This window comes from Lepidochelys olivacea, assembly GCF_965140295.1.
Source record: "Lepidochelys olivacea isolate rLepOli2 genome assembly, chromosome: 5".
Taxonomy (NCBI): Eukaryota; Metazoa; Chordata; order Testudines; family Cheloniidae; genus Lepidochelys; species Lepidochelys olivacea.
In genome coordinates, this window is record NC_140415.1 from 45,101,565 (window position 1) to 45,333,650 (window position 232,086).

At 41.7% G+C, this 232,086-nt stretch overlaps 1 protein-coding gene across 1 annotated transcript; it reads left to right on the plus strand.

Annotated features, from left to right (window-relative positions):
* The first annotated feature begins 71,464 nt into the window (after positions 1-71,464).
* On the plus strand, positions 71,465-226,468 carry HOMER1 (homer scaffold protein 1). The gene is made up of 9 exons (XM_084629669.1): positions 71,465-72,610; positions 109,652-109,808; positions 129,579-129,710; positions 145,995-146,087; positions 152,726-152,868; positions 190,833-190,989; positions 210,366-210,476; positions 216,371-216,451; positions 225,619-226,468. Exons 1-9 carry the CDS (start codon positions 72,606-72,608, stop codon positions 225,805-225,807), a joined length of 1,068 nt encoding a protein of 355 aa, XP_084485795.1. The 5' UTR covers positions 71,465-72,605; the 3' UTR covers positions 225,808-226,468.
* The last annotated feature ends 5,618 nt before the right edge of the window (positions 226,469-232,086 follow it).

Sequence of the window (232,086 nt, forward strand, 5' to 3'; positions counted from 1 at the left end):
GGCTGGACGCTGTAGGGCAGAGGCCTGGGCGGTGGAATTGGCAAAGAGGGCTCGGGAACAGCTCCTTGCCGCTAACCCTGTCCTGTAGGAATATGTTCATCTGTTGGCAGCTTGTCCTTGGACTGTCGCTGCGCTAAAAACGAGGCTGCTTTCCTCATTTCCTCAAGTCTAAACACTTTCTCCCCTTTCCTAACGTCCCTTCTCCTCGGAAGGGCTTCATCTGAGGCTGCTAGGCGCGTGTACAGACTTTTGAGGATGGGATGAGAAGAGCTGGTCGTTTAGGGCCCAGTACCTAGAATTGGAAAGTATAAACACAGCACTAGAGAGAGCTTGTTTTTTGAACTCGGGGATGGATTGGCACTGAAAAACTTTGCAGACTAAGGCTTGGTCTACACTACAGAGTTAGATTGGCCTAAGGCAGCTTATGTCAACCTAAACTTTGTAACGGTCTGTGCTGCTAAATTGCTCCCGCTGATGTAGATCGCACGCCCCCGGGGGGATAAAAATCAATGATTTTTTTTTTAAATAAAAAAAAAATCTGATTTTTTTTTATTTAAATTGGATTTTTTTAATAACATACTTTTTGAGGAAAAACATTTCTAAAGATAGTTTTAATTAAGATACGTTATAGCTCAAAGATATCTCATCATGGAATAGGGATTATAAATTCTAATTCTATAGTATGAATATCGTGAAAAAATAGATGACAGTGCTTGTCCCTTTTGGTTTTTTTATGCATGTAATTTAACTCTGTCATTGCATATTTCTCTTTTTAAGATCTCAATCAGTTCCTTCCAAATTTCAACAGCATCAGCAATAAAACAAAACCTGCATTTTGTTCAAGGCTACAGAAATAGGCTTCAGGGTACTCAGCATGGGTTAAACATTTCTCTTAAGCCCAATGTTGAGAACTTTGGCTGTGACAGTGCCATTTATTTTTTCACGATTTTGTTCACAAACTGTCATCAGATTAGGCCAGTTCTTAATATAGTGCCCAAAACAGTCCACTACTGAGTTCCATTGCATGTCTTGTGGGAGAGTTAGCTTGGTTCCTCCCACTTTTTTCAGAGCAGCTGCTGTAAAGTGGTTGTTACGGAAGTATTTTGCAATTTCAACAACATTAGCCTTTATTTCTGAAACACTGAAGTCTTTGACCAGGAGGTGCATCAAATGAGCACTGCAACCGTATGTTGTTAGCCTGGGACTCTCTTCTAAATTTCTTCCCATCTTGGATATATTTGCAGTATTGTCTGTGACCAAGCTGCGTACTAGACATTTGAATTTTTTTTCACAGTTTGTTATAGGTTTTTACTGCTACTTGTAAGTATTCGGCTGTGTGTGCATTTCCTGATGTATCAATTGTTTCTGCAAGGAAGACATTCCCTTCTTCTGTTGTCGCATAAGCACACACAACAGGATCATTGTGGATATCGCTCCACCCATCAAGACTCAGGTTAACAATTTCACCCGCTAGACCTTTTGCACACTGCTCAATTTCTCTTTCATACACTTTATCCAGCAATTTGCCTGCGACATCTGCTCTGTTGGGTGGACTGTATCCTGGTCTTAATGACTGAACCATGTTAATGAAGTGTGGGTTCTTAATCATACGGAAAGGAGAGTTTTTGCATAAACAAACCGGGCAATTTTTTCATCAATTACCTCTTTTTGTAACCTGCTGGTTCTTATCACAAACTTTTTATGGTTGTTTCTGGATGATGGAGATTTTTTTCTTTTTGCTGCAGGTGATATACTGTGGCTATGTGACATACATGATGTGACTGAAACACTATCGTTGGCAGATAACCCTAAAACTATAGAAAATGATGGTGATCTTGAAGGTGGATACTCTTCAGAATCCTGTATGTTGAGAATGGATTCTCCTAAACAAAATAAGTCAATGCAGTTATTTAATTATTATTACCATTTCGCTCATTTAATATTACTCATTGCGTTCACTGATATTCGGTACTACTTTAAAGGTGAAATTGTAAAAGAAAGATCTGCCTATTTCAGCTCTTTTTTATTACAACTTCATCTAAAATGATAGTACCATAGAGTAACAACTATATTTTTTGCTCAAACATGAGAATTCAAGAAGGAAGAAAGGCAGTTCTTAAGAAAGAATTATGAAATAATAAAGTTTACCAACCTGAAGATCCTGCATGTTCAGACATGTTCTTTTCGTCATCTTCAACGCAGTTTCTTCCTGAGAAGGAACACTTCTCATGATGTTGTTTTATTCGGGCAACCAGGTCTTGCATTTCTTTGTTGCACTGTTTGCATCTTGCACACTTGCCTGCCCGACCCACAAGTAGAGGAACTCCATTCAAATATTCCCAAACTCTGTCTCTTTTACGGCCTGCTGCCATTATAGATTTTCAGGGCAGGCAAGCTTCCCCCTTGCCGCGCCTCTTCCCCCAGCATGCTGGGTTCCTGCCCCTCCTTCTCTCCCTCCCTGCGGCCGATCAGCTGGCGGCCCTTACTACGGAGCGGGAGATGGAAAAGCGAAGCCACAGCGCACTCGCGCTCTGTGCTCCGGGGACCTTGGGGAAGGGGGTGGAATCAGCATATTCCCTCCAGCCCCCTGCCATGAGCTGCTCAGGCCAGGGGTCTGGGAGCACCCCCACGACCCCAGCCCACACCCCCAACCCTCTGCCCTGACCCTTGCAACCCCCTCACACACTCCTAGCCCTCCGCCCTCACCCCTGCACCCCCGTCACACACACCCAGCCCTGTGCCCTGACCCCTGAACCCCCCACACACCCTAGCCCCATACCCTGACCCATACACCCCCCAAAACCCCAGCCCTGACTCCGGCACCCCCTACAAATACCCAGCCCCCCCAACCCTGACTCCTCCACCCTACTCACACGCCCCCAGCCCCCTGCCCTGACTCCTGTACCCCCCACATCCCCACCTCCCACCCTGAGCACCAAACGGGAGCTCCTGCACACACACACCCCCACATTCCCACTTGCACCCCTCGCACCAAATGGGAGCTGCCCAGGTAAGCGCTCCACACCCAAACCTCCTGCCCCAGCCCTGATTCTATGATGAGCCCCCTCCCTCAGTCTAGCTCCTGGCCAGACCCTGCACCCCACTCCCCAGCCTGCTGCTTCACTCCCAGCCCCGTACTCAGCGCACTCCCACCCTCATCTCAGTGCAAAGGGAGGAAGAGAATGGCTAGAACCAGGGAGAAGGTAGGTACCTACTCTATGTGGACAGGGCCGGGACCCCAGACCGGCAGCGGGGCCGGTAGCTGGGACTCTGGCTGGCAGGAGCTGGCGGACAGCCCCCAGACCGGCAGCGGGCTGAGCCGCTCAGCCCACTGCTGGACTGGGGTCCCAGCCGCTGGCCCCGCACAGCCCACTGTCGATCCGGAGTTCTGGCTGCTGGGCCCTTGCCAGCCGGGGTCCCGGCCGCAGGCCCCGCTCAGCCTGCTGCTGGCCTAGGTGAACGGAATCCCAGGACAGCAGCGGGCTAAGCGGGCCAGTGGTGTAAGATCAGCATTTTAATTTAATTTTAAATGAAGTTTCTTAAACATTTTGAAAACCTTGTTTACATACAACAATAGTTTAGTTATATAATATATAGACTTATAGCGAGAGACGTAAAAAATGTTAAAATGTATTATTGGCACGCGAAACCTTAAATTAAAGTGAATAAATGAAGACTTGGCACACCACTTCTGAAAGGTTGCCGACCCCTGACCTAAATAATCTATACAGAAGCCCCTGGAACCTCATAAGGTTGGGTCCCTAATCCATGAACTATTGAAACTCATTTACAAAAACTTTTCTTAAACATTACATGAATATATTGTCCCACATTATAGAATTAGAATTTATAATCCCTATTCCATGATGAGATATCTTTGAGCTACAATGCATCTTAATTAAAACTATCTTTAGATATTTATTTATTTATTTATTTTATTATTGAGGTTTTTTCGTCAAAAAGCATTTTATAAAAAAAAATCCATTAAAAAAAATCATTGATTTTTATCCACCCTGACCTCACCTGCCTTGTCTCTCTAATATCCTAGGACCAACATGGCTAAAACCACAACTCCTGTCTTCTTCATTCAAATTAATTCACCTTGTTTTAAACCTGCTGCCTATTAATTTCATTTGGTGACCCCTAGTTCTTATGTTATGAGAAGGAGTAAATAACGCTTCCTTATCTATTTTCTCCACACCACTCATGATTTTAAAGACCTCAATCATATCCCCCCTTAGTCATCTCTTTTCCTATCTGAAAAGTCCCAGTCTTATTAATCTCTTCTCATAAGGAAGCTGTTCCACACCCATAATCATTTTTTTGCCCTTTTCCATACCTTTTCCAATTCCAATATATCTTTTTTTGAGATGGGACAACCACATTTGCACTCATGGATTTATATATAGTGATGCTTGCCCCTGGTTTTTGACTCCCAACTCTGATTCCAGCTCTGACCCATGGCTTGATTGGAATAAGATGATAGGAGGGGAAAAGAGACTGGGATGCACCACAGGACACCTGCATCATTCAGTGCACAGGGTGGACCGTGCCCTGGGGATAAATCAGAGTTGAGTAGTGAACAAGGCTGTTCACCAACAGAAGTTGGTCCAATAAAAGATATTACCTCATTCACCTTGTCAGTCTCATGGTTAAGGCAGTTGAATGCTGCTTCGGAGAAATGGATTGTATTCCACCCTTCTAACGCAGAGTTCCTGGGTGATGCGGGGCTAGTTATTTAAACCAGACTTTTCACAGGTTGCCACTAAATTTGTTCCTCATTTTCTGGATGCCCATCTTGAGACCCTGAGGTCTGATTTGCAGAAGTGCTCAACATTCACAGCTGCAACTGAAGTCAAAGAGAGCTGTGTTTTGTACATTTAACATGCTATACAATGCTAAGTATTCTGAAAAATCAGGTCCTAGGAATGTCAAATTGGGCACCCTAAATTAAAGGATACTTTTGATCTTAATCTCTCTCTGCTTCAGTTCTCCATCTGTAAAATAGGAATAATACCAACCCCTCACCTCACAGAGGTTTTGAGAATATACCTTAATGTCTGTGAGCTACTCAGACAATATAGAGCAAAGTCCCATAGAAAAGCCTCTGAGGAAAATAATTCTGTCTTCAAAGCAGGGTTTGAAGAGTGTAAAATCAAAATGCTGAATAGCTGTTCATTCAGTGCGCACCATGTACACTGGTCCTGTGGAAAAAGTAGTATAATCATATCATTGAAGATTGTATCATAATGGATATGCACAAGGTTGCTCAAATAACCTTAATTCTGGTGTTTCCTAACTTTTCTGTGCTAGACTTCATAATCTTAATGTTCTTCTAATGCAGCTTATAGTGTGTAATATATAGATTTAAGCTCGCTTGAAGTTCAGTAGAGACTGAAATAATGAAGTTATTTATGAACATCAGGCTACTGTTCAAGGCTACTGTTATTTATGAACATCAGGCTACTGTTTCCTCATGTGCAATAAAGAAGTTGTCTTCTGAACAGGAAACTGTGGTGTAAGAAGTTTACTAAAATATTGTCCTTACCCAGCAGATGAAGAGATATTGGGGTAATTCTGTACACTGAGAACAAAATGAGATCAGGCTCCTTGTTAGCAATTAATGTATACTTTCATGGCGTTGTTGATTAAGCCTTGGATAACTTTGGATTTTATAAGAAGGAGGAAAACCCTGCAGGTGAGATTAATAGCTGTCAGCTCCAGCAATGTGAAATTAAACTTCATCTCTGGGGAAGCCCACAGCCTTGACTAGTGTGAGGTTTTGGAGGAGCCCCCATGCCTTCTACTAAAGCACCTGCAGCCTGTGATTGTTACTGGAGACAGCAAGGTGAGATGGGGACTCCTTGACTGGTATGTTCCTCCTTTATCTACTACCGTAAATTTTCTTGAATGACCTAACATGACCCTGCTGTCAAGATAGGGATAATACATTACCAGTAAACAGCCCTGTAGACTCTTCTGAAATAGTCTGGGGAATGGTGTCATGTGGTGTGTGAAGCCTAACAGCTAGAGGAGAAGCTGCATATTTCTTGGAGGCTGGGATTTTGCAGAGGATGTGGTGTAGAGCTGGTTCACTGGCAAGCAAATTTTCACAGCTGTGGAATCTACCAAGGCTGCATGCAAATTTGTTTATTTACATGAAGGCGCAAGGAGTGGAATAGTGTGCCTATTTTTTTCTAAATTGAAGACACCCCTTATGTTGTACGTATTTAGTAACTATTAATCTAGATCCAGGATACCCTAATGTCAAATGAAAGCAACCATGACAACCGGGCATTTTGTGAAAACTCAATATTGTAGAAAGACCAATCGGAATCTTTTCCTACACAAAACTGGAGATTTTAGATGTGACTTATGAATCAAAATGTGGAGCTGTCTTTCAAGATTGTCCTGTCAAACTTGCTGCTTGTAGCCTAATGTGACAAAATTACCTGAGAGACAGAGGCAAACAGTTCGTGTGAATAATTAGATTTTTATTGGAAGGAAAGGTGCTTCTGGGAAGATTGGCTCACTTGATGTTGGAAAGGGCTTTGCCTCTGTAGCTGGAAGGGAACTTCCTCTTGACAAGAATGGATGTCAGTCTCCCCACTGTAGTGGTTAAAATTCCTGAAATGGAAGGTCCTCTATGCTGGTCAGAAACTTGCATGGCAGACCAGGGTTCCTCAGCCAGGAGGATCAAGGCATAGCAACTTATGGCCACTATCCTGCTAGCAGTATTGAAGTTATTGTATGCTTACTGCAGACTGTGGTTGGTCTCATTGCCAAGGGCTTTTGGGCTCTCCCCTGAAGAACGAAGCCATGAATTATGTTGTTTTACCTTCCACTCACTGAAAGTCCTTAACTTCAGGGATCAAATTCTAACACCTATAACAGATTTTTGTATACATTTTATACTCTAACTTTTCTGAAGGCGGGTAAATAAGGTTAGAGGATGATAATTTTGTTCAGAGTTACAAACAACCTCCATTCCTGAGGTGTTTGTAACTCTGAGGTTGTACTGTGCTTATAAAGTACTACACAGCAGTGTAGTAATGAATCCTCGTTGCTCTGTGGAGGAGAGCTGCATTGTTAATTTTTTCAAGACTTTTTCAGGAGAGGAAGGTATTTGTTCTGATTTTTTACATCTGCCAGCTGTGTTTTCAAAAACCTGGAAGCTGAGAAACCAGGTTAGAAGCAAATAATTACAATGCAGAATTTAAGAAGTCTGAATCACAGTTATGTGGTCAGGGGGTGGGATTAAGTTCTTGCAGCCCGATAATGGTCTTTGAAGTTGTATTGAATCTTGGCCAAACAAATACAACTTTACTTGTAACATTCCTTTTTTTTGCACACCTTGTTCTAACAAACAAAACCCCATGCGTATTCAGCCAAATCTTTCACTGAAGAAGTCAGCAGAAGATTTTACCTTAAGGAGGACTGCAATGCTTTTTTTTCTTAGCAGTTTAAGTAGTTTTTAAAAATAGATGTCTTGGGGTCTTTACAACATCTGTTAAGTACAAGGGACATATTTTTCAAGTGTGACTGTCACAATAATATATTTGCAAGGTTTATCTTAAAGAGACACTAACAATTTGAAGTCACATTTTCATCTAAATCTTTCATACTTACTTTTAGGAGCAACCCCTCAGATTACCATAACTGAAACATAAGGAAGAATATTTTTTTGATTGTTTACTTTTTGCCTTTGGCATCATTCTATAAATAGTCAGTTTAATTGTTTTCTTTGATGCTGAATGCCTTCCTCAGGACATGCAGGTATTTACTAGTAAGAGCACTAAAACTGACATTAAACAGGTAGCCAGCAAATTTTTGCACAGAGAGAGAGAGAGAGGTAGTAGTGGTAGTCATCCAAAACATATTTGGTGTTGCTCCCAGACTTACTCAAAAGACTCTTCTGAAAGTCAAAAGGGAACAGAAAAATCCTCTTAAAAATCAATTAAAAAATTAAGTTTCAGGACATGCTACTTTAAAGAATTCTCTATCAAGAAAAATGTTTTTTAGTCAATTTAAAAAAAATCAAATTGATTGTTTCTTTAAGAAGCGTTTTAAGGCTCTGTTGCATTCAGCATATGTATTTCACTATGTGCTTATTCCAGGCTGTGGCAAACTATGCTTTTTTTATATAAAAAAAAAAAGCATAATCAACTCTGCCATTTCAGATTAGATTCTTTAAAAAAAAAAGAGGCAAGTGAATGTTTAAAGCATCCGTTGCTGCAATCTGCAGCTGGCATGTAGTTTAATTTCAACAAATATGAGAGTTTGAGGATTGTGGCCAAGAGGAAAGTGTCAAACAGACGATGGAGAAAGCAATAGTGTGTACCAAAGGAAGGGGCTTCAAAGAAAATTTCCTGGTGGCAGGGAGAAGAGACAAAGCAACTGGAGTCATTCTTGGACAGGCAAGGATAGTTAATAGAGCAGGATTAATTTTATTTTTAGGGCTGTCAATTAATCTCAGTTAACTCAAGTGATTAACACAAAACAAATTAACTCATTTTAAAAAATGAATCACAGTTTTAATCGCACTGTTAAACAATAACAGAATACCAATTGAAATTATGAATATTTTTGGATGTTTTTCTGCATTTTCAAATCTATTGATTTCAGTTGCAACACACAATACAAACTGTACAGTGTTCATTATTATATTTAATTAGAAATATTTGCACTTGTAAAAAAGATAAACAAAAGAAATAGCATTTTTCAGTTCACCTCATACAACCCTATAGTGCAATCTCTTTAATGAAAGTGCAATTTACAAATGTAGATTTTTTTTGACATAACTGCACTCAAAAACAAAACAATATAAAACTTTAGAGCCTACAAGACCAATCTCTGTCTGCTTCTTATTTACAATGTCACCTGAAAGTGAAAAATGGCATTTGCATGGCATTGTTGTAGCCAGCAATGCAAGGTATTTACATGCCAGATATGCTAAACTTTGTATGCCCCTTCGTGCTTCGGCCACCATTCCAGAGAACATTCTTCCATGCTTCCATCATCAGCATAGAAGCATGTCCTCTGGATTTGTGGTCAAAGCATGAAAGGGGCATACAAATGTTTAGCATATCTGGCATGTAAATACCTTGCATTGCTGGCTACAACAATGCCATGCAAATGCCATTTTTCACTTTCAGGTGACATTGTAAATACCTCTGGCATGTAAATACCTTGCACCGCCAGCTACAACAGTGCCATGTGAATGTTTCTCACTTTCAGGTGACATTGTAAATAAAAAGCAGACAGCATTATCCCCCGTAAATGTAAACAAACTTGTTTGTCTTAGTGATTTGCTGCACAAGAAGTAGGACTGAGTGGACTTGTAGGCTCTAAAGTTGTACACTGTTTTATTTATGCATGCAGTTATCTAAAAAAATTCTACATTTGTAAGTTGCACTTTCATGATAACGAGATTGCACTACAGTTCTTGTATGAGATGAATTGAAAAATACTATTTCTTTTGTTTATCATTTTTACAGTGCAAATATTTGTAGTCAAAAATAATATAAAGTGAGCACTGTATACTTTGTATTCTGTGTTGTAATTGAAATCAATATATTTGAAAATGTAGAAACATCCAAAAATATTTAAATAAGTGGTATTCTATTATTGTTTAATACTGTGATTAAAACTGTGATTAATTGTGATTTTTTTTTTTTTTTAGTTTCACCATTAATTTTTTTAATTCTTTGGTATCTCTGGGTTGTTGGTTTTTTGTTTTTTTGCCCATAACTGCAGATTCAAGTCCACCAGAATGTGTATCAATTTTGGCAAACTGTTTTGGATGAAAAGGAAAAAGAAAACATTTCTGAAATGTCAAAGTGAACCAATTCAACATTATAAAAACAATGTTCCTGCTAGATTCACAAGGGGATTTTGGAACTCTTCATAAAAGCAGTTATGGTTGCCCCCTTATACTCAATAGCCCACTGGTTAGGGTATGCACCTGGGATCTGGGAAACTCAGACTTGAGCCCACATCTCTCTTCCCTCCCACATGAACACCCTAACTACGAGGCTGTTGGCTATTCTAAAGTGGGGCTTTCTCAGTCTCTCCTACTGAAGCTTTTCCATTTTATATGAAATACTTGAATAGTCATTGGGTTAGAGAAAGTGCATGAGACTGACTCTATAGCATGGTGGTTTGGACACTCACTTAGAAGGTGAGGGCACCTGGGCTCCATTCCCTGCTCCTGTGCAGGGATTCAAACCTGGGTCTCCTGCATTCCACTGGACTCTTCCGTATAAGACCTTCCCCTTCTTGGTTTTTGTGAATCTAGCCCTTCATTTACTTTTCTTTTATTAACAATGCCGTAAATGTTTTGTTTTGGGTTAATCAAAACATTTTGTGCAATCACAAATTATTTTTCCCACTTTCAATTCGCTGAAAATTCTGAAAATTTTTGGTTTAACCTAAACAGAAATTTTTTCAGACCTGCTAGCAAACCGAAAAAATCAGTTATTTGCACTGCTCTAATACAGAACTACTTGCCAGTAGCTGATTTACTCTTATGAATCCACTTACCAGGAACTAAGAGGCAAGAGGACCATCTGTCATGGCCATTATAAAGAAACCAGCCCAATCACTTCTACCTCAAGACAGAAGCTTCTGGAGAAAACTATGCCACAAAATAACAAACAGCATTCATCTACTCATCTATCTAAGGTATTTATACAGCCCCAGTCACTCCAATGCCTCACAGTCCTTAATGCATTTATCGTCATAGCCTCCATGTGAGGCAAGGAGGTACTATTATCTCATTTTACAAATGGGGAACTGAAGCAGAGAAACTAAATGACTTGTCCTAGGTCGCATAGGAAGTCTGTGGCAGAGCAGGCACTTCTAGGTTTCTAAAGACCGAAGATGCTACCCTAACCATTGGATCATCCTTCCTCTCAATAATTATTCCCTTTTGACAGTGGGAAAACAGAGGCACCACAAGGTGATATGATTTGCCTAAGGTCTCATACAGTGGCAGAGCTGGGAATAGGGCCCAGGTTTTCCAGTGCATAATTCTCAACATTTTTGCTGGGTCCCCCTTTGAAAATATTTCAGGCTGTCATGACCCCCAAAAAAGTGCTTGGTATGATATGATACTATGTAGTACAGCATGGTACCATACAATGGTATAGAATTGTAGAACTGGAAGGGACCTCGATTACCATACCATGTCACCTCTCTTTCTGCGCTGCTGTTGGCGGTGGCACTGCCTTCAGAGCTGGGCGGTCAGCCAGCAGCCACCCCTCTCTGGCTGCCCAGCTCTGAAGGCAGCTCAGAAGTAAGGGTAGCAATAGCAAATCCCAGACATTTGTCTGCCCAGACGGAGATTGGAGGACCAAAAAAAGAAGTCATGTTCAGGAAAATCCGGACATATGGTAACCCTAATCTCATGATGGACTTCTCATGTGGACTTCATGCCCCCACCCCCGAAAAAGCCTCTGAAGAAAGGAAAGAGTCCAGTTTATAAGCTTATTGGGCTAGACCAAGTTTTTAGTTTACACGTTTTATTTGGCAATGTCTTAACCCTCAAACTTGCAATACCCCTGATCAAATGACCTGCCAGGGATACCAGAGAGACAAATCTACAAGGCTATACATATCAATACAACCTTTAAATCAACAGCTTTAAAATATATTTATGGTTAGAAGAAAACTGGAAAAAGTCACATTATTAAACAGATCAGTGCCTGTGAAAATTCAGAATAAGATTTTAACTACTCAAGTAAGCAGATAAGATTTAATTACTGCTCACTCCTGTTAGCACTGTACAACAGATACAGCGTTGTGAAGGCAAACTGGATTTTGTTCATGGATGCACATTACTAACAGAATACCTAACGACAGTCTCTATTACTGAGGATGATGCATTAACCAGAAAAAACACAGTTTATATTTCAGTATCCAGGTGGGGCTTGTAGTGCAGGCAGTATGTTCACACAGAAATAGTAATGTGAGTGCCAATAAGCATAGAACTGTCACTTCCATTTGTGTAATATTTTTCAGGACTATACTTGCATCGTTATTCCTTCCAAGCATATAAACAAAGACTTCAGACCAAATTTAGAGCCAATATACCCCTGAAGTCTTATTTATTCTCAATTGGGCTTGTCAAGGTTCCTCCCCCACTCTGAACTCTAGGGTACAGATGTGGGGACCTGCATGAAAAACCTCCTAAGCTTATTTTTACCAGCTTAGGTCAAAACTTCCCCAAGGTACAAAATATTCCACCCGTTGTCCTTGGACTGGCCGCTACCACCACCAAACTAATACTGGTTACTGGGGAAGAGCTGTTTGGACGCGTCCTTCCCCCCAAAATACTTCCCAAAACCTTGCACCCCACTTCCTGGACAAGGTTTGGTAAAAAGCCTCACCAATTTGCCTAGGTGACTACAGACCCAGACCCTTGGATCTTAAGAACAATGAACAATCCTCCCAACACTTGCACCCCCCCTTTCCTGGGAAATGTTGGATAAAAAGCCTCACCAATTTGCATAGGTGACCACAGACCCAAACCCTTGGATCTGAGAACAATGAAAAAGCATTCAGTGTTTTACAAGAAGACTTTTAATAAAAAATAGAAGTAAATAGAAATAAAGAAATCCCCCCTGTAAAATCAGGATGGTAGATATCTTACAGGGTAATTAGATTCAAAAACATAGAGAACCCTCTAGGCAAAACCTTAAGTTACAAAAAAGATACACAGACAGAAATAGTTATTCTATTCAGCACAATTCTTTTCTCAGCCATTTAAAGAAATCATAATCTAACACATACCTAGCTAGATTACTTACTAAAAGTTCTAAGACTCCATTCCTGTTCTGTCCCTGGCCAAGACGACTACAGACAGACACAGACCCTTTGTTTCTCTCCCTCCTCCCAGCTTTTGAAAGTATCTTGTCTCCCCATTGGTCATTTTGGTCAGGTGCCAGCGAGGTTACCTTTAGCTTCTTAACCCTTTACAGGTGAGAGGAGCTTTCCCCTGGCCAGGAGGGATTTCAAAGGGGTTTACCCTTCCCTTTATATTTATGACAGGGCTACAGGGATAGAAACCAAGACAGAATTTTTCCCTTGGCCATTTTAGCCTCAGAGTGCTGTTTCCTCTACTTGAACTGAATTTGATTAAAAGTACTACTGTTAGGGAAAAAGGAATCAAAGGGGGTATTAAAGGACCCCTGCTAATGATGGAAGTTCGGATTATCCCTGATTTAGGGTCTGTCACTTATGGTCTCAGTGAAACAGAAGAAGGACAAGATTAAAAGTGAACGAAAAGACAGTTTATTAGGTACAGGCAAGTAAAGAACACTCGGTGGTTTGGAATCAAGGGTGTGAAGCCCTCTAGCCCTTACAGATGTTAAGGACTAACAGTCAAGAAATCTATACTTTACAGACGAGACATCAGTCACGGAGGGAGGGTCATGTCCGACTGATTGCCACAGCTCCGGTGCGATGGACTACCCAGACTTCCTACAGTGCCTCCTACTGTGCCGGTGATGTGCACAGGAGGAACACGGATCAAATCAGCTGCTGAACCAGAATCCCTCAATCTCAGGTAAGTCGGGGTGAGTTGATGTGTTGCCTCTTGGAGACTGCTCACGACGACTGATGACTGACACAGACACAGACTGCCACCATGATGGCCAGTATCCTATAGCCTGTGAAAGGAGCTTATATACTCTCTTGTCTTCCAGGCAGAATTGCTGGATCTTTTCCCACCTTACAGGAAAAGGGTGCTAAAAGCCCAACAAGAAGGGAGACCAATGTGGCTCCCAAACAACAACTTTACAGAATTCAAAATGGCAATTGTGAACAAATGCTTAAAACAATACCGTAACACAATATACAGTTAGAATACATAACATAATAGTTTTCCCGTACAGTTTCCCCTCCTTGACAGATTGAAGGACTCTGTCTTCAATGCCGTCACAACAAATTTAGACTAAATTTAAAAGAGGGAACTGATACATAATTATGACTATATTTAATCTTTCTTTTTAGCCAAAATGTGAGGGCAATTAAGTAAATAATAATCATTAATTGGATGACCAACACAATGATTACCGGATGCAACAGAATGTTCCAGAATTGATTAAATCTACTGAGCCATTGAATAAACCTTCCCACCAATGAAAAGAGTCAAATTGTATTCTTTTTAATATCCTCTTGATTTGATTAAAACATAATGTATGTTAACAGTTTGAACAGAGATTTGGAACCTTATAAAATTAACATCACAACCCATGATGGAGAAAACTGAACATAGGCACAAATTAATATAAGGGTTATGAGAGATCTTATAATAGGAATTTATTAAGAACTCCCTGCACCAGCAAGAATATGCATGTAGGATCGACCAATATTAACACTGAGCTGTTAGAGCTGGATGGCTGCAGTTTATAGTTACATTTGCCCTCGTTGGGATTTAGACAGATCTGAGAGATCTCCAAAACTCCAGAGTCACATATATAACCCAGTCCTTTCTCCTTTAAACAGATTGTAAATTAACACCCTGATAGGCTCCATTCCTATTGTGCACGCTTCGTTCAGCTCTATTGGGAGCAGGACTGAACTACTGAGGTTTAAACCTAAGGGCACCAAAAGACGTATCCATTCCTCTTGGGCATCTAATAGGGTGAGGACATATGCTATAATAGTGTCATTACGGGTAAATATGAGAAATTGACTAGTCTTCACTGTGCCTGGTGACATTGTTCACAGGCATTAGTGGCATTCACCCAGAGAGCATTTCGTAATTCGATAGGGATTAAACCACTCAGTCTGCTTCTAATAATATCTTTAGCCACACTTTGGACCCACTCCTGAGCCGGATACACATCAATGCCATGGAGCTATTTGATTACAGGATGTGAATGGCTCCTACCAGATTAAGGTGGTCTGCCTCCTGCAACTTCATCCAGCCTGGTAGAATGCTGGCAACCTTGTACTCTATGACACTTAACTGGTTTAATGATGTTGTGAAGGGATTTGTTAATGAGGCTAACCTAGTTCCCCAATCTTATTGGCTAAAACTTGCTGATCTATCATATTGAGGACACTTAGCCCCATTCCTACCCGTCCTAATATGGTTGTTACTGTGTCCCTTTTTTGAACCTGTAAAGGGGATGCTTTGGGTACTGCACCCTTGAGCCATGTGTGCCACCCAGATATTAAAGGAATGACATAGAGTATACATTCTACATGCGCTTGAGATAATGAAATCTGGACAGGCATAATTATTTTTTTTAGAGCATAAATTGGGTTAACCATTAACAACCGCTTAACACCTCTTTTTACAACTGGACCAATGTTACTGACATTCGGTTCAGGGATGACCACAACATTGAAGTCCAAACAAACTTGTTACATGTCAATTTCCCTTTTCATTGGGATGCACTTGTATATTTACACTTCCAAATTTGATATGAAACAACGCATTTCCTTTAGCACAAACCATATTAGTGCCAGGATGGTTAACATAACATAACTGAGTACAGTTAAAACATGTTAATTGAATGTGATATCTGAATGATGGAGTATTCAGATACGCACTTACATTATTTACTGTGTACTGGAGACCCATTGAAATTAAAATTTCCATCTGGCCTGGTGGAGGGAATGTTGGACTGAATATAGGCGCATTTACGCGGCTCCTGCATTGCTCATTTTTTTTGAACACTCCTCCAAGAAATCATTATTGTACCGCCACGCAAATTCATATAGTAACTTATGAACCCATGAAAGCTGTTTTCCATCTTCAGTGATAGCTTCATGATTCCCTTCATCATTTTCCGTGAAAGCCGTCGGAGACTTATTATTGGTCTCTTGTTTCCAGACTACGTAGCAATATCGTTGTGACTAAAGACATACATGGATATTATTCCATGAAGTTTCAAACTAGGCAATTCAGAGTCATGGCCATAGATATAAACCCAATTACTTTCATTTTGATGGAAGGTTTTGTTTACCTTGCAATACACATGTTCATTTTCTTTAACAACTATAAAACATTTTATACCTATAAATATATATGAGAACAACAGTATATACATGAATTTCATTTTTAGATGTAGAAGTTAGCCCTGAAAGAGAGAGAATCAGAAGACGACATGCAGTTATTTCCCCTTCCATGCTTTTAACTGGGTTGAGTAGAACCATTTTAAAATTCTTTTTCTCCCTGTCTTTAACTCCACCTGATACATTATAGGGCTAGCTTTGTTAACAATGACCACTGGGTCCACCCATTTGGGACCCAATGAATGGTTTTTGTTTGAGAAAAATGTAGAGAGGACTTTGTCCCCTATTTGCCACTCTATAAATTTTAATTTCCCCCCAGTCTCTTATCCATCTGCCTTATACTACATTTTAGTTGCAGGGCCACTTGCTTCTGGGCATTGCTGATGGCATTCAGTCAGATGTTCATGTATTTGACCATTTGCACTTGTGGCTGGTAGTGGTTGGGACACACCCCTTCTAGCCACCATTGTTCTAGTGTTTTCATTTGACGCCCGGTTGTGATCTCATGCGGAGTGTATCCATGAACCCCCATGGATGATCGTATGGCCATCAAACACAAATAGTAGGTTTCTGTCTCAATTTTTTCCAGAAGTTTTGATGATTTTCCTCGGAGCTGTCTTGAGAGTTCTGTTGGTCCTTTCCACAGCCCTGAGCTCAGTGGATGGCCTGTAATGTGGAGTCTCTGGCAGATATTGAAGGTTTGGCAAAGGGTTTTAACTATTTCCCCCACGAAATGAGGCCCTTGGTCTAATACAATGACAGATGGAATCCCAAATCTCGAAAAGGTCTATTCAAACAGCATCCGCACAGTGGTGGTTGCAGTATTATTGCATGTTGGATATGCTTCCACTCATTTCGAAAATGGATCTATTATGACCAAGCAGTATCAGTTACCCTGTCCTGAACATGGTAAGGGACTGATATAGTCTATTTGCAGTCTGTGCCATCAGTTGGTTGGTGCTGCAGGGTCCCTTAACAATTTTGTGGTCAGGGTTGTTGGCAGCATATGCCAGACAGTTCCATATGTAGTTTTCTACTTCTTTTGCTGGGTTTGGCCACCATCCCACTGTTAGTATTCTTTTATTGTTTTTTTCCCACTCCAAAACGACCTTGATGGTGGGCCAAAGCAATCAGCTCTCTCCCGAGACAGGTGGGAATTACTCAGATGGGTATTTACCCTGCAAGGCGGGGATTGGAGACCCAACCTTCATTAATCTTCTCAGATAGGACATACCTGATAAGTGTGTGAACAGTCCTCAATACAACAGGAAACATCCCTGTAAGGTAGTCTCAATGCTTCAGTGCCCAGGTGAGCACTAACACCTCCCTCTTCTCAATTTCCGTCAGAACCTTGGACCCAAAGGCCACAGGTTTCAGGCCTGTCCCACTTTGTTGTAACAATACCGCACTTCATCCATGGTCTGTGGTAGCCAGTTGGAGATGGTATAGCTTGTCTGGTTGGGGGTAGGCAAGGGCTAGAGCTTGAAGGAGTATCTGTTTGAGTTTACAGAAGGCAGTTTTCTCCTCCTTACCCCATATCCATTCCTGTCCTTTTCTTAACAGCAGGTAGAGGGGCTGTGCTAGCTCAGAGTATCCTCCACAAAGTCCCTCGAGAAGCCAGTCAGGCCCAGGAACAACCAAAGTGCTGAAATATCTTGCGGTGCAGGCATCTTGCTGATTAGTTCCACTCTGGCTGCATCAGGTCGTCTCCCTTGAATACTGAGCCCCAGACCCAGATAAGTAAGCCTTTGTTGTAGCATTTGGGCTTTGCTGGGACTGATGATGAAGCCAGTTCTTTCAGTGGCCTGTAGCACCTCTTTTAGAACCTCCAAGTTCTCCTCCCTGGACACAGTAGCTATTAAGATGTCACCAATATAGCAAATGATTTTGTCTCTGCTATTAAGATTCTCCACATCCTGGATACGTACTTGTGACACAGGGAAGTCTATATATAAATTTGCGATATATAAATGCAAATTTGTGCCAAGCACTCGGGTGCAGTGGGATAGAAAAGAAAACATTTGTAAGATCCAACACCATGAATCACTGTGCCCTCACAGCAATAGTTGACATTATTTCTTGAAATTTTGCCATGACAGATGTTAGTCTAGGGGTAACCCGATTTAATTTGCGGTAATCTACGGTCAACCTCCACGTGGTTTTATCAGATTTTAATGCGGGCCAGATTAGCGAGTTGCCGACACTATCCATTTCAATCAGCACCTTCTGATTTTTGAGGGAGTCAGTGGTATTACATATTCCTTCTTCAGTCTCCTTGGAGAATTTATATTGTTTTTGAGGCCTGGAGTTAGGTCCCTCAACCATGACTTCGGCCTGGATTCTTCCACACTGCAATTTATCTTTTGCAAAGACTCATGGATGCTGGCTGGTAACTTGCTTCACTGCTTCTTCCCATTCAGGAATGATGATTGCCTGTGGGGCTTTAACTGCTGCCACGTGATGTGAAGATGGCACAACGATTCCTCCCAACTCAATGTCTGTTTTACTGAGCTTATTATTTGGTAAACCTACTATTACATTTAGTCTTTTGGGCACATCTATGCCCAGAATACCATATCCATCCAGACATTGAATGCCAAATGCAGCCTTAGTCATTAAGTGCCTATAATGGAAGAAATAGGTCTTAAGAAAGGAACAGTGCTTTCCTTCCCATTGTAACCTTGTAATACCGTAATTTCTTGCACTGGCAGCTCTCTAACTTTAGATACAGCTCGAGTGCAGATGTTAGTTGTGGTGGCACCTGTATCCAGGAGCATAACTTGTGTCATTTTACCAAACTCTCCTCTCAGTGTGACCGTAGTCACAGATCTCCCCCATACATTGCTGTATATAGGTGCCACAAAAGAGGGAGACGGGAGAGCTTGGCATCCTCATTGTTGATGACTTGGTGCTGATGGAATGTCACTGCATCCTCCTTCATATTGTGCTAGCTTTCTGAACAGCTCCTCCATAGTAAGGTGATGAACCTGGTCCTTGGTCTCATATTTTAGAAGCTTTCTCCAGAAAGTAGATGTAAAACCTCTCAGATCAGCAGCAATGTCTTTGTTGTATTCCCTGTTGTCTTTGCTGTATTCCTTGTTATACTTAGCTGGGTCTTAGCTGGAGGAGTTCTGGCAGTCTGTTGCTGCTTGATTTTTATAGTGTGAGCTGCCCTTTTTCTCCTTTGATTTTTGTTGATTGGCTTCTCTTGATCACACTTCACTGCTGCTACTTTTTTCTTATTCCAATGACTTGGGAAGTCTTCTCGCTGGAGTTCAAATGCCTCCATCATTTTATTCTCCAGTTCTCAGGGAGTGGTGGTCCCAAAGAAATCCTTTTAGCAAGCAGCAATCCCTGAATCAGAGTTTCCTTAAAATCAGGTGTATCACAAGTGGCCAACCCATTAACCACAGGACACATGCTGGACAGCCAGTATAGCAACCGTTTTTGTGCCAGAAACCTCTCTGGCCTTTCCTCAGTCTCTGTCTTTCTGAATAGTATTTACCCGTAACATTTTCATGTGGATAATAGACCTTAAACACAGCATCGTACACTTCTGCAATGTCTGTTATGGTGGCTATCTGAACATTTCCAGGCAGGGCTTCAAACTCTTTCCCACTCATACATTCCCTTAACAGAGAGATTGTATCCTCTTTACTTAAAGCAAGCATGCTGCTAGTCAGAGCCGTCCCTAGCAATTCTGGGGCCCTATACAGCCCCCCCTCCCCGTGGCGGGGGGACAGGCCTCTGCTGGGGGGAAAGCAAGGGGGCTGGCCTCAGGCCTCCGCGGGAGGTGCTATTCATATATCCAGCCCGGCTGCAGAGCTCGGGGGGGAGGGGGGGGCTGGGCCTACACTCACCGGCAGTGGGAGTGCAGCAATCTGGCCTCAGCCGTGCCACCGGTGAGTGCTAGGGGGGCTGGGGCAGGGAAGGGGGAGGCCTGGGGAAGAGGTGGGGCAGCGGCTGGAGCAGTATGCAGCTGCGTGCTTTGTGTATGGGTAAGGATGACCCTGCTGCTAGTCCTAGTGAGCCAGTCCAGACCTGACTCTCTATTGAGAGAACCCAAGTTCTTCCCCATCGCACGTACCTGCTCTGGCCCAAATGGTTGTGTCTCATACCTGGTTTCAGGTGGTTTGTGTGGTCCATAGTGTACCACAGTAGTGGTCTCTGGAGCCACTGGAAGATATGATGTCCCCTCCTCCCTTCCAGTAAAACATGTTAATTCCTTGGGGGCTGAAGGCTGTGTTTCCCCCCCCCCACACACACACACACATTCATGCTATCATCAGAAGTTTCCCCATCTGAATATGTGCCTTGGGACTCGGCCCCTGAGAGGGTCCATATGAATAGCACTGATCTTTCCCTGTGTTTTCCTAAACTTCTCTTTAACATGTTAACTTTAAAAATTACATGCTGAATGATTATTAGACCCTTCTTTGAAATTTTTTGTTTCCTTCATCATCTCCCTTACAACTGCCTGGGAGTCTAATTTTTTTGCTAATATAAAATTTTCCCTTATCCTTTTTGGTGAGGCAGATTTCACCCGTTGCTCCAATTGGTTTATTTGCATGGTCTGATTTAAGACCTGTGCTGACAAAATGTTTGAGTGCACTGTCAGTCTTTACATTTCAATACTTTTAGATGACATTTGTTCTTCAATATTTGTGACAGCACCTTGCTGGGACTTAATGTGCTTGTCCAATTCTTTAGCTGCCATTGCAAAGCCATATATCAAAGCCCTTTTCCCATAGCGTTTTACTAGGTTTTGATGTGACAAATCCCTCCCCATTAACACTGAGTTTCTTTAAAGCACTTTCTCCTGCAAACCATTCCTCATCCCATGGATTTTTACCCTTCACGAATAAGTGGAGACTGTACTAGAGTGAAATTTTATTTTTCTGCTCTTTCCAGCCATTGGCTCCATACTTATCGTTCATTATTGCTGTTGATGTATTACTCGGTTCTGATAGGGCTTAACAAGATGGCATAGCCTGTCTGACACTGAGCTGCTGAAAGCTCAGAGGGTTAAGTGGGGGGTTAAGGTGTTCACTGAACCACTTGGATCAAGACAGAAGCACAGCTTACTGTACCACCCAAGGTAGATCTGAAGGAATGGTGGTGGAGGTGATATGCTCACTTAGAGCCTACTAAGGCCAGAGCAAAAATCCAGTTCACCAGACCTCTGGGTCCAAACTAGTTCAACTGTATTCTCCACAGGCTTCTTCCAGTCTGGAACAATATCCATACATCCCCTGGGTCCTAGTGACTGGGACAGGTACCACAATGCCTGTGTTGCAAAATGCAGTACGGAGTACAACAGAGGCAGAAAAATAAGTGCTGCTTGCTGCACCCACTGGACTTAGTTAGGCATACTGGGGGCTCACCTAGGGCCTACTAAGGCTGCAGTCAAGACTGAGCTCACTGGACCTCAGTGTCGGAACATGGATCAGAGCCACCAAACCGTGGGGTCAGAGCCAGTAAATTGCACTCTCCACGGCCTTTCAGTTTGGGCGGGAAACACTGGCCAAAGCTGCCAAAAAGGGACAGGTTGCTCTCCAGGGCCACTGGGCCAGAGCAGGGGAGCACAGCTCACTGGGACACCTTGGCCAGAGCTGGTGCCATTCGCATTCCGCTGTTGAGGGAACAACTTCCCTTCCCACAAGGTCAGTGGACTTTTTGACAAACCTTGAACCAAGTAGATTATAATCAACGAAGAGAAAATAAAAGTAAACACTGTGACCTTCAGGGGTCCTACTGCAGTTGCCATAAATGTTAGGGGAAAAAGGGAATCAAAGGAGGTATTAAAGGACCCCTGCTAAGGATGAAAGTTCAGATTATCCCTGATTTAGGGTCTGTCACCTATGGTCTCAGTGAAACAGAAGAAGGACACGATTAAAGGTGAACGAAAAGACAGTTTATTAGGTACAGGCACGTAAAGAACACTCAGTGGTTTGGAATCAAGGGTGTGAAGCACAGGCCCTCAAGCCCTTACAGATGTTAAGGACTCACAGTCAAGAAATCTATACTTTACAGACGAGACATCAGTCATGGAGGGAGGGTCATGTCCGACCGATTGCCACAGCTCGGGTGCGATGGACTACCCAGACCTCCTACAGTGCCTCCTACTGTGCCGGTGATGTGCACAGGAGGAACACGGATCAAATCAGCTGCTGAACCAGAATCCCTCAATCTCAGGTAAGTAGGGGTAAGTTGATGTGTTGCCTCTCGGAGACTGCTCATGACTACCGATGACTGACACGGACACAGGCTGCCACCATGATGGATAGCACCCTATAGCCTGTGAGAGGAGCTTATATAGTCATTTGTTTCCAGGCAGAATTGCTGGATCACATGACCAATCTTTTCCCACCTTACAGGAAAAGGGCACCAAAAGCCCAACAAGAAGGGAGACCAACATGGCTCCCAAACAACAACTTTACAGAATTCAAAATGGCGATTGTGAACAAATGTTTAAAATGATACCGTAACACAATATACAGTTAGAATACACAACATAAGTTTTCCCGTACACCACTTCCTCAGGATGCAAATCAGGCATAGTCAAAACAAGTGAAATAAGAAGTGCTTAATCACTTTTGTTTTCACCAAAAAAGTTAATACCTATTGTACGTCTAACATAATTAATGCCAGTGAAAATGAGGTAGGATCAGATGCTAAAATAGGGAAAGAACAAGTTAATAATTCTTAGACAAGTTAGATGTCGTTAAGTAACCAGGGCCTGATGAAATACATTCTAGAATACTCAAGAAGCTGACTAAGGAGATTCTGAACCATTAGTGGTTATCTTCAAAAAGTCCTGGAAGATGAGAGATTCCAGAGGACTGGAAAAGGGCAAATATAGTGCCAATCTATAAAAAAGTGAATAATGACAATCTGGGGAATTACAGACCAGTCAGTTCAATTTCAGTATTAAGAAAGATAATGGAGGAAATAATCAAATTTGCAAACACCTAGAAGATAGTAAGGTGATAAGTAACAGCATGGATTTGTCAAGAACAAATCATGTCAAACCAACATAATAGTTTCCTGTGATGGGTAACAAGCCTTGCGGATAGGGGGGAAAGCAGTAGATTCGGTATATCTTCATTTAGTAAGGTTTTTGATACTGTCACACACAGTTGCTGGAACTGGGGATGCTCCTGCACCCCCTGGCCTGATGTGGTTTCCATCATATAGAGCAGGATAGTCAATTATTTTTTGTCAGTGTCCAGATTTCCAGACCCCCCACTCAGCTCCCCTCACCCCTCGATTGCTGCCCCCCCGCAAGCTCCTCAATTGCCCACCAGCTCCCCACCTGGAGAGTAAGGTGACCTTATTTTCTTACACTGAAAACAGGCCAGCCCCATGTGTCCTTAGCTATCTGGTGTTGCTGCTCACCACCTCCACCCCCCAAGTGGTCCTCCCTGCCCCCAGTTGAGCCAAATAGCAGCAATGGGGGTAGGGGGAAGAGAAATGGGTATGGGCTGGAATCTAGTCAGCAAAACAGGGTGTGAGTGTGTGTGAGTATTTTTGAGCTCGGAGCCAGGAGGTGAAGCTATTGGACTAAGAGTGAACAGGATGAAATTCAATAAGGACAAATGCAAAATACTCCACGTAGCAAGGAACAATCAGTTGTACACATACAAAATAGGGAATGACTGCCTAGGAAGGAGTACTGCAGAAAGGGATCTGGGGGTCATAGTGGATCACAAGCTAAATGAATGAACAGCGTAACACTGTTGAAAAAAAAAAAAAGCAAAGATAATTCTGAGATGTATTAGTAGGAGTGCTGTAAGCAGGACACAAGTAGTAATTCTTCTGCTGATAAGGCCTCAGCTGGAGTATTGTGTCCAGTTCGGTGCACCACATTTCAGAAAATATGTGAACAAATTGGAGAAAGTCCAGAGAAGAGCAACAAAAATTATTAAAGGTCTAGAAAACATGACTTAGAATCATAGAATCATAGAATATCAGGGTTGGAAGGGACCCCAGAAGGTCATCTAGTCCAACCCCCTGCTCGAAGCAGGACCAATTCCCAGCTAAATCATCCCAGCCAGGGCTTTGTCAAGCCTGACCTTAAAAACCTCTAAGGAAGGAGATTCTACCATGAATCTTATGAGGAAAGCTTGAAAAAATTTGGTTTGTTTAGTCTGGAGAAGAAAAGGCTAAGGGGGCACATACCACCAGTTTTCAAGTACATAAAAGTTTGTTACAAAGTGGAGGGAGAAAAATTGTTCTCCTTAACTTCTGAGGGTAGGACAAGAAGCAATGGGCTTAAATTGTAGCAAGAGCAGATTAGGTTGGACATTAGGAAAAACTTCCTGTCAGGGTAGTTAAACACTGGAATAAATTGCATAAGGAGGTTGTGGAATCTCCATCATTATCCCTACCCCGGTGGGTATGTGCCAGTGAGGTCCTCTCAGTCCATGGTGGATACACATAAACAGAGGGGCATTCCACGATACAGCAGTTTTCATATCAACAACTTGATAATAACCAGAATTCATAAGTCATACATGGGTTCACACCAAATCACACCCCTCATCTCAAGTCTCTCCATTCATTCCATAACTTAGAGCCTTGCTGCTGTCTCTTATATCTTACCATGGCATTCCATTCATCCTACTAATAATGCTAGCCTCCATCACCTGTTTGTCTGCTTCTCCCGCAAATGCTTTCATACTTTCTTCTAGTCTGCTCTTTATGGTATGGTGGATACACTTACCAGTTTCATCTGACCTGTTTTCAGTGATGTGAAGAGGCAGGAGTGGAGCCCACCCTACTACATGTGGGGTCTCATCCCAGATCATGGTTCCTGTCTGTGGTAGCTGACAACCAGATGGGGGGAGCAAGCGCAAGGATTTGCCGTTTGGGCAGTGGAACAGACTCTACAATGGGTAGTGGAGGAACAAAAGAGATGTAGAAGACCATGCATTTTTTCTCCAAGAATCCTATCAGATGAAAAGGCAGTTCCTCCTTGTGTGGCAGGCCGATCAGCAGAAGACCCTGCAAAAGTTCATAAAGGAGCAGGCAGATGTGTAGCAGGGTGAGCACCCACTCCAGCCCTGAAGGGGTTAGAAAAGCCCTGCTGGTGCAGGGGAAGGGAGTAAAACCCCGGCTGATTGGGGGAACTGGCAGCAGCTGGGGGCATGCCCCAATCAGGGCCCAGCTGGCTCTATAAAGGCTTTGAGCCAGAAGTTCCAGAAGAGACTCTCTCTAGTTTGAAGGGGGAGGGACCTGGCTGTAAGGGCTGAGAAAGTATCTAGATTGGAAGCAAGGGAGCTTAGGCCTAGGAAAGCCTGAGATTGCAGGCTGGGAAGGCCTATTAGGTATGGGGTTTGCAGGGGTAGCCATGGGTAGGCAGAGGCAGCAGGTCCAAACCCCCTTGCCTGTAATGAGTGGCTTATACTGCAGTCTGCCCCAGGGAGCGGGGGCTAGTTGGTGACTGGCAGTAGCCTAAGACTGAGGCGAGTTGGGGATAGTGGGTGGGGGCTCCCCTGGGAGGGGGAGACCCAGAACTGGAGGCGGCACCCAAGACAGGGGCGCTGGGGTCTGGGAGGGACACGGGGGCCAGGGGCAGCAAGACACTGGCCTGAAGAGGGCACTCCAGAGGCTAGAATGCTAATTCCTCAAGACAACCAGCAGGAGGCGCTGCTGGGTGAGTCTGCGCTCCATGACAAGCAGCAACTGATAAAGGGTCTGTGAATCTTATGGCTGGGAACAGCAGTAAGACACAGGGATGGGTCCAGCAGATGACCCTGATGAGTTTTTACTAACTTTCAAGAGGGTAGCGATGGGAGCCGGATGAGATAAGAAATCATGGACCTTCCAGGTGATGCCCTGCTTGTCAGGGGAAGCACAGGCAGCCTATATGGCCTTGAGTGAAGAGCAGACCTGGGACTATGGTGGGGTAAAAGTGGCCATCCTGGACAAGGTAGGCCTTAGGGGCACCATTTCAGATTTTGGAGGTGTGGGGGCAACTTTTACTTTGATTCCAGGAGCAGATGACATTAAACTGGGAGGAGTTATAGATAAGCTGGAGGGTAGGGATAGGATACAGAGGGCCCTAGACAAATTGGAGGATTGGGCCAAAAGAAATCTGATGCATTTCAACAAGGACAAGTGCAGAGTCCTGCACTTAGGACGGAAGAATCCCATGCGCTGCTACAGACTAGGGACCGAGTGACTAGGCAGTAGTTCTGCAGAAAAGGACCTTGGATATGAGTCAACAGTGTGTCCTTGTTGCCAAGAAGGCTAACAGCATTTTGGGCTGTATCAGTAGGAGCATTGCCAGCAGATCAAGGGACATGATCGTTCCCCTCTATTTGATATTGGTGAGGCTACATCTGGAGTACTGTGTCCAGTTTTGAGCCCCACACTACAAGGAAGATGTGGAAAAATTGGAAAGAGTCCAGCAGAGGGCAACAAAAATAATTAGGGGGCTGCAGCACATGATTTATGAGGAGAGGCTGAGGGAACTGGGATTATTTAGTCTGCAGAAGAGAAGAATGAGGGGGGATTTGATAGCTGCTTTCAACTACCTGAAAGGGGGTTCCAAAGAGGATGGATCTAGACTGTTCTCAGTGGTAACAGATGACAGAACAGGGAGTAAAGGTCTCAAGTTGCAGTGGAGGAGGTTTAGATTGGATATTAGGAAAAACTTTCACTAGGAGGGTGGTGAAGCCCTGGAATGGGTTACCTAGTGAATCTCCTTCCTTAAAGGTTTAAAGTCTGGCTTGACAAAGCCCTGGCTGGTATGATTTAGTTGGGGATTGGTCCTGCTTTGAGTAGGCAGTTGGACAAGATGACCTCCTGAGGTCCCTTCCAACCCTGATGTTCTATGATTCTATTTAGGCAACAGAAAATTCTAGTTTTTTTTTTAACAGACAATAACTTAGAAATTAGTTGACTATATATAGATATTGTGGCAAATTGCCAGCACTACTATGATGGGTCTCTCACTTTCTCTTCTTGGGTGGGGATTCAGGGCACCATTTCTTGCCCCGGAACTTGGGTATTAACTGCTCCACTAGTGTCCTAGAGGAGGGGAGTGGAGAGGGAGGGACCCAGGCCCACCCTCTACTCCAGGTCCCAGCCCAGGGGCCCTAGGGATAGTGGTAAACCACTAGAACTAGCGGTTCCTTCCCCTGGGCTACTTCCCTCTCATGCCCTTCAGCTTGTGGGGCTTCCTGCCCTCCCTCTGCACAAACCAGGTGTCCCTTTCCCTAGGGTCTTGGTCTTCTTAGCCCGCTGCAGCACTCCTCCAAACTCTCCTCTGCTTCCCTCCAAACTGCTCTCTGCTTCAACTCCTCCTCTTGTCTGATTGAAGCAGGGCGGGGTTTATCATGTGACTGGCTTCAGGTGCTTTAATTGGCTCTGGCCATGCTGTATCACAATATATAAATAAATCTCCAATACTCAGCTCTAATACTAACATGTTCTGACATCTTGTGTCATGTCACTTAAGGGACACTGGTTAGCTTTAAAAAATTAAAGTATATTCTTACTCTTGAATACAACTGAAATAATTGTAGAAAAATCTAGATTACTTTCTATCATTTAGGCTACTTACTTTTTGCAGTTCACCAAGCTTGGGAAAGATCATTTAATTTTTGGAAATATCCTACTTAGGGAAAGGCCCCATGAGTTTATACTGCACCTGACTGGGGCTCTAGGGGTGTTATACCATACTACAAATAATAGACTAGAAACTGACTTTAAACAGGGTGAAACTAACACTTTCAAGTTACTTTCACAGTATTGCCAACCCCAACTATTCAAAAATCATGAGTCAGGTTCACCAAAAATCATGAGATTATCTAAAAATAATAGATTTGGTGTTCTTTTTATTTGCCTTCTGCTTTTTGAGCTTTTAGGGTGCACTGGGGTCACATTTTGAAGCTTTTGTCACAGCCATGAGGGCTAGAAACTTACTGTTTCTTTAAGAATGAAGGCTGAAATCATCACATATCCACTTGACTCCAGGAGCTGGGGCTTTAAAGAAAGCAATTATCATGAGACCCATGACAAAATCATGAGAGTTGACAACACTTCTTTCACTTCTGTTTAAAGACCAATTACTTTCAGGAAGGCTCTTAAGAAAAACACTCAGTGATTGAGTTGCAGTTCTCCCAGGAGAATATTTTAAAACCAAATACCAAGAACATTCCAAATTTTAAAGTTGAGAAAAAATTGAGTCTTCTAAGGTATATCAGGGCACTGCAAGCAAGAAAGGAAAATAAACAGGCCAGGAGCTCTGTGCAGCTCTTCCTCTTGAAAAAAAAGTTGCAGGGTCAAATCTTCCAGTTCTTAATCAGGTAAAACTTCTGTTGCCATCAGCGCCTCCACTCATGGATATTACCATGTGTTCACTAATTATACACTTCAAGATATTTAACCATCTTATCCAGGGCTATGCATTTTATACGCTGTGGCTCAGGGACTACATTTTCTGTCATATTCTAAACAGTGCTGAGCGCACAGATGGTGTCCGTGAATAAGAACAGTCAAATGGTCCATCTAGCCCCGTGTCCTGTCTTCTGAAATTGGCCAATGCCGAGTGCTTCAGAGGGAATGAACAGAACAGGCAATCCTTGAGTGATCTATCCCCATCACCCATTCCTAGCTTCTTGCAAACAGAGGCTAGGAACACAATAATTCAATATCATGAATAATACAAATCATGACAATAATTGTTGATTTTATGGACTCTGTGGATGCAATTTCTGTTCTTTGTTCTGGAACTAGCCTGAATACAGCTGAAACACATCTGATACTCATATGACACTTTCTCATTCCTTCCTTTTCTCAAACTCAGAACAAAAAATGACAAAACAAAATAGTTCAGTTAAAATATAAAATTTCACAGCAGCCATTGCTGTACAGCCCATCATGGGGCAGAACATGCCACTCCTTGTGGGTTAAGTGATCTCCTCTCATCTGATTCTTATTCTCCCTCTTTCTTCATCCTTCCTGACCTCTGTGCTGCTTTTCATGGTGTCAACCATGACATCTTTCCCAATCGCCTGGGACCGTTTGCTGGAGTCTCTGAGAACTGGCCTTCTTGGTTTTGCTCCCATCTATCAGAGTCCTCTGTTTTTGCAGCATGCAGCAGAGAGAGAGGCTGGCCCAGTGGATAAGGGAGCAAGCCCTCAGAGACCTGGGTTCTACTCCCCTGCATAGACTGCCTGTATGAATCTCAGGCAAGTGCCTTAGGGACAGGGTTGCCAAATTTCCAATTGCAGAAAATCAAACGCCCTGCCCTTCCCCTGCTCACTCCACCCCCCCCCCCACCCACCCCAATTGCTTGTTCTCCCCACCCTCGGTCATTTTCACCGGTCTGGGCAGGAGGTTGGGGTGTGGGAGGAGTTCAGGAGGGCTCCAGGATGGGGCCAGAAATGAGGGATTCAGACTGTGGGAGGGGGCTCTGGGCTGGGGCAGGGGGATAGGGTGTGGAGGGGGTATGGGCTCTGCGATGGGGCCAGAAATAAGGGGTCCAGGGTGCTGGGGGGCTCTGGGTTGAGGCGGGGAATTGTGATGTGGCGGGGAATGAGGGCTACAGCTGGGGGTGTGGCGTTTGGAGTGCAGGAGGGGCTCAAGGCTGGGACAGGGTGGGATGAGGAGGGGGTGTGGGCTCTGGGAGGGAGTTCGGATACAGGATGGGACTCAGAGCTGGTACAGGGGTGGAGTGCAGGAGGGGGTGAGGGGTGCGGGCTCTGGGAGGGAGTTAGGGTGCAGGAGGGGGATCCAACCTGGGATAGGGGGTTGGGATGCAGGCTCTGGGCAGCGCTTACCCCAGGCGGCTCCCGGAAGTGGCCAACATTTCCCTCCAGCTCCTAGGCAGAGGCGCAGCCAGGCGGCTCTGAATGCTGCCTCCATTTGCAGGTGCCACCCCAGCAGCTCTCATTGGCTGCTGTTCCTGGCCAATGGGAGCTGCGGAGCTGGAGCTTGGGATGGGGGCAGCACACAGAGCCCCCATGGCCATGCTTCTGTGTAGGAGCTGTAGGGAAAAGCCATCCGCTTCCGGGAGCCTCGCGGAGCCAGGGCAGGCAGGGAGCTTGCCTTAGCCCCGCTGTGCCACCAGCCGGACTTTTAATGGCCATTTTTTGACCATTCCCATTGAAAACTGGACACCTGGCAACCCTACTTAAGGACAGAGTTTCAAAGGTTTTTAGGCACCCAAAGATGCATCTAGGCATCTAGTGGGGTTTACAAAGAACCTAACCTTCTAGGCGCTTTTGAAAATCCCACTACGTGCCTAAATATCTTTGAAAATTTGGTCTTTAGTTTGTGTGTGCCTCCATGACCATCTATACAATGGGGATAACAGCATCGCTCTACCTCACAGTAAGGAGAAATAGGTGAGGTGTTCAGATCCTATGGTGATGGGGCCACATAAGGACCACAGGTAGAGTGCGAACTTCTCTGTACCCCTGCTATATCTCCCTCTGGTTTTTGCCTCTTCTTTTCACCTATCCCCCTCACATCTCCTTCTTTTCTGAATGTAACCTTGGCTCAGAGGGTTTGGCTGTGCTCCTTTCAATTCCCCTGAGTTCTGTCTTCACTTCCAGATCCTTAATTTAATTACCAGCCCTTTCTTATCTTAATCACCCTGTCTCTGTTAGTAAACAAAATGCTGACTCCCTGCCCCAGGGACATAAGCTGAGACTAGCTCCTCTCCTCTGATAAACTCACATTCCACACTCAAGCTGCACAGCAGGTAAGAGCTCTGCCTGGGGCTGGGACTACATGCACTGGGAGCAGAGCTCATGTACAAAACTCAGAGGGAGAGGGGGGAACCATAAATGACACCCCTGGTAGGCCTCTCAGTTTTAAAACACAGAGAGAAATTTCTGGCAGCTAGATGGAGTGAAGGGTAGTTGACAGGCAAGGATGGCAAATGTGGGTAGCCCAATGTGCACCAAAGCATGGGATGGACTAAGGTCTACAATGGAGCGGAGGCATGCAGCCCACGGCATTCATGTAAAAATTAACAGGCTGGGCAACTTACTGACTATGGCCAGACACCTGAAGTGTGGGGAAAATCATAGATAGGATCATATTGGAACAATTTTTCCTGAGCCTCCCTGAAAGCACATGCATTTGGGTTCGGAGGCACCAGCCAGCCAACAACCGTAGAGGAAGTGGTAAAGAAAAGTTTGTGGAGACAGATTTAAGAAAGAAGTCCAGCTATTTCAGGGACTGGACTTGGAGAGGTGAGGTGGGTGAGTTCTTGCCATACTAAGGACAACCAAAAAGAAAAAGGAGGAGACCAAAGAAACTCCTTCAGGGAGCTAGGGTGTGGTTTGCTACCAATATGGGAAACTGGGGCATATGAAGGGGGACTGCCCAGTTATGAAATGTGGGTTCACAGAACGTTGTGGATGGACTGTGACTAGCAGAGATGAGTGGAAAAGAAGAATGCCTACCATCCCCGTAGGAGAGGAGGAGGCGGCGGCATAAGAGGGGAGTAGTGGACACTGCTTCAGGATGTTCACTGGTCCAAAGGGATTTGGTGTAGCCCCATTGGATGTTGCCAGGCAGGAGCTTAAAACTAGAATGCATCCACGGCGAGAGAAGACTATGCCCAATGGGAGACACCCCTAGAGATAAAGGGACAAATGGGAGCCCCTTCCCTTCTAAGAGAAAAAGGGGGGTCTGGAGTCCCCTGCAGCGGAAAGAAGAGCTAACAAAAAATAGGGCAAAAGGGCTTTATATAGAAAAATCTGAAAACCCTAGACCTGAGGACACAAAACAGGTGGAAAATACAATCTCCTTAGGGAAAAGGAAGGAGAAAAAAGAGAGCCCATAACAAGATGTAGGGGAAGACAGTCAGTCAGACAGTCCCAGGGAACCTCATCAGCAAGAGTCAACAGTATGCCCTTGTTGCCAAGTAGGCCAATGGCATTTTGGGATGTATAAGTAGGGGCATTGCCAGCAGATCGAGGGACGTGATTGTTCCCCTCTATTCGACATTGGTGAGGCCTCATCTGGAGTACTGTGTCCAGTTTTGGGCCCCACGCTACAAGAAGGATGTGGAAAAAATGGAGAGAGTCCAGCGAAGGGCAACAAAAATGATTAGGGGACTGGAACACATGACTTATGAGGAGAGGCTGAGGGAACTGGGGATGTTTAGTCTGCGGAAGAGAAGAATGAGGGGGGATTTGATTGCTGCTTTCCCCTACCTGAAAGGAGTTCCAAAGAGGATGGTTCTAGACTGTTCTCAGTGGTAGCAGATTACAGAACAAGGAGTAATGGTCTCAAGTTGCAGTGGGGGAGATTTAGTTTGGATATTAGGAAAAACTTTCACTATGAGGGTGGTGAAACACTGGAATGCGTTACCTAGGGAAGTGGTGGAATCTCCTTCCCTAGAAGTTTTTAAGGTCAGGCTTGACCAAGCCCTGGCTGGGATGATTTAGTCGGGGATCGGTCCTGCTTTGAGCAGCGGGTTGGACTAGATGACCTCCTGAGGTCCCTTCCAACCCTGATATTCTATGATTCTATGAAGAGTGTAGGAGGAGGAATCTCAGGAACAGTGGGGCTGGGAGAGCCAGAGTTCCTACTAGAGGAGAAAAAGGAGGGACAGTAAGAGGCTGTACCCCAAACCAAAGGGGGAGAGGGCAAAGAGTAGGGAAGTGGGCTGCCTTGGTGTGAGGACTTATAGGCAGAAACTAAGTTATGTAGGCAACCCCACCCAAGAAATGTGATTTCTGTAGGTGGAGAATGGAAAACCACCCTGGGAGCAAGCCTGAGCAGAAAGAGTCCAACACTGCCTCTAAAGAAGGAAGGGCATGAAGCAGCGGGGGAAGAAACCTGGCCAGTAAGCAAGCAGGGAGATGTATGGGGTTAAGAGTTAACAGATGAGCCTGTATCTGATCATTCCAGCACCCATAAGATCCCCCAGAGAAAGCTAATTAAGATAATTAAAGGTAATTAGCTGATCAATTGGTGGGCTGGGTGAGCTAAGACTGATAAAGAGGCACAGGAGGGAAGAGTTAACTGAGCTCAGTTTTACAGAAGTCTCAGTGACTTCTCTCAGACTGTGAGAAGAGAGTCTAATGTATAGGGGGATATTGTAAATAGTGCTGTTGTATGGGACTATAAGTGTTGGTGGAGGGAACTCAAAGCAATGGCACAGTAGATACGTTACTAGTAGAGTCTGAGGTGGTTTCTGTAGTGCAAAGAGGCAAGAGTGGAGCTCACCCTACAACAGTTAGCCTAACTAAAAGAAGGTTGAGGGGAGATATGATTGCTCTCTATAAATATATCAGAGGGATAAATACCAGAGAGGGGGAGGAATTATTTAAGCTCAGTACCAATGTGGACACAAGAACAAATGGTTATAAACTGGCCACCAGGAAATTTAGACTAGAAATTAGATGAAGGTTTCTAACCATCAGAGGAGTGAAGTTTTGGAACAGCCTTCCAAGGGAAGCAGTGGGGGCAAAAGATCTATCTGGCTTTAAGATTAAACTTGATAAGTTTATGGAGGAGATGGTATGATGGGATAACATGGTTTTGGTAATTAAATATTCATGGTAAATAGGCTCAATGGCCTGTGATGGAATATTAGATGGGGTGGGGGATCTGAGTTACCCAGGGAAGAATTGTCTGTAGTATCTGGCTGGTGAATCTTGCCCATATGCTCAGGGTTTAGCTGATCACCATATTTGGGGTTGGGAAGGAATTTTCCTCCAGGGCAGATTGGAAGAGGCCCTGGAGGTTTTTCGCCTTCCTCTGTAGCATAGCGCACGGGTCGCTTGCTGGAGGATTCTCTGCTCCTTGAAGTCTTTAAACCACGATTTGAGGACTTCGATAGCACAGACATAGGTGAGAGGTTTTTTGCAGGAGTGGGTGGGTGAGATTCTGTGGCCTGTGTTGTGCAGGAGGTCAGACTAGATGATCATAATTGTCCCTTCTGACCTAAATATCTATGAATCAATAATAAAAAAAAAAAAAACTTGTTCTGATGTAAGCAGTGTCAGGATGAGCTCCACGGGTAGTGATCAATGGCTCCATATCTAGTTGGCAGCCGGTATCAAGTGGAGTACCCCAAGGGTCGGTCCTGGGGCCGGTTTTGTTCAATATCTTCATAAATGATCTGGAGGATGGTGTGGATTGCACTCTCAGCAAATTTGCGGATGATACTAAACTGGGAGGAGTGGTAGATACGCTGGAGGGGAGGGATAGGATACAGAAAGACCTAGACAAATTGGACGATTGGGCCAAAAGAAATCTGCTGAGGTTCAATAAGGATAAGTGCAGGGTCCTGCAATTAGGACGGAAGAACCCAATGCACAGCTACAGACTAGGGACCGAATGGCTAGGCAGCAGTTCTGCGGAAAAGGACCTAGGGGTGACAGTGGACGAGAAGCTGGATATGAGTCAGCAGTGTGCCCTTGTTGCCAAGAAGGCCAATGGCATTTTGGGATGTATAAGTAGGGGCATAGCGAGCAGATCGAGGGACGTGATCGTTCCCCTCTATTCGACATTGGTGAGGCCTCATCTGGAGTACTGTGTCCAGTTTTGGGCCCCACGCTTCAAGAAGGATGTGGATAAATTGGAGAGAGTCCAGCGAAGGGCAACAAAAATGATTAGGGGACTGGAACACATGAGTTATGAGGAGAGGCTGAGGGAGCTGGGATTGTTTAGCCTGCAGAAGAGAAGAATGAGGGGGGATTTGATAGCTGCTTTCAACTACCTGAAAGGGGGTTCCAAAGAGGATGGCTCTAGACTGTTCTCAATGGTAGCAGATGACAGAACGAGGAGTAATGGTCTCAAGTTGCAGTGGGGAAGGTTTAGATTGGATATTAGGAAAAACTTTTTCACTAAGAGGGTGGTGAAACACTGGAATGCGTTACCTAGGGAGGTGGTAGAATCTCCTTCCTTAGAGGTTTTTAAGGTCAGGCTTGACAAAGCCCTGGCTGGGATGATTTAACTGGGAATTGGTCCTGCTTTGAGCAGGGGGTTGGACTAGATGACCTTCTGGGGTCCCTTCCAACCCTGATATTCTATGATTCTATGATCTGGTGGTGAGGTGTGGCAAGTTGTGGAAAAGAACTTCAGGGGCCGATCTCATTTGCATAGGCACACCCACCCCGCCTAGAATGAGGCCATAGCTGCCCAAATGGTCACTTTGGCTGCTGTGGGATCCCCAGTGTCTCTGTTATTGGAGCAGGAAGAATAAATTGTTGTTACGCTGATTATGGGAACTGTGCTTGGAACTGTACTTGGCCTTTTGTTATGATGGAGGGACTCACCATCAACTAAGTAGCACTTGCTAGGCAAGAGTCATGGGTTTTAAAACTCTGTGAAGGGAGAGAGGCTGGGGACAAGTATTAATACTTGGTGGCATGGGCCCCTTGGTGAGGGCCTTACATGCTAATTGCACTTCCTCCTCTCTCCACTGTGGAATATCAGAGCTAATTTTGATTCCATTAGGAGTCTAGTTACAGGCTGCTGAGCTCACTTTGGGCTAATAGTGCACCAGCACTGAGGCTCCCCTACTACAAGCTGAATTCACCAAAGAGCTGAACTGACTAAGAGCTGAAATCATTGAGCATTGTGTTAAGTAGTGGGGGAGCCTGAAGATATATTGTGGAGCAGTTTGCAGGACGGCTGGAGTGCCTGGTGGACAGGCTGGTAGAGCAGTTCGTAGGATGGCGGGAGCTGCTGGTGGGACGCGGAGCAGTTTGTGGACCGGCTGGTGGCGCAGTTCGTGGGACGGCGGGAGCTGCTTGTGGGCTGCGGAGCGGAGCTGAGCGAAGGAGTTCGTGGGGTGGCTGGCGGAACGGAGTGGAGGCCTATGGAGCTGTGGGGCAGTCAGCTTCAGATCATGTAAGGTGCCTCTTACCCCCGTCCCATCTCCACCCAGGTTGGGAGGTAAAGCTCCACAGATAAACTTTTGAACTCTGGGGCTGCCCTGACCAGGGACAGAGACTTTTGGGTCATTGGACTTTTGGGACTTTGGGTGATTTGGGGTTGCTGGACTCAAGAACCAAAGGGAAAGGGGCATGCCCCAATTTGCTTGGGGTGGGTTTTTTTGCTCATGGGTTGTGTTATGAATCCTGTTGGTGGTGTTTCCCCAACATAATGCCACATTGTTTCTCTCTGTTATTAAAAGGCTTTTTGCTACACTCAGACTATGTGCTTGCGAGAGGGGAAGTATCGCCTCTTGGAGGCGCCTCGCGGGGGTGGTATATATTTGTCCCAGGTCACTGGGTGGGGGCTCGAGCCGGTTTGCATTGTGTTATTGGAATGGATCCCCTAGATATTGAACCCGGCCCTTGTTGCTGCGAACTCTGACGGGCAGAAGGGTTACACTCATTATTGTTTTCTTCACTTCTCTGTCCATGTTGCTGTCTGCTCTGATTGCATCTCAATTTAATCTAGATTTTAAATTCTTTTGGTCAGGGATGGTTTCTTACTATATAATCCTGAATGGGGCCTGTGGGTGTTACAGTAATAATAATGATGTAGATGTCTTCAGTTAGGAAACACAGCGCAGATCCTTTATCTAACACAGGGTGCAAAGTCTTAGTGATATTTTTCAGTCATGCCACACAAAAGAAGTAGGTTGTTGGTCAAAACAAATCCCCCTCACCTACCAAAAGGGGGGACGGGATTCTTACTCCAGGTATTTCTGTAGCATTGTAGTAGTTTGTATTTTATTATGGCCCTCTTCCAAGTTCTCCATGTTCCTTTTTCCAAAGAGTATATTACTCTGAAATAAAGAAGGGTCTAACAGATTGTGATGCCATGGACAGACCCCACGCTGGACCAACACAGAAAGGAGTTACTGATCTGTGCTAGAGGCAGCAGCTGAAGCCACAAAAACTGACAGCAATATTTAGCCTGGAGGGAATAAAAAGGAGAAAATATGTTTCAGAGGTAAGTTGTTCTGACAATGAGTTTCTTGGATTTAAGGCAGAGGAGACTTAGGGGTGGGCTAAACAGACTTAACTAAAAAAAACCCCTAAAAGTATCAATGTCTAGGGAAAAGGCTTAAATTGAAACCCAGGAAGGGGGTGAGTTTTGACACCACAGGGAGTGTATAGACTGTTTATTGGAACAAGTGGAAAAGTCACCTGCACAACAAAAGCCCTCTCAGGTGTGATGTTAAGGGAAGCCTGTCCCAGATGTCTGAAAAGGGAGTACACTAGTATTTGCTATACTAATTCTATTTCCCCTGTGGAGAGAGAAACCAGTATGATATTTCAGATGCTGAAAGAAGGAAAGTCACATTTGTTTCTTCTGGACACTTTATCAGCCCAAATCTTGCCTTTCAAGCAGCCCACTTACTACTGTTATGCCTATTTAAAGATAATAATCACAGGTCCCTTTGGAAGTATTTTTCTAGTACAATGTTTCTGATCAGGCCCCTTCTTAAAAAAAAAAAAAAAAATTGCTAGGACTTTCAAAACTGGGTGCCCAAAGCTTCATTCCTAATACTTACTTAGGCAACTAAAAAAATTGCCTAAATTCAACTGTGAGCTGATGGATTTTCCATGCTCTCGAAAATTAGGCTACTTATTCAGGTATCTAAATACAGATGTAGGAGGCTAATTTGGCTGTTTCTTACCCTGTAATCAGAACTGTATGTGCCATACACTGCCAGCTCTGGCAACAATGAACTTCATTGCGAACATCACTTTTTTGCATCATATGATTTACTAGAGCTTGCAAATGTCTTAGGAAAAATTGCTGTATAAATGTCAGTAAAAACAATTTGCTATTTACCACCTGTAAGTGTATTGATGAGTAAGGTACTAGAAGGACTTTCTGACCTGTCTTTAACAACTATAGAGTAACTGTGTGATGGGGTGTACTCCTCCAAGTGGTCTGCCTGGCCTAATTCAAATCAGATGCAAACAGGAGTGGTCTGCCCACCTTCCCAGGACTTCAATAGGTGCAAACAGGGAAGATATAGAATGAGTGGGTGGTGCTAATCATGAGAAGCTCATTTGTGAGGAAATAGGCAGGGCTTCTATAAAGCCAGAAGGCAGGCAACAGTCTGGGAGGAGACAGGGAGGAAGTCTGCAGTCCCTCTCCCCCTTAGGAAAGGGGGAGATAAAAACCTAGGAAGAAGAGTTTATGTAGTAGTCCTAAGAGAGGGGTCTGACTAGGGTGGCTGGAGAATGAAAAGCTTGGAGAAGCACAGGAGGAAGTAAGGTAGATGTAACTGCAGACCTTAACTGTTCACTGTAGGACCTTGGACTATAAACCAATGTAGAGGTCAGGCCTGGGTTCCCCGTCAGTCCACTGTAGTATAGTATTGCTAGGGGCTGTTAATGGGAAGATTGCCTGAGTCACTGTGGGAGTGAGAGCAGTGGGCAGGAGGAGTGCCTGATGCTGCTTGGGCAGAGACATTTAGAAAGACTCCCTGGGAAGGGGAAATCGGAGTATAATCTGGCCAGAGGGCTGAGTCACAAGGTAGCCATACTGCGACTCTGTCAGCAGCGGGACAGCTGAAAGTGTCTGAGCAGAAAGGGTGCCCTGAACTGGGTGTAGCTAATCGCTAGAAGGAGGAAGCACTCAAAGGTGAGTAGAGCACTCCATGACACACCTATGTAATTCTGGCCTTTTTTGGAGATTATAACAATAGGAATCTCTATAGATGCAACATTATTTATATAAGTCCCTGTTTTCAGTTCACTCGCATCATGTGAATTTTGACAGTGGAAAATGCATTTTCTTAAACTCTCCTCTTGAGCTGAAATTCTTTCTGTTAAGTTTGTGCCTGAAGGTAAATTGTTTTGGTAAGTTTGATCAAAAATGGCTCAACTGTCATCATGTGTCAACACTGTCTCTAGTGCCCTCCATTGCTGGTGTAGGTCGTCTTCAAGTAGAGTGAGGAGTTTATACAACATCCCAAATATACTGTGTTCCTTGAACTGCATGAAACATTCAACTGACTGTATTGCACAATCTAGCACCTGGGTGAAGAATTCAACTTTGAATTATTGTTTGGGGTCTCTTATGGGATTATCCCGTGCCTCATAATCAAAATGTCGTCATCTTCGATGACTCTTGTATTCTTGAATGGGTGGGAAAATAGCTTCAGTGTGAAGTTTCTCTGCCAACTTCTGTGCACTGTTCAAAACGTTTTGAAGTCCCTCATCTGACCAGTAAGACTGTAGGTATGACTTTGCTTTGTCCAGTTGTTTCATTGATCCAGATATATCAAGGTCAACACCTTGGAGTCTCTTGCTTACAGCATTTATTTCAAACAGTACGTCATGCCACAACATTAAGCCACACAGAAATTTGAAGTTATGTATGTTTCCGATGATTCCATTTTCCTCTGCCACTGTTCTCCCTCAAACAGTTCCTGTCCTAGCATTATCCTCCATAATGGCAACTATGGCATCATCTATCTTCCCAATTTGGTGTTTGTTAGGCTTTATTGCCTCCACTCAACTTTCCCATCATGTGGCACTAAGTGATTTCAGTGTCAGAGAGGATGTTCCCCGATGTTGCTTCAAAATTTGCCATCGATGAGTTGATGCAGAGAAAAATACATAGACGCTTTTGAATTTAAAAATAATTCAGCAGCCTCACTAGAAGCTGATGCTGCATCACTGACCAGCAAGTTCAATGAATGAGAACTGCATGGGACAAAAAAAGCTCAAGGGTTTAACTCGGATCCGTGTCTGCACTCCTCTGTTCTTTCCTCTCATGTTGGCACCATTATTGTAGCCCTGACTTCTTATGTCAGCTATTGCAACTCCTGTATCTTCCAGCTTTTTAAGAAGCATATTTGTCATACCAGCTCCTGTAGTATCACCAATGTCAATAAATTCTAGAAAATGCTCTCTGACAGTGACCATTGCAGGGACATTTTTCACTAGGTTCTGTTGTTGTTACAAAACATACCATTAATGTCATTGTTCCGTATGGCTGATGTCCGGTGTGCAGTCAAGAATAAAAGTAATATCTTGCTGACTTCAGATCTGCCACAATCTCCTGTTTGACTTTTGTTGCCAGTAACTGTGTGATCTCATTTTGAATTGTTTTTCCAAGGTAGTGGTGTATGTACATTTCTTGGGTGGTGACCCTTCTTAGATGCTCCTGGAGTATAGCATCAAACTCAGCCATCAGTTCCACAATTTTAAGGAAGTTTCCATTGTTTGGCACATACAACTTATCTGAAGTGCCGCACAGTGCTAGGTTTTGGATAGCAAGCATTCTCACAATGGCAATGAGCCTTTTCAGAACATTTTGCTAGTAAAGAGACTCTGATGCAATCTTCTCTTGATGCTGATCATCTATGGTGGCCTTTAACCTTAGTCTCATCTCAAGCTCTTTCCCTCTATGGAATGCTCTTTGGTGATTTGCTGCCTTCTCATGGCATGCCAGATTTTTCTAGTCCTTTGTTCTTGTAGAACCCAATGTGGCTGGAACATTAGACGAGTTTGCGACAAAAACAGTGTGCAGCATTCTGGGTTTTTGAGTGCATAAGCCATGGCCTCTCCACTTCGTCACCATTGGGGATTTCACGTCAGTAATGTGTTGGATGGAAACTTCTATTTTCATTGTCTTTGGGGGACATAAAGTTTTTCACTTGCTGTGGCCCATGCAGTACAAGGAAGTTCCCTCAGGCTACCGCTCAAGTGGGTCCACTTGATCCTGGATCATCCTGACTTAAGGAACTAAACTCAGCAGCAGCTCTTTCTTGCACCTCCACCACGCTCTTCTCTGATCTACACTTTTTTTCTTCAGGAATGCACATGGTTACATCCATTTGAGATGAAAATATGGATGCTGCAGTAGCTGCCAGGTCACCTGCACTCTGACTAACTGGAAGATCAAGCATCTCCTCACCACTCACATCCTCACTGAGGCTGGAAGGCTCACTATGAACGTTTGTGTCTACGTATCTCAGGAGAGCTCCTTCCTGCTTTAGATAGAAAAGCTTCCTTTGCTTTCTTTTTCTGAATGATGCCCCAGAGCGGCGTTTTCTTCTTTCACTGATGACCGCTGTTCTGTGCCAGCTATAGTGGCTCTCAGCATTCAGTTGAAGGGGACAATAAGCAGGCTGGTAGCAGGGCCTGAGTGAGGGAAGATATCAGCGTCTTAAGGGCCTTCACTTGACTGCCTGTTCTTCTCAAGTGGGGACAGGGAAGCAGCAGGAAACAAGAAGCTCCCTGAGAAGCTGGTGTTAATCAGTCCAGGCTCCTGGGGGTGCTAGAGAGGTACACAAGCTGCAGGGAGAGGAGCCTCTTCTGCTGCTTTCTGTTATTCCCTCTCACCTTTTCTCCTGCCCTCCTTTCTCCAGCATAGCACTCCACTATCTCTGTGCATCTAGAGCAGAGAGAATACCTATGCACCAGCAGCAGACACAATTTTCTACACTCTGGGTTCTAGTGGCGCCCCCCACCCCCCACAGTCTGGCACCTGAGGCAGCCACCTCAGTTCGCCTCATGGTAAGGCCAGCCCTGTGTGTCCCCCTGTGCCTAAGATAAGAGATTTTAGGTAGCAGTGTCAATTCAGCCTGCACATGTGCTTTCCCAGTCTCGTGTCTTGCTTTGAGGTTATCTAGCACTGTGCAGGCAAACGGTCCCTAGTTCCTTCTCTATCACAGAGCCCTTATTAACAGCTCAGAAGTATGGGAGGAGGGTGGGTTGTGGAGCATGCATAGGGACACATCTCAAAGCACCACAGTTACTGCACAAGGTATGTAACCCCTTCTTCTTTAAGTAGTGTCCCTATGCATGCGCCACTGGGCTTGAGTCCAGTCTAGTACTGATAATACCATAAATCAAAATGTATCACCTCTGACTCACCGTCAGATGCTTGCGTAATGTTCCACAAAAATATGAGCAGATGTCCAAGTTGCTGCTCTGCATATTTCTGTGACGGGAATGTTTTTTGATGAAGGCTACAGAAGTGGAAAGAGATCTTGTCGAATGAGTTCAAACTCCAGATGGAGGTTGAAGATTGCAGATACAATAGCAATAGGGAATACGGTTTGATATCCATCTAGAGTCTTTGTTTCGAGGCTGAGGATCCTTTAGACCTCTCTACAATCAAAAAGAATAGTTTAGGAGATTCTTCTGAATTTTTGTTCTATCCAAATAGAATGCCAAAGCTCTCCTGCCATCAAGTGTATGTAATCTTGCTTCTCTTGTCACAGGGTGACTTTGGGAAGAAATTGGGAGGTGAATAAGTTGGTTTATGTAGAAGGCAGTGGCAGAGGATACTTTTGGGAAGAACTTTGGCTGTAGTTGTGTGTGACCTTATCCCTTAAAAAAAAAAATGCTAAGGGTGAGTGTGCCATTAGAGTCCCTATTTGCCTGATTCACCAAGCCGAGGTGATAGCTACTAGGAATGTTTTCATAGACAGATGCGAAAGCAAACATGTGGCCATGGGCTCAGAAGGCGGCTTTGTAAGGCGCTTGAGGACCAGATTAAGGTCCCATGTTGGTCTAGGATGTCTGATTTGTGAGAAGTTACCCATACCCTTGAGGAATCTCTTCGTTGTTGTAGAATGAGTGAATACAGAGTGGCCATCTGTCTTATGATGAAAGGCAGTTATGGCTGCAAGATGTACCTTTTCAGAATTTAGAGATGATCCTGACTCTTAGATCTAGGGTGTAGTCTAGTGTTAGTGGAAGGAGAGAGCATGTGGCGGGTAATGTTTCGAGTCACACCAGATTTGGAATCTTTTCCATTACTGCATATACGTGCAACCAGTTGTTGTTTTTCTACCTATGTAATAACACCTTGTGACACTGACATACTAGTATTGCCTGACCCTATCAACCTTCAGAAAATGTTTGAATTAATTGCCAATTGATCTGACTGTAATAAGGTTCTTCCCGTAGAGTCAGGCTGTGCAGAATTCACACTATGGAGTTCAGTATCTTCTGGGGAGTCTTGGAGTGGATGACAAGGATACTTTGCGTCCAGCATGAGTAAAACCTTTGGTATTTTTATTAAAACAATAGATAAAGCTAGAAAAGATCCATGCCACATAACATGATTGAGATAATACAGTATTGGGGGTAATCTGTGGTATCATTCTATGCATAAACTCTTAGAATTGCATACTCTCACCCTTGGTTGAGGACCAGGTGGTAAGAGACACAGCACTAGTCTTATCTTTGGCATGCCAGCATCCAATGGTCCACGTACCCCCAACAAGTTGAGGGGTCAAGTAGAACAGAAGAAGACAGTAATGGAAGAGGCCCAGGAAACCACAGCCTTGGACCACATGGTGACTGCCCTATTATAAGAGCATCATCCACTCATTCTCAGTCCTCCATGCTCATGTTTAGCCTTTTCACCAACATAATACTGAGCTGTACTTACACGTATCAATAGATTATTCTATAGGTTAACTGCTATTTCCGCTCTTGATTACACTGTCACCCCTTGCTTAAGCAGATTTGCAGTTATTACTTCCATGCTCCTTGTGGTAGCACTAACTGGAACATTCAAACATTGCTCTTTGATTGTTTGGGAGATGCTCAATAAAGGCACGGAGTGTTGCATAATTGATGTGATTATATTTTGCCATAAGGGCCTGATAATTTGCAATCCTAAACAGCAGGATTGCTGATGAGTATGATTTCCTGCTGAATAAGTCCAGTCTCTTCCAATCATTGTTGTACAGTGTTGATTTAGTGTGGAGTTGTCTATCACATTTATTTACAGCATCTACCACAAGGGAATTTGGTGATGGGTGGGGTGGGGGGGGGGGAAGTCCAGGTATTTAGAGGCAACGTAATTTTTGTCTGCCTTTTACGTTATCCTGGCCAGCATTTGCCAAATGATTTCTGCTAGATCTAGTAGGGCCTCATTAATCTGGAGTGCAATACAAACAGAAAAGGACATATGGAGGATGTCCAGCAGCTTGTGCTATGACTCCTTTACTACTTTGAAAGGAATCTGAAGTGAGTTCACCACTTTCTTGATGAGGTCTTGAAATTGTTGACGTCGTCTGCCATAGATGGTGGAGGAGGCATCACAGCTTCGTCTGGAAAGGATGATGAAATGTTTGTTGCTGGAGTAATTTCTTTATCCAGTTTTTCCTCCTGCTTCTCAAAGGTCTTCTCCTGAGGACCATGGGGCCTAGAAAGGGAAGCTGAGGGAGATTATTGTCCTCTATCCATATGTGAGACACTCAAGGTCCTACAGAACTGGTGTCCGTAGGCGGCCCCTGGGTTCCAAGACGGCCACTGGGGAGGTGCAAAGGGTAACGGTGGTGGTACCCAAGGGTGTCAATACCAAGTGGATGGGCCTTGCCTGTCTTGTCAATATCATGGCTCTGCAAGTGTTTCTAGGTGACTGGTCCCCTGATGTTTCCCTCAGGAGCTTTGCATGAAGACCAAAGAGATAATCATCCTCCTCTTCTTGGCTCAAGAGAGGTGGAGCAGATAAGGAGGCTGATGGTGAGTGTCTCTGTACTATGGGGAATTCAGGAGATCAAGATGTGATTAGTACCTCCAACGCTGGTACTGAGTAGCAGGGATTCCAGCATTTCTGAGACCAAGAAGTCCTTGGAAAAACTGAATTCCTGTGGTACCATGGTGGTAATCGGTATCAACAGAGTCTGTCTAGAGTGGCCCATCAGTGTCAAGGGAGTCGGCGGTACCTGTGGTCTGATGATTGGCCAGAAGTTGGCACTCTGGTGGAAGCGCTCAGAACAGAGTCTTACCTTATCTCCAGCGATGCCATTTTAGAAGAGGTAGTCTGGTCTCTACCACTTCTCTTGTCTGATGGTACTGGTGCCTCTGAACCTGTGCTCCTTCAGTCTTTAGGCTTATTGCGGTACCAGTACTTGAGGAGCCCAAAGCCTCATGGGTACCATGTCGCAGCTCAGTTGATAGCGAGGTTGATGATTTTGCTGGGGACTCTTTTCCTGGTCAATTCGTCAGTCTGGGGGTTTGTAGCCCCCCCCCTTTTTTTAAAGGTTTTTGCCTCTTTGAATCCACTGGAGTTGGATGTCCTGTGGATATTGATGGTTGTGTCAGAGATTGTTGCACCATCTGGGGTCGGAGGCTGGTCTAAGTGAACTTTCCATCATAAGGAGTCTGAGCTTCAGTTCATGGCTCTTGTCTTCAATGTCAGATGGAAAGTACACTTTTTTTTGGTATATTGGATTCTCTTAAGTGGCAAATGCAGTGTGAATGGCCATTGCTGACTGGAATTGCTTCTCTGCAGGAGAGACAGTGCTTAAATCTGGGGAAGACAGGCATGCCCTTTCTTGGGTTCATTTTCCCACAAGGGGAGAACCATTATCTCCCTGTCTTTATTGATTTAGTTTTCAAAAGTCACCAAAAAAAACAAAGGGAATAGTGTTAATCTAGATAACGTAAACTCTACTAGCTACTCTATAAACTTTATTTTAAGTTAAGAAATGAGCCATCTCTCAGACTCTGCTAATGCTCTGTCTCAGGCCAAGGATGGCTGAGAAGCAAATGAAGACAGTTCACCCATGCAGCGTTAGGTAGTCTAGACATAAGGCATGAGACAGGGAGAATGCATGTGCAGGCAAAATGGATGCTGCTACCTAAAATTTCCAGTCTGAAGCACAGGGATGCAAATATATCTACAAAGGAGCACCCAAAGGGGTTCTACTTACAGAAGAAAAATCTAGTTTTCTACAGGAGCCTTTGGCTGAACTCCTTTGCACCTGAAAAATGTGCAGCTTCTTTCCTTATCGCCCTTGCCCCTTACAGTGCCTGCAGGACCTGAGCCAGAAGCTCCTGCAGAGCCCTTGTGTCCACCCGCACTCTTCACTGTAGCTAAGTTAGCCATAGGCATAAAGTATAGAATACTACAATTTTTGAGAAATGGTTTGCTTTGCAATCACCTTTTATTATATATGCTCAGTTAGTTGCCTGGGTAACCTTAACTGTAGCATATCCTGACTGAGTATCTCGCTGTGAAACCTTAGCTTTCTTAATATGGTTTTTGTGTTGTAGCTGTGGTACATTATTTATGTCACGGGTCTGCAAGTATCCTGAAGTAGAAAAGCTTGTACCAGCACACTAGTTTATATTTAAATATAGCTATGCTTATATTACATATCAGAGCCAAATTTTGGCCTAATAAATCCAAGTATGTTCGAATCTGAAATGTAGCTCTATTGAAGTAAATGAAGCAATAACAGGGATTAATTTAGGCCAAAATCCACAGTGAAGACTCTAGCTTTTTTAAAATGATACCCATGTACTGTTTTTTGAAGTTTGTTCAGAAATCAGCATGTTCTGGGATGCAAGCCAAAACATAGACTTAGCTCTAACAGAATTTCTGTGTCCATGAAAAAGCTGCTTTCCTTGTGGAAAGCAATAAATTTAAATCAGATGTACATTAAGAAACAATACATTAATATTCCAAAAAAACAAATAATTTAAAAAAAATCAGTTAAATGACAGTTTAAATACTGACCCATTATTTACAAAACCCGGATGCATAAGAGCCAGGAAATGAATAGTAGAGAGCTTGATGAATGTGTGTTTTTATAATAATAAACACATTCTTACCATGTGTATAGTAAGACTACATATTTTATTACAACACAACCTTAGCTGTAACCTAGCAATCAGTTCTGCTTTTAGCAGCTATAAGATGGCTCTAATGTGACAGTGTGTATCCCACCATGGGTACATACGTGCCTGGTGTGTGAGCTCAGAAGCTTTTTGAATACCAGCATACAGTGGGGCTACCCATGTACTTCATTGTGCTCTGGTATGAGGGCATAAATGGCAGACCAGCCCCAATCCTCCCTCAATTCTGTTATCGCCCATAGCAGCAAGACTGAGCCTGGATTGTGTCTGAACCACATTAGCTTTCTGAGTTTCACAACCTAACTTTTTGTGAAGATATAGCTTCATTTTTTAAATTAAATTCTTGTTCTTGTCCAAATTTTCAATTGGACATTCAAAACTAAATGGCAGACCTAAACACTCTCTCTGGGTTTGTCATACCCTTCCTACAATGGCCTGATGTCACAGCAAATGCCTCTTACCCCTGCCTTGGTGAAGGGCACATCCCAGACTAACACTCCATTTATCATTCCTTCTCATCCTGCACCTGGAAATCAAGAGACGTAGGCTCAAACTGTACCTGTTAGTCTCTTCCCCAGGGTTGGACATCTCCTTCCTGGATTGCTCTATCATCTGGCAGCTGGGCCCATCTCTGCCTCCAGCAGCAAGAAGAAAGTCAAGTGAACACCTAAATATTGGCACAGGGAGCTCTGTGGAGTCTTCAGTATTGGGAACTCTGGCCCAATCAGCATCATCACTGACCTCAGGCTAGAGAAACCCTACACTGTCCACTTTGAGTATAGAGCGTCACAGCTACCCTGAGTGTAAATGCAGCTCAGTATGGGCTTTCCTGTCCCTCTCAAAAAGAGTACTCGAAGTCTAGGAACAAGCCCTCAATACCTTACCTGACTTCAAGAGACAGGCAGGCCACTGCAGGGGGGGGAGGGGGGAAGAAGGTGTAGGAGATCATGCTAGTGCTGATGCTGAAAACTGTCTCAGCACCAACTAAGCAAACCATTCAGGTGCTGAGGTGTGCGTATTCAAAGATCTACCCTCACCCTTCCTCCCAGCACCACTACTGATGCCTGCTCCTGCAGCACCACCAGAATTACACTGTGCAGTGTGCCATTTCCTGAGGAATATGCCTCTCCTCTAGGAAATTCCTTCTTCCCTATTTAGAACAAGGAGCACTCTCCAGCAAGAGGGGGAGTGGTACCTTAAAGTGTACTGTAGAAGTTCCCAGTATTGGGTCTCAGCACAGTACTGGCAGTGGTTGGGCCACCCACAATCTAGCCAATAACAAAACAACATGCTGCCATAGCTGTACTAGCCCTACTGAGGTGGTCCTTCTCACAGGTCCTGGAGTGGAGCCCTGTCTCAGAGCCCCTTCCTCCACATGAGAGGACAAAGCAAGCCCAATAGAAGCTCCAGCTTCCCTCTCTGTCTAAAGAATCAGCCTCTTTCCCTGACAAGGTGGTTGCCTTTTCCCCAATACTGGCCACGGATGACTTTTGACCCTTCAGAAACTGCTCTCTAGCACATCAGACACCTTGCAAATTGAGATGACAGTACTCAAAGAGTGCATTAATTGTTCAATATCTTCAGGTCCTCAGTGACCACAAATATTTCCCTATCAATTAATGAACACATATTGGGTCCTGCGAAAGGCCTTTGCCACACCCCAGCCTTGCTTCCTCCAATCTTGATAGCAGCCTTCATTTGCTTGAAGTCTAGTCCAAAGGAATTGAACAGTTCTTTTTGTATCCCACGCTAGGATCACTTGTTTTTTGGTGGTCCAAGAAAAGACTAGATCTACTACAGGGATGCCAAAATATAAGGATCCTGTAGTGTGGTGGCTTGGTGGTCTGGGTCTCTGACTCTGGTCTCTCTATCAGCCCAATGTGGCCTGGATCACCTGGATGGGATCTCAGCTGGGTTGGCTTCCTTGCTGATAACCCCTCATCCTTTCTATCCCAAGGAGGAAGGGAATCTGAGTGGGTAGAGAGACTCAAGTCCTGGTCCAGGACCCTTAAAGTGTAATAGTGTGGGATGGCTAGGACCCTGTTTACCATCCCTTGGACAACTTCTTACCACACCCAGTGCCTCTGTTTGGGGCATGGCTGCTGCTGGGTTAAAGGCCTCTGCTTCAAACCCCTCCAGCCTAAGCGCTGATGCAGGTGGCCTGCTGGTGCCCCTGTACACTGGTCTCCCTCTCTCTTGGGTAATGTCAAAAAGGAAATAAAGCCAAGAACTAAAGGCTAAACTGTGACCCAAGAAATCCTCTGTGCCAACTGTCAAGAATATCCTGATTCTAGTATGTACATTCTGGTGCACCAAAGGATGTCATGTGAGGTCTTAAAGGAAAGCTAGGGTCATGCTGGTAATTAATACTATGAAATGTGTATATACACTCTCTCTCTCTCTCTCGGACTGCCAGTCGTAGGCATTAACTGAAAACAAAATGAATGCGTTAATTGTATTCCTTTGGAAGAAGAGAGAAGCATCAGTGGGGCTGAAGCTCAGCGCTTCACAGGTGGCAGTATGGGGCTTAAGGTAAGGGGTCAGGTTTTTTTTTGCGGGGGGGGAAGACAACTTTTTAAAAGTCCGAATGGAGTCACCAGTGCAAAAAGTTTGAGAGAAACTGCCATAGAGAGCTGGGGTCTGGGAATCTTAGCCTCCCTGCACCAGCTTCAACTCCCCTGCTTCATGACAAGCCCCTGAGGTAAATCCTTCCCTCCCTTGCAAAAAAGGGCTCACTCAGCTGAAGGGAGTTATGTAAAAATAGTAATAATTCTACATTTGTAAGTTCAACTTTCATGATAAAAAGATTGCACTACAGTAGTTGTATTAGGTGAATTGAAATACTATTTCTTTGCTTAGTTTATATTTGATTACAAATACTTGCACTGTAAAAATAATAAATCTATTTAACAGTGCCATTAAAAGTGTGATTAATCACAATTTTTTAATTGCTTGACAGCCCTAATATATACTAAAAATGTTTTAAAGTTTGTATGAAGGCAGAGTTGACAAACAAGTTTTCTACAAGGGATGTTAATTTCAATCCCAATAGAGAGATGGGTGAATAAAGTATTGTCTGTCTCATTCACAATGGGTCCTCCATTATCCATCCAAACTGATGTAGATGAAGGATTGTAAGAATTTTAGGGTATGCTGCAGCTATGTCACAGACCACCTGTCTTGAACCCTAATTCTCAGGGCTCTTAGGAGTTATTAATTTCCAACCTGCCAACAGTTGCCACAATAGAAGCTGAACCCCGACAGAAGACTCCAGTCCTGGAATCTGACTGGCAGAATGCTGGGAGTCCACTGAGCTGTCCTTGCAGAGCTTGTTCAGCTCTGCCTGCCAGAGTACTGGGGGGGCTCTCTCCTTCTCATGCTGTCCCTCCTCCCCCACCACATTTCTAGGTCTCTCAGCCCCTCTCTCCAACAGCTGGGCCTGAGCATGAAGTGGAGGGGGTGGGACAGAGCCACTTCTCCTGCCAGGTGAGGGTGGCCACTCCTGGTCCCTGCCTCTATGCAGCGCAGCAGCTGCCTGCAAGAGCCCAGTTGGGGTGGTGATGGCAGCCTGCCCTCCCAGCAGCTGGGCCTGGGTGGGCCCAGGGCAGAGGGGGGGGCGCCTCTGGATCTGCCTCCCCCCTGGCATGTTTCTGACTTGCTCAGCCCCACTCCCTGGCAGCTGGGCCTGGGCGGGGAGCAGAGGGGGTGGGCCATCGCTGCCTCCTCAGCCAGGCTCTTGCAGGCAAAATAAAGCACCCTGCAGCAACTGTAACGTTAGTCCTGAAGGCTCTAAAAAGACAGAGGCTCTATCTCCTGCATTAAAGGAAAATCTGCTAGAAGTCAGCTAAACAAATTAACTTTGTTTTTCCTAAGCTGCAGCCAGCTACTAAAGAGTAACATGCTCACAATGTGCCTACCTGTTCCCACTTTGGGTGCTGCAACAACACCCATTCCAAATTAAGAGAGCAAAACTGGGACCCCATCTATCCCTGCCAAAAATTGTGTATAATTTTACTTTTTTCCAACTATCTTTTCTTTTTTCCAAATACGGGACACATTGGTTTTTAATAACATGTAGCTCATATCATTTGATTTTTCTTCAGACTTTGCCTTCATTTTGTTTGTGTTTTTTTTGTTTTTTTTTAGGGACAAACAGTTTTCTAAGCCTTCATTATAGAAGGGATAAAATAGGGCTCTGTAATGGAAGCTGACTGCAGCCTTATTTAGGAAGAGGCTACCACATCTCCATAATTCACTGAGCAATATATTAATACATTTTCTTTGAATAATTTATAATGTTGCTGTGCAAACTAGTTACAGTATTAGGAGTCCTAGAAATGTCAGATTTCAAAAAGTGTTCTATTGATAAACATATACAATGCAAAATACTTCATTAATGCAATACTGACGCTGTCTTTAAACCCGCTAAAGGTAGGAAATCCAGAGTTAAGGTTCCCATGACAACCTTTATATATGCAGTACTATGGTTTTAATTACCTGCTTTATCTATAACTCTATAAGCACCCTATTTTCATTTTATGGATTTTAAGAACACTGAGCACTATTTATAGTACATCTTAATTACACTTGCACCACTCAGCAAATCTCATATCTGAGTTAACTGTAGTAAACTGATGTATAGAAATATCTTTCATAGTAACATTCTGTTGTCTGCAGATAAGTTAATTGTAGCTTACTTGCCTGCCCCAGTGTAATGTATTGGCTAGTCCTGTTTCTCAGAGTTACAGTAGCAGAACACAGATAATGCATTATAATATAGAGAGCTCCTGGAAGTCAAGGCAATCTAAAGGATGAGGTAAACTTAAACTAGTACCTAAGGGCAAGTTGAACCAGAATAAGGGTCACTTTATTCAGCTCAGCATGAAATTATAGTTTTTATATCCTACACATTTACGTTGTTCCCCAACACTAGCATGTCCTTTACGAGGGCAGAGCTATTGCTTACTTTCCTCCTGCTTCCTTCACGGACAGCTTGACTGACAGTGTGAAATCCTTGCAAAGCTCTTATTAGGCTGCTAGGATCACTACATACCCCTACCCAATTCAGAGTTACTTTTTGTGAGTTACTGAGCCCTAGAAAGGGGCAAGTTTAGCTGCAGTTTTGGTCTATTAACTTGATCATTGACACTGCTAATCCTTTAAGGAGTGCACAAACTTGAAAGTTGGGGTTACTAGAGTCTAGTACAGGGGTGGCCAAATTTTTGGCCTGATGGCCACATCAGGGTTCTGAAACTGTATAGTGGGCCAGATAGGGAAGGCTGTGCCTCTCCCTGCCCTCTCCCACTTCCTGCTCCCCTCAGAACCCCTGACCAACCTGCCCTGCTCCTTGTTCCCTAACCACCCCCGCCCCCCAGCAAACCATCCCCTATCCAACCCCCCCGCTCCCTATCCACACCCCCACCCTCTGACAAGCCCCCCGGGACTCCCACACCTATCCAACCACCCCCCATCCCCTGAACATATTTCCCCCCCCCCCATGAACCTCCACCCCATCCAACCACTCCCTGTCCCCTGACTGCCCCTCAGGACCCGCTGCCCCTTATCCAATCCCTCCGCTCCCTTCCCCCTTACCATGCCGCTCAAAGCACCAAGACTGGCAGCCGCGCCACCCAGCTGGAGCTAGCCACAGCACTGCACAGTCTAGAGCACCAGGGCATGCCAGCGGCTCTTGCAGCTGTGCTGCCTTGCAGGAGCTTGCAGCCCTGCCACCCAGAGCACTGGTAGCATGGCAAGGTGAGGCTGTGGGGGAGGGGGGACATCAGGGGAGGGGCCAGAGGCTAGCCTCCCTGGCCTGGAGCTCAAGAGCCGGGCAGGAGGGTCCCGCGGACTGGATGTGGCCTGCAGGCCATAGTTTGTCCACCTCTGGTCTAGTACTTAGACTTTTTGACCACTTCTGGATGAGATCCTGAAGTATATAGGAGACTGCAGGGCAGATTATTTAGCAAAAGAGGACCTATCTCAGTGCAAGCAGGAAGTGATGCACCCTTTGGTGAATTTTGTAGGGGATATTTATAGGTACCTCTAGGAAGTTCATAGTTTCTGGCAGTGAGAATCTATTTTAGGGCAGGGAACCTGCATGCCTTAAATTCTGTAAGTACTCAGTAAAAGTTTGGAAGACTGTCACCAAAAGCATATAAGTAAAAAAGAAAAGAATATGTTTGTAAAAAAGCAGATTTGAACATCATCTAGTGATTTTCAGTTCTCAAACTACTAGTAGTACCTCTGGCAAATTTGTAGGGATAATATTAGATGTACAAAAATTAAAAGATAGGAATGAAGGCCTGGAAAAAAACAACCTGTTTTTACGTTTGCAGTTGTCATTGGCATTAACCTGTTTAGAAATCCATAAATAAGTTTTTTAATTTATTGACAAACTAGCAAATATATTAAAGTAATCATCAGTTATTTAACACTGAATAAATAATTTGAACCTCGACTAAAGTCACCAATTACAAAGGGATAAAAATCCAGTGAACATCCTCAATGAACAACAGTTTGAAGGAAAAGAGCAAAGGGAAAAGTTATAAATCTTGAAATCCATATACGTTGGTCAGTAATAAAGCCTTGTACTTAACTCTATTACATACCACTTGCTGCAATATATCAATACACATAAATATCCTACATTGTCATAAATGAGAAATTGTCATTACTATGTTAGCATACAATTTAATGCAAGATTGGAACATGACTACTCCTCAAAGTAAAAGGGAAGAGGAGATCAAATTCAAATAGTTGCTTGACTTTAGCTACATTATCTAGCTAGGAAGAGACTCTCTATCCCATCCACTGGCTCTTTTAGCAAAGATTCAAGGCGTCAAAATCTCTGCTGACATAAGTAGATATGTTCTATTGACTTCTGTAGTGTTTCAATCATTTATGCAATCAGGGAATTTGGCCCAATATCTTATAAGGTACTGTCATCTGAAATTTGACTCTAGGAATTTCAGCCTTCCAACCAATTTATAAAAAAGGGCAACAAGTTCTGCTGCTTAAACAGCTTAAATCTCTCAAGTCTTACTTTCCACTATAAAAGTGTTAAACTAACCCCTCATAGGAATTTGATAATTTCTTGTAGCTCAAGAATGGACAAAGAAACAGGATTGAAAGTGATAATTAGCCTATCTGCAAGTTGAAGACTCCCCAGTGGCCAGTCCTCTTCAAGCTGCTGGGGTTGTAGAGACAACAATGTAGAATCTTTCTAACAAGACAAAATACAGTCAGTTTCAATGGTGAAAAATCCAGGTACCAGGCAATAAGGTACAATTCCTAACTTTGGCCCTGATCTTCCAAGGGACTCTGTGTGGATGAAATCCTGAGCTCATTCAGAGGCCTTCTGAACTTAAAGAGGCTCCATATAACTGTGATTCACCCCCATCCTGCAACCTGGGGCCCTTGATAGTATGCTGGTATCCTTAGGTATGAGAATAAAGAACATGGAGTCTTAATAACATGCAAATTGCAACTAAAATCTCTCAAGGTTTAAAAAAAAAATCTGCATTTTAAAAAGAGGCTACTGGGTTGACTGAGAATAAAGTATGTTGAAGAATTAACTCCGAGTCAAAAATTGTAGAATTCTGGTATTCCTGAGCAAATCAACATTTACTAGTATTGGTGGAAGAAGGAAAAAAGATACCTCTTCTATTAGGTTTCAGAGGAGCAGCCGTGTTAGTCTGTATCCGCAAAAAGAACAGGAGGACTTACGGCACCTTAGAGACTAAACAATTTGTTAATCTCTAAGGTGCCACAAGTACTCCTTTTCCATTAGGGTTAGAACTCTTAAGATTACTGAATATATAGTTAATTAGAAAACAAAAACTATGTTTAGTGACAGTTAAGGTGGTGGCAGGACAAACCCTCATCTGTGCAAAACCTTAAAAGCACAGAAACAAGAAATTAAGGGCAAAGATTCCTGCATTCATTTCCACATTCATATTGCCCCCAACAATAATTCACTCCATAATTACTCCCATTCGCCTTTTACTTTCATCAGTTGTAGACACCCAAAAGGAACAGGTACCCCAACTTCATCAAACTAGCATCCTGCTGCAAAACCTTAAGTGATCTCATGCTTTTATATCAAGTGATCAGCATAGCTGATTGTTGCATATTCAGTGCATGTAGGATATTGTTTTGTTTTAACACTTTTGATATCCTGATCTTTTATGGAGCTTTGCTTTACCTCAGTAGATAGTTATTCAGAGACAAGGAAAAGGGGAGCAGCACTTGGCTGGGAATCACAGAAAAACTGTACTGTTGAAGCTGCTCCTGACTATGCCAGACCTCCTTTAGGATCTCAGAGTTTGTGATGTACCTCAATAACTTTTTGGTCTAACATTTTCTCCCCATTTAAAAGTTAACGGAAGTAAGTACACAAAGAGCAGTTCTCCATGATGAACTGGTGATGGCATAGCCTTTCAGCAGGAGCAAACTTCCATGAACAAAGGAGTCTATATCATCACTCCCCAAAACATAGCCTCTCATTGGCTTCTGGAAATGGATACAGCCAGGACTGGCTGCAGCAGCAAAAATGTGGCTATGCTAGCAGTTCTGCCTTTTGCACTCTCCTTTTGGGACCCAGTCCCTTCCTGTGTTAAGCATACGTTCTCAGCCTTCAAAAATGCCTATGCTGGATAACTCCAAGTATGACAGCCAATTGTGACATCACCCAGGGTACAATCTGGACTGATGGACAACTGTGTCCTCTCAATTTTCCAACCTGGGGTGCTCTTTACCCTGCTTTGTTGTGAGAGCAACCACTCCTAGCCTGCTCTCACACACTTCCAGCTATACGGTATGAGTGCCCACCACTCATGAATTATATTGCAGGCAAACACCAGCAAACTCCCAGTCCCAGGCTTCCCCCCAGCAATGTGCATTTTGTACTGCCCAGCACCCTCCTGGACAATACAAGCCCATATAAAGTCCACCATATATTTGTAGAAAATTATATCCGTAAGCCCTCTTATCCCAAATGGAGTTTCCCAAACACTTCAGTACAAACACACTCATTTAGATAAAACAACACAACTAATGTATTAACTACACAAAGATAGATTTTAATTGACTACAAGTAATGAGGCCTATGTCAGAATTGGTTACAAAGAAATAAAAGGTAAAGTGGGTGCTCTGGGGCTGGAGCACTCATGGGGAAAAAATGGTGGGTGCTGAGCTCCCCACCACCTCACTCCCAGCTCCTCCTGCCCCCGGCAGGGCCTCATGAATCAGCGCCTCTCCCTCCCCCCCATGCCTCTTGCCCACTGTGATCAGCTGTTTTGCGGCATTCAGGAGGCTCAGGGGAGACAGGGGAGGAGCGAGGATGCGGCACGCTTGGGGGAGGGAGCAGAACTGGGAGGGAAGAGGTGGGGCAGGGCCTTGGGGGATGGGTTGGAGTGCAGGCAGGGCATGGGGCAGAGCCGGGGGTTGAGCACCCACCAGCACTTTGAAAAGTTGGTGCATGTGGTATCACAGACTTATAGCCCTTGTGGCTTGGACACAGCACATATGTATGCACTGCATCTGGGAGTGAGCCTCTCAGCCCAGGTCACAGACTCACACTAACATACTAAAAATAGCTTTGGAGATGTTGCAGCAAGGCTCTGAGGCCTGGGTGGGTGTGTGTCAGAGCCTGAGCACCAGCTTGTGTTGCAATGTCAAAGCACTGTCTATACAGCTATTTTTAGCATGCTAGCGCAAGCCGCACAAGCACAAATCTGTGGACGTAGGCTAGGAGGCATGCTCCAACATGCAGTGCAGACATACCCAGAAAGGACATATAACACACACACACCATATTATTTCTTTGAACTGACCAGGAGAGGGCTGGACATTTCAGGGCACATGGTTTTGAGAAAATTTGGGCATGCATTGGAGTCACTGCAAGTAGTAACTAAGGCTCGTGGAAGCCAGAGTGGGGCCACAAGGCTGTAGACAGGCCACTGGGGTTAGAGCTGGTGAACCAGGGCTGTCTAGCACACAGATAGGATGCAACTTGTATGCAGGTAGGCTGGTTGTGGGTGGCATAGGTTGGGAGCTATAACAGCAAAGCATTGTGAGGCACTCAGGGTTAGAGGGTAGACAGTGACACAATCCCTGACTGCTTTGGATTGTACCCAGAACATGACTTCATAAAAGCTAAACAGATTAATATTTTTCATTACCTTCCAAAACTTGCACACTGTTGTCCAAAAGTACTCCCTTTCAGGCCTGTTTGTCCACTCTGGATAGACCCAAAAGAATCAAGCATGATAACCAAAGGCTTAATGTCTTTTTACTAAGGTTTGCTCTAGTGGACCTCTCTCTTCTGTGCTACATCTCTTCAGGCCGTAAAGAATATCCGCATGACTCCTAGCAAAAGGAAGAATGAATGCAGACCCATCAACCACTGATCTGCAAAATACCCTTGAAACTATCACCAACATCTTCTGAAAGTGATACGTGAGAAAAAGAAAGCGTTTTCACGAGCATTGCAATAATAAAGTTCAAACATAAATGGCCACTAGCTTGCGCTGCCGCCCTTACCAGGTTTCCCACAAGTTCAGGGACTGTAATATTTCCTAGCCCTTCTATTGGGATCTGGGGAAGGTGAATCTGCCCCTATATATTTACAAGTTTGTTTGTTTTAACGGGCAGAGTTTCCTGTGAACCCTGACCTAGTGCTTGACTGTTAGCAGCCACTTTTCCATTGCTTGAAAAATCTGTAGCTATATACTCTTTATTCTGACTCTCTTTTCTGCTGTTTTCTTTCCTATGAAGAACCACCAGGGAGCCCCACTGTTTCCTGCCAGGAAACAAGAGCCCTCTCATATTTTTCTCCACTCAAAACCTTTCTCCTCCTCAAGGCAAATTGCCTCAGGGGGATAGCCTGATATTTTCCCAATTAATCCCTTGTCTCAAGGGCAAGGTCTCAGGAACCCCATATAGTAACAGTACTAAGAACTGACAGTATAAATCCATCTGCCAAAGACCTACTGTCACTCCCAACTGCCACAGAACCTTCTGATTTTAATATTCCATCCCTTCACCCTTTAAAGGAGCATTACACAATGTTCTACAGATGTGCACATTAATACGGAATATCCCTGTTTATGCTACTACATTAAGAGCATACCATCAAAAAGAGATCTCTATTCACTTTGATTTTATTCTGCTAATAATGATTACCTTTCCTTTGGTGATTTTTTTCCAGGCTGTACTGCAGGGACCATTACAGGACTTCATTCAGTTGCCTGGGGATGGCTGGAATGACCATCCTGAGACTGCATCCCACATGCAGAAATTGAAAGAAGATTATTTAATAACTTCAAACCTCATGGCTATCATAGAGCTAACAGAAGAACTAGGAAGCCTGTGATATCCCTTCCCTCGCTGGCCCAGCAATCCCTGTTTGTCCGCTGGCCCCACCACACCCATTCTCACAGGCACATCTTCTTTCCCACCTAACAGCAACTGGTCCAGTTCATCATGTAAAAGTTCTGTCTTCTTTTGCCTGCTTATTAGCCTGTCCTATTATCTGAAAGTTCCATTGTCTCCCTAGTCAACCAGTCTCCCTAATAAAGCTCATATTTTCCACCTGAGATCTCTGCCTCCTCACAATTCTTGAAAGCAAAGATGTCATCCCCCATGCTTGTGTAACTCACATACTTATACTGCAGAATTATTATTATTATTTTATTATATTAATTTATAAGTCCAAAGAAATGGAGAGAAGCAGTGGGGAGGAGACATGGGTTTTAGTTGAATCATCTGTGTCTGTGCATACATGCAGAGATCAGGTCATGGCAACTTAGAAAGGCCCAGAAACATCTCGAGGAGGAAGGTATGTGATAGTTACTAGACATGCTCAATAGCTCTTTTTAAAGCTGTACAGAAATTTTCCATTAAAGGCAAGCAGTCTGTCAGGTCCACACATTCACCCTCGGAGAACTGAGTCAGAGGTCAGGTGGGAAAGGGAAAGGGAGTTGGAGAGAGCCCTAGAGAATCAATGGCTGATCAATGCATAGCTAAGGGATCTGTCTGCTATGAAGGCTGCGTCCCAATACCTGTACCATTTTGGGTATAGATTCTCTGTTTTGCTAGAAGTTGGAGACAGTCAACTATTAGTTCAGGCATTGAAATTTGCTGCTGGCTGCTAGGCTCTTAGAACTGCTGTTTTGCTGAGGATATTCTGAAGTATTTGGGTGGGACCTTAGAGGCTTCTGTTCTCCTTAGGCTCTGAAGAATCTAGGTGACACACACACACATTTTGAGGCCATGCTATAGGGACTGAGAAATCCTCTCTGTGAGAATGTCTCTCTATGAGTGTACCAAAATATAAAATTATATATGGTCTTTTGAAACCTTGCCCAGAAGTATACGCAACTGCAACAAGTGGGGAAGTCTGTACAAAGAACACTAATAAGTTTACTGCCAAATAGTCTTGTTTAAGAGGTTATTCAGAAGTATTCCAAATACTGTTTGGAAATATTTGTGTATGTGTTAAATGTTTGTTCACTAAGAAATTGCATAGTATGCTCTCTTTGAAGCTGATTGACAGCTGTTATTAACACCTATGTTCAGGGGTTTGCACACTATAGCTCTGAGTTTTAACTCCATTTTATATGTCCTGAAGTCTTGAAAACACCAAACCCTGGCTTGTGCTTCAGCACAGAGGCTGTGACAGAGTGTGAGTAACCTCAGGCTGACTCTCCACACTTTGCAAGCTTCCCCATGTGGGCCAAATTGAAGAGATAATTGGTTAACGATTGGATGAGTAAACAACTAACAAGGTGATTCAGCTTGTCAGCTGGGGACAGTTAAAAGAGGGATAGGAAGAAGAAATCTGGAAAGAGGGGCTGGAGAAGTCCAGGATCTTATTGTAATCTTTTCTCTTTCTCCTTGTGTGTTGGGAGAAGGTAAGAGCCTTATGTTGTAGGGAACAAGTATCTGTATAGCATATTGTCAATAAAGCATGTGGTGTTGAACTTCTGCAGGAGTTTATGAGGACAGTTTGCGGTAAGGAATCCATGGTGAGGGAATACTGCCTTGTGATAGAGGCAAACTGAGATGCAAGAAAAAGGGGAGTATGATAGTTATACATAATATTATCTCAGCAGTTACACCTGCTTATTGTCTTATCCCACCATCCTCCCTTGTTTACAGTATGCTGTGGTAGTCACATGAGGCAGTGCTTAGTGAGTGAGCCAGATATTGGTATTTAGGAAGCAGAGAAAGGGGAGAGGCCTGCACCTATGTAAGGGGGCTATTTGCCCCTTACTGAAATTTGGTGATATTTATTTATTGGTTGTCCCTCTTCCACTATTAGAAAAAATGGAAAGGGCCAAAGAGAAGTCAGGATCCTGAAACTGGTGCTTCCCAGGGCCAAGGGGAGAGGGCAATGTTACCAACTTGTGATTTTGTCATGAGTCTCATGATGGTTATTTTTCTTAAAGTCCCAGCTCCTTGAGTCAAGTGGATATGTGATGATTTCAGCCTTCATTCTTAAAGGAAAAAGTAAGTTTCTAGTCCTTATGGCTGTGAAGAAGGCTTCAAAATCTGACCCCAGTACACCCCAAAGGTTAAAAAAGCAGAAAGCAAATAAAAAGAACATCAAATCTATTATTACTACAGAATCTCATGATTTGTGGTGAGCCTGACTCATAATTTTTGAATATTAGGGGTTGGCAATACTGAGAGGACAAGGCTCTAAGTCAGCCAGATTGACAGGGAAGGTAGGCCAAGAAGGGAGTCAAAAGCCCAGGGGCCCATTCTCCCTGTGAGATGGGGCTGCCTGAGCCAGAGTGGGCAGAGCTAAGGAGAGAGCAGCAGCCAGAGCTGGGTGGGAGAGAGAACTGCAGCCCAGGAACAGAGAAGGCAGAGCTGAGCTGAAGGCAGAGCAGTAGCTAGAATCAGAGGAGCTAAAGAAACAGCCGAGAAGGTAGTCAGGCTGGAGGCAAAGCAGCAGCAGTAACACTGAGCCAGAGGATCTGCCACACTGACAGTAAGCTAGAACTGAGCTACAGTGGGGAGCTGCGGGGATAGTGGACACCTGCCGCGCCATGAGTACACCGAAGCTGAGAACGGTGAGCCATTGAGGAGAGTGAGGTGGGCAGTGAGGGCCCAGAAGAGGGAGTTGTTGCCATGCAAGAGGACCTTGGAGGTTGGACTGGGGGAGGGGAGGGTGAACCCGATGAGAGGGCTGATGCTGGGGAGGAGGGTCCTGTCACCTAGAGCCTGAGGGCATGTAGCTGCCATCAGAGCAGGTGTCTGACCCACGGTATCACTGCAGTGCATCCAGGTCCTGGGAGGGAGGCCTGGGACATGTGAGGTCTGTGAACTTTTCTTAAATTGCAGAGACGACTGTTTATGGTGTTCTCCATGGCCATAGGGAAGGGTCCCTTGTTCTTTTGATCTTTTCCTTTTTTCCCATATTTTTCTTACAGTTTCTGTTTAATAAATTGTATTTGGTTTAAACTTAATGTAGTGATCAGTGGGTCAGGGAAGTGGCTGGTGTGGGGAGAGTACCCCACAGTGGTGATGCCCTGGTCTAAGTGACCATGACAAGATTGGGGATTAAGCCTCCCAGTAATCCTGGACCCAGCCTTATTGGGGTTACGAGGACTACTGCATTGGAGAATGGAAGAGGAGTCCTCAAAGGCAGGCAGGCATCTGAGTTTGGAGTGAGAACTCAAGTTCTTTCACTATCCAATTCCACCAGAGTGGTACAGAACCTAGGAAAGTTCCCACAATAGCGAGACCATTCCCCTAATTACACCTACACTGTAAACTGGCCAGTTTAATGAAATTTCAAAGAGAAAAGCAGATGTATGCTGGCAAACAGAAGGGAGAAGTGTCTGTATTCCTAACCAGTTCACCACACATCCTACTACTCTTTTATATGGACCAGCTGGGATAGTTGCATCTCTTCTTCTTTCCTTAACTGGCCCCATTCTCTGCAGCTGATGCCTTTCTCTAAATCAACTCTCTCCAGTTACAGTTTGTAACAATATTCTCTCATAAGATGACTATTATTTGCAAGGTGTTGTTACCTTGTCTTCCCTCTGTTTTCAAGTTTAAACTATTTTTTTTTTCGTTTCTTTGTCTGCTAGAGATGTTTGAACCCACTTCCCTTTCTTTCCTTTTGTATTCCAGGGGAAAAGAAACCCCCTCCTGGACTTCTTACACCAGTAGCTAAGGAGCCAGCTCTCCCTAGGCATACATCCTGTCCTGGATTGCCATTTCTCAACTGTGCCAGAACATCTTGGTCTGACTCCCTCAGTGCTCCCTGGATGTGTCAACTTGTGTTGCCATTCTACAAGCAAATCAGCAGCACGTATGAGAGCGCCATATGAACCTCTTACATGGCATACCCCAATTGCATTGCCATTATAGTTTAAGTGCAGTTATTCACTTGCACAGCAAAACAGGGATCTGGTCCTCTAGTTTTGTCTTCCCTTATACACTAAGACATAAAAGTGTAAGGAATATGTTGTCCTTATCAACGATGCCATCAATTATTGGAGGAGAGACCTGAGAGGCTTGCATTTATCAGGGCAGATAAAGAGCCTTTCAGGTTACCTTCACAATGTATTTATTTGTAATTTTTAAGTTCACAGATATATTTTTCTTATGTGGCTTTTAATTATTTTTTAACATTTCAGTGCAAGTATTTTCAAGTACTTTTTAATTTGCTCATTATTGAGCAAAACCTAGTAAGATCTCTGTACTCTCTCCTTCACTTCCAACCTATTAAGGTCTCAATCCTGCAGGAATGTAGATAAGGATTGTGAAAGTGCACTTCTGAGCTGTGGATGGGACTGCTCAGCATGATGCTTTGTTATTCGGGACACAATAAGGTTAAGTAAACAGAGGGGAGTGGGCGCTGCTGGCTGTTGAGCTAGCAAGAACACTGTGCCCAGTATTTATTAAATAATAAATCCTGTTCACTCAGTGTCAATTTCCCCATACTGGGTCACTTCTTGTGGCAAAACTAACCTTTTTACTCTGTTGTTCCTGCCCTTCCACAAATGTAGATGTTACTTTTATAAGCTATGACCTTATTGTCCTTGCAGGGAACTGATTGCTGTGGAAGACACTGGGTATATGTTCCTTTATTTTATGGAAAATGTTTTATTAGATCCTTTGTTTATATAAAGGGAGTTCCAAAACTTTAGTGAGAGGTGCCTTACAAATGTATACAATACAATAATGAAAATATGCATTTTATCTCTTCCTTGTATAGAATGTAATCAGTTATCAAGTATTTGAATTACTTTTGGATTAAAAATGCGAATATGGAAAATAATAGTATCCTAGCATACAATTAAATAACCATCTTGTGAGATGCAGGTGGGGAAGAATATGGGGTGTTTGTTTGTTTTGTTCTATGCATGTTTTGAAAAAATCTTGACAACTATCATCATAGGTCATTTTCTTGAACCACCACCCTTGGATTGGCTAGTTGTTCAATTATTATCCTTCTGTTTAGGACAGCAAAGAGTCAATGATTTAGAAAAATTAGAAGAGGGAATGAGAACTTTATTTGCCTGCTTTTGGAGATGAGGTAATAAAATGGTATACTATTCTCGCACAAAATAACTAAGTCCCCCCACAACTCTACGAACACTTATGCACATGCTTAACTTTACAGCCATGAGTAGTCTACTATTCACGTTAGTAAAGTTAAATATGTGTGTAACTGTTTGCAGGATCAGGGCCTAACCAGCAGTTGGAGAGGATATAAGTGACCATGCAATCCGTCTACCTCTCATTATTACTGGTTGAGGGCAAAAAAGAATTAGTTGAGGTAAAACTTGTATTATACTATCTGGTTTGGAGGAAACACCATCACTTTCCTCTAGAGATTTGATCATAGATTTAAAAGATGATGATGATGATGATTGATGATGATTTAATCCTAAAAATAAGGCCTCTGACCAATAGGGATGACTGCAGATGATTTTAAATAAAAGAAAGAGAATCTATCCTAAAATGAGCCAACATGGCCCTTCCCCAAACCACATACCAGTGCTAAAGCCTATGTGAACGTAGGTGCAATGGGAGAACTGTTGGACAGCAAGAAGAAGGGGAGGAAAGGCCTTGGGAAGAAAGGAGATTGTAAATCTTATATGGATTAAGATGGGAAATAAGGGTGAATAGTCTCCAATTGTTTTTTAGCTGAAATCAGTAAATGGCAATGACATCACTTCTTTGTTAAAGAGAATAAAAAGTAAACTCTGAAAGGGCTCACTGCTAATACCTGCCTGACCATGTTGGAGCCAACCAATATGGATCTAAGCACCTGTGGGTTTAGCCCATTTGTAAGTATCTTGATCGAATGTTTATAAAAGTTTTGTTACTGTTTAGCTGTAGTAAATTGCTTATTTTTTTAGGTTCTTTAGGAATGTTTAGAACAATTGTATAAATACCATTTGGCCTTTTAATCATCAATTCCTTTATTAAATCCAATTGGTGTTTGGTAGTTTCCCATATTAATAATTTCAAATATTATTAATTCCAATTCCACAACATCTCTCGGAAGCCTGTTCTAGTGCTTGACTATGCTTATAAAGTGTTTCCTAATAGTTAACCTAAATCTCCCTTGCTGCAGATTAAGCCCCTTACTTCTTGTCCTACGTTCACTGGACATGGAGAACAGTTGATCACCATCCTCTTTATAACTGCCTTTAACATATTAGTAGACTACTATCAAGACCCCCCACCCCCTCAGGCTTCTTTTCTCAAAACTAAATGTGTCCAGTTTTTTTTTAACTTTTCCTCACAGCTCAGGTCTTCTAAACCTTTTATCATTTTTTTGCTCTCCTCTGGACTCTCTCCAGTTTGTCCACATCGTTCCTGAAGTGTGTGTTCCAGAATTGGACATAGTACTCCAGCTGAGGCCTAACCAGTGCGAAGTAGAGTGGCACAATTACCTACTGTCTTACTTACAATAGTCCGGTTAATACACCTCAGAATAGTAGCCGGTTTGCTAACTGCATCACATTGACTCATTCAATTTGTGATCCACTATAGCCCCCAGATCCTTCTCAGTAGTACTACCACCTAGCCAGTTATTCCCAACTTTGTTGATATTTTTTTCCTTCCTAAATGAAGTTCTTTGCACTTGTCTCTATTGAATTTAATCTTTTTGAATTCAGGCCAATTATCTAATTTGGCACGGTTGTTTTGAATTCTAATCCTGTCCTCCAAAGTGCTTGCAATCCGTCCCACCTAGCTGTCATCTGAAAATTTTATAAGCATACTCTTCACTCTATTATCTAAGTCATTAATGAAAATATTGAATAGTACTGGACCCAAGACTGACCCCTGTGTGACTTCACTAGATGCACCCTCATAGTTTGACAGTGAACTGTTGGTAAATTAGTCTTTGAGGACAATCTTTCAATAGTTGTGCACCCACTTTATAGTAATTTTATCTAGACCACATTTCCCTAGTTCACTTATGAGAATGTCATGTGGGAATAGCAGGACCAGCTCTAGGCACCAGCAAAGCAAGCATATGCTTGGGGCGGCACATTTCCAGGGGCAGCATTCCGGCCATTCTTTTTATTCCCCCCCCCCCCCCCCAGCCCTTCTCAGTCAGCCAATAAGCCTCTGCGTGGGACGGGGCAGCGGGTTCAGCATGGGGGTCCCAGCCTGGGGAAAGTCCCTATCCTAGCCCCCTGCTGCTGGGGGAGCAGCGTGATGTGGCTCCTCCCCTCCGCCCGCCCCAGCCACACGTGTCACACGTGGCGCAGGAGCTGGAGCCGAGGGGAGCGGACCCCGGGGTCAGAGCAGGACCCAGGGCCAGTAAGGGACCCACTGCCCCGGGCGGCCCGGTGCTGGGCGGGCACCCCTGGTCCACCCCACTGCCCACGGCTGACCCGCCCTGCAGCCACTCTGTCGGTTACTGTCCCCTCTGCAGTTGTGGGGCCAGGTCTGAGATCGGGCTGTGGGGCCACAGGCAGGATGTACAGCCCTGAGCACCTCACTCCAAACACTGCTATAGTATTATGCATTCTTTTAACATTACCAGTATCAGTGTCTTCTGGTGAGTGCGGTTTCCCGAAACTGAAATTACTAAAAAGTTATTTGAGGTCCACCATGTCTCAAAATCGTTTGTCAGGACTTCCATTAATTTCAATTGAAAGTACCATTGCAAAAAATTTAGATTTCACTGAATTATTAAAAGACTATGCAAGTATAAAAACCAGAAAAATTCAGTTCAGATAAATTCTTTTAATTTATGAGAAACTGGGCGCACCAGAAGACACTAACGTTTTTCATTACAGTGTATAGTGAACCCAAATTGTTTGTAATTGTGATTTTTGTTAAAATTAAATGAGTACACCAGTAGGAAATTGTTTTATTTCACTAACTACAAACTCTGTTTTCATTTCTTTATTTTAAACAGTCCAAAAAAAAATTGCAAAGTGCAAACTTGTGAAAGTGGGGGCACCCAAAAATTTTTTTTGCTTTGGGTGGCAAAAAACCTAGAGCTGGCCCTGGGAAATAGGCAAAACATTTATCCAAACTGAAGCTGGACAATCTGTTTTTGGTAATGTTTGTCCCTGTCCTGTCCTGGACTTGGTTTTGTTTGATATCAGAGCATGCTACTTTGCTCCCACTGGTGTGACCTCACATACATGGTGCACGCAAGGTCATGCCGCATGGAGGACACCATTTTGAAAAGTGTGCCATCTTGTTCCCACTGGTGTCTTGCATGTGAGGTCACACAGGTGGGGCAGGCCCATGCTGTTCCAGAAGTACCAAGACCTCTGGTATTCTGTGGATCCATCAGTGGCCCCTGTATGAAGGACTGTGTCAAAAGTCTTACTAAAATCAAGATATATCATGTGTACTGCTTCTCCCCTATCCACTAGGCTAGTAACCCTGTCAAAGAAGGAAATTAGGCTGGTTTGGTATGATTTGTTCTTGACATCCTTGTTGGCCATTCCTTTATAACGCTATTATTCTCTAGGTGATCACAAATTGATTGTTTAATAATTAGTTCCAGTATCTTTCCAGATGTTGAAGTTAAGCTGATTGGTCTATAATTCCCTGGGTCGTCTTTGTTCCTGTATTTAAAGATAAATACTATGTTTACCTTTCTCTCCTCTGGGACCTCACCATTCCTCTATGTGTTCTCAAAAATAATCAGTAATGGTTATGGGATTGCTTCAGTTACTTCCTTAAGTACCCTAGGATGAATTTCATCAGGCTCTGCCAACTTGAATACATATAGCTCAGTGGTTCTCAACCTTTACAGATTACCTTTCACTGATCTGATTTGTCTTGTGTACCCAAAGTTTCACCTCATTTAAAAAGTACTTGCTTACAAAATCAGACATAAAAATACAAAAGTGTCACAGCACCCTATTACTGAAGAACTACTTAAGTTCTCATTTTTACCATATAATTATAAAATAAATCGATTGCAGTATAAATATTGTACTTAATTTCAGTGTGATACCTGAGCCTGTTTTTCACATGTGAGCCTTTATCTGAAGCCTGAGTCCCACCACCCAGTTCTGAAGCATATAACTTAACTCCACAGGGCCCCCTGTGAGCCACCCTGTAATGCTGGCCCTGCACTTGTGACCCACCCTAAACGTATCCTGTGACCCCCCCCCCCCCATGGGGGTCGCAACGCCCAGGTTGAGAAACACTGATCTAGATGAATTGAGTACCCCATGGAAGACCTCTATGTACCCCCAGGTGTACACATACCCCTGGCTGAGAACCACTGATCTAACTCATCTAAATATTCTTTAACCTGTTGTTTTTCCCTATTTTGGCTTGTGTTCCTTCCTACTTATTAATATTGTGTTGAGAATCTGGTCACATGAGGTGTTCCTTTTCTGGTCCTGAATTTTCTTAACCGAATAATGCAGACACGATGACATACTTCACAATATCTGAAGTGGCTAAAGCAGGCCAGGTGCTGCCCCAAGGAGCAGGAGGCCTGAGGGGTTGTCACGTGCTGCCTGTGCCACTCTCACATATAGCCTCTCTACCCCTCCATCTCCATTTATGGAGGGGTGGACGGGCCCAACTTGAGTCGTGGTGCAACCCTATTTCCTAGGGGCCAGGACTCAATGCCCAGAACTGAGAGCCAAGCCCAGCCAGCTCTATGGGACAGGAGCTGCTTCACCCAGAACAGAAGGGTTTGGGGGTTAAAACAGGACAGTCCTGCAAAACCTGGGACTGTTGGGAGGTGTGCTTCAAACTTCCTACATTAAATTAACTGAAACCTTGTGTACAGATTACTTCTGAAGATTTATGTTTCAAATTAAAGGCCACTTCCCCCTGTTTTTCATAACTAAACATTTCTTCAATTGGACCTGAAGGGGAGAGCTCATTCAGATCCTGGCTTGCACAAAAACAAGTTAAAATAACATTACTAAGGTTGCAAAAATCAAGCACTCAAGAACTAGAATTAAGGTTACCTGTGCAATCCTAATTCAGATGCCTTGTGCATATGCATTATGATACAGTTCTTAATTATATAATATTTTTCCCACAGGACCCCTGCCTTATTCAATGCACAGCATAGACAGTGTTCATTTAATGAGCAGTTATTCAATATTTTGTTTTCTCCTCATTGTTCAATGTTGTGCCCCATGGTTTACTTACTGCACACTATTCAAACCTTGTTCAGAATACACCAACTGATTTCCTCATGGGCTTTTCTCTGGCTCTTACCACTACAGTATCTGAGTGCTTCACAAACATCAATTTGTATCATAACAGTCTTCTGATATGTCAGTATTGTCCCCATTTTACAGGTGGGGAAATGAGGCAGAGGGAGATTAAGGTCAAAAGTACCCACTAATGTTGGGTGCCCAGATGGCTCAGTCTCTCTGCTCTGAATCTGCTCACAGCTCTGGTTCTCAAGACAATATGCAGTTGTTTCCCTCAGGATTTGGTTGGTGGGTTTTATTATTTATTTTGTCCAGACTTGGGAACTTCTGTTTTTGGTCCTGTGTGCTGGGAAAACAATGTTGTATTTCATGATGGCCAAAAATGTGAACAAGTTGAATGGTAGAGACAGACTGAGCCATCTCTGGAATCTTTAAACATCTCACTTTGGACATCAGTAAATTCTATAGCATTTTCACCAGTTTCAGAACTCCTGGTTGAGAGAACAGAACTGGTGGATGCATGGCATTTCTCATAAGAACTTGGAGCTTTTGTTAATTTCTTTACCCTTGAATTATGTTGCCACAAGCAAAATGTGTCACATTATGGGTTAATAATACAAACATGTTTTTATCCCCTCAACAACAAGGATTATATTTGTAATAATTGGCCTATTTTTTAGTCCTGGTCTGTTTAATCCTAAACTATTACTGTGTGGAAGAAAGGAGTGATATACAGCTTTATTCCTCCCAGAACACCCATTGCCAGTGGGGTCCATTACAAATAGTTTTATTTCTAAAGTCACATAAAAAGCAAATCTACATTTCTAAAGTCACATAAAAAGCACAAAAACAAATGAGATATGAAAAAGACAGCCACAGTTTGAGAGTATTATATGCTAACTTCAATTATGCATACTTTGAACATTGCTAATAGCAAATTACACCACTGATTCTAAAGTTTTCATAGATGAATGCCTACCCTGTACTCTTAATTGCGAGGGAGGGAGTGGGAAATGTGAAACTAAGGAAACTGCTGTTTCCTCCCTTGTGATGAAATCCACCTGACACCTCCATGCTGCTGATCTGAATGATTCACACTTTTTTTTTTTTGTACTTATTTTCCTTTGGAGAAGATTTCCCTTGCTGTGTAATGTGTCAGCCTCCTCTTGCTTTGTAAGAAGTCCTCTTTACCTGTGTCCAGTTACTGCTGTAGGTCAAAATGCTAGGTAAGGCATTCTAACTCATCATATCTACTCACACTTATCAATTAAGATCACTTTTTGAAAATGTCAGTCATTCAATACCAAGTCGTTCAATAAAATCATGCTGCAGCTTTAGAGTTCCCTGCTGAAATATGCTCAGTTGGATGTACTGTAGTTGTTGTCATGCAGCTATCCTATATGAGGAAGAGCTTGTCTGATAAAGGAAAAGCTCTGAACATAATTTTATTTTATTCTTGTTTTATTTGTTTTTGTTTTGTCATTTTTCTGAGTGAGGCAGTGTCCTATGTACCCCGACGGTATAACTCGGGGCTAATCAGACTTTTACGTACAGGTAGACAATTTGAGTGTCTCATGGATACCTCCCCTCTCATTCATGATTGCATAGTGTCCCTGTGCTAACTAGATTGCTTATGAGGAAAATATTTAAAGAATTCTTGGTTGCCTAATTTGATGGAAAGCACACCACAGACCACAGAGTGAGACTCTTTGATATAACTGCCTCACTGTACTAACTTTGCCAAGGATCAGCTGCCCTTGATTTCTATTTATGCATTAGTATTTAGAAATTTAGGTACAAAAATCTGCTGAATCTACAAAGATTCAGGTGCCAGATAAAGGATTTTACATTAAACTAGCACCAGGCTCTAACAGAGTCTGGCAATTTCCGGTCTAGTAGCAGCAGCAACATGTGTTATCTATTTTGACAATACAGTTGGAGGAGTGGGCCAAAAATAGTAGGATCTGGAAAACTCTAGGTGCTGGTGTGTCTTTGCAGTGTTACTTAGCAGGAGTGCATGAGATTTAAATTTTTTTGCAGTAAAACTGGAGAAGGTGCTGCACTTCTGTATTTACCTGGTAGAATGTGGAGACTTTGGATTTGTAAAAGTAGCTGGATCTAAGGATTGGATATATATCTTTATGGTGCTAGTGTGCCAGTTTACAACAGGATCAGGATTTTTTTTGGTGCACTAGGAGCTGTTAAATTTTGATATAATGAACACCAAAAAACCCAAATTGGAATTAAAAATTGGCAGAAAGCAGGCACTGGATTGGGCTGCAATGCATCAGGTTCTGGATTTTTAGAGTGATGTAGTAGAGGCATACTTTGTTTTATATTTAGATTATATATTTTGGGGCTTTGGGCCAAAAATTGCAAAGATCCAGCTATAACTGTTCTCTATCCAGGCTATGCAATTCAGGAGGTATAGAGGGAAACCAAAAATTGGCTAGGTCTCAGGGGCTCCAAGTTTTTGTAGTGTTTATTCTCTGAGATGCATCTGGTATGCATTTTTATTTTCTGGTAGAATAGGAGGCAGCTGGACTTGTTAACTATTTTGATGGTACAGTTTGGGACTTGACAGCCAAGAATGAGCACACTCCAGATTTCTTCCCATTTGCTGAACACAAGGTGTTCTGTGGAGAATCTGTGAGGTGGGCAGAGGAGGTGGGAGATGAATGCGCTGGGACAAGGCACAGCTAGTACTCTGGGGAAGATCACGCATGGAAGTGGGCGGCAGCCGAGGTTTCCCTCTGCTTTTCCGTTCCATTCCCTAATATAGAAACGCTTCCGGCGGCGTGGAACACTTTGACATCATCCCCCGCACCCCGATGACGTCAGCGCCGGGAGCAGTGTGTGACGTTGGTGCGTAGGGGAACGCGCTGACGTGTCCTATTTAAAGGTCCCCAAGCGGAGGATGGAGACAGAGCAAGCGGGTGCAGCTGTGGGAAGCGCCGGGGCTGCAGAGCACAGGGAGGGAGCGTGCGGCGCAGCTTGCTGGGGACCGTAGGGTGCCCGGCCACGGGGAGGAGGCGGGGCAAGTGCCCAGCCGGGACCGCTAAGTCGCCGCGGTCTCGCTGACCGAACAAGCGCCTGGTCCGGCACCCGAGGGGTGAGGGAGAAAGAGACGAGGGGGCCGGGGCAAGCAGCGCCTGTTCCCCGGCGCCGACGAGCTGCTGTTCCCGGGAGCAAGGGAGGCGGAGAAGGAGCGGAGCGGGGGCGGGTGTGAGGGAGGGGGGAGGTGCGCGGGGAGCCGGCGTCTCGGGGGCGCTGGAGCAGCCGGGTGCAGCCCGACATTGAGCTCCCAGCTGCGCTACGCCAGTCGCCGCGCGACACTGGGATCCCGCCGCCTTGTGCGGGGCCAGGGAGCGGGGGGGCCGCGCGGCTCAGTCCCTCGGTCCGTACCGTTCCCCTGCGGCATAGGGGAGCGGGGGGCGCTGCCGCTCCCATCCCCCGCTGCCGCTCTCGGTGATTGATCCGCCTCTCCGAGCCCGGAGGAAGATGCTCGCCCGGTCGGTCGCTGCAGCATGAGGCGTGACTGAAAGGACCTGTCCCTGCTGGAAGAGGGAGCGGCGCCCCGCGTCTCGGCGGCCGGGTAGCGGGGCCTCTGTCTGCGGGGGATGTGCCACCGGTGCTCCCGCATAGCTGCTGCTGCTGCCGCTCTCGGGGAGCCTCATGCCAGCGCCGGTGAAACGGCTCCCTCCGCCTCCGCCTGCTGCTCGGGAAAATGAATCGATACCCCCCATCCTGCTGCTGCTGCCGCCGGCGGGGGTGTTAGAGGGAGAAGCGGCGGGGAGCGCTGCGCATAACGCCGGCCCCATCCCGCGCTGCACCTGACATACCCCGAGCTCGCGCTGCCCTGGGGCTTTGCTTACCCGGGGGATAAACGCTGCTGCAGGGTCCCTCGCCCCCGTGAGAGGCGAGCGTCTCCCCTTCTCCCCGCGCAAGGAGAGGCTGGCTGGCTGTGGGGAGGGGATTCGCTGTTTGCTACTACCTCCGAGGCCATCTCCTCTGGCAGTGGGCTGGAGTGACTCTAGGGCTGGAGAAGACCGTGCTCCGAGAGGATATGGGAGAAACCCCCCTCGGGCTTCTTCCTTAGGACGCCTCGGCTCCTTCTCCTTCCAGAGGGGATTGTGATTTCTTTGGCTACAACTCCACATGCCTACGGACTCCCGTTGTGGGAGGCGCTGACCCGCTAGGGCAGCGCTTAAGCCCTGCTAATAGGAGCGCGAGGCCACTTGGATTTCTCTGAAAAGCCTGGGATATAATCAAGCCGGGAAACGTGGTGACCCAGACTCGTGTCACCATCGCTAAGGGAACGTCGGACCAGAGGGGTAGAGAAGCAGGTGGTGGAGAGGCGAGGAAAATCCTCTGGGAATCGTCTATAGAGCACCTTCAGTTCAAGCTTCCGTTGGGCATCATGGGGTAAGGATTTCATACTAAGAAATGGACTTGTCAAAAGGGAGCTCCATAGAAGGAACTGGGTTTCCAGGTGGTTCACAAGTTATAAGCAAAATACATAGGTCCGACATGAAATGCAGAGCAAATGAGCTTTTAATTTCTATTGTCAATAAGTTTTTCTGGTACAGGAAGTCTGGTATGTAGAAATTTGTCATTTTAACTTTAGTAGAATGAATGCTTTCATGGCCATGTGATCTAGTCTTTGGTCTCTCAGCACTATGGACTTGGATAGGGCACCAGGAGTTGTATTAAAGGACACTGTTATTTCTATAACAGGTTTTTGCTAAGGAGTATGGAACTAGGGAGTATTTCAGCAACAAGACATGAAACAATAGCTAGAAAAACAGCAAATTGGTGTTTCTGCCCTTTCCAGACTGGGATAACATCTATTTCATGTTTACATTTTTAATTTCTACTCTGAAAAGTGAATGAAAATGGCATCTCACTACTGAACTGATCATTTCTTTGTGTGACTCTAGTCATATGTACTTGCATTGTGACAAACCATTTTACTCCTATTGGCTCTGCAGGGCCAGATCAGCTAAGAAAGCAATTTGTATTCTATTATTTGGCATCCTCAGAATTATTTAATTACATTTAGTAACCTGGGCAAATCCACCAAAGACAGCAGAGTTGTGCAGGTTTCATTGATCATAACTTGGTTTGCAGAACTCTTTCTGGTGCTGACACACAAGAAGAAAAGAACCCAGCTTGACTTTCAGATCCGAGAATGGGAGAAACATGAAAACTTTCAGTGACATTTTTAGTCACTTTCAGAGTTGAACCATAGTTTAAAGTATAGCTTGTTACATTAACTTAACAGTAGGTACCAGGGAAGGAAAGATTTATTCTAGCTCCTCTTCCAGGTTCCCTACAGAACAGAAATTAGATCTAATGTGTAGTCTTCCCAACTTTTATAGAATGTTCTCTGTATTGGAAAACTACTGTACACTAGTTATTCAGTGTTAATCAGAGCTTGTAAAGTAGAGAGATGGGGTAAATTTTAAGTCATTTAGACTCTGAAGTGACTTAGCCATTTTGGAAATCTTTTCCCATGGCCAACTGGAATTTTTATAAAATGTCTTGAAATCATCCCAAGCAGCACACTTGGTTGGACAGCCCCTACCAAGTATAATGGAAAAAACATATGATCTCTCTCTCTCTCTCTCTCTCTCTCTCTTTTTTTTTTTAAATGACTTTCTCCTTTTTTCTTTGCACGGAACATCAGTTGAGGAAATTTGACTAATTCACTATACACAGGAAACAGTAGTGTGGATTATAAAGAAAATGCTATAAAATGCACCGAGTAAACCCCCAAAATTCTTTTTTTTCCTGATATTTTAATTATACCAACTTTATACAATAGTAAGGCCAATATTTCAGACAGAAATGTGACTCAAGACAAGCTATGGTCCTTCGGTGCCTAATTCATATAAGGATTTGTTCTCATGAAATTGGTACACCAGGTGGGAAGTGAAAAGTGCATTTCTCTTCAAGGACAGTTTAAATGGGCATTTTAAATCTCCAATTTTTTCAGCAGCTTCTTGTGGGGGCTTTACGTAGTTTTGACTACATTCTGGAGTAGACCTTATATAAGGCATGGGATGAATAGACTGATAATCTTTTAGATCCCAGTGGTGTACCTCTCTTGTTCTTAGGCTAGCTATTATCTTCTTACTTTCTCTCTTCTTTTCCACTCACCCAGCAGACAACAACCCAACTCACTTTTCATTTGCAGCAAGCTACATACATAGAAGATGTATTCAAGCAAGCAGTAATGTAGGTACTCCTTGTGATACAAATGGCTAAATGATTGTGGGGTCTTCATAGAATATAAATGTTGTACAGACCTTAAAACTGAACTAATTCAGATGTAGGAATTATTGCTTTTGGAAGACTTTCAAAATACTACTAAAGTCTGCTCTTAATAGTTTTTCGAAGAACTTGGTTAGTTGATCTTATGCCACATAAGAATGGAAAATCTATTTTGTCCTTCACAGAGCGGTGAAAAATATGAACATACTTAATACTACCTGGGTATACAAGTTCTGCCCAATATCTAAGTTTTCACTATTCTGTAGTAAGAAGTAATGAGTTCCTCACCCCTTCACAACTTTATCATTTCTGAAAATAAAAGCTAGCCAGCATAAACTGAATATTTCACCATTGCAGAGAAATTAAAGTGTGTTGGTTATTTGTGATTAATTAGCCAGTGCAAATTACCTCTTCTTGCAGATATATAAAACGAGGGGCTTTTGGGGTATAGAGAGAGAGGAGAGAGACTACAAAAATGGCTTCCCAGAGAATAGGTCCCTTAACTGAGTAATTTCAGCAGAAAATCACTAGCAGATCTTCATCTGAAGAATGACTCTTCAGCAAAAGTGCATGCTGGATAATGTAGAGAAATTTATTAACTCAGAAGATGTACTATTCTCTCTGCAGATTTCTTTGTAAAGGAATGGGCACAATCGGATCAGGAATGATGATATTAACCATTGCTAAGACTATTGCTGTATAGCCTTGTCTACACTTATCTGTTCCTGACAGGTTTCACAATGAGTGCATGAGAACCATGTTTAGCGCAGATTCAGCTGAATCCACTGTAAAGAATGGGTAATTTTGCTCATGGTGAAAGCCACATAGCATGAAGTATCCGTCCCCTTCATGGGACTGAAGTCCTTTTTTGTGTTAGAGGGTACCCTGTGGCATTTGTGTAGACACTTTTTCGAATGTAAGATATAGCAACTGTAACACTGCAGTTTCTAAAGTTATCTTGATCATGGCTTTTTCATCAAGCTTCTATTCAAAATAAATTAAAGTGGCATGCAAAGTGAATGACTGTAAACTCTTGAAGTTTAATCCTTTACAGTCAAGTTACAAGAGTGCATGGCTACTCTGATAGAAGCAGTGAGACATTTAGGCAGGAGGGGTGCATCTATTTTAAAAACATATCTAATACTTAAGAGGTGCTGTTTTTCTACACATCTCTCACTCAGCCTATGAACATACAAATTGGTGCCAGAGCACACCAATGGTGTAACAATTTCAGTGCTTAGTACCAGATGCTTCAGAGGGAAGCACAAGAAACCCCATATAGACAATTATGGAGTAACCTGTCCACAAGAGAAGTTTGCTGTTTTAGTCATCTCTAATGTAACTGGATGTTCTTACTGACATTATAAGTGTTATCCTTCTAAACTCTTGAACTCATTGCTACAAGATACTGAGGCTAATAGATTAACTATGCACTGTGTAAAGTATTCCTTTTTTTCAGTCTTAAATTGGTTGCATTTCACTGTCATTGAATGTCCCTTTGCTTTTGTAATATAAGAGAACTACTTTTGTCCGTAACATTCATTATTTTGTACCTTTTCATCATGCCCACTCTTATTCATCTCCTCACTGAACAGTTCCAATCTTCTTGGTCTCTCCTTGTATACAAATTTCTCTATCTCCAGTCATACTCTGTTTCCTGAGTGTCTACAGGTAATTTCAATCCAAGTCCTATTAGAAGAAATAGTTTGCACTACTCATGAGTATTACCTTTTATTGTTTAACACAGAATTTCACCTGCAATTTTGCTGTCTGTTCACCTTCTTTATTTTAACTTAGTGAAGACAACTTTGTCATCTAGAAGTTCTGCCAATTTGTTGTTCACCTCTCTTTTTTAAAGATATTTGAAAAATATATTTAAATATCAGTTCTACTATGAAAAACTTGGGCACAGCTGTTAACCTTGCAAAGTGAAAAATGATCACAGCTACACTTGTGGTTTACTACACTACCTTTTGCCCTATAATCTTCTTCTTTCGTTAGGGTTACCAATTTTGGCTGGACGTATTCCTGGACTGAAGGAATCTTTAATTCCGAGAGACTCCAGGACAATCCTGGAGGTTTGGCAACGTTTTCTTTCATATGGCTTGAGTAGGTAGCAATGACAACAAATTTATACTTGAGTGAGATAGCCAGCACGTTGCCGCAGCGGTGAGCTAGTGAACGTCCTTCAGGCCCCCAGCAAATTATTAATTCCCTTAATAGCCTTTTTGCAGGACTTTGTCAAATATTTCTTGAAAATACAAAGAAATTGTCAACCGGTTTGCCTTTTTTTACCTTTGCTGAATGATCAAAAAATTACAGTAATTCCTATCTTTGCTTTCTTTTTTTCTCTAATAATAGTTATGACATTTGTCAGCCTCTAGTCCTCAGGTGTAAAGGTTTTTGCATGCACCTACACTTGTAAAAAATTCCTGGGATGTTGCACAGTCAGGATAGCAAGCCTTTCTCATCAGCTGGGAAATGTTGTAGAAAGTAGTATGTATGTAGTTATTCCACAGATACTATTCATTTAACTTACACAGAAGTTCCGCATGAGTATTTGAAATAGTGCATGCCTGGGCTCTTTTTAAGACACCTGGCAGAATGCATATTTCTCGTTGATTGAGTACCCTAATTTTGACTCTTCCTACACTTGTTCTCTGAGTCTCAGGCATCTAGCTAACACTCTAATTTTTAGCAAATACACACACACACACACACTCTTTAAATCTTCTTAAAAAGTGGATTTTTCTTCAATTGTGTGGGACTATGTCTCAGAGAGAGTTTACCAAGGGCTTAGCTACAGGGAGAGGGAAGGAGGGAGAACCTGAAGCAGTTAGTGTGGAGTAGCTGTTGTGCAATAATTCCCCATGTGGACACTCTTGCTGCTCACTAAGAATGTCGTAGTGCATAGTAGCTTAATGCACTTTGGGAAAAACTCTTAGAGGCAAGTTGTTACACTTAGGCTATGTCTATACTACACAGCTTTTAGCGACACGGCTGTGTCGCTACAGCTGTGCCGCTAAAAGTTGTGCAGTGTAGCCGCTGTTTGTCAGCTCTCCTGCTGACAAAAAAACTTCCACCAACAAGCAGTGTTTGCGTTGTCGGAAGGAGAATGCTCCTGCCAGCAACGTGCTGTTCACAGTGGTGCTTGTTGCAGCAAAACTTTTTTGTTTTTCGGGGTGGGGAGTGGGTTTAACACCTCTGAAAGACAAAAGTTTTGTCATTCCATTGCCAGTGTGACGTAGCCTCAATCAATCCCTCTGACCCCTCCCAACCCCTGCCCCCAAACAAACCCTAGACTTAAAGGGAAACTTACAATTGGTGTTGTAAAAGCTACATTGAATTGTGATGAACCATTTTGTTTGGGCTTACAGCATAGACATACATGCTATACAACTTAAATATTCATCTGAGGGATTTATAAAACAGAGAGGAGAAATGTTGTCACTTTCACCTTTTTTCTTTTTTTTAAAAAAAAGCATTTCAGAGATCTAAATAGCAGACTATTTCTTCTTGCAGACTACATTAACTGAGTATTGAACAATATTTGACAATACCAGAAGCCTTCATACACCACAAACTGGACCTTATACTAAACAGCCAGCTAGGATGTGATGTCCCCTGTTGAATACCACATCAAATTTAAAGATTCTTATCCTGATGTTTTTTCAAACCACCCAGGAACCAGCTTTTTCTCAACAGTAGTGGTCTCCTACAGAAGTTGGAAATATTGCTTATAAGTATGAGGGAAGAGCTTTTTGGTAATGCATTCGTGATCTTGAAACTCCCTTCCACAAAAGCCACAGACGGTGGCACTTTCAGGACAAAAAGAGATTTTTCACTGCTACTGCTTTTCCACTTAAACACTTTAACGCTTAAAAAATTACACCCGTTCCTCTGGCAGGGGTGGAGAGTAGTAACAAATAAGAAGAACTTTTGTTACAGATGTACCCAGGTCGCTCAACAAAGTGTATGTACTAGATGAGTGAGGTATAAACGTCTAGAAAGAATCCAGTTTGTGTTTGTTCTTAATATTACATAGATCATAGACTACTACCTGAGGAAGTAACATTGGCAGGAACTCCACACACTTAAAGCATGTGTTTTTTATGGCCTTGAAACAGGCATCAGAAGATTAAAACTGCTCTTGCAGCCTTTCAGCACATAGGCATGGAGTAGATTGGGCTGAAAACACCTTTCTATCCCAATTCTGCTCCCTAATCAAACTTGAGCATGTTTATAGATTTGTCAGACATGTTAGACCACCCCCCCCCTAAAACTTTTGTACTCATCAACTGTTTGTTAGTTTAGAGACAAATATAGTGAAATTGGTATGACCTGCCCCCACAGTATGTATGTGGTTTCATATTGGTATAACTCTATCCACTAAGGGTTGCACCAATTAATTACCTTTTTTTGGTAAACCAGTATAGCTAGATCAGGACGAAAACTGTACCTAAGGGTGAAATCCTAGCTCTGCTAAAGTCAGTAGCAAAACTCCCTGTCACTTCAGTGTGCCCAGGATCTCACCCTTAATGTCTCAAGACAAACATGGCGGATACCAGAGGATTATTTTGCGAGTGGTTTTATTCTTGGGATGTCTTTCAAATACATAATAAATGGATGTGGCTAAAGCTACAGACACTGCTGCATTGCATATCTCTTGGTTAATGTGTCATTTCAAAATAGATTAGCGGGCTGCTGAGTGTGTCTTTTTATGGCTTGCAAATGATAATGGAATTACCACAGGTTCTTATGAATAGCTTTAATATACAATCCACTTAAAGGATGAAAACATAACAGCATGACTGCTTAGTGTAATGTTGGTCACTTGTATTAGAAGCAGAGTGCATCACTACTGGCTAAATGTTCTTTTTAATAAATAAAAACTCAAGAGTCATAGGGTATGTCTACACTGCAATTAAAAACCTACGGCTGGCCAGTGCCAGCTTACTCAGGCTTGCAAGGCTGTTAAATTGCTGTGGAGATGTTCTGGCTCCGGCTGTAGCCCAAGCTCTGGGACCCTCCCACCTTGCAGGGTCCTAGATCCTGGGCTCCAGCCTGACCTGGAACATCTACATAGCAGTTAAGTGGCCCAGCAGCCCAAGTTGGGTGTCCCTAGCCTCTATTGGCCAGATGCCGGGAATGGGTGACAGGGGATGGATCACTTGATGATTATCTGTTCTGTTCATTCCCTCTGAAGTACCTGGCATTAGCCACTGTCAGAAGACAGGATACTGGGTTAGATGGACCTTTAGTCTGACCCAGTATGGCTTTTCTTATGCCATCTGTGGGTGTCTGCAGTCTATGCACGTGCACAGGGGCCAGGACAAGAAGTAATATACAGGCAAGCACAGCAAGTTACACACTTAAAAATAAAAATTCCTTCTTATAATAATTGGTCCATCAAAATTTATCTGTTTCACTCTTATTTGTCACCTCTGTTCAGCACTGCAACTTAATGTTGAACTGTATGGCTAATTTTTTTTTTTTAAGTCAGAAATGTTGCTTATCTACCTCCACGGTACACTAATGCATAGGGAGAAAAAAGTATTTGTTCTAGTGTTTGTAAAACTGGATTACAGATATCTGTATAAAATAACTGTCCAGATCACCTTGATGAAATATTAATCTTGTAGCTATAACTTCCAGTATATCTCAAATTGTGTATATGTAAAGAAGTTTTGAAATATGTAAGTAGATAGGACAGTTTCTGTTGATCAGCTATTATTATTATTTTAATCTAAAGGACATGTTTTGTTTACAGACTTCATGTTTCATATAATGAAAGATGTGATTGAATTAGCAGCAACTAGTGGAGAATTAGGATGAGACTTGAAGTGAACTGCAAAAGCAGGTGTTTGTGCTTCACTATATATTTCTTCCTCTCTTTCAAAAAAATTTTTTTTTCCTTTCTCTCTCCTTCCCTCAAAGATCAGGAATATGTGGTTCAGATGATGTTGAAGGAATGAGTAAACTGGCAAAACCAACAAACTGGAGTTGTTGTTCTTCAGCTTGCAGCTTGGGTTTCAGGCTCCTAGCTCTAGTTTCCAGTCTGTTATGTGTGGGGGTTCATTGTGTTGGTGGTAGGGTGAAGGTATATATATATTTTTTCTTTAACTCTGTGATATGATACTGACGCAATCTTTACCTCCACGAAGGGCACAAACAGAAGGGTGTGATGACAGAGCTGCCAAGCACCAAAAAAACTATACAAATTGGGAAGCTTTGAATTAAGGCTATAATGGTAGGTAGGAATTTATCTCTGTGTGGACAGATTTTTAATTTGAAAGCATGGTCCTGTAAAAGTCTTTAATTTTGAGGGGTTTCAAATAATGTGCCACCATTAGTAGGATCTTTACTTCTAGGTAAATATGCCTTTAAGGGGGTAGAATTAAGGCTGCTATTGGAACCTTTAATCTGAATTTCCTGACTTTTTAACAAGATTTAACATCTCTCAAATGTTGATTTCTTACAAATGTCTGTAATACAGTCTCTTTTAGGATTCAATGAAAAAGGATGACTAAGTGCAATGATCATGAAAGAACCATGTAAGGCACTATTAGAAAGCAGCCTAACGCATCTAACTTTGCACAGTTTTGGGGTCAGACAAAATTAACAGTGGGAGTGGTAATAGTGCAGGTTACTAGTTTCTGGGAAGGAGGAGCATGGAATACATTGCAGTTCCAAGGAATTAAACAGCAGGGTTAGAATTCAAATACACGCTGCTGGCATGACACCGAAGTGTACTGTGATTGATATCTTTGTTCTGCTGGCAAATATAATGCTGGTGACAGCAGTCATTACTACTACAAAAACAATAACACCAATCCAGAAAGACACTGTTCAAGCATCCAGCTGCTCTCATTCCAAGTGCAACTGACTGATGCTTTCACTTGAAAAAACAGGGTAAACCTATATTTCTAATATCTTATACTGGTTGTCACCAACAAGTATGAAGTCACCTAGTTTGCACCTTTGGGCTTGGCTGGCTTGAAAGGATGGCTGGTAGCTAAGCAGCTCTGAGAGAAATTGTGATTCAAATTCACAGTTCCTCTCCGGCTTCTTTTCTACCCTTCAACCCCCTTCACCTCCCAAATACACACACTTTAATTTACTACCTCATAGAGTAAGTCCCCATCATGGTGCCTGGCCAGCTCTGGGTGCAGGAGCCAAGGCTGTGTCCTCACAGACATTGGCCCTGTTCTCCCCATCTTCTCTGGGCATGAGTCATAGGATTTAATCTAGGAGAGTTTTCTGTGACCATCTGGAGGGCTGGGTTGGTCTCTGTATTGGGACAAGTACCCTTTCATGATTCTCTAAAAATATCTTGTTGACAACATAAACCTAAGTATAAGTAGGTCCTCTTATGTTCCTTGGTTATGGAAACGACCCATTCCCACAAGTTAAGTTCTTGAATTTGTTTTTGGTTTTAAAAAATGCTTCTCATCCATATGGTTGCAAAGACACTGTGGATGTGACTAGTGTAAGTTAGGGTGAAAAGTCTCAAATCTACGTTAGCCTAAATATAGCTCGGAGAAGTGTAAACTCAGTGAGTTCTTAAGTCTGAAAGGTAAATATTTGATTTATTTTTAGCAATGAAGTATTCAGCTGAAATGTCTCTCCCACCATTCCTAGCTGCCAACCATGTGGCCCATACCTCTCAGGTGCCAAAAGGCTTTGCTCTCCCTCACCCAGCTGTGAAAATCTCCAGTGTTACCCAAGTCTTGAGATGCAGCCAGGAATTATCAAAACAAAAATTATTAGCATATTGAAAACTGAAAATAGTAAGACAATGTAAAATGAATTTGTGTCTCTTACTAGAAACTTGCTGAGTAAAAGAATAGCCATTGGTTTGTGTATACACAAATGTAATCAGTGAAGGAAACTAAGAAGAAATGGATGGTAGTTGAAGGTGGCTTTTTCACCAGCATTCTAGTTACATAAGTAATTTGGGGCCTTAGCAGTTATTTAGCCTACTTACTTTCAAACAAGGCATTGTACCATCTATACTTTCATATGAGTTATGGACTTCTAATTTCCAATACCCACTGATGCATACTCTGAATTGTTTACAAAACTAACCTACGTTGGTTCAACTTTTTTTTGTTTTCCATTCTTCTCTTTTGAATATTTCTTTTCTCAAATATGTAACTGGACTACTGACAGTATCCTTATCACTGTACAAAACGTGCCTGATGATCCTGTCCCTGCCCCAAAGAATTTGCAACCTACAAAATCCGGATACAAAATGCATTGAATGACTGGGAGAATGGGTCTTAGAGTAGTAAATGTTACATACGGGTGTATATCAGTACTGTCTGTTTTTAAGTGGATTAACACTTGATGCTTCATGGAAATATTGAATTTACGAAAGGGATTTGAATGAAGAAGGTGATTGCCGTGTTCAGCAGGGCCAGAAAGGACTTTACATGTGATAGCAACATGTATCAAGTACTGTCCAGAGGTGAATGGGAAATGCAAAGGAAGAGGTGAGGAAGGAGATCTGGGTGGAGAAAAAATGGGAGTAGAAAGAAATAAGCATGGGTAGCACATGTAGAATCTTGAAGGACAGTAGGAGAAATCAGAACTTGATGAAGGTGAGACAGCTCATGGATGTTTTCAGTGGAGAGAGTAACTGGGCAGGGGTTAGGAGAATCTATTTTAGGCATGGTATCTTGGAGGGACTGGAGGAGATTGAGCAAGGAGACCAGAGAGGAGGAAGATACAAACAAAAGCCCAAGTATGAGTTTTCCTGTGGCATAGTTGTTTGTTTTGGCATGGAGAGGGGAATGAAGAGTAGCTAAGTAGCCAGTTGGACGTAGGAAGCCAAACCTTCCACCCAATGTGTTGGTTTTGTTGCAGGAATTTGAAAAAAAAAACATGAACATAGCTCTGAGAGGGATCTTTTGAAACATTATCCACAATGTTAAGACCCCCATTTGCAGCCATTTAGCTTTGTAAGCACTCATCCAGTTCAAAACACTCAAGTTATTTAACTTGTTAAATTAAAAGGTGAGGGTTAAGCTATTACAAACATTTTAACCAATACATCAATGGATTTCTTAAGGGTTTAGTGTAGAGCTTGAGCATTTGATTCAGCTGCAAGGAGGCACCTTTTTGTCTAAGCTTATGGAAGGAAAACAAGCAAATGAAGTAGCACTTCCAAAATTTGAGGAATGGGTAGCAGGGGGTCTGTCAGACAAGGTAGATGCAGATACTAAGGAGAACATGATTGAGCTCTTATTCTTTCTTTTGTGGCTTAGAAGATATGTCTTATAGGTCAATTTGTACTCCACTTCTGCTGCTTGTGGCCATAATAGGTTAATTTTCACTGGCTAGTGGGGGAAGTTGTTAAATCTAGATAGGCAGGCTGGTGTGATAGCAATTTGAAATAAAATATGTACTAACTAGCTGATTTGTTTGTCTTTAAAAGAAGAGTGAAGCTGGTGGATGGAAGTGATGAGTATGTTGCATAGCATAGGTTGATCTGGTCAAAGGCTTGAAAAAGTGTGGTGGGAAAGCACCAAATACTGTCCAGAAAATTTATTTAGAAGAGCAGTCAGGGGTCTGGATAACACCTATGCTCCAAATCACTAGTAGTGATCATCACTTATTCTGAAGTGAAGTTATTCTGACAGCATGTCTCCACTTGTTGTCCCCTACAACTCCTATCACTTCTGGCTGCAATTTACTTCTAATGGTGAACGTTTACTTCTAGAGAGACAAGATGGGTGAGGTAATGTTTTTTATTGGCTGTCTTTCACCAAAAGAAGTTTTCAAGATACACAGAGCTCTTCTTCAGGTTTACCTTTGTCTTGGGGCATTCAACATATTCTAAACTTAACAACATTTGCAAACTTCTGCTTGTACATCACCTTTAAACTTATTTGCAAAATACATTATTTTCTTTATGCCATTTATTTTGTTGCTAGTAAATGTTGTTCTGTTCAAAAAGACATCTATTTTTGAAAATGAAATGTCATCATGCTTTTGAACTTTGTGAATGTTAGGGAATTCACAGTAACAAATCATACATACAGCATATGTGCTAGTTGGTTTTCTAGACTATCGGAGGACTAACTCTGAAGAGTTTTTTTTTTTTTTAAATAAAGTAATTTTCTTTAAAGTCAAAGTAGGGCAGTTATGCATTAATTGTACGCATTTGCAAAAGACACGTAAATATCTAGGGTGATTAATATTAGAGAGGATTTCAGAAGACCCGAACAGAAATAGGTGACTGGGCAGTATGGTGGCAGATGAAATTCAGAGTTGATAAATTGCTATTTGAAAGGATTAACTCTACTGGTGTCAAAATTAGCTGAAAAAAGACATGGGTATAGTTGTTGACTTATCAATAAAAATTTCTCATCAGCATGAAGTGGTAGTCAAAAAAGTAAATCAAATGTGAAGATGCATAATGATTGATAGAAAATAAGTGTTATAATGCCAAGTCAATGGTATGCCCTCGCTTGGGGATATTTTGTTCACTTCTGGGCATGGTGTCTGAAAAAGGAGACAGAAATAATATGGGTTCTGGGACAGACAAAGTATATCCTCAAATATAACTCCATTGCTTGCAAGTTTTAAAACTAGGCTGGAATAAATATTTAAAAGTGTACTCTGCAGAACTCTCCTGGATTGAAATTGAGATGGACTGGATGGTCTAACTAGGCTCTTTCCTCTTGATGGCTCTCCCATTAAGACCTCAAACCACCTTCCATTTGCTTCTATTGTCAGTAGTCTTGGTGTCCTCTTAGACCTCAAACTCTATCTCCGGCATCTCCTAGACCTGAAAATATGCCTGTTGGTACTTCCTCAACAATTCCCATGTATACCACTACCTTGACTCAGCCTGTGATGAAACTTTCTTTCATATAATCTTCTCCTTTGATTGTTACCATTCTTTTCTGTGGCCTCCCTAAATCCTAGCTCTACACAATGCTACTGCTGTCACGCGCTGGAAGACACATGACTACATCGCTATTTTCCAGCAACTCTCCTGGCTCTTTTCTTTTTTAGGATTCAGTTCTAAATGTTATGAATCTCATCTGACTATTCTCCTTCTCACTTGTCTATTTCCTGGTTCCCCCTCCCCTCCTCCAGACTTCCCACTGGCTACTGTCTGTGCTACAACCTACACTGCTGCAGCTGCTGCCATGAGGTAGAATCCCTCATTCTCTCCCAGTCATTGATGCACTCACTTCAAATATTACCTGAAAGCTTCTCTTCTCACTTATTATACAACTTAATTTCTCTATTTTATCTGCCAATATCTTTAAAAATGGTTTGAATCTGTGTAGGAGCTAGGAATAGAACTTGAGAATTCCTGTTTCATAACCTCTGCACTCATCACTAGGCTACATCTCTCTGTCTCCTGTGGAATTGAGAGCAGATGCCTGATCAGCATTTACCCAGATTTTTTTTACAGAGGGAGGGTGGGTGATGACAGACCCAGAGGAAGCACTCCTGGTGCTACAGATACACACATTTAATGTTAGTTTCATCACCTGTTAAGGATTCACATTGGAAGATAAGGGATGATGAATGCAGGCAGCCTGGAGATTGGTTAGCTGCTTTTGGAGACCAGGTGGTGATTATATGCTACTATAAAACTTTATTCTAGTGCAAAGAGGCTGGCTGCATTCCATTAAATTATTTTCACACTCCCATCCAGCTTCTTAAGGTTAGTATTACTGCTTGGCTGTTGCTTCAAATAATTTAAACTATTTTTTATTTTTCAGTTCTGAGGATATATCAGTGACTAACTCTTATAGCAGATCTTTACAGTTCTCAGAGAATCTTGGGCATCACAAGGTTGATACACCATTGTTAGGGCCCAACCAAATTCGCAGCCATGAAAAACGTGTCACAGACCATGAAATCTGGTCTTTTGTGTGCTTTTACCATATACTATACATATTTCGTGGGGGAGACCAGTGTTTCTCAAACGGGGGGTCCTGACCTAAGAGGGGATTGCAGGGAAAGTGGTGTTGCAAGGTTATTTTATGGGGATCGCGGTATTGCCACCATTCTCTGCTGCCTTCAGAGCTGGGTGGTCAGAGAGCAGCTGCTGTTGGCTAGGTACCCAGCTCTGAAGGCAGTGCCCAGCCAGCAGCAACACAGAAGTAAGGATGGCAATACCATACCATGCCACCTTTACTTCTGCACTGCTGCCTTCAGAGCTTGGTGGCTGGAGAGTGGCATCTGCTGACTGAGGGCCCAGCTCTGAAGGCAGCAGGACAAAAATAAGCATGGTAATACCAGACCATGCCATCCTTTACTTCTGCGCTGCTGCTGGCGGTGGTTCTGGCTTTTTTCAGAGCTGGGCTCCTGGCCTGCAGCCACCACTCTCCAGCTGCCCAGTTCTGAAGGCAGCGTCGCCACCAGAAGCAGTGCAGAAGGGTAGCAGTACTGCAAGCCCCCCTACAATAATCTTGCAATTGCCCCTCCCCAAACGCGCACACCCCACCTTTTTGGGTCAGGATCCTTACAATTACAATACCATGAAATTTCAGATTTAAATACCTGAAATCATGAAATTTACGATTTTAAAAAAATCCTATTGCCATGAAATTGACCAAAATGAACCATGAATTTTGTAGGGCCCTAACCATTGTCTTTGAATTTGTCAGGTGAGATGGACATAGTGCCAGGAGCATATACTTAATAAATACTAGGTAACCCTTGTAGCTGACACTTGTGTGGTCTTGCTGATCTATTCATATCAATTGGAACCTTAATAAATTCTATTGAAATAGTATGTTTTTCATACATTCAGGTTTTGGATACTTTGGAGTATATAAATTTGATGTTCATATGATCAAGCAATCTACAGTACTTGAATTAATACTTCTATATGCACCACATGTTTCTGGATAACATGATGTTCTCTTGTTCCAAAATTGGGTAAAATCCTAGGTAGTGGCCAGAGTTCTGTATTACATCTGTTCTCTAATTATACCATATGTAAGTTAAATAACTTCTATCTAGGTTGAACCATCTAACAGTGTGTTATCCTGATAATGTGGAGTGTTGGAACTGCAGTTCCATGATGACATGTTCATAACCTGCAAAAATAGAAGTATAACATTTGATTCAAATCTGAATCTTCTGTGTCATTCACTTCAGCCAAGTCCATTATATCGTTGAGAATCTGGTCACAGAATAGTTCCATAGGTGTACACTGAATCTGCCCCACCAACAGCAGATATTACTCTCTGTGAATGAATAGTGTATCCAGAGCAACAGCTGTAATGGACAAATACTGCTTCAATGTTTTTATATAGATCAAGGGCCGTAGCGTCTCATAATGTAACAGTCTTTATCGTGCAGTATGTTGTCAGACATAAGGAAAAGGATTAACTTTCCAGATCAGTGATGGCAGATAGCCCTGAAGTACTATATGTAGTGCTTATTAAAAATGAGTGTAATTGATTCGATACTTATTACTGTAAGATGAATTAATTTACCTTTTTTAAAAACGCTCATCCAATTCCCCATGTAGCATGAAATAGTTATTGGCTGATCTTATGATCTGGATCAGCAATTCCTTTGAAAATTTAGCATGCTTCTAAAGCAGCCTGGAAGAAAATATGAACTGTTTGGAAATTGATGATGGAGACAATGGGTATTTATCCATTTTAGCCCCTCTTACTATTTGTCACTCTAACCACCAACACTGTACTCAGTGCTGATGAAGATACTTCCCCATCCCAATGAGCTTACAGTCTAAATAGGTAGACCTAGAATACATCATGAGAACATCATCATAAAGGACAGTTATCTTTAAACTTTTAACTTTGCAATTGATAAAAGCATTTTTATTAATGTAGGTTAGTGCTTCTATGCTAAATGAGTGTTAGGGATGGAATTGAAAGAAGACTGGTGGGTGCTTAATAGACTGGGATAAGAAGGGAGTTTGATACATAGCACTGAAAGAATGCACACAAATAAGAGTGAGTAGAGGTGAAGAGGAAAGATAAGGCAGAATTTATTCATTGGGTGAAGAGAAGAGTGGTAATAAATTAAGGTGGAGATGAGGCAGGGGCTGAGCCTTGAAGGCAAGGACAAGGAGTTTAAAGTTGATGTGGAAAATATGTCGAAGGAGAATGACCATAGACTTAGTGCCAATTTATGAAAACTTACTTTTGCTACTGAAATATAGCAGATAAATTCCAGGTGACTCATTCTGACCACACCAGAGTGACAATAAGAAGCTTACTTTGTGTTTTTATAGATGTTTGCAGCTGCTTTTGACTCATTGTATTGATCAGCACTGTGGATACTGCTGCACCAGTATGGTGTGCCTGAGGGCTTAGTGTGCTTAGTAGAGGAACTGTACTGCGGAACACTTAGCTGTGTGAGGGTCAACAGTTGTATTAGACTGGTTTTCAATAGACTCAGGAATACAGCAGGGATGCTTTCTCTCACCTATGCTATTTAATGTTATAATAGACTACCTGATGACAAAGCTGACTGAGGCCAAAGTAGTAAGAGGTGTGAAATCTAAAGATTCATTTTTAGAGGATCTTGGGTGTGCAGCTGATATTGCCTTACTGGGAGAGACTATTGACCAATTACAGATAGTGGTGGAACAGCTGTGAAAACCTATAGAATCTATGGGACTTAAGATCAGTGGTGGTAAAACAAAAAGGAGGCCTTGTGGCACCTTAGAGACGAACCAATTTATTCGAGCATGAGCTTTCGTGAGCTACAGCTCACTTCATCGGACGCATACTGTGGAAAAGTGTAGAAGATCTTTTTATATACACACAAAGCATGAAAAAATACCTCCCCCCACCCCACTCTCCTGCTGGTAATAGCTTATCTAAAGTGATCACTCTCCTTACAATGTGTATGATAATCAAGGTGGGCCATTTCCAGCAAAAATCCAGGGTTTAACAAGAACGTCTGGGGGGGGGGGTAGGAAAAAACAAGGGGAAATAGGTTACCTTGCATAATGACTTAGCCACTCCCAGTCTCTATTCAAGCCTAAGTTAATTGTATCCAATTTGCAAATGAATTCCAATTCAACAGTTTCTCGCTGGAGTCGGGATTTGAAGTTTTTTTGTTGTAATATCGCAACTTTCATGTCTGTAATCGCGTGACCAGAGAGATTGAAGTGTTCTCCGACTGGTTTATGAATGTTATAATTCTTGACATCTGATTTGTGTCCATTTATTCTTTTACGTAGAGACTGTCCAGTTTGACCAATGTACATGGCAGAGGGGCATTGCTGCCAACCTTCCACACAAACTTCCTCGTGGCTGGACTTTACTAAAACTAGACAAGCCATTTACAACACGCACTTTGCTTCCCTACAAAAGAAAAAGGACACTAAACTTTCTAAACTGCTACATGCCACAAGGGGCCACAGCAATGGTTCTCTCAACCCACCCAGCAATATTGTTAACCTATCCAACTATACTCTCAGCCCAGCAGAAGCAGCTGTCCTATCTCGGGGCCTCTCCTTCTGTACCTCCACCCCCACGAACATGATACAGTTCTGTGGTGACCTAGAATCCTATTTTCGACGTCTCCGACTCAAGGAATATTTCCAACATACCTCTGAACGACATACTAATCCACAGAGACCTCCCTACCAACACTACAAAAAGAAGGATTCTAGGTGGACTCCTCCTGAAGGTCGAAACAGCAGACTGGACTTCTACATAGAGTGCTTCCGCCGACGTGCACGGGCTGAAATTGTGGAAAAGCAGCATCACTTGCCCCATAACCTCAGCCGTGCGGAACACAATGCCATCCACAGCCTCAGAAACAACTCTGACATCATAATCAAAAAGGCTGACAAAGGAGGTGCTGTTGTCATCACGAATAGGTCGGAATATGAACAAGAGGCTGCTCGGCAGCTCTCCAACACCACTTTCTACAAGCCATTACCCTCTGATCCCACTGAGAGTTACCAAAAGAAACTACAGCATTTGCTCAAGAAACTCCCTGAAAAAGCACAAGATCAAATCCGCACAGACACACCCCTGGAACCCTGACCTGGGATATTCTATCTACTACCCAAGATCCATAAACCTGGAAACCCTGGGTGCCCCATCATCTCAGGCATTGGCACTCTGACAGCAGGATTGTCTGGCTATGTAGACTCCCTCCTCAGGCCCTACGCTACCAGCACTCCCAGCTACCTTCGAGACACCACTGACTTCCTGAGGAAACTACAATCCATCGGTGATCTTCCTGATAACGCCATCCTGGCCACTATGGATGTAGAAGCCCTCTACACCAACATTCCACACAAAGATGGACTACAAGCCGTCAAGAACACTATCCTCGATAATGTCACGGCTAACCTGGTGGCTGAACTTTGTGACTTTGTCCTTAACCATAACTATTTTACATTTGTGGAGAATGTATACTTCAGATCAGCGGCACTGCTATGGGTACCCGCATGGCCCCACAGTATGCCAACATTTTTAGGGCTGACTTAGGGGATGAGAGCTGAGGAAGTGTTGTTCTAATGCCCCTACTCTACTTGCGCTATATTGATGACATCTTCATCATCTGGACCCATGGAAAAGAAGCCCTTGAGGAATTCCACCATGATTTCAACAATTTCCATCCCACCATCAACCTCAGCCTGGTCCCGTCCACACAAGAGATCCACTTCCTGGAGGCTACAGTGCTAATAAACAATGGTCACATAAACACCACCCTATACCGGAAACCTACTGACCGCTATTCCTACCTACATGCCTCCAGCTTTCACCCTGACCACACCACACGATCCATCGTCTACAGCCAAGCTCTACGATACAACCACATTTGCTCCAACCCCTCCGACAGAGACGAAACACCTACAAGATCTCTATCCAGCATTCTTACAACTACAATACCCACCTGCGGAAGTGAAGAAACAGATTGATAGAGCCAGAAGAGTTCCCAGAAGTCACCTACTACAGGACAGGCCTAACCAAGAAAATAACAGAACGCCACTAGCCGTCACCTTCAGCCCCCAACTAAAACCCCTCCAACGCATTATTAAGGATCTACAACCTATCCTGAAGGATGAGCCAACACTCTCACAAATCTTGGGAGACAGGCCAGTCCTTGCTTACAGACAGCCCCCCAACCTGAAGCAAATACTCACCAGCAACCACATACCACACAACAGAACCACTGACACAGGAACCTAGATGTGCAACAAAGCCCGTTGCCAACTGTGCCCACATATCTATTCAGGGGACACCATCACAGGGCCTAATAACATCAGCCACACTAGCAGAGGCTCATTCACCTGCACATCCACCAATGTGATATATGCCATCATGTGCCAGCAATGCCCCTCTGCCATGTACATTGGTCAAACTGGACAGTCTCTACGTAAAAGAATAAATGGACACAAATCAGATGTCAAGAATTATAACATTCATAAACCAGTTGGAGAACACTTCAATCTCTCTGGTCACGCGATTACAGACATGAAAGTTGCGATATTACAACAAAAAAACTTCAAATCCAGACTCCAGCGAGAAACTGTTGAATTGGAATTCATTTGCAAATTGGATACAATTAACTTAGGTTACCTTGCATAATGACTTAGCCACTCCCAGTCTCTATTCAAGCCTATTTCCCCTTGTTTTTTCCTACCCCCCGCCTCCTCAGACGTTCTTGTTAAACCCTGGATTTTTGCTGGAAATGGCCCACCTTGATTATCATACACATTGTAAGGAGAGTGATCACTTTAGATAAGCTATTACCAGCAGGAGAGTGGGGTGGGGGGAGGTATTTTTTCATGCTTTGTGCATATAAAAAGATCTTCTACACTTTCCACAGTATGCATCCGATGAAGTGAGCTGTAGCTCACGAAAGCTTATGCTCAAATAAATTGGTTAGTCTCTAAGGTGCCACAAGTACTCCTTTTCTTTTTGTGAATAAAGACTAACACGGCTGTTACTCTGAAACTAGTGGTAAAACGAAAGCTTTTGTGCCTCCTATAAAATGGAAATGAATGACCTGCAGATGCTGTCTGTAGATGGCAGTGCCATTGAATGGGTGAACAGTTTTTATCTGGGTAGTCAGCTGACAGCAGGATGTTCTGTATCCAAAGTCACATGTCGGATTAGTCTTGTCTGTAGGATTAAGTTCAACGTGTAGAAGAAGGTATACATTTACCGAAGGGTTATAGAGGTGAGGTTGAAGGAAGTAGAGCACAAGGCCAACCACAAATTGAGGTTGGAAGATGTAATTTTGGGGGGATTTAAAAAACCAAAATCCTCCCATGCTTATTCTTTCCAAAAAAAAGAGATGACTTTCAAGGGACTGTTCAAGATGGAAGTCTATTGTACGTGTCACCACAGCTACATCATAGCCAGGTGAATCTTCTGTTGCTACTGTGTTATGACCAGAGACTCGGATTGCTTCATTCCTTTGTGGAAGAATTCATTGTAGAATCCATCCCTTGCTCCAGAATCTCAACTTTCCTCAAAACAAAATAACCTTTGTGCATGCGAAGAAAACCCTGAACAGGGTGTAAATTGATTCAGTGTTACTTCCTGAGTCTTAGCCTGAAAAATGACTCTTAGATGTGATCTTCTCCAAAGTTAATGATTTTTGAAACATCAACCTTTACTACTTCACTGCTGATTAAGCGAATATTTCTGCTAAAATGTGCCTGTTCCATGATCTTAACTGCCTTCTCCTTGTCCTCAGGTACCAAACACTTGAATTGTCCTCTACCCCATTGCCAAAACCTCAAGCTTGTATCTTGTTAACTTCTATGATGTAGTTAGGAGTTGTCAGTATAAACATCCACAGCATATCAAAAACTGCAAATATGGAGACAACGTAGAATTGAGTAATATCAAACAAGAGAAGGGCTACTGTACTATATTCATTTTTGTATTTAGTTTATTAAAATCCTTCCTTTTACTGTAGAATTTCCAGTCTGATAGTACAGGAGCTGCAGGATCTAGGTGAAGCTTTCAATAGAGTACAGAGGGCTTTAATCAGCTCTTTCTCTGTGCTCTTACTGTATGCAGGGACTCTTTTCTGATGTCTGAAGGAAATAATTATGGTGGGGAGGTTGTTTTATCAGATCAAACTTCTGGTCACAAAATAAGTTGGTTCCAGACAATATTTCCTGTAGTTTTTGCATCAGTATAAAGTGTCTCTGATATGGTGGTTAAATCTTCTGATTTTTAAAATTAAAGATACTGGGGGGAGGGGGGGGGAAATGTCCACTTAGGTGTATGGAAAAATAAATGTCTACACTGCTAACTGTAGCTTTTGTCTAGTAAATCACAGGTACTCTACCTTACCAGCACAACCCATCTGTTAAACTGGAGAATAGGAGAGATTTAGGCATTAGGGCATGCATAAAGTGCTGCTTTCTGCCTGTTTTTGGCAATTGCAGGTTGTGTAACCTGATTGCTGTCTTGGGGTGAGTAAGAGGTAGGCTGCTGAGCAGCAGTAAAAACAGTAAGATCATGTTCTCCGCGGACATGAAAACAGTAGACTCCATGAGATCATTTGGACATGCTTTCCCACTAGACAGGAGGAAGGGTGGATTGACTTAAATCAAGGTGATTTAAATCACCAAGTAGAAAGCCTAGATTTTAATCAACTCTTCCATTTGCATTTATTTTCTAAAGAAAGATATATTCTCATTAGCTGATATAACCATTAAAACATGTTGATTTACAACTAAATAGAGCCTTTACACTAGTTTTGGTATAACTTTTCACTGCTTAGGAGGGTACGCTATACCAATAAACGTTTATTTAAGCAATTGCATAGCTTAATATTTTCAGATTTTGTTAATACTTTTTTAATATGTTAGAAGATGGTGAATGATATATTGCTTATTTACTAGATAATTAACTTTTTGCTCATGATTTGTGTCAAGCTGCAATAAGATAGAAACTGGAATTAAACACACAACAGCGTATAGAATTTGGTTTTATTAAACAAAACCTTACATGTTTTGGATGCATAAACTTTTCTCAAAACATGTTTCACATTTACAATTAAAAGATTTATAAAAGGAACAAAAGGATTAACTGTAGTCAATGAATTAAACTGATTATTTCAGTTCAGTCTAGGAAAATTTTCAGATATGCTAAGGTGAAAGTGACTGGAGCTTAAGTTTCTACTTGTATAAGTCTCTTGAAAATGAGACAATTTGCTAAGTTACTTTAGGCTATCCTTCAGACTTTTAAAACTAGTAAATATCACCCCCCTCCTAGATTTTATGCATAGACTGGAAGAGAAACAAGTTTTCCTTTTTTAAAAAACAAACAAAAAACCTCCCAATTGATTTCTCAACTTTGACTTAGTCCAAATGAAGAAAATCTCTTCAGTAGGCACAGAAAGTGTACTACTGCTTTCAAAAGCTGGTTTAGCACTTCAACAACTCTGGTTTCAGGTCTTGGGTAGTGACTTCCTCCAGTTCAGTGGTATGACTTTCTTTAAAACATCATCCGCAAACATGTACTGCTTGAATGGTTCACCTTGAGTCCTGAAACTTATAGTTGGCATGCTTTCGTGATTATTGGATGCCTGTGTTACAGCAGTAGCATTCTCAGCATTTAGGCATCTACGCTGGAATTTTAGGTTGAGAGTAGTGGCAAGAAAAATGAGGTTGAGTAAGTGCTTGATCCATATGCTTCTTTACTGCCTGCAATTTAACTTTGTTGTTGGGTATTTCTTCAGTGTCTCTTGAAGTTCCTTCCAAATTTCACCAGCATCAGCAGCACAGCAGTTTGTCCAAGGCTATGGAAATAGATTTCAGTATATTCAGCATATCTTTAATCCAATATTGACTGCTTTGGCTGTGATAGTTCCATCTATTTTGTTACAATTTTCTTCACAAATTGTCATCAGAATGCTTCTTAATAAATAGCTCAGAACAGCCAACCACTGAATTTTTCATTGTACATCTTGGGGGAGAATTAGTTTGAAATCCTCCTGCTCTCTTCGGTGTAGCTGAAACAAAGTGGTTGATACAGAAGTATTATGCAGTTCTAACACTTTCCTTTATTCCTTGAATTGTGCCTAAACCTTTGGCTAAAATGTGCATCAAATGAGCACTGTGCCCATATGTTAAAAGTTTCAGGTTCCCTTCATTATCTTGTTCTAAGATTTCTTCTCAACTTTGCGACATTTGTAGCATTGTTTGGGACAATGCTACATATGTGAGTTAATTTTTGTTCACAGTTGTTACAACGTTTACTGCTGCTACTTTTAAGTATTCTGCATTATGAGCATTTCCTGATGTATCGATTGTTTCTGTAAGCCCCCCTCCCTCCCACCCTCGTTGTTGTCACTCAAGCACGTATTACTGGGTCAGTATCTACATTGCACCACACATCAAGACTCAGATTAACAAATTTCCCATCCGTGTTTTTTGCACCCTGTTCAACTTCCTTCTCATATGCTGTATCTGGCAACCTTCCAGCAATGTCTGTTCTATCAGGTGGAATATAGCCTGTTTGTAATGACTGAACCATATCAATGAAATGTTTGTTCTGAGCAAGGTGAAGGGAGAATTGATTGCATAAATATGCTAAGCAATCTTTTCAGCTATTCAGTCTTGTTGGAGTTTGCTGGTCCTAATTACGAACTCATTCATGGTTTTACTGGATGATGAAGAAAGTGGGGGAGGGTGCAGGTAGTTTACTGTCTGATATATATTTATTTAGTTGCAGAACTTCTGGTCACAGCAGCAGATGACTAAAGTTCTAGACCTTGCAGATGATGAATGTACATCTGAACATCCCTGAAACAAAAATGGTAAAAAGGTCTCTCACTCACTGAGTATTACAATTTCTCTTTAAATCAGTGCTCTGAGTAACTGACAGATCCTTCCTAGTGCAGCTGTTTGTACCACTGTTTAAATGATATGATTATTCTAAACCCAGTTTTATAGGGAAAATAATAAATTATAAGGATTATCTAAATCTATTTAAACCTTATCTCTAGCAACATACCAAACAACTTGGGAAAAAACCTCATGTGTTAAAATTCAAAAATGCCTACTAAAACTTCACTTTTAAACAGGAAACCTTCATGTAGAATGTTTTGATTGTATTGAGCTATTAAAAAATCATTTAATAAATCCAGTAGTAACAGATAAATACTCCCTCAAGAAACTAACATACCAATTATATTTTGGATGCAAACATTTTGAAGTTTATAAGCATCTGTGGAAAACACAAATTTGATGATGATCTAAATTACCATTTACTAGCATTGTTAGAAAGGATAGGCAGCCCAGAAGAATGGTTCAAAAATAACGTGACTATCCAGTTGATCCAGATTGTTCAGACATGTCTGCATTATCATCTTCAAAGTTGTTGCCTTCTGAAAAGCATTTTTCTTAATGCTGTTTCATTCTGACATCCAGGCCTTGTATCTCTGTTGCACTGTTTACATTTGGCACATGTTCCTCTTGTAGCCAGGGATACAGGAATTTCATGAAAGTATTCCCAAATATGGTGTTTTTTTATGACCTGCAGCCATGGCAATATTATTTCCTCCAAATCTCAGGTGTTGAAATCAGCACTAGAGGCTACACTCTGTCCCTTCTTTCCACAGTGACCTGCTTTGACACCAGTGTTGCGCTTTTCTGGTTACACAACTCCTCCTCTCCCAGAAAAACAAAAGAACTAACAATCCAAGCCTTTTGTTCATGTAACCCACATGCCTTTTACGCTGCAGTATTTTATTTGTTTATGGACAGAGGGAGACAGTTGAGAAATTATTGGATTTGTGTGTGTGTGTGCACACGTGCGTACACATGCAAGGAGACAGAGCAAGGCCATTTTACCTGAAGTGCCCAGAACCATGAAGAAGCAAGTTCTGGCAGTTAATTACTGGGCAGATCATTGTTTTTCCCTGAGCTGAAGAATAAGTTTCCATCGTGAATGGAGTCAAATATTTATAGTTTTTTTGAGAACTGAGCCAATCAGAGCTCAGGTAGGGAGAAGTTATAAAATAGGAGTCTGAAATCACCCAGGTGAGCTCTCTGGATGAACCTGAGGGGATCACATGAGAGTTAGAGGTTGGGATCCAAGGCTTGTCATAACTTTGCCAGTCTCTTGCACCCAGTAGCACAGACCTGGGATCCCCCACAGGATCAAGCCCTTAATACAGCACTTGACATCTTGTGCCATATTTATAAAGCTTGACCTGAAAAGTTAGATGTTTTTCCCCAGATTCTTTATTTATATAGAAAAGCAGCCTTTAATTCAGTCTTTGATAGAGACTTATGGGTACAGCATATTTTATTTTTTGTTTAAATGTTTTGAGAGATTATAAGTAGTTTAGGCCTTAACATATTTTGTATTAAATTCAGATTTCATTTTAAACAGGTTTATTTTTTAAAAGAAAAACTTCTTATAATAAAATAAAAAAAACTTCTTTAAATTTAAAAATGTTCTTTCTTTTTTGTTTTAAAAAAAAAAACCCTATATTTTTATCCATCTTGATAGGAGGGAGCTTTGAGTGTTGGCTGGAAATGAGGTCTTCCAACCATACGGGTGCTGTGAGATTGTGAGGAAATATTGTTTATCTCTGTAGCTCCTGGGGCATCTCTACTTGGCTCATTCTGGAACCCTAGCTGTGTACTTAATTTCTCTTCGTCCTAACAAAGGGGAAACTAATGTTACTCCTTGTAGTTCTATGCAGATATCATTTTGAATATTTGCTGGCTTGCCATGGGAGTGCTCTGTAGGAAGAGGGATATGCTATGTATGCTCCAATTCATCTCATCTGCAAACTTCTCCATTGTACCTGAACCCAAGTGCTGCAACAATTAATATAATTTATTTTAGGAAATATTTATTGGATTTTTAAATTTTTTTCAGTGTCATAAATTCATAGGATATATTAACTGATTTGTTGAATTTTTTTTATTCTGTTTTGTTTAGGGATTAATTTTTTGGTTAGCAGATAAGAAAGCTAGCTATCATTTTTTAAATCTTGGGGGGTTGGCTGGTCACACAGTATTAAAAAAACAAAACAAAAAAACAACAAACAACCTCTTTCCCTTTTTAAATTTTTTAGGGCTTTTGGTGAGAACAAAGGGTATGAGGCTTTGTTTGGGATGGAGTTTTGCTGCTGTTTGGTGACTGGAATATTTGCTTTTTACTTGATTAGACTGCTGGATGATACTTTTACTGATTGTAAATTTAATTGCTATAGTATCACTCTAAGATCATAGCCATTTTTATATTTTAATCAAAAGAATAAATTAAAATAAGAGGTAATTCAGAAGTAATAAAATGCAAATAAATGGAAGATCTCCAGATCAATAAGCACTTTACAAATCTTTAAAAAATCAGCAGTTAAGATGTTCTTTATACATTTATTAATGGTAATTCATGAAGGTATTCCAAAATGGAACTGTATGAAGCCAAATGCTTGTCCTTGTTCATATCCTTCTCCTGGTTGTTCACATCTTACTCCCAGAGGTCTCATTTGGTACATGGCACAAGGAAGATGAATGTTTGATGGTTGGCTGGAAAGACAGAGTAAGGGGAAAGTGTTCAGTGAGATGGAACTTCAAAGCAGCAGTCAGTGAAACTGCCATATTCGGCAATTAATGTTGGTCTTGCTTTTCTTTTAATAGCACTCTGGGAGAAGTGATTACACCGAGCTGAAATGGCACAGGATATTTTGGGTTAACAGAGGGAGTGAAAATTTTTTAGTTTGTTGGACCATTCAAAAAGAATTAGAATTTCTGTTTTTATTATGGGGGAGCGGCAGCCACTCTGATATTTAGATTGTCGTACACCTTCCATTGTGTATGTGGTTAAACCCCTTTCCCCTCCCTTATTGTACCTAAGTAAGAGATGCTGCCTAAATAGACAGATAAGGTTTTACAAAATGCAGAAAGACAAACCGCATTATATACATGTTCCACAAGAATGTGGAAGCATTGGTAAATGTTTTTGTCTCCATGATGACGATGATGATGTTGCAATTCTCTGTTTTCAGGAGCGGGTACTCAAATTGTATTTAGAATGCATCTTACTAAAAAAAAAAATAGCAGCTTGCATTTTAACAGCTAAATATCTCTCTGAACACTGAGCCTCTCCGTGGGGCCAGGAATTTGGGGGCAGATGGCCCCAATAACCTTACTGCACTACTTAGAGCTCAACAGCAGCATCTGCAAGTGGCACCTCCGCAGCCTCATGAGCAACAGTGAACAACAGCTCCATAGTCAGAGCTGTTGTGTGGAGTTAGGAGACTGGCTGGCTGAGACTCACTAGTGGGAGGACAAGTCTTTCAGGAGGAAATGGTTATGTTACCAGAATTTTGATAGAGAATGAAATTCTTGATAAGATACAATTCATAAATTCAACACACTTCTTATAGGTGCTCTTATAATTTTTACTGCTCAAGATTGTAGAAGATTATGATTATTACTAATCAGAGCCAGATTTAAGAAGGACTCCATCCCACTCTTCCACTGCAGAAGCCTGTGCATAATTTTGGAAATCAGATGATTTTCTGTCCTTGCACAGGCTTTCAGAACAGAGAAGCCAATCTGGGGTGTTATGAAATCTGACAGACACAGAGTGATGATCATCCTTGGTCTAGTTTTGTTAAAGTTACACTGGGGTGAATTTGGTCCATTGCTTATTTGTGTGGGGATGTGAAAGAAAAATTGTCCTTCCATTCGTAGCATTAAAAGTATCTGAATAAAAGTAGCACAGTGTTTATAGATAGATTGAGGGGGAAATGTGGAAACTTAGTCATTTAAGCAGGCTAATACACTATAGAGAAATAGGTCTAAAAATGTTGTCACAAACAGTAGAATGTACATTGATCCACCGAAATATCTCATCAAGACTCGCTTATTCCACAGATGTTAACCTATGTCAGTCAATGCCCTCTCCACTCGCATTGTGTATGTGAAGAGGGGATGAGAATGAATATAAACTAATCACCTCTAGCTTCCAGGAGCTCCTTGTATTCTGTTTCTGTTTTTATACTGTAAGCTCTTCAGGGCAGGGTCTATTTTTATTTATTTTGCACAGTTCCAAATAGAATAAGAGCATTTAAATAAGTTTCAGCATGTTAGTCTGTATCAGCAAAAACAACAAGGAATACTTGTGGCACCTTAGAGACTAACAAGTTTATTTGGGCATAAGCTTTCATGGGATAAAACCCACTTCATCAGATGCCTATTGTTTTTTTTCCCCTCCATGCATCTGATGAAGTGGATTTTAGCCCACAAAAGCATATGCCCGAATAAATTTGTTAGTCTCTAAGGTGCCACAAGTACTCCTCGTTGTTTTAGCATTTAAATAATTATCTAATGAATGCTAAGCCCACCAGACTATTTCTTGAGAGGCTTTGATATTATAAATCCTTATTTGGTGCTACTTAAATGAACCCAGGGTAGTCACTGCTTCTTCTTCCTTGCCCATGTATCATGCATTTAGCATGTTTTGGGTAGTATCTATGCTAAGTACATAAACACCACCCATAATTTTATTAAAATAGATATGTGAAATCAAAGCCACAGAGGCCAATAAAAAGTAGAGTATTAGACTATTCTATCTAGGAATTTATATGGTTCTCATTGCAGTTTGAGCACCTCACAGTCATTAATGGACTTTATCCTCACAATACCTCTGTGAAATATGGATGTATTATCCCTGATTTTACTGAGGAACTGAGACACCAGATAAATCAAGCACGTGTCGCGGCTCACGCAACAAGTGTGGCAGAAGCAGGAATTGAACACAGTTCTCTTGAGCCCCACCCTAGTGCCCTCTTCACTAGATGGGCTTTCCTTTGCCTGACATATTGGGTTTATAAGACAATCTCCTCTCTCCCACCACCATGGTCTGCTACCTTCATAATCTACCCTAAAATTGCTAGAAGAGACTCCTTATACTGGCTCATGCCTGTCTTTTATAAGGTTTGGAACCTGGACATAAGTTTGTTTAGTGTTTTGTAAATTTGCCAAAACGTAACCTGCCAATGTTACATTTGTGAGAACTTTTGCATTGGCAGTGAATTTTAAATTGGAATATACACTGTTGAAAAGGTACTTCCTTCTATTTATTCTAAATTTTAGCAGCTATTGACTTCATTCAGTGACCTCTGTCCTCTTGTACGATAGAACAGGGTAGAAGAAGTAAAACTTGTACTATGTTCTTCAAAATACTGAATCCCTTTAATGAAACTCTGTTTTTCCCAGGCTGAGCAATCATAACTCTTGCAATTTTTTTTGTCTTATGTAAGTAAAGATTAGAATGCTAATGCTGTCTGCTGTTTTAGCAACACCTGCTTGCAGTTTCTTTTCTAGTTATTCCTTTCCTCTTTTTGAAATTATACCTTATGGGCTTCCAGAGCATTCAGCTGACGTCATAGTACACAAGCCAATTTTTTCTCCCAAATGCACTATTTTATAGGATTAAATACTTGTAAAGATTCTGTCAGTAACTAGTGGAAATGCCAAAACATTATCAAAAGGATCTACTTTAAGAAAGTTTTCTTATTTTATTTTCTGCATAACTATTTGGTTTCCTGATGTATCACCCATGCAATACACATACACAATTTGTGCCTTTAGTGTATAAAAATGTAAGTGGCCACCTACAACAGATTTCAGTGGCATCACACCTGCTTACAGCAGTGTTAAACTTGGCCCTGTGTGTACATATTAATGTAACTGTATATTACCTCTGTTTCGAGTGGTATACATGTGAATCTTAAGTTAAATATATTTAGCCTCTTGGTAAAATGCTATGATTTTTTAAAAATTTATTTTTATGAGCATGGTGGAGAAGCGGGGATGACTCTTTATGGATAGGATTTTTAAAAATGCTCAGTGAAATGAGTCAATTTTAAAGACAATGATTAGGCAATGCTGAGCACTTTTTAAAATCCCAGACTCTCTGAGTGGGTGTGGTGTTATCAAATATAGAAACCTAAAATGCCTTTTGCCAGCTGTACACTTTTTATCTTCACAAACTGACCCCTTCTAATATTTATGTATGTACACGCTATTCTTCTGCTGAAGAGCTGAAGCTACTAGGTGGTAAGATTTCTAAGTCATCATATGTATAAAAAACAATAAAAAAGAAATGCATACCTTTTGAGATGTTATAGATTGTCCTACCCCATAAAAGTTTAGTTGTTTCGCTTGTATTTTAAACATGTAGAGACTTATATACTTAATTGCAGGCAGGTCCACAGATCCAGTAGCGAGTTTTTAGCCAGGTGAGACAGGTTTGTTTGCCTTGGGAAGGGCTGCATAGCTGGGAGCCTTGAGTCTGTGTTCAGCCTGGGGTTTGAGTGGTTAGTCCATCTGTTTAGTAAAGGTGTGGAGCTGAACAGTAAGACTTGGGGTTTGTCTTCACTAGACTGGAATGTGTAAATTCCAATTTGAGGAGACATACCTACCCTAGCTCTGATTGCGTAAAAACAGAAGTACAGCTGCAGCAACATGAGCAGCAGGAGGGGCTTCCTCTCCTTCGTATGTACTTGGGGCAGTACTTCCCATTGCTCGAGCTGCCGCAACTAGACTGCTGTTTTTAGCACTCTAACTCAATCAGCGCTAGCGTGGGTAAATCTCTTCAAGCTGGAATTTACATCCTCCATTGTCTGGGTATACCGAAAGAAGGTCAGGAGACACTTGATGTGGATTTTAGTCAGGCCACAACTTTATTATATAGATATCTGGGACTACCGGGCAGATAAAGTGTACAATGCAGGCAAATCCATGCTTATTAAAATCATTACCCATGGCTTCCACCAGCCTCCCTTCATTTTCCGTCCAGGTCCCCCCAGCCAAACTATGGCTTGGACCTTACCACCCCCCATAGGAGGGTTAAGGTGGGCTATAATAATTGGAGGCGGGGGGGGGGGAAGGTTGGTTCCATGCCATACCCATCATAGGTGTCCCCAAGCCCCTCCCTCATTCTGTTCCTTTATCTAGCACATCCTTTTAAGTCCTTTATCTGGCCATTTATCTGGTCACTGGATGCCTTCCCTATGGAGTACCTTCACTGGACATCTGCCGCACGCTTACAAAATAAGTTGCAACATATAGCCTACCACCTTTTCTTCTTACCAAGAAAGGTCCTCCCTGACACCCGCTGTGGGGATCGTGAAAAAACCTCACTGCACTGAAGCCAATCTGGTGGTGTGGGAAAAATTCCTTCCCAGACCCCCTTAAAAAGGAGCGACTAGCATAATGCTCACAGCAGGCTCAACCTGATATTCACCACCTCTAGGGGAGGGAGGATGGGTGCTGCCTTGCCTGCTGCATGGAAAAAGGGGCTTCCAATGCCCAGGGCTTGCACCTTTATAGCCTTCAAACCTCACATTCCTGTGGGGTGAGTCAGCGTTGCAAAGCTGACCACTGTTCACCGTTTGCAGCAGTTTCTGACCTTGTTCCCACCCCCAGCCATAAAGCACAGCTGCCTTCCCTCAGCAAACCTAGACAATATTCTGCCCACTTTAGGTGAGGTGTGGTTAACTCTACTATACAAACTGGTTGCCAAGTAAACGGGAGCTGTAACAGGAGAGGTTTGGAGAGGGAGTGTGGTTCCTTCTGTTTAGGGATGGCTCCACACTAAGTAGTTGATATGGAGAACAAGGAAACAACTGTTGTGACCTGCCTTGGATGTGTTATTTCCATTCTGCTAGAAGACAGACAAGACCTTTGGTACATGAACTGCAAGTTGACGGCCATACTAGTATACAAAATGTATTGTCTGGAAGTGCAAGTTTCAACACTGCAGCATCTGAGAAAACAAGACTTCTTGGACAACTAGATTCAGAAATTGTTTCCACAACTGTCTATATAAGGGAAAGGACTGGCTATAAAGGAACTGGAGAGCGTGACAACTTTTGACCAAGAGTGGAAGTAGAACCAAAAGGGTTTTGACCTGATTAGAAGTAATGAATCACTGTCAGTTACTCAATGAGTAAATTACTAAGGGGTCTGTCTCTGGAGGAACAGAACTGGGGTGAAAGTAAGTCTAAGGACTTACCGGTACGGGACTGGGCTGGGGCCGGCTCTGGCCCCCGGAAGGGGCTGGGCCTCAGGCAGAAGGGGTGGGGCTGAGGGGGTCAGAGCCAGCCCCGGCCCACCCTGCACCGGTAAGTGCGTCCTTCCCCCTCCCCAGGGTAACAGCGGCAGTCAGGGGCTCTGGCAGCGGTTTAAAGGGCCCTGGGCCCTTTAAATCGTCCCCAGAGCCCCGCCACCGCTTCCCCAGGGCTCCGGCAGCAGGGCTCCAGGGATGGGGCTCCCACCGCCACTACCACCCTGGGCCCTTTAAATCATCCCTGGAGCCTGCTAGAGCCCGGGGAAGCGGCAGCTGGGCTCTGGGGACGATTTAAAGGGCCCAGGGCTTGGCCACTGATACTGCCCCAGGCCCTTTAAATCTCCGCCCGAGCCCTGCTGCCGCTACCCCAGGGCCCTGGCAGCGGGGCTCTGGCAGCAAATTTAAAGGGCCGGGGACTCCAGCCACTGCTGGGAGCCGCAGGCCCTTTAAATTGTGCCTGGGGAAGCCGATCCACCCCCGGTACGGCGCACCGGCTCTTGCCGGTACACCATACTGGGGCGTACCAGCTTACTTTCACCTCTGAACAGAGAGCTACCGAGGTCATACCTGGTAAATAACCTTGTGGTATGAAGTGAGCAGCTAACAGGAGGTTCTTCATCCATCCGAAGAAGGCAAGCAATATTATTGGTGACTCCATATTAAGAAAAGTGAACAGAGAATTCAAGGAAGGGACACAAGGACAATAAGACAGCAAAAATACAAGATCCTAACTGCAAGATTAGATGGGATTATGCAGTTGTCTGGCAAGTTGACATTGGTCATATACATTGAAACCAATGGCATGGCATCACATGGAACAACATTGATTATGGAAGACTTCAGGGATCTTGGAAGGAAGCTGAAGAAGAAGAAAGTTCAAGTAATCTTGAAGATCGTTCCAGTTCTGTGAGTGAGAGAAGGTAGAAAATACTGCATGTGGGTTGCGTGAATGGTGTGAAGCCAAATGTTTTTATTATGTGGAACATTAGGCCACAATCCACCAGGAGAGAGGGCTGTATGAATGGGATGGTCTAAATGTCATAGGTGAGTCTTCTCTGGAGCCTGGCTGAAGCAGCATGGAGAGCCTTTAAATTAGCAATTCAAAGGGAGGGTGTTAAGGAGACAAGTTCAGTAAAAAATCACTCAGCATGTCATAAAGAACATGAAGAGAAGAGTTTTCAGTTGCTTGTTACCCAGACTCATAGCATTTGTTTATAAGCAAGTGGAATGGGAAATTCTCATTAAGAAACTTGATATAGTTGGCATTATTAAAACTATAAACCACTGGTTACAACTCCAACAATACTCTTCTTCTCTCTGGGGGAAAAAAAAGTCTGCAAGAGAAGAGCAAGCCAGTACTTCTCCACTCTGGGCTATTTAGTGTCCTGCACTCTCTGGAAAGATTGGTAAGAAAGTAAGAGCTCAGTGTCTCATTGAAATAGCACTTGCTCTTTCACCCTGCATCTCTATCAATCTGAATAGTTCAGCATCCATAAGGAGACTTCAAAAACTTTGTCATGACAGTTTCCCTACCTCCAGTCCTGTATCTCTCCTGTGCTTCTGACATTGATTCATCTGGCAATTTTAAACTCAACATTACCAAAGACAAGCTTTTGATTGTCTGTCTTCATTGTAGATAAGATGATGGAAACACGCCTCCCCCCCCCCTCACCCACCCACGGTCACTCATGTCATAATCTGTGTCCTTTTTTTTACTCTGCCTCCCAATGGACGCATCCTGGCACTGTCCGAGGCCTGCCACTTCTACCGCCATAATGCCAAGATTTAATCCTCTCTGCTCAGAGTGCCAAGACACTCTAGTAGACTTGACATGAGATGATGACAGTCAACAAATCTCCTGCTGTCTGGCTTTAATGCCAGCCATGTTGCCCCTTCCAGTCCATTCAAAATGTTGTTCATGGGAGCATCTTCCTGGCGCATACCTCTGACTAAGGTGATAAAGGGTCATTAAAAATATTTTAAAATGATGACAGATAGAAGGACAATATTGTTGTTATTGCAGCTTCTGGTATTTTTGGATCCCCTTAAATTCCTAGTTCTACCTACGGTTTTATCCATAGGGTCTGATCCTGCAAGTGGTTTAACATTGACTTCAGTATGAATTTAGGGCTCCCTCACAGGTTTGGTCCGTTCACTGTAGTAAATCCACCTCCTCATGAGGTGGTAGCTAGGTAGACAGAAGAATACGTCTGTTGCCCCACAAGTGTCTGCTCTGGAGCTTAGCAGATTAGCCTAGGTGTGTCTGCCACATGCAGATGAATTTAAACTTATTTTAAACTCGGATACTGTGTCACTTCTTTAAAATTCCACTCGCCATTGCTCATTGTCAAGATATTTCTGGAAAAGAGTTCATGTTCTTAGTAATTAGTAACTGGCTCTTGCTTTACTCCTGGTTTGTGCATTTTAATGAGTACTGAAAGCATCTTCATAATAGTGGAGGAGTAGTAAAAGAGGCAGTTGCAAACGGAAAGTAGGAAAACGATAGCTAGGGGAGGATGGGACTAACTGTTCTTATAGACCTTTTTCTTCCTTTCTCCCTCAAAGAAATCCATGCAGACAGGCATGTAGCTTTTTAACTTTTTGTTTCAAAATTTTCGAGGTCTCAGAACTCACTAAATTGAAACCCATGCCGATCTATATATAACAGTGGTGGTTACTCACTTCTGCTGTCATATGTAACAATGCAATAACTTCGGGGGAAAAAGTTATTTAGCTGTGAACTTGTAGAAAATATTTCATCTATATTGCACATATGTTGTTTTTCAGCTATATGACTACAAAAATGCTCTCTAAGAGGTTCTGATTAATGATAGTACATCAGTTTGATATACTATATACATAAATACCAGAACTAACTTTGTTCAGGTTTCATATAGTTTGTATGTGTGGGCCTGCTTTTAGGTAGAAGATAGGATGTTTTTCAGTCTTTCTGAAATGTTAACCATCGATGGATCCAGTAAACAATCAGTGAATTCTGTGAGCATACATACAATATAACTGATGTGCAGAAAAGCCCCGAAATCCGCTGCTTAATACACTGAATACTGGTGCCAAAACTGCATGTGTGTGTTTAGGTAGCTAAAGCATATATTCTTCATCACCCGTGGCCTACGCTGTTACTGGAAGAAAGCTCTCAGAAGAGAGGTTTAACCAGCTGAAGCCATGACTCTTGTATACAGTTTTTAGAGGCAAGTACTAACACAGTTAGCTGCTGGTTGTATCTGAATGTCTTAGTAAATATAAATGTAAGTAGCTCCTATGTTATGTACTTTATGCTTTAATGCTACTATCGATGAATACAAAAGACTTTATTTTACTGGAACTTTTGAAAGTCTTTAATGTTGAATGACTAATTGAGATTCTATACCATTTCCCCTTAGAAATAACTTGTGGTAGGTAGGTAGGTAGACAGAAGAATATGTTTTCAATAGTTTTCATTTGTTTTTGGAAGCAAAGATTTATACTAATGTAATTGATTTATTGACAAATGCCCCTTGCACATTCTATTTAGAATAACTTTTGGTCTAGCTAAAAATTAAGCGTGCCAGCAGAAAACAGGGGCATGGTTCGGGTTTTTGATCTTTCTGAGAAGGCTAGTTTTTCATTTTAGACGCTGCAAGAGATTCTAATCAGCAGGATATCTGGGCAAAATTGTTTGTCACAACTAGTTTAACCAAATAGGGCTGTGCTCTTTACTACTCTGTTTAGCTACTATTTCTTTCTTGCATGGATTAATGTACTGTATAAATTGGGTGGTTTTTTGTTTTTTTTTTTAAAGCTTCCTCTCTTTTCTCTTCTGGTGAACAGACAGCTTTACAACAAAAAAGATAGGAAGAGCAGTCTTTCTTTAATTTACAGAAAGCATTAAAAACAGTCAGTGCAAGGAAACTTGATAGGCACTGTTCTGTACTTAACAGTAAATACCTACAGTTTACATACTTGGGTACTGACTCATGATATATTGGAAAAAAATCCTCCATTTTGATAGAACTGAATAGGAACATAGCTCCTGTGTGGTATCTGGCCTCCTGTTCTTATAGTAGTTATCAGTATATCTAAAAGTTGGATTTATGATGCAAAATTATTTTTCCGAATCCCAAAATGGATCTTTTCAAAATAGCTGTTTATAAAGATTTGTAAAATTTTTGTTTTTTATGGCTTTTAAATTTCTGAACACTGGAGAGAACTGTATTTGTGCCATTGCAAAATTCTATTGCATTAAATTCAGGCGTAGATGCAGCAAATTTTGTGTCAGGTGTTGAATGAGGGCCATAAATTTAAACATGATATGCTAGACAAGTGGAGTAAGTGAAATGATTCAGAAGGAAGGGATGATATGAGGACTGATGATGAGGAAAATGAATTTTAGCTTCTGAGTTCAGCCGCTGTGTTTTGGTCAGGGAAAACAGTCTTTCAACCCCATGAATCCTGGGGAAGGCATGACCTAATACTGTGGATGCAGTGGTGTCTGTGTGGAGGACTGGCATCCTGTACTGATCTGTCTCATGTTCTTCCCAGACTTCACTTGGAACTGTGCTGCCACTGGCTAATTACATGGTTCTGTTAGAACATTCAAGTAATAAACTCCAAAGGATGAGGGTTTCACAAACATGTTCCTATCACTAATGAATGTCATCTGTAGCTAATTAAATCGAGCAGGCCAGTTCAGTTTCAGATGATAGACCATTACTGAATAATCAGAGTATTAAAAAGTTTAAGGGAAAAAAAGGATTTGAAGTCAATGCACTCTACAATGTTCAGTATACTGAGATGTAATTACACTTGTATTAATGACTGCCAGTGTTTAAAGGGGTAGACAGATGGAGGGTGGGAGCTGAGGTGGTGGTGGATCAGTGATGAATCTATATTTAGATATCTACTGTATATCCTTTTTTATCTGACTCTACAGCTGGCCACTGATTTTGTTTTAAAAATCTTGCCCTTCTCTGTGTTAATGCACTTAAAACTGCTGTATCCCACTTCACATAACAATTTTTGTGGAGGAAAAATACACATGCAAAGTAAAATATGTACATCCCGATAGTCAGAATTGCCAGATCACTAATGTAAAAACCATGCTGTGTCCAAACCAGATTCATCACTTTTACTTTCTGTCCTGCAGGGAACAACCCATCTTCAGCACCCGAGCTCATGTCTTCCAGATTGACCCAAACACTAAGAAGAACTGGGTTCCCACCAGCAAGCATGCTGTTACTGTGTCCTACTTCTATGACAGCACAAGAAATGTCTATAGGATAATCAGCTTGGATGGCTCAAAGGTAAGTTCTGTTTATTTTAAGATTGTTTACTTTGACTTGCTTGATCAACTTTTTAACTCTGTTTCAGTCTGGCATATCTCACACACCTTCTTAGAAATGTGTCCTACCTACGTCACAATCTTTCCCAAAAGGAAATTTATTTTTGGAGTTTTAAAATGGGAACACTTTTATTTACAGTGTTTAATTGTTCATGAGAAAATGCTGCTGTCAATACATTAATATATAAACCTATTACCAAAGTTCAGGAATTGCCTTTTCGTCACTGAGCAATCTCAAAAAGTGCATTTACTGTAAAAGATACTGGAAGTTACGTGTAGGTAATGATCATATCTGTTTTCAGCTTTGTTTTCTATGGAGTATTAATGTAACTAGTTCCTTGGCATTATGAAAGACATCTGTTCAGTTATCATAATCTCTCAGTAAATCCTTGTTTGGCATATAATCCTCCATTTTCTGCATAGGAAAAATGGTGACTTTTCTCCTATAATGCTTTCAGAAGTAACCTCTTTTATCAAAATTCAATACATATTTTGATTAGGCATTGTAAATTGTCTAGTACCTGGATTTAGAGGACTAAGAGTCAGGAATCTTGTTCTATTGTGTGATGTGAACAATATCCATCTGTAAAATACATATTAGAATACTGACATGGAGCTGTGAGATTTTAAATGTTTGTAAAGTGCTTTGAAATCTGTGGGCTAAGGGTACTGTGTAAGTGCAAAGTATAATTCAAAAATTAAAAGCTGGAATTTTTCCCAAAAGTCTTAATTTACAAAAAGGTTGCAACTTCTGCTGGCTTCACTGAATTGAAAAATAGGGGTATAGCCAAAAAAAACCCCAAGAATTTAGTGGCACAGATGACTTGTATCTTAACCAAAGTTTTAAGGTCTATTCCAATGCTAATTGCATGATGCAGTAGAGTTTGTTTTAATTCCTTAATGAATGTTCTGTATTACTTGGGGTTTACTGTGTTTTGTAAAACTTTGCCGGGTTTGTCAGTGTGGTCCAATGGATAGAGAACCGTAGTAGGAGTCAAAAACTCTATTTGGATGAGCTTTCATGCCCACATGAGTTCCCACTGAAGTCAACAGGGTGTTGCATAGTCACAGAGATCAGAGGGCAACCCTAGTAAAATAAATTTGCATACAGATTAATTTTGAATAAGTCTAAATAAGTTCTGACCAAAATTGACGTGGTTTCATATCAGACATGTAAGGTGAACAAAAGCCTATACACAAGAGAATTCTGAAAAGTACAGTAGATGCAAGTATAGCTTACAAATGTTTTTATATTTACACTGACAAAATAATAAATTAAGTATGAATAGTAATATGACCATATTTGCTTCAAAGCTCCATTTACGTGGTATTAAGATCAGTTTGCTTAAATACCCAAATCAACATAATGCTCACATCTCTATTGACAGCTTTTTCTGCTTTGGATTTTATTTGGCTCTGATTTGCATAATTAAAAAAGCCACCACCTTGGGAGGTAGAGGGAGACACTAAAGTAGTGCAAAATTCTTATGAATTGAGTAGTGTGATTTGCACAGAGTGCAGTTTCTAGAGTATTTTCTTATTTTAATAAAACCTAAAATGTGAACCTCTGCATTTCTTAAATAACATTCTTGATCTTTTAAAATAAAAAATGAAAAGCTTATTTTTGTAGACACCTGTAAGGTTTTTAAATGGATGTTTTGTTTGACACCACTTTAGGCAAGTTTAGAAGGGAGTAGCAAAAGAATTCTAGCAGACTTCTCTAGTATTTATTTTAATTGCAGCTACAGTACTCTACTTAGCCATTGTTCACACAGAAGGGAGAATGATGCATGGCTTTATTCCTGACTCTTCTACAGACTTATTGTGTGATCTTAAGTCATTTGGTATCTCTCTCCATTTCGCTAGCTGTAAAATAGGGATAATGCTTCTCTACCTCACAAAACTGTTAAGCTATAATTCGCTAATGTTTGTAAAGTATTTGAAGATCTCAGATGGAATGTGCTATGTAAAAGCAAAGGTAGTAATTTAAATCTGTTTATACCTAGATTTGTTTCATCTGTTTGCAGCCCTAATCCTTATTCATATGTCCACCATTTTTTTCCTTTATGTATAGAGGCTTCATTGTGTAAAAGCATCAACAGTCTCAAAATAATTGTTGAATTGTATTGTCCAACTGCTAGCATTCGAAGAGTGTAATATCTACATTTATCTGGGTCATTTCTTTTGTGTATTTACATATGGGGGCAGCTCACACTAATAATTATCATTTCCTCTTCAAGCATTCCATCAATAATATGGTACTCATTGAGATCGAGGTAGAAAATACATGGGCTGCTGTTGCTATTTATTTTTTACTTTACTTTATCTTGTTGCCCAGAACCTCAATCAGGATCAAGGTCCCATTGAGCTTGGTACTGCTGCAAAAACTGAAATTCACACATTTTACCTGTGTAAATAAGTCACTAGTGGAAGATTGAATCTTAAATTCAGGATATTTTCCAGATATATCTCTACAAATTAAGCTATATTTTACCTTGTCCATCCCCCCCATTAAGTGTAAGTGTGTGTGTGTGGGGGGGGTGTATAATATATTGCGAAGCACACAGTTCAGATGTCACAAAACATTAAGTTCAAATCATATCCAGCTTATATCTCTGCTACTTGGGATAGAGCTGGGTGTCAATAACCAGGGCCAATCAGAGTAGGGGGGAAGGCGCCAAGAGGGCCATATGGCCTGGGCCTCAAATTTAGACACTGGTTAATTTTTTGGCATTTGATAAGGTTTTTGCTTGTTTTTATGTGCATCCCTATCAGACAAAAATGTGACCACTTAGAGCTGCAAATTTAAGCAAATAAGAGTTGTGATTTGGTAAAAGACACAATTTTTTTAACTGTTATAGATTTTGTCATATTGAAGAGTTAAAACTGTTCATAAATATTAATAAAAATATATCAGTTCTGATGGCACAAGATTAGACCGTGATGAATGTGTCCTCTCAGATCAGCTGATTCTATAAACAAACCACTACTAGTGGCTGGTGCTGGATCCAGTGCTTGTTGAAAGGTAGTGAATTGTTACATTTTAATGTCTTTAAAGTTTTACATCTAGTTTACTAAGGAATTATTTGTGTATGAGAATTTTTCATTATTATCTTCATATGGTGGCTAAAAGAGGTGGTTGGTTGGTTGAACCCTAGCTTGGTAGCTTGGCTATCATCGTAGGCTATAGACCCAGATTCAAGGTGAAAATTTGTGAGGACAATCTTGTACAATGAGTTTCGTGAGGAGACACATTTGAAATTTTTGGACATTATCCCTCTGTCTGTATCTTTCTGCGTTTACTATCTGTCTATCTATCTATCTGTAGTCATCCCTTTTGTCTTCAGCTCAGCTTGTTATATTATACTGTTGCCGGCACCCAGTGCCGAGAGGCTGAACAACAGCTTGAGTGGTTCGTTACCCGGTGTGCTACACCCAATAATCACAACGGCGTGGAGAAGCAGAAAAGTTTATTTGCAGCTGCAAAAAGGTACAGGGAGAATAAAATCTCAAATCCTGCACCACAGAGCAGGAAGTTACACAGGCTTTTATACATCCTTTTTCCCAGCATACTTATCCAATAGCAAGCTGCCCCAAGTATCCATATAGCCAGCCAATCCAGTTCCCAGCTAGTTCCCTGATTCTCTGTATCATTTGTTAAACTTTACATAAAGCTGCTTTATTCAGCATTGTTCTTTCATATCTCCCCTGTTTGGCCTTGCTTAGTTTCAGGCAGTCTGACTCTGCAACATACTGTTGCAGATTCTCAGCATAACTGCTGTGTGTGCCTCCAGGCGGGGAGGGGCCAAGGACACTTGGGCCTAGTACGCAGAGCTGCTGCGAGTGCCTCCAGGCAGGAGGGGGGGCCAAGGACACCAGGGCCTAGTGCGAGGGGGCTTCATCGACACTCGTGGTCTTCCATCCCCTCGAGTTACCTAGTGGCCATGCCCCAGTGTTCCCAACAATACCTTGCATGCTTGAGTTTTGATTCAGTGATAAGGAAAATAACCTGTTTCATTTTGTGTTCTTAATTAGTATTCCTTCGTTGTAAGTCTTTTCAGCATGTGTACCATTCAGCATTTGTGTACATGTTTACAGTAGAAGACTTCAAGTGTAGATAAGATACTTATTTACAGTAGAATATTTCAAGTGTTCATAGGCTACATATTGACCAGATAGATTACTATGAAGAGGAGATTTGAAAGTGTTGCAAATAAGAGAGGGTGAAAACAACTGAGTGAAACAGCTAAGAGCTCAAAGCCAATAACTTCATTTTTCAAACCACTGGAAAACACACCTTACCCAACAAACAATGCTACAGATAATGAAAACTCCGCAGCTGCAACAGGTGATATTACACTGCCAATACCTGATCATGAGAACAGTAGTCAAGAAGGTGATGTGCCAACAATAACAAATGCAGCAAAAGATCCTGTGTACGATCCAGTAGCTCAACAGCAACAGGAAGATGTAGATCTTACGCAGCAAGAGCAATTCATGAGGACTATAGGTATGACTGTGACAGACATTGGAATTATTGACAAGAGCAATGCTGCCAGATGCAATCTTTTCTTCAAATTAGTTGTTTTGAAATTCCAAGTAGCATTCCATGAGATGCTGATAATCATGCTTTCCGTACTCATCTGGTGACAAAAACTCTTCCAAATGGTGAGACCTGCACAAAAGACGGTTTTTCCGTACTCCAGCATAATCAATCTCTGTACTGTGCACCCTGCTTCCTTTGAACAAAAGTGCTGCAAATGCTTCAGTTCTCTCTGATCAGTCAGGATGGAGCATCAACAGAGGTTGGAGGAGGTTGAAAGACGGAGAGTTCAACGTGTCACAAAGAAAACTATGTTGCATAGAAATCAGCCAGTAGGGCAGCATCAGCTGAAAGTTCAGCTGAGAATTTACTCTTGACTGAACTCTCTACAGAAACTAATAACTGGAAAAAACTTCTTGAGCGCATCCTGAACGTCATCCTTTTTCTTTGAGTGGGGATTGGCTTTCTTTGGTTCCAGTCAACGTATTGGCGATTGTGCAAATGGAAACTTTTTCGGCATTGTTGAGCTCCTCAGCAAATATGACCCACTTTTATCAGAGCCTGTAAACATGTTCAAGAATCGCAAGAGAGTCAAAAGCGCATGCAAGTCCATTATCTTTCCATGCACATAAAAAACGAGTTTGAGCTATGTGGGTCATTCATACAAACAACTATTCTCAATGAGATTTGAAATGCCAAGTATTTTTCAATTGTTGTTGATGCCACTCCAGATTGTTCTCACAAGGAACAGACTGCTATGGTTATTTGATATGTTAAGATTGTAGACTGCTCAAAATTTTCAATTGAAGAAAGGTTTATTTTGTTTGATAATTTCACCTGAAAAACTGGAAAAGAAATTGCTGCTCAAGTACTAGCAATTCTAGAAGGTTTAAAGTTAGATTTTCAAGTCTGCATTGGTCAAGTCCAAATTAGGAGCACAGAATATTGGCATTTCATCTGAGTTCTCCACCAGTCGCAACTTACCTACTGAGTCTGATGCCAAGCAGCATTATAGGGTCAGTGTCTTCCTTGTCGTCATTGACTGACTCTATTCAATTAGGTCTTACATGTCGATTTGAGTCTCTGCAACCAATTTGTACCCTTTTTGAGTTTCTTTGGCAATCCAACAGATGGGTAATGAAAATCTAATTTCTGCAGCTGAACAATTTCAGCAACAGTACAACAAAGAAATCTCAAAAGATCTCAGTGACAAGTTCATCTTCCTCAAACAAATATATTCCATGAACTTTAAATTGGATTGCAAGCCAAAGGCATTGCTTCAAGTAATACTCAAACTTGGACTCTCTGGTGCGTTTCCTAATATCATAATTGAATTACGTATTTTTGTAAGTTTGCCTGCATCACTGACTTCAGGTGAATGCACCTTCAATGTATTGAAGCAGGTAAAGAACTATCACTGTTCAACTATGGGACAGGAGCATTTGAATGGGCTCGCCATGCTTAATATCAACTGTGACATTGCACAAAAGGTAGATTTTTTTTTCCCCCCTCAATAATTAATGCATTTGCATAGAAAAAGGCTAGAAAAGCATTTGTTAAATAAATAAAAAAATCAAATTATGTCTTTCTCTTTTTGGTGCCTTATTTTGTTTTCATGTGTCATTTTTTATTTTTATTATGGCTAAGGGCCTCAAAAGTTGGAAGTGGCCCGGATCCCTCTGGACCTCTGAGGGCCTGTCAATAACATTGTTGTCATCTGAGGTTGTAGTGCTTTTCTCTGTTGGTCAGACAAATGTTAAATTAGAGGAGGGAAAAAGTCTATAAAGCTTAGTTCTTGGAGATGCTTGAGGTAATACCCTACATTAAAACTTCTTTCTTTAAGGAAACATACCAAAAACTTCCTTTTGTACCTTCATTTTTTGCTGCATCTCTGAAAGCTCTCCATGTACCTTGGCTACTTGAAGGACACAGGAAAAATTTGTTACAAGTCTAATTATTGAATCATTCCTATACAAATCTTAGAATCTCTAAGGGTGTTTTTATAGAAAATTTATTTAGTTTACTTCTGCAGCATTCCCTTATTTCCCTTCCCCGTTTGCCTTTCAGTTCTTTGTTTCTTCAGGATGTGTGAAAAAGCCGAAGGGAGGAAGTATCTTGGGTTATCCTAGGCACCTGCATAGAAGAGTAAGGAGGAATAAGGTGTTCCTTTACTCTCCTATAAACTATTCACATTGTGGGGACATGGAGAAAAGCCTCTGTGAGGCTGCTATTCTTCCTCTGGATGCTGGAAGTGGGCAGAGCATTGAGTGGTTCTGTGTGCAGACCAAAAGGCATGGCTATCGATTGGAATAAATCTCAGGGAATATAGAAAGTAGTGTGTGCTTTTGTTGCATGCAAAACACACGGGCAATCCCTACTAAGACCATTTGTGGTCCTTTGAGTGGCCTGTACAATGCCTTATATTGGATCATCCATATGAGGTATGGAATAAAAATGAATTTTTGTACTGATTGTCTGTCTGAGGATATTCAATCCCAATTTTCACTTGAGCCTCTTCTTAGTTTGTCACTACCATTCATTCCAGTTATCTATTTGGATTTTGTTACATAAGAATCGGGTTTTTAGTGTACTAAGAATATAAGAATGGCTGTACTGGGTCAGACAAATGATCCATTTAGCCCGGTATTCTGTCTTCTGACAGTGACTGGTGCCAGATGGTTCAGAGGGAGTGAACAAATCAGGGCAATTTATCGAATGATCCACCCCCTGTTGTCCAGTCCCAGCTTCTAGTAGTTAGAGGTTTAGGGACACCCAGAGCATGGGGTTGCGTCCCTGACCATCTTGGTTAATAGCCATTCAAGAACATATCCTCTGTGAAATTTTCTAATTCTTTTTTTAACTTAGTAATATTTTTGGCCTTCACAACATCCTCTGGCAACAAGTTCCACATGTTGATTGTGCATGGTATGAAGTACTTTCCTTAAGTTTGTTTTAAAACTGCTGCCTATTAATTTCATTGTGACCTCTAGTTCTTGTGTTATGTGAAAGTGTAAATTATACTTTCACCACACCATTCATTATTTTACAGATCTCGGTTATATCTCTCCTAAACTGAACAAGCCACCTTTTTAATCTCTCCTTGTATGGAAGCTGTTACAAATCACTAGTCATTTTTCTTGCCATCCTGTGTACTTTTTCCAATTCTAATATATCTTTTTTGAGATGGGGTAACCAGAACAGCATGTAGTATTCCAGATGTGGGCGTACAATGGATTTATATAGTGGCCTTATGATAATTTCTGTCTCGTCTATTCCTTTCGTAATGGTTCCTGTCATTGTTAGCTTTTTCTAATTCTTGCACATTGAGCAGATGTTTTCAGAAAACTAGCCACGATGGCTCCAAGATCTTTCTTGAGTGGTAGCAGGTAATTTAGACCTCATCATTTGTATGTATAGTTGGGAATATGTCTTCCAATATGCATTGGTTTGCATTATTTTATGTTCTGTTAAGGTGTTTCTAGTCTAGTTCCTTCTAGTTTTTCTCCACCTCACCAAGTAATAATCTTGGAGTATGTCACTCAAAAATAAATTGTGTATCTTCCTTCCAAAATTTGCTCAAGAGGTAAATGTTTCATACTTACTGCTACTTTACCCTGTCTGACAGAGGCGTACCATTTTCAAAACTTTAAACCCCTGCTATTTCACTACCAGCATAATCTCTAAAGATGTTAAGATCTTTCACCCTAGTTAAAAAATTTTGTTGTTGGGCTGCTACAGTAATAAGGGCCATGAGCAAATAAGTTTCCTTGAAAGAAGACAGGAACAAGGAAAGACCAGAATAGGAAGAGATGGTGAATGCTGGGAAAGTATGAACCTTCTGTCTAGCAGTCCACATTCTCATATTTAAAAAAGGAATTTAGTTAGAGAGGTAAGAAAGTAAAGGGTATTTTTTTAAAAATAAGGCCTTCCTATTAAGTAATATGTGAGGTTAGATACAATTTAGGCTACTATTGAGTAAACATTCACTTCCTTATATTGAGGTGGGTAGCAATAGCTGGCTTCTGTAGCAGTCTTTATTTCTAATCCTGAAGAAGTTAACCTTCATGTTCAGGAACTGATCAGGCTGCAGGTCATACTCTTTCTTAAGAAGCAGCTCTACATCCAGAGCCAATTATATTTTTTAATTCAGCCTTCTCTAATTTCCAAGCTGTAACTTCCACACACCATGGTATCTGGACTGTATATTAATAAGATGCTTTTATAAAATGCACAAAATAAGGCCTAAGACACACCCCATCATCCAAAGCACACCCTTCAGTTGAAGAGAGGAAAGAGTAGATGGTTTATGTAGCATTGTTACTTTAAACCAGTGGACATGACTTCCCAATTTAATCAGGTTTTGCTTACTCTGAATCATGTGGAGGATGATAAACTTCAGTGCAAAATGATGATCAGTTCTTCATTTAGTCTCTGGCAAAAGTCTAAAAACAGGTGTCCTATAGTGCTTTAAATATGCAAAGTGCTATGTAAGTGCTAGATATCTTTTTTTTTTTAGTTGATTATATGAAATAATTCTTAATGAATACAGGTAAACTCCAAATTAGTTCAGATTTGTTGCACCCGAAATTGATGTTGCCATTATGGTAGTCTTAGCAAAAACTACTGTTCTGAGAAGGAATTGTTTCTGGGGACTACACAATTTATTTTCTATTACAATGGTGCACTGAAGACCCCATATTTTTTGAAGTTCAGGAGTGCAAATGACCATGCCACATCTTAAGCTGGGTGGGGATAGTAAGGGGCATTGTCCAAGTTGCTGGGGGAAGGGGGAAAGCGCTTTACAGTTGGGAGGTGAGAGAGGGCTCAGAAGCTGCTACAAAAGAGAGAGTGGAAGGGCTGGGGAGGTGAAAAGTGGCAAGCCTGGTGGGAAAAGCCCCTTTTCCCCAGACCAGGTGGAGCAGCACCTACCCTCCCTCCCTCCCCTTGAGGTGGCAAAATACCAGGTTTGGTCAGGACCTGGTGTGGGCATTGCACTAGCCGCTCCTTTCTAGGGGTGCTGGGAAGGAATTTTTCCCTCACCACCAGATTGGCTTAGGTGGAGTGTGGTTTTTTCACCTTCCCCGCAGCAGGTTCGGGAAGGGCTTTGTCATGGTGAGTAGAGATGGGAGTTAAGTTATGATGTCGCAACTCATTGTGTAAGTGTGGGGTGGATGTTCAGTGCAGATATTCCATAGGGAAGGGATACAGTGATCAGATAAATGGCTTGACCAAGGACTTAGAAGATGTTGGTTAAAGAGTGGAACCGGAGGGGGGTGAGTGCTTAGGGCTTCTATGACTGGCATGGCAGAAACCAACCCCCCCCTTCTTTATAGCCCACCTAAACCCTCATTTGGGGGGAGGGGGTCTGTAGGGTCCCAGCAGTGGGTTGGCTGGAGGACCTGGATGGAAAAAGGTGGGGGCTGGTAGAAGCCCGCAGGTAGATATTGTACAATCATGGAGTTACCAGTACTGCACACACATTTTTTCTCCAGGGTAGTCCCAGACATCTGATAATCAAGTTGTGGACTGATTAAAACCATATCAAGTATCTCCTGTCCTTCTTTTGGTATAGAAGGACAATGTAGGTTGTATGTTTTAGAGGTCCTAGAAAAGAATTTAGCCTCCCTTCCCTTCAGAGGAGCACGTTAATTGATCTAACTTCAGAGAGGCAAGATTATAGAGACAGAGGTAAGAAACCAGGGTGAACTCCTGGCCCCGCTTTAGTCAATGGCAAAACTCCCATCAACTTCAGTGGGGCCATTAGTTCACACCCCCCCCAAGGCATGTTGTGTGGGTTTTTTCTGTTTTGAAATCACTAAGTATGTCTTTAGGCCAACAAGAACGTCTCAGCAGAAAGATACTAGTTTTGGGAGATGTTATTTTTCTTCCCACTCCTGTAAAAAGGAAAGATTCACATAGTTATGCTGGAAGACTGTGGCCACCATAGAGCTCTGAGTTGGGGACCTTGACAAAAAGTTTCTTTGTATGCAGTGTAGTTGTAGCCATGTCAGTCCCAGGACGTTAGAGACACAATGTGGGTGAGGTAGCATCTGTTATTGGATCAACTTCTGTTGGAAAGAGAGACAAGCTTTCGAGCCACACAGAGCTGGTCTTCAGGTCTGCAAATTTATTTAGTGTCACAGCTAAATACAAAATACAGATAGTTTAGCATAAGTAGTTAACTCGTATTTCAAGGAACCATTTGAGGTGAAATGTCCTGTTAACAGGCCATCATGAATGGTCCCTTAAAATATGTGTTAACTATTTATGCTAAACAATCTGTTCCATCTTGTAATTATCTGTGACACACAGTCTGGTCTAAACTACAGACCTCTATCAGTATAACTGTGTTGCTCAGGGGGTTGACAAATCAACACCCCTGTGGGACATAGTTATACCGACGTAACTCCTGTGTAGACTGCACTATGTTGGCAGGAGAGCTTCCTCCACCAACATAGCTATTGCCTTTTGGGAAGCAATTTAACTACACTGATGGGAGAGCATTTAAGTGTACATCTTTCCCTAAGTTTCACAGACCAGAAGAATCATAGAATCATAGAATATCAGGGTTGGAAGGGACCTCAGGAGGTCATCTAGTCCAACCCCCTGCTCAAAGCAGGACCAATCCCCAACTAAATCATCCCAGCCAGGGCTTTGTCAAGCCTGACCTTAAAAACTTCTAAGGAAGGAGAATCTACCACCTCCCTAGGTAACGCATTCCAGTGTTTCACCACCCTCCTAGTGAAAAATATCCAACCTAAACCTCCCCCACTGCAACTTGAGACCATTACTCCTTGTCCTGTCCTCTTCTACCACTGAGAATAGTCTAGAACCATCCTCTCTGGAACCACCTCTCAGGTAGTTGAAAGCAGCTATCAAATCCCCCCTCATTCTTCTCTTCCGCAGACTAAACAATCCCAGTTCCCTCAGCCTCTCCTCATAAGTCATGTGTTCCAGACCCCTAATCAGTTTTGTTGCCCTTCGCTGGACTCTCTCCAATTTATCCACATCCTTCTTGTAGTGTGGGGCCCAAAACTGGACACAGTACTCCAGATGAGGCCTCACCAATGCCGAATAGAGGGGGATGATCACGTCCCTCGATCTGCTCACTATGCCCCTACTTATACATCCCAAATGCCATTGGCCTTCTTGGCAACCAGGGCACACTGCTGACTCATATCCAGCTTCTCGTCCACTGTCACCCCTAGGTCCTTTTCCGCAGAACTGCTGCCTAGCCATTCGGTCCCTAGTCTGTAGCTGTGCATTGGGTTCTTCCGTCCTAAGTGCAGGACCCTGCACTTATCCTTATTGAACCTCATCAGATTTCTTTTGGCCCAATCGTCCAATTTGTCTAGGTCTCTCTGTATCCTATCCCTACCTGCCACCGTATCTACCACTCCCCCTACTTTAGTATCATCCGCAAATTTGCTGAGAGTGCAATCCACACCATCCTCCAGATCATTTATGAAGATATTGAACAAAACCGGCCCCAGGACCAACCCTTGGGGCACTCCACTTGATAGCGGCTGCCATCTAGATATGGAGCCATTGATCACTACCCGTTGAGCCCGACAATCTAGCCAACTTTCTACCCAGCTTATAGTGCATTCATCCAGCCCGTACTTCTTTAACTTGCTGACAAGAATACTGTGGGAGACTGTGTCAAAAGCTTTGCTGAAGTCAAGAAACAGTACATCCACTGCTTTCCCTTCATCCACAGAACCAGTAATCTCATCATAGAAGGTGATTAGATTAGTCAGGCATGACCTTCCCTTGGTGAATCCATGCTGACTGTTCCTGATCACTTTCCTCTCATGTAAGTGCTTCAGGATTGATTCTTTGAGGACCTGCTCCATGATTTTTCCGGGGACTGAGGTGAGGCTGACTGGCCTGTAGTTCCCAGGATCCTCCTCCTTCCCTTTTTCAAAGAGCTCTGTGTAACCTCAAAAGCTTGTAACCTCAAAAGCTCGCCAATAGAAGTTGATCTAACAACATATGTTACCTCCCCCACCTTGTGCCTCTCTTGTTCAAGATGTTTAGGATGGTGTACAGTTTCCCCCCCCCTTTACTAAAGACCATTAAAAAAAAAAATACATCCCAGTTTCTTTCCTTCCAGAGATTCTGCTTTTCCAGATATTCCACAATATATTATAATTGTACTTGAACTGTTCCATGAAGCCTATTTTTGGATATTTTGGCAGCTTTTTTACAAAAAGAAGCCATTTTCATCTATTCCAAACTGGCACTCTTCTGTGTACCAAAGGCAGAGAATGCTTTGAAAGTTACCTGGGATACTCAAGCATTCTCCAGAATGTCTGATACTTCTTGCAGGATTGATTAGCATATTTAAGCAGTTTCACTGCTGAGCCAATAGTCTGTTGGAGTTCAAAGTGGGTGATACTGACCATGGAAATTGTGCTAGCTGGTGAAATTTACTTTAACAAAGGGTTAAAGTGAATCCGGTAAGTAATTGAACATGTAATAAAAAGCAAAATTGGACAAGGCTGCCATGATGATCATGATTCTTGCAGATCCAGTGTTTGTTTAGATTGTCTGTTCCCCTGTAGTTTCTCCAAGAATTCCAAAGCATACTGTCCAGTACATGTAGGGTCTTTATGCTATTCTGTCAGTAGGGAGTTTCTTTCCCAAACTGATCCATTAGGCTACCATCTTCTCCTCTTTCACATCTCATCAAGGCCCATTTCTTCCATGATGCCTACCAGAAAGGAAGGTTAGGTGGGTTTACACTTTAATATATTAAATAAAACTTGAACATGTTTGATTGTATCCCTCTTCCTATCTTCTGAATGATGCTTGTCATCTTAGATTATAAACTCTTCAGGACAGGGACTATATCGTCCTTGTACAGTGCCTAGTAGCATCCAGGGATCACAGAATGTGTTTGTGCTGGGCACTGTACAAAGAAAATATGGTCCCTGCCCTGAACAGCTTGTAGATGTAAGCAGAGTCAGGATGAGCTCCACAGTGACATCTGATGGTGAGTTGTGGCAAGTTGTGGAAAAGAACTTCAGGGGCTGATCTCATTTGCATAGGCACACCCACCCCACCTAGCATGAGCCCATAGCTGCCCCTTAACCCCCCCATCTCCACCCAGGTTTTAGGAGGTAAAACTCTGCAGATAAACTTTGGAACTCTGGCGCTGCACTGACCAGGGACAGAGACTTTTGGGTTGTTGGACTTGTGGGACTTTGGGTGACTTTTGGGTTACTGAACTCAAGAACCAAAGGGAAAGGACACGACCCAATTTGCTTGGGGTGGGTTTTTTTGCTCATGGGTTGTGTTATGAATCCTATTGGTGGTGTTTCCCCAACATAATGCCACATTGTTTCTCTCTGTGAATAAAAGGCTTCTGCTACACTCAGACTCTGTGCTTGCGAGAGGGGAAGTATTGCCTCTTAGAGGCGCCCAGCGGGGGTGGTATATATTTGTCCCAGGTCAGTGGGTGTGGGCTTGAGCTGGTTTTGCATTGTGTTATTGGAATGGAACCCCTGGATACTGAACCCGGCCCTTTTTGCTGCCAACTCTGATGGGCAGAAGGGTTACATATAGTAATATACCTCTTTGTCCATAAATAAACTCATGTTAATATCGTTTTAACAGAAAATGTTGTCTGGTACCCTTCCCCATATTTTTAGGGAATAAGACCAGGCCTGAAAGTCTAACTCTGAACTCCCCATGTGACGTGAGAAGACGATATAGAGCAGTTGTTGCTAAGTCTTTCAGTTTTCATTTACCTTACAGTAAATTCATATCTTCCTCCAGACTTTAGCTTAATGCCTCTTTCTTTGGCCTCCTGCCTGTTGCAAGGGAAGGGACTCTTCATTATTTCTTACCCTCAACACACTGCTGCTGAGTGGGACTGTAGGATTGTTTCTTTTGCTTTCTCCGTCATGTCCATCCAACCACCTGGCAGCTTCTGAGAGGATCCTACTCCTTGCTGGCAATACCTTGCTCTGCCCCATCAGGAAAAGTTGCCTCCACCCTTCTAATTCACTTGCTCCTCACTCCTTCACAAGTACTGGGCAATGTGGGGAGAATTCCAGTTATTTGTGCTTGCTCTGCCTGATGTTCGGGCTTGCTAAAGCTAATGTAGAACAAGAAGACTGCTGCTCCGGTTTGAAGACACCATGAGCAGAGCCGGCTTCAGGCACCAGCGTTCCAAGCAGGTGCTTGGGGCGGTGGTCAGAAAGGGGAGGCAGAGTTTCCATGGCGGCGGCAATTCGGTGGCAGCTTCTCTCCTTCCTGCCGTCTGCAGCGGCAATTCAGCGGTGACAGGTTTTTTTCACTGCTTGGGGTGGCAAAAACGGTAGATCTGGCCCTGCACATGAGTGTGACTCATAAGCCAGCCACGAGTATATCACTGCTGGAGAGAATCTTTATATTTAACAACTGTTGTGAAAGAAACTGCTTAAGTATTATAATGTGATCTGTTAAATGGTAAATATAGATTAAAATAAGACTTTTAAAGTGGGTCTTCACTGCTATGCTTTTCGAAGAAACTGAAAATTAATATTGCCATCACTTCTAGCACAAGATAAAATATTTGACTGCAGCTGTTGTCTGTGTAGTCAGTGAAAAGAACAGCTCAGATATGTGCCCTGTTTCCTCAAACCCAGATAAACTCAATCGAAAGGAAAACATGAAAGCTGTTTTATTATTCCAACCCAATTTAGAGGAGATAAAAAATGCAGTTTTCTTTAAAATGAAATTGATCGTCCAGTTGATATTCTATTCAGAATTGAGAAAAATGTTACTGTAAGAAGTACAAGAACATTTTAAAAAGTAGATTCACCTTCAGCAGTTTATACACGCGCGCGCACACACGTTGTTTTGTGTCTGAAAATGGGGCATCGTTCAGTTGGAGCTGTAGTAGATTGGGGTTTAATCAGTATTGGCTCTCCAGGAAGTCTGAACAGTAAAAGCGTCTCACTGAAGGTCTGTGTGTGTGTGCTACTACAAACTGGTGGTTGGTGCGTCATTCAGAAACCCACTAATAATAAGAGTGGCTGAGTTCCATTCTGTGTCAAGAAGCTGAGTGTGGCAGCTGTGCTACTAGACTGCAGAGTAACGTTCAGCCGGACCAAACCTCAGGGATAATACAGATGTGTGAAGGACCGAAGGGACTGTTCCCCAGGAGGTTCCAGTTAGCTTTTGTATGAAGGAGGTGTGGGAAGAGATCTTCGTTTTCAGGTTATTCTGTGTGAGGCCAGAATGTCCAGCTATGGCAGAGTTGTACTCCCAAGTATGTGACAACTGCTTGGAGTGGCAGTTGCCATTCTTGTATGTGGATCAAGATAAGACCATTGTTTAGAGGGAAAGTAATTGCTGCTGTCTTGGTTTCACTAAGAATTTATCTCCATTGCTGGAAGTAAGTGGTCAAAATGTCCATGCCTTGGCTGAGATTCCCTTCAGTCTTCTGGAAATAGTTTCCAGCATCAGCAATAGCGATGTTATCAGCATACACATACTACTTGTCCTGCGTATCAGGAAGGTTGTATGTTTATATGTAACCCTTCTGCCTGTTGGAATTGGCAGCAACGAAGGCTGGGTTCAATATCTTGGGGTTCCTCTTCAACAATACAACACAGAACCGGCTCAAGCCCCCACCCAGTAACCTGGGATAGTTATAAAAACAACAAGGAGTCCGGTGGCACCTTAAAGACTAACAGATTTATTTGAGCATAAGCTTTCGTGGGTAAAAACCCCACTTCAGATGCATGGAGTGAAAATTACAGATACAGGCATAAATATATATTGGCACATGAAGAGAAGGGAGTTATCTTACAAGTGGAGAACCAATGTTGAAGGCCAATTTAGTCAGGGTGGATGTTGTCCACTCCCAATAATTGATCAGGAGATATCGATACCAAGAGTCGAAACCCAGAGCTCATCTGCAGAGTTCACCTTCCACCCTGGGGCGGGTGATAAGAAGGCACCTTACTTGCACGCTGCCCAGCACTTCCTCACCACTCCACTCGCCGGCCACCTTGCCGGCCGATCGCCTATCCGCCAGGATGTCTTCAGGCCCCACCACTTAACATAGCTCTCAGTGACCCCAGCTGTTAGTGGGGGAACCTTGCTGCTGATGCACACTGGGTAGCCTCTTGCATCAGACACACTATCCCAAAGCAGGTCTAACACTTAGACCTAGGTATCGGTGATTTCCGCTCCACAGTGTGTAACAAGATACTCAATTGAGTCTAAATTAGCTCTTTTATTACACAGTGGAGAGAGGAAGGGTCAAATAGTGTCTAAAGCCCTGTGATGGGGGTGGACTAGACTCTGAAGCCCCCTGTTGGAGGTCTTGTGGCCCTACCACACCCCACCCCAGAAAAGGCAGTAGAGAGGTCCTCCAAGCTGTCTAGAGTGGCTGTGTGGGAAGCAGCAAATCAGGGCCCAGCAGGTCAATATAAGAAGAGCTGCAGGGCCAGAGCGACGTCAGTTCCTTGTTAAAGCTGGAGGAGAGTGGATAGTGCTCCAGGCTGGCTGCTGGGACTCCATGAGGACAAGGCCCTGAGGTAAGGCTGAAGAATGTGCAGGAGCCATGGGGAAGTGGCCTGCCCCAATAACAAGGAGACTGTGGATCCAACACTAGCCAAAAGTGATCATTTGGGCAAGCAGTCTCATCCTTTTGCAATATACCAGATCACACAAGGTATTGGATATTCTCAAATCTCCCAGTACAGGAGATTGGAATATTTTCTCCCTACTCTCCGCCCCATTTCAAATGACTCACACTGAGCACAGTGCTAAACTCTTAATGTGCGTCCAGATACTTATAGTTAAGTGCACTTAATACAAGTTTGTTTTGCCTTGTGGCATTGTCTCCTCATTTGGCAATAGTTACAAAATGTTTTTGTTTAAATGAGAACTCATAAAGTAATAGATTCTCTACCACTTGCCCCTCTTTCCTCACCAACTCTCCCTCTCCCCCCACACACTCTGCAAACACATGCCCCGATGCACAGGTTTTATCACAAGCTGAAGGAGAGATTTTATTTTTTTTTTTTTTTTTTGTGAGGGACATTTGTTAAAATATTTGTAGCACATCACTAATCTGTTCTTAGGATGGGGATGAGAAGAAATTGAAATTGCCAGTAACTTCTTTTGTTGTAGTCTTCCCTTTTTGCTCATCCTACCAGTTCATCCCTTTTTTCTGTGGTGCCTCTGTTTGTAGGAAGGTTCCTGAGAAACTATCTTGAGCGTTTGTGGTATATGCACATGTGGGCTTTGTGGTGGAAGTTATTAAAAACTTTACTGTGCCTTTCACTTACTAAATTAATGCTTTCCTAGAGTTGCTCCTCCCCTGTGTTTTTAATGACTGAATCCAATAGGATTGGCTTTATTATGAATTAGCATTGAGGATGCTAGCACTTATTTGGTAACAGTGGTTTGTTCTTTTTTTTTTTTTTAAAGTCAATTGATGTCTCCAGGAAAAAGGTCAAATTCTTTTAGAGTGGGTACCATGTGCAAAATGATTAGGGGCTTGTCTTCACTTGAAAGTGAATGCAAAATAGAGTGTGAATTTAAAGTGTAGTAGCTTTTCCAGTATGGATGCCTTTGTTCCTGATTAATTCTGGGATCCTTCTGCCTCTCAGGGTCCTAGAGCCCAGGCTCTAGCCCAAGCCTGGAAGTCTACACAGCAATGAAACAGCCCCACAGCTTGAGCTCCATGAGCTCAAGTTTGCTGGAACGGGCTTGGGTGTCTAGTTGCTGTGTGGACATAGCCTTAGAGCTCAGAGCCATCAAGCAAGTGTGTTCTACAACACTCACTGCAGCTATTGACAGGCTGCAGTGTACTATGTAAATAAGCAAAGGGGTGCCCACTCATCTCCCCCTCTGTAGAAAAGCAATCACTTTGGAAATGGTGTCTACATAGAATGACATCGGTGGTGCTCCATGTCCTGGGAGTCATCAGTGACCGGCCATCCATCCTAAACAGACTGTCTGTCACAGGCCATGAGCGGTCGCTGCAAAAATCAATCACCAACTTGATATTTCATCCATTGATAGGATTGTTCTACTACCAAGCAGGATGTCAAGTGCCAGAACTTCTGCCCCAGAGGGGGTATGAGTTCAGGATCACTGTCGGAAGCCTTTCTTTGTACAGTGGAACTGAAACCTCATATATGCCTTTTCATGCAACTCCTCTACTCCAGGATAATTGCCAAAGGCAGATGAGACTAGGCCGTTCTTTTCACTCTGTTATTATGTATGTGTAATAATTGTTGTAGGTTGCCTAAATAGTAAGTTGGAAGTAGTTTATAATGCCAGAAAGACCCAGGCAGAGGGACACTGCCACGTTCACATTATCTGTAGTACAGAATAAGTTCTGCTGAATACTGTGTAGCCAATGTTGTTCCTTGCTCAGTTTGGCTAGTACTGAATTTCAATAATCAATAGGTCTTGGCTGATTTTGTTGTTGATCTAACAGAGTATTTGGGTATTAATAATACATTAAGTATTTATTTTCACATGAATTTTGAGTCAGCTGGGTAGTTCCACTTCACAGGGATTCGAATGTAGTCCAGTTGACTTCAGCGGGGCCAAAATTTCACTTAGTAGCTGCTTTTTTTTTTTTTTTTTTTTTTGGTGTCCAATATACAGTGCTGTGTGTAACGGAGGAATACATACACATTTACTGCTTGCTGTGCGTATGTAACTGATCCATCCTATGCTATATTGCAGTATTTATAAAAGATGTGCATGGTTTTTTTTCCCTACAGTTAGATGTTATCTCATTAATGCTAGCCATGTTCACATAAAGGAAAAATAAGAAGAGTACGGAAAACTACAAAATTGTGTTTCTGAACACACATTTTGAAACTTTTATTTTTGTGTAAGACAACAGCTGTCTTAGCAGTATGTCTTTAGAATGACACATCAACGTACCCATCACAAAATCTGGGTTTTTTTTCTTCTGACCTCATTGGCATCTCTCCTAGCAAAAATGCCACTCTGAATATTAATAACAGTAGATGTGATTGGAACAGTTTGTATCACCTCTAAATCATGGCTACCAGGTTATATGGCTTTGCTAAAGAGTTGTCTTGAGGCCATGTAACTATACCCAAATATTTGGGTATATCTTCATGCTTTTTGGTGGATCTTACATTATTTAAAATGTGGTGAGAACTTCTTACAACTGCTATTACATTTTCTTTGCAGGCAATAATTAATAGCACTATCACCCCCAACATGACATTTACTAAAACATCCCAGAAGTTTGGCCAGTGGGCAGACAGCAGGGCAAATACGGTCTATGGCTTGGGATTTTCCTCTGAACATCATCTTTCAAAAGTAAGTAAACCTGTTTTTTTAAAAAATACCTGAAAAATATGGGAAAAAAGTTTTTTCCTGAACAGTCAGGGGGATTGATGAAGAGCTGGAACCAAATTGATATCTTGTATTACCCTGACACTCAGTAGTGTTAAGGTAATATTTACATATTCTCTGAATCTAGCCTTTATAACATAGAAAAGTGAGAAGGGCAACCATGGAAGCAAGTTTTTAAACCGCTTTGGTGATACCAATGAATTTTTTTTGAGAGAAATTTTAGATTTTTTTTTTTAACCTTACTGCAGGATGTAAAATGTCAGATTTTCTTTTCTCTTTTTTGTCATGTAAGAGCGAATTTTTTCCCTGTAGGAAACCAGAACGTTTACATGGAAGATCAGTTTACTTTTTTTCTTTTAAGGAAGAAGATTCAGGCCTTAAATTCAAATGGTTTCTTTCTTGCTATATTTAGATCCCATCAGGAAAATTGTTGCTCAGTCAATGACACACTCTTTTCAACTGTAATTTTCACCCACATTCTTCTTTCACCTTTTCCTCCATTCTCTGCCATATAACTAATATTTTATTACAAACATTTTAAAAATTGAAAACTTAAGGGGATGTTAGTTTTATTTTACCCCCACTGTATTTTTCTAATGTATAGAAAATTCAAGTAGATTACCAGCAATATTGAGAAACACCTTGTGGACTATGTGAAATTTTATGCTGGCCTTCTTGAAAATAAAAGTCCACTTTCATAGTGGGAGGTAAGTTGCTCACATTTCCCAGAGAAATCCCAGTGAGTATTCCTGATGTCTTTAGTGCCGCAGTTTGAACAACAGACTGCGAGTTGTTAGTAGTGTATGCAGTAGTTCATAGGGCATACTGAAATAGAGAAACTCCTGAAAGGTTTTCTCACTGAATTACCTGGTTTTCCAGAGAACCTTGGGCCTTTCAGAAGACCCTACCTTTGCTTTCAATGGAGCTCCCTTAAACCAGATTGTCTGCATTACTGCATCCACTCTACACCTAGGAAAGTGTAGAGCCGGCTTCAGTCCAGATCAAGGAGTTACAGTAGTTCCCTTGTGCCCACTCCCCTTCAAAATATTTCCTGATGGAATATCTGTCCAGTTGGATATTATTGTGATTTACTTATAAAAATTATATCTACTTTTCATAATCAAATAGCATCAATCTCTACTAAGTTACACAAAACCAAGGAAAAAATTCTGAATGACATTGTTGATGATATAATATATATGTGCATTCTCACATGTCACTGCATCAATAAGCATAAAAAATAAGTCAATGTAGATTGTTTTAAACTGGCGTCCACATCTACCCAAGAGACAATTACTCATTAACATGGTGTATATCTTGCATTGCTAATACTTACAAGGGTTATTTGACAAGTGCTGATTTGATTTTCCTTTCTAATGTACTAGCTTGTTGCAGATCACTCTCTCCATTTCTCAAAACAGAATCTCATATGAGCTTAATAAGAGTGCCTTATATTCAGCCTTCTTCCAACATTTGACAGCAGGAGACTGTTTTGTTTTGTTTTTTCAAGCGTCTTGATACTGCCTCTTCATTTGCCTCTTTCTGTGTTTCGTGGTATCTTAATCCTCTTGGGATATGCTTATACATTGGTATCACACATGCAAATAATGATATAGCCAATGCGCTGATGATTAATCGAAAAAAGTGAGAATTATTGTAGGAAGCTGTTGTCAAGCAGTGCACATCCTGAATTCCATGGTCTTTGGCAGATATGTAAACTTCTTGTATAAAAATCAAACTGTCTTTTTCTGAAATTTGTGATGATGAACATTCAGTACATGTTCAGTATGCTATTTTCATGGTGCCTTCCTTATCTTAATGATTAAACCTACAGCTTTTAGATATGTCAGTCACCAATCCTTATTCAGGACTCCCTTACTCCCCCCCCCCCCCCCAAAACAAGACTGAAGTTTTAAAATTAAGTTGTTTTGTTAGTGGTTTTTTAAAATAGCAAAATGCAAGAAAAGGTTATGAAAACTTCTTAGCAGGGGAAAAGAAATCTTCACTTTTTTATCGTAATCTATTCAGTCACTTTTGAATTGGGAAATAAGTTTATTTAGTGGACACTGGACTGAGACATAGAAGACCTGGGTTATAATCAAGCTCTATTAAATTCCTGTGTGACTTCGGGCAATTCACTTCCTCCGTCACTGTGTCCCCTTCCACAGCGTCCTGTCCACAGTGACTGCCTTTCACTAGGTATTTGTACAGTGCCTAGTGGAAAGGGACTTCAGTTCTGACTGGGACCTCAGGGTGCCAGAGAAATATTAATTTAATGTATATACTCATTCATAAGCCGAATATTTTTGGTAAAAAAGTGACGCATCAAAGAGCGGGGGTCAGCTTATAAACGGGTCTACACCAAAATTTGATGATTTTAAACTCTATGGAATCATTGAATTGACTGTCTAATACATTGTCATTTTGTTTACCTGGAGCGTCTGCAGGCATGGAGCACCTCAGCTCCCTGTGGCCGTAGTTCACCGTTCCCAGCCAATGGGAGCTGCGGGAAGAGGCGCACCATGCCTGCAGACGCTCCAGGTAAACAAAATGACAGTGTATTAGACAGTCAATTCAATGTCATTTTGTTTACCTGGAGCGTCTGCAGGCATGGTGCGCCTCTTCCCGCAGCTCCCATTGGCTGGGAACGGTGAACTACGGCCACAGGGAGCTGAGGTGCTCCATGCCTGCAGACGCTCCAGGTAAACAAACTGTCCCGACCCGCCAGTGGCTTTCCGTGACAGGCTGGGAGCCAAAGTTTGTAGACCCATTTATTGATGTCCATACTGCAGCCTTTTAAAGTTGCACAGACTTTGTTTAATGGACTAGATTGACTTGAAAGGAATACTAAAAGAGCAGTGCTGCAGATCTTCATGACATTTGACCTATGCATTTCACAAAATGCTATGCCTTACAAGCCAATCAGAAAAATACAATGAACAATAGTATTATAGCACTGGTGTCAGCCCACTACTGTGTAATTTGATCTCTTCATGCATTTCTACCAATGGACCTCATAAGTCTTCAGCCAATATAAAAATATAACGTGCAGAATCGATGGAATCGCTAATAAAATTGAAATAGCCTGTTATCCCCACAGACATGCTAATCTACAGGGCTGCTTTGAAATAAACGAAGAACAATAATTTGACAGTGAAAGAGCAGGTGACATTCCTATATAAAGTCCTACAAAATCTATAACTACAATAATAATCTATTTTCATACTAGTATTTAAAATGAACAGTGAAATAAAAGAAAAAGGTCCGCTTATCACACAGTGTTCAAACTTAAAGTTGTTGAATATGCAGAAGCAAACAGTAATTGCGCAGCTACTCGTGAATTCTGTATCCATGAGAAGCAAGAGAATGGTGAAAAAATAAAACAACACTAAAAGACATGCCAAGAAGCAAGAAAAAATGTCCAACGAAGTGCGCTTCATTTCCTGAGCTGGAGAAAGATCTCAATAATTGGGGTGCTGAATGTCGACAAAATGGGTACATTGTCACTAGAACTGAAATTCGTCTGCATGCTCTGCAAATGTCGGAAGATGACATACAAGTCAGTAAAGCTGTCAGTGTTTGTCGCATCAGCAGGCTGGTGTACTCGTTTCATGAACCATCATGGTCTCTGTCTTCATCAGCAAACAAAGATTGCGCAAAAGGTGCCAAGAGCTCTGGAAGAAAAAATCAAATCTTTCCAAAAGTTTATTATAAAATATTGAAAGGAATATGCATTCGAGCTATCACAAATAGGAAATATGGATGAAACACCGATGACATTTAATCTCCCGAGCAACAGAACGGTAACCAGTGTTGGTGAAAAAAGTTATAATTAAAACCACTGGCCATGAAAAAATCCATTTTACGGTGGTTTTATCGTGTTTGGCAAATAGATCAAAGCTCCCTCCTGTTGTTGTTTATAAAACAAAAACCTTGCTTAAAAACATGAAATTTCTTGCTGGTGTCATCGTATGTGCACACGAAAAGGGATGGATGGATGAAAGTGGGACTGTTGAATAGCTGGAAAAAGTGTGGAATAAGAGACCAGGAGCACTTTTCAAGAAACCTGCTATGCTCATTTGGGACATGTTCAGGGCACACAAGACGGATGAGGTGAAAAATGTGGCCAAAAATATGAAAACTACTTTGACTGTAATACCTGGAGGCTTAACTTCAGTTCTACAACCGCTTGATGTCTGCCTGAGCAAACCCTTTAAAGACAGGCTACGCAAAATGTGGTCTAAATGGATGTGCTCAGGTATGGCGAAGTTGACAAAGATGGGAATCTTTTGAAGCCGGGAATCAATCTGATCTCCCAGTGGATCAAGGACATGTGGGTGTCCATTCCCTTGGAAATGATAAATGATTTTTCTAGGAAATACTGTATCAGCAATGCACTCGACGGGTCAGAAGATGATGCCATATTTGATGATGACACAAAAGAGGCTGATGATGAGAAGGAATCTGAGTCTGAAGACTCAGCCGACATCTACGATGACAATGCAGGTGCAGCTGTGACTGAAGCAGAGTTTAATGAACTGTTTGGTGAATCAGAGACTGAATCAGACTTCGAAGAATTTTAAGACTTTTTAAAGTCTCATATTGTTCTAAGTTACTGGTTTTAAATATCCATTTACTGGTTTTAAATATTGACTGTAATTTTGAAGGTGAATACGTATTTGTTCTGTTATTATAACAGGTTTTTCATTAGATTATATTAAAGTAATTCTAGCAAAACTTTTCAGTGTTTTTTGTGATGCCAGCTTTTAAAATATAGCAGGTGTTGGAAGACTTTGGCTACCGGCCCGTCAGGGTAAGCCGCTGGCAGGTCGGGATGTTTTGTTTACTTGGAGCGTCTGCAGGCACAGAGCCTCTCAGCTCCCAGTGGCCGCGGTTTGCTGTTCCTAGCCAATGGGAGCTGCGGGAAGTCTGCAGGCGTGGCGCACCTTTTCTCGCAGCTCCCATTGGCTGGGAACGGCGAACTACGGCCACAGAGAGCTGAGGGGCTCCATGCCTGCAGATGCTCCAGGTAAACAAAATGTTTACCCTAATGGGCCAGGAGCCAAAGTTTGCCAACCCCTGAAATATAGGGTCGGCTTATGAAAGGATTATACAGTTTTTGCTATTTTTACCTATCCATCTTGGGGAGTCGGCTTATAAATGAACGGGCTAATGAACGAGAATATACGGTATATTAATATTTGTTTCTGAAATTTCAGAAACAATTTATTCCTTTGTTACCTGTAACTCCACTTTTAAAATTCCTTTTCTATGTTTGTGACTATCAGTGCCCCTAGATGAGCTGTTGCATTATATATAATTTGAATTACATCCGTATACAGGGGCCCTAATCAGAGTCCCATTGAGCTAGCCACTGTAAAAACATAGCAAAAAGACAGTTCTTGCCCCAGGGAGCTTACTTTCTAGGTTTATGAGTAGACACTTTAGATGGATGAAACAGACAAGCAGAGCTGTGGAGGACAAGGTAGCTGTAAAACAAATATCTTTTTCGTAATAAGTAGTATTCTCAGCTTGCTACTTGCCTGATCATTGCCTGTTCCCTTAGCAAGTGGTATATTTTCTCTAGTTAACAATAAATCCTAAAAATTAGACTAGTATTTTCATTTTGTGGACTGCTTCCTCTTCTGTGGGTATTGCTGCCCTCCCAAACCAATCATCCATGCAGGATAGCCTCTTTCCTCAACACAGCAGCTATTATAATCATTATTTTGGTGAAAATCACCAGACTGAAAATACTAATGCTGAAAAATAACAAAACGGAAAGAAACAGACTCTGGAATCTCTGATGGCGGATGTGCAAATATGTAACCTTGAAGAGATAAAAGCTATAAATCAGTCTGAAGATATGAGGATGGAATGAAGAATCTCCATTTGAATATATCTGTTAATTGAGTTTTTCATTGGGAAAAGGCGTCTGTTACTGATGGTTAAGGTGAAAAACGCCCTTGAAGGAAAGCTCCCTTTATTTTCTTGAACCAAAGAATTTGCTGTCAGAATTCCTATTGGTGTTTGAATAGGAGGACTGGAACTGTATACAATAGCTCCAAAAGGCCATAAAGAAAACTAGTTTCTTATCCAGGACATGAGATTATGCTTCCTGGAACTAAACTACTATCATGGTTAGAAGACATTTTTCTCAGGCTTGTTAGCTGTTTGGAAGGTCTAAGAAAACTTCTAAAAGTAATAGTTGGAATTTCAGTCTAGACTTTGACAGGTTTCAGAGTAGCAGCAGTGTTAGTCTGTATTCGCAAAAAGAAAAGGAGTACTTGTGGCACCTTAGAGACTAACCAATTTATTTGAGCATAAGCTTTCGTGAGCTACAGCTCACTTCGATGATGAAGTGAGCTGTAGCTCATGAAAGCTTATGCTCAAATAAATTGGTTAGTCTCTAAGGTGCCACAAGTACTCCTAGTCTAGACTTTCTGGCCTGATTTCTCACTGCTTTGCACCTTGTGTATTCATATACTAATGCAAAATGTGTAAAATGCTACCCTATTAGAACATCCTCCCTTTTGTACTCAGTTTGCACAAGTGTGAATAACTACACAATGTGTGCAGCAATGGAGAATCTGTTCTTCTGAATGTAGCCAATAATCTTCAGATTAGGAATATGGTGAGAATATCTAAATAAAAAAGTTGATCTTTCAAGCTTGAGTCACTTACACAGAGATGACGTTCTTTTGCTTCCTTAAGAGTGGAATGTAGCCGATTTGCAGAATACAGAACTCTGCTGAATGAGAGGACTATTCGTTTTTGTTATGTATGGAAAATCGTATTCCTAAGGATGCAGCCAAATTATTCATTTAGCACACATTGAGGTGCTTGTTTTGTTGGTTGCTAGCTTCAGAGAATATTGGAAATATATTGTAATATTAAAGGCAGTGAGGCACCTAAATGGGATAGTGATGCTCTTTGGGGAACGTTGTGCACATTGCCCCATCAGCCACAAAGCTGTCAATCATAATAATTTCTTGAAATATGTTTAATCTACAAATTATGTCTTAGTTGTGAAGTGGGTGGGGAACTTTAGTTTTCTTGTCCAGTGTTAATCTGGTGGAGATGACGGAATCCAAAGGAAAGAGGAAAAAGAAACCTTAGTGTGAGAAGTCTTAGTCATAGCTCGTCTCTCCAAAATTGTAGCCAAAATCTGGTGGTCTCACATATTTCAAATAGTTCCTCTGGAGGACAGGATATCGACAAGGGGTACTGCTTCAGACAGCATTCAAGTGATTGTGGAGGCTTTCCACGTTTGCATCTGGGGTCATTCCTCAGCTTCTGCTTGGTCATATTGTCACCAGTCTTTTCCATCTCCACTCTCACTCAATTTAGAGTACATCACTGTTTTCATTCAAGGTCAGTGCTTGGGGGGAGTTTTTTGGAAGCTCCAAGATTGGCATTTTCTGCCTTTTTCATGTAAGAAATAATGACTGTCTATTTTGGATGACACCAGTTTGCTCTTTGTTTAAGTTTTTATATTTGGTTTTTAAGAACTCAGCGCAAAATATTTTAATGTCTGAAGGAGAGAACCAGCTCTCTTCTACTAGGATATGAAGGGCAGAATGATCTAGCACAGCTTTCTTGAATTTACCTTTCTCTAGGAAAGGAGAAATCCTTGTTACAATCAGATTCCTGTTAGGAGTCTGCAGAGTGTTTCAGGAAAGAGGTCTAAACTTCTGGAAAAACGCTTCTGACTCATTTTCTCTCTAAATCACCTCCCTCTGAGACTTGAGAGGAAAGAGATGTAATTCTGTATGCTTTCTCACGTCTCCAGGCAAATAAATCTGAGTTTTATTGAAGATTGATACAATTCCAGTGAGGAGGATACCACATTCCTCCAGACTTTGGGGGACCATATAGAGAACACATTTGTCATAAATATAAAGGGAAGGGTAAACCCCTTTGAAATCCCTCCTGGCCAGGGGAAAGCTCCTCTCACCTGTAAAGGGTTAAGAAGCTAAAGGTAACCTCGCTGGCACCTGACCAAAATGACCAATGAGGAGACAAGATACTTTCAAAAGCTGGGAGGAGGGAGAGAAACAAAGGGTCTGTCTGTCTGTAGTCGTCTTGGCCGGGGACAGAACAGGAATGGAGTCTTAGAACTTTTAGTAAGTAATCTAGCTAGGTATGTGTTAGATTATGATTTCTTTAAATGGCTGAGAAAAGAATTGTGCTGAATAGAATAACTATTTCTGTGTATCTTTTTTGTAACTTAAGGTTTTGCCTAGAGGGGTTCTCTATGTTTTTGAATCTAATTACCCTGTAAGATATATACCATCCTGATTTTACAGGGGGGATTTCTTTATTTCTATTTACTTCTATTTTTTATTAAAAGTCTTCTTGTAAAACACTGAATGCTTTTTCATTGTTCTCAGATCCAAGGGTTTGGGTTTGTGGTCACCTATGCAAATTGGTGAGGCTTTTTATCCAACATTTCCCAGGAAAGGGGGGGTGCAAGTGTTGGGAGGATTGTTCATTGTTCTTAAGATCCAAGGGTCTGGGTCTGTAGTCACCTAGGCAAATTGGTGAGGCTTTTTACCAAACCTTGTCCAGGAAGTGGGGTGCAAGGTTTTGGGAAGTATTTTGGGGGGAAGGACGCATCCAAACAGCTCTTCCCCAGTAACCAGTATTAGTTTGGTGGTGGTAGCGGCCAGTCTAAGGATAACGGGGGTAATATTTTGTACCTTGGGGAAGTTTTGACCTAAGCTGGTAAAGATAAGCTTAGGAGGTTTTTCATGCAGGTCCCCACATCTGTACCCTAGAGTTCAGAGTGGGGGAGGAACCTTGACATGGTGGCACAGTGGTGGGATTAACCTGAAATCATTTTGAGATCCAGTTGAGATTTTTTGAACTAGAAATACAGATTTTAAAAAGGAATTTTTAGGAAGTCCAGAAGGCAGCTTTGAAACTGAAAGCAGCTTGGTTTCTCTCTGCTTTGTGGCCAAGCAGAGACAAAAGGGGATTATCTTGTGAATTGCAGGTTTTCTTTGCCTGGAGGCAGGGTACTTAACTCCTGCAGGGAAATTCACAGTCTTCCAACCCAGAGGTTTTTTTTTTTCTTTTCTTCCTAAAAGTAAATAGGGGGTGTGTGCTCTACCCATTTGCCTGGAGACAAAAGTGGCAGGGTTTTTTTTAGGATTTTGATTTTTTTTTTTGTTTTACAAGGAGCACAGGTTTGAAAAGAAATTTTTTTCTTCTTTGGGCTGGGTAAGCAGGTTTCCAAGTAGTTGGAGGTTTTTTGCTTTAATTTGGGCCCAGAGCAGAGACAAGGGAATTGTCTTTTTCTGTAGGCTGACAATCACTATCAGAGAATAGGTATTCTATTCCAGCACAGCAAAATTTTACAGCCAAGTTTTGTTTGTTTATTTCTAAACCTCGGGTGTAAAGTTAGTTAAAAACAGAGAGGTTAGAATGGCCAAATCCTCAGCTCGACTACAGCTGGAATTAGCCAAATTTCAGGCTGAGGAAAAACAAAGGGAACATGAAAGACAGATAGAACTCATGCGGCTGAAGGAGGAGGAGAAGGAAAAAGAGAGGAAGCATGTGGAGGAGATGGAGAGGATAAAGGCCCAGCAGAATATACCAACAAACCCTAGCAATCCTTCTCCAGGTACCACTTCCCATCCCAGAAAGTTCCCCACCTACAAGGCAGGTGATGATACTGAGGCCTTCTTAGAAAACTTCGAAAGGGCCTGCCTTGGGTACAACATCTCTACTGACCAATACATGGTAGAGCTGAGGCCGCAGCTCAGTGGACCCTTAGCTGAGGTGGCAGCTGAAATGCCTAAAGAACACATGAACAAGTATGAACTGTTTAAATCCAAGGCGAGAGTCAGAATGGGGATAACACCCGAGCAGTCTCGTCGGAGGTTCAGAGCCCTAAGGTGGAAACCAGACATGTCATTTACCCGACATGCCTACCACATTGTAAAACATTGGGATGCCTGGATATCAGGAGCAAGTGTTGAATCTCCAGTAAATTTGCCCTTCCTAATGCAAATGGAACAATTCTTAGAGGGTGTTCCTGAGGAAATAGAAAGATACATCCTAGATGGGAAACCCAAAACTGTAATTGAGGCAGGAGAGATTGGAGCCAGATGGGTGGAGGTGGCAGAGAAGAAGAAAACTGGTCGCAGTTGGAGCGGAGACCAGAAGGGACCACCCCAGACCACACCCTATTACCGGGGGCCGCCCAAAGCCCCACCTACCTCCCAAAGAACCCTCCAGACCCCTTATCGTCCCACCACCCCGTTCTCCAGCAACCCTCTTCGCCCCAGTGACCCGTCAGCTGGACGATGTTTTAAGTGTAACGAGCTGGGGCATGTAAAGGCCAACTGCCCCAAGAACCCCAACAGATTACAGTTCATGGCACCGGAATCACACCAGAGGTCCACAGGCCCAGATACCTCCCAGATACCCTTGGAGCGGAGGGAAACTGTGAGTGTGGGTGGGAAGAAGGTCACCGCGTGGAGGGACACCGGAGCACAAGTGTCAGCTATCCATGCTTCCTTAGTGGACCCCAATTTAATCAACCCAGAGATCCAAGTGACGATTCAACCCTTCAAGTCCAACTCTTTCAATTTGCCTACAGCCAAGTTGCCTGTCCAGTACAAGGGCTGGTCAGGAATGTGGACTTTTGCAGTCTATGATGATTATCCCATCCCCATGCTGTTGGGGGAAGACTTGGCCAATCATGTGAAGCAGGCCAAGAGGGTGGGAATGGTCACCCGCAACCAGGCTAAACAAGCCGTGAGGCCTAGCTCTGTTCCGGAAACTTCTATCAGGACCCAGTCAGAGGTGATGGACCTGGACCCCAGGCCAATGTCTGCAACAGCAGTAGTGGATCCAGTCCCAGAGACCCAGACGGAACCAGTCCCAGAACCGGAACCAGCCAAACAACCAACACCAGACCCCGTGTCAGCACTGAATCCAGTACTTGCAACCTCAACACCAGAGGGCCCCACCGAACCTGAACTGGCAGCAGCCGATAACCCTACACAAGAGGCTCAGCCGGAGCCTGAATCCCAACATAGTGCACCAGCGGAGCGCGGTTCACAGTCAACAGAAACAGCTCCATCCCCTATATCGCTTCCAGAGGGACCAAGCCTAGGTCCACAATCCCATGAGGAACTGATGTCTCCAGCATCAAGGGAACAGTTCCAGACCGAACAGGAAGCAGATGAAAGCCTCCAGAGAGCTTGGACGGCGGCACGGAGCAACCCACTGCCTCTCAGCTCTTCTAATCGATCCAGGTTTGTTGTAGAAAGAGGACTTTTATACAAGGAAACTCTTTCTGGTGGACACCAGGAAGACTGGCATCCTCAGAGACAGTTGGTAGTTCCAACTAAATACCGGGCCAAGCTCTTGAGCTTAGCCCATGATCACCCTAGTGGCCATGCTGGGGTGAACAGGACCAAAGACCGTTTGGGGGGGTCATTCCACTGGGAGGGAATGGGCAAGGATGTTTCTACCTATGTCCAGTCTTGTGAGGTGTGCCAAAGAGTGGGAAAACCCCAAGACCAGGTCAAAGCCCCTCTCCAGCCACTCCCCATCATTGAAGTTCCATTTCAGCGAGTAGCTGTGGATATTCTGGGTCCTTTTCCGAAAAAGACACCCAGAGGAAAGCAGTACATACTGACTTTCATGGATTTTGCCACCCGATGGCCGGAAGCAGTAGCTCTAAGCAACACCAGGGCTAAAAGTGTGTGCCAGGCACTAGCAGACATTTTTGCCAGGGTAGGTTGGCCCTCCGACATCCTCACAGATGCAGGGACTAATTTCCTGGCAGGAACTATGGAAAACCTTTGGGAAGCTCATGGGGTAAATCACTTGGTTGCCACTCCTTACCATCATCAAACAAATGGCATGGTGGAGAAGTTTAATGGAACTTTGGGGGCCATGATACGTAAATTCGTAAATGAGCACTCCAATGATTGGGACCTAGTATTGCAGCAGTTGCTCTTTGCCTACAGAGCTGTACCACATCCCAGTTTAGGGTTTTCCCCATTTGAACTTGTATATGGCCGTGAGGTTAAGGGGCCATTGCAGTTGGTGAAGCAGCAATGGGAGGGATTTACACCTTCTCCAGGAACTAACATTCTGGACTTTGTAACCAACCTACAAAACACCCTCCGAACCTCTTTAGCCCTTGCTAGAGAAAACTTACAGGATGCTCAAAAAGAGCAAAAAGCCTGGTATGATAAACATGCCAGAGAGCGTTCCTTCAAAGTAGGAGACCAGGTCATGGTCTTAAAGGCGCTCCAGGCCCATAAAATGGAAGCATCGTGGGAAGGGCCATTCGTGGTCCAGGAGCGCCTGGGAGCTGTTAATTATCTCATAGCATTCCCCACCTCCAACCGAAAGCCTAAGGTGTATCATATTAATTCTCTAAAGCCCTTTTATTCCAGAGAATTAAAGGTTTGTCAGTTTACAGCCCAGGGAGGAGACGACGCTGAGTGGCCTGAAGGTGTCTACTACGAAGGGAAATGTGCTGGTGGTGTGGAAGAGGTGAACCTCTCCATGACCCTTGGGCGTATGCAGCGACAGCAGATCCAGGAGCTGTGCACTAGCTACGCGCCAACGTTCTCAGCCACCCCAGGACTGACTGAACGGGCATACCACTCCATTGACACAGGTAATGCTCACCCAATTAGGGTCCAACCTTACCGGGTGTCTCCTCAAGCTAAAACTGCTATAGAACGGGAGATCCAGGATATGTTACAGATGGGTGTAATCCGCCCCTCTGAAAGTGCATGGGCATCTCCAGTGGTTCTAGTTCCCAAACCAGATGGGGAAATACGTTTTTGCGTGGACTACCGTAAGCTAAATGCTGTAACTCGCCCAGACAACTATCCCATGCCACGCACAGATGAACTATTAGAGAAACTGGGAAGGGCCCAGTTCATCTCTACCTTGGACTTAACCAAGGGGTACTGGCAGGTACCGCTAGATGAATCTGCCAAGGAAAGGTCAGCCTTCATCACACATCTCGGGCTGTATGAATTTAATGTACTCCCTTTCGGGCTGCGAAATGCACCCGCCACTTTCCAAAGACTTGTAGATGGTCTCCTAGCGGGATTAGGAGAATATGCAGTCGCCTACCTTGACGATGTGGCCATATTTTCGGATTCCTGGGCAGACCACCTGGAACATCTACAAAAAGTCCTTGAGCGCATAAGGGAGGCAGGACTAACTGTTAAGGCTAAGAAGTGTCAAATAGGCCTAAACAGAGTGACTTACCTTGGACACCAGGTGGGTCAAGGAACTATCAGCCCCCTACAGGCCAAAGTGGATGCTATCCAAAAGTGGCCTGTCCCAAAGTCAAAGAAACAGGTTCAATCCTTCTTAGGCTTGGCGGGTTATTACAGACGATTTGTACCGCACTACAGCCAAATCGCTGCCCCACTGACAGACCTAACCAAAAAGAAACAGCCAAATGCTGTTCAGTGGACCGGAAAGTGTCAGAAGGCCTTTAACAAGCTTAAAGCGACACTCATGTCTGACCCTGTACTAAGGGCCCCAGACTTTGACAAACCGTTCCTAGTAACCACAGATGCATCCGAGCGTGGTGTGGGAGCAGTTTTAATGCAGAAAGGACCTGATCAAGAATTCCACCCTGTAGTGTTTCTCAGCAAAAAACTGTCTGAGAGGGAAAGCAACTGGTCAGTCACTGAAAAAGAATGTTATGCCATTGTCTACGCTCTGGAAAAGCTACGCCCATATGTTTGGGGACGGCGTTTCCACCTGCAAACCGACCATGCTGCACTAAAGTGGCTTCACACCGTCAAAGAAACTAACAAAAAACTTCTTCGGTGGAGTTTAGCTCTCCAAGATTTTGATTTCGACATCCAACACATCTCAGGAGCTTCTAACAAAGTGGCTGATGCACTCTCCCGTGAAAGTTTCCCAGAATCAACTGGTTAAAATCGTCCTTGAGATGTGGAAAATATTGTTAGTCTTTATGTACTTGGTAGTATATTTAGAGATGCATGTGTCTTATTAACTCTGTTTTCCTAGAGCTCCAGGAAGAAATCCCAGCCAGTGTTTCACCCTAGCTGAGATTTGGGGGGCGTGTCATAAATATAAAGGGAAGGGTAAACCCCTTTGAAATCCCTCCTGGCCAGGGGAAAGCTCCTCTCACCTGTAAAGGGTTAAGAAGCTAAAGGTAACCTCGCTGGCACCTGACCAAAATGACCAATGAGGAGACAAGATACTTTCAAAAGCTGGGAGGAGGGAGAGAAACAAAGGGTCTGTCTGTCTGTAGTCGTCTTGGCCGGGGACAGAACAGGAATGGAGTCTTAGAACTTTTAGTAAGTAATCTAGCTAGGTATGTGTTAGATTATGATTTCTTTAAATGGCTGAGAAAAGAATTGTGCTGAATAGAATAACTATTTCTGTGTATCTTTTTTGTAACTTAAGGTTTTGCCTAGAGGGGTTCTCTATGTTTTTGAATCTAATTACCCTGTAAGATATATACCATCCTGATTTTACAGGGGGGATTTCTTTATTTCTATTTACTTCTATTTTTTATTAAAAGTCTTCTTGTAAAACACTGAATGCTTTTTCATTGTTCTCAGATCCAAGGGTTTGGGTTTGTGGTCACCTATGCAAATTGGTGAGGCTTTTTATCCAACATTTCCCAGGAAAGGGGGGGTGCAAGTGTTGGGAGGATTGTTCATTGTTCTTAAGATCCAAGGGTCTGGGTCTGTAGTCACCTAGGCAAATTGGTGAGGCTTTTTACCAAACCTTGTCCAGGAAGTGGGGTGCAAGGTTTTGGGAAGTATTTTGGGGGGAAGGACGCATCCAAACAGCTCTTCCCCAGTAACCAGTATTAGTTTGGTGGTGGTAGCGGCCAGTCTAAGGATAACGGGGGTAATATTTTGTACCTTGGGGAAGTTTTGACCTAAGCTGGTAAAGATAAGCTTAGGAGGTTTTTCATGCAGGTCCCCACATCTGTACCCTAGAGTTCAGAGTGGGGGAGGAACCTTGACAACATTTATTTACAGTAGCTGAGCAGTTGACCCCTGGATTAAGTTATTCAGAATTGCTTTCATTCTGAGAAACTGGTGCCCTCTTTGTCTCCATTTCTAGATCTTTGTCTACAGGTCAGGTTTTGCTTGAAAATGGGTGAGAAAATTGTGTAATACATAACATCTTCCATTCCCTCCAAATCCATGTGATCATATGCAGTGTAAAAAACAAAACCAAAAAACCCCTGAGTACACCAGTATCAGAGAAATTAAAATATTTCTGCAAACTCTTAAGTCAGATGCTTCTTCAAAACTGGCTGTTCTCGAGGTGTTAATAAGAAAATCGTAATTCAAATAAAAACAGTTGCTTGGATACTGCGTTGAGTGCAGTGCTCATCAGGTTTAGGCACAGCAAGCCAAATTCATCTCTGTAATTCCATCACTTTAATAAAATTGCTCAAAAGATCAATTTAATCCATCACGTTAAATTTAACATTTAATTCAAAATAATTTCTCAGTCACTATTAGAACTAGTTGAACAGTTTTCAGGAAGAAGACTCTGTGCCAGAAACATTGATCTTTTTATGAAAATTCATGAAACAAAGTGTGTGTGTGAATAGTAATCCTTGAAATTAATCTGAACTAAACATTTACTTAGACATAATGAAACACATTGATCCTTCATGTAAGTCCATTGACTTCAGTGGAGCTACATCAGAGATTTAATTTGGTTTAGTATTCCTCTGGTTGATTTTTTCATCCATTTGAGTTTGTTTTAGCCAAGATATGGGGAGAAATGAGTATATTTTCCATATGAGAAAGGATTAAGGCCACTGAAGATCAAGAGACTCCTATTGAATTCAGTGGGTTTTACATCCATCCCAACATCTGTAAGGAGGAAAATGAATTTCAGACTTCAAGGAAGCTTTTTAAGGGTACCTAACACACTTAACACCTATGCTTAAGGTGGCTTTTTCACGCTACCATTTGTGTGTGGCATTATATTTTGTTGGTATATCACAATTTTAATGTGGTAGTTTGCTGCTGGGTGTGTCTGTATTGCCCACATACAAATGGATTTTTAAGTGTATGTAAACTCATGTACCATAAATAATACAGTGCAGTTTGGTTAAATGATCATTTACTAAGGGGAAAAAAAACTTTTAACTGACTGAATCTATAGTGGTCTTATTTTGTAAGATGTTCTGTAGCAATTATTTTGTATTTGTATTATAATCTTTTTAAACATATGTACCTTCAGTTTGCAGAAAAATTTCAGGAATTCAAAGAAGCTGCACGATTAGCAAAGGAGAAATCCCAAGAAAAGATGGAGCTAACCAGTACACCTTCACAGGTGGGTTTTATGAACTCAGATCAAACCATATCTTTATAGCTTATTAGATTTTATTTGGCAGACAGCGACCATTGTATAATGCAAGTGGTCGCACTAGACTACTAACACAGGCCATAATTCCTGCTTCAAGTCCAATAGCTGTGCTTGAACTAGAGCATTTTAAATCAGTGTAGCCTTCTTTCTCCATTGTGGCTTTTTGGGCATCTAGTAAAATGTGCTTAAACAATTCCCAATTATTCATATTTTTCTGTTTTAAATTTTTTTCTTCTAGCTGCCTTGGCTCACAATTATTTTCCACTGTGTGAAATTGGCCCTTTTAAAGCAGCAAGCACATATGTTACTGGTTTGGACTTAATTGGATTGTACAAACAGAATTAAGTCATGATTACTTGTACCTAAGCAACCACTCATTTTGAGTTCTGAGATCAGTTCGCCTGTCTCTGTCAAGACAAAGTCCTGTATAGAATTTCCCTGTGGTGGATGCAACACTTTTTGAGTAAAGAAATTGTCATCTATATTTTTTAGAAATTTCAAAGATGTTTTAGTATTGGCAGTGTGAGACCTCCGGCATAGGTCACTTGCATTGTCACAGGAGACTTCAATCCAACTTTTTTTCTATGCATTATAGATAAGTGTCTAAGGAGCCAGTCATTCTGTTCTCTAGTGTGATTTGGTGATCTGTAGCAGATACCAGCTAGTTACTGCATCTTGTGCTTTACCTGTTAAAACACTAATCCATAAGCATTAAAGGTAATTTGATTTGGAGTTGCCAGTAACCTGGAAACAAGTACAGTAGAACCGCAGAGTTACCAACAGCAGAGTTATGAACTCACCAGTCAACCACAAATTTCATTTGGAACCAGAAGTACACAATCGGGAAGCAGCAGAGAGGGGAAAAAAAGCAAGTACAGTACTGTGTTAAACTACAAAAAAGGGAAAGCACCATTTTTCTTCTGCATAGTAAAGTTTTAAAGCTGTAGTAAGTCAATGTTCAGTTGTAAAACTTTTGAAAGAACAGCCATGTTTTGTTCAGAATTATGAACATTTCAGAGTTATGAACAACCTCCATTCCCGAGCTGTTCGTAACTCTGAGGTTCTACTGTAATGCTGTTTTTTGACAGAATGCCACTTCCCCTCCCCTTTTGCCCACACAGTCCTACTTAAAAAGGTCGTAACCATTGATGTTCATGTTCCAGTAATGGGAATCTTCCCACCAGGTTTCAGTAATATACTGAGTGTTGCTTAGTGTTTTAAAAATGACTTTTTTCTCCAGTTTTAATGTTGTTGTTTTTTAAAATGCTTTATAGTCTGCTGCTATGTTGATGTTCAAAGTAGACATTTAGGGTCTGATTCTCAGTTACTGTAGCATTAATGTCATAGAATCATAGGACTGGAATGGACCTCAAGAGGACATCTAGTCCAGTCCTCTGCACTCAAGGCAGGACTAAGTATTCTCTAGACTATCCCTGAGAAGTGGTTGTCTAGTCTGCTGTTAAAAGCCTCCAATGATGGAGATTCCACAACCTCCCTAGGCAAGTTATTCCAGTGTTAAACTTCCTAACTATGAGGGTGCTTATTCCTAACTGCCCTTGTTGCAATTTAAGCCCACTGCTTCTTATCCTACCCTCAGAGATTAAGGAGGACAATTTTTCTCCCTCTTCCTTGTAACAACCTTTTATGTACTTGAAAACTGTTATCCTGTCTCCTCTCAGTCTTCTCTTCTCCAGACTAATCAAACCCAATTTTCTCAATCTCCCCCTCATAGGTCATGTTTTCTAGACCTTTAATAGTTTTTGTTGCTCTTCTCTGGACTTTCTCTAATTTGTCCACATCTTTCCTGAAAGATATGGTGCCCAGAACTGAACACAGTACTCCAGTTGAGGCCTAATCAGCGTGGAGTAGAGCTGAAGACTTACCTTTTGTGTCTTGATTACAACACTCTTGCTAATACATCCCAGAATTATGTCTGCTTTTTTTGCAACATGTTATACTGTTGACTCATATTTAGCTTGTGGTCCACTATGACCCCAGATTGCTTTGTGCAGTACTCTTTCCAAGAAAGTCATTTCCCATTTTGTATGTGTGCAACTGATTATTGCTTCCTAAGTGGAGTACTTTGCATTTGTCCTTATTGAATTTCATCCTATTTACTTCAGACCATTTCTCCGGTTTGTTCAGATCACTTTGAATTCTAATCCTGTCCTCCAAAGCACTTGCAACCCCTCCGAGTTTGGTATCATCCACAAACTTTGTAAGTGTACTCTCTATGCCATTAATTAAATCATTGATGAAGATATTAAACAGAACCGGACCCAGAACTGATCCCTGTAGGACCCCACTTGATATACCCTTCCAACTTGACTGTGAACCACTGATAACTACTTTCTGGGAATAGTTTTTCCAGCCAGTTATGCACCTACCTTATAATAGCTCCATCTAGGTTGTATTTCCCTTGTTTGTTTATGTGAAGGTCCTGCAAGACAGTATCAAAAGTCTTACTAAAGTCAAGATATGCCACATCTACCACTTCCACTCCTATCCATAAGGCTTGTTACTTTGTCAAAGAAAGCTATTAAGTTAGTGCAATATGATTTGTTCTTGATAAATCCGTGCTGATAGTTACTTATCACCTTATTATCTTCTAGGTGTTTGCAAATAGATTGCTTAATTATTTGTTCCATTATATTTCTGGGTACTGACGTGCAGCTGACTGGTCTGTAATTCCCTGGGTTGTCCTTATTTCCCTTTTTATAGATTGGCACCCTATTTGACGTTTTCCAGTCCACTGGAATCTCTCCTGTCTTCCAGGACTTTTCAAAGATAATCACTAATGGCTCAGATATCTCCTCAGTCAGCTCCTTGAGTATTCAAGGATGTATTTCATCAGGCCCTGGTGACTTGAAGACATCTAACTTTTCTAAGTAATGTTTAATTTGTTCTTTCCCTATTTTAGCCTCTGATCCTACCTCATTTTCACTGGCATTTACTATGTTAGCTGTCCAATCAGTACTAACCTTTTTGGTGAAAATTGAAACAAAAAAGTCATTTAGCACTTCTGCCATTTCCACAAGTCTTCAAATCTTGATTTTAAAGACTTCAAGTTAAAAAGAATCTACCAATTACTGTTGTTCAAACCAGCAAGTGACTCAGGCCCCATGATGCAGAGGAAGTTTAAAACTCCCCATGATCTTTGACAATCTGATCTGGGGGAAAATTCCTTCCCAACCCCTAGTGGGCATACTCCACTACCTAGGCAGCTGAGAGAGAATTATTGCTTTTATGTTCAGTAGAATTTGTTTTTACAAATCAAACATATTGATGGTACTTCTTAAAAGTTAGTCCCATATGTGGCAATTTGACTTTTATACTGATTAAGATGGTGAGAATTTGTTTAAAAGGACCAGATTAGAAACAGTCTTTGATGTTTTCAAAGGCAGGAAAGAATTTCTCACCTTTGGAATACCGGTTGGCTGCAATAAAGAATTTAATATCTACTGGAAGCTCTAATTATATGGGAGCACTAATTTATAATTTGATTGACCTACCTTGTCAGAAAAATGGCTACTAGAAACTGATCTAGCCTTTCAAGATACGGATTTCATCTCATAGATCGATATGGATTTGGATGTAATATAGGGTGACCAGATGTCCCAATTTTATAAGGACAGTCCAGTTTTTTTTGGTCTTTTTCTTATATAGACTCTTATCACCCTTCACCCCATCCCTATTTTTCACACTTACTGTCTGGTCACCCTAATGTAATAATTAAAATGAGGTATACTGATTTGTCAACAGAAGTCCATTGTACTTAAAATAGATTAACTTGCTTTACCCCCAAAATGGTCCTAAATGTAATTTATGCATTTCTTTAAGTTATTTAAACGGAAGTAAAATAACTCATGTTTAGGACAAGTTCTGACCTCAGTTGTGCCTTTTTATCTAATTTCAGCAGAATTTACTTTATATATCAGAGGACAACATTTGGGCAGTCTATTTTACATAGACTAGCATAATATATGCCTGTATGTATTTCTCCCAAACCTTCTGGCAGCTGTTTTCTTACACTAGTTTTTTCTCACTTGGGACTGTTCTGTCTTTAACATTCACTGTAGTTAAAACTAAATTCTGAATTTCACTAGAGTGCAAATAAACAGAAGTAGTTTTGGGCACAGAAATGGTAACAAGATTGAAAGAAAGAAGCGTGTACTCCCTATAATTTGAGCTAATAGATTCTTCATTCTGGATTGGAGTGGGAAGGAGGGAGGGGATTACTTGTGTATTATGTGATTTTAAAAAAAAAACAACAAACACATTTAACATAATACAACTATAAGTCAAGAATTACAGAAAACTTTGTTAAAAGGTAAGTTTGTGTCATGCCATTTGTGCAACTCTTTAAGATGTAAACACTGCATATATGAATCAAAAGCAAAATATGAACAGTTATTAAACATTTGTCAATCATGTTTTGACTCTCTTGTAAAGGCCAAGTTGAAAGTAATGTACAATTTTGACTTGAATATTTCTGGTTACACAATATCTGTTCTCTGGGGAGGTAAAGGAAACCTCCGCTTTCAGTCCTGTTAAAGAAAGCAAAGGTTTATTTGTCATCTGAAATTGGAACTCTGTGGTCTGGTTCTGTCTTGATACCCTCGTCAACTTTTTCTGCAGATTTAGTGATTTGGAGTAACTGGGTCAGATTCAGAAGTGGCAGCTCAAAAGGGCTAATATTTGTAAATTTAGATAGTTTTACTCCCTTAAAAACAAGTGGGGAAGAATGTGCACAATAAGGGCCTCATCCTTTAAAGTTAGGAGCACCTTTGACAAGGTGCTGTGGCCTTCAGTTCCCACTGAGGTTCCCACATACTTACAAGTGCAGTCTTTTCATAGCTCCAGCCCATGGGGTTACATAACAATAGCTTTTGTCCCCCACCTGTGGTGTTTAGATGTTGCTTGTAATTATTAGAATTTGGAGCACTGGCTGTTGGGAGTCTGAAAGGACAGGAAATGGGAAGGAGGGGGGAGGAGTTGAGAGGCTGGGAGAGAGCTACAGAGGGTGCAGCAGCATCTTGGTAAAGAGGTTTCCACTTTGAAAATAAAGTCCTGTTGAAGCTTGTTAGTACCTTGCTTGGTCAATACAACACCACCTTCCCCCCACACCCTCAATTAAGAGGTATAAGAAATGCTAGAGACACAGGATGTGTTTAGTTATGGGAAAACATGGTGCTTCCTGTAACCTATTCATGTCAGGGAAATGATACACAGGGAAAAACTCTAATTCCAGATTTAGGATTCAGGCTAAGCAATGTTCCTTTTAAAATTAAAATTACAGTGAAATACATCTAATGACCAGGATTTAATAAATATTGGTTGCTTGACAGAGACCGCAGAACACAAATGTTCCTGTGTTGTCTTGTAGGGTGATGGTGATTGTACCAGTTCTGTACAGTAGTGGACATCTTTAAGTATAGTCAGGGATCCAGAGACCCACACTAATTGAGACTGCTCAAGGGATGGGCTGAGTCATGGCCGGTGTGACTTCTCCATTTGGGGAGGCTGCATGCACCTGGACCGTGGCCCTGCCCATGCTTGGCCTCCTCCCTGGAAGGCCCGCCCATGCTCCACCCCTGGCCCTGCTCGGCCTCCCCCCCTCACTGTTTGTGCCTCTTCGTCTCCTCCCGCAGGCTCTCCCACCCACTGGCCAGCCGCTCACACGCCTTTTCTCCCCCAGCCCTCCTGCCTGCTGCTCGCACCTCTTCGTGTCCCCCCCAACCTCCTCACTGGCTGGCCACTCACAATTTGCGCGCACCTCTACACCCTCAGAAAGGCTCCTTTGCAAGTGAAGTGGGGACAGGAAGAGGCAGAGCCTTGAGGGAAGTGGGTGAGTGGGACCAAGGTCTCGGCAGGCAGGCTGCTTGGAGAGGCTTAGTCTCCCCTGGCCTCTTATACTTGCCACTGATGGGCTGAGTCAATCCATAAACTAGCTGCCTCAGCCAGCACTAGCTAGGTCCAAGTCACCCTGGCTGAACAAGGTTTTCAGATAGACCCTTGTACAGATTTTACTATAATTGGTGTGCAGCTGAAGCTGTGATTGTACCAGTAGTAACTCTTCCACTTCCCACTTTCATTTTTTATTAAAGTAAAATGAGAAACTGCTTTTAATACTACTTCAAGGTGGTTACACTATGGTAAAATACAAAGTGAAAGGTAAGAGTTGTCGTCATGGTTGTGAAGAATTTTCAACCACTAAGTCTGTACCAATGTGTAGATAGAAGATAAGGGAAGGAAAAGAGGTCCAGGCACCCTATAAGCAGGAGACTGCATACTTGTTGATATATTGTACATATTGATGTGTACAGTCTTTTCATATAAAGTTTATTAAGTACTATTAAGTACTACTAAAGTACTATAAAGTACTATTAAGTTTCTAAATCATATCACATGATAGTTTGGGTATGGGTTGTTTTTTTTTTCAAATTTGTATACCGATGATTTTGGGTGCCTCAGCTTAATGTCATTTTTAAATTAATAACCATGCACTTAAAAATGTTAATTTTTGTCTTTGTTTATATGCACATTGTGGCATAAGTTTAGTGTATAATTGTAATTTTTTTTTTTTTTTTTTTTTTTTACTTAAGGAATCAGCAGGAGGGGACATTCAATCTCCTTTAACACCAGAAAGCATTAATGGAACAGATGATGAAAGAACAACTCCAGAAGTGACACAAAACTCGGAACCAAGGGCTGAACCAACCCAGAATGCATTGCCATTTACACATAGGTACAGATTCAGTTCACACATACTAATTAAGTAATACATGTTTACTTCATTGTTAAAGGGACCTTTTTTCTTCAGACTGCTCCAAAATGACCGTGTCATGAATTAAAGAATCATACGCCACGTCTACGCTACCTGCCGGATCGGCGGGTAGTGATCAATCTATCGGGGATTGATATATCGTGTCTGGTGTAGACGCTATAGATCGATCCCCGATTGCTCTGCTGTTGACTCCGGAACTCCACCATGGTGAGAGACGGAAGCGGAGTCGACGGGGGAGTGGTGGGTGTTGATCCCGCGCTGCAAGGACGCAAAGTAAGTGATTCTAAGTCGATCTAAGATATGTCGACTTCAGCTACACTATTCTCACAGCTGAAGTTCCGTATCTTAGATTGATTTCCCCCCACCAGTGTAGACCAGGCCTAATATTCTTTTTTAAAAAGCAAAGTACAGGACTCAGCTTCATGTTTGCAATTCAGTCTGCTTTCACAGAAAAATTATATAAGAAAATCTACTGAGGAGGTTTTTTGGAATTTCTCTTACAATGTGAATATTTTAGTACAAGCACTTTATTCCTGAATACAAGGTGTCCCTTTAACAAGAAGCAATACTTACATGCCTGAGACCTCAGCAGAATTAACTGCTTCAAAGAACTTGTTCCAATTAACTTACTTTTTTTGTTCACTTTCATATTATTTTAAAAGACTGATAACATTAGGCTCAGCCTTGTGGTGATAAGTTGTTGGAAGATGAATGTGTCTGTGTAATCCTGAAGTGCTATAAATTGAAAGCAGCCTTCTAATTAAACATCTCTCTGACCATTTAAAATATTCCTTAATGTTTTTTTCAAAATATAGAAGAAAGTTACATTTGCGCTTCAGCATGAATTATAATTCATTGAACTGAGCATGTTTTGCTCCAGTGCCCCTTAGGAAAATTTAAACAATGTTTTGATTTAAAGTTGAAAGTTCTGAGCTAAAATGTATCTAATTAGAAATTATCATAAATGGGACGTTCTTTCTTTACAAGCAGAATAAGTAGAGCAGGGAAAAGTTAGATAAATATATAAGTCAAGCAAAGATTGAAATGTTAAATTTCTCTTAAATTATTAATTTGATTCAGTTTAAGAAGAGTTTAAAAATCTTAAACTGCTAAGATTTTTTTTTTTGAGAGACTGGTTGATAACAGAATCTTTTGAAATTTTGTGCGGGGAATTTAGGATGAGCAGAGACATGGACTTGAAATTGTTCAAGAATTCAGTCTTCCTTATGAAGAATGTGTTAACATCACTTGGAAATAACATCACTTGGAAAAGCTCACAAATTTTAGAACTCTGAAATACTCATCATTTTGCACTTAAATTCTTTGACGAGTGATTGCGTGTGTTGTCGTTTTTATATTTGAACTGTCACCAATGTAGTCCCAGTATGTTCATAGAGGAAATGGACTTTTTTTTTGAGAGAGAGAGAGAGAGTGTTTTTGAGGGAGGAATATTCAAAATACAGTAGATGCTTGTTTGCAGCAACAGCTTGTTAAAAGCAGCCATTGCTTATGAGCAACATTTCCCCTGGGACCACTTTTTCTACTGTGAATTGTCAACATTCCCCATAGCAACAGCCACTTAGGAGCAACATAGCAAAAGGACAGTGATATGTTGCTACTAGGGCTGTCGATTAATCGCAGTTAACTCACGTGATTAACCCCAAAAAATTAATCGCGATTAAAAAAATCAATCACGATTAATTGCAGTTTTAGTCATACTGTTAAACAAAAGAATACCAATTGAAATGTATTAAATATTTTGGATGTTTTTCTACTTTTTCAAATATATTGATTTAAATTACAACTCAGAATACAAAGTGTACAGTACTCACTTTATATTTTATTACAAATATTTGCACTGTAAAAATGCTAAACAAAAGAAATAGTATTTTTCAATTCACCTCATGAATGTACAGTAGTGCAATCTCTTTATCCTGGAAAGCGCAACTTACAAATGTAGATTTTGTTTGTTTGTTACATAGCTGCACTCAAAAACAAAACAATGTAAAATTTTAGAGCCTACAAGTTCACTCAGTCCTTGTTCAGACAATTGTTAAGAGAAACAAGTTTGTTTACTTTTATGGGAGATCGTGCTGCCTGCTTTTTATTTACAATGTCACCTGAAAGTGAGAACAGACATTCAAATGGCACTTTTATAGCTGACATTGCAAGGTTTTTACATGCCAGATATGCCAAACATTTGTATGCCCCTTCAAGCTTTGGCCACCGTTCCAGAGGACATGCTTCCACACTGATAATGATGCTTGTTCCAAAAACAAGGAGTTAATTAAATTTGTGACTGAGCTCCTTGAGGCAGAATTGTATGTCTCCTCTGTGTTTTCCCTGTATTCTGCCATATATTTCCTGTTATAGTCGTCTTGCATAATGACTCAGCATGTTGTTCGTTTTAAGAATGCGTTTTGTCAGATATGCAATGAAAGTAAAGAAGGTATCAATGTGAGATTTCTAAAGCTAGCTACAGCACTCGACCCAAGATTTAAGAATCTGAAATGCCTTCCAAAATCTGAGAGGGACGAGGTGTGGAGCGTGCTTTCAGAAGTCTTAAAAAAGCAACACTCCGATGCAGAAACTACAGAACCCGAACCACCGAAAAAGAAAATCAACCTTCTGCTGGTGGCATCATGTGCTCTCGTTTTAGAGAGAGACACTCAGATGGTGAAAATGAACATGCATCGGTCTGCGCTGCTTTGGATCGTTATTGAGTAGAACCCATCATCAGCATGGACACACATCCTCTGGAATGGTGGTTGAAGCATGAAGGGACATATGAATCTTTAGCGCATCTGGGACGTAAATATCTTGCAAGGCCAGCTACAATAGTGCCATGTGAATGCCTGTTCTCACTTTCAGATGACATTGTAAACAAGAAGCCAGAAGCATTATCTCCTGTAAATGTAAACAAACTTGTTTGTCTGAGCGATTCATAGAATATCAGGGTTGGAAGGGACCTCAGGAGGTCATCTAGTCCAACCCCCTGCTCAAAGCAGGACCAATCCCCAACTAAATCATCCCAGCCAGGGCTTTGTCAAGCCTGACCTTAAAAACTTTTAAGGAAGGAGATTCCACCACCTCCCTCGGTAACGCATTCCAGTGTTTTACCACCCTCCTAGTGAAAAAGTTTTTCCTAATATCCAACCTAAACCTCCCCCACTGCAACTTCAGACCATTACTCCTTGTTCTGTCATCTGCTACCACTGAGAACAGTCTAGAGCCATCCTCTTTGGAACCCCCTTTCAGGTAGTTGAAAGCAGCTATCAAATCCCCCCTCATTCTTCTCTTCCGCAGACTAAACATCCCCAGTTCCCTCAGCCTCTCCTCATAACTCATGTGTTGCAGTCCCCTAATCATTTTTGTTGCCCTCCACTGGACTCTTTCCAATTTTTCCACATCCTTCTTGTAGTGTGGGGCCCAAAACTGGACACAGTACTCCAGATGAGGCCTCACCAATGTCGAATAGAGGGGAACGATCACGTCCCTCAATCTGCTGTCAATGCCCCTACTTATACATCTCAAAATGCCATTGGCCTTCTTGGCAACAAGGGCACACTGTTGACTCATATCCAGCTTCTCGTCCACTGTAAGCCCTAGGTCCTTTTCTGCAGAACTGCTGCCGAGCCATTCGGTCCCTAGTCTGTAGCAGTGCATTGGATTCTTCCATCCTAAGTGCAGGACTCTGCACTTGTCCTTGTTGAACCTCATCAGATTTCTTTTGGCCCAATCCTCTAATTTGTCTAGGTCCCTCTGTATCCTATCCCTACCCTCCAGCGTATCTACCTCTCCTCCCAGTTTAGTGTCATCTGCAAACTTGCTGAGGGTGCAATCCACACCATCCTCCTGATCCTTTATGAAGATATTGAACAAAACCGGTCCCAGGACGGACCCTTGGGGCACTCCACTTGATACCGGCTGCCAACTAGACATGGAGCCATTGATCACTACCCATTGAGCCTGACAATCTAGCCAACTTTCTATCCACCTTATAGTCCATTCATCCAGCCCATACTTCTTTAACTTGCTGGCAAGAATACTGTGGGAGACCATGCTTTCCTAAAGTCGAGGAACAACACGTCCACTGCTTTCATAGAAGGCAATTAGATTAGTCAAGCATGACTTGCCCTTGGTGAATCCATGCTGACTGTTCCTGATCACTTTCCTCTCCTCTAAGTGCTTCAGAATTGATTCCTTGAGGACCCGCTCCATGATTTTTCCAGGGACTGAGGTGAGGCTGACTGGCCTGTAGTTCCCAGGATCCTTTGTCCTTCCCTTTTTTAAAGATGGGCACTACATTAGCCTTTTTTCAGTCGTCCGGGACTTCCCCCGATCACCATGAGTTTTCAAAGATAATGGCCAATGGCTCTGCAATCACATCCGGCAACTCCTTTGGCACACTCGGATGCAACGCATCCGGCCCCATGGACTTGTGCACGTCCAGCTTTTCTAAATAGTCCTGAACCACTTCTTTCTCCACAGAGGGCTGGTCTCCTCCTCCTCGTGCTGTGCTGCCCAGTGCAGTAATCTGGGAGCTGACCTTGTTCGTGAAGACAGAGGCAAAAAAAAAGCATTGAGTACATTAGCTTTTTCCACATCCTCTGTCACTAGGTTGCCTCCCTCATTCAGTAAGGGGCCCACACTTTCCCTGACTTTCTTCTTGTTGCTAACATACCTGAAGAAACCCTTCTTGTTACTCTTAACATATCTTGCTAGCTGCAACTCCAGGTGTGATTTGGCCTTCCTGATTTCACTCCTGCATGCCCGAGCAATATTTTTATACTCATCCCTGGTCATTTGATTGGCTGGACAAGAAGTAGAACTGAGTGGACTTTTGTACATAATTCTACATTTGTAACTCAACTTTCATGAAAAAGAGATTGCACTACAGTACTTGTATTAAGTGAATTGAAAATTACTGTTTTTATTTTTACAGTGCAAATATTTGTAATAAAAATTAAATATAAAGTGAGCACTGTACACTGTGTATTCTGTGTTGTAATTGAAATCAATATATTTGAAAATGTGGAAAATATCCAAAATATTTTTATAAATGGTAGTCTATTTAACAGCATGATTAATCACGATGATTAATTTTTTAAATCCCGTATTAATCGTGATTAATTTTTTAAATTGCTTGACAGCCCTAGTTGCGACTAATGAGCATCTACTCTATTGCATTTCTCTGAAATCCTGAAGACAGGGTTCTGGTGAATGGGTTTATTTAAACTTGTTACATTTGCATGTTTAAATTTTCTATAAATATTTTGTATGAAAAGGGAAAGGGCTAAGTCAACAGTGTTTTTTTTTAAAAAAAAAAAAAATTATGATCATTGCAAGAACTGCCCCTTACATAGTTAATAGGCATTTCTCCTACACCAGTATAGTAAATGGACTTCCACCTTCACTGAGTATGCATGGAAAAAATTACTTTGGATGTTTTTAAAATGAACCATATGTGCCATTATTTTTTGGAAACTACAATGTTACAAAACTTTTTCTGCATTTCTCTTTTCTGTCTATTTCATATATGTATTTTGAGTTTTCTATTTAATATTCTATTATACTATGTTTAACTTTAGTAGCTAGGATTTGTCTTCCAGTATTTACTCTGTATTTTAGAAACTAACCAATTTATTTGAGCATAAGCTTTTGTGAAGTGAGCTGTAGCTCACAAAAGCTTATGCTCAAATAAATTGGTTAGTCTCTAAGGTGCCACAAGTCCTCCTTTTCTTTTTGCGAATACAGACTAACATGGCTGCTACTCTGAAATCTGTATTTTAGAGTGTCATTTATTCATGAAGTTAATTTTCACAAGGCCAGTGTTTCTTTTGCTAATGGGTACTTATAAGTTAGCCAGTGAGCCATTCATGTTTTTTCAGAAGAAAAGCCAAAGAAGGTAACCTTGTGAAGTTAAATTATTCTGGGTTAACTAGTTTATACTGTAGTTCAATACAGATTACAACAAGCCATTTTTCTAACTTCACTGATAAGTTCGATTGCAGATATTTATATAGCAGTATTTAACATTAAGAGAAATATTATTCTTCAAAGAGTTTTATTTGTGGAAAATGTTTCATATGAAAGTTACTTTTTATTGAGGATTATGAGAGCTCAGTCTTTGCTGTACTGGAATCCTGTATGTTTTCTGATAGATAAAAAGTTGCCTCTTTTCAGGAATAGCTCAATTAAGTAAAATCTGTTTTGTTTTGTTTTTTTTTTTCAGCCTATGACAGAACTAAGTTTTGAAAGTCAGTTGCCTTGATTTTTGTATAATGGTTTGGTGCTCGGTTTAATGATGTCTCAATGGGCCAAATTCTATAGTGCATGTACAAAACAGACGTAAAATGAGCTTACATAGGCAAGTGGTCGTGGTCAAAAATGCAAATCTGAGATGGGATTCTACAACGTTGAATGGACGAGTTAGATGCAGTTTGCATTGGTTGGTAGGGTACGCAGTGTTGATTTGACAGTTCAGTTTTGCTGTACAATTCAACTTGCAGATGCCTATAGGAAAACTGTTTGTGTAAAATACACACTAAACATTGTAGATTATCTGGGATTTTCACAAGAACTGAACTATAGACAGGAATTACACTCTGTAGTGCCTGCTATATCTTGACAGCATTTCGCAGTACTTGGCAGATTTGATCTACCTTGATATATCATTCTGATACTTCCACCCCGCCCCTCCAGATGTACAGATAACCAGTGATGGTTATTGACAACAGCACTGCTGTAAAGAACAAAGTGAATATCCCCTTTCATTGTCACAGTAGTGCATTTCTGAAATTACTACTCAGCAGTTGTCAGGTGTCTCCCTGGTGAATGCGTAGTGGCAATGTTTTTGGTTGTGAAGACCATTGGAGAGCGTGTAAAGGCTCTTATGTGTAGTGCTGGATTTTTAAAATGTTTAGTGTTTATTATTTTATTACTGATAGTGTCCACAGTTTACTAGGTACTTTCCAAACAGAAAAGCAGCCATGGTCTTTTCTCCAAGGAGTTCACAAACAGAGGGTAGGGAGAAAGGATACAACAAATTAATAGCAGAATAAAAGTAGTGATGGGCCATATTTTGGTAAAATAAGGTTAGCTTAACAAATTTATTTTTTCCAGCCTATAGGGTATATATATTAGTCCCAATTACTCCTCAGACTTGACAGTATAAGTCAACTAGTTTTCCCACTGATGGCACAGTAGAAGTGGGTCTTCGGGAGAGAGGTGAATGCAGGGAGTGTGGTTGCCTTGAGCTCAGAAAATGCAGCTCATGGAAGAAGGCATGGGAGCAATGTGGAAGAAGCTGACAAATTGGCAGACAGAGCTAACTTAATGGACAGAGCTGAGGAGGCAGGAAGGCCATGCAGATGAGACAAGGACGGGTACATAAGGAGAGGGAATGAAAGACTTTACAGGTGGTTACAGGAAGCCTGAACTTGATCCAGTAGCAGAAGGAGAGACAGTAGAACGATTCAAAGAGGGTGATGTAAGAATAACAGTCAAAGAAGGGGATTTTAGTGGCAGTGTTGTGTGGACTTGACGTAGAGGATGTGGGTGTTGATGAGAACAGATGATCAGAGGTATAGGGGGTGGTATTTTAGTTTGCACCTTTCCTATTGGTCCCTTCTAGTCCGCTAGCACATCTACAGAACAGGTTTGATTTATAGTTTTCTCATGATGCACCCTCTCTTTGGCCAGCTATACTCCCTTTGATAACATACTCTCCTCTCTTTTCCTGTTAGTGGAGTTGCTTTTAATTTGCACAATATGTCAGTATCATAAGCAGGGCTGGCTCTAGGGTTTTTTGCTGCCCCAAGGAAAAACATTTTTGGCCTCCTCTCCCCCCCCCCCTTTTTTTTTGGCTTTTACACATGTTTGAACTTTGCAATGGTTGGTTTGTTTGTCTGTTTAAAATTTTAAAAAGTGAAAACCGAGAACTTGTAGTTAGTGAAATAAAACAATTTCCTACTACTGTACTCTTTAATTTTAACAAAATCACAATTACAAACAATTTGGGATTTGGGTTCACTATACACTGTAATGAAAAACGTTAGTGTCTTCTGGCGCTCCCAGTTTCTCATAAATTAAAAAATTATATGAACTGAATTTTTCTGGTTTCTATACTTGTGTAGTCTTTTAATAACTCAGTGAAATCTAAATTTTTTGCAGTGGTACTTTCAATTGAAATTAATGCGAGTCCTGACAAACGATTTTGAGACATGGTGGACTTCAAATAATTTTTTAGTAATTCAGTTTTGAGAAATTGTGCTCACCAGAGGCCACTGATACTAGTAATGTTAAAAGAATGCATAATTCTATAGCAGTGTTTGGAGTGAGGTGCTCAGGACTGTACATCTCGCCCGTGGGCCCCCAGCCCAATCTCAGACCCGGCTCCACCCTCCACAGAGGGGACAGTAACGGACTGAGTGGCTGCGGGGTGGGTCAGCCGTGGGGAGGGGGGCGGACCAGGGGCACCCGCCCAGCACCGAGCCGCCCGGGGCAGCAGGTCCCTTACTGGCCGAGGGTCCTGCCCTGATCCCAGGCTCCACTCCACTCTGGCTCCTCCACCGCTTGTGAAAAGTGCGGCAGGGGGCCAGAGCAGGGACTGCCCCCGGGCCGGGACCCCTGCACTGAGCCTGCCACCCCACACAGGGGCTCATTGGTTGACTGAACGGGGCCGGGGGAAAAAAGGATGGCTGGAATTGTGCCGCCCCTGGAAATGTGCCGCCCCAAGCACGTGCTTGCTTTGCTGGTGCCTAGAGCTGGCCCTGCTCATAAGTTTAGACTATTTTGCTCAGAAACAAGTAGCATTTTGCACCCAAATACTAACTTACAGCACCATGTAAATCACCACACCACAGAGTTCTGGCTATTATGCAAACTTTAACTTTTAATTATTTTATTTTATAAATATTGAGACAAATTCTGCTTGTCACTAAATTGCTGTAACTCCATTCATATTCCATGACTGTAACGGAGCAGAATTTAGGTTCAGTCATTTCAATTCAACCTTATTTGAAAAGTTTTAATAAAACTGCTACTAAGCATACTAAGTAGTCAGAATATCTTAAGGAGATCAGATTTTTTTTCAGCATATGCTAATTTGCACAAATATTCAATATGACCCTTACAAAGAAAGATAAACACATACAACTAAATCTCTGCCTATTGTCTCTGTTCAAAGTGAAAACTGCAGTTAGCATTGAATGATCCAGTAATACTGTTTTGCAGTTCAATCTCTCCCTTTTGCAATAGTTAACAGAGCAAGGTTAATGCTATACTATATATTAACTGAAACCTAGGATAAAAAATAAAATGATTTGTAGCCTATGATGTCACAAGTAATCATTGGCATCATACACTTTTTTACAGTCTTTTTTTCTTCTCAGCCCTGTCTAGGCACTGTATATCCTGTATATGCAAACTAGTTTTCAGGAAGATACTAATGAACTAGAGGTCATGTGTAAAGTAAAATGAGACCTTGTAAAATGCACAAATTATCTTCTCCCTTAACTTGAAAGGGTCAAGAAAGGGCTAAGATTTTTAATACTATCAGATGTCTTTTTTGGGGGGTCGGGGGTGTGTGTAATTCTTTTCCACATCCTCAGTCTGAGTTTTATTTTTAAATGTTAACCGTAAAATGGCTTTCAGAGAGAAGAAAGACAGTTAAGAAAGAGCACTTCGTTTGTTGAGTCTTAGAAAGCAGATCTAAAATTATAAGTTTAATAAATAGGTCAGTGAACTCCTGTCTTATTACTTTGAGTTTGCCTAGTAACTGTTTGATACTTTATAAAGTGTTTTCCTAGCAGAGTATATTTCAGTTCTCAATACCTTGTAAAACTATGTGATAAACTTCAGCTTTCAAAGGCTTTACTAAATAGGTGAGGACTTTTGTTTTTGACCATCTTAAAAGATTGTTTTTCTGAGCAACCATGACTTGAAGCTGTTACCTCACATTTCATGTAATACAAAATTTTATATATATATTGCAGTGCAAAAAATTTGTGGTATGCCAGTTAAATTAATGAACCTTTAAATATATGGTGTTATATTTTGGAAAAAGAAGTGAGTGTGCTACATAATGTTTTGACAGTAAACAGATTTATTAATAGATATATATTGCCTGTTCATTCAAATAATTCCTATTTTTGTATTCAAATAAGTTTTTTTAATAAGAAAATTTGATTCATTGCCTTAGTGAAAAATATAATTTTGTTTCAAATGTTGGTTATATCTTAGATCTTTTATTGTCTAGACTGAATACCATTTGAAAATGTTGCATGTAAATCCAGTGCTGTACCCAAAAAAAACCATGCTGCTAATCCATGTTTTTCTATGGGTTTTCATTAAAGGTTGTATGCAGAAATCTTATTAGTAGATCAATTTGCTTCTTTATTTTATATGTTACAATTGCACTTTTGGTAAAAGATTTAATATTTGTGGGTTTACATCTGCATTATAGTGAAACTATATTTCGTGGATTATGCTGAATTCTTACTAAGTTTGTCTGAGTTACAAAAGAAAAGTTGAGAGTTGAAATAATTGCATTTCCTGACTTAGCGCATATGGAGATAATTTGTACTGGAATCCAGATGTATATTTTCCCTTTATATTGTCATATTTAGCTTCTTTTGCATGGTCTTAAAAAAACCAGTTTTGAGTGAAATGATTAAATTTAACCTTTTATAAAACAATATTATTGTTATAGTTTCTCTAAGTAGTAACCTAAAGAGAGCTAGGTTCTTTTAAAAGTTTTGAGGACACTTATTGCCTTTTTATAAAATTAAACGGTCCATAAGTGACCAGTAACTTTTTCATTAAAGATAAGTTCTGTGTGTATTGGAAGAACGCTAATGGATTCAATTATTTTGTTGTGAAGAGAAACGAATCCATTGAGGTGTGCTCAAAGTGGTGTACTTTACCCATTAAACAATGTAATGTGTTCTCCCTGCCAGCACTGTCATGTAGCCACTAGTGGAGGGGGGAGGGTGAAGTGCGAGGACGGACCGGCCACATGTGGCTTTCACTTCAACCACCATGTCCTTCACTACTAAGGAGCACCTGTCTGTGTGCTGTCCTCCTATCCTTTGTGCTCAAGAAGAAGTTCAAGACCAGTATGCTGGTTGCCCACTGAACAGGTGCATAGGGGGAGGGAAGAGTTTCCTGTTTTCCCCCTTCTCCCTGGCACTCCTCCATTGGCTTCCAGAATTTAGGCTAAGGAATTTACTATCAATAAAAAAATTAAATTCATATTGTTTGTCAATGGTATGTTCTTAATTTGAAAGAAAAATGTTAGCCAACCTTAACTGAATTCATTTAATTCAAATCTTTGAATTTCTTTAAAGACTTTCCTAGTTGTGACCATCCCAGTAAGTAATAAGGAATTTCTAGATTATATATTAAGGCCTATGAAGACATTCAAACTGGAAAGTGTTACACTGAATATCAGATTTCTTTGCTAATGTAACTAAAGGTAAGTATCAGTCTCCAAAAGTGGGGGGAAAGAAGGCTTAATCATACTGTTATAAGTATAGACATAAAGCATACATTGCTAGGTACCTTGAAAACTCATGTACAAAACTGAAATCTGCATTGGTTGGAGCTAATTTTAGCAAACATAGGAACTGGTGATAACTGTAACTAAAAGCCATAAACCCTTAGAATACTCATTTGTCACTATTAGTTTGACTAATATAAAACAGTCTATCAAGCACATTCTTAGAAGACCAAGACAATCATTATGTAGTTTACATAAAAGAATGTTCATACAATCTACATTGACATGCTATTTTTTTCTCCAGCTTATCACAGCCATAAGAATTCTATATAAAAATTAAAAGTTGGAGATAGCTTGCTTAGCGGAAGAACTTTATTTCTAATATCGGGAACAGCCACAGTCTTCAACCATTCAAAAGCCAGATCTCTCAAACCCTGTATTTAATATATATATTTATTTGATGATAAATACTATTTATGGTTCCATAAACCTGGTTTGTGTCCTTTGGTACTTAAAAATAAGGAATCAAATTCTCTGCTGGTTAAGAGAGTTGTTTTTAAGCATAGCCGTTAGGATTGCCCTGGCATGTCTCAAGAATACAAATATTTGACACTCATTATTCCTATTCAAATGCCACTCTCGCATATAGAGTGATGAGTTCCTTGTCCTTTTGAGGCACTGGTGAAAGAGCTCTATCCCATTCAAATTTTGCTGAGATTGTAGGTTAGTGATAAGATTCCTGCTGTTTGATTAATATTTATCATAGTTTTTTCTTGTAAATGTCATTGAGAGAAGTATGTTTTTATTTTAGTTGTAACATTATATGATTGTTTTGTGTTTGTCCATGTGTGATGCCTCTGATGTTCTTCTATGAGATAGTTTGGTCTGAAATGCTGTGAGAATACGTACACAGTTTACAGTATCATGGGTTTTAAGACTGTGACCCTTATCTTCCTTCCAATGAAGAAATCTTTAGGGGATGAGTTGTAGGGAAAGCCTTCTATGAAAGATAGTTATGTCATCTTGTGGTGTTCTTACACACACTTCCATCTTTCAGCGTTTTTTGTCATTGCTTGAACACTAGAGCACTGCAAAGAGTAGATTTAAACTGCATGATAGACCTTCTTCATTGTAGGATTAGGGATTCCACACTGCCATGTTTCATTCAGCAAATATCTATCTTGTATTTATGATAGATACAAATACAAAAGTTGGAATTCCAACTTTTGTCACAAAGATCTTTCCTGTCAAACATCTCTCTAAACACCTTAAAATATTTAAATCTTGTCACAGAAAATGGACACCAAATAAATGTTGTGAATTCAAGCAAAGTGTATTCCAAAATGATCAAGCAGACTATCATGAAGCATTTTAAACAAGAAATACACAGTTTTTGTGGAAATGACAGTTCTTGAGTCACCAGTGGTAAGAGGGATGAAGAATTTACTTCTATGTATTTTCTGAAACAACAAATGTCATCTTACTTGGATCTGAAACCACAAATGTGTATTTGGTCAAAGGTAACTCCTGAAAGGCCTATTGAAAGCTTTTCTTCCACCAAAAAGGTTAAACTGATAAAAAAAAAATTTGCAGCTATTAGGAATAATTATGATAAAGATGTTGATCCAGATAGCCACAACAATACTTAAGATAGTCACGACTCTTCTGTAAGAAACGTGCCTTTTATGAAAAATAAGGGTTCTGCTCTCTCAGGTCACACATCGCCTATTTAACCAGATCTCTAACCAAACCTAACTCATCAAATTGCAGTAACTATACTTGTGTCTCAATTGGCGAGAGAAGTTCATATGTGAAAGTATTTCATAACCAGAATACTCTGCCTCTTCGGAGTCCTAGCTGAATATGATAATACTTACAAAAATGCTTTAAATTGTCTTCAGAAATGAGGTACCCAACATTTGTACTCATCAAAAAGATGACCATGAATTGGTGACTTTTGTCAATCTGTGAGGGGTCATGTTCACCCTTCACTTTGGTGGGGAAACTCTAAAAGGTTTGAAATTTGACTGTTTGTAGCAAGATTATTGCAATCTTTCTTGCAGGTAAGAATATTTTACTCTCATTCACGTGCTACCTGCTTTCCTCTGCCTCTCCAAGTTAGAGCTGTCCAAAATATACCTGAGCAGCCTTAAATTGTTAAATTTAAATAACAAATTTAATATGCTAGGAGAAAAGAAACGCACTGATGAAATGAAGGAACAATATAAACATTCTCAAAAAGAAAAAGGAGTACTTGTGGCACCTTAGAGACTCACCAATTTATTTGAGCATAAGCTTTCGTGAGCTACAGCTCACTTCATTGGATGCATGCTGTGGAAAATACAGAAGATGTTTATATACATACAAACCATGAAAAAATGGGTGTTTACCACTAGAAAAGGTCTTCTCTCCCCCTACCCCACTCTCCTGCTGGTAATAGCTTATTTAAAGTGATCACTCTCCTTACAATGTGTATGATAATCAAGGTGGGCCATTTCCAGCACAAATCCAGGTTATCATACACATTGTAAGGAGAGTGATCACTTAGGTAAGCTATTACCTGATACCTCTAAGGGCAAAAGTTTTAATGAAATACAAAAGAGAAAAGATTTATATAATTATAGTTACCTCTGCTTCCAGACAAATCTTCCCTTACATAACTCCACCTCAATAAACTAAGTACCTAACTAGATTCTGTATCATCATCTGGTTCCTATGGAGCAGAAGAAAGGCTTGAACTTACGTTTCAGATGTCTGTATTCCTCATGGCTACTAGAAAGAAGTCCAACAGAAGGGCATATAAATTTAAAGAGCAAAAGGCTTAAGATATGGCTTGCAGGCTTAAGAGCCTTTCACTTCTGCTACAAAATAACTGCTTCACTATCTTTTATTTATCCAGGATAATCTCAAGGTTAATTTGGTGTTGGTTTTGACTTTTTATGAATACATAGAAGATAAATTCTTCTCCTAATTTCCGGTTGTCTGATTTAGCCAAGGTCTGATGCCTCTAAAACCTCCATCTAATGTTCTTTAATAATAATACTAGCTGTTTTATATAGTGCTTTTTCATCAGCACATCTCAAAGTGCTTCACAAAGGAGATTAGTATAATCAGCAGTAAAGGACAGTGCAACAGTACCTAACAAACTCTTCAGCTCCCCAGAGTCCATGGGCTCCAAACCAGCTTTCAAGTAATTTATGCTGAAAACTGATTTTAAAGTGGTGTGCATTTAGTGCGCGTCAAGTTTTGCAAAGACAAGACTGTCAGGTTTCACACTTGAAAATCTGTTACTGCACATGCACAATAAACTTTTTTGAAAAAAAAAAAACAGCTTTATTCTTGTTATGGTCAGCACTAGATTCATATAGTACTAAATGCAGACTTGCATGTTCATCACAGCTGGGCTAATGGATTCGCACTGCACCTTTTTAATATTTTTAAAAATTCATATTTGACTGAAGAATCCTCTCTGGTTGCTAGAGTACTGATCAGTCATCCAGGAACCAGGTTCAAGCCTCATTGGGCTTTATATAAAACTGAGGCTGTCATGCAAAATAAAGTTGGGGGGAGGTTTGGTGTATGCACATTTCTTAAAATAAGTGGTTTTCCCCTCCCCCTGCAGGCTCTTCATTTTCCCTTGTTGTTTTATCCCTTTGCCTCAAGTATACCCACTGCAGTTTGTCCATTCTCCTATTCCTCTCAAGTTCCTACAATACATAATTCTACTTTGCTGCTCGTCTTTGCTATGTTTGGCTAGAATCCTGCTGTTTTTAAAGAAACAACATGAAGTATTTCAGAGATCAGGGCCCAAATTCAAATTTGAGTGTAAGTATGTCTAAGGAAACCTAGGTTGGTGTAACTCAAAAGGAATGTATCAAGAAAAGCGACTACAAGCAGAGAGTAGTTTATTTTAATTAGAATTCTTCTGTCAATTATTCCTTCCTGAAGATTGACAGGGAAGCTACCTGAACATAGACCACTTTTTAATTTGTGCTTTGGTGTATTAATGAGGTTCTCCTTTCAGGTCACAGAACAATTTTACGTGGAAAGATGAGTTCTCAAAGTTTCAATGTGTATTCTGGGAAAGCATTTCAACCCTTTAAATTTTGTGTCTAGGAGCACAAGTAGTTCCTTCAATGTACAGTATTCTAGCAGCGAAATGTTCAGCCTGGCCTGGAGGTCAGAATACATGTCTTCAGACAGTGAATTAAGTGTACTGGAAATTGCTATATTTGAAAACGTTCCCTTTAAAATTTCCCGTAAGCTGCTGGTACAGAGGGAGATCTAGCAACCCTACAAATAACTGTTTCCCAAGTATGGTTTAATGAGGTTAAGGCTCAGTACAGTAAATAACATGGCCTTGCATTCTAATGTTGGATACGCCCACCTTAGCTCCTTTAATATTACCCACAGTGCTTCCAGCTTGGGCCTGGGTCAGCTGACCAAAACTGAGTCTTAGAAGCTTGTATCTTCCCCCATATACTTTGTATCTTGTTTTTTCTTTGTTTTTGTTTTACCTTTTTTCAAAAGGCGAGTGGAGGACTTTGTTCTCCATATAAGCTTCTTTCATGCCAGTCTAGCACACATCATGTAAACTTCAACGAATGCCATTTTTTTTAATAGTCGGTATTTGCCAGCAGATGTCATAGTTATTTCTTATAGTAAAGAAAGGGGGGTTGTGATATTTCATATGGTAGGTAACTAATGGCAAATAATGACTTTTAAAATGCCAACCACTGTACGGATTGCTCTTTTTAGGCAACTAACACTGACTTTATTTGAGGATAGTAGGTATCTTTTACTGTTCAGGAGTCCTCTATTGAACCTTAGAATCGCAAAGATTATGATGATTTTGCTGGAATCAAGGAGGTTTAGTTATGTACTATAAATCTCAGAGTCTCCTACAAACACGGTCAAAATTTCTGAGCAGATATCTCCGACAATATTGTCAGTTTGGAATTTTTGTGTGTCTCTTTATTTCACTTGCATTCCTGGAGTGGTTGGTGACTATTGTCATACTGTATTGTGTTTCTGAAACTTAAAGGGTGGCTGACCTACTGGAACTGCTTTTTGAATCTAGAGCAGTTTTTCCGGACTTCTGAAAGCTGAGCCACTTCAGAGAAATGAAAGCAATTGTGCTCCCACTCCTCACTTCTTAAATAAGCTGTTAAAAGCTTAACCATTTTCAATTAGACATTTTCCCACCCCCTTCAACTAATTCTTTGTACACTAATGTACCCCAGAGGAGGGACATGCCCTGCACTTCGATAGACTAGTCTAGAGATCAGCATTAATCATCACCACCTGCTGCAATAATTAGGGTTGAAAAGTTTGTTTGTTTGTTTTTTACAACAATTGGAGTTTATAAGGGCCCTATTATGTATGGAGCAAGTGAAGTTATCATTACCCAATATATCTCACACCAAAGCTTATACCACAGTGAACTTCAGATCTTAATAGCTATTGATGAGTCTCTCAATTCTCATGGTGAATTATCAATCATGGATTCACCCAAATTGTGTTTAGGAAATTCATGAAGTGTTTTGTTCAGTAATAAAATGCTGTTATTTTCAGAAGCTCTGTGCGCCCCCCCCCACCCCACCCCACAGCCTACCACATTATTTCTAAACAACTGTATTTGTGTCAGAACAAGTTTCTTAGTTGGAAGTTTCCTCTTTGGCAGTGTCTGTAGAATCCTTCACTTATAACTTCTAAATTATTTACCTTAAACTAAGAATTCTTTTCTTTTAAATTAAATAGGGTGAGCTGAATTCTGAACTCTGCAGAGGGGCTGTCAGCAGTTGATTGCAGCTCCCAATCCTGCACGCGCCCCCGCCCCAGCCTGGTATAAGTTAGGTCTGTTGAGAAACTCTATCTTATACCTCTGCTGTGAAGTCTTTCAGTGACTATAAGCCAGTGGGAGATCAGACATGGTATTGCTGAATGTTCTTCTGCCCTGGAACACCACTTTATCTCCTTCTACACCTGAGGTGAGGGGGAGACAAGCACAGGAGCTGATTCTATTGCCTCGGCCAACTTTGTAGCAGTAGAGTTCCCCTGTGCAACTTTGGACTGCCTGCACAGGCGCCAACTCCACAGGCCCCAACTTCCGGGGCTGGAGCACCCCCCAGATCAGCTCCTTCTCCTTCCCCCCCAGCACCTCCTGCCCACGAATCAGCATCTCCCACCCACCACTATCAGCTGTTCAGTGGTGTGGAGCAAGGGCAGGGTGCATGCATGGGAGGAGGTGGGTGGGAAGAGGCAGGGCAGGGGTGGAGCAGGGGCAGGAAGAAGCAGGGTGGGGTGGGGGCAGGGCCTTGGGGGAAAGGATGGAGGGGGCGAGCAACCCCCGGGAATTGACAAAGTCAGTGCCTCTGGTTGCCTGAAGCGGTAAAGCAGCTGTACTGGGCTGGAGAATCCAGTCCAAGTCTCTACATGTGTGTTGGCCTGGGCAGTTTGGCAGAATGACTTATCTTTGATCGATCTTACATTAAAAACTAGACTTAAAGAGACATTTTAATTTCATGATGGTGCTGATGCCCGCATTTAAGAGTCCTCCAAATTTTTGGAGGGAAAAAAAGCGCAAAGCTTTTAAAAAGAACATTAAATTATTGGAACTACTGAAATAATTTTTGAGTTGTTTGGTGGTTTGATGAGTCAAATAAACACTCAACTTCATCAAGATGTTACTTTGCCTTTAAAATGCATCTGAAATTCAGGATATAATATCTGGCATCTCTATAGCACTTTTTAATACCAGGAGATCACTTTGCATCACAGTAAAGGAAGAGAACGTATATCCTAGTGCGTTAGGAAAAACTCCTGTTATAACATGAAAGCCCATGAGATCTTAAACGTTCACACAAAGCAGATGGCTTGCTTTTAACAACCTCATTCAAAAGGCCCACACAGCGTTTATTTCATGGTACTCTATGGAATCTGTTATTTTTGTCAGATTAATTAAAGGATTCCTAAAGATCTTCCCCACCCCCAAATTTGAAGATGTGCTATTGCAGAAGAGTCTAACTGATATAATAAATTCTTTGGGGAACTGCAAAGAGAACTGCTCAGTCAGACCCCTGTACTTACACAGAGCCCCACTGAATGGGGCTTTCATCCATCCACATAGCTCTCTTTAGAGGATCAGGCATTTATTTGTGCCTTATGGTAGCCTCCTCAGTTGAATACTGTGTTTTGTTGTTGCAAAGTTCTTACTAACTGGGATTGTCACAGCGTTACTTCATTCGAATTTACTTAAACTTTATGAAACAGCGTTAAGGCAGAATTATTTTTCCTCCTGTAAGAAAATATTAATTTTCTTTTAGCTATTGTCATTTACAACTTTTATCATCACTGTTACAAGTACGCTAATCAGATTTATTTTTACTGGGATCTGTATGTTTATCAATATGCAATATTGTAGCTTCTAAAGATGATAATCTATTCATTGGAGTGAAATAGAACTGTGCTGTGTATGCAGATAGTACAGCTGTATTAAAGATGAATGACAAACTTTTATAATTGACATCCTACATGTTTGTGTAGGAACTTGGCTCCTTCCCACCTCTAGCATATGGAGCCACTCCATGAAGGGTACTCCCAACCCAAGCAGAAGTAGTCACCACTGAGCCTTATTGGATAGGAGGAATCTGTGTAGCGACAGATCCTCCAAACCCACTTTTGCCATCCTCTGGCTCACCTATACCTTGTATGCTCTCTCCCGCTACCTATTTGGTTTTGCTCTAAAAGGGGGCTCTACCTGGAGGAGGAGGCTGGATTTGCCCCTTAAAAAGCAAAGAGTGAAAGTTCACTGAAATGGGTTAAAACAACTTTGAATTTCCACTTCACTATAAACACAAATTCATAGATTCCAAAGCTCGAGGGACTACTGTGATCATCTAGTGCTAGTCTGATCTTCTGTATAACACAGGTGAGAGAACGTCCCCAGAATAATTCCAGTTCCAAAATATCAGAGTTCAGTATAAAGAGGCTTCCAAAGCCTGCATGTAATAGTGACATTAAAAATTGTAATTGACCATAACCATCCAGTATTAATCCATATGATGTGTCCAGCATACGTTTTAAACTCATTTTACTCACATGCAGAGCAAGAATTAGAGTATAGTGTCTAGAGGTCCCAGTCAAGGATCAGGGCACCATTATTCACACACCTAACAAAAAGACAGTCCCTGCTCCAAGAAGCAAAAACCATGAGGAGTCCTTGTGGCACCTTAGAGATTAACAAATTTATTTGGGCATAAGCTTTTGTAGGCTAGAACCCACTTCATCAGCTGCATGGAGTGGAAAACACAGAAGCAGGTATAAATACATGAAAAGATGAGTTGCCTTACCAAGTGTGAGGTCAGTGTAACGAGACCATAGAGGTTACAATTTGAAATATAAAATGAGAAGAGGGGATTACAACAAACAGACCAGAGGAGTCAGTTGTCTGTCTTTCTGGTTATGTCCCATAATGGTCTAGTTTAAATGTGAATTTGAATGTAAGTTTTAATGATGGGGTGTAGCTTATAGGCAACATTATTGCTCAGGATAATTATTTTTTGTCACAGCATGGCAAACAGAAGCCCCTTGAAATGGAAGTTCAGTGATGTTATCTCTTTTCCTAAAACTGTGTTGTAGTTTGGGTTTAGGAGCAGGTATACAGATGGAAATGAGCATGGAGATGGACTTTTTATTAGCTGGTGTTAGATGAGAGTCACTTCTCTATCCCATCCTCTCTGATCATCTTGAGAGAAGATTTAGCTTCGGTGGTGGGGGGGGAGGGTTTACAGTTAAGGGCAACAGCTCCAGGGGTGCTGGAACAATTTGTTAGTGAGGGTGCTGAGAGCCATTTAACAAAACTGTAAATCCTGTATATGATGAAAACCACTTCAAACCATGGGATTAGCAGCAGCACCCCTAATTCCAGTACCTATGAATAGCTCCCTTCTTTGGACATAAATTTCAAGATTTTGAGAGGCTTTCAGGATCTTAACAGTGCTAAAGATGCCAGTAAACCTTGACCTCAGAAAATTTGTCTCTTTGGGTTCTGTCAACATCACCATAAATGCTAGTGGCAATGGGTAATATTGCCAAATAAGATTTCATACTCCTTCTGAATCATATAACCTGAAAAATCCTTAGAGTCTAGAGGTTAAAAGGTAGCTCTATTTCTGCCTCTGTTTGCTGAGACTGTAATCTAGGTTGCCAAATAGTACCATTGGACCACCAAACTAATTTTACAGTGATCACCATAGAGCCATCAGATGCCAGCAACTTTTGGTTTGTAGCAATGCGCATTGGATTCAAACTGATAATCTAGAGGTGAAAGGCTGTACAACTTCTTATCAACCACCTGAGCCATTTAGTCAATAAAACCTTGAGGCTTTGTTTCTCTTAAACATGTGTCCAAATGAGAAAAGCCAGCACACTTCAAATGAATGAAGAGGACAAAATAAAATGTCCAGGATACTTTTGACCTCTTTCCAATACACATATACAAGGTTCTGTTATCAGGCCATTCATTATAATGAACTTTGTTACTAGAGTTGCTATCATTGCAAATCTTGTCCGGTTTAAGGAAGAAACAAGATGATCACTTGATGTGTGATAATGGTGTTCCATCATTCTGTCATGACACACCCAATTTTTTAAATTATTTAAATTCAAAGGATTGTGATATCCTGCAAGGTGTTTTTGTAGAGGATGTGACTGTGGTGTAAGAATTGGAAAGAATCTTATGAAATTCAAATCAAGTGAAAACCGTGTGATTTGATTAAGCCAGTGTGGGTCAGTCAAAGGAAGCTAACCCTGAAATGTTTCTAAAGCTCAGAATAAACTATGCAATTGGATAGTTTATCAAATAAAATCTTCCCATAACAGAAATGAGATCTTATTCTCCTTTTCCATAGTTAAAAATGGTGAGTGAAATGTAAGTAGACTCATCATGTCCATATAAACTTAAGTCTAATTGATCAGGCCAGAGAGCTGTTTCACTTTATTCAGCCTCAAGTTTCAAATTTTAAAAATAAAATGAGTGACAGTATATATCCTGTAGAATTGTCAAGTCATGCTTGCCAGAGGCTTGCGTATTGACATGTGGGCCAAGTCCTTAGTGAGCTCATGTTGAGTACACTTGGAGAAAGATGGTTTTAAGTTCCCTGAGTTCTGTTACTTGGGGATTTTTTTCTGGCATTTTTAACTACAATGTTGGTTACTGGGGGTTAAAATGCTGCCACCGGCCAGAGCTTATTTTTCCCCCCTACACTAGTGATCTCACCAGTGAAGCTAAGACAGTTGTAGCAATTGTGGAAAATTCTTTTAGGAAAAAAAGGTTAGTGTGGGCAAGGCTTTGGAGGCTATGGCTGGGGGAGTCTGAAGATCCTCTTCTCGATTAAAAGTATCATTTCACCTTGCCCAAAACTTACAAACCATCCAAAAAGTACAGATGGCTATTTGCCCCACCCAGTCTGTTTCCCATGACTTACTTCAAGAGATGAATGACATAAACTGGCAAAAGTTTAAATGTTTCTTTGAAACTATTATTTCAGTAGACTGTTGAACATACTCCTCTTGCTCAGCTATTTCATTCTGTAGTTTACAGATAAAGATGCCTAGGCCTCTGCCAAGTTCATTCATTCCAAAAAGGTGCTAACAGAAATCTAAGATACTTCAGGACCTGCAACTTCACTTAAAGGTCCTTCATTTGCCTAGGGATCAAATTAAACTAGACACTATCGGAGTCCAATGAATGAAGATCCAGCACTGGTTATGTAAAGTATCAGTTACCTTGCTTATTTCATATTGTCCACAATATTACTCTAAATAGGTTTAAAAAAGTAGTACCCAACTGTGTATGGAAGACCAAGTCAGGGAGGAAACAAAGGGCACAAACCAGGCTTTCATAAATCCTCTCATGGACCACCTTCCCATTACCACTCCATTTCTCTCTCTCTCACACACTCTCTCTCTTTTAAAGCATGTTATTGTGGGGAACGCAAGAAAGTCTCTGCTGATCAGAAATTGTTCATAAACTATAATTTCAGAACCACTGTTCTCTACCAAGGAAGCTTGTATCTTTGCGTGCAAAAGTGAAAGTTTGACCCCTAGGAGCCTTTTTCCTAGACTCAGATTTGGTTTAAGTGAAACTAATTTGATAGTTTTAGTCTAGTGTAAAATCCTGATGTAAAATGGCACAATTGTCAGTATCTGAACTCACGGGATGTTGAAAGCCTGTATTGAGTTATGTTGGCTTTGTGAGGGTTGAACACTGTGAGTCAGGTCATTGCTAATCCTGTTTGTTTCACATCCCTTAACATTTACTTGTTAGTGTCTTTTAACAGCTCAGTAGAAAGAATAGGTTTGGGCTATCTATTTAAGCTACTGACTTTAAATTGCATAGTTATCAGGGGAGATATAACTAGGCTTAATTAAATTTACCATGATCTCATGTAGCTTTTGCTTCCTTAATGGAATAAAGTTATGTTATTGTCAGCATGTGAAATGACAGTAGATCTTGTGCACTAATTATGCATTTAATGTGTCAAATGCTAAATGCAAATGAAAATAGTAAGTCTGAGTATCAAAAGCCCTTGCAAGAGAAGCCTGAAATAGTCCCACAAATACCCACCCTGATCTGCTTGCCCAAAAGACTTTGTGTTTTATCTCTGCCATTGAATGGGGAGGAGATTGTGCAACTCAGCTGTTCCCTGAGCTTAACAGTAAATATCATATACTGCACCAAACATGGGAAAAAACATAACCACAGTAACCAATTCTTTCATGCCTTCTCTTCCATTCCACTTGATTCAAGAAGCATGTCTGAGGGTGAGACTAAAGTGCTCAGATTACCTTAGTGGCCCCAGGAGCTTGCCTGCTTTTGATTCTCAATATCCCGTTGGCCAGGGAACCTACTCTGAATCATCAAGTTGCCCTAGATACTCTCCTTCAGAGAGAATGTGTTTTCACCCTATTTCAGTGTCCTTTCATGTATTGTCTAGCATCCTGAGTCACAAGTTTTTGATACTCCCCATTTATTGTCCAGTGTACAAAAGTTTGTTACTGTCTAGAAAACTTCCACGTGAAGACATACTTCCTGAAATGAGACCAATCTTCTATATTTTGTCAAAAAGAAAAGAACCTCCGATAAGGTCATGCCCAATGACTTTAGTCCATTTAGCTGCCATTGCTGCTTTTCTTTAAACGGTACAATAGATAAATCTCTCTGTCCTTAACCTGTGTGTAATCAAGACATTCTTAAAACACTTCCTTTATCTTTTTTCCTCTGATCAAATCTGAAATTTGGGGCCTGATTCACAAATGTATTTCTCCATTTCACACTGGCATAGCTCCATTGACTTAATATAAATACTCCTTAGTCCAGAGGGAAGAACAAATCTTTCAGAGTTAAGGTTCCCTTCTCCTCTGCCCCCTCCCCCAATCCACCAGGAACTATCTTCCTGTGCTAAAGATTCCTTTGAATGCTCTAATTAAGAATAAGGATCCTTTTGAAAGTTAATTAGTCTTTGACTGGCCTTGTTTAAAGTGTTAAACCTGAAGCAAGTTCTCTGTTTATCTCTTGGTCATATCTTTAAAGAGGGCATATTTTGTTAAATTTTTCAATTAGTCAATAACTTCAGTCAATATCCAATATGATCTCCTTTGTGTACAGTGTCTACTTAATCACAACAATAGACAGGAAGGAAGTAACCAGTAGCCAGCAAGATGAGTATATAACCAAAGCTTATCTCATGGTTTAAAAAAGAAAAAAAATGTAATGAAACCGTCATTCTTATATTCTTTCTCCCATCGTACTTGTCCGTTGCTTTATATTATTTGGTTTAGATTATAAACTTATTGGGCAGGGAAATACGTAATTACTCTGTAAATTGACACAAACAAGTGTGGTTCTATAAAAATGATATTAAAATCATAGTGGCCATTTTGAAGCAAAACTTAAAGCAAAACTTTGATATTATCTTGGTATATACCAGGGGTCACAAAACTTACTGACCCTCTGAGCCGCATATAATTGTCTTCAAAAGTTCAAGAGCTGGGGTGCACCGCTCGGGGCTTCAGCCCCATGGGAGGCACCTGCCCGGGCGCAGGGCTTCAGCCATACTCCTGCTGAAGCCCTGGCAGGCACGCCCTGCGGGCTGAAGCTCCAAGACCCCCTGCCCACTGAGTGGAAGCTAGTGGTGATATGGGGGTTGTCACATGCCCCCCCAGATTTTGCAAGGGTTTACTGGCCCCACTCGGTCACATGATTCCACCAGGCTCCCTCCCGGACCTGTGGATCCTCCCCTTAGGCCTGGGGAGGCTCTGCCCGCCCACTTCCTGGATACCAACAGGACTACTCTGCTGTACACAAGTGGCCTGGGTCTATCATAAAGTATAATCAAGCAGGCCAAAAAGGAATTTGAGGAGCAACTAACAAAAAGACACACAGAGCTAACACCTGGGAGCTGCAGGGAGAGGCCGCTGAGAGTAAGAGGGAGGATGTGCCTGGGAAGGCATGACTCAAGCTGTTTTGGGGGTAGGGCTCCACAAGCTGCACTTAAATTGTAAAAGAGCCACATGCTAACAAGCCAGTCTGGCCACCCCTGCTATATACATAGTTCAGCAAACCAAATGATTCATCTCTACGGACTTGAAATATAGAAAATATCTGTTACTTAGGCCATCTTTTGTATTCTAACATGTTGAAGGCATCTATTGGAATATCCTTCACTTTAAATGCAGCAATTTTTATTTATTTATTTATTTATTTTGCCAAAAACAACTAAATATGGTGATTTGAGCATTCAGGATTAATATTCCTTAAGTGACCTAGTTTGCAGAAAAAAATAATCATGCATTTATAACCTCTGGCGCTGTATTCGGGTCACAGATGGACAGATAGCAAAGCTATTGCTTAGTGATTTGCTTAAATTATAATACTAATACCCAACAAGAATGAGGACAGGCTCAATGTTAATTGTTCATGTTGCCTAAAAAGAAGATCAGTGGAATCTACTTTGATATTAAGCAAGAGAATCAAGGTTATTTCCAAACAGTGAAAATAAGCAGTTGTTTTTACATGCTTTGTACTGACTGTCAAATTATGAGAAAGACAAAGTGGGTGAGGTAATATATTTTATTGGACCAACTTCTGTTTGTAAGAGAGGAAAGCTTTTGAGCTTACACAGGGTATGTCTAAATTAAAAACCCACGGCTGGCTGGTGCCAGCTGACTCAGGCTTGTACTAAGAGGCTGTTTAATTGCAATGTAGATGTTTGAGTTCAGGCAGAAGCCTGAGCTTTGGGACCCCCTTCCCCCTCATGGAACATTGTGGGACAATTTCTGAAAGTCAGCAACAGTCAATGTAAGCAATGCAGTGTCTATAGTGACCCTGTGTCAACCTAACTACACCTATTTAAGTGCTACACCTCTCGCAGAGGTAGAGTTATTAAGTTGGTGTAGTGGGCGAGTTACATTGCTGGGAGCAAAATTTTAGTGTTGACACTCAGAGTTAGGTCAATGTAAGACAGCTTATGTCTACCTAACTCTGTAGTGTAGAGCAGGCATAGGTCAATGGAAGAATTCTTCCGTTGACCCAGTTCTATCTACACCGGGCCCGCCGACAGCAATTCTGGACCCTAGGGCAGAACAGTTAATGGGCGCTCTTCCAGCATGGCCAGGGCTTCCACATGCCCGCCCAGCTGCCTTCGTCGTCACCAGTACCACCCCACGCGTGCCTAGGAGCCTTGCAGACTGCCTGAGTGATTTAAAAGGGCTGGGGGTCCCTAGGCCCTTTAAAATCACCCAGGCTCCTGGGCAGTTGTCCCCTATATTTACAGTTGTTATATATATATATATATAACATATAATATATAACTATATATTACAGTTGTCCCCGGGGCAGTTGTCCCCACCCTCGGCGGGCCTGGTCTACACTGAGGGTTAGGTCGGTATAGCTACTTCCCTCCGGGAGTGGATTTTTCACACCCTTGAGAGAGATAGCTATAACAATGTAAATTCCCAGTATAAACCATCCCTGAGTACATTTCCCAGGCCTGGTCTACACTAGGAACTTACATCCGTATAGCTACATGTCTTAGGGGTGTGAAAAATCCACACCCTGAGACATGTAGTTACGCTGACCTAACTCCTGGTGTAGACAACACTAGGTCGACAGAAGAATTTTTCCATCGATCTAGCTAATGCCCCTCAGGGAGGTGGATTACTTACACCAACGGGAGAATTGCTCCCATCGGCGTAAGTAGTGTCTGCACTGAAGCACTACAGCGGCGCAGCTGTAGTGTTTCAAGTGTGGACAAGTCCTTAGAGTGTCACAACTAAATACAAGGTGGAACAGACTGTTTAGCATAAGTAGTTAACACATTTCAAGGGACCACTGAAGGTGAAATGGCCTCTCCAGTCATGGGGGGAAATGAGGGAAAAAAATGGCTGTGGTGGGGATTTGGTGGGCTATATATTGTTGTAATAAGCCATAAATCCAGTGTGTCTACTCAGTGTCTGATTTTTAGTCTCTAGCAAAGTTGTGAAACAAGATTTCGAGTTTACACAGAGCTCTTCTTCAGGTCTGAGAAATGTACTCAGAGTGTCATAGCTCAATACAAGGTGTAACAGACTGTTTAGCATAAGTAGTCAGCATATTTCAAGGGACCGTTGAAGGTGAAGTGAACAGTAATACTGCTCCAGTCATAGCGGGGAAAGAAGGGGAAAAAAGGCCAGGATGGGAAGGGATTTAGTGGGTTATAGGTTGTTGTAATAAGACATAAATCAAGTGTCTCTAGTCAGTCCATGATTCTTAGACCATGTCTACACTGGCGAGCTTACAGCGGCATAGCTGTACTGATGCAGCTGTGCCACTGCAAGATCCCCCGTGTAGCTGCTCTATACCGATGGGGGAGCGCTCTCCTGTCAACATCATAAAACCACCTCACCGTTGGAGAAGCTGCCATAAGAATGGCCACACTGGATCAGATGAAAGGTCCATCTAGCCCAGTGTCATGTTTTCCAACAGTGGCCAATGCCGGGTGCCGACATAGCGTTGTGCACTCTACCGCTTAAGACGGTGAAATTTATGTTGCTGGGGGGGGGGGGCGCGGCGGTGTTTTTTCACATGACATAAGTTGTGACATAAGTGACATAAGTTTTGCCAACATAAGTGCTAGTGTAAACATAGCCTTAGTGTCTAGCAAAGTTATGAATTTAAGCTTTCAGGCTCATCTTTTGATGGTGTTATGCTGGTTTCCTCTGAGGATGAGGACTGAGAGGTCAGACATAAAGTGATTGCGTTGTGAAAAGTACTTAAATTAGTGAACTTTGCTAGACACTAAAATTAGGGTTGCCAATTTTGGTTGGACATGTTCCTGGAGGTTTCATCACATGCCATAATCTTTACTTAAAGATTCATCTTTAATTCCTGGAGACTCCAGGACAATCCTGGAAGGTTAACAACCCAACTAAAATCCTCTCACCAACAGGAGTTGGTCCCATGAAATATATTACCCCATCTACCTTGTCTCTCTAATATCCTGGGACCACCATAGCTACAACACCACTGCAATCAAATTATTATAAATCATAGAAGTTAGAGATTGAAGAAAATCCATTACTCAGAATCCCTCCCCTTGAGAAATGCAAGATTCTCAGATAGCAGATGTGTCTGATATTAAACTGACTACACTACATCTACACCAGAAAGCCAGGAAAGTGTCATATAGATTTCTAATGGACACTCAAATCCTTTCTCTTCCGGATGTTTATGATCATGAAGGCAAATGATAGCATAAACATGGTTTTATATTCAGTACATAAGCATTCCTCTGTATATTGTACACATCTACAGTATATATATAATTGTATATATAGTTGTAATTGATCCTAGTAGCACTCATTTATTATTGCATAATTCTATGGTCTGTTTTCCTCTTTATCCACAGGCCTGGAGACCATATTGCTATAGCACTAGGGTTGTCACCTGTCCGGGTTTTAGCTGGACAGTCTGTTTTTTGGTTTCTGTGTCCGGGTTCCATTTAGGGTTGCAGGTGCCCAGTTTTCAACTGGAAAGCCCAGTTAACATGGGGTGGGGGAAGGCGCCAGGTCATTAACCTTGCCAGCCCCTACTCAGCTGGAGCTGCCTCCTACCTGCAGGCAGGCTCTTTGTCAGGCTGCAGCAGCTCCCAACCCAGCCCCAAAGCAGAGGGAGTCTAGCTGAGGGGAGGAATGGGGGAGGGAAGTGAGGACCATCCAGCAAGCAATGTGGAGAGGGGAGGAGATGAGTGAGCGATGGAGGTGGGACTTTAGGGGAAGAGGGGGAGGAGGAGGATAGGGCCTCAAGAGAAGAGGCAGAGCAGGACTGGGGTCAGGGGGAAGAGGCAGAGAGGGGGTGGGACCTTGGGGGAGAGGTGGGGTGGGGGCGGGGTTTTAGGGGTCCGGTTACCAGCAATTAGAAAGGTGGCAACCCTAAGTAGCACTACTATAGTTACGGTTGAAAAGTCTCTTCCATTATAATCTTCTAATTTCAGACTTCCACTGTTTTCTGAAATCCATCCGTTAGGCCGAAAATTTTCCTGCTGTATCATCAATTATCAACTGGAGGACTGCCATGCATCTCCTCCATTATCAATATTCCACCCTATTGGCCTGCAACAATCTCTGCATTTCCTATGTAGTTACTTCTAACTGTTGGATCCATGTAGCCCCTGCCTTGGCTTACGCCCTACATCCTTCTAGAGAGTGCACACAGAGCATGCAAAGAATGTATGTTTCCTGTGGGACTAATGACATGGTATTAGTTAACTATGGTGTTGTCTACAAATGTGGACTAATTTAGTTAAACTGGTGTAAATGCCATTGTGGTGTAAATGCCATCTGATTCCGAACAGATTTAAACTAATCCAAAATAAACCTGGTTTACCCAAAATAGGTATCCAAACAGCGTTTTGCTCTAGATTAAATCAATTTAAAATAATACCTTTAGTTAAACTGGTGCAATATCAGGGCTGATCTTCAGGCTACATAAATTGTCATTGCTTCATTTACTTTAAACCGGAAGCTTGACTTCAGTGGAGCTGTGGCAGTTTGCACCATGTGAGGTTCTGACCCTTTGTGTTTAGTCAACCACTTTATTTCATGGGAAATCTGGAATTTTGGTTTTCTCCGGGTATGTCCTCAGTTCAGTCAGCACGTAGTTAATGCCAGCTTGCTTTACGTGTAGATATGATCTGCCTGCTTTTGGTAGTTGGGAAACCTCAGTCTGAATGGCTTCCATTGGAGTCTTGTTTGACATTTTACTCTCTTTTGTGGATGTTATTCCTGTATTTTCAGCACTGTTATTGGGGGGCATTTTGGGGCTATAATTGAGTTATTCTGGAGAGTTTTACACAAAATGTCACTGGTTGTTAAGAAAATGAACAAAGTAATTTGATGCTGGTTATTTAAATCAGGTCCTGATTCTATTAGGTATATAACTTCTAATATGTTCAAATCTTGTAATGTCTAAAGGAAAAGAAATTTGAAATAATAACCATATTGTCATAGTTTTGTTAGAGGATGTGAAATTTTATTAGGGGGAGGTACTAATACCAAAACAGTTCTGAAGTTATTCTGCATCATCAAAAATAAAACTAGACAAATTAAGGAAGAATATGGCCTGTTGTTTTTTGTAAAAGATCTAAAGATCTAAAAGATCTACAGAAGGCACAGTAAAATCCTATATAGAAATACCAGTGCGTGTTGTGAACAGTGTATTATGAAAGTCTGCATTAAAATAACAATGTTCAAGTCCACTGTATAAATCTATTGCCTGGGAATATGCTTGGGAAATCATATTGGTGAAGCCCTATTGAAAATTCCCATTCTAAATACAGAAAAAGTTCTCGGGACAATGTCTAAGTTTTAGATCTGAATAGCTAGGGTAGTAATAGAATTGTTGCTGAATCTAATCTTCTAGAAAATGAATGCTTCAGGAATATTTAATGCCAACATCCTAGTGTTCAAGCAGTAATAAAACAGGCCAAGGCTGTTTACTTGGCATGGTGGTGAGGGGGTGATACAAAAGTACAGGTGAAATGCATTCAGTAAAGATCACACTTGCATCATTATTTATAGTAGGTGGAAACCTTCTGAAATCTTAATAATTCATAAATTTACCTAGTATTAAGATGGATATATCAAAGTTAAACAAATATATCTATTTACCTATGCTGCATTAAGTTAAAATATAAAATAATCAATCCAGTCTTCGATTAGCCTGTATATTTATTTGGAAAAAGAGCTTTCATGTGCTATAATACATTAGTATAAAATCTTGTACATATAATTCTTTCATAAGGAGGTAGGGGCCTCAAAGCCTCAAGCGTAAACACACATTTGAGCAATTTTACTCATGTGATTAGTCCTGCTAAATTCAGTGGGACTGCTTGTATGCATTAAGTTACTTAGCTGAATAAGTGTTTGCAGGATCAGGACATAAGGAAGGAAATATGTGTATGATGTATAATTAAGTAATACCTATTAAAATGAATGATCTGGCTTCCTTAAGCATGTTCTTAATAGATTTTGCTGTCACCACTGTTAAGTAAATCTAACAATCACCCACAGAAGCAAAGAATGAGAAGTTCTTTTTCAACAGTTAGTTCTCTTGCCTTCCCTGGAAGAAATGAGTCACAACCTTCCCTTGTAATCTTCATACTTTTGAAAGTAGGATTTTCATTGTTTTAAAATTTAGTCATTTTACTCTAACAGTTGGGGGAGGGTTGATATTTCTAAATTGTAAGCTTCTAATTAGTTGATTAGATCGTGAAATGCCATGCTAGTGGATTTTTTTCTACATTCTGATTGGAAGGGAGGTGGGTGATTTATTTAAAACAACAACACTATTCACTTTTTGTAGGGGGGAACCCATATGTAATTAGTGAAATGCAGGTTTAAAGCTAAGAAGTATTGCATAGAATGTACTGAATTGCCCACAAGCACCCCTCACCTGCTGGTTTAGAATGGCATAAACATCTTTTAAAAATCTGTCAGCCAGTTCATATGTAAGGTTTGCAGCAGTGTAGGCTGCATAGGATAAGAAAAGGAAACCCGATGGGTGAAATAGTGACACAGAATGAGTTACTGCTTATTATAGGCAATGTTCAAACCACATGTAAACCTGCAGGCAAACCCACTTTTCTTCAGGGTCAGAGAGCACTTGGTTTTAAATGTTGCTGTTGCTCTTGTAAAAACAAAACAGGCAAAATACATAATAATATTCACAGAGCAAGATAAATGATTTTCAGTCCATGCTTTCATATTTATTTAGTTATTTGTATAATTCCAACATTGTGCAAGTCTGTATGTTTATGGTATTGTACATACTGGCCTGTGTACTTTAATACAGTCACCTATGTGTATCTACCTTAGATGTTGTTTTCCTTCCTTTGCATGTATTGTATATTAATGTAGGGCTTGTGGATGATACCATATTGATTGCTCCCGGAGGCTGAAGCTCTCTATTTATCCAAAAAGCAACTACAGAATAGGCAGCGGCAGTTTCCCTATAGTGCTCTGCCAATATATCTCAACCCCAACCTGGATGAACTTACTCTATGTGAAGGCAAGTCTACAGTACAGAATTAAGTTGACCTAAGTTACATCAACTAAGTCACTTTTGCATATCAACGCTATGCTCCCAATGTCAGTGGTGTGCATTCTCACTAGCAGCGCTTGCATTGATGCAGAGAGTAGTGCACCATGGGTAGTTATCCCACAGTGCAACTTGCCACCATCTTGTGCAGGGTGTTTTGGGAAGGGTTTGCAGTGCCTCATGGGGGCAAATGATTCACGTTCGGGTGACTGGGTACATGGTTTCAATATCCCAGGATGCAGTTTTTGCCATCCCATTTTGTCTGCATCCCATAATTTTTGTGCCTCTTTTCAAAAGCCCTGCAAGCCTGTGTGTCCGCCATCTCTGTGAGAAGCATGGATCCTGCACAGCTCTGTACTATTGTGATGAGTGTTGTGAGCATGGCAAACCTGATCTTACAGTATTTGCGGAGCTGCCAGAGGAGCCACAGGGAACATGATAATTTCTTGGAGCGTAGTTTACTGTGGGACATAGAACATAAGAATGGCCATACCGGGTCAGACCAAAGGTCCATCTAGCCCAGTATCCTGTCTTCTGACAGTGGCCAATGCCAGGTGCCCCAGAGGGAATGAACAGAACAGGTAATCATCAAGTGATCCATTCCCTGTCACTCATTCCCCACTCTGGCAAACGGAGACTAGGGACACCATCCCTGCTCACCCTGGCTAATAGCCATTGATGGACCTATCCTCCATGAATGTATCTAATTCTTTTTTGAACCCTGTTATAGTCTTGGCCTTCACAAAATCCTCTGGTAAGGAGTTCCACAAGTTGACTGTGTGTTGTGTGAAGAAATACTTCCTTTTGTTTGTTTTAAACCTGCTGCATAGTTCTTGTGTTATGAGAAACCATTCAAGGTTGTTGTTGGCATTCACGGAGCAGCTGCAGACGGTGGAGTGCCATTCTGGGCCCCAGAAACAAGCACTGACTGGTGAGATCACATCATTATGCAGGTATGGGATGACGAGCAGTGGCTGCAGAACTTTTGGATGCACAAGACTACATTTCTGGATGTGTCTGTGGAGCTTGCCACAGTCCTTCACCACAGTGACACCAGAATGAGAGCTGCACTGACAATGGAGAAGCAAGTGGCGATCGCAGTGTGGAAGCTGGCAACGCTAGATTGCTACCATCAGTCGGGAATCAATTGGGAAATCCACTCAGGGGATTGCTGTGTTGCAAGGGTGCAGGCCCATTAATGACATCCTGCTACAAAGAACTGTGACTCTGGGAAACAAGCAGGACATAATGGATAATTTTGCAGCAATGAGGTTCCCGAACTGTGGTGGGGTGATAGATGGCATGCCTATCCCGATTTTTGGCACAGGCCACCTTGCCACGGAGTACATCAACAGAAAGGACTACTTTTCTATGCTATTGCAAGTGCTGGTGGATCACGGGGATGTTTTACTGACATCAGTGCGGGATGGTGAGGGAAGGTGCATGATGCATGTATCTTTAAGACCACAGGCCTGTTCAGAAAGTGGCATGCAGGGACTTCCTTTTCAGACCAGAAGATTACCATTGGGAGTATTGAAATGCCAATAGTGATCCTGGGATACCCCCCCAGCCTACCCCTTACTCCTGTGGTTCAGGAAGCTGTATGCTGGCCACCTCAACAGCTGCAAGGAGCACTTCAACTACAGGCTCAGCAGGACAGTTGAATGTTCCTTTGGCCATTTGAAAGGCTGCTGGGACTGTCTACTCATGAGATTAGACCTCACTGAAAAAAGTATCTCAATGGTTATAGGTAACTGCTGTGTGCTTCTTAATATCTGTGAATCAAAAGGGAGAAAGTTTCTGCCAGGGTGGAGGGCAAAGGTGGAGCAGCTGTCTGCTGATTTTGAGCAGCCAAATACCAGGGCTATAAGAAGAGCTTGTTGGGGAGCTATACAGCTCAGGGAAGCTTTGAAAGACCATTTTAATAGTAAGTCCCAGTAATGTGTGTTGCTGTAGTGTGCTGTGCCTGGCATTGTTTTTTCACCCCCCAGTATGACCCTTATAATGAGTGTTGTGTGTGTAGTAATATAACATTGTAAATGCGCCTATTGCTATTATCTGTGAATTATGTCAGCCCCAGCCAGCATATGTTGTGAACTAATACAAATGAATTATGTTTCCATAATAGACACCATGTGGAATGTGGGTGGGGGTAAAGGGAGGTCCCAGAATGCAATTCTCTATGGGCTGCAGGGAGAGGTGAGCACGGGTTCTCTTGAACCTGAAGGTGAACAAGAGTCTCCAGCATGTCTGTTTGCCACTTGAAAATCACTAGAATCTCCTGCTGCATGTCTCTCTCCTTTTCCTGTGCTTTTCTTCTCTCCCCTCTATCCTTGTCCATTCTGTCCATAAGGGTGATCCTCCAAGCCCTGTGCTCGGTGTCCACAGCACCAGAGATTTGCATGATCTCTTAGAACATGTCATCCTGCACCTTCTCCTCCTTATCTGACTGAGCTGCTCCACTGGTGTGGATGGAGAGACCCTCAAGGCCACATTTCCAGCTGCAAAAGATACAATGCACAGAGGTACTATAGTGAATATATTCACAAGATAAATGGAAACATGGTATATTGAACTCACTCCCCTTGATCCACACAAGTTGCAAGCACTATGTTCTCACTTCTCCTTGGGATTCATAGAGCATGGCGGCTGTCCCAGCAGCCATGGTGACTATGGCCTGCGAGGGAGGGAGCGAGTTGGGACAATGAGGGGGACGGGTATGAGTATATGTAGATAGGGCAATTGAACTGAATACTGGCACCATTTTCCACAGGCAGTGGTGATTTTAGGTGATATCTCACTCCTGAGGGTAATGGAGGCTGAAAGGGAACAGCTCCTGCACATGTCTGGCTGTAGACTGGATCCATCTGCAGCTAGCTTGTGTGTTTCAGTGATGCTTGCTTAAGTAATTGCTGAGTGGAATGGGAAAGTGTCCTACCACAGCAGAAAAAATAAGGCAGCCCTCCCTAGAAACCTTCAGCAGAGGATTGCAGTGTACCTTCAGAAAAGTTTCTTCAAGATCTCTAGGAATTCAAGGTGCATCCTGGTGCACATAAACAAACTGTTCTGCAGGACCCCCCTGCCTAATTCTACAGGGGAATAAGAAGCAGATAGTGCATCTACCTCTGTTGGTTATTTCACTACCTTTTCTAGCATGATCAAAAAAGAGTAAATGAACAGATGTGTCCCTGCAATATCAAAGCAAACTGTACACATACCAGAGGTTCCTTCCCCAGCATCAGGCTTGCCCATGCTGGACTGTAGGAACTGGCTTGACTGATCTGGAGTCAAAAATACGTCCTGGATCGCTGCACCACTGGATCCCCCAGTCGCCTGTCCCCCATACTCCTCCTCTTCCTCATCCAACACCTCCTCCTAACTGTTTACTCCAGCTGCCTGTGATTCCTGCTCCACCAAAGATGGCATGCAGCTCTTTGTAAAAGTGGCATGTCTGCAGCTCTGCACCACAGCAACTGTTAGGCTCCATTGCCTTCTGGTACACCTGCCTCAGCTCCTTGGCTTTCATGTGGCACTGCTGCAGATCCCTCTTCTCCCCACAGACCCAGGAGATCCACCACCTCCTGTGTACTCCACGCAGAAGTGTGTCAGCAGTGTGCAGTCAGCATGGTCAGCGGGGCAGTTGCTAGGTGAACTCTCCACGCCAAACAAATAGGAAATGGAATTCCAAAAATTCGCAGGGCTTTAAAGGGGAGGGCTGTCTACCTGGTCACCGGGCTGTGGAGTTCAAAATGGTGACTGAATTTTGGGCATTGTAGGAAACCTCCTGGAGGCCACTAAAGTCAATGTAAGTAATGCAGTGTTTACACTGACACTGCATCGACCTAACTATGTCAACCTAAGTGCTACGCCTCTCACAGACGTGGAGTTAGTAGGTCGGTGTAGTGGGCATGTTACATCAGCGGGAGCGACGTTTTAGTGTAGCCGCTTACGAGTTAGGTCGACATAAACTGCCTTGCATCGATCGAACGCTGTATCATAGACCAGGCCTAAGTCAGTGTAGTGGGTGAGTTACATCGGTGGGAGCAGCATTTTCGTGTAGACACTTACAGAATTAGGTCAACATAAGCTGTTTTACCTCGACTTAACTCTGTAATGTGGACCAGGGCTGAGATAGAGTGATAAAAGCTCTCTGCCTATTCAGTCCTTGGTCTCTCTTGCTGATGCTGCTGACAAAAGTGTAATTGTTATGGTGATAGTGTTTGTGATGTGAAAATTTGTCCATTGGAATGGACTGAGACAATTGATTCTTTCCATTTAAGCCATTAACTGGGCTGTTTTTTTGCTACAGGCATTAACAGTGAAGCACAAAGAGAAATATCTAAAATATTCCTTTCTGTTTGATCATTAATGTCACTATTACATTATTTTATATTGTCATGTTAAAACTAGTTGGTTAGAATAGAAGAGCATATGTGAAAAGCAAAGCTAAAAAATACTGGTATGTCAAATGGTCTTTTTATAATTTGGGTAAAAATCAATCATTTTTATATGGATGCACGGAAGTCAAAAGGCCTCTAGTTTTAGACAGCTGTGGAATTTGAAGTTTTAAAATCCTGTTTAGACCTTTGGACATTTAACCTCCATAAATGTAGATCAGGGAAGCCAATGTGGGATAAACCTTTCGGTCTTGATTCACTTGTGTGGGTGCAGGAAGGGCAGCTGCATCCCAGGAGAGATTTACCCTTAGTGAAGGATAGCCTTAATCTCCATCTAGGGTAATAAGATTAAGAGGGACCTTTATTTTTATCTTGTCCTTATTCCAGGTAGTATCCATCTGCATAATTCCTTCGTGCAGGAAAAAAATAATTCTTTAAAAGTAGCTAACGTCATAGTAATTAATTTTATGGTTGTTTAGATTTGGTAATCAGACTCCACACAAGATTTTTTTATCTTGTAATGAAATCTGAGAAGTAATCACTGAGACGTTTTACTATGTGAACTGAGGCCTCATCTTTTATCCTATTTAACACCTAAAGGAAAGGTTACAGAAACATGCATGATTTTCATACTGTTGAGAACAGTGTTACGTACATGAGAAGTGTACCTAATTTTTTATTATCTACAGATGACGGGAAAGCAGAATTGCAGCATTAGAAATAGGGATGCATATTTATGGAAACATATTAATTCCCCGTAAAGTTATTCTCGAGGAGGTCCAGGATGGACTTCCTAGGAGGAGAAGCTTCCCAATACATTCAGGATGTTTGAATGTATGCCGAAGTGTATTCTTCAGGTTTGATTTACTTCTGTACTAGAGATATTGTAATTAGGCTGACTACACTGTAGCTCCAAACCACTGTACTCATTCTCTGAAATCAATATGTTGAAATATATTTCAAAAATTTAAAGCTAAAAAAAGATCAGTTACATAGAAAGCATATATATATATTTAAATCATTAGGAATTATGTTGAATATGTTTTTTAAATCACATGCAGTTACTTTTAGAAAGCAGTCCTGGGCCTCAGCATCTATTTGTGGTAGGATAAATTGGACTTTGAAGGTTTTTGTAATTATACTTTTCCATGGTGAAATCTATTTTAAGTGTTTTGAGAATTTGAACTATTTGAGCAACTAAACCAGCCTGGGTACCTTTCTCATTTAAGCTTTCAATGGAGTGAGATTTTTTTAATTAGTCCTTGATTTTCTGTATTTTGAATGTTTCCTGAAAGACAGCACTTTGGCAATGAAGAGCCAAAAAGAAAAAAAAAATGAGGCTATGGTGATTTGCATTATTATGATTGTTCTTATTCTATGTTTGTAGTTCGACAATCAGCAAGCACTGGGAGGCTGAACTGGCCACACTTAAGGGTAACAATGCCAAGCTCACAGCAGCTCTGCTGGAATCCACTGCCAATGTAAAACAATGGAAACAACAGCTTGCTGCATATCAGGAGGAAGCAGAACGTCTACATAAGAGGGTGAGTCCAGACAAACAGCTGAGGTCCTTGAAATCCATAAGACTGAGGAGCTAGTGAATATATTTGATTATTTGGAAGTATAGTGATCTCTCAAGGGATTATCTTTTCATATTGCAGTTGCCAAACTGCACCCAAACAGGGTTTTGTGAGAGAGAGAGAGAGAGAGAGAGAGAGAGAGAGAGAGAGAGAGAGAGAGAGAATATGTGTGCACTGACTTTTTTCTTAGGAATTTACTCAAAACTCCAGGGTGGCGCAAAGTATTCTGTAACATCTGTTACAACAGAATAAGTATTCTCTTGTAAATTGTCATAAGAAATGTGTATATTTTTATATCACTTAGACGATGCTGTAGGGGTGTGTGACACCTTATAGATATGGGCGGTAAGTGACAATTCCCCTATGGGAGGCTAGCTTCCCGTCCACCTCTTCTGCTCATGGTCCCACCCACACTCAACTCCTGCCCTGCCCCCTCCTCACTTGCCCCATCCCTCCTCTCCTTCCCCCTTCATTTCTCCGCCTGCCTCCTGATTCCCCTGCATTGCCCTATCCACCATGCCGTGCACCCACTGCCCCTGCCCCCCATCCCATCCGGCCCCCTGCATCTCCCTTCAACTGCCTCCTGCCCCTTCACACATCCTTGTTTCCACTTCAATCCCCTCTTGCTCACACCCCCGAACAGCTGATATGCAGATTGTCCCTGCAAGAGGTACACCAGCTGCTCGGCTTCAGAGCACACAGAGTGCAATATAAGCCCCATAAACGGAAAAGGTCAAGAATACCTCTTTTAACAGTTTCAGAGTAGCAATCATGTTAGTCTGTATTCGCAAAAAGAAAAGGAGTGCTTGTGGAACCTTAGAGACTAGCAGATTTATTTGAGCATAAGCTTTCGTGAGCTACAGCTCACTTCATTAGATGCATTCAGTGGAAAATACAGTGGGGAGATTTATATACACAGAGAACATGAAACAATGGGTGTTATCATACACACTGTAAGGAGAGTGATCACTTAAGATGAGCTAATACTAGCAGGAGAGCAGGGGGCTGGGGGAGAAAGCCTTTTGTAGTGATAATCAAGGTGGGCCATTTCCAGCAGTTGACAAGAATGTCTGAGGAACAGTTTTTGGGGGGAGGGGGGTTATAAACATGGGGAAATAGTTTTACTTTGTGTAATGACCCATCCACTCCCAGTCTCTATTCAAGCCTAAGTTAATTGTATCCAGTTTGCAAATTAATTCCAATTGAGCAGTCTCTCGTTGGAGTCTGTTTTTGAAGTATTTTTGTTGTAATATTGCGACTTTTAGGTCTGAAAATCGAGTGACCAGAGAGATTGAAGTGTTCTCCAACTGGTTTATGAATGTTATAATTCTTGACATCTGATTTGTGCATTTATTCTTTTACGTAGAGACTGTCCAGTTTGACCAATGTACATGGCAGAGGGGCATTGCTGGCACATGATGGCATATATCACATTGGTGGATGTGCAGGTGAATGAGCCTCTGATAGTGTGGCTGATGTGATTAGGCCCTGTGATGGTGTCCCCTGAATAGATATGTGGACACAGTTGGCTAAGGGCTTTATTGCAAGGATAGGTTCCTGGGTCTGTGTTTTTGTTGTGTGGTATGTGGTTGCTGGTGAGTATTTGCTGCAGGCTGGGGGGCTGTCTGTAAGCAAGGACTGGCCTGTCTCCCATGATCTGTGAGAGTGATGGGTCATCCTTCAGGATAGGTTGTAGATCCTTGATGATGCGTTGGAGAGGTTTTAGTTGGGGGCTGAAGGTGATGGCTAGTGGCGTTCTGTTATTTTCTTTGTTGGGTCTGTCCTGTAGTAGGTGACTTCTGGGTACTCTTCTGGCTCTGTCAGTCTGTTTCTTCACTTCCACAGGTGGGTATTGTAGTTGTAAGAATGCTTGATAGAGATCTTGTAGGTGTTTGTCTCTGTCTGAGAGGTTGGAGCAAATGCGCTTGTATCATAGAGCTTGGCTGTAGACAATGGATTGTGTGGTGTGGTCTGGATGAAAGCTGGAGGCATGTAGGTAAGTATAGCGGTCAGTAGGTGACCATCGCTTATTAGCACCGTAGTGTCCAGGAAGTGGATCACTTGTGTGGAGTGGTCCAGGCTGAGATTGATGGTGGGATGGAAATTGTTGAAATCATGGTGGAATTCCTCAAGGGCTTCTTTTCCATGGGTCCAGATGATGAAGATGTCATCAATATAGCACAAGTAGAGTAGGGGCATTAGGGGACGGGAGTTGAGGAAGCGCTGTTCTAAGTCAGCCCTAAAAATGTTGGCATACTGTGGGGCCATGCGGGTACCCATAGCAGTGCCGCTGATTTGACGGTACACATTGTCCCCAAATGTGAAATAGTTATGGGTGAGGACAAAGTCACAAAGTTCAGCCACCAGGTTTCCCGTGACATTATCGGGGATACTGTTCCTGACGGCTTGTAGTCCATCTTTGTGTGGAATGTTGGTGTAGAGGGCTTCTACATCCATAGTGGCCAGGATGGTGTTTTCAGGAAGATCACCGATGGATTGTAGTTTCCTCAGGAAGTCAGTGGTGTCTCGAAGATAGCTGGGAGTGCTGCTATCTCTATCTCTATCTTGCTATATCTGCTACCCAAGATCCATAAACCTGGAAATCCTGGATGCCCCATCATCTCAGGCATTGGCACCCTGACAGCAGGATTGTCTGGCTATGTAGAGTCCCTCCTCAGGCCCTACGCTACCAGCACTCCCAGCTATCTTCGAGATAGACCTGACCCAATAAATCCAGCTCTCTAAGCAAATATATGGAGTTCCGGCATTTAAAAAAAAAAATCAACATCAATATGCCGTCAGCATGATTGATGCAAAAGTGGATCAAATCAGGATGTAGGTGGTTAATCTAGACTGGGCCTGATCCTGTAAGGTTCTGAGCACTTTCAAAACTTCCCTCAGCACTTTACAAGAATCAGTCAGTACCCTTTAGGGTGAGGTCCCATGTTTGGAACTGGAGAAGCTTTTAGATTTGGTAGTTAATTCAGTGACATTTTTTTAAAGCACAATTTTGACAAGCTACTGCATCTCAGTTAGCTCCCTCTGTAATAAAGATAGAAACTGGTGCTTAAAATTCTGCTGAAATATTGGAATAACAGACCAGGAGGCAATGTTTTAGCTACACCATATGATGGCAAGCAGAGGTTAAGTGATTGTGCCTTTTTTGACAAATGGATTATCATTATAATAGGCTCAGTTGTTAAATCCAACTCTTTCTTCAGAGCGCATGTAGATGAAACATGACCAAAAATCTGTCCATTAAGCTCCCAAGAAACATGCCATTTGATCCTGAGAGCCCTGTCAAGAAAAGAGACTCCTGTAATGAATAGCCCTGATTTTTAGAAATATTCATATTAAGATAGATTTCAAGGGGAGACAACAACCCCAGTACTGGTTTGCATGTTAAAGCGTAGTTAAATGGGTTCTCTGTATACAAGATTTTTCTGTGAGAGCATCTTGGATGGGCGGTGTTTATATCTGTGCCTGTGTGTCTGTTCTCTTGGGAAGCTCACACACCAATCAGATTGTCCTTGAAAACCACAAAAAAGCCAGTGACATAGTGAGAGGGAGAACCATAGTGGATAATCACATTTGTTACCAGAGAAAGGAAAGAAACAAGAATGAATTGGAGTTTCCAGAAATAATGACTTGTTTTACATCTGTTTAATGATGCATAGTGTAGTTTTGAAAATTAAATTTTCTATGCAATTTGGTAAAACTGCTTTATAATTTGTATTTTAGAAGTGTAAGATCATTTACTTTAATTGAATTACTCATTTAAGTAAAGTTAAGTTAGTGAGTGTTTGCAGGATGGGGGCCTAAGTCCTCAAGCTGGGAGCTGTAGCAGACTCTTATCCTCTGAGGATCAAACACAGAAGCAACATATCACATGTACTGAACAATGGGCTTGATCTTATTTTTCTGTATTTAGTCCTTCACTATTGTTTTTGATGCTAAAATTATGTTACTGCTTGCCTTTTTCCTGTATAATTTTATATTCAACCAGAACCTTGATGTAGTATGTTTATAATTAGCATTCGTCTTTACAGTTCTATATAACCCTTTTTTCATTTTTTATTATTCTCATTAATTCTAGCCTGTCTGTCTATCTTGCTGTTAAATATCATAAGCATAATATCAGGCCTTTTCTGCACTCTGCTGGAGGTGTTGCCACCCTAAAACCCACCTGCCCAGTTAGGCTACCAACAAGACTTAGTCCTCCAGAGGCCTAAAAGGGCCAGAAGGAGAAACTTACCAATTGGGAGCCAGCAGGCCGGATAAGGACTGTGACAGAATTGGAGCTCCTCATTGCTATCCCAGAACCACAGGGCCTTGTCTTCAAGTGCTGCAACTAAGTATGTTGTTGTTTGTTTATTTAAAGGTGCTGACAGCCGACATCTGAGTTTATTTTTATTTAACTCTTTAGGGACGGTTGCTGAGCTTGTGACATGGTCACCCTGCTCCAAGCAGGCTGCCAGTACTTGTGGTCTAAAGCAGGGAACACCTGCAGTACCACACTTGGCCCCACAAGAGGCACTATGGAGCAGCCCCACCTATCCCAACTTGGTATTAGCAATAGGATCGACTCCTCCTTTCTGTAAATGAGAACCATGGAGGAGACTGTATAACTCCTGGCTCTGCAGCAGAGGCTTTTCCTGGATGCGCAACTGGCCGCCAAAGAGGCCACCCAGAAGCAGCAAGCTGTGCTCCTCAAGCTACTGTAGAGGCAGCAGCCATAGCGGCAATGACAGTTCCAGGAGGCAATAAATGGGTGGATCACCAGCCTCTCCCATTCCAGAGGGACACTTTGGGGTCAGGAATAGACCTTACCAAACTGGGACCTGATGATGATCTTGAAATACATGTTACGCTGTTCAGTGGGAAAAGACTACCTAAGCTGCATGACTAGCTCCTTTTCTGTCTGGGGAAGCTCAGACAGGTTACTGGGCCTTAAATGATGAAGCCACAAAGGACTATGATACCCTGAAAACCACCATCTTTGACTGACCAGGAGTATCACTGGAGACTTACCAGCACTGGTTCCAGATAGAAACTTTCTCCTTTGGGATACAACCCTGTTCCAATGCCCAGCAACTAAAGGATTGGGCCACCTACTTGCTTCAGCTGGTTTCCCGCTCTCCAATTGAAATTGTAGAGTCTGTAGTGTGCAGACAGTATCTAGAGGTTTTGTAAGCCACCATTCAAACCTACCATATGCAGACATAACTCCAGCACCACTGAAGGTGCCATCCTATTCACAGAGGACTTTATGCTGTTTGGTTGACCCGACCAGTGTGAGCCACCTGGGCCTGGAGAAGCCTGGCCCCAACCTCCCAAGGAATCACCCTCGGCCGTTTCCTGGAAAAGTCTCAGAACGAGGGTTACCCTCCTCATGGACCCCAGAAGGCACCGCACAACACCACCAAAAGAGCATCAGAGAGGAAGTACATGGAGTCACACCTGGGAGCCGGTCAGGGAGCTTCCCCTAAACAAATGATCATCTGTTTCCACAGTGGAAAGCTGGGGTACATCAGTCACTCATGCAATTTCATAGAGTGTGGTTTCATGGAGTGCTAGGGCCTCTCAGGAAGAACAGATGAGAACTGTTGCTAAGGATTTGTAAATCCAATAGTTCTATGGGGCTCAACAGTATCAGAGCTAATAAACTCAAGGTGCTTCTGAACCCTAGTCTGGGAGACCTTACTGGATTCTGGAGAGCAACAGGAGGATGATCCAGTGTATATGACCTGGGTCCATGGGGATACTCATACCTACCCAATAACCTGGCGATCTTTGAACATACGGGACCAACCAGAATGCTTCAGGTTGGTATAACACCCAGTTTGCCATGGGAAGTAATAATCAGGAGGGACTGGCAATGTTTCTCTTCACTATTACTGCACCACTCCGAGAGCTCAGACATCAGATCTGACCACCTGTCTGACATCTTCCTGATTGTGGGCTCCAACCTCTGTAATGGCTTCTTGCAATTCAAGAAGACTCAGAAACAGCGACAACTTGCTTGATTGCAAACAGCCTTGGCAGCTGATGAGCTGGCTGGCAGCTCAGCAGAACAGCCTCGGAATAACTCTCTTCCCAACATCAACCCAATGCTGTTAATCAGTTCCTTTGATTTGGTCTGAGAAGAACAAGGAGATGCCACCCTTGGAGAGGCATACACCTAGATTGTGGTGGTTAATGGAACTATCTCTCAGGAGGTTTAAACCGCCCAGTGTCCTTATTTCAAGTGGCAAAATGACTTACTCTGTTGAGTGGAGATGAACTCCAGCCCAGGTGAGGTATGCCACTAGATCCTGGTGCTTTGAAACGTTCAGAAAAAAATGCTACAGCTGGCACATGAGTCCCTTCGTTGCTCACTTGGGCAGAGACAAAACCCTGGAGATTTTATCAGCCAGGGGTCCACAAAGAAGTAGTGAATTTTTGTGACGCTTTCCCTCAGTGCCAACAGGTAGCACCTAAAGGACACCTTGGGGCTCCCTTGATCTCCTTTCTCTCATAAGCACACCATTGAAGTAGGGTATGGATGGACATAGTGCTATGGAGAGGGGGGGCGGGGGGTGTTTTCCTGGGAGTGGGCCAACTACTACATTAGGTTCATGTCCCACTTCGCAAACCTTGCAGCACCATTGACAGACCTCACAAAGGCCACTGCACCCAGAGCAGTGGACAACTGACTGTGATGAAGCCATTATCAAGATAAAGAGTACCCTGTGTCAGCAGCCTGTACTTCAGAGTCTGGACGACTTCTCATTCCAGTTCTTACTGCAAACTGATGCTTCTGCAGTATGTTTGGGAGCAGTGTCACAAAACTTTCAGGTTGTGGAGGATCTTATACTATTCAGAAACTGCATCCACTAGAGACTAGATTCTTCATCATCAAGCAAGAACGCCTGACCATCAAATAGGTTGTTGGGGAATTACATTATTATATTTTAGGGTCTCCCTTTAACCTAATAATGGACAATCCACCCCATAAATGGTTGCAGGTGTTGAAGGACACTAGTCCTCGCATTACTCAATGTTATTTGGCACTGCAACCATATGCCTTTTGCATGCGATACCAAGGTTCACAGCGCTAGAATGCAGGTTTCTTTTCCTGGGATGGTGTGGATATTCTAGAAGGAGGAGATTGGGGCCCTTGGGATCTATCAGGCCTTCCCTAACCCCTACTAGAGGTGTTGGCATCCTGACACCTCCCTCCCCACACACATCCGCGCACACACATCTGCACATACAGTCAGGCTGGGCTACCAACAAGACTTAGTTGTCCAGAGTCCTAGAAGGGCAAGGAGGAGAACTGACCAATCAGGAGCCAGCAGGCCAATTAAGAATGCTTCCCAGATTCTTCTCAGGGGCAGAGCTGGGCGAGACTGGGCAGAGACTGTGCTCCTCAGTGCTAACCCACAAGCCCAATGCCAGGTCAGGGCCTTGCCTTCAAGTGCTGCAAATAAGTGCTTGCTTTGTTGTTGTTTGTTTATTAAAAGGCACAGACAGCCAAATTTTGAGTTTATTTGTGTTTAACTGTTTAGAGACTGTTGCTAAGCGTAGGGCACAAGCTGCCCTTCTCCAAGCAGACAGTCAAAACTTGTGGACTCAGGGAGCACCCGCAGAACCACACTTGGTTCCACCGGGGGCACTATGGAGCAGCCCCACCTGTCACAGATACCTTTGTCTTTTTTAATATTTCGAACTTCGTTCAAACTCAAGCTTTTTCTATTTTATATAAATATTTTCAAAATCTTGCCTTTAAACAATGGCCTTAGTCTCTTCTATTTATTTTACGTTATTTGTAAATCTCGTCATCCTTTTTTAAAACAGAAACTATGCCAAAATACCCCTGTCCCTGATTATTCTTCATTCAATTTTTAAAAACAAATGAATTAGCTCCACTCTAGTTATGTGTATTAACCTATATTGTCCAATGAGTCAGAGAGGTCTATTATGAAATTCTCTGGACAAAAAGAAGAAACATGAGATCTTCCATGTATTAAAACCAATAGTAAAAGGTTCTATAGCTGTATAAATAAGAAGAAAACAAAGAAAGAAGAGGTGGGACTGCTAAACACTGAGGATGGAGTGGAGGTTAAGAATAATCTAGGCATGGCCCAATATCTAAACAAATACTTTGCCTCAGTCTTTAATGAGGAGCTTAGGGATAATGGTAGGGTGACAAATGGGAAGGAGGATATGGAGGTAGATATTACCACATCCGAGGTAGAAGCCAAACTTGAACAGCTTAATGGGACTAAATCGGGGGGGAGGGAGGGGGCAGATAATCTTCATCCAAGAATATTAAAGGAACTGGCACATGAAATTGCAAGCCCATTAGCAAAAAATTTTAATGAATCTGTAAACTCAGGGGTTGTACTGTATGACTGGAGAATTGCTCACATAGTTCCTATTTTTAAGAAAGGGGGAAAAAAAGTGATCCGGGTAACTACAGGCCTGTTAATTTGACTTCTGTAGTATGCAAGGTCTTGGAAAAAAATTTTGAAGGAGAAAGTATTTAAGGACATTGAAGTCAATGGTAATTGGGACAAAATACAGCATGGCTTTACAAAAGGTAGATCATGTCAAACCAACCTGATCTCCTTCTTTGAGAAGGTAACAGATATTTTAGACAAAGGAAATGCAGTGGATTTAATTTACCTCGATTTCAGTAAGGCATTTGATATGTTTCCACATGGGGAATTATTAGCGAAATTGGAAAAGATGGGGATCAATGTGAAAATTGAAAGGTGGATAAGGAACTGGTTAAAGGGGAGACTACAATGGGTCACACTGAAAGGTGACCTGTGAGGCTGGAAGGAGGTTACTAGTGGAGTTTCTCAGGGATCGGTTTTGGGACCAATCTTATTTAATCTTTTTATTCCTGACCTTGGCACAAAAAGCTGGAATGTGCGAATAAAGTTTGCGGATGACACAAAGCTGGGAGGTATTGCCAATACAGAGAAGGACCGGGATATCATACAGAAAGATCTGGATGACCTTGTAAACTGGAGTAATAGTAATAGGATGAAATTTAATAGTGAAAAGTGCAAGGTCATGCATTTAGGGATTAATAACAAGAATTTTTGTTATAAACTGGGGACGCATCAGTTGGAAGTAACAGAGGAGGAGAAGGACCTCGGAGTATTGGTTGATCACAGGATGACTATAAGCCACCAACGTAATATGGCCGTGACAAAAGCTAATGCCGTCTTGGGATGCCTCAGGTGAGGTATTTCCAGTAGACATAAGGAGGTGTTAGTACCGTTATACAAGGCAGTGGTGAGACCTCATCTGTAATATTGTGTGCAGTTCTGGTCTCCCATGTTTAAGAAAGATGAATTCAAACTGGAACAGGTACAGAGAAGGGCGACTAGGATGATCCGAGGAATGGAAAACTTGTCTTATGAAAGGAGATTCAAAGAGCTTGGCTTGTTTAGCCTAACCAAAAGAAGTCTGAGAGGAGATATGATTGCTCTCTATAAATATATCAGAGGGATAAATACCACAGAGGGAGAAGAATTATTTAAGCTCTGTACCAGTGTGGACACAAGAACAAATGGATATAAACTGGCCATCAGGAAGTTTAGACTTGAAATTAGATGAAGGTTTCTAACCATCAGAGGAGTGAAGTTCTGGAACAGCCTTCCAAGGGAAGCAGTGGGGGGCTAAAGACATATCTGGCTTGAAGACTAATCTTGATAAGTTTATGGAAGGGATGATATGATGGGATAGCCTAATTTTGGCAATTAACTGATCTTCAACTATTAGTGATATATATGCCCAATGGCTTGTGATGGGATGTTAGATGGGGTGGGATCTGAGTTACTACAGAGAATTCTTTCCTGGGTGTTTGGCTCATGAGTCTGCCCACATGCTCAGGTTTAGCTGATCACCATATTTGGGGTCGGGAAGGAATTTTTCTCCTGGGCAGATTGGCAGAGGCCCTGGGGTTTTTTTTGCCTTCCTCTGTAGCGTGGGGCACGGGTCACTTGCTGGAGGATTCTCTGCACCTTGAAGTCTTTAAACCACGATTTGAGGACTTCAGTAGCTCAGACATAGGTTAGGGGTTTGTTATAGGAGTGGCTGGGTGAGATTCTCTGGCCTGTGTTGTGCAGGAGGTCAGACTAGATGATCATAATGGTCCCTTCTGACCTTAAAGTTTATGATTCTATGAAATGTGTTAAAACCCTGTGGGGCTTGGGAAAACTTATTAATAGGTCCTAGGGTCCTCCCAGAGGATCTGGATCCTCAAATACAGGAACCAGCAGCCCCTGAAGATGTGCCAATAACTGAAAGTCTCACCCCTTGTTAACATTGGCAAGTCAGGACTAGGTACGTGCATTAATCTATATTAGTTTGCTGTCCATTGTCCCCCTATCTTCCTGCTCCAGTTGCCCTCCTTCCCAAACATGGACCTAGGGCTGAGAGGGAAAAAGACTGCATACAGCTTCATTGAAACTATAAAGTTCTAAAAGACTAAAGATCACTACTTTTTTCTGAAATGTTCAGTATCAGAAACACACTTCATGGCAAAATTTTGGCAATAACTGGGTTGTTCTGAAACACATGAAAGTTTACAAAACAAATGTATGGATTTGGTATCCTTCAGATCTTAGAAAAAAGGTTTCGGAGATGTCTTGTGATGCCAGTCAAGAGCTTAACAGTAAGCTCTGAGGCACAAGAGAAGTTGTTGGATCCTTTCATGGTGGTTCTGAAAAAATGGCAAAAGACAAAAGGGCCCCTTTGAGCAGGGTCAAGTCCCACACAAAAGGTTAATCAGATCCAGCACACTCAGATCTGACTATGTCCATTCCAAAATTGAAAAGTAAGGCTGTCCATCAGGGAAAATCTTGGTGTGATGCTGGGAGACCTGGTACCAGCTCATGCCTATTCCTCTGCTGAACACTGACAAATACATACCTGAATTAGTCTGCCTCTCCTATGTGTTAGCATTGTTAAAATAGATGTTAAGTTTATAAAATGTGTATAGACTTTATTAAACTCTTGCAGGATGCTGCATGTATTAATCTCACTTATAACATCTGTACCCCACACTATAAAGTTATATTCAGGGTTTGTATTGTAATCCTCTGTAATTGTGTAAATCATCAAACAGGAAAGAAACATTAATTAACGTAAAATGCTGGCTTCCTACAGAAGGCCCACCAAGAAGGTCCATTGAAACCAAATGAATCATTGTGAAACATCAAAGAACAAAGGCTTTGGTAATTGCATTCCTCCCATCCAGTGAAGATGAGATGTGAGCATGAACACATCCCATCAGCTTGAACTTGGGGGACAGGGGAATAAAAATCCTTAACAAGAAAAAACTATATCTTTATGCTGTTTGGACTCCGAGGAGCAAGGATTACTAAGCATAACCAAAAGATCAGCAGTGCTTGGCCTGGTTTAGCAGTGAAGGACATATAGAGCTTGCTTATTATAGAAGCTTCTGTTACCTTTTGAAACTTAAGACTGTAACTCATTTGTGTGTATTTTTATCTGCTTTAGCCTTATAAATAACTCTCATTTCTTTTTCTTAGTTGTTAAATCTTTAGATAGTTTGTTATAGGATCAGCTATAAACATTGTCTTTGGTGTAAGATCTGAAGTGCGATTGACCTGGGATAAGTGATTGGTCCTTTGGGATTGGAAACAACCTGGATGTTGTGATTTTTGGTGTAAGGGACCATCTATCACAAAGGCAGGCTTACCTGGGTGACAAGATAGAGAAGTAGCTAAGGGGACTCTCTTTGACTCCATGGTTAGGCTGTTATAGTGCCTGAGGAGTTCACACTTGATATTTGTTGGTGAAATCTAAGTATAGAATTCACAGCCAGTTTGGGGTTTGTACCCTGCATCTTAACTGTCTGAGGCTGGTATTCACAATCTTGAGCCACTATAGGACAGCTTGACACTTGGCATAGACCACAACTGCCAAATCCCGTGAGTTCATCAGATCCAAAATGGTACTCAAGATCCTTCCAGAATAGATGGTTCTTTTATCACAGTCACATATAGCTACCAATGTTACTGTGATAGCTGAATACACAAATCCACAGCCAGATCCTGTACCGGATCCATGGGACAGAGCATCTAAAGAAGGGAAGAGAAAAGCACCCTCAGATTGTTGCTATTCGGATCTCCACACCTGAAAAGCAAAGTGGATGGGTGGATGAACTTCCTCATTTTTCTCCAGTCTTCTCTATCTTCTCCTAAAACACCTTTGGACTCGCTAAATAAAATTATCCTACCATTTGTTATGCTGCACGAGACCAGTTCATTTGGTCTCGCCAGTTGTATCTGCATCGGTTCCAAGGTTGGATCCTCAGTCAAAACAGGAACAGGATTGAACTAAGCCACTGGTGGTCCATGCTAGATTTCAGCCTTACAGGACAGGGTGTACTCTTAGATGTGGAGTTTTCAGACCTCATTGCCTCTGGGTTATGAATCACTACTAGAATGTGGCAAGATACTGGCAAGATTGGCCACTGTCAGTGGTCTAGTCCTATTGGCCGCCATCCAGTGCTATATACTTAGCATTATTGGCACAAGAATCCCACTTTGACTAAAGAACAATAAAAGACTTGTCCATCAGATTTGAGATTCACGGATCCAATTACGACTTCTATTTTCAGAGAGCACCTTTGTACCTTACAGTTTTGCAGAAGAAAGAACTAGTTCTTCAGGTGGAATACCAACAATTAGAGACAGAATTGGAAACAGAGATTCATCCCCTGATGAGAATGTTGGAATAAAATTTGCTTCCTCTCCTTCTGAGGATGCACTACAATTTCATTAACTTGTAAAAAGGATGGCCATAACTTTAAAACTTCTATCTGTGGCACTGGAGGAAACATCTCACCCCCTTTTCAACATTCTTGGTGCCCCATTGAAGAATAAAGTCTCTCTCCCTTTCCTAGATGCAGTAGACCTACCAAAATGTTTTGGTCTACCCTGGCATCCTGTCAACCAATTTCTAAAAAGGCAGACAAATTGTCTCATTTACCATATGAAGGGTTTTCCTTTCACTCACACCCCAATGTGCATTCTCTGGTTGTAGCAGCCTCAAGTAAATAGTACCAGAGGGGGACAAGCACTTTCTACTCTATATAGTAAAGAAGGCAAGAATTTGGATGCGATAGGAAGAAAGGTGTTTTGTTCTATGTCGCTTGGAACCACAATGGCAAATTACCATGCATATTAATTCCATTTATGGAAAAAGATTTCTACTTTCAGTAAAATACTTCATGAAGACCAGCACAAACTGGTTAATGCTATAATAACTGTCAAAATGTATCAAAACATGCCCTCAGAGCATCTTTTCATGCTTTGGATTCCTTGGCTAGGGCAGAAGCATCTCCAGTCACATTAAGAAGTCATGCATGGCTGAGATCCTCTACTCTCCCTCCTGAAACAAAGTGCAAGGTGGAGAAGCTCCCTTTTGAAGGGGATGGATAATTCAGTATTAATACTGACAAGACAGTGGAAAACATGAAAGATACAAGATCAGCTGCTTGTTCTTTGGATGTTTTTCCAACAGCAGGGGGCCTCTTGTCCTACATTTTGATACAACAGACAATTTTATCCATCATTGTCCTCTTCATAGTATCTCTCTCAAAGATGGCAATTTCACCAGCAGCAGCTGGTTTCTTTTCAAACACAGCAGAAAAGGAAGGCTTTTCAACCACAAATTACAGGGAAGTAGCGTGCAACCTCAACTTCTGCTCAGTTCCCAGGTCACAGATTTGACATGAAGATAGAGAGCTCCGAATCAATTCTACATCAGTCCTCTCCATCCCTTATTTGGGGACAGACTATCTGGCTTGTGAACAAATAGAAGTCCATAATGTCAGTCAAGTTGACCCTGGAAGTAATGGAAAAAGGGTATGTAATTCAATTCAAAACTATACCTTCTCCCAGTCTCCCAACCCTTCCCTATTCAGGAACCCCTCTCAGAAGAACTTGATAACATCAGGGGTCCAGTCCCAGTTCAGTGCAGCTCCACCTGTATTTACTTTCAGTGGTCCAGCAAGAGCACCTGTTCTGAGGCTTCCATTTCCCCAGGTGTTTGCCTTTCTTGGGTGAAGACAGTCTTACTCCCGTCTGATTGGGATATTTCCAGAATGCACAGTACCCTCCTTTCACTGTATTATTGGGAGCCAAGACAGGTGGCCCAAGCACATCTGCTTGCTTTCTCTGCAGTCATGGTTAACAGGCTCACTGCCCACAGTTGTAAGTTACAGCACAGGTCTTTCTAAGCAGCCTATTTTATTTTTCAGATAAAAGCATTACTGAGAAAACATATTAAAACCAATATAAGAAGATACACTCATGGTAATAATCTTACCAGAGATCTCCCCAACCCGAACATGGGCTCTGGGAGGAGCAGTCCTTCAATACCCCACCCAAAAGGATTTCCATGTGGTTTCAAGTTCAGCGCAGCTTCAGCTCAGAACAAACACCTAGTCTTATGAGGCCTGAGTAGGCCCAGTCTTTCCAACCCTTCCTTAAGGATTGGGGCCTGTCCATTTGCTGAATCAGGAAGAAGGCCCCAAGACTGTGTAAAACCAGGCTGTTTATTCAAAAATCCTTTCTTTGTTGGTCCCTGAGAATTGAGCTTGAACTAGTATATGTGAACTTTGTCAGGGGTGGCTTCAAAGGGGTTGATAATCAGGGCAATTCCATTATCCCCATTCTCCTAAAGGAGTTGCATACAATTCCACAATAACACATACACAATTGAATTTTTAATACAATGGATCACAAAGGTATTAACCCTAATTCAGTAAGGTTTAAATTAGTTCAGTTAAGTTTATCTTAGGTCCATAAGGTTTGTCCAGGATGTTGCATGATATTGTCAGTCTGTAACACCTGCTCCTTGTGGGTGTAATAGTGGAGGTTCCAAGAGAATTTACACATCAAGGGTTTTAATCAAGATATTTCCTCAAACTGAAGGATGGAGGGCTTCATCTGATTCTTGTTAAAGAAAGCTCAATGCCTTCCTCAGGAAATTCCTGCTTCCCATGTTGGCAGTAGTGTCCATCATACCCCCCTTTTCCACCTTAGATTGGTTCTGGCTCTTGATCTAAAGGATGCCTATTTCCATAAGGCCAAGTCACCTCAAGTATCACTGGTAGGTCAAAGACATTTTCAGTGCAAGGTTCTTCCTTTTGGTCTGTCTACTGCCCCCAGAGGTTTTATACAGTTCCTTTGTGATCTAGCAGTTCATTTAAGAAGACAAGACATTTTGTTTACCCCTCATCGCTATGACTGGCTACTAAAATAGACAATGCAAGAAAATCTTTTCCATGATACTCATTATACATGTTCCCTCTTCAAAGACCTGGGACATTTTAATTAATGTGAGGAAGTCATGCCTATGTCTCCCACAGAAAATCCCAATTATAGGGAAGGCAGGCTTTTTCTGACAGATGAGATTTCTGAAACTTCAGACAACCATATGTAGGCTTCATTGCCAACTTATCCAGATAAGAGGGTTTTTTCTGACACGTATGGCTCTAATGGCTGCAGCAATTCATGTCACATCATCCTCTCTTCTCAGAATGGGAACTCTGCAGTACTTGTTGGCAGTAAATTACAGACCAAGTACAGACAGTATGTGAAAATTTCTAACCATAAGAGAAGATGTGCTGACCTCCTTAATGTGCTGGACTCAGAGTACAAATGTTGTAAGAGGGATATTATTCAATCTTTAGCTCCATCAATGACTGTGACATTGGGTGCTTCCAACAGGGGGAAGGGGAATCATCTCAACTCTCTGTCAGTTTGAGGACACTGAAACTCTCAGGAAAAGAGTCTATACATAAACACATTAGAGTTGAGAGAGATATGTCTGTCTGCCAAATCTTCTCTACCTCACATCAAAGGGAAGGTAGTTAGTCACGTATTATATCAATAAGCAAGGCAGAGTTTTATTAATCTCAGTTGTGCAGTGAGGCAATCAAGTTGCAGGATTGGTGTGTCCAGCACAACATTTATCCCATAGCCCTCTCATCTGATGGGAAAGTGCAATGACTGGTGGATCAACTACGTAGAGACATGATGCAATTACACAAATGATCAGTACAGAAGAAACTAATACACAACATCTTCAACCTCTGGGAATTTCCAGATAAAGACCTATTTGCCACCAGACGTAATACAGTGTCACTAATTCTGATCAAGAGCAAGAAAGGACACCTAATCCATATTGGATGTGTTTCTCCTGAGTTGGGGAAAAGGCCTGCTGTATACTTGCCATTGAATGCAGAAATTCTTGAGAAAGATAAAACAGTATAGAACCAAAATGATCCCAGTTGCTCCAGCATGGCTGGGGGCAAAAATGGTACACCAACCTACTGCTGCTACTGAGGGAATTGACAGACTGATTCTGGCATTACTGGATTTATTGTTGCAACAACAGGGCAGGATTTACCATCTGGATACTTTATCTCGACCTCTGACTGCGTGGGCTAAAGGATTTTAACAGACTTTAAAAAATCTTCTCCTTCAGAAGTGCAACAGGTGCTACTCAGTTCTAAAACAATCTACCAGAAAATGTTTTAACCTTAAATGACTGAGGTTTGTAAACTGAATGCATAACAAATCAGAACCATCAGTATTAACACCAATTCTGGAATACTTATTTCAGTTAGTTTCAGATCTGTCAGTTTCCTCTTTATGGCTCCAGGTAGCATCTATATCAGCATTCTGTTTTCATAGACATTACATTTGACTTTGCGCACAGTACGGTCAAGACATATATGAAAGGACTTTCTAATTTGTAACCACCTGTAAAAGACGCAATTCCACCATGGGATCTCAAGTAAGTCTTAGCACAACTCGTAAAGTTGCCTTTTGAGCCTTAGGCAGAGTGCTCTCTATTCCGTTTGTCTATTAAAACTACTTTTATAATAGCTATAATTTCAGCTGGGCAAGTGAGCAAGTTACATACCCTTGTGGCTGGACCAATTTTCACTATTTTTCACAAATATAAGGGTGGTGCTTTGTCCTAACCCAGTATTTTTATTTAGTATTGAAATTTCACATTAATCAAACAATAAATTTACCAGTTTTGTTCCTCATGGTCACAAGAGTGAATCAAGGTTACATACTTTGGATACTCAGAGAACCCTAACTTATTATCTGAGTAGGACTAAGGAATTTCACAGGCCTCCTAAATCTCTTTTTTTCCTATGCAGTCAGGCTGTCTCGGCACAAACAATATCTAAATGGGTTAGACAGTGTATTCAGGAAAGCTATAGATTAGCAACTATTCTCCCCCTGCTGGATTATATCACATTCTGCTAGAGCAATGGCTACATCCTTGGCATGTCTTAGACATGTGCCAGTTTGGAAGGTATGTAGGGTTGCCACTTGAAGCATTGTACATACTTTTACTTAACATTATACATTAGTTCTGGCACCTAGAGTAGACACCCAGTTTGATAGAGTTGTACTTCAGTCCTTATTTAATTAGGACACTGAGTTCCACCTCCCATTTATGGAGTACTGCTTTCCAAACTATGCCAGGAGTGGGAATATGCAGAGGACATTCAAAGAAGAAATGAAGGTTATGTACAATCAACCTATGGAACTCATTGCCAGCGGATGTTGTGAAGGCCAAATTATAACTGGGTTCAAAAAAAAAATTAGATAAGTTCATGGAGGGTAGGTACATCAATGGCTGTTAGCCAAGATAGTCAGGGAGGCAACCCCATGTTTTGGGTGTCCCTAAGCCTCTGGGACTGGACAACAGAGGATGGATCACTTGATAATTGCCCTCTTCTTTTCATTCCCCTTGAAGCATCTGACATTGGCCATTGTCGGAAGACATGATACTGGGCTAGATGGATCACTGATCTGACCCAATATGGCTGTTCTTATGTTCTTACCTGTAACCAGAGTTCTTTGAGATGGGGTCTGGATCTCTACCCCCTCCCGCTCTTCCTCACAGTCCTAATAAAAACTACCTCTGAGGCAGTGGTGGAATGAACTGAGGCAGCAGCAGTTCCTTGCACTTTTTATAACCTTTCCATCAGAATATTCAGGAACACTGAGGGAAGTGGTGGAGAGATGCATGAGCACTTTAACGGACACTACTAGGAGAAAGCTCCACTGTTCAGGCTGCACCAGCCAGCACAACCCAGGAGTGTGAATATGCACAGTCCATCTTGAAGAACTCTGGTTACAAATAAGTAACCTTCATTTTAAACCAGCTGAAAATCTGGCCCTTTTAAAAGATGCTTCATGCAAGTCAGGAGCATATTGTATCTGTAATTAAGCAGACTCTTCGTAATTATGGTCTTTAAAGAAAATTAGAGCCTTAAACTTCAGAGGGAAATAATTTATTTAGAAAACTGAGTTGTCGGGCTTTGTGCAGTAATATTTTTCAGTAACATTTTATTTAGTATTAATATATTTTTAGCTTACTTCACACATACAAGAGCTGGACTGATAGAAAACATAATGGCTCCATCAGTGTTCTGAATGATTTATGAACAACGTTAGTACAGAATATAATTCATGGATGTACAAAATGTTACCCATTGTTCTCTCAAGGATCATTTGTCTGTGTATAACAACAGGCATATTAATATCTCTTCAAATCGAAATTGTACGTGCCATTGCTATGCGTTTCATCCAAAGACAGATGGACAGAGCACTCTGTCTGCTAATAAAGGGAACTGTATAGTACCAAAATGTGCCATTTAGCTACTGGCCTAAAGGTGAGATCTGAAAATATAAAGGAGTTAAAATGTCTGCAGCCATGTTTCGGTAGGTAAGTATGCAGCATTATGTCTTGAATGCAGATTCAAAAATTGAATCTGAGAAATTGTAGCTGCTTTTTGGAGGACAGGGTGGGCATTGATTAACATGATGCAATATTAAAAACTTTCAGTGGATAGGTTAGATAGATCAGATTAGACAGACCTGTGATCAATCCTCTAGACCATGTGGACTCTAGAGAGATAATGCCTCTTCTTCCCTGAACATTTTCAAAATTAGTAAGTGCACATTTTCATGCAAAAGGGGCTTTTTTTCAGACTACAGAACCAATATTTGTCAGCTATCAGAGACTGCAACAAAATTTAAAATTTCAGAGGAGAGAAATATTATACAAACCATTGAGTAAAGAATTTTATACTAATGTTTTACAAAAATATTTTCAGCATTTTAATCCATATATATTTTCTAGAGTTAATAAGTATATTTCAACAGATGTATATTTCAGATGTAAGTGTTAATGCAAGGAGGCACTAGTACCTTGTAATTCTTCATGTTGTCACTAAATTCTATATTTATTGCTGACATTTATTTCTACAGGTGACTGAGCTGGAGTGTGTGAGCAGTCAAGCAAATGCAGTCCATACACATAAAACAGAATTAAACCAGACAATACAGGAATTAGAATCCACACTGAAGAAGAAAGAAGAGGTATTTGCTAATGTTGTTCATAACATTTTAAAGTGGCTTTAAAAATCATGTTATTTATGACAGTTTGTAATGTTAATCTTAAATCTGCTTGTGAGCACAGAGGTAATTTCTGTTTGGACTAAAGTAAGAAGAATCCATTTTTTAGCCTTTTTGAGGCTAATAATAAATTTTCTTAGATTGTCAATCACAACTATTGTTTGGATTTTAGTGTATCTGAGCCAAAAATCTGCATTTTTCTGTTCACTCTTCCCAAGTACCTTTCTTTGCAAAAGAAAGCATGTACTGAAGCATGCAGCATTTCTGAAGCGCTGTGAATCCCATTTATAGACAAGCAATGTCAGTACAAGTATTTATTTTAAAAAGCAGCTATAAGCACTGCTTTCCTTTATTGGGGAAGTGAGTTCATGGTGAGAAACAAACCAATCTTTATGTGTTAAGATTATTTTAATATAGCTGCCCCTTTCTTCTAAATAAGCTCCACCCTCTACTCAGTGCTGCTTGTTGTGCCGTCAGCCAGGGTCTGGGCCAGCAGCAGGAGGGTATGGGGAATTAGAGAAGCCACCTGTGCTGCCCCAAAGTGAAGCACACACACACCCCCAAAAGGGATAGCTACCTATATTGAAGTGGGAGGATAAGAGGGAGAAGGGAGCTGACTGTGGCGGGAATTGGCTTTTGTGGCTCCCCCATTATCAAAAATTCCAAGACAAGCAGTATCATAGAATCATAGAATATCAGGGTTGGAAGGGACCCCAGAAGGTCATCTAGTCCAACCCCCTGCTCAAAGCAGGACCAATTCCCAGTTAAATCATCCCAGCCAGGGCTTTGTCAAGCCTGACCTTAAAAACCTCTAAGGAAGGAGATTCTACCACCTCCCTAGGTAACGCATTCCAGTGTTTCACCACCCTCTTAGTGAAAAAGTTTTTCCTAATATCCAATCTAAACCTCCCCCACTGCAACTTGAGACCATTACTCCTCGTTCTGTCATCTGCTACCATTGAGAACAGTCTAGAGCCATCCTCTTTGGAACCCCCTTTCAGGTAGTTGAAAGCAGCTATCAAATCCCCCCTCATTCTTCTCTTCTGCAGGCTAAACAATCCCAGCTCCCTCAGCCTCTCCTCATAACTCATGTGTTCCAGTCCCCTAATCATTTTTGTTGCCCTTCGCTGGACTCTCTCCAATTTATCCACATCCTTCTTGAAGTGTGGGGCCCAAAACTGGACACATTACTCCAGATGAGGCCTCACCAATGTCGAATAGAGGGGAACGATCACGTCCCTCGATCTGCTCGCTATGCCCCTACTTATACATCCCAAAATGCCACTGGCCTTCTTGGCAACAAGGGCACACTGCTGACTCATATCCAGCTTCTCGTCCACTGTCACCCCTAGGTCCTTTTCCGCAGAACTGCTGCCTAGCCATTCGGTCCCTAGTCTGTAGCTGTGCATTGGGTTCTTCCGTCCCAAGTGCAGGACCCTGCACTTATCCTTATTGAACCTCATCAGATTTCTTTTGGCCCAATCGTCCAATTTGTCTAGGTCTTTCTGTATCCTATCCCTCCCCTCCAGCGTATCTACCACTCCTCCCAGTTTAGTATCATCCGCAAATTTGCTGAGAGTGCAATCCACACCATCCTCCAGATCATTTATGAAGATATTGAACAAAACTGGCCCCAGGACCGACCCTTGGGGTACTCCACTTGATACTGGCTGCCAACTAGATATGGAGCCATTGATCACTACCCGTTGAGCCCGACAATCTAGCCAGCTTTCTACCCACCTTGTAGTGCATTCATCCAGCCCATACTTCCTTAACTTGCTGACAAGAATACTGTGGGAGACCGTGTCAAAAGCTTTGCTAAAGTCAAGAAACAATACATCCACTGCTTTCCCTTCATCCACAGAACCAGTAATCTCATCATAAAAGGCGATTAGATTAGTCAGGCATGACCTTCCCTTGGTGAATCCATGCTGGCTGTTCCTGATCACTTTCCTCTCATGCAAGTGCTTCAGGATTGATTCTTTGAGGACCTGCTCCATGATTTTTCCAGGGACTGAAGTGAGGCTGACTGGCCTGTAGTTCCCAGGATCCTCCTTCTTCCCTTTTTTAAAGATTGGCACTACATTAGCCTTTTTCCAGTCATCCGGGACTTCCCCGGTTCGCCACGAGTTTTCAAAGATAATGGCCAATGGCTCTGCAATCACAGCCGCCAATTCCTTCAGCACTCTCGGATGCAACTCGTCCGGCCCCATGGACTTGTGCACGTCCAGCTTTTCTAAATAGTCCCTAACCACCTCTATCTCCACAGAGGGCTGGCCATCTCTTCCCCATTTTGTGATGCCCAGCGCAGCAGTCTGGGAGCTGACCTTGTTAGTGAAAACAGAGGCAAAAAAAGCATTGAGTACATTAGCTTTTTCCACATCCTCTGTCACTAGGTTGCCTCCCTCATTCAGTAAGGGGTCCACACATTCCTTGGCTTTCTTCTTGTTGCCAACATACCTGAAGAAACCCTTCTTGTTACTCTCAACATCTCTGGCTAGCTGCAGCTCCAGGTGCGATTTGGCCCTCCTGATAACATTCCTACATGCCCGAGCAATATTTTTATACTCTTCCCTGGTCATATGTCCAACCTTCCACTTCTTGTAATCTTCTTTTTTATGTTTAAGATCCGCTAGGATTTTACCATTAAGCCAAGCTGGTCGCCTGCCATATTTACTATTCTTTCGACTCATCAGAATGGTTTGTCCCTGTAACCTCAACAGGGATTCCTTGAAATACAGCCAGCTCTCCTGGACTCCTTTCCCCTTCAAGTTAGTCCCCCAGGGGATCCTGGCCATCCGTTCCCTGAGGGAGTCGAAGTCTGCTTTCCTGAAGTCCAGGGGTCCGTATCCTGCTGCTTACCTTTCTTCCCTGCATCAGGATCCTGAACTCAACCAACTCATGGTCACTGCCTCCCAGATTCCCATCCACTTTTGCTTCCCCCACTAATTCTACCCGGTTTGTGAGCAGCAGGTCAAGAAAAGCGCCCCCCCTAGTTGGCTCCTCTAGCACTTGCACCAGGAAATTGTCCCCTACGCTTTCCAAAAACTTCCTGGATTGTCTATGCACCGCTGTATTGCTCTCCCAGCAGATATCAGGAAAATTAAAGTCACCCATGAGAATCAGGGCATGCGATCTAGTAGCTTCCGTGAGCTGCCGGAAGAAAGCCTCATCTACCTCATCCCCCTGGTCCGGTGGTCTATAGCAGACTCCCACCACTACATCACTCTTGTTGCACACACTTCTAAACTTAATCCAGAGACACTCAGGTTTTTCTGCAGTTTCGTACTGGAGCTCTGAGCAGTCATACTGCTCCTTTACATACAGTGCTACTCCCCCACCTTTTCTGCCCTGCCTGTCCTTCCTGAACAGTTTATAACCATCCATGACAGTACTCCAGTCATGTGAGTTATCCCACCAAGTCTCTGTTATTCCGATCACGTCATAGTTCCTTGACATCACCAGGACCTCCAGTTCTCCCTGCTTGTTTCCAAGGCTTTGTGCATTTGTATATAAGCACTTGAGATAACCTGTTGATCGCCCCTCATTCCCAGTATGAGGCAGGAGCCCTCCCCTCACAGACATTCCCGCCTGTGCTTCCTCCCGGTATCCTGCTTTCCCACTTACTTCAGGGCTTTGGTCTCCTTCCCCCGGTGAACCTAGTTTAAAGCCCTCCTCACTAGGTTAGCCAGCCTGCTGGCAAAGATGCTCTTCCCTCTCTTCGTAAGATGGAGCCCGTCTCTGCCCAGCACTCCTCCTTCATGGAACACCATCCCGTGGTCAAAGAAACCAAAGCCTTCTCTCCGACACCACCTGCGTAGCCATTCGTTGACTTCCACGATTCGACGCTCCCTACCTAGGCCTTTTCCTTCCACGGGGAGGATGGACGAGAACACCACCTGCGCCTCAAACTCCTTTATCCTTCTTCCTAGAGCCACATAGTCCGCAGTGATCCGCTCAAGGTCATTCTTGGCAGTATCATTGGTGCCCACGTGGAGAAGCAGGAAGGGGTAGCGATCCGAGGGCTTGATGAGTCTCGGCAGTCTCTCCGTCACATCGCGAATCTTAGCCCCTGGCAAGCAGCAGACTTCTCGGTTTTCCCGGTCAGGGCGGCAGATAGATGACTCAGTCCCCCGGAGGAGAGAGTCCCCGACCACCACCACCCGCCTTCTCCTCTTGGGAGTGGTGGTCGTGGAACCCCCAACCTCAGGACAGCGCATCTCATGCCTTCCAACCAGCGGAGTCTCCTTCTGCTTTCTCGCCCCAGACATATCATCTGGTCCACTCTCCGCAACGATACCTGTGGAGAGAACATGAAAGCGGTTAGTTACCTGTGTCTGTGTTACTGGAACCCGGACATTCCGCTTACCTCTTCTGGAGGTCACATGTTGCCAAGCTTCTTCACTGGCCTCTTGGCTCTTCTGTGCAACCTGCTCTATATCTGTAGAGCTTTGTGCCCCTAGAAGCCTATCCTGAGTTTTGTCCAGGAAATCCTCAGTTTCCCGTATGCAACGCAGGGTTGTTATCTGTTGCTCCAGACCTTCAATCTTCTCTTCCAATATGGAGACCAGCTTGCACTTTGTACAGACAAAGTCGCTTCTGTCCTGTGGAAGAAAGACAAACATGGCACATCCAGTGCAGGTCACAACAGCTGAACCCCCCCCCCCCCTTCCATATCACCTTCCTACTACGAGCTTCCTCAGAGCAGTTTGCAAGACGTAAGCCTCACTGGGCTCACTCCAGTATATAGGAACATAGGCATTGCCATACTGGGTCAGACCAGTAGTTTCCAACAGTGGCCAGCACCAGATGTTTAAGAGAAAGTGCAAGAAACCCTGACATCGGCAGTTATGGAATAACTTCGCCACAGGGCAAGTTTCTTCCTAACCCCTGTTAGAGATCAGCTTGTGTCCTGAGATGTGGGGTTGTGTATTGGTTTCTTTTTTCCTGTTGTTTTTTAATCCTTACTGTTGTAATTCTGTGTGCTCTTGTTGTTGCCGTAAACATCCAGTCCTCCTTTGATTCCTGCTAAGCTCTTGGCCTCAGTGATATCTTGTGGCAAATTGGTCAACAGCATAATTGTGCATTGTGGGGGGAAATATTTATCAGTTTTAAAGCTGCTGCCTTTCAATTTCATTGACCAACTGCTTGTTCTTGTATCGTGAGAATGAGTGAACAGAAATGTCTGATCTAATCTCTATACCGTTCATTTTGTATACCTTTATCATCTTCATCCCCTCATACTTTCTCTAAACTAAAAACACCATTCTTATCAGTCTCTCTTCATATGGCAGTCAGTGGTCAGAACTTTGTGTTCAGGCAATTTCTGTTCCCTCTCTCTTGCTGCTGCTGGCTTCATCCCTTGCTAATGATATAGGAAGCAGCTCCCCACTGAAGTCTGGACTTCTCTTTTGAAAAGGAGTACATTGGTGTGCACTAAAATATTTTTTTTTAAATAAATACAGACCAGGATTGAGCTTTTAGTTACCATGACCCTCAATTTTCCAGAAAAAATATTCCAGCCTTGCTGGGGTGGGAGATTAAGAGAAACTCCACAAAGCTTAAACTTTGATGGCAAATATGTTGTTTGAGTTGTTACACTTTTCAAGATGGAATTGCTCATTGTTGGCATATGAATATCTAACATACAGATCAATAAATTACAGAAGTTGCTGATTGCATACTATTGGGGGGGAGGGGCTTTGAACTCCACCCACAAGAAGTGTCAAGGTAAGCAGCTGCTCAGTGTCAGTTTTGGTATAATTGGAACGATTTGGCCTGGAAAAGAATAAGTGGCTTATTTGCACTGAGTTAAGATCCGGTAATGTTGTTAAAGGGATTTGTTTTTCCTTCCTCAGGAAATAGAAAGATTGAAACAAGAAATTGATAATGCCAGAGAGCTTCAGGCACAGAGGGATGCTTTGACCCAGAAGCTCCAGGTAAGCATCAGTACAGTGTGTGTATATATGTGTATATATTTTATAGGAAGATGGGCAGTAGGCAGACGCTTATATTTATCATATGCACAGCTTATCTTTTCCTGGCTAGATTCACCCAAACTGGCAGAGAGAGGTGCAATTTATGCCTCCATGAACCAGTCTGGACCCCATGTCCTCCAGGGGGAATTCACACCAAATTGCCATTTGCCCTCCCTTGGGCCATTTGACCTAACTGCTCCATAGGGGAGCAGTTTTAAGTTGCAGCTGGAGCTCCACATAGAAGCTACTGTAGTGGAAGCTGCTTAGGAGATGCACCACATTAATGCATTCTCTGGCCACTTTCCTTCACTGGCCACTCTCTTCCCATTTTGAGCACTACTTGGCTTCTCTCAGGCCTTTCTGGCAGACCTGCTGCCATTGAGTGCCTTCATCAGGTTATTTAGAACACACGGGGATGAATCTAGATCAAATTGCAACTGTACTGTAATAAAATTTGATTTTAAAGTGTCCATTTATATAGTATCTCTTTATTCCTTGTTGGTTTGAATAACTTTACAATTCTTAACATTCTCTCAGGAGTCTCTAAACTCAGGATTTGGGTTGGGGGGTCTTACTAGGGTGTGTTTATTTTGTTTGTAAAAATTGTTTTTAGAGCTGAATGCCTCTGCAAATTGGAAATGGAACATGCAGCCTTTCATCTTTCAAAATCAGTTTAAATTTAGCCCCAATTTGAAAATTGTTAGTCTGACAATTCAGTAGTCCTGTGTAAAATGAATTGGTGACCTCAGTCTGTCCCTTTAACTGAAAACCATATGGCAGACTTGGCAGAAGCCCAGATGTAGTTGGTGACTGAACTATTCTTTTATTTTGAGGAGAGATGGGCATTAACTAATACCCTGTGTTCAAACACCTCCAAAATTTAGGAGCTTTGAAATTCATATCTGAATTGTGTCTCTTGGGCCCACATCTAATTCCTAGAACAGGTCCCTACAGATCTAGATTTAAATGTGTAGACAGGGCAGGGAAGAGGCTTGCATTGCCTTTTTCTGTGTCTGTTAGAATCATAGAACCATAGGATTAGAAGGGACTGCAAGGATAATATAATCTATCCCCCTGCAAAGGTGCAGGATTTGTTGTGTCTAAACCATCCAAGACAGATGGCTATCCAGTCTCCTTTCTAAAACCTGCAGTGAAAGAGCTTCCCTACATAGTCTGTTCCATTGTCCTACTGTTCTTACAATTAGAACGTTTTTCCTGAGATTTAATCTAAATCTGCTGTGCTGTAGTTTGAACCCATTTCCTATTGTCCTGCCCTCTGTGGCACAAGAGAACAACTTTTCCATCTTTTTTATGGCAGCCTTTCAAGTATTTGGAGACTGCTATCATGTCCCCCTTAATCTTCTTTTTTTCAAACTAAACATACTTCAGCCCTTGCTCACATATGGCTTGCATTTCATCCCTTTGATCATCTTTGTCACTTGCCTCTGGATCCTTTCCAGTTTCTCTACATCCTTTTTATAAATTGGTGACTAAAATGGGACACTACTCTAGCTGAGGCCTAACCAGTGCCAAGCAGAGCAGTACTATCACCTCCTGTGTCTTGCATGCTATGCATCTGTTAATGCAACCTAAAATTGCATTTGCTTTTTTTGCAACAGCATTGCTGACACACATTGATGTTGTGATCCACCACAACTCCCAGATCCTTCTCAGCAGTGCTGCTAGCAAGCCAGTTAGCCAGCCCCCCGCACCCTTTTGTATTTGTGCATTTGGTTTTTCTTTCCTGTAGCACTTTACATTTGTCTTTGTTGAATTTCATTTTGTTGTCTATAGCCCAGTTCTCCAATTTATCAAGATCCCTTTGAATTTTAGTTCTAGCCTCCAAAGTGTTGGCAACCCCCTCCCCAGCTTTGTGTCATCTGCAAACTTGATCAGCATGCTCTTTATACCTACATCCAGATCATTAATAAAGATGTTAAACAACACCAGATCCAGAACAGATCCCTGTGGAACCCCACTTAATACCTCCCTCCAATCTTATATCATTCCCATGGGCCGCAGGTTGCCCACCACTGTTCTTCATCCTCCAGATATTCTCAAATCAAATGATTTATACATTGCTCTCAGGTATCAAAGTCAGGCTGACTGGTCTATAGTTCATCAGCTCCTCCTTTCCCCCCTTTTTAAAGATGGGCACTATATTAGCCCTTCTCCAGTCTTCAGGGACCTCTCCTGTCATCTGTGAGTTTGGCTATTTTTATTATTTTTTTCTTTCTGCAATGGTGTCTGTAAAGTCCATAATCTGACTCTATGTGGCTTGATAATTCCTGAATACAGCCATCTCTGACTAATTAAATATCTCCCCTGCCACATTTAGGATGTTGCCACATTTAGGACCCAGCCATTTTTGACCAAGGATCCCTTGTCTCCAAAACTCAGCCAGCCAAAGCACAATTGGAGTTGCAGCTAGCAAGGGATGTGAAGGGTAACAAGAAGGGTTTCTACAGGTATGTTAGAAACAAGAAGAAGGTCAGGGAAAGTGTGGAACCCTTACTAACTTGGGGAGGCAGTCTAGTGACAGAGGATGTGGAAAAAGCTGAAGTATTCAATGCTTGTTTTCCCTTCGTCTTCACAGCCAAGGTCAGCTCCCAGGCTGCTGCACTGGGCAGCACAGTATGAGGAGGTGGTGAACAGTCCTCAGTGGTGAAAGAACAGGTTAAGGACTATTTAGAAAAGCTGGACATGCACAAGTCCATGGGGCCGGATCTAATGCATCCAAAGGTGCTGAGGGAGTTGGCTGATGTGATTGTAGAGCCATTGACCATTATCTCAGAAAACTCGTGGCAGTCGGGGGAGGTCCCAGATGATAGGAAAAAGGCAAATATAGTGCCCATCTTTAAAAAAGGGAAGAAGGAGAATCGGGAACTACAGACTTCAGTCCCTGGAAAAATCATGGAGCAGGTCCTCAAAGAATCCATTTTGAAGCACTTCGAGGAGAGGAAGGTGATCAGGAACAGTCAACATGGATTCACCATAGGCAAGTCATGCCTTACCAACCTGAATGCCTTCTATGATAAGATAAGTGGCTCTGTGGATATGGGGAAAGTGGTGGACGTGATATATCGTGACTTTAGCAAAGCTTTTGATACAATCTTCCACGGTATTCTTGCCAGCAAGTTAAACAGGTATGGATTGGATGAATGAACTATAAGATGGATAGAAAGCTGGCTAGGTCGTCGGGCTCAACGGGTAGTGATCAATGGCTTGATGTCTAGATGGCAGCCGGTATCAAGAGGAGTGCCCCAGGGGTCAGTCCTGGGGCCGGTTTTGTTCAACATCTTCGTTAATGATCTAGATGATGGGATGGATTGCACCCTCAGCAAGTTCGTGGATGACACTAAACTAGGGTGAGAGGTAGATACGCTGGAGAGTTGGGATAGGGTCCAGAGTGACCTAAATAAATTGGAGGATTGGACCAAAAGAAATCTGAGGTTCAACAAGGACAAGTGCAAAGTCCTGTACTTAGGACAGAAGAATCCCATGCACCGCTACAGGCTGGGGACCGACTGGCTAAGCGGCAGTTCTGAAGAAAAGGACCTGGGGATTACAGTGGACAAGAAGCTGGATATGAGTCAACAGTGTGCCCTTGTTGCCAAGAAGACTAACGGCATACTGGGCTGCATTAGTAGGAGCATTGCCAGCAGATCGAGGGAAGTGATTATTCCCCTCTATTCGGCACTGGTGAGGCCACAACTGGAGTACTGCATCCAGTTTTGGGTCCCCCACTACAGAAAGGATTTGGACAAATTGGAGAGAATCCAATAGAGGGCAACGGAAATGATTTGGGTGCTGGGGCACATGACTTATGAGAAGAGACTGAGGGAACTGGGCTTATTTAGTCTGCAGAAGAGAAGAGTGAGGAGGGATTTGATAGCAGCCTTCAGCTACCTGTAGGGGGGTTCCAAAGAGGATGGAGCTCGGCTGTTCTCAGTGGTGGCAGATGACAGAACAAGGAGCAATGGTCTCAAGTTGCAGTGGGGGGAGGTCTAGGTTGGATATTAGGAAAAAACATTTCACTAGGAGGGTGGTGAAGCACTGGAGTGGGTTAATTAGGGAGGTGGTGGAATCTCCATTCTTAAAGGTTTTTAAGGCCCGACTTGACAAAGCCCTGGCCGGGATGATTTAGTTGGGGTTGGTCCTGCTTTGATCAGCGGGTTGGACTAGTCTCTTCCAACCCTAATCTTGTATGATTCTATGAGGAGTCAGTCCTGGGTCTGGTATTATTCAATATTTTTATTAATGACTTAGATAATGGAGTGGAGAATGTGCTTATGACATTTGGAGATGACACCAATCTGGAAGGGTTGCAAGCACTTTGAAGACAGGATTAGAATTCAAAATGACCTTGACACATTAGAGAATTAGTCTGAAATCAACAAGATGAAATTCAAAACAAACAAGTGCAGTGGTGGGCAACCTGCCGCATGTGGCTCATCAGGGTAATCCAGTGGCGGGCCGTGAGATACTTTGTTTACATTGACTGTCCACAGGCACGGGCAGCCCCCTGAGCGCTGCAAGTTTCATCACTGTAAAGTGGCAGTGTAGACAGTGCACCAGCGCTGGGAGCCGCGCTTCCAGCACTGGTACTTACGCCCCTTGTGGGGGTGGTTTTTTACAGCGCTGGGAGAAAAGCTTTAACGATGTAGCTCTGTTCTGGAATAGACTTCGAAGGGAGATTGTGGAATCTCCATCTTTGGAAGTTTTTGAGAACAAGTTGGACAAACATCTGCCAGGGATGGTCTAGGTTTACTTGATCCTGCCTCAGCAAAGGGGTTTAGACTTGGTGACTTCTCAAGGTCCCTTCCAGCCCTTCATTTCTGTGATTCTCTGATCTATCTTCTGTTTTCAGATCTCATCTAAAAACAGATGTTTTCTCCTTTCTGCATAACTCTCATTTCATTTCTCTCCTCTCTCTCTGTTTTATTATTTTCAATTTAATGTATTGTGTACCTCTAAAATGTTTTGAAATACAGCTTGTATAAAAAAGGTTATACAAAATAAAGTATATCACGTTGTACTGCATATCAACTAGATAAAAATCTATTGATGAACAGGAATGAAACAGAGAGTAATCCATTACTGGTAAGAACTCCAATGGGTAACAGTATCAAGTAAGCTATCACAGTGGAGGGGTAAGTATTAGGAGCCTTGTTAGTTAATATTTTCATTAATAATGTAGAGAAAGCATACACAATCAGCCATGATCACATACGCTCACAATAAGTAAGTATTCCTTTATTAGAATAGCAGATTCATAAATATAGCTTTTACTCAAAACATGTATATTTAATTCTGATCTGTTTACTACATACCTTGCACAAGACCCACAGGACTTTATTATCATGTAAACAACAAACACTATTTGTTGTGTGACATTTTTATTCGAAATGAAAAATATATTATAAAAAAATTAAGAACAATACCATTATAGGAGGAGCTCAAAAACACAGGAGAGAATATAGCTGCAAATGGACCTGGAGAGATCAGAAGAGTGAGTTGACTATAACAAGATGAGATTCATTACTAATAAAGTTAAATCTCATACCTACAGATAGGAACGGAGAGACATAGCTATCTGGAAGGCAACAAGTGTGAGTTAGTTGTAATAGTAGATACTAAACTAACTATGAACTTGCAAAAAGAAAAGGAGTACTTGTGGCACCTTAGAGACTAACAAATTTATTTGAGCATAAGCTTTCATAAGCTACAGCTCACTTCAGTATCTTATTTACGGTCAAATAAATTGGTTAGTCTCTAAGGTGCCACAAGTACTCCTTTTCTCTTTGTGGATACAGACTAACATAGCTGCTACTCTGAAACCTATGAACTTGCAGGGCAATACCTGGGCCAAAAATGCTAGTGCTATTCTTGGGGGTGTATATATAGGAAGGTTGTATGTAAAGCTAGGGAGATAACATTTTCCATAACCCTTCTGCAACAGGAGCTGGAATATTGCATGCAATTCTGTTTCCTGCAGGTTAGTAAGTATACTAAATACAAAGAAGGAAAACAAAAATTATGCAAGAATTGGAGGAAAATATATATGAGGAAATATTTGGGGAGCTAATTGTGTATAGTTTAGAAAAGAGAAGACAAGAAAGGGACATAAATACAGTCTGTAAGTACCCACAAGATAATTTAAATGAAAGAAAGAAAGTATTCATATTCTAAGAAGATATTGGGACAAGGAACAAGGACACAGTAAGGAAAGGAATGTTTATGCTAGATATTAGATAAAAATTCCTAACTTTTTAAGAGCAATTGGACAGTGGACTAGACTGAGGAAGGTGTTCAATATTAGATATAGGCAAATCAGCCATTATTTAGACCTGGATGATGTACATATTCAGGGGTACTAATATTTAGATGATATTCACACATCCATCTATATGAATATCATTAGAAATTAAAAATGTTCTAGTACATCCTCTTGCCCTCCCTGCTTACAGCATTTTAAGATCTTGGGGTTAAGGAAGACACCCCACTGCATGTAGCATTGGGAAATGGAGAAGGGGCTCTGCCAGGAGGTCAGAAAAAGGAGAGGAGAAAGATCAGCAATCAGTTCTGCTTTGGAAAGAAGAAATAGACATTGTGCAGCTAAGAAAATTTTAAAGAGTTACGCTTTCTTTTTAGGCATATGTCACTGATGATCTGGACAAAGGGGGCCTGATTCTTTACTGCATTGCATTTGTGTAATCATTTACGTGTAATTTGGTACAATTTTACACACTTCACAGTACAGCTGTAAACACGAAAGAGCAGGGCAATAGAATTTAGCACAGGTATGGATTCAAAGATGGACAATTGGTCTGTTTCGTTATGGCAATTCTTACATACCTAGTAATAATAGGCGCCTATAAAGCAATGCGAAGTGTTCCACCCAGTGCCATTCAGTAAAAATAAATCTTTTTCAGTCAATTCTCCCTTCTAAGTACTTCCAGAACTATCATATTCAGTTATAAATGGCCTAAAGCACTCTGCTGTGGACTCCGAGAGCAAGGGGAAAGTCCTACTCATAGGGTTTTGTACAAGACACAGTAATCAAAACCCAGTGATTTGTTAAGATTTTTGAACACACATCTGTTTACAAATGAAAAGCAAGCACAGGGTTCCAGTTTAACTTTAATGTAACCCATGACCACATGCTCACCTAGGGTGGGTTGCATTGCATTCATGTAAGTGTGGTTTTAAGCCTCCTTTGTGATTCCCTGATCCTGTGGCTTTCTGGCCCACATGCTCCAGGGCTGTTCTTTGGGCCTTGAGGGGCTTTCGCCGCATCACCTTTCCCCCAGTTTCAGCCTGTGACCAGTCATCAAGAGGTGGGATGGTGTAGGAGCTAATACAGTTATCTGTACCACACAAGGATTTCCCTGTGCAGTGAGAAACTGATTACATTGACTTTATGGTAGCTTTGAGCCACTCGGTCAGCATAAAGCTGCCCCATCATAAATGGGTTCTTATTGTCCTTGTCCAGCTCCCACTGATATGGCTGGGCCCATGTCAATGGAAAACATTAGTACAGTCAGGTTTCAGAGTAACAGCCGTGTTAGTCTGTATTCGCAAAAAGAAAAGGAGTACTTGTGGCACCTTAGAGACTAACCAATTTATTTACAGTCATTAGGTTAAGTAGTTGCGGGGGAAATGGTAACAGGCAGTGCAGAGGGGAGGTGGTGAATGCAGGCAGCTGCAGGGGAGAGAAGGACACACAGAAGGAGAAAAAGTCACCACTGTAAATTGACCCATTCTCCAAGTGCTTTTCAGCAGCAGCTTGAAACCAGTCATCATAAAACCTAATATTGGAACTATTAAATGTTTCAAATTTAATTTGATAAAATGCAACTGAGTTGAAAGTGACTGTTATGTCACAGAGTTCTACTGAAAGGGCAGCTGGGTTTCTGGGAGAAGGGAGAAACGGGAAAGTCCAAGTAGCCCACAAAATGATGAAAAAATGTTTATAAATAAATATATAAATAATGTTTCTTGTCTGTTTCCTGAAAACTGTTTTTCATTGTAGACGGTATATTATATAAACCCTCCCCATGCAGTTTTTAAATAATTGAAATTTAAAATTGAGACATACTCAAATAACAATAAGCTACACCAGACACAAATGAGGCTCATGTTGATAACTTGTCAGGAGCCCAAGGGCAGCATGCAATTTGCATAAAATGGAGCTTATTATAGCTGCCCTCCTCTTTAATACGTGACCCACAGAGATTAGAGGTCCAAGCATACAGTTCTGCATCTTGATCCAATAGCCTGGATTTGAGCAGCATCATGTTCTGTGGCCTATAGCAACTGTGGGCTGCTCCTCTGCCTTAAAGATGAGAAAAGACATTTGCCATGGTGTAATTCCCCTTGAGCTGCATTTGACATGCAGGTACATTGTCTCCCCTCCTACCCACTGTTATATTGGAACAGCTTCTATGTATGGCAGCTCAGAAACTGTACTCACATAGCACCCAGGAACAGAGATAAGCTCTGAAACGTATATTTCAGTAAAATAAAAGACGTAATTAGTATTTTGTTATTGTTTATACATTCTTACAGTTACCTTGACCTTGATATTAGTCTTACTCTATATAGGTCAGTGTGTAGTGTGAAATAGCATATACAGTGGGTTTATAGTGGGATAGTATTCAATCACACATGAAGTAATGTCTAAGATATAAGATCATTCTTTTTATTTAGTGGGGAGTGTGTCCTATGTATTCTAAAATGGAGAATGGCTAAGATTAAAATAATCCCTTGAGAAGCCACTTTTAGTAAGTAGCATATTTATATATCCGAAACAATAATTTACTTCAGTTAATGTCTTGCATTCAATATGGCACTCAGTGGCTATATAATTTTATCACTCCATTCCAAATGTCCTGTCCCTTGGATGTTTTACTGAGAAGATAAAAGAAAGATAGTGTTTTTTCAAACTCCTCATTGTCCTTTTACAAAAAACTGGTTTTTTAGTTAGCTGTAACTGAAAGATTGCAAATAATTTAATTGTGGTCTTTTAAACATATTAACTAAGACATACATGAATGACAGCAGAAAGAGAAAACTACATTCTATTTATAAACAGTACATTAACATATTACATGTTTTCTCTGAAGGAAGTAGAAATTCGAAACAAGGACCTGGAAGGGCAGCTGTCTGACCTAGAGCAACGTCTGGAGAAAAGTCAGAATGAGCAAGAAGCTTTTCGCAATAACTTGAAGACACTTTTAGAAATTCTTGACGGAAAAATCTTTGAACTAACAGAATTACGAGATAACCTGGCCAAGCTAATAGAATGCAGCTAAAGAAATGGGATTTCAGTGCCAATCATCTTAAAGATGCACTGTCTCTCTTCATAGGACTTTGTTGGGCTCTGCATCAAAGTTGCACAAAATTAGAAAAATGCTCCTCCAAGAGGGCCTATTTTAAATTTGAATAGTATATTTCAATGTAAAATTTAGAAATCATCTTGTAGCTAGTTGAAAAAGAAAACACTTGAATTACAAATTACCTCCATGTATATTATTGGCCATAAATAACTTGAAGAAAGATATTAACAGTAATTGAATGCAGTGATTTTCTGATTATTAGCCAGTGGAAGAATTAGCAGTGTCCCAGGTCACATCCCCTTTTTGTGTTAGACACAATGTAGATTATCTGCTTTTTTTATTTAAGATATCTAATTGATGTGTTTTGTGCAAAAACTTAGTGATGACAGCCCTGTCTTTTGTTGTAATCTTAATAATTTCTCAGGATACTTTGCACTGTTGAGAAACAGTGCCATTACCAATTAATTCTTGCCAGGAGTGAGAGAGAATTGCATCTTTAATTGAAACATAGTTAATAGAACTGCTTGTATAGAGTTCTTCCTTTTTTTTATACTGGAAGATACTGTATTTCTTTATGAAGTTCACTCTGGTGTTCTATAATATTGTCCAGTGTATGGTTTACTTTCCATATTATTTCCATGTATTTACAATGAGATCCTGTCTCCCATTTTATTATACATTTTAAAGTCAACCAATGAAGGCAGGTGAGTTCCTCAGAAAAAAATACTTTTAAATTTAAAATTTGACATGCACAGATAAATATAGGTAGCCAGTCATTTATTGTCTGGCCTTATTAAACATCAAATATAATTAGAATGTGCAGTTACTTGAAGATGTTTTATTAGCCTATTTTGCAAGAAATCTTTTCTGAATGATCAGTGCATTTCAGTTTTGTGGAATAATGCCTAGTGGAGAACACTGTTTATTGATCATGTTAGGGATATAGAGCTATTACAAGGGGATTACCTTTGCATTGAACCTGCCCAGCCAAGAGAAATGTTTCTAGAAGCTGTGTAGTCATAGCAAATTGAAATGGAGACATGTTTTCTCTGTATAGTTCTTCACACCACATTTTATCGAAACCACACCAGGCAACTGAACTGTTACATAGTTGTTTAAAAAGAGGAATTGAATTCACTTATCCTCAGTGAATGGGTTTTAAAGTTGTTTTGATGTAATTTTAACAGACTTTTGGCAAACATGCATTTCTCTATATAATATATTGATTTTAAGAAAAGTAATTGAAAGGTAAGCCAAGTGTCATATGTTTGCTTATTGAATGGAAAGTGCATCAAAGTATGTTGTTGCCATAAATTGCCTGCAATGTTGGAGAGGGTTTTTTAAAAAAAAAATGTATGAATGGGTATCAGACTCAAGAGTCTCAAGATGCACTGAGTTTTTGTTTGTGCCCAAAATTAATTTGAATGTTAAATACAAAATCCAGATGATTACTAAATTTGTATAACAGACAATTTTCTCCACTTTTACAGAGTGCTATTCAAAACTAGAAAATGTAGGTCTGGTTTGTGTGTGTGTACTGTATGTATAATACACGCATTCTAATTTACATTAGAAAGAGAGAAAATACATGGTTTGTTTATAAAATATCATCATTTTTTCTTTACAAGTGATTTATCAGGTTCCCCTGACAAGTCAGGAGAACAGTTAAGTTCAAATACTAAACCATCATATATTATATCGTATGTACTGTACACACCATTTACATTTCCTCCATATTTTTAGGGTATTTTCTCACCTATTTTATTTATTAAGAGGGGAAAAAAAACTTAGTTCAGTGTGCATATGGCTGAAAGCTTGCTGTGGCGAGTTACAAATATTTTATTTGGTGGATGTTAAATGATGATGATATGGGTAACTTCATCAGGTGAGCAGAAATCACCAGGTTTTAATTTATATTAAGCTATTTGGGCCTGATTCTCTTGTGATTTACACCAGTCTAAACAGAAGAATCTTCAGTGATGTCAATGGAGTTACTCTGGTTAAAACTGGTTTATGTGCCAGGAGAATTAAGGCCATTAAAACTGGATGGGCTTAATTAGGAGGAAGTAAAAGGTGAAACAATAGCAAGTTGATAGGATAATAAATGTGATATTATTTTAAATTATATTATCAGAATTTTTTAAAATGTCATCCTTTACATGTGGGAAAATAACTTACAAAAATATTTCCACTTACTTTTTTGTATATGTGTGTTACATGAGTATTTTTATGTATGCATACATACACATATGTATATATAGTACATGGAAAAAATTTAGATGTGCACATTTTTAATATTTTCCTAGTGAAATGAAATTTAAAATTGGAAAATAATATTTGAAAATTTCTTTTCTCATAAAGTAGAGATGCTTGATTTCATTTTTTAAAATAATGCAATCTATTGAGGGCTGCACCTTTGAATTCCCAAAATAGTCGTTAAACATGGATATGGGATAAGGTGGACATAAGTGCACATATAAATAAAATCTTATTGTAAGAATATTTTAAATGTTCATTTTCAGTAGGTGAGTGTATAGAAATTGTAATCTAAAGTTCATAATTAGGTGGTGATACCTACTGTAGCCTCTCCACTTCTGTATTAAGATATTTGAAACATTAATTTTTCCCTAGAGACAGGTATTATACATTGTATCTAACTTTAGATAAAACTGTGGGAATATGTATGCCAGAAAACAATGTTGGGTACTGTAGCCTGAAAATGTGAACAAGAACCTACACAGGAGAGGAGAGCAATCACATTGTGTATAACTTGTTATATGACAACTATGGAGTCTTGTTTAAAAAAAAAGATGGAAAAAAAACCCCAACAAGAAAAAGAAAAAAATATATAATTTTTATTTTGAAATACACTTGCTGTTCTCTGGAGAATGTACTTTTTCTCTTTATTTTTTTCTTAAAACTTTTTCAAGTATTAAAAAGTGTGCAAGTGATGGCAGCAGTTACCTTAATCCTTCAGGTGCTACTGGATTTTGCATTGGCGTGTCATGTTGTGAAATCCTGACTTTGACATAAAAGGTTTTATAAGTACATCCCCGTCTGGAAAGTTAGTTTTTGGAGTGTCTCTCTCGTAATCCGTATGCCGGAATGATCCCAAAGTTGTATTCTTCTGTACTGACGTATTAAAATCTGTCAGCTGTAATATAGGCCATGATTTCCTGCTCTCAGCAAACTTCCAAGAAAACTGGAAAGGAAAACAAAAATAATTCATCAACAGTGGACTTTACATGGTACAGGGAAGGATACGGAATAATTAATTGTTATAAAATCTTAAAGCAGCACACATTTCAGGTAAGATGTAGTTTAGAGTAGTGAATACACAGATATAATTGAAACTGAATGTAAGGAAGTGGTGGTTGTGACTAATATTGTGATGGTGGCATTTGGAGAAGATAATTCTTTTTTTAATAAAGTAAATTTTTAATAAGAAAAGAGAGTGGATAAGAATGCATCAACTGAGAGAAAATATTTTTGGTTTTCCTCCTTCAGTTGCCAGCCATGGAAAGTTTTCTTTTTTCATGCCTTTTCCTTCTCCAGCCTATCAATTAAGGGTTAAATCTAGGTTTAACTTGAGTAAATGGGTGAACCTCAGTTGGTTCCATCCTCATGTTCTCTGTTTCTGTGCTGAAGAGGCTATTGAACAATGTCCTTCCTTTATGCATCATATTCTTTGAGGGAGGTAGTTACAGAGTCAAATGCAAAATCTGCATCAGGCTATTGTCACAAATTCAGGGTGGGAGGCAAAGGAGAAAAAGGCTGAAATCCTTCCTGGTCATTCTCTATCTTGCAAAGTCTGGCCCATTAGCATTAAGAATATATTGACTACTTTACTTGTCATTACCTTAGAATAGGGCCAAATGTCAATCTGATTAGAGTACAGCTCTGAACATTGAGGAGTAATTTTAAAAAAATCAAGCCCACTTGGGCTAGAGGTGTATGCACTCTCAGTAACTGATTATGCCAATTAGACACGCAATTATGCACTTGTTTTCTCTAAACAAGGCTCTGGATTGTGCAAAGCAATGTTCTGATTGGTTGGTTGAGCTTTTTCTGACGATAATACATCCATGCACCAACTCTCAATGGTACAAAGCTGGGACTTTATCGCTGAATAATATTTTAAAAATTCCTAGTCCTGCTTAATAAAACGAACCCCTGGATTTACTCAATTAACATCAGAGTTTAATTTGACCCACTATGTTAAATACAAGATAGTGAGTAGAGTCTGTGGGCTAGATCTTGGCTCCTAATTCAGCTACTTTCCACTGCTCTGGCAGTGTAAAGGAACTGGTAAGCTGGCATAATTGTCTACATGGGGAGTCCACATGTGTAGGGCAATCCATAGGTGGAATAGTGGTTCCTGTGCTCCTCACTCTGCTCAAGTCTTGGCATAAAGCAAAGGAGACTGGGGAACCAATATGTCCTAGCTGCCAGAATGACCCTTTGGGATATGGGCAGCCAGCCCTGGGATCAGGAGAACATATATGTGATTTAAAGCTACATTTGCAGTTCATGGTCCAATCTTGAATAAAGATGAGCTCGGGTAGACCAGTATATCTGGATCTTGATGTTATTTTAGATCATTTAGTTTATGGAGACAGAAAAAAGCACAGGTTTAAAAAATATTTTAGAATGTAAAAAAATCCTGAGAGCTTTCTCATAGAGAATCTGTCACATGACACAGCTTAGAAATTGACATTTCATAGCTTTCAAAGCAGGATATACAACTTCTGAAGTGGAGATCTGCAACAGCAGGTTCATGAAAAAGGCACCGCTTTCCAAATTTCTCATGCCACTCTAACTTTGGGTGCATCCAAACTAGCTGGAGAAAATCACTGCAAAAGGGTGTGCCAGGAGGAAGAGTTATACAGCCAGGGATCCCAAGAGCAGTATCAAACATACTTCAGTATGGAATATATTTTATAAATACACTGAGAACCCTGGTACCCGCAAACCCCATTTTCTCATGGCTTTCTGCCTCCACAAATCCAGAAAGTATTTTGGTGGTGGTCTTGCCATTCACAGTCTCTAAATGCTCTCTGCTATTTTGGTGTCACAGCAGCTGTGGGCCACCCATGTCTCACACCATTAGCATGACAGAAGATTGCTTTTTAATTGATTCATTTTTTCCCTTCCCTTACATTTTTGGGTAGTTTAAGATGATCCACTGGCAGAAACCTCCTCTAGTTGTTTATCCAGGATTTTCAATACCTGTCAAGCACTGCTTCCACTACGCACAAAACGATAGACCAACCTGAATATTTTAGTGGAAAAGAACTTGCACTTCTGTGAATGTGGGAATTTTTGATAAGGAACAAATTCTTCCTGTAGGTCAGGTAGCATCAGCCTCCTCAGAAGCTAATGCAGAGGTTCCAGAACCTTCACAAATGAAGGACACAACGAGATGTTGAGAGAAGAAATAGAGCCACAATTAACAGGTAAGATTTAAAAAAAATCTAGTCTTAACAAAGTATCTGTCACTGGATGGGAAATCAAATTTTCCTTGACAGGATTTAGGGCCATTTAGAGGTTAATGTGCTTCCCCGCTCCCCCCCCCCCCAATTTGGACTAGACCCTTTCAGATTCCCAGACCATTAACTGATACTCATCCCCAGATAAGAGAAATATCTTGGCGGGAAAAATCCTCCTGATAGCCCTGCCTAGTAAGAGGATATTATATCATCCAACTAGCAGATGTAGATGCAAAGAAACCAAGCCCCTCCCCCACCACAAACACACAGCACATCCATCCCCTATGCAGGTCTGGCTGGCTGAATATGCTGTCCTTTTCTTGTCTCCAGCAGCTGCTCTTCTGGGTTGCCTCTAAAACTTTAGTTTTGTGTTACTTTTTTTTGTAGGCATCTGTTTCTAGTTCTACGTTAGCTCCCCAGAGGTGGTTTTTGTATATGTCAGTCCCCTCATTCTGCTCTTGTGTGTTTTGTATATACATATACATGCAGCCACAGAAAAAAATTGAGAGAGACCAGGAGGGAGAATTTTGTTCACTAGCAACTAAAAGGGAGAAGCAGAATTGGCAGCCAGGACGCAACCTAGGCAAATTTCTCTTCCCACGGCATATTTTATTGCACCCTTTAAAAAGTAATAAATAACCACATAGATGTCTTTGTTCTATCATTTCTGCATCACACTATTACATAAAAACTTCTTAAATTTTTACTTTATCACCCTTGTATTTGTTTTTTTCTTTCTCACTTTGTTTTTTTCTATGCCTTTTTC

Bases quoted from the DNA above. Each gene is read 5' to 3' on its own strand.
- HOMER1 (XM_084629669.1), top strand. The intron at 109,809-129,578 runs GTAAGTTCTGTT...TTTTCTTTGCAG, and splicing joins TCAGCTTGGATGGCTCAAAG to GCAATAATTAATAGCACTAT. The intron at 146,088-152,725 runs GTGGGTTTTATG...TTTTTACTTAAG, and splicing joins TAACCAGTACACCTTCACAG to GAATCAGCAGGAGGGGACAT.